Source organism: Semicossyphus pulcher, unplaced genomic scaffold (assembly GCF_022749685.1).
Source record: "Semicossyphus pulcher isolate SPU_LCO1_2020_fin unplaced genomic scaffold, fSemPul1.0.p SCAF_14, whole genome shotgun sequence".
Classification (NCBI taxonomy): Eukaryota; Metazoa; Chordata; class Actinopteri; order Labriformes; family Labridae; genus Semicossyphus; species Semicossyphus pulcher.
The window spans coordinates 29,538,180-29,826,537 of NW_027211648.1; the positions used below are offsets into that span (position 1 = coordinate 29,538,180).

Here is a 288,358-nt window from a genome sequence, read left to right on the forward strand (position 1 = left end):
TTACACCTAAAGATAAACCTGATTGATCCGGACACTGGGAGAAGCAGTGGTTGTTTCACAGTATCTAATGGTCTTATGATGACCTCCTGGCCGGGACAACTGTAGGCTGCAGAGCTCCGGGTTTAGATAAACATTGGACCCCGGGGACCATTACAGCTTTGAGGGGTGCTGACAGGCATGATTGGCTACATGTGGGTTATTTATTTAAAATTTCACATATTGTTAATTCAGCTCTCGCATGTTACAGCCAAGAAATGTTAACCATTTGAAAAGCAACATTCTTGAGCCAGACTTTGGCAGAGACCATCAAAACGGGGAAATTAGCTTACCCCAAACATCACTCTGTTTGGTTGCACATGTGAGGTCACACTTGCCAAATGATTATTTTCTCAACAGTTCCTTCTCTTAGCAACGTCCCAGGCTCTGCTGCCCCCGCTCCAAACACACAAACACACACACAGAGATGAAGAGAGAAAAGCTACTTATTCAGTCATCAATCATTGGTTCAGCAGAAAACAATCACAGGCAAGTACCGATGGTTAGACATGAAGAAAAGGCCACAGGAACATATGGACAAAGGGCTGGCTCTCTGCATGTTATCACACTCTGGTGAAGCCTGTGATATAAAGAACTTGATGATTGAGAAGAGTACAGTACGAGTGTCTCTATAAACACATATCTGCATATGAATGAAGAGCGTGTTGTTGAAGTGCTCTGGTTTCCGTTTGTTCCATGTCAGAGCAGGCTTTGGATGTCTGCAGGATTCAAGTCCATGTGGAGAAAAGAAGGTGGAACCCATTGGCCTAATACAATCCAAAAACCAGCTATCATCAGATAATAAATTAGCTAAATATTAATCATAACCATAAATCTGCATATGAATGGGATAACAATCTGGTCGTGGACGTCTCTTAACTCCAACTCACCTCACAAGCTGCTATTCAGACCGTAAACGATGGCAAGAGGATGGAAGAGATCTCTTCAGCTTTCCTATAAAATAAAGGCAAAAATGCCAAAAAAAATAAATGTTTAAAATATTTTTTTAAAAAGAGGATGGAGGAGGAATTCCAGATATACACTTGCTACATCAAAAGCCACGAAATATTTGCTGCCAATCACAGCGGCCCAGTCCTTGTCAGATGATACCCAATTTTTTTTGAGATTGCAATACAAGTACACGATGTATCCTCATAAATTAAGTGCATTTATTTTTACATTTTTTGTGTGTTTTGTGTCCAACACGGTGTCATCCCCGGTTGTCAAGAATCGACGCTTTGTCATATAGCCGCCCTTTGGTGTAGAGTCTGTTAAGCATCTGTTTCAATGTCTGTTTCTTCTCGTTATCATGAGGGGTCTGTTTGGTTACCTTTCGGCACAAAAACCACATCATGATGTGACTTAAAATAATGAAAATATAAGTGAACTTATTGGTTGAAAGTCCTGCATTGTTTGGCCACTCCAACCCCAACAGCCACCACCTGAAGCACACTTGTGTGGTCATTTTATCACGATGTGCTTGCTAGCTTGCTAACTGTTACGTAGCACGTATATTAGCTAAGTTGCTAAGTTGAGTCGTTGCATTGTACCATCAACTCTGGTGTCTCATTGGTCAAGGTTGCAAAGTAAGATTTGCAAAGAAAGAGTTTTGTGCAAATTAACAGCACCTCACGACAATCACAAGTTTATCACTGTTTTCTGACATTAGGGTGAATCTGATCTGATCTCTCTACATTAGTTTTCCATCTTAAAGAAGGTTGTAACTACGTATACAGTGTGCAGGATTTAGTTAGATGTAGTGGTGAGGTTGCAGATTGCAATCAACTCCCCTGTAAACAGAGACAAGAAGTGCTCAGAGACGCAATGATTCATGTTTTATGTGACTATAAAGTTAGAAAACTCTTTGCTGCTTTAATCTGACACATCAGTCCTTTTTGCACTTCTCCATCACATCGGAAACTTGACATTATGTGATATTTTTACTTCTCTCGCCAAAAGCTCCTCTTGGAATCGTCAGCTCTCAGCTAATGTTTGACAGTTTATAATTTCATCATCCATGTTGGACAGATGAAAGCAGAACGAGAGGTCATTGACGGTGCCTGCCTTTCATTAAGCATCCATTCCACGAGCAGAAGCTAATGTTTCTGCTCCGACCAAAACCTCCTAAATGACCAGCATCAGTCAAAGTGTCATTTTCCCTGTTAATGTCAGGTAATGACGGGAGCTGTGTACTGAGAAAAGCTCTCCCTGTCCACGCGGCTCAAACTGTGCTGAGTAATGGCATGTTAAGTGAGGAGAATCCAGCCTCGCCCCAGCGCATTTACTCTGAGCTCAACTGCAAATAAAATGCCTCACAATTAGGGGAGCTGATTGCAGTCGCAGACGCTGCCAAGCAGCAATTTCCATTGTTAATAACCAAAAGAAAACATTTATGTCTGATGCTGAAAATTGTTTTGCTTTTAGTAGCAGTGGCCCTCAGCCATTCCAGCTATTTTATTATAATTAGCTAGAAAAACATCGTCGTCTCGGAGCAGAGGTACCTAAAACTGCACTGACTTATTTCTTCAATTAGCAACATTTTATGACCCCTCAGAAAAATAAATAACTGTGTACATTCCCAACACAAACACCAGGTCGGACTATATGACCACATTACAGTAAACAGGTGTAATTCATCATTTTCCCATCACCACAGTTTAAGTCAAACTAAATGTTTTAGCGAGCAGAGCGAAGTGGGGGCTTTACACAAAACAGTCATACAGAGGTTTGGATTGAGCTAATGAAAAACAAACTTATTATATGAGTGTAATTCTTAGTTTATTCCTATGAGATGAACTTATTTACGGTGTCCAAATGAAGCATATGAAGCAGGAGGAGGAGGAGTCCTCAGTGATAACTTCAATGTGAGCCAGTTCGGATCCGTCAACTAGAGATGCTCGGAGCCACTGCTTCAGTCCTCAGTATGTGGGACGTCACTTGGACGAGTGTCTTAGTGGAGAGATGCAGGACTTTCACCATAGGACCAGGGATGATGTGACGTTTGGTGTTTCCTGAACTTAATCAGGTGGAGTTTTTGCCCAAACTTGACCAAACAGACCGTTTCACATTAAACGCATAAAACATCAGATCAGATTAGGGCACTGAAGGGTACCCTCTAAGGCCTGGATCCCACAGGATCCGTGTCTGGCGCGTTCCGTCCGCGCCGCGGTTCTGGAAGCGTGTCTGATCCGCAGCGCAGCGGAGCGCTGGCCCAAGCAGCTGCATTGTGATCGTGCGAGAATTGCTAAATCACGCGATAACATCAAAGTTAAACAGAGCAACACACAAACAACAGTTCAGTTTGCTCTTCCGAGGTTGATTATCTGCTCAACTGGAGATCATTCCATGATTTTTGTGCTTCTACCAGGGCTGAGGACACTACTTAATTGAAAGTGTTCTTTTCACAAGATGTGTTGTTGTTATGAAAACAGAAAAATTTGTACCTGTCTGTACATGGTGCTTTATTTTGAAATAAATAATGCTGTTTTCGTGTGTGACTTCCTGTTTGGAACGATCTGCTCTGTTCAGCTTGACGCGCGCTTGAAGCTTGAAGACCTGGCGTGTATCTTTAGCGGAGCAGAACGGAGAGACGCTTCTGGGACGCGCCGGAGACGGACCGGGGTGCGTGCTGTGGAATCACAAGCATTCACTTGAATGGGCGCGATCACCTCCAGAGGTCGCGGCGAACACGGAACACACCGGAGACGGATCCTGTGGAATTTGACGGTAACACAGGCCACGAAACCAACGTTGAACATTACATTGAAACTGCTGCTAAAGGGTTCCCTTAAACATTTGCTGAAGGTGACCCTGTAACAGCCGTTGAGGGTAAATGGAAAGAGCAGTGGGGCTCCTTAAAACAGACCATTAAGGATACCTTGAAATATTTGCCAAAGTTTTCCTTAAAAAAGGGGCTTAAAGGCACCTCGAAACAGACACTAAACTGGATCTACCTTGTGCCTCTTTTTGACCATTAAAATGTAACAATTGTATGTCTACCATGTGATCATTATACACCTTGTCCGTTTGTTTTCCGTCCTGTAACATCTGTTTTTGGATTCTTTCTTAAAGGCTGGAACATCACACGTGGGGCCCGATTTACTCGAGACACCCCTTCAGTGTAACTCTTGGTGCTGTCCTCCAGCTTATTGTTTTACCACTGAAGTCAGCTGAGGCATCATAAGGAGTGCACAATCCGTTGGTAGTGGTGGTTGGGGCAATGGATGGGTCAGCCTTCATGTGAAACAGTCACTGCTGACATCTTTAAGAAGTTAACGTATGTTTGCATTATCGCTAATTGGGCCACTTATTTTGAAAGTCAAACTGTTGCATATTAATAATTGCTAATCTGACCGCAGAGCCCTGAGCATGTGGAGCAAGTGCTCCTCTAGGCCTCATGGAGGCCCACTCTGCGTGTTATTTGACAGTTCTTACGGCCTGTAGGCTCTGAGAAGTTCGTATCTTGCTGTTCAGTCAGTTTAGATTCACAGAAGTTACAGAGGAACCCAGTGGTGCCCAAGGGTCAAACAAAATGCCATTTATCTTCTGATTATAACACACGGTTCTTGTTCTTCTCACTTAGGATGAGTCTGAATCCTGATTTATCACCACTTACAGAGGAGAGTGCGAGCGGACTAATCCCTGTCTTGTCTAGACTCGTTTTCAGAGATGTACCCCACTTTATAGAGACAGCTGTGTTTCCTCAGAGCAACAGCGAGGGAGAAGAACATCAGTACTAAAGCAGTATCTGCCTTCATGATAAAAATTAGACTGGAAGAGTCGAGTTGGAGCGCATCGTAAGAGACTTTTGGAGTGAGTTCCTTCTCCTCTGTTTCCCTGCTGCAGTCAGGGAGGCTGGCTTTTATCACGGCGACTCACAGAGAGCTTTTAAGCTAGCTGTAAGAATAATAAATACACCCAGATCACCAGCTGCAGCCTCCAGTACCAGGCAATATTGATTTCAAAACAAATAGTCAAACGTCAAAGGCATTATGGGTAATTGCTTCATCAGGTGGTGGCAGAGCAGCGGCCGATGGCCCGTCCAAGCCCGGCTGGAGGTTCTGTAACAGTAGAGCGGTCAGTGCCTCGCTGCCAGACTCCTCAGGAGCCTGAAGTCAGCGCGGTGGTACAACACAGAGAGTTCAGCTCACAATGCCAGCTGTCATGTCGAGCTCTTCAGGGTAACTCGTGTAACGTAATACAGTTTACTTTGAGATCTCACGCACTGCACAAACTATGCACTTCCACTGCAGAGCCTTACAAATGCAGGAAAAATCCAAACTGATCCTCAGAAGATGAAAGCAAAGTGTTTCCTTTTTTCCAGACACAGATTAGAAGGTTGGAATTACTTTAAAAAATTCTCAATCAAAACAAGATTTCATGTTGGAGCTGCAGAGTGTAGAAAGTGATGTTTTCACTGCGCTCCAAGTTCACCCATCAACTCACATCAGGCATTTTTAATAGTGATTTCTCTCCTTTCCCAGACTACATTTATTGCTCTTTATTGCGCAAATTTGAGCGTCCCATCAGTGACACCGGTGCTGCGAGGTTAAACTGCAACGTGCAGCTGGCAGACAAATTACACAGACCTAATCTGGCTGCTCTTTGACCTTTGAGCTCTTAGTAACAGGCTCAGGATGTCGGGGGCTGCTCTGAGGCCCCCCTCACCTGTACACAGGGAGGGGATATCCTCTCAGTCAACCATTAGCTCCAACAGCCATCAACACTTCAGCTACTTGACAAATTGTTTCAGATATGTGGAAATAATAGCCACCGGAGTAATGATAATTAAGACGGATGAGTTCTTAGCTAGAGTAAGCAAAGTTTGAACGTTGAGTACGGAGTCCCAGAGGTGACAAATATCAACAGGAATATGCTTTTACTTTAATGTGTCAAATGTTTGATTGATTATTGTGCATGTGAGGGTAATTAAAAGCAGCTTAAAACATTCAATATTTTCTTGAGCTTTGACTTTTACGACAAACTTTTTAAACCTTCTTTGGCTTTTTGTCCTCGTTTTTAAAAAAATGTCAACTGAACATCATCAGGATATTTTCTGTGTAACATCAGTGGCCAAACAAGAGCAACTAAAAGGAATGTGCCAATTACAGACAATGATCAATGTTGGAGTTTATACTAATTAGGTTACAAGAAGGGAAGTCTTTGCGATCAAACACAGTATGTCAGTTATGATGACAAACTTTGGTCACTCTTTACTCGACATGGAAAAATATTTACACAGTGCAGTTTTAGAGCTACAGGGGGAAGAATGCGGCTGTTGCTGGGGGAAAAAGGGAAAAGATTTAGCGCAACCTGAGGGGAGATGATACAGACAGTAGAAGTGAACTTGGGTAATCCTCAAAGACGGTCTGTAAACACGCCGTTGGTCCGTGCCAACCAAGAGGGAAGATCAGACGAATCTTTTCCATCTGCTATAAAGGAACAAACCCAGCAAATCAGTCAAAGCATTTCCTGCTGACTCATGTCTTAATGTTCAAATCAAGTCACCAACTTTTTAGATTTCCTTCAACAAGATGAAGGATTTTTCTCATCGGACATCTGGAGCTAAAGTTATCGGACAAATAAGTTCTGCCTATGTTCATCATGTTGGAGAAACGGCCCTTTAATGTAAAACTGCTCTGTTCAGAGTTTGAAGCGGATTTATTTACCAAGTGCACTGATGTTGGAGAAGAGGCGACCTCTGCAGATAATTAAGGATTGAGGGTTTCCTAACCCAAAGACAAGCTGAGCTAACATCATTAGCAGCAGCTTCTGTCTTTTTTCAGCTTGATTATATTCATCTGCACTTAAAGAGAGAATACATCCTTGTGGATGTGTAAGGCCCCGTGTTTACACAGCGCCTTTTTCTGAACTTTTTTCACCTGCTCCCAATGAGGACAGAGCGTATGCGGCCGCCTAGAGAAAAAGCGCTGCACTCAGCGTCTCTCTTCAGAGAGCTCCGCCTTTTTTGTGCGGCCGCTCCGAGCACTTTGAGTTAAAAATGTCAGATTCAGAACGGTGCTGGTGTCGTCACCGCTTTTTTTCAGGCAATCAGTCAGATGGGGCGCCACTTGTCACCCTGGTTACCACCAAACACAAAGGAGCCACTCGTTTTAGCCGTTTCTGTGTACGCGGAGCTGTACGATACGACAAACAAACAGGATCACAATAGAGACCGAAAAGCCCTTTTGTGGGAGCAGATCAGCCGGACACTGAATGTTGCTGGTTAGTGTTGTGCTTTTATCTCCCTACGCGTTGTACGCTTGTTGTTAGCTGTGTAGCAAGTTAAACTGATTGTTGTCATAGAAACAAAACCTGTGTGAAGCGTTTTTTTCTCTATCCGCACAAGTGCTGTATCCCAGCGCTTTTAGGACACGGGGCCTACAGGACAACTTGAATTCATGTTTAGAAACTATATTTAAAAGTAACAAACTCTGTTTTTTTTCAGGCTTCTACCGTCAGGTTACTCCTAAACTGGCTGCTTTTTTAAAATACATAGTGATATTTATCGATATAGACATTAATGTTGTGATCATGTCTTATGTACGGTGGCCGGCACACGTGCTGCAACAGCCCAAACGATTTCGATTAGAAGAAACAATCTGCAAATTCAGAAACGATGTAAATTCAAAAACACGAGCAAAAGTCCAAAACAAATGCAACGACGGAAACAGGCTGCAAATGAAAAGTGAATTTATTACTTCTCAGACTTTCTAATGTTAGACGCTGCTGGAGCGGAGTGTCTCTGTTGGTCATGTACCACTGACTGCTGTGCAAAAACACAACTTTAAAACATGAGCAAAGAAATCACAACTTTTCTTGAGACACGGCTCCTGATCGATCATCACTTTACTGTACTCGGAGCCCGATACCGGACAGAGTAATCATAAAGAACCACTAGCTGCACGGCTAACAGAAGCTACAATTAGCAGCAGTTACTTTAGCAACGCTATCAGTCAATCAGGAGCATCGTTTCAGTATTTGCAGCGCGTTTGATGTTAATGTTTTTGTTTCGGCTTTTTGGAGCAGGTTTTTTCATTTGCAGCACGTTCCCATCGTTGAATTTGTTTTGGACTTTTGCTTGTGTTTTTCTGAATTTGTAGCTTGTTTCTTTTAATCGAAATCGTTGGGCTGTTGCAGCCTGTTTGCCCTTGCCGGCCACCATTCTTATGCCATGTTGCCTGGCATCAAACTAAACTGTATCTAATTTGTGAACACTAGTTCAGTGCTGTTGGACAACAACTCTCCATCGTTCAAGTACAGTTTGTCATGTTCGTGTTTAAAAAGATTTTAAATGTGATGAAAATGGAAAATGCTACATTGGAGAGATGGAGGGAAATTGAAAACAGATAAAAGATTAAAGAACAAGAAAAGAGTGAAAGTAAGGCTAATACAAAAGAGCAAGAGTGAAATGTAAATGGATAACTGCGACACATGTATCTACTTATCCATATAATGCCCATTATTTACAACAAATTGCTTAACACTCATAAATCCCTACAAGACCCGAGTTTGAAAACATTTGATTGTTCCCCTGCTGGACTCTTGATGCTCGTCATACAGTATCATTTATTCTCTTTCTGTTTAAAGTCCTTCTGCCCCACCCTCCTCATCCCCTCCACAGTACACGAAACATTCCCTACACAACAGGAAAAAATGGTGATGAAGTAGTTGGGGGAACAGAAACCTCCCAGCCCCTCGCTCTGCTGCTTTTAATGTTGTGTTGTGTTTTCTGTTCTGTTTCAGGCACTGGGGACATTCCTGGCACTGAGCACTTTGGTCTCAATTGCAAGCAGCTGCCCACTCCCATTTCCAGAGAGCAGACTCCATCTCCCCCGGGATCTGCAGCATATTTATTTCTATGAAATCATTCCAGCGGGGTAGCTTTTAAAAGATGTAATTCCAACATTTTCTTTGTTGTCCAGGGGCACATGCATAAACATAACATCGAGTGGGAGGGGGAGTCAAAGTGCTGCTCCCAAAACTCTACTTTAAAGTGAATTTAGTTGTTTTTAATATTTAGATTACTCAACATGACGTATTAATAAGCGTCTGATACCTGTTACACTGATTGTCATCTAGTTTTTACTCACTATTTTCAAGAACTACAAAGAAAAACGAATGACATCACTGTTGAGGCCGAGCCAAGGCCTTGGTGCAGGACGCTTGTGTTTCTTTTACAGGGAAAGATTTTATACTGTGCTACCACTTTAAAAACAACCATCACATCCACAGCTGATATGCCAGTGAGTTATAAATAACGGTAAGACAGCCACGCTAGCAGCTCTGTGAGAGATCAAGGCACAGATGTGCTAAATGCTAACATTAGTATACGAACATGCTAAAATAACAATGCTAACATACTGATGTTACTAGCTGTGTCCCAATTCAGGGGACATATTTGAAGGCCGATTACATCACAGCGGTGAAGGCCGTCCCATTTTGAAAGTTTCTTCAGATGTGGCCGACAAATGCGTCCTCCTTTTCCCGGGCCACGAAGGATCGGGTGCATCCTTCACGGCTCAACGTATCCCGAGATTCATTACACGCCAATTTAAACAAGATGCCCGATTCTCAAGCGCCTGAGGAATACACTTTAAATGTAAAAGTTGTTGGTTTCAACTCAATGGAATAGCTAGAGATACAAATGTTAAAAAACGACAGGGGCCTTGAAACAAATGATTAATTTGTTATAATAGCTAGCTAGCCAGCTAGCTGCCTGTTGCTAGGCGATAGGAGTGGAGTTTGGTGACGCAAGGGAAGTGCTGGAACACCTGGTGACGCATCTCATTTCAGGTAAGCCTTAGAGGTCTACGCGGGCTACGAATGACACCTTCCTTCGAAGGATGCAGCCCCTGAATTGAGACACAGCTACGTCCACTTCCTGTATACAGTCCATGGTATCTACAAAAGAGGAAGATTGGAGGAAGCCGGTTCAGGTAAAACCTGCATCCTTTCTCATTGTTGGCAAACAAAGGCATTAAGCTTTTAGAACGTGAACAGCTGGTGACACAAACAGGAAATCCTTTGAAGACCAGACCGTCTCATTTCAGGTCGACTTTAGCGTCTACACAGGCTACGAATGACTCGTCCTCCGTAGGCCCTGAATTGAGACAAGGCTAATATTTAATCTCTTCGACATTGCAGATTAGCAAGTTTGTATGCTAGTATGCTATATCAGAGGTTAAGGGTCATTGGCTTTATATTTGGTCATAAACTGAAGTATTGGACAATTAAAACTTTGACCTGATGGAGGCCACGTTAGAGTTATGACATGTTATTGATCTGGGACGTTAAGACATTTGATGTTTAGTTAATTCTTTTGATATTAACATTAAAATCAAAACACTGAACTCATGAAACTTTACATTTAGAGCAGGGTAGGCCTTATTCTTTGTTATGTTCCGCCATGAGAAAGACAAGAGGGTTGGATAGTCGGACATAATCCATTGCCACTGCAAACATATTTAGCATTTAGCGTTTTAGCATACGATCCCTGTAACATACTTTCATGTGGAGGAATTGTACTTTATGTTTTGATGGGTGTGGCCTCTTGCACCACTGGGCTGACCCCGCTATGACTCCTGCCTCATGAAGTCAGCGCTAACTGATACCCGACGTTCCTCTCCCGCTTCACGCCTCTCTTGTCTTTGCCTGAACCCGCCACATTTTCATCGTCCTCTGAGTCATGATCCGATTAAGAGCTGCTGTAAACTCCAAACTGTATTCCCTGTTGTTAAACTGGCCTCCGTCCGACCTGGTCCAACCCGAGTCACTGGGAGGCTGCTCAGTGTGTTTACGTTGTCCGCTTCCAAAACAGATTTGTGATCTGAAGGGAAATTACTGGAAGTTTACGTGCTAATTTTCCTTTCGTCTAATCTTGGACATTAGAACAGGCCTTTGACTGGCTTCGATGACGTAGCATCCTTGAAATTCAGCCGTTAAAGGATCCTGCCCTGACTTTGACAAATACCCATTGGACCACCCAAATACAACCAACTGCTCTCGTGTGACTCAAGTACTTGATGACACCAGACTCTAATCATTGAAGAACACCTTGAGAGCTCAGAAAAGGTAGCAAGAGGACCTTTGGGTTGAAAAATATTAATACACATACATTAAAGTCTGGAGGTCTGTGTCGGAGCACCTCTACTCAACGAGACATGAAACATGAATATCTACAGATGTGGAAAATAACTCTACCGCCTTGATTCCTTCAGACTCCATATGTGAACAATGAATAGAATCATAATGCTGCATATTAAAAAAGAAATAATTACACAGTTGAGTGAAATATAAATGGGGTCACATTCCACAGCACAGTTGACGCTGATGAAAGAGAAAGAACTGATGCATGCAGAAGTTCTTTCGAAGGCAGAAAAAAATACCAAAATGTTCCAACAAATCAAGCTCGCAATCGCTCAGTGTCCTGTGATCTCACAGTGACACGGAGACGGGTTCAGAGGAGGAGGATGGATTCCTTTGAGTCACTGTGCACGGCTCCTTCATCTTCGCGATGGTCTGTTTGCTTTGTGCATTTGCCAGAATGTCTTTCTTAAGTAAGTTTTAAGCAAAGTTGGCATGGGAAAGGTCGGTTCTTTGAGTGCATTCATACACACAAAAGGTGACAGGAAGTAGAGATCGATACTCCCTTCCCCTCCCACTCCGTCCTCCCCTCCATACTACAGGAAGTGAAGAGTGCATGTCCTCTCTCTTTTAAACATCAGAAAGCAAAATAGTTGGTCTTTGCTTTTCCTGTTTGACTTTGAAAGACTAACACCTCCTGCCATTTCAGTTCCTAACCTTGTGTTTCCTCGTGTCCCTTAATTATCCACACCTGTGGCCTCTGCTCACCTGCTCCTGATTTTGTCATTAGTGTTCATATACTCCATTTTTCCCACCGCTCCCTTGGCAGATTGTCTTTTCATTCTTGTGGGTTTGGCTTTTATCTTTGCCTCTTGATGTTTGAATTTTTGCCTCTTACCTGACTGGATTTGTTTTCATTTGAGTTCAGTTTTGTGACGCCCCATTCCAGGTGTTCCTAACTGGCTTATTAAGTAGTGTTTCTTACACATTGAGAAGGTGTTTGAGGTGGTAGCAGGCTGATGTTTTCTTTCAATGAATAATGCTGAGAGCTTGTTGTGCACTGAAACTCCCATTTACAGGCTGCCATAAATAAATCAACATGTGACACAACACTGAACGAGCTAACAAGCCAGGTATGATGAGCACATGACACTGGCACCTGCTAATTAGTGCTAGCATACATACAAACAACATTTAGTCGAATAAACCTCACAGTAAGACAGATTAAATTTGCATGAAAAAATCTCAGACACCAACACCACAGCACAGCAGAGAGGTTAAGTTCAGCTCAAAGAGGCCACGCCCCCTACTATGCATCACTTTAATATAATGTAAACAGGTGAGCTGTATAAAGATTCTCCCCGTACAGTTGTCATGAAGAGCTATAGAGACCCAAACTGTTTTTTGTACCAGGCTGTAAACATGTTTATTTCTGCTGTAAAGTTTTAACATGGTTCTCTATGGGGACTGACTCACTGCTGGAGACAGCCTCAAGTGGACACCAGAGGAACTGCAGCTTTTGGCACTTATTATTGGGCTCATTTTGCAGCCACAGATTGTTGCAACTTGGTATAAATGCAGCGCAAATAAATCCCAGATTATCAAGTGAACTGCTGCATAATTTACATGCTAACATTGTTCATCTGATTATTGTCTCATCAACAGTGAGGAACATGCAGAAGCTAAACAGTTCTGCTTTGCTTCCAGCTGAGAAGGAAGGACGTTCCTCTCGTCTCTCTCAGCACTGTTGAGATTTACATGCAGGCATATGTCACCACAGGACGGCCTCCAGCTCCGTCTACATTCTGGGTAAAATGTGGAGGGAAGCAGTAGTGGGAAACAGGAGTTCTCATCCTCAATTGAGCATCAATCTTGTGTATAAATGGAGCAAGTGAAAGGGATACTTAGAGAGAGAGATCCCCCCTTTGGACCGTCCTCAACAATAACAAATAAAGCAGAGTGCTGCTGGCAGCGCCGAGGTGGAGGAGAAGGGAAAGTTGGGGATGTCTCGCTCGCTGCAGATGCTGCTGCTTCACTCTAACACAACCTGCACAGTTTGGGTCACAGCACGGTCAGTCACATTGGTCATTTATGACACTGTGTGTATCTGAGAAAGATTTATGGTCTCACTCGTGGTAGAAACAAGACGGTGCAGCTGCAGCAGCAGCAGTCTGACTGACTTCATACTGTGGGAAAGGCTGCCCTCAGCTGTTCAAATGCAACCGTCTGACTCACCATGAAGACAGAGATAAGAGAAGCCTCCCAGAGAACAGCAGCTGCTGATGCAGAACAGACAGATATGTCAGGTTGGATACACCTTTAAACACTTTCATCATGAGTTTGACTTATTGTAAAATGTTTGTTGTATTTCTCTCCAGAAGATAAGTCTGGTGGTAATCTTTATTTTACACACCCAAACCAACACAACTAACGAGTACCGAGCTTGTATATACAGCCTGATATTCACAGTATATATTTGCTCTGAGCTCTGTGGTTGCCCAGAAAAAAATAAGAAACCAACAATGAGGAAAAATGTGTGAAACTGTTGAGGAGAATGAGTTTGGCCCGCACTTCTTTTTTCAGGTTCTTCTTCCAAATACACAATCTGGTCACCAAAGAGCACCAGCTCAGCGTGCAACCGCTCCTGATAGCACTCTGTGTTCTAACATAATAACATACGTAATCTGGTTATGTGCCAAACTGAATGTTCTAGTTACCTGACCAGAAGATCATCCACCCTGCTTTCAGAGGACTGGACACCTGCAGAAACGGTACTGGACAGGGATGGGAGAGTAAGCTTGGGCCCAATGTTCAATGATGAGCGCCTCGAAGGATCTCTGCGATAACCTTACTGCATGGGCAGGGGCGGCTGTGGGAGAGTGGGTCGTCTCTAAATCCGCAAGTTGGGGGTTCGATCCCTGACTGCCACAGTCACATGTCAAAGTGTCCTTGGGCAAGACACTGAACCTCAAATTGCTCCCAAAGGCAGAGCCAGTGGTGTTTGAACAGACATGGATCCTGAGTGGAGACATGCACTTAGGCCTTTGCCATCAGTGTGTGAATGTGTGTGTGAATGGGTGAATGTGAAAGGTAGTGTTAAAGCGCTTTGAGTGGTTGGAAGACTAGAACAGTGCTATATAAGTACAGTCCATTTATCGTTTACCATGTAAGAGAATGCAAGAGATCAACCTGTCTCTGTTCCCTTCATGTTTGGGCATATGAATAACTTCTATCACCCATTTACAAACTAAATGTCATTATAAACAAAATGTCTGTCAGGCTATATTTTTAAATTATATTTACATACAGAATAAAGCCAACATTTGGGGCCCTCCGTTCCCACGCCTCAGGCTGCACCCCTAATGGTGGACAGGCAGCGCTCCCATTTCAAATGCCAGAGATTTAGAGGGGGAGCGGAGGGGGCCTTCCGTTCTGAAACTATTAGCTCACGCCCCAACATCATCTTGCGTCAGGTGAAGAGAGGTGCTGAAGGGACGATGAGGTACCCCAGAATATACAGAGTGGGGGAATAAGGGATCTCACACCCTGTGATTTGTCTTGTATTTTAGGGCAACTCCATCGAGTTAGCGTAGCCTCAAATATTATTACTGTTTTACCATTTGTGTAATGGGAGAATTTTTATTTTTAAACCTGTATTTATTTGTATTCTTTTTATTTATTTACTTATTTATTTATTAAATCTAATCTAATTTATTATTGTTTAATAAACACTGTATGTATGTCTCTGTGTAGATATAATGTATATGTAGGAATTACAATACATATGGGTTTTTCCTCCTTTTATATACATTCATAGTTTAATGTATTAATTTGTTTTTATTTTATTATTATTTGTAATTTCACAAAAACTCTGAGGGAGAGCTCTTTGATTCACACAGGAACAAAAACGAAACCTTTCGATCAGCTTACTGTCCGATCACGGATGACTCTCTCTCTCTCTCTCTCTCTCTCTCTCTCTCTCGTTATAATGCCCTTTTATTTATCCTGTAAAACAACGAGACGCGCTGCCACTGTGTTTGTCTTTTAGGTGTTGTGACTGTTACTTTTACCGTTTGTTTTATCTCGGATTTGAGTCCGACTTTCTAAACTTGCTAGGCGTAAAAGATGCAATTGGGTGCAACACAAACAGGGCTCAAGTCATGCTGGTGCGCACGGCGTGATTTAAAGTTCGTCGTAACTTTCAGCTCTAAGTCCGACGTAAGGTTACGACCAGGCATCCGCCCTGCTGGTGCACTCGGCTCCAGGAGTATGTTACAGCCTGTTTCACTGCTGCCAACTATCTCCAACACTGTCTGTACCATAGACACTTAAACCCCCAAAAAAGAGGGCCCAGGTTTGAAAGTATCCAAAGTCACTGAGAAGTTAAGCAACAGTGAAGTAGTAGATTTTATAGCCCTGAAGGAAATTTAACAGGAGACAGGATATCTGTTTGTTCTAATGCATTATAGCCAACCAACACCGATACTTCTACAATAACACTGTAACTCCTTTGACCAAAAGTATGTTCAATTTAATTGTTAATGCTGCGACTACTGATGCCAATAATTCAAAGATCGGAGCATATTCACCTTTTAACAGACAATCAGCAACATGTCTGCTCTCTGGGTTTTAGCTTTATGTGTGTGCGTATGTACAGTACGTGTGTGTGTGTGTGTGTGTGTGTGTGTGTGTGTGTGTGTGTGTGTGTCTGTGCAATGGACCACAGTCGTCTCAGAAGAAGTTGTTGGTTATTGAAAACTCTCCATGCGGCCCTCAGGAACAAACAGAGTGAAAACACAGCTGTGGACGTCCAGTCCCCCGACAGGCCGGACCTCTACCGTGGAGGCCAGAGCATCCGTCTGCCTGAGGGGTCCGAGCCCCACGCCGCATCCCCACCTCATGCCGTGTGCTTTATTTACTCTCTTGTCACATGTTCCCCGCTCGGTCGCAGCGGCTCTGGCAGAAGCAGTTAGCTTCCCCACGAGTCCCCTCTCTTGTTTCTGCAGATGTTACAGAGGTTTATTTGTATTTAGAGGGCCTTTGTTTTCTTCAGTTGCATCAGTAAGCTGTTCCTCCGCCGCCGGGGTCACATGCCTTTGTGTCAGACTGTTTCTTGCAGTTGGACAGCTGAATCCTCTGGGGCCGGAGCACTCATGCCGAGCCCTCAGAGGGGTCTGACTGCCTGGGACGCTCTGACTCAAGACCTGATGGTGAACTTGGAGCTATACACCTGGGGGAAGTTTTTTTTTAATGTTTTTACTTTGGGTTGAGACAAAACAGAGAAACATGTTTGTACAGAAGTGATTCTTAAGACAGTTTTTAATGATTGCTCATTTTTGGTTCATGGTTTTAGATCCTGCTTTGGAAACTGCCACCTTTTAGAGAACAATACTGCTTCTTTTTATTCCTTTTTTAGTAAACCTGTGTTTGCCACCTGCAGGTTTGTTGCTGGCTGGTCCTTACAAACCCCTATGGAGATGTCTCTGCAGATCCCTGCTGGGACCCTGTTAGGTCCTCAGCTGAAATCAGGTAACCACAGTGCCTCGTAGCGTCCCAAACAGCTTGTAAGGGGAAACCAGTTGCAAAGCTTTATCCATCCACAAGAAATCGCAGCAATTTTGACCCACTGACACAACGCATCTAAAATCTGCTGTGCTTATTACACTAAACTTACAAACACGAAACACACTTTGGTAAGTTGCTAACCATGTTCATATCAAAAGGTCACATCACTCTGCAGCCTCCGCGAGGTACAGCAGTCCCCCAGGAAGCAACGCTCTCGGAGATACCTCCAGTACCGGCCAGCTGATGGCCTTCGTCCACGCAGGTTTACAACTAGGACTGATCCAAATGCTTTCGAGGCTTCAATCGTTGCCATGGTAATCGACAGCGGAGGGTGAAGACTTACGTAAGATGAGAATTAGGAGATTGATGGTATATCCACGATGGGACGTGTCAGCTCAGAGGGAATGCCACAACCACAAGACTGGGACACTGCTACACTTCCATACACCGTAAGACGCTTCTCTCTCCTCCGGTGTGCGCCGCCATATTGCATCCTCCCGTCACAATGTTTGAGGATGCCGGCATCACCAATGCTGGGAGCCCATGGGTTGCAGAACTCATGGACAAAGCAGTAGTTAGGACCGATGGCCAATATGTTTTCCACAAATAAAACGACATAAGTCAACGTATTACATTTGCTAAAGTTACAAAAATGACAATTTACCACCGACAGTGTTTCCCAAAGTGTTTTAAGTTGTCGCTCATTCAATAACTCAGTACATTCTGCTATTTTTAAGAACCTCCGTGGATCTACTGACCAGGCAAAGTGGTTTTCCAAATAAATCCAGAAGTTTTTCTGAAGCTGACTCCACAGGCAAACTCGCCAAAGGGCTTGAGTGTCCTCTGGAATATATGGATTACACGGCTCAAACAGGAGGAAGTTCCGTTTAATAAAAGTACAATTTAATAAGTGGCATTTGTACTTCATCAAAGACAGAGTGGACAGTAAAACTTGACCTTCGAGGCGAAGGAAGTCATGTCTTAGCAGAACACACACACTCATGTCTCCTCCCCCTCTCCCCGTCCCTCTGTGGGGCATCGTGTCACTTTCTCCTCGGAGCGTAATGTCGTAGAACTTCTTAAGTTTTTCCACCTGCTCCTCTGCCTCTGGTGTGAGGCCCGCCGGAGCAAACTGACGGGAGTTAAAGCCTCCATGTTGATTCAGCTTCCTCTCATCCAAAGCACTCCCTAAGGAGCAGATCCTGTGTGTGGGGCAGGGGGGCGGGCGGGGGGTGGATGTGGCCTGGAGCGATCCAGATGACATGTTTGAGCTCATAAAGAACTGATTAAAGACATTTAAATGTGTTTCGTCAAAGTGGTGGTGAGCAGGTGAAACTTTGTCAATCAGAGTCAAAGAGAAAAGTTGCATCTTGTCAGCTGCTGTGTGAGGGCTACAAGGCAGACTGCAGAGGCCATTCCCACTTCGTTCCCAGAGGAGCTTTTCAGAGGGTTAAGAAAACATACACACACTTACTTTGATGTCCACTGTTCACTCACCTATGTATAGCAGCGAGGAAACGTGGGAAAATATTGACGTATCCAAAAAAAGACAGGGGCCGGGTGGAAGTCACATGACATGAAAAGCTTTGCAGTCAATGAAGAAGAAAGAGTGTTGCCGTGAATCACCTGACGCCTACACGAGACAAGACTCAAGTCTGACTCCCTTTAACATCCAAAGACATTTGAGTCACAGTATGAAACATTTTGGCTCGCAGGGCCTCTTTTTACTAGACTACAACTAGACTCCTGTTGAGACTATTTCCCGTCATGCTCTTCCACAAAGTCCCCTCCATGTTTGTTATCTACCTGGTTTGCTGCTTCCTGTTTGGTGCTGCAGAGAGCACTCTTATTGGTTAGTGACAATGTTCACCTCACTGAACTTCACTTATTTGCATGAGCCAAACTAAAAACTCACAGTGAGAAAAAGACTTCTATCACCACCTGACACCAAACAACCGAGATGCTGGGACAATGGGAATATGTCTGCGACAGGGTAAAGGGAGGAGGGCTCCTTTCTAACAGATGTCAACACGGACACCTGGAAGAGGACAGACTACATACACACACACAAGAGCAAGCCCAAACACACAGTCAGAAAGACAAAAAGAAACAGGCACACATACTGGAGAGGGAGAGACAGAGGAGAGGAGAGGCTGGACATTTGGAGGACGAGGACACAGATCCAGACATCTGGAATGAGGCTCCGACAGCCAGTGGAGAGAGAGAGAGACAGAGGTCCCAGGACAGCCGACAGTCCAGCACAGAGAAGTCTGAGAGGACAAGGAGCAGAAAACTATGGCAAAGGGGAGAGAGAGAGAGAGAGAGGCAGCTGTGGGACACAAACAGAAAGTGTACACTGTTGTCAGCAGACACAACGACCAGCAGGACGGATAAAGCTAACTGGGTAATCAAATATAAGCAGGTGACTGGAAGTTAAGGTGAAAGATGAGTTTAAGGTTGGGTTTAAAAGCCCCCACAGAGTCAGGAAGGTTAGTACATAAGATGGAGTTACTAGCTCTGTTTTCTGAGATAAGGTTAAAGGAGATCAAACAGGTATTGAGGGGCCTTAACATTTACAGTTTTGTAATCAATCATCAAAAGCACTTGAAGGTCTGAATTCACATGAACAGGCAACAAAACACAGGAGTACGGTGGCCAACAAGGACATGCCATGGAAACATGCCCAAATGATTTCCATGAGAAGAAACAGGCTGCAAATTCAGAAACAAGACAAAATCACCCGAAAAAACAGATGCAAAAGAATAACGCTGCAAATCCAGTCAACACAACGGAAGTGCTCCAGGCCTGTAGGGGGCGCTCTGTGTGACAGCTGAGAACAAGAGCTAAGTGTTGCTTCCCTGGCTACAGAACAAATGCAAAACAGTGAACATTAACACAGTGTTCTCGGTGCTCAGAGCCCAGACATTGGGCCAGTACCGCTACGGCTAACTTAGATCAGTAGCCAACAGAAGCTACACTTAGCTCTTGCTCTTAGCTGTCACACCGAGCAGCATTTCCGTTGACTTTCTATATTTGCAGCGCGTTTCATGTTAATGCGTTTGTTTTGGCCTTTTGCAGCCCGTTTCTGTCGTTGCATTTTTTAGGACTCTTGCATGTGTTTTTGATTTTGCATTGTTTCTGTATTTGCAGCCTGTTTCTTCTAATGGAAATATTTTGGGCAGTTGCAGCACGATTGCCCTTTTCTGCCACCGTATAGGAGGCTAAAACTGGTGTCATATACTTTAACTTCCTTCCCAGATTTTAGCTGCAGCATTCTGATCCAGTCGGGGTTAAACAGAGGCATGAATTTGGATCTCTGCATCATCCTAGGAGAGGAAAGACTTTATTGTAGCTATGTTGCATCCTGAAAAAGGGCTGTCTCAGAGATTTCCTCATTGTGCAGATCAAAGCAGAGGATACGATCAAATGTAACTGCAATATTTGTGGCTGGTTTTCAAGAGAAACTATGACTTAAAGTGGCCCTGAGAGCTACACGCACAGCAACAGGAAAACACATCGAACAAATCTCAAGAATATTTTCAATCATCGTTCCAACACGTGCAAAAAGGCACTGCAAGTAGAGAAAACATGATCACATACAGACTGCGGTGGTCGTGTGGTCACGAGCATCACGAGCCTTAAAGCCTTAACACTTAACTTGGGGTCTTTCTGAAGCTGCGTTTTTCCTCTGCAGGCAAATCCATGGAGCTGTCGTTGATGACATACTCGGTGAAATATGGTGTCATGTAAGTGACCTGTGCGTGCAGTGGTGTGAGGATACAATGACTAGCACCTCAGGTATTTTATTTTGAAAGACTTTATCAGGTGCTTTGTGGGACACTTCCCCCTGACAGTGTGAGGGATGATAATTAGATTTTTATGATTCATATATTGAGGGAAAGAAAACTTTAGTGAGTAATAAGGCAGGCGAGGGAGGCAGTCCTAATGTTGTAGATGTAATGTCAAAGTTTAGACGTTAAGACTTCAGGGACTTTAATCTAATCTCAGCCAATAATGAAGTAATCACGGGCCTTTGTTTGTCATAACACACGGTTGTGCAATGAAATGTAGGTCCCAGACGCTTCCTGCTGCAGCTGAACATTATGTACGAATCAGTAGAATAGAATAAGAAAAATAAATAAAATATATGTTTTATATTTATACAGTTATTATATAAACATATTGTAGATATATAAAACCTGGGAAATACTGTCTGACAGCAAGAATTCACTGTAAGTGTAGGCTCATAATATCACTGCTTCATCATCACAACAAGGAGATCCAACTACATTAACGTGTGTGTCTTTAGTTGAATGAGTGTGTTGCTCAGATGTAGTCTTTTGAGGTATGAAAGTTTAACTCTTATTCTTCCAAACAGACAGCGAGTAGCCTAAAAGCTTCAGTCCTTTGGTCAGTCCCTGTAAGATGATCTTTATCTTCATAATAAATCGTCAGGACTCACCTAACCCCTCGATCCCACAGGATCCGTGTCCGGCGCGTTCCGACTGTGCCACAGTTCTGGTCCGTCAGACGGCGCGAGCCCTCGCCCACAGGAAGCGTGTCTGATCCGCAGCGCAGCGGAGCGCTGGCCCAAGCAGCTGGATTCACAAGATCACGGGAGAACGACATTATCGCGCGAGAATTGCGAAATCACGCGATAACATCAGCGTTAAAAAGAGCAACACACAAACAGTTCAGTTTGCACCTCTGAGGTTGATTATCTGCTCATTTGGAGATCATTCCGTGTTCTTTGTGCTTCTAACATGGCTGAGGACACTACTTCATTAAAAGTTTACTTTTTTCAAGATTTCAGTGTGTTGTTGTTATGAAAACGGGAAAAACAAGAGTCTGTACTGGTCTGTACATGGTGTTTTATTTTGAAATGACCGGATGCTGTAAGCTGTTTTCGTGTCTGACTTCCTGTTTGGAACGATCTGCTCTGTTCAGCTTGATGTGTGTTTGAAGCGTCCTCCATCAAAAATAGACACACAGCGCGTATCTTTAGCGGAGCAGAGCGGAGAGACGCTTCTGTGACGTGCCAGAGACGGACCGCGGCACGAGCATTGACTTGAATGGGCGCACATGGAACGCGCTGGAGACGGATCCTGTGGAATTTGAGGGTAAGGGCTTTGCTGGTCTCTGGACAGCCCTCCTAAAGGCCCTTGTATGATCTCCCTAACGCGATCCATGGACCTTTTAATGATGATCTCATTCTTCAAGGGAGTTGATTGGTCAGTTGGCGGTGCTTTTATCTGAGTTGATCTGTTATCTTCTACATAACATGCTCTGGAGCAGCATTAACATTAAGTTATCTTGCTAACCCTAAATCCTGCATTGTTGCACAGGCCTCTGGTCTTTGTCTCTGATTTCCTGTTTCTAGGTGAGCCTGAATCCTAGTTTGTCCGACCAGACATGAGCTGGAAGTAGGCTGGGTGGTGGAGAAGCCTTCAGTCCAAACTGGGTTAGCTAAGCTCTTATCTGGAGCAGTCGCACCGCCTGCGTTGGCTCCTGCTCTGGCTGGCAGATCTTGTTGGCAGTTAACATCCAAATATGTGCTGCACTTAATCAGTGCTTTCACCTCCTTTTTGAAAGCAGATGAGTGCGACTATTTCGGTTCAGGTAATACACGTGTCAGCAATGAAGACCATAAAATAATGACAACAAATAAAACTGTAGCGAGGTTTGAAAGTAAAGGCCACTGCTTCTGCATGTGCTACAAGAACGACCTGGTAAAGGGAAGTGCAAGAGGTTCTTATTGGCTGTAACAAATAACACCCCTCAGGGGCTGCAGGCATAAATTATAACAGCACTATAATCTGTTGTCTCCTGAGGGGGTTTGAAGAATTTCACCCCTCCCTCGTATCAGTGATGGATTCATTGTTTGCTCAGCACACCCTGTTTTTTATTCCAGACGTTGCTCTTCTGATTACTGCTTGCACATCGTCCAAGATGCAGAACACAGGTTGGAAAGCCGAGTCAAGTTGATGAGTAACCTGTTTGTTATTTGGACAGTTATCAGCACACGCTACTTTCCCAGGAAGTGTTCGATGGAGATAAAGCTACTGTGAGGGTTTCAATTTGTGGCGCCCCCTGTGGACAGAGCCATATGTTTTATCTCTTTGCTCATTATCTCGTCCTGTAGCTGCGTGAGTATTGCTTTTCAGATATCTCATCCTGCTGTTAAACTCCCCTTCTGACAACAACCCAGCAGAGGTTACAGGCATTACAAATAACTCTACAGAAATACGGTTATGGCGGCCAACCGGTAACTATGAATTTTATCGGTTTAGACAAAAAGGATCCATATCTTCCTTATCCTTTTCAGAAGACCCCGGGGTAGATTCAGAGTTTGCTGGAGGGATTATATATCCCATCTAGCCTGGGAAGCCCTGAGGATCCCCCAGGAGGAGCTGGAAATTGATGCTGCCATCACGACCTGGCCCCGGATAAGCGGAAGAAAACAGATGGATAGACAAAAAGAACATTATATAATTGACTATAATAGTTCAATAAGGAAAGCCAACTGATAAAGGAGAGTTTTACATGCAAGTCTTCTCTTACACTGATTCATTTTGAGGATGCATTTGTCGAAAACAACTTAGAAGTTCATTCAAACAACGAAGGAACTCGTAAGGGCCCTCCTCTCCAAACAAACATGTAAGATTGTGTTCAGTAATAAGTGCTTATATTGCCGAGTGTTGAGTGAAGACTGAGCCGTTGGGTTCTCACGACAGAGAAGAGTCTTGAGCAATAACAAAGAGGCAGAGCAGCACAATGGCTGTTCGGGAGTTTGGGGTTTGATTTAGGCCTGTTTGGAGCGGAGCGGGACATCCTCTGTTATGAAGACATTCCCAGATGCTTCCAATTAAGAAGTTTAGGGAAGCAGCTGTGCTCTTTAACAGACTGATATCTGCCAAAAAAACACAATTAGTCATTATGCTTGAAGTCTTTTCTCTTGTAAAACCGAAACATATTGTCTGCGAACGCTTCCAATACATCATAAATCTCACCTGTGTGTGGTTTGTTCATGTCAACTTCGAGGGCAGCTTCTTCTTTGCCTCTTATCTCTGCCAGCCGAAACAGAACGGGCTCATTACTGCCCCATCTGGCAGATGGAGGGGTCGCTCACAATGAGCAAACAATTCTGGGGAAGCCACTTAAAGCTGCAATTAAAAGCAACAGCATGACGAACTCAAGAGCTTGCTGGAACAGCGCCACCCCCAAACATCAGGGAGCTATGTCCTACAACTGATTCGTCCTGGGTTGTCAAATACTTTGTCACGTCCCTTGGGTAGGTCGTGTCTGTTTGAAGTCCTACAGAACACAGGGTAGGGTCTTTTTTCTTCCAGTCTAACAGACTAACATCAAACGGTGTTGTTGGAGCCATAATATGGTTTTATTTTGACTTATTTTATCCTGCCATGAGACACTTTGTTATCTAGATTGTAGATCACATATTTCACTGTGATTTGCAAACCGAACACTGGGTGGAGCCTTGGTTTAAGTGCATCTAGCCAAGGCTTCAGGTAATTGCAGGCAGGTGTGTGAAGAAGCAAACCGTGTGACCGTTTGATCGCGTCAGAGTATTTAGTGTTTATGTTTGAATACTGGACAGATTATTGGACAATGTGATTTATGACAAACGTGTTATCCAAAAAGGAAAGAGGCATGCGGACATTCGATCTGTTACTTTGGTTAGACTGAGCATGCGTCCAAAACTTCTACCACAACTCGCACCTCAGAGTCAATTTAGACAGAAATTAGATTTGTTTAAATTAGGCCTTACAGGTTTGTTTGTTTTAGGCAAATAAAACTTCATGATAAAGGTGAGGGAACATAGACACCATCCCCGTTTCCTTAGCGAGGGTCAGGTGTTGTTTGGCCCATCCATTGCCCCTTTCCTTCACCCTAAGAAGACTCTTCGGTCTTTAAACTACATCATACCAAACATGTTTCTCTGAGCTTCTAATGTTGCGACAGAAGAGTTTACGAAACATTTGGTTTAAAGCGCGTTTGGTCTCATGCAGACGCTGAAGGGTACCGTCTTTATGAGACGCCAAGGGGACCTCAATGAAGCGTTGGAATTTGACGTCTTGGAACAGGCAGAACTTACCGAAACAGTCAGTTGAGCCTACTTTGCGCCAACCAAAGATTTTTCTAAACTCTCATTTCCCTTTATTCATATCACATAGAGCAAATTTAAAACAAATGTTTCAAAACAAAGTATAATTTGTGCATGCGACCTGAAAGCCTTTTAGACCACCTGGTTTGTGTCAAACATACTTAAAACTTCCGGCTTCATAAAAAAGTGTTCTGTTCTTACTTTAAGAAGACCATTGGCTTCAGGGATGAGAAGGAACTGGCTGGTTTCTCATGAACATCAGGTTAAAAAGGACTACCTCTGATGAAGACCTGGGCAGAACCACTTCCCCCCCGAGTTTCTACAGGAAGCAGTTCCCCAGTGTTCTGGATGAGACGAAGGTTCGACCACAACATGGAGGTAGGACGGAGCTGCATGTCTTGGTGAAATATAAGCCAACCCAGCAGGTCGTACCTCTCAGATATAAGCCACTCTCTCATCTCAGTGAGCCATCTGATGTTGACACAATGCTGCTGAGCTGCTTTGTTTGGACAGTCACCTACTGATCACATGGACACTGTGGGGGGAAACCAGTCACTGAGCTGCCTTCATGGACTTCCCTTCAGACCCTGAGCCCCCTCTCTGTCTCCTTCATCCGAATGGTTTCAATAACATGGTGTATAAAAAGAGGCCTTTAAACAATCTTGAATATCTAATAACATCCATGTCATGGCGCACCAGCAGCCACTCAGCTCACTGTTCGCTGCTCTCAGAGCTCACGCTGCAGAATGAAACTCAGCTGCATGTTTTCTCTGGATTCTTGGATGGCTCTGCTGCAGTGTTGCAAGCTGAACTCTTGAGATTAGATGATTGTGTTCCATTGAAGATGATGATGTCAGGATGTTTTATCGCATCCTCCCTGCTCCCCGCAGAGTGCCAATTTGGCATGCTCTTACAGCATGAGAACAGAGACAGAAAATCAGTCGGAAAAGTTTGCCTGTCAGCCCGTTTCCATGTGCTCTAACTCAGAAGATGTTTAACCAAATAAGAAACAGCCTGACGTGAACGTCCGACATCCATTTGGCAGAAAAAGGGCATTTTGGAACGAGAGACAGAGACAATCAAACCGGACTGAATGCAGGATCCTTTTCACTAAGAGGGGATTTTTCTGCCCCCAGTGTCGGACAACAAAGTCACAAACACCGTCTTGTTCTCATCATGCACTCTGCTGTTGTCACAGACAATACAGCAGTTCAACCTCGTCAGTTATCAAACTGTTTTTGCCTTTTATGCACAATCTGAAATTTCTTTCGCTCCAACCAGGAAGTAACGAGTGGCCTCACCTGTCAATCAGGCTCCTGTTTGTATCAATGTTTATGTTTTTGATTTGTATTTGATGTTGTATTGTTTGAACAGCTCCGTACTACAGACTACCGCATGCAGTATGCAGTATGTAGTATACAGTATACATGAAGTAATATATAGTATGGCTTTTCCAACACAGCCTTTGTGTTCCTGTGTCCCTGTGCTAGTTCGTTGTCGTCCTTCCTCCTGTAACTTTTGTCCCTCGTGTTGGTGTGGATTATCTTCGTTCCAACTTCTGTGTCTGTTCTTCCTTTTTTGTCGGACTTTAGTCGGACCTTTTCATGGACGATTGTTTTCCCGGACTGTTTCTGAGTAAACGTTTTGGATTTTGCCTTTTTGTCTTTCAGTTTGTATTTCACTTGTTTTGGATTTTGTCTTTAGTTTATTTAATAAATCACCCAGTCTGCACCCGGTTCCTCTCCCTTTTTGTTTGAAATGTGACACTCTATCTCTATATGGATGAAAGAACGCCACCTTCAGCTCAACCTATCCAAGACTGAGCTCCTTGTCATCCCAGCCAGTCCCTCCATGCAACCACAGATCGACATCCAGCTTGGACCAACTGAACTCAGACCCACTAAGTCTGCCCGGAAGCTGTGCGTCACAACTGAGGCTCTCGTGATATCACGTATTGATTCCTGCAGCTCCCTCCTGGCAGGCCTTCCTGCATGCACATTCAAACCTCTGCAGATGATCCAGAACGCGGCAGCTCGACTGGTCTTCAACCAACCCAAAACAGCACATGTCTCTCCGCTGTTCATATCCCTCCACTGGCTCCCAGTGATTAAGTTTCAGTCAACAGAATAAAAGCCTGGTGGGTTCACCGTGACCCAGTTCTCAAAGACAACCTACTCATCATCTTCCAGCATGTTACAAAAGTGGCCCGTTCATGGGAGAAGGAGAAAGCCTTACTTGTGATTGACTTTGTGAAACAGTCAGACTTTAGTTATGTACAGGCTTCCAAACGACTCAGACACAAAGATCTTTGTTTGGGTTGAAATCAGGACTTATGCCTGTTTAGTTAATAATGTGCATTTTAACCCACATGATGTAAATAACTTTACACAACATTTATGATGAAAATTATACAAGTCATCGTTGACTTTTGGTGTCACGGGGTGCTTGTTCTTTGCTCTCCTGCTTGTTCTTTGCTCTCCTGGGTGTCCTGTGTTGTTCTGACCCTTCTTTGACATTGAGCCTGTCCTACATGCAGTTGAAAGGTCCAGGCAGAGTTGGTTTGAGTTCAGATTCTTCTGTCTGACTTGTAGGCTGTAAGTCATCCTGAGGGAAATAAAGCTGCGTTCCGATGGAAGCAAAAAATGGCCTCAAAGATTTTAATCTCAAAGCTCAAAGAGTTTTTCAAAGAATTCAGTCACTAAATAATTAATGTTAATTCTTGGAAAGCACGTATGAACCTGGTTTTTCCACTTATTTATGATGAACTTGATGAACGATTCTTTTGTACACATTTAAAAAAGCATTCGAACTCTGGTGCACAGAATGACCAGACCATGCTCCTCCAGAAAAGACGGGACTCGGTTAGTTTCCAAACGAACCGCGGTCCGGTTCCATTCAGGTGAGAACATAATCAGAGTTAAAGTCAGACCTAATATAGGGAGCAAACAAAAACACAGTGCATTGTGGGTTGTTAACAGATGTTGACAGTTGCAGAGACAGCCACGCAGCCAGATGAGTGGAGGACAAACGTGGTCTCTTTTCTGCTGCGTCACCGTCTGACGTCACAAACGCTCCGCAGACCAGGTTAGTAAACAGTGAAGCTGTTACGGTGGTTAGGTCTTTATTGTGTCTATTACTCATTCAGTCTGTTTATCAAACTCGGCGCCGACAAATTTGGAACGATGTTCGAGCGCTGCTCGGACGGAGACGGGCGGAATCTGCAGCTGAGATGACGAGGAGTCGCAGAAGTTACAGACGGAGCAGAGCCCCGCGCGGAGGGGGCGGAGATTAGCGTGTCGACATGGATTTTGTGTTCCCATCAATGCCGATCGGAGCCGAGGCGATTATTCCCCGGGGCTACTGCAGAGTCATGTGACCCGGGTCTGAATGCTGATTGTAACCTTTCCACTAAGCAAAAAAGCCGGGTGTCAGCGGGTGTTAGCATGTGTGTACCAGTGGGAAAGCAGCTTTAGAAATATGGGCAAACAATTTCACGAATGCTTTTGGAAACGCACAAAAACACTGATACAAACTGTTCAGTGAAAAACTAAAGGAGAGTGGAACTGATCGATCTGTGGAACAATGTCGGTTAAAGTAAAGAAACTCTGACAACAACAACTTAAAGTCTGTGATTCTGTCTCTTCTTGTTCTCTCTCTATAGTCGCTTTCCGGCTGGTCAAGAAACCCGCTAACACCCGCTAACACCCGGCTTCTTTGCTCAGTGGGAAAGGTTACAATCTGCACTCAGACCTGTTATCGTGTTCGACGGATGTTACAGTCGTATCAGTGTTGCAGCATTTGTTCCCCTCTGCAGGATTACTGAAGGCCTCTTCAAAGATTGTTATCTCAGTAATGTATTGGCTTTGGTTAGTTCTCACACACACTGCTGTTCAGTTCCAGGTCATCCTGTTCACTTTGTCTGCACTCATCCTCCTTCACATCTACACAACATTTAAATAAACAGGAGCACCGCCAAGACCAACAACCTGACAGGACCGAGCAGACAAATTAAACAAACACACCTTTAAATGAGCAAAATGAGTCCGGTGGGGAAACATTAGACCGGTCATTTCTCATGCTGGGTTTTTTTCCAAAGGTAGCACAGTGTGGATTTGTAACCTCTGTGTGTGAAGTAATTGAAGTTTTCCCCATAGCTCACTGACTGTACTTTGTGGGGTCTCCACACTTCATATCACGCTGCCATTTTGTCACCCTCCACTTGCTGTTGAATCAGATATGTGAGTGCAAACGCCTGGCAGGGTGACATGGGAAAGAACGGTGAGGAAATGGTGCGTTCAAGCTCTATTGCGCTGAAGGAGACCTCCATCTTAGAATCAGATAGGACTTATCTGTCAGAAATAACTTAAGTGGCTCCTTTTAGAGGCATTTTTCTATATGAATGCTTGTTTGAGAAACAGACGCTGCAGGCCTCCTGAAGGCAGATCTATTAAATATCAGGTTTTAGACTAATTGAAAAAACGCTCTCAGCTCTGTTCACAGCGAGACTGAAACTCTAAAGGTCCAGAGAGGTTCTGATTTTATGGCTTTCATGGGACTCATTCCAAGACTCTCGAAAGCAGAAGCTTGACCAAAGAAACCAAAACACTTTTCCAGACGTTCAGGGACTCATTCATGTGTCTGGACTGTCAGAACGTGCATCCACAGACTACAAGCAGTCACAAGGAGTCAGCAGTTATCACAAACAACACCTCGACACAGACACACACACAGACACAAATAAAGTAATAATCTCGAAGATTTCTCTTTAAATAAATGTCTGTTAAGTCTGTTTCTCTCTCTGAATGAGGTAACACATGGTGACTGAGCCTATGGCCCACTGATGAAAGCCTTTGCATTTGCAGTATATAGTATTATTATGGGCTGGGTGTCTGTGGCGGCGCCCAGTTAGTGACGTGTTTTCCATCAGCCAGCAGTGGTTGGTCTGCCAGAGAGGGTAGGCGGAGCTAAGCGGCTGCTTTTCCGCTCTCTGCAAGTGTTGCGAGTAAACAGTAATCTACTATGGCTGAACAAACAAAGAAAAGATGGATGACTACAGATACAACTTCAACAAGAAGTGAAAATCCAAAGAAGAAGAAACAAACTCGACGCTCAGATGAAGCAAACAGTCTAAAAAAGGAAAGCGACCGTCAGCCAGGAAAATCAAGAGTTACAACCGGAGCCAACCGTGGACGTCTGGTTAAACTGGTGTCCTCCTGCAGTTACTGTTTGTTGCCAAATGTGGCACCGAAGAGAATACAATTGAAATATTTGAGATTTTATCTTTAATGTAAATTCCAAACATTTGCCTGCTCCACCTTTTAAAATCTGGAGATCAGGTCATTTTGATTGTCGTTCAGTCTTAATCCTTGTGAGCGACTTGCAGAACCATTGCTGCTGCTGCGATGACTTCAAACATGTTTGATATTTAGATTTTCAAAATCTAGATGATTACAGCAGTGCTTTTCGAGCTGAACTTATATCGCCTATAAGAGATAAGAAAGCAAGGAAACAGAGGTATCTGTTAGCAATAGCCTGTTAGCTTATGTTAGCTCAAGAGCTAGATTATTTGCCATTGCTTGGAAACATGGTCGGTAGCTCTGTCTCATTTTAGACTTCTCTCTGATTGGCTGTTAAGGTCCAGCTCTGCAAGTAAATCCTCCATATCAAACATGAGTAAAACAACAGCACTGCTCCATGAGTCTGCCAGCTGTTTGGAAGGTACGTGACTTTATTTGTACGACACTAGATAATCTGAGACGTACACTGGTAACAACCAATGACCGAGGCCACATTTGTCCTCAGATTGTCAGGAGGGATGAATCTGCTGAAAACTGGTGTCTGAGCCCAAACTTATATAAAGCTGTGAGAGGAATATGCATGAGGATTTTTAAAAGCTAAATGATCAGCATCACTGAGGGAACATCAGCACTGCTTGGTACTGAAGATGTTTAAGTTAATTTGTGACATTTCATTCATGCGAGGTGGGGCCTCCATGGATCGGACGTGTTTGTCCAGCACATCCCACAGACGCTCCATTGGATTGAGATCTGGTGATTTGGAGGCCGAGTCAACACCTTGAACTCGTTGTTCCTCAAACCATTCCTGAACCATGTCTGCAGTGTGGCAGGGAACATCATCCTGCTGAGAGAGGCCACTGCCATTAGGGAACACTATTTCAACTGTTCAATAAAAAGGTGTAAAACAGAACAAATAACAGACGCTCCATCGTCTTGATCAGTTAGATGGGAAATGTCTTGCTGCTCTCAACCTGCTCCATTGTTTTTGACAGTGATGGCTGGTTCACTGCAGAAGTGCGTGTTCTCCGTTGTCAAGTTTCCCTCTCTTGTCTGCTTCATCAAGTTACATCTGTCTTGTGTAATATGCACTGGTGGATACGCCAAGGAATCATCTTCTCAATTGTTATTCTCCCATACATTAAGGTTGGACTCTGTCCTGATGTTGGGAAGGCTGCACACAATGATGCAAAATGAAAATATAATTAAAGCTAAAGTAAAGGGGATGTTTTGAAATGTAGAAAGTACAAATATGTGTTCAAATGTAGGAAGTTAAAGTAAAAAGTTGCAGAAGAAGTAGGGATGCCTGAAAACTCTCCTCCAGTACAGTAACAACGTTTGTGCTTTGTTACATCACAACTTAGTCTTAGTCAGTCCCTCATCCCCTCATCGTGCACCACAGTAAACGATGGAGTTCCCGTCCTGTCCATTACCTGCCTGTTATGTCATCCTCATTAAAACAGTGTGATAGCGGATGAGAACAGGAGAGTTCACGTCTCTGTAAAGTGAACAGTCCTGCTCCCCTCGTACATCATCTTCCAAATTAAATTCAGCTGCAAAAACACGAGATGTTTACGTTGGAATGAAGGGCACCAGTGAAATTACAGGTGTAGCTAAATGTGACGCTGACGTACGCAGCGCTGCTATATGTGGAGCTGTTGTTTTAACAGTCCGCTCGTATAAAGCGCACTTTCTGCCAGATGAACTTGTCACATCAATAAAGCTGTATTGGTTTCCCACAGCTCGCTGTCGGCTTTGTTATTATGACACTATTGAATTGCTACTAATTCTTTTAAAGATGCACTTAAGTGAGGTTTTTATTGGCCCTCGGCTCTCAATGAGCATCATATATTTGCAGAGGTTGATAGGGTTGTTAATCAATAGCAATGACTCATTGATTTCTTGGCCAAGCGCTGAAACTCCCAACCCACCGTAATGTCAACAGACTCCCAATTTCCCCAAAACCTCCTGGTATGCTCAGCTCGTCGGCCGTGGAGGACGGAGCAATGAGTGAGGGAGCTGAGTTGCAACACCTTTGAATCCTTGTTCTCCCGCCAGCAGGGAGATTAATCCAGAGCTGCATGTTTCACCTCCGAGCTCCCAGGATGACTACAGTTTGATAAAAGTCTACTTATATTCAGAGCACATCTTTATATAATGAGCGTACATATTTTTAGTATATAAGTCTCCAATGAGAATCTGACCTTTCACCCCTGCACTGTTGCTGCTCCATGTTTTTGCATGTATTGCAGTGATGTTGAAAACGATCCATGAAACGAGCCTTCAGAGAGAAATAGATCACTAACCCTGAACTCTGCTTCCACTGTGTTCGACTCGCGATTTAATGAGATGCTTAGAAAATACTCTGGGATTCAATTTGAGAGGAACGTCTCTCCAAAGCTTCTGAAGCTACAAACAGCGCACTACTTAAACAAATATTTTAGCCCTCATTGGGGGATTTCTCAAAGGTCAGTCGTCTGGAGAAGCTGAGAGGATTCCTAGGACGGCTGCTGCTGATCAAATCCTCCTCATCTCTCATATTAGTTCAAGGTTCTGTTTGTGGTTGCTGCTTTAGAGAAGCCTGTTCTCATTCACTGTCTGCACCTACAAAAAGTTAGACAATATAAATTCTATTAAACCAACGTAATGGTGAGCCAATTTGGATCCAATCAACGGCAGGACAAGACACTCAGAGCTTCGGCCGTCTATCATGCGAGAAATCGGGGGGCGTGGTTGAAAGGCCGATAGAGTCCACTCAGGCTGAGGCGAAGGATGCTCAAACAAGGCAGGACTTTCACCCCGGAGAGTTTTAAGTCCCTGGTGAAACAGAAAAGGACACTGGTTGTTTGTTACCCACACCGTGAAGTGTTTTCCAGGTAGTTTTTAATCAAAACTGAACCCAACACTGCATATCACACTAAGAACATGAGAGAAAGCAAGAAAACAGCTTTAGGGAAGGAGAAACAGCTTAAAACAGACGCTGAAGGCAGCCAATAAAAATGAGACCTTAGCATCTGTTAGCATGAAAGAAAACAGACCTTAAAAAGACACCATAAGGTACCTTTTAGACTTTACCAGACCCCATCACGAGTTAAGAAGAAAGGCCTTAAAACACAATCTAAAGGGTTAAAGCTAAAAACAGATCTTAGAGAGGGAAGACACAAAAGGTGTACACAGACAATCGAGGGGAAATCCAAATGGCAACTGGACATGTCACCTCTCATCCGCAAAGCTACTTCAGTTCTAAACTGACGGGTGGACTAGAGCTATTTAAGCCTCAAAGGCTAGCTAGTTAGCTCTGTCAGTCCAGTTCAGTCGCCTTTGGAACAAGCTTCGAATTACCGTGACCCAGGTGACTGAGAGCCTTCACAGACAAGACACAGGTGAGTCTAATTGGGGCGAGGTTGACACGTGAGGCTCAGGGAGCAGGCATCTGAAAGACAGAGACGAGGGTGAGTATTTCAAAACAGGAAATAACCACATGAATGAAAAGAAAAGTGAACTTGATGGACAAACTGTAGGCTGTGGGTATATACGAGTGTGATTTCCTTTGACATTCACCCACAACTATCCGAGTCAGATGGAAACATTGTTATTTATTTTGTCATGGAGGAGGTGTGCAGGCGTGTCCTGTGTTCACTAATGCTGTTCTTGGGTTGAAAGCTTTACAAATGTAATCTGTTAGACATGTTTGGCTTGGTTCAAAAAGAACTAATCTTTCCAGTGAATTGAATGATCCGGTTAATTCCATGCATTGATTCGTTCCTGCAGTTCATTAAATTCTCTCTCGCTTGACAATAACATCCAACAGAATTGCGTCTGACTCTGCTCTGCTCGCGGCTTCCCAATCCCCTCCTTCTTCCTTTTACAAAACCAGACTGACGTTAGCACGCGCCGATAACCTTTTGGAGGAGGGCTGTATTTATTAGGTATCACTTGACTGAATGTGTCCCTCGCTCACTGGTCCACTGAATGAGAATGGTCCTCGTGAGCGACACGACCCGAATACGAACGACAGTGGGGCAGAAGTATTTCAGGCGTGCATACAAAACCAATTCACAGACGTTTAAACCTCCGACAGATGAACACAAACTAAACTATGTTTATTTATTAAGACATTATAACGTCAGCAGGTTTTGTAACGGACAAGTTGGGCCAAGTAGCTGTTATGTTGTGATGATTTTACGAGACGACCAGTGAATGCAACGGGAGACGTCAGCGTTCATACACGAGTGAGAGTGAGGAAGGAGCGACTGAGTTTCTTTGTCGTTACGGGTAAACCGGAAATGTCACTGAACGAGTCTCATGAGCGAATGTTGCAGCTGAACGAGATTCGACGATCCGAATGATGCAGTCTTAAATTGTATGACAGAGTGTCTTAAACAAATTGAATGTATTGACATGTAAAATAAATGTTCATTAAGAGGAGCTCTGTAGTGACACAGGCTTGCTGATTGGTTTAAAGTGACAGCCTGTATATTTGTCTTCAGCGTTGTATGAAGGTAAAAAAGGATACAGCCTGATGTTTTCTGTTTCTGCTGCTCCAGATGGAGAATGTCAGAACTTGACGGTAACACAGTGGACCGGTTATATGACGGAGCTGGAAATGGTGTGAGTGAGCTCCACAGAGAGAGTGTAGGAAATTATAATTCATTGCTTGTAAGCCGCTGGCTGTGCCAAAACAACCAAGCTGTGAGGGGCTATAAACAGAGCCGGGCAGAGCTGCACCGAGGGAGTCGACGCAGAGTTCAGGGGAGCCGGCCAGCATCCTTCACTGTTTCATCCAGCCACAGAGCTGTGAATCATGATGAAATCTCCTCGCTGAGTGACTGTGGACCTCCATGAACCACCGCAGAGTCTGCACTCTCCCTCTCTGCGTCCCTGTTTCTCTCCTTCGCTTGGCCTGTAAACCTGATTAGCATCAGAACCAACAGTGAGAGCGGGGGGTCAGAGTGTTAATGCGGAAAATGGCTACCACACTTTCCAGTGGGTCGCACTTCCCTCTCACTGAGCTAAACAAGAGGGGGTGGGGGGCAGGGTCCACTGGTGGGTAGGGGGGCTTTCAAGCGGACCGTGGCCCCGTGCAATGCATGAAAGTCGTTGGAGCATAATCCGTCATCCTCCACAGTGCAGGAACCTGCCCGCTGTTAAGTTGTTTACATATCCCTGAAATGACTCTGGAGTGGGTAATAAGTGCAAATCAATGAGCAGGGAGGGAGAGATCTGGGCCAACGCTGCAGCCCTGATGTAGCCCAGGCTGACAGTACATACCCGCATGATGGATTAGCGCAGCTGGCAAATTACGTCCCTCTAATTGTGCTTTGCAAAGTGCGTTACCATGTATCACTGCTGCTTTAATCTCAGCTAAACACAGGGCTGACGTCTGAGGGTGGACGCAGCAGCGGGCCCAAGTTCAACTCTTCAGTTTAAGTTTGGTGCAAAGTAAAACATGAGGACATACATGAGGATGACTTTGTGAGAACACGGGTCTTCTTTTTGTTGATTTAGCCATTTTAACAAGATAATGTAATATGTTTGCCAACATCCATCAGTTTACTCACTTCCTGCTTCAGCTTTGACTCCCTGGATGTACGAGCCCCACACCGCTGAGAGGCCACACTGTTCGGCAAGTTATCTTATGAAAAATAACTTAATTCACTAAAATTGAATTATGACCAATGAAGATAATAGAAGCTGCAAGTCGTTGGTCATTCTCCAGGCTTCCACAGCGCACTGTCAGGACCTGATGTCACTCCTGGGCCTGAGTCAAAGTTGATTATAAAACGTGGCATGCGATCAGAGTTTTTGGGCCTCACTGAAAACTATCCTTACACAAAGCCTAATATTTTAATCTACTGAACGTGAAAACAAATGTTCTTGTTACCCTCTGATGTCCTCCCAGCTGCTCTGCCTGATCCACGTCAGAGTTGTTGATGCATTTAGCTAGTTAGCTCAGTTAGCTTACCTAGTGCCCGGACTGGAAGCTTGGAGGGAAAGTTGCAGAATGAGCTCAAGACCAACCTCCAGAGAGCGGAGCAGGGGTGATGGGTACAGACTATGGAACACCCTACAGCAGGGGCTGAAGCTGTCATGCTTTGTTACCCTCCATGAACTTAATCTACTTTTACAAAAGCTGGAGATATGAGTGGTTTATTTCTGCACAAAGTATTTGAAAATCTGATTGCCATTGGTTACTGGCTGCATGATAGCGCAGTGGTTAGCGCTGTTGCCTCACAGCTTGAATCTTCCTGGTCTGAATCCCGGTTCAGATGTCATGGGCCTTTCTGTGTGGAGTCTGCATGTTCTTCTCCTGCATGCGTGGGTTTCCTCCGGGTACTCCGGCTTCCTCCCACAGTCCAAAGACATGCTTGTAAGGTTCATTGGTGACTCTAAATTGCCAGTAGGTGTGAATGTGAGCGTGAAAAGTTGTCGACCCCGATATAGATAATGGATGGACCGATGGGATGCCACTTGTTTCTTTAGAGCTTCTTGTTCTATGATGTATCTTCTGTATTGTCAGAGATTGGGCCTCATGCAAGAAGCAATATACAAACAAATTGTCTCTTATTTTTGATCTTATTTTGTTCGTACCCATTGATTTTTGGGATTCACAATGTTTTCTTATTTCTGCTCTTCTCTTAGGTAAGAGAAAATGTTATGATCGTTGGAGAGTGTGGTAGAAGTTTCCTTATTCAGGTCTTAGAGTAAAGAGATATAAGTTAAAGCATCTGCTGAGGCCCAAACAGACTCAGAGGTCAGGCATAGGGGGATAGTATTCAGAGGGACCCTATAACACTGTAGATCGTAAGTCCTACTGTGTGCTGATGAAGATATGCACCATCCGCGATCCTCAGAGTGCATTGTTTCTGTCATTTCTTCTTGGCCAAGCTATACAAACTCTTCAATTTCAGCCACCTGAGTCTCCTGAGTCTTTGTCAAGCATCACAGAGAGCACTCCTGCCAAGATAATTAAAAAGAACTCGGCCCAGTGCACGGAAATATAAGTGTAAAAACTGAGAAACGTAAAAAAAATGCATTATACAATCAACTGACTGATAGTTGATCTGTCGGGGACTTCAGAAACTGTCACACCCGGAGCATCACTGGCGAGTGGCGCTTCTGACTGCACACCTTAGGACCATGTTGGAAATAAGTGTTTTTCACTTTAACATGACGCCCCTTGGATTTTTATTTGAGTCTCTATAATCAATAATTAAAATAAAAATCAATAACCACCTCCTCCTGTCCTCCTCCAGTTGTTGTCACAGTTGATCGCGTCCCTTGGCTGACACGGCATCCACAGCATCAACAGATCTTGAACCTGTAACGCCACTACTCACGCTCTGGAAGATCAAATGTTTACTTTGTTTAAGTTGATTTAAAAGGACATCAATTTCGCTACTGCTCGACTTCTTCTTAATACCTTTTATTAGTGGCCTTTCTTCTTCTCCTTGTGCCTGATTTGCACACGGCGCAGCATGCACCTGCCCTGTTTAAGTGTCAGCTATGCTAATTACAAAAATCGACCATGTGCCTCCAATTTGAGATCAAGTGGGATTGTGGATGGTTAAGAACATTTGTTGCGTCCGGTGTTGTCTTCTCTTATTTTTTGTCTGAACAGAAAATTAAGAGTATTGTTAGAGTATTGTTCTGATGCTGCTGTCTGATCAGGTCTATCTTGAGAATGAGAGCCCCGTCTCCCCTTTTAGATGATGGCTCATGACCTGCAAGTTGCAAGTTGTACCCCGCCCCCACCCCCTTGTTTCCTGTCTGCTTTGTCGTGCAGGACAAAATGTGGCAACTTGCTCAGGCCTGTCCTCGGCCATCACCTCCATGGGTTCTGATTACCACGGTAATTGCAGCTTTGTGAAGTCATTGAAAATAAGTCTAATGAGGCAGCAAAGGAGTAAAAAGCAAATCATCCAGGTTGTAAACAAGTTAAAGGTTCAGCTAGTTTGTCTTCTTGATTTGAACTTATTCCCGAGTGAGCTCACTCCTCTACATCTCAGCAATTACTTTGCTAGTGTTTCATTATTCTAACTAATGGAGATGAAAAGTCTTAAATGTTTCACGTGTAAGAGAAGAATGAATCATTAATCCTGTGAAAGATAACTTGTTGGACGTTAACAAATGAGGGGGGTTGAAACGCAAACAGAGCAGAAAACAAGGCCGTCTCAGTTACATCATGATTGATATAAATTACCAAAGAAAACAGAAATGTCAGAAAGATAATCTGAGTCAACCCTCTGAGTCTCCCTTTATAGCATTCCACATAAAACCCATGGTCTCCAAAAACAGTCCGACTCATCTTTTTCTCTGTACTGCACATCATCCACGGCGCTCTCAGGTTTCAGGGCCTCCTCCTACTGGATGGTAATCACAGGCCGGGTCAGGCGAGGTCAGGCCCGTCAGTGCGGCTCCCCAGAGAACCTCTGAAGGCCAAAAATTCAAACTATTTCTGAATCCTACTGGGGGCCGAGACTGAGAGCAATTTCAGAATGACTGTAGCACAGGAAACTAATCAGCTAACTGCAGTTTGGGCTTTCTCAGAGTTTGGTTAAAGTGCTTCACATCAAGAGGTTTATGTGATATTAGAGAGCTGGATACGTCTCTGATGTCTGATGTGAGCAGGGCTGTTTGTGTCACCAAAGACGCCCATTAGCCTCTGGGTAGTTCCCCCCTTTTGCCACATGTCTTACAGGGGAATTCCTGTATTTTTTTAAATCTGGGCCCCATTTTGGGTCGAAATGAAGAATAGGAAAATGAAAATGCACCAATAGATTGATTCACCATGCAGAAACAAAATCTGCTTTGAAGGCTGTAAGCTAGTCCTGGGGGGCAAATGTGCCCGATCAAAGTGTGTCCCCTAAAAGTTCTTGTTGTTTCCACTGACAGGCTCAGATTTTTATTCTAAGTGTCTGACAACATTACAGAAAGGATCCCTACAGAGATAGACCTGTAGAGGAAGATGATTTTTATTAACCACAAACAGACGTTACATCGCTCTCTGCAAACACACCAGACTCCATTGACAAAAACAGCAATTTTACCTTGCAGAACACACGAGTTACTGCTCTACAACTGCCTCAGTTGTCTAGTTTATTTGCAGTATTTTGTGACATTGATGTTTGGAACCATCACAATTATTTTTGCAAGACACAAAATCGCAAACAGAACGATTGAGGCAGCGGTAGATCGCTGCTGACTTGGCTCCTGTCTTTTCGTTTATTTTGACTGTTTCATGTGACATTTGTCTTTTACTGTGTTGTGAATGTAGTAACTTTAAGGGCCCTATTGTACACCCGGCTCAAAGTGCAAGTGTCATTTTCACGCCTGGCAACCACAATGTGTGAACAGCAAGTGATCTTGCGCCCACGTTAGCGCCCATGGGCGTGTTGGTTTAAAAATGAGGCGTGGTCAGGCGGCACGTTGCTGTCTTGAGGAAGCAGAAACGACTGCACCATAGACCAACAAAAACCTGGGGCCGGTTTCACAGAGATAGACTTCAGATAGACGTCTAAATTCATCCGTTTCACTAAGCAGTTTAGTTCTTGATCTGAAGCAGGACTATGGTGCATTGAATTCTGGGTAAATTAACACTTTTTTCAAAACAAAAAAGATGGCTGACCAAGTACACGCATCTAACTGCTCAAATCCATTAAACCCAGCAGAAAATGTTTGTCTGTTGGAGGTCATAAGGGCATTTTACTTTCAGTGAAGAACCTGATATGGAATAAACAGTAAACAGTGTTAATCCAACCGTTGAAAGGACCATCAAAAATAATTTGGTGTTACTGGTCAGCAGGTTCACTGATTGTTACCATGGTAACATGGGTCATAGAGCGGAGTTAGACTGGGGTTCATTTTTTTTGGCTTCTTTAATTTTGGTCTAACTTGCATTAGACTAATCTTTGAGCAACATGAAGACGGGCCTAACACTACAGACCCGTCTAAAACATCTTGTGAAACCGGCCCCTGGTCTAAAGTTTAACGTGTGTGGCGCAATCTGCTATTTAAAGGGCCCATTATGGGCATACATCGGCGATTTGACAACACGCGAGTCTGTGCTTGTTACTCACAAGGGGACGCACAGCAGTGCTTTGACTCATGAGGAAATATCAGTGTACTTGCTGACACTGTGAAATGAAGTTGTTTATGGGACAGAGGACTGTGAACATGAAATTATCTACCACTGGGGGCAGCAAACCATCTTGAGTAGCTGCTCTGCCAGAAATACACCAGAACAAGAACGTCCTGTGTGTACGTTAACAGGGCAGCTAAAAGTCTCTGTCTTGTGCCTCCTCGTCTCCGTCTCCCAACCTGTGACCCAGAATTTCTCAGCTCTTAAATTGATTCTCGATGAGAGACGAGGCTTGAAGGAGAAGCTAAGAGCCTGGACGCACAAGTGTCCTTTGCATTAGTCTTTGTTGCACCCTTAATATATAAAAGACCTTTAATAATATTTACAGAATGATGGCTCATCTAACAGAGATAATAAAATACAGCAGTAGGCTATAATAACATAGACATGTCATACCTGTAACTTCTCTTATAAGTGAAGGCTCTAAAGCATCTTTTTTAAAGCCTGCTCCTCTCTCCTCGTGCCTCTTCCTTGCCTCCTTTCCTCACATCTCAGGTGGGGGGGGATTAAGATGTGAGGAGAGGAGGTGAGGAGAGGTATCGTGTGAGCTGAGAGGATTCATCAGCTCACATTGTTTTAATAATAACGAGGTGAAAAGACAATAAATGATGTCTTCCCACAAGGTAACACTTAGCTTACAATAACATAACAGTCATGAAGCTACATGACAAACGCATGACAACTTTTGCTTTCACGTCCAGTCATGCAAGATAAGGAAGGACACGACACATTCATAACTGGCTTGTTTATTCATCGGGGGCCTGCAAGTAGTTAAGTTCACTTTTGCCTCGATGTTTTTTTCCCGAATTCCCCCCTGGGGATCAAAAAAGGATTATCCTGTCTTATCTTAGCTTTGCCTCTTGCTCTTGGTCTTTATCATGCAGCCACGGAGGAGGGCTGGTTGAGGATAAATGCTCATTGTGCAACTTTTTTATTACTTAATGTCTGAGACAGCTGTGGAAGCTTGCTGCATCCTCCAGGGCTTTAAAAAGACGCCAGCACCAAAGTGCTAAAAACGGCAGTTCCTCTGATGTCCACTTGAGGCTGTCTCCAGCAGTGAGTCAGTCCCCATAGAGCCCCATGTTAAACTTTACAGCAGAAATAAACATGTTTACAGCCTGGTACAAAAACCAGTTTGGGTCTCTATAGCTCGTTTCTCTCTTCATGACAACTGTACGGGGAGAATCTTTATACAACTCACCTGTTTACATTATATTAAGGCTTAAAGTGATGCATCATTAGGGGCGAGTGACAGGTGGGAGCTGATAGCTGTCTGAGGTGTCACCTCAGCTAATTCAGTCACTGAATTTGACCTCTCTGCCATGTTGGTTTTTATGGAGCCTTTTGGAGATTTTTTTCATAATGGGACAAATAGTCTTGCTGCGCAGCTTTGTGTACTAACAGACTGTCCAAGAAGTCTGTGCGCCAGCTATTTCAGTGAAAATGAAGTATTATGTCATTTATGTATTAGCATTAATTAGCAGGTATGACTTGTTTTGTGCTGTTCACCTGCTGCTCGCTCTTCCACCAGAGTTGTTGGCGAGCAAGAAGGGAGCTCACTACTTTCCATCTATTTGCTTCTTTAGTTCAATACATTTTAAAAAGTCCACCACGAACACCAGAATCTAATTCAGTGAGAAACACATATTATCTTCACTGCAACACTGTCTTATTGTCTTATTGTTTTATTGTATATTTTGTCTTTTCATAGAGTACCCCGTAGACCGGAGTTAAATCCTTGTGTGTAAACATGTTTGACTAATAAAGCTGATTCTGATCAGATTCTGAGCTCGTTCACAAGCTAATAACTTAGTGACCGGTAGAGGCTGTAAAGCTGTAATCACTTGGCATTTGCTGACCACTTGCTATTCTTCAGCTCCACCTTCTTGTCCAAACATGGTCACTTCTGCTCGCTCCAGCAAAGAGACTGTAGTGCAACTGCAACATTGTGGGATAACTTCCGTCCGACCGTAGACTAAATCAATAATAATTTCCCTCTTACTTATGTAATTTTATTAATCTGAAAAATGCTGAAAGTTACATCTTCGCTCTGTGACTCACTCGCAAGGCTTCATTTTGCTATCTGTCCCCAAAGTGCGTCTCGAAGTGGGGAAAAGGTGTGTCAGGTACGCTGCTCCTGCTGCTTGGAATCTGCTGCAGTAGGATGTTGGTCCGAGGGAGCTGATGTCTTTAAATCTTTTAGACTGAAGGCATTGGAGGAAGATGCATCAGGTTGTAGATGCTTTGATTAATAGCTTTCGCGATGTGACCCAGAATATGTAGACTTGTTTTTGTAATTGTTATGTGTTGCGTGCAAAAAGGCTCAGGGAATGGGAAGACGTATGGACAGTGACGTTTATCTCGTTGCTCGGCAACGATCGTTTTTGTACATGGCTCACGCTGGTTCAAAAAAAGTGGCAGCTAAAAGTTAGAGATGGGCTTCAGGTGTTTTCACAGTTTGAGCACGTCCATTACCACAAGTGAGTGCTAATGTGTGTATTTATTGTAAAGACGTGTAAGTTTACCAGCTGTGAAGCCATTAACAAGATCGTTTGTACTAAGTAGTCTTTTTATCCGTCTGTATTTTAGAAGCATTTCTGTTATAGATTATCGTCTCTAACACCTGCTTAGCACTGTATATTTCTTGTAAGTGTATAAAGTGGTCAGTCTACATTGTTAGCTTTATGTTAATTGTAAAGATAGCATAACGTGTATGTAGCTAACGTAGCTAACGTGGATGTCTTTTGTTTCCTCTTTATTTTAGAACCACACTCCCACCTAATAAAGGTTATTATTATGATAATATTATAAACAAGAACAGTGCCTGTGCATCTGTGTACCTATAATTTAGTTCACAATAAACGCTCAAAGGATATCGTGTCCTGACTAGACACTCCGTGTTGCTGACTAGAGTTCGTAACCACAAGAGCTTCCTTACAGGTTGTATGTCTGAAACTTTGTTAAAATGTGCTGCTGCTGTCTGGACACTAAAAAGAGACTTTTAATCTCAATGAGTTTTTTCCTGGTTAAATACATTTTAAATAAATAAAAAAAACTTGAGGCTTCAAATGATTTACACGGTCTAACATCGGTATGTTCTGTTCTAGTTATCTCAAGAATGCGGCACAAACATCTTCTTGGATTGAAGGAGGAACAGATTAGAATTTGGTGGACAGAGGTCAAAGGTCATTGTCTGTAATAAATTAATTAAAGCTCTAACTATGACAGAATATTCACCCAAAGGTCTACATGGACTGATTAGATTTTGCATCCCAAATCCATCTTCTGTGTAGCATCCAAATTCCCTGGAAAAGCACTTTCTGGCCATGATTCCCGTCCTCTTCCTGTGAACACGCTACCTCAGAAACACCTGGATGGAGTTATTATTATTGGACAGTCTCGCCCCTCATTACCTGTTCATTCTGCTTTGGTGAGAAGAGTCTACTAACAATCACATGCTCTGCATTCTCTGGTATTATATCCCTCCTGTAAATGTGTGTGGTGTCATTGTGGTGTTTAACGTAGGTCTATTTATGCCTATTTTCCAATATAGAAATAAATCCACCATCCGAGCCAACGTACACACTCATTCTGTGGGAAACACTGATGGATGTTACATGACTGCGTGGTGGACCACCAGCCCTCTTAAGGTATTAAAACAGACGATAAAGTATGTGCATTAAACATACATTAAATCTGACTTATTTATTCTTGTATTAATATGAAACCTCTTGGCTGTGAGGCCAGTGAACACTGTAGCTGTGGTTTGAGGTGAGCGCTGCCCCTTATTTAATCATCATGCAGCACGGAGCGGGGTCCTGAGGTTGTCACACGGAGGGCCTGACGGGTCACACGGCTCGGGGCAGCGTGCAGACGGACATGTGTCCTGGGAGCGCTCGGCTCTAAGTGTTGAGACAGACCGATCCCTGTTTCTTCACCTCAGCACCGAGCGCCTCCATTTATCACAGCCCAGCTTTGGCCCGGGCGAGTGACACGGTGGGGCTGCGTTTGTCATCCAGGCCATTTATTATGTCAGTTAAAGCTGTTTTTTATTAGCTGGATGACAGATAGTTCTTTAATTGTTTTGTTATTTTTTTCCCCTCATGTGAGAGACGCGGGCTGGAACGTGGGAATGCGCGGACTCTGCTGCTGCTGTGTTTGGATAGAAAAAGTCTCACAGAACATGTGTGATAGGATTTCTAATGTGCTGATATACGGAGCTGATAGCAGTGAAGTGCTCATGGTCTGAGTTAAACATGGAACGTGATGAATAAAAAACCTGATCAGTGTGTAGAGTTGAGTCTCTCAGGACGGTGGCGTAGAGGTCGAGGTGCTGAACGCTCTCACACAATCAGAAGGGTTTAAAAACAAGACCTGAGTTTATCACCGAGATATTTACATTCAGGCTCACCTTGTGACCTTATTATGGATTAATGTCCACTGAGACCTGACACCAATAGGTCCATCTTTCTCTGAGTTATGATCAGGTTACCAGGGGAGTGGGGCTGAAATGATGCAACAATCAATCAGAACAGAAAATTAATTTTATCATCAACAGCTTCCTAAAACAAATAACATTAAAGATTTGTTGCTTTTTTTGTTGTTGTTTGTTTCTTATTGCGAGCCTTATATCAAACAACATTTAAATCAGCGTCCCTGTCACAGACAATCCTCCACTGTCAGAATTATATCAACATTGTTTATATGTTTTTAGTCATGGTTAATGCAAAAAGTGAATTTCAATTATGTAAAATTTGTCAGCGACCAAAAGCAGCTCTCGCTGCAGAATATCAAAGGGTTGCTGGAGAGGAAAAAACATCTTAAAGGAGCAGTTCGTCAGTCAAAGCTGGTGTTCTCTGTAATCGATAGAAGCGAACAGAATATTTTGCGTTACCAAAAATTAACCCCCCTTTGTGAATCGTTACACATGTGTTATATCATCAGGACGGCGTGTAGCCTGCTGTACGTCTACCTTTGAATGTATCGACCCATAATCTGTAACTCTGCAGCCTGACAACAGGAATTACAGACACAGTATAACCTTTACAGCTCTTTATTATGCTAACAGTCTGACAGCGAACTGGGCAGAGGCATACAATATTAGTCACAGCTGTTTCCATGACAACAATACAACACAGGCTCTTAGTCCCACCAGTGTTGTGGAGCTGTGTTTAGCTGCAGATGCTTCTTCACATTTGAAGTCAAGCTCTTCACAGTCATCGCTTACATCTCACCGTCATGTTGTTCTCGTCCCTTTCACCCAAACATTCAGAATAATGTGAATATTTCCACAAAGTAAATGCTGTCCTCTCTGACAGCTCGCTAGCTGAATTAGCTAGCTAGCTACGCATGCGCACTGACACAGCTGTGTTTACCTTCTGCTGGTCCGCAGCTACCTGCCAAGAAGGAGGAGAGAAAGAGAAACACAGCTTCGGGGAGTTTCTGTTTTTGTGGGGACAAAAGGAAAAGAGAAATACGGTGATTTATTTTCTGCTGCAGAACTAACACGTTACGTTACTCGCAGCTTGAGTAATATCGCATGTTATGGAGGCTGTCACTGCTGGTTATTCCTTATATCTTCTAACTCAACAATAATTTCAAGCATCCTCCTCCATCCTACAGGCTCTGACTCTTCACTTTCATGGTGGAGCTTCTGGAGCCGACAGCCGCCCTGTTTGAAGCTCTTACTGTCACTTAGTATGAATAGTGTACCTGTTTTTAATAATTTGAGGAATCATGTGTATCGGCTGCATTATCATATAATTATTGCCATACTGCTGCCATGCGAGTCGGTGATTAAAGCCTGGCGAGCTGCCTGAGGCTCACAAACCGTGTAATGTGCAACACTGCTCGAGGATCCCTGCCAGGAGGTTTGTTTTTACCTGCCCTGTAATTTTGGTGACCCTGTGACCTTTAGATTGTGTAAAATCAAACATATTTGCAAATGCGAGGCTGTGCATTTCCAGAATAAGATCTCTGTTCTCATGTTCATCAGTTTGGATGCTGTTGCACAAACAGTAAGACCTTGTGTCTACTGTACTGATTACTTACCTTACTTTAATCGATGGACAAAACTTTAATACCCAGGTTGCAATAGAATTCAATTGTTCCGGATTGTTCGGAGTACCCGGAGGGAACCCACGCATGCACGGGGAGAACATGCAGACTCCACACAGAAAGACCCACTACGTCTAAACCGGGGTTCGAACCAGGAACCTTCTAGCTGTGAGGCAACAGCGCTAAATGACACCTCGTTGGAAACATCCCTCACTTATGTAACATTTTTGTTGTAATTCACCACCTACTTTGATGGAGCAGTCGACTGCTCGCGTCATGTGAGCATAAAAAAAGCATCATCTCATCTGCCTGTTAGGCCGCAGTAGTGTAAGCACTAATGTTCCAGTAGGGTCGATGCTGATATCTCATTTTAAAGTCTTTTTCAGCTGATACTGATGCCCAGCTGATGTTATCATTATTATTTTTTAATATTTATGTTAATTTCATGTTTTTCACCATGGGGCTTCGCCCGCAATCACTTACTTACCTACACACATTTATATAATAATACCATGATGTTTAAGATAGTATAAGGTGCTGTATACTATCTTAGAATGGAGTGAGTCTAACATGAAACCAATTACATACACAAAACATGAGACACAAAATACGAGACACTTACAATCATATCACATTCATCTTACACGTAACACACACACACACACACACACACACACACACACACACACACACACTTTCTATGTCCTGTGATCCCCCCCCCCGGAGCTCCCCCTTCCCTTCCCAGCCATGCCACAAGTTATCTTTTATAGGGCCTCATAAATGTACTTCCATACCTCATTGAATTGCTTTGTTTTGTTGTTATCCTCAGATAATGACTTTTCTGTGGTCAAATAATATTTCATCACTTCTTTCCAAATGTGTAAAGTAAGAGCTTCTGTATTTGTCCAGTGTTTTAGAATGAGCGTCTTATAAACACGGGAGGAGAACATAATCTGCCTTCCTGTAGGATATCTATATCGATATCTATATTTTTGTTTTGCAAATATTAGATATCCATTGTTGAATTTAATTCCACACTTTGCTCACTTTTATACAAAGCCAGAAGGAATGCATAAGGGAGTCATGAGAGACACAGGTCACACACTGATCAGGGGAATCTAGGAGTCCAGCTGATGTTATTGTGCATCCACGTTGCACAACATGCATGCACATCAGATATAACCGAGGGACACGGTCTAACTGAAGGAAAACTTGATACTGTTGATAATTTTATTCTTTATCCTGCTTCCAGTTTTGGCCTAAACAAGGCTTACTACAACTATACCTGACATTGAATGGACAATGATATTCTTATTTGAGTGTGTGTTAGTTGAGATTCTGTATTTTTAGTTGCACTGCTCCTTTAAGAAAATGATTGGCACTCCTTTTATGATGTTTCCTTTGCCTTTCATTGCGTGGCCATAAATGTGTTCATATCCTTGTCTTAGTTTGTGTAAGGGTATAACAGCTTTTATTTTTCTCTGTAGGCAGCAGCTACTGGTGTGAGGGGAAGCTGCAGAGTGGAGGAGCTTCGGTCTGCAGAGCTGAAGCAGAGCAGCGATCTGGACCCGGGGATATTTGTCCGTTACAAGCTCGGCTTTAAACTCCGATGTTTTCCAGATGTTACAGATGTTATTACCACATTATTGCTGCTGGTAGAGCCCCAACTGTGAAGCCAACCAGAACAGGTCCGGCCTCAGCAGCAGTGGTCGCAGCGGAGGAGTTTGACTCTGTGTTGTTTCTTTTGGTAACAGGCCACTGGGGCCTCTGAAGGCTTTAACTGATTTATTCAGGAAACCTGAGACTCCTGCACACAGATGATGAGGGCTTTCAGTAGCATGTTGTACAGACTCTGATATGTGGTGTATTTATTTCTGCAGAGCAACATTAATGTCCACATAATAATGGCACCTTCAAAGTTTAATATACACAGTACATTACTTATTCAAATCTGAATCATCAATGTTCCGGAACTTAACCACGCCTAAACATACTCCAACTGCAAGTCCTAAATGTTAAAACTATTCAATGTTTCTAAGCAAGCTTTATTTTGAAGGTCTAGCTGGACATGCATATTTACTATTGCTGACCCGACCACCTTATTTTGAAAGTCTTATCGGATGTTGCATGTTATTTTATCAGGAACTTTACAAGCCAGGTGCAGGACTGATTCTAGATGGGTACCTGGAACGTCATGTTTTGAAGTGCAGGGCAGCTGCCGTGTTTTACAAGTTGTAACTGAGAATGTGTCGTTGTGTACGTGCTGTAAACAGATTTTAAACCTTCTTAAAGCCTCACTGACAAGAAAAACATTTTCAGAGGAGGACTGACAATAATAAGAATAAATTAGGCTACTGATTAACAATATCATGCAAAATGCAGAAATCTAATTATAAAGAACCTTTAAGTGCCTCTCACACTCCCACATACCAATAATAATAATAATAATAATAAATTTTATTTAGAAGCACCTTTCAGGACACTCAAGGTCGCTGTACAAACAAGAGTAAAGTACAAGAGTGAAAACACAAGCAAGAGTAAAAACACCAACAAGAGTAAAAACAAACCAGATAAAATACATTAAGAGTGGGTGAGGGACAGTGCTTAGAGGTAGGGAGAGTAGGTGAGGCGGAACAGATGAGTTTTGAGTTTAGTTTTAAAGATCGGGAGGGTGGTACAATTTCGGAGGTCAGGTGGGAGAGAATTCCAGAGCTGGGGAGCAGAGCGGCTGAAAGCTCTGCCCCCCATGGTGCTGAGGCGGGCAGGGGGTACGGTGAGGTGGATGGAGGAGGAAGACCGGATGGAGTGGCAATGTGCAGGAGGTCGGAGAGGTAAGGAGGTACGAGGTTGTGAATAGATTTGAATGTATACAGAAGGATTTTGTCGTTGATTCGTTGGTTACTGTATTCCTTTTACACAGGTTGGGCTCTAAATTACTATAATAACATTGAGGTTGAGGTTCCCCCTTAACCATATTTCATCACAGTATTTTTGTGAGACTTTTCTTGTTACTGGAGCTTCCAGCCACACGTCATGGTCTTTCTCAGCCCATTTTTGAGATGGTTTTGTTGACATCACGTGAGCTCGGTTCGGAGTTTCAGCCAAATTTCTGTCCACAGCTGACTGTGAACACCGGACTTAAACCGCTTACAACATGTACTGGATAGAGGTCAAAGGTCATTGACCAGGAGTCAGCGAACAACCAGGGAAAGATCTAGAGGGATACTAACATCTTGCACTTATGGAACACTATTTTTTCGGGGACTTGAATTAAAGCACTGAACATATTCATGAGGAGGATTATGTCAATGAGGTTGAAGATCAACCTGTAAACTGTTTATCACTTTATATTTGTATTGCTGATAGGAAGTTTAAATTAATTAGTTAAAGTCTGTCGTCTACTATATTTATTGCACAACTTTGTATAAATTACTTATTAATTGATGGTGTTTTAAATACAAGTTAGTAAATAAAATAGTTATTTTATGGGTGCTTAATTTACAAATAATTTCCTGCAAGATATAAAAGAGTAAAAATATAATAAAACAGCTCACTGACACATTTGCCCTCTATAATAATATATACATACAGCGTGGTTAGTATCACCCACCAAAGTATAGTTGAATGGTTGAAAAGCCACTTTTACGAGTTTACGCAAAGGCAACTGTTACCCGCTCAGAATTGTGGGTAATGAAGTATTTCTGTGTTGTTGTGCTGTCATGAAGCTAGCTAGTGTTCGATGACTGAAACTTTGAACCGAAGCTCAGTCAATGTCTAATTATCACTCAGAATGATGAATGGAAAGACGGTGATAGTGACCGGAGCTAACAGCGGGATAGGAAGAGCGACAGCAGTGGGCATCCTGAAGCTCCAGGGCCGGGTGATAATGGCCTGCCGGGACCTGGGCAGAGCTGAGGAGGCAGCCCGGGAGATCCGACAGGAGACCGGGGCAGACAGCTCGCTGCTTGTCGTCAAACAGCTGGACCTCGCCTCGCTCACATCTGTACACTCTTTCTGTCAAGACATAATCAAGGTCAATACATGGATATTTGTTACAAAGCAAAGTTAGCATTCCAAACACCGCACATACTAACTTATGCGCATCTGCGTAAGACGAACGTCCCACCGTATTTCATTTAGAATTTGTGTATTTTTTATAAATGTGACCATATCTCAAATTATATGTACCTCACAAATGTCACCGTCATATTTTCTGCCTGTGAAAATAACAGTATTTTATTCGGCATTCATAATATTCAACCAAAATCACGAATTTATGTAAAAAATAAACTCAATCAGCCTGTCAATCCACTATTTTTAAACAGGAAACCGTGAGATGAAACGCTAATACCAAGCATTTTTATATTTAAATTAAATAGGAGCTGTTTGGTGGATTTTGTTTTATATTAATGCAGAATTGAAGACAAGGCAATACTGATTTAGAAGAGAACATTTGATGAACGTACCATATTGTTATAAGAATGTCTTTCCTGAAACAATCAAAAAACGGCAGATCTTTTGATGGAGTTCTCATAGTGTAAGAGTAGCCTAACGGTATTTTTCATTGAAGACAGCTGGTACATGCATAAATACCAGTAATTTAGCTAGAGCAATATTTCTGTGTTGTGGACCATATGCAAATTATTTAAGAAATAATACAACAATCTCATTTTTAGTAATCAGGTCAAAACACCGTAACAGTTAAAGTAATCGTACAAGGTCTGATTGTGTTCGTGCTTCATGATCTGTCCTCTGTGTTGCTGAACAGGAGGAGCCTCAGTTAGATGTCCTGATCAACAACGCTGGTGTCTACCAGTGTCCTTACACCAAAACAGAGGACGGCTTTGAGATACAGTTTGGGGTGAACCACCTGGGCCACTTCCTGCTCACACACCTGCTGCTGGACCTCCTGAAACAATCCGCTCCCAGTCGGATCGTGGTGGTCTCTTCCAAGCTCTACAAGCACAGCCACATTAACTTTGAGGACCTGAACAGCGAGCAGAGCTACGACAAAGCCTTCGCCTACAGCCGCAGCAAACTGGCCAATCTGTTGTTCACCTGCGAGTTAGCCCGCAGACTGGAAGGCAGCGGAGTCACGGTGAACGCTCTGACTCCGGGCATAGTGAGGACTAATCTGGGGAGGCATGTTCAGGTCCCGCTCTTAGCTAAACCCCTGTTTAACCTGCTCTCCTGGGGCCTGTTTAAGAGTCCTGAGGAAGGGGCTCAGACTTCGGTGTACTTGGCCTGCAGCCCTGATGTAGACGGTGTGCAGGGCGAGTGCTTTGCAGATTGTAAACCTCAGGGTCTGCTGGAGAAGGCCACAGACCAGGAAGTGGCCAGCAAACTGTGGGACATCAGTGAAGTCATGGTGGGGATAACCACATGAGACCTCCATTTATATTCCAGCTCCCAAAACGGGTGAAATGAAGTGACTGAAGTCCAAAAGAAATGCAAAAAAGATCAGTGCCTTGCTCTGAAAAACATTGAGTGTTAATATTATTTGCACTGGTGTCAGAAAATGTTCTGTTCATGATCTTGTAGATAGATCAATTCAGCCAATCAGTTTTCTGACATCCTGAGGTTGCATCAGAAATGGTCGATCCAAACTCTTTTTACAGTTGTTTGCACGTCTTACAGCCAAAGCATGATTTTGTTTTTACTTTGTACAAATCTGCATTGTGATGTTGTTGTATATTCGGCAGCATTTTGACCCATTAATTACAATTAAATCACAGTAAAATCTGTTTTTTGGGTCATAGCGCTGTAGTAATCCACATTTCAGCCACCATGTGAGTTGCTAGATACAGTGAAACGGCCACTCAGCAGAAACAGATGGACCGACATGGCTAACAGCTCAGCAAACTGGGCACAGGTCAGCCTCAAGGAGCTGGAAGCAGCAGGAGAGTTCATCCAGACACAGTTCGTGGAGAAAGGGAACTTAAGAGAGCTGTGTGCTCCTTCGTTTGAAGTTATAAACTCAGACATTACGACGTTTACTTTTCCAATGTACCTGAATAAAGAATATTTATCGCTTGTTTTTTTAACAGGAATAAACACACATTAATGACTCTAAATTAAAGACATTGGGTCTGAACACAGCTTAAGATTGCAGCTTGAGTTTAACAGTTGGTTTCCTGAGGTCCGGAGGCGAATCTTTATATTTTCAACTTGTAAAAATGACTGACAGAGTGCACTAATTACTCTATAAGAGATGTGTCTAATTTATGAAATATATAGCCCGTAATCATATCAGTATTTTTTTATTAGTTTGCATCAAAGAATCAAGATGTATGTTTAATTTTAAAAGCCTTAAAAACATTAAAAATCAGCTTTTTCCTGCATGTTCTGGGATCTTGTATGAGCACAGTACTTCCTGAACCTGTTTGATTTTTTTGGTCCGACAAATTTGAGTGTCTGCTTTAATTTTTACACAAATCACATAAAAATACAGAAAATTAAAATGCTATTGAGGAATTTCATTTTCAAGTTTGCATCATTGTGTTCCCTACAGGCTTCCATACCACTGCCCATTTGGTTGATGAGAAATGATCATCATCTAAAAGCCCTGAGGTAATAATTGTAACAACATTAGTACATCTCGGTGTTCATGAGCGCTCAGAGGTGGGTCTGTTATCTTATTGTACGTGAAGCCTTCATGATTAGGTGTTCATAATAGAATAATGCTCAGAGACGTGCTTCATTTACGAAGCGGCTCCAGGAGGAGGATAGAAATCACATTTCTACAGGGGTTAGTTAGGCTTCAGTCAGCCATGCTGGTTACTCCAAGCGCGTTCATTAGCTGGGAATGTTTTCTCTCCAGGTCACCTGCAGATAAAGCACTTCTCCTTACATGAAGAGGCAGTGAGACCCCCAGGATACATAATGATTTTCCCACCGGTATTCTTCATTAGGACATTTTCTGGATCATTTATGGAGCGCTGGAAAACACAGGCAGCTGCTTTATCAAATCCATCTCACACAAAATGTTCCTGAGGCTTTTTAATGGCAGCTCGATTGTATTTGTTCTACAAATAACTCCAATTAGTGCAATTACAGAGTTTAATGTCCTTAATCGGCGCTGGAATATTGATAGGTACTGCATGTATGCTAATACAGATGTGAGGGCCTCACTCAGGCTGCTCATGCCTCAAGGTCCGGCACATAATGATTCAATTAAAAGTGCATTAAATCTGTCTTTTCCTCAGCTTCTGTTGGACTCACTGTGCGCAGGTCTCCAGCGGAATCAACTTAAAGATTGAATTAAGCACAAGATGTTGAATACCTTTACTCCTGTAATACTGGATGTAACCTGTCGTGACCTGCACACACATCTCTCTCTATGAAGTGAGCATAATATTGGTTAAAAAAAATCTCTTATAAGTCCTGTCAGTGGATTTTTGTGGTAATATAAAGTGCCTTTTTTAAGTTGAATCTCAAAGCATTCACTGTTGTTATAATAACCAGCATGAGACCGAACACATGAGGCTGCTTTACAATCTCCCCCCCAGTGACATGAGCAGGCCTGGTCTTACATGATGTTAGACATGGTGGTGCAACAACAGTGTCACAATCAGAGAGGGCGATGAAAATGTGCAAAGAATGTTCGAAAAGATTGTAGTTTTAGTTATCGAGATGTCGGGGTAAATAGTTCATGCTGTAACCCCGAGAATAGCCCCCAATAAGAGCACAACTCTACAGGAATGACGATGATTTCATGTGAGGAGCTGAAGTCGGAAAACCAACAAATTCTCTGAGTCCAACTCGTGTTTTGGTGGCGTTTTAGAGCGAGAACAGTTGTGATTGGTCCACTTTGTAGCTTTGCTCGGAAACTAAGGCCGACCATAGACTGACTACAGACGGATGACACATCTCCACCACCTCTCATTGTACTTTTTTGAAGCCAAAATACCCCCCAAGGCCGGCACTGCCATCTTGCGCTAGTGACGTTATTTGTATCAAGAGTGTGTGCAGTAGAAATCGGCTGCTGGAGCCGCAGTATCGACGTCCCGCCCCTTCCTCTCCCCAAACCACACCTTTACCTTGTGTCCTTGGCGTGTTGGAGCCCTCAGGTGTCCTTGGCGTGTTGGAGCCCTCAGGTGGGCTCAGTCTGCAGCAGAACTGCTTCTTGTGTCGGTCTGAAGCAGATATTCACGCTGATGGAAAGTTCAATAACTGTAGTGTTAGTGTTAGTTACGTCTCCTCTCGCCGTTCCTCCTCTACTCTGCTACTCGGGAACAGAACGCTGCAGGGGCCCCATTTGTCAACAGAGCTGTCAATCATGAGGCCACACCCCCTTTTTAAAGCATCAAATAACTAATTAAAAGTAAACTCGTCTTGAAAATGAAAAATGAACACTATAGTTTGACTCATGTCCCATCTGTTAACATGGAGGAGGCAGGCTTTATGAGCTATACTGCAGCCAGTCAGCAGGGGGCGATAGAGAGGGTTTGGCTTCACTTGTCATGTCGGCCATCTTTTTATACAGGATATGAGGAGTGTCAGTACTCTGTCCGTCCCGGCTGCCTGATCCGTTCTGCACATGCGCATACTTATTCCTGCCCGATTTGTACCACATGTGTGAACGTTTGATGGCAGCATGTCTGTTTTTTTATAACTTTATAAACAACACAATATTAGACAAACACACTACACTGCAATACAAATAACAGTACGTGGCTGTTATTAGCCAACATGAAAGCACAGAAAGGTTGCACAACTGCTTGTTTAATCAACATTGATTGTTCAAAGATGTTTTACTAAAATCATGTGGTGATCAATACAGACAGAAAGAAAGACTCAAGGTCACTGAGAGGATTGTTTTATGTGTTTGTCACACACTGCTGTTCAGGCTACCTCCTGCCTTTACCTGTGTAGCTAATCTGGTAAAACTAGCTAATTTGACAGCCATCACAATCACACAACTCTCTAATCTAATGTTACATGCCAATTTGACTGCCAGCCCACCAACACAAGCAACACATGCGTGGTACAGATTGGGCAGTGTCATAAAACAGGTTAAATTCTGCTCATGCGCTGACTTTAACTGCTCGACTCGAGAGAGTTGTGTTGGTTCGGGCAGCCAGGACGGATGGGGTATTGACAAAGAGAACCCTGTGCTTGGCGCCAGCTTGTAGCTAGCTGCTAGCTTTGCTTCCCCACAAAGCTTAAACTTTTTGTGTGTATATTTTTTTATATTACACTAATATCATTAAAAGTAACTATTGTTCAACACTGAAGTTATTGGGGAATTAATGACCTGAAAAATTTAGCTCTTTATTTGATCTTTATTTTTTACCAACTCCACCATGACCTTCATTTTAGTAGAATTTGGAAAAATCTCAACTAAGGGGCATAAAACACCTGCCAAGTAGTTTTTTAGTGTTGTCATACATGTAAAATAATAATAATAAATAATACATAAATCTCACAATGGCATTGGAGGCTTTGGAGTGTAAAAGTGCAGCATCGAGTCCAGTGGGGAAGTTTGCCAAAGACCTCATTAGCTCGATTATTTAGTCTCGCTAAGGGTTCAATAGTTTTATTTTTGGGGAGAGACCAAATTGGGAGACTATGGAAGCCCAAAAGGGACATGCATCCATACATGTTATTCACTCCGTTTTCCCGTGATAACGAGTTCTGGGGATACGAGTTATGTTGATGTTACAGTGGTGTTAGCTTTGTTATGTCGAAGAGATTAACAAGATGAATAAGTCAAGATCTTATCACAGGAAAATGGAGTAAATAAAATGTATGGATGTTTGTCCATTAAGGGCTTCTGTAGGAGACAGTAGGACATCTGTGAAGAAAGATTTCTTGTCGATTTGTGACTGAGGCAGAATGATGAGATGTGGTGTTATGTTATAAACATTTTCTGGTGTCTGCGTTAGATTGTTACATGATGCTAAATTATGAATTGGGTTCACGTCTCAGTTAGCTCCTCTTGTAAACACTTGGCAGCTTGCAATGATAAAAAATGGCTAACTGTTAGCATAGCAGCATTAGCAATAAGCAGTGTTGTGTTGTTACCATGATGGAAATGTGTGCTGCTGTTGTCTTGTTGCCATCTCAGCCTCTAACACAGAGCAGGAACACGCAGCAGAGCGAGATCATGCCTTTGGTATTCCATCTCTCAGAGGTCGACCCTGTCAGCTGGTGCAGCACCTGAGGGACCGGACCCACCTGACTGATTGGACGGAGACCCTTAGATGTTACCTGTTGTTAATATCACGGTGAGTTGTGTCGACATGCGTGCCCCCCTCCCCCTCCCCCGCTCTCCTCGCTCTTAAAGTAAGTTGTCTGCAGAACATTACTGACTCTGCAGTTGTCACAGTTTGCTCAGACCCCCATACATCACAGAGGCTGTGTGAAAAATCTGTTCTTTTTCTACTTATGAACGCTCAACAACTCTGTGGACTGTCTTCATGTTCACACACACACAGTTTGTTTTTATCCCTTAAAACCTCGAACAGGACGACAGCAGGAGCAACACATCATTCTTTCTGCAGCAAATAGACTGACGACGCAGTTTTGGAAGAAATTAAACTTTATTATAACAGCTTCCATATTATCAGTTCACAACACAGCAAATCATGTTTGACCGAAGATTAATGTGTCCTCACTCAGTGAGAACAGTTTGAACATTGCAAGACTGTGATGTTGTTGCTCCCTCTACTGTTATAAGAGGGGATGTCCTTGGCAGCAGTCGGTAATGAAGTGAAGCAGAGACCTTTGTCATTTCTTTTTATAAAACGATGGATTAAAACACTCAGAACAAGAAACAAAGCAGGAACTGCATCCTGGTATTCACCTTCCTTTAGGATTGCTGTGGTACGGAGCCTGGGAGGGGACACGGAGGGAGAAACAAATCTTATGCTCAAAAAAAATATTTTTAATTTTTTTTTGCGAGATCTCGCAAAAGTTGTTGAATAGGTCAGTGTACTACTTTCGTTGTCACAGTTTAACTGGCGTTGAATTAACTGGTGACGGTCACAGATGTGTGTGACTTATGAGTCCATTGTACACAAACGAGGAAATAAACGACTCGATTCTACTTCGCTGTTTTGTCATTTAATCGGCGTCTTTTGAGACATTGTAAGACCAACAGCTCTGCTGGCAGTTTTTCACATACATGTGAGACAGTGTTCTTTAACAAGATGTGCTGAAAAATAATTTTTGATGAGAACTTTTTTGTCTTTTTGAAGATGTTGTGGGTAATATGTTGTGTGTGTGTGTGTTTGTCTCCAGCTCCCTCCTGATTGCTGCTCATGCGACACACCTGTGGAAACCTGCTCTCCATCTACTCATCAGCTCCATCTACCCTGGTTCTCCAGCCACTCGTCACCAGATCGTTGTTTCAGCCACTGTGGTAGAAAACGAGCCTTTCTCTGATTTTTGATGAAAGAAGATTTTCGCTGTGTATCGCTCGACTCATCCTGTTCTCTTTTTGCCATAGGATCATTACTCCCTGTCTGTCTTCCTGTACTCCTCACCTTGGCCACTCCACCAGGCACGCTCACAACCTGGCCTCGCCGCCTCTGCCAGATCACCTTTCCCTCTGCAAACTTTTGGACAACCTCCCTCATCTCCATCTCCCTTTTCCTGCAATAAAACTTCATTACCAGCCGAATACCTCAAGTTCGTGTTCTGCTTCTGGGTCCTTTTATCACCGGTCGTAACAGCACTGACATCATGTAGCCATCATCAAAGGGGTTTTTGGGCCTCCAAGACCAAACGGCCCCGCGTTGGGAGTGGTTGTTATCATCTTGTGATGGCCCAAGGTTACAGCTAACAGAAAATAATCCTGAGAAACATCCTGAGGGCTGCTGTCATGGAGCAGGTTTAGAGCACGCCTTAAACAGCTCTCTCTCTACTCTGAATATCAGGTCGCCCTCTGGAGGTGGGGAACCTCTTACACGTATGCATGCAACAGCAGTAATTTGCATGTGCGAACAATTTGAATGAAAACTTGATTAATGTTTCATTTCCAGGTGGATCTCCTGGTCTTAAAGAAGGGGAGTGAGCCCCTCTTTCTTCTGTTTGTTAACAGGTTACACACTCACACATTTTGTCAAACTTTTGATGAAGCAAACGATTAAAACCCGAACTCAGTGGAGCAATAATGGACCCTGTGAAGAAGAATGTATAAGGACACCTGCAGATACACTTACAGTGTCACAGAAGTATTTATTCATAAAAATCTGTGCTTGAATATGAAATGTTTAACCAAAATCTGAATGATGAAATCAAACCATATATTAAATTCTGACGTACAAAAATAAAAGTTACATGTTTCAGATTTCTTTACAATAACATACAGAGGCATCACAGTTCTGCTAAAGCTCTGTGAATTCAAACACCGACCAAATGCTTTGGATAGACACAGAAGTTAAACATGACCTTGCTACATCTGTGTTGGTGGATGTGATCTAAGTAAAACACTGATTTCCTGAATGATGAAGGTTTTCTATGATGATGTCTAAAATACAGTGAGCAGTGCAAAGAGCCCATAGAGCAGGGCACAGGGGTAAGCCACCAGCAGCTGCTGGCCCTCCATAGCCAGGGTGGAGCTGAAGATCTTTGAGGCGGAGAAACTACACCAACAAATCCCTAACAAGGCCAGGACTGTCCCCAGGACACCTCTGTGAAGACAACAGAGAGATTTCAACATGGAACTGAACTCTGCAATAATCCTAATCCTGGCTTTATAATTAAATTTGTCCAAACTCAGGCACAACTTAATCATGCTAATTTGCTTATTGATGAGACACTGGCTCCGGTGAAAAACACTGATGAAGGCGTCAGAGTAGAAAAGTAGGAAGAACTATTTCAGACAGCTGGTTTGAAGACTGTTGTTTTAAAGACTCAAGTTTGACATTTTTCCTGTTATATCTTGTTTTTGTTTTTGCCTTGGATAGCAAGAAGCGTCCGTAATTCACTCTAACTGAGATATTAATTGTGATTCTAATGTTGGCTACTTAAAACAAGCTTTTAACCACATTTTCAAACCAAAAATATGATCAGCTAACTCCTCTGTGTGTCTTTTAGTGCAACCAACGCAAAACAAAAAGTTTTGTGGGTTGCTGTGATAGCAACTTGTCAATCACAGGTAGCCAAGCCCTAAAGCATCTCCGGCTTTATTGTCTTTATTGTCTTTATTGTCTTTTTACCCAAAATGGGACCAAGTTTTATAAAATTAACTTTTAAATAAAACTTTATTTAAAAAGGCTTGAAACTAGAGATCGAGACCATAAAGTCATTAGGAAAATATTTACCGAAATAATGAATCAACTGAGAAGTAGCCTAATTTTTCATATGCTACCATAAAATAAGAGTGGACTTGCCCCCTACTGGCCATTATCAGATGCAGGTTTAAGGCACTTCTGCACTGACTTCTCTTTACGTGCCGTATACAGTATGACTTATTGACAGTGTACTCACAGCTGGCGCACTTCTACAGTATTAGTTAGCTTTGAACTCTCCTGCTTAAATCATCATTACACAAGTTTACCAACCAAATTGGAAAATGTCTGTTACTTAATTAAAAGTGTAAGGTATACTCCAGGTAGAAGTCTGCTATGACCCCCACAGTGCATTTCTGAACTTTGAGGGGGATAAAGCTAAAGCTAACAGTGTTGAGAAAACATCTTTCTTTTGAGTTCTGTATAAATTTTCATTTAAATTAGACTAAGCTGCTGCTGCACTAACAAAGTGTTTTACAATATGATTTGTATGGACCTTAATATAAGAACTCAAGTTAACTTTCAGAATCATAAACTTTGAAAGAGCAATAGAAAGAATACAGACAACCACTTGCACTTACTGTAAAGAGTAGAAGACAGCGAATGCAGAGAGGGCCACCATGGGCAGGAGGCAGTAGCCCAGGACGCTGGCCACACAGCCGTAAGACACGGCCAGGGAGCTCATCAGACTCAGCAGGATGTACATCCCAGTGCAGCCTGTAGCACTGGTCCCATACACATACCCAAAGTGAGCTTTACCTGCCTGAATATACGAGAACAAAGACATGCATTTGTTGAATGTCACTACTGTACATATTATACAGAAGTGAATGCTAATGACCAACCATCATTAAGCTGACTCCCAGTGCGATGCAGAAGAGGATGGGGCCTGTCAGATCCGTCTCATTCATGATGCTGCCATCTGCAGGCTTAAAAGGGTTCAGCACTGTCAGTGTCTTCTGCCAGATGTGATCAAAGTTGATGCCAAGCTCTAGAAAGAAAGGAGGAAACAAACAAAACAAATATTTGTAAATCCAATCTTTGTATTAGTTTGCATGCAATATAAAAAAGTTCCTTTTGTTCACCCAGAAACTCTCTGATCGTACATGTGCTTAGTCCAAGTGCTGTGAGTCCTTTTTATTTGGAGGATGATCTCCAAATAACCCATCAGATCCACTGATAACAGTATATCCTGTGGGAGTGATGGACTACATTTTGGGGCTTTGGTTCTTGTCCGCTGCATTGTTTACCACCGACAGGCAACTTGTGAAGCGAGAATGGAGTTGAGTTCTCAGAGCAGCTGAACTTGCGTGCAGATGTCTGTTTGTAGAGATTAATAAGTTGTCGTCTGATGACGCTGATGGGAGCCGGGATGTCATTACGTTGGGTTACATTCTGCCTGCTTTTGCTCTCCATACAGACTGTTTTTACTACATCTAACCAAAGCCGGCTGATAATTGGTCAATACGACTCAAACGTACGACAAACGGAAACCAGGTCACTGCCGGTACTAAAATCTTGCCCTACAAATGCATTTTTATGCAGAATTTGTAATAAAGATTATTTGTAGGGTGAATACAGGAAGTTGATTTCAGTGATTAATTAATATCCAAGCTACTTCCTGGTGTCAACACATTCGACCACTATATGAACAGACTAGTGATGGGAATTATGGCTCTTTGAAGGGAACCTCTTCCATAAATTTGAACCTATTGAGCTGTTCCAATGTATTTTGCAGTATGCAACGCCAGGTGCCACTTTCCCGTTTTCGAAAGCGTAAGTAAACAACAGCCCGCTAATAGCAAAAAGCTGATTCTTTAGCTATAGGGCCCCCAATTGGTTCATACCAATAGCGACTCAAAGAATTGGATCGTTCACTAACATCACAAATAGTTTGGTCCTCTGCTACACATCACAAATATAACATTTCAAGCATCTAACCGTAAGGACAAAATGCAGTTACTTTTTTACCCTCAAGTAGGGGAGGTTCCTCTTCGAGAGAATCCATTCCTGTGTCTCCAACAGTCCCAGGAGGCATCTCAGGCTGGTAGAACTGTCCTGTGTACTCCTGCTGCATGGAAGGATCCAGAACATCTGGCATGAAAGTCTGTGCTCCGCTGAAGACAACACAGATGCAAGGCAAGGGTATTCATACAGACACTCAAGAAGACAAGAAGTACTGTTATAATACTACATTTCCCATAAAGCAAAGTCTTTTTGTTACTGTGTATGTAAGGAGATGGTCATACTTGAGAGGCACCCTAGAGGGCATTCCTCACTAGTCTGAGCACTTACTCATCGTAATAAGCAGGGCTCGCGGAGTCGTAGTCAGCGTAGTAGGCCACAGTTTGACCCTGGTCGTCTATGTAATATCTCGTCTGGTAGAAGTCCTGCTCGAACTGCTGGATGTCCCCCATGCTGACCAGAAGAACAAAGTAAAGACAATATAACCCACCATGCAGCTGCTCAACAGAAACAGAAAGCACGATGTTAGTGTTGAAACAAAAAGAGGCCTTGGCGACCACCTTCAAGTTAATCTGCTTACAGTCGGTCCCGAAATGTAACATAATTTGAGCTTGTGCTAATTCTTCTGCCCCACTTTGCTCTCACTTCTACAATGTTATCAACCAGTACACTACAGGGTTAATTAACTAACAGAGGGCCGAGTTGGTTTTGATCTAAATAACATTGTTAAGAAGATTAGCTGCATGCTTCTTGTCAAATTTTGCTTATTCTTTAAATATTAGTAGGCCTAACATTTCCCCAAACTGTCACATTTTTGTCATGAAAGAAAAGACCTCCCCCTGTTATACATAAGGGAAAAATCCCTTACCTACAGTACAATATGTGTGCATTCAAGGTAAACATAAACACCAAGTAGGGGTTCAATTATACTCGGTCCTTACTACAAGTAATGGACACCTGCAAACCATCAGATCATCATGATGTCCCAAACCGTTTTTACTTTCTGAATCTTGTTATCATAAGAGCTCTAGCGTTCATTGATCATTCCAAAAAGGAATGAATGAAACTGTTGGACCTGTTTCAGAGCAGACATGTGGAGTCACAGCCAGAAAAGCACAGCTGGAACTAATAACAAAAATGATGGTAAAAAGTGATGTTCCAAATGACCACGTCTGTTATGAAAAAGGTCTCAAAGTTTCAATCCTCTGTCCCCCAGTGAAGTAACCACTAACTATCATTAAAGTCAAAATATCTTGTTGTTGTTTCTGGTTCAGATGTTAACAACCTCTTCTGTTCTCCTCAGTGAACTCACCTGTTTGCGCGTACAGCACACAGCAGACAGTGTAGAAGGCTTTCTCCCTCTTCACAGAGTCGGTGTTGCTGTCAGGGCAGAGAACATGTGAAGCCCAGTCTGTCAGGAAGTTCTATTAATAACTGGCTATATTTAGAGCCGCTCTAAGGGATATGACAACTGCTCAGAGCCTCTTTATTTTAGTTGTACAGACTGAAACTACAAGTAGATGCTTGATGTGAAACTCAATACATTTTGACATGAGGCCCAAATGACAAACTTTTCTTACAGAATTAGTTGAGTTCTATAAATATGAGGCAAAATGGTGATGGTAAATAATGGGTGGATTGTATGTCATTTATTCCCATCTTGCATTTTTTTTCTCACATTTACTTTGTATTAAGGTTGTAAACGTTAGTTGCTTTCCACAACCTAGGCTAGTTACAAAAGTTATTATATTAGCATTTAGGCTGATAGTCAGGTTAAGCAATATTTAAGTGGTTAATAGTTTGTACTGGACTGATGCATTAAAGTGCGGGATACAATCTACATTACAAACAAAATTTAAAACGCCAAAAACGGCTATCATCGCATTGTTTAACCACCCTGAACATTAAAGCACAACACATATTCTTTGTAAGTTGTTGTTGTTGTTGTTGTTGTTTACACATTAGACTTAAAGCATAATAAACATCAAAGTCGGAAGAACAACTTTCAACTTGGGAAGGGAGACCATCCGAGGAGCACGTGAATGCAGCAATACATCCATTCTCATGACCTCACGGCCCCGCCCCAAAGGTTTTAATGCTGCATTCAGAGAACATAGGGAACAACAGCTACTAACAAAAATAATAACACAATTCTTAAGACCAGCTAAAGAGAACAATTTTGATAGTCCTATTAATAGGGTGTTTATACTGTATATAAACATATATAGTCTATCAACTCATTTCTATATAGCTGTTCAATGCCGCGGCAGGAATGCAGTGCAGTAAAACGCCGTACTGACTATCCTGAACGCCTCTTCAAGAGCCGGAAACAAAACAAGAGTGTCATGTGATTTCTGCTTGTGCCTCTTACTAGTATGTAGCTGTTAGATGTTAAGTCAATTAAAAAGGACCCAAAGAAGGTATGCGAACATTTTTACTGTTTTTATTAGTAACTTTATCATGTATAATTAATTTATCATGAGTTTAACTTCAGCAGTAGGTCACGTCAGTTGATTTTTTTTAGCGGAAGTAACAGTTAGCTAAATATCGCAAGTTAGCTAGCTCATTAGCTATCATGTTAGCCTGCTGTTATTCACTTCGAGGAACCAACAGTTATTTAAACGAACAGTCTAAGTTGCTGAGGACCTTTTACGGATTCATTTGTCTCTCCACAGTTGCTGACCGGCCTGGATAACACTATAAAACGGTGGCCACCATGGCTGATGTGAGTATGGCCCGTCTGTCACCCTCCTTACACTGAGCTCATTCAATTATTTCTCCTTTTCTAACACGAAGATGGAAATAACAATTAGTATGATGTTAAAAGAGTTTTATATAACGCAATGCGATGTGCACAACATTTCGGCTACATACGGCTCTAGTGAAAACTGACACATGTACGTTCATTTGAAATTCTTATAACCTAATGTAATCTTATTTACACCGTATGTAGCCACTGGCACCTGGCCTTTGCCCACTTAAGATGGTCGCTTGTGTCTTTGTCAGTGAGACTCATGCAGAAACTTTATTTATTTTTGTCTAACTTTATTTTCCATGTATCTGCATGTTTTTCTTAACAGGATTTGAAGAGATACCTGTACAAACAGCTGCAGAGGTGTGTATGATTGATTGCATAATGTAATTAAATCTGTTTTCTATGTCACAGTTGCCAGTGAACCATACAGGTTGTATTGGGTTGAGTCCATTATAAATCACTTGTCTTTTCTCCTTTAGTGTTGAAGGTCTTCATGCTATTGTAGTGACAGACAGAGATGGTGTCCCAGTTATTAAAGGTAAGAAACATCTTCTGAAGCCATTGGTCTTCCATATTTTGATTGCAATATGATTCTTGATTAATGGTGGTGATCAGTCGTGCAATTAAGAGTAGCAACAACTCACTGGGTGTAGATTTGTTTTTATTATTAACGTAGCTTCTGCCTCCTTGCAGTTGCCAACGACAACGCCCCGGTCCACGCTCTGAGACCCGGCTTCCTGTCCACTTTCGCCCTGGCCACAGATCAGGGCAGCAAGCTGGGCCTCTCCAAGAACAAGAGCATCATCTGCTACTACAACACCTATCAGGTCTGACACCAGCTGCACACTAATGAGCCCATGTAGCTTAGCCTCCTAAGTGCACATGTAAATGTATAAATGTTTTACACAAACTTTAAACTAAGATACCAAAAAGCTTCTCAGAAATAGTTCAGTTGTCCTGCGAACATGTAAAAGCTGTTTCATCAGTACCAACGTGTCTGTTTTCTTGTGCTGAACAGATCGTGCAGTTCAATCGGTTACCTTTGGTCATCAGCTTCATTGCCAGCAGCAACGCTAACACAGGTAAAATATCTTTCAGTGATCATTGTTTACCTCAGCCCACAGTAACGGCTGTGGTTTCTGAACTTCTCTCACACAGACAGACACACACCTTCAGTCTTTCTCCCTGGATTCTCTCAACATGAGCTAAAGGCTGTGACAACATTGCCTTTTTTTATAAGCTCACTAAAAATCTATATTTTTATACAACCTTTTTTATGCTACTTAACTGTGTGGTTAAAAGGTGAAACAAATATTTTGCATAATACCACTTTTCCAGTACTTTCTCTTGTATGTTATTTATGTAATAATATGTTCTCATCTCACATGTTATTGTCATGTTTGATGCCTGTGCATATTAGCATTTGTTTGCATTTAATTTTAAAGGTAAATGTACTGTATATACATCTGACACAGATAACACTGTGTACAAAAGGCCTGTTATGTTATTAAGTTGTATCTGCCTGCTAGTGTCAGTTTGTGAGATTTCTTGGGGGCAGAGTTTTGCAGGTGATGTCATCTGAAGAAAGTTCAGGTGTTTTGTTTTGCTCTTGTTTTCTGTGCGTCTGTTTGACCGGTAAAGTAACAGCAGTCCTCTGTGTGTCCTCAGGCCTCATCATGAGTCTGGAGAAGGAGCTGGCTCCTCTAATAGAGGAGCTGAGGCAGGTGGTGGAGGTGACATAAACTCCACTGCAGAAACATCCAGATCACACCCTGCTCACTGAATCTCTCTGTCTCTTATGGTGCATTCAAGTCCTGTGGGAAAACATGTCTGCAAGATGTTACAGCCCAAAGAAATGAATATCTCCTGAGCTGTATTCTGTCCATCATGATCCAACTTTCCTGAACACTTTTTGTTCTGTTGATTTCTGTAGAGTTTAGGTTCTCCTCATCAGCATTTTCTCAGCTAAGAAAGAGTTTATCTGTCGAATCAAATGTCGGGAAGTCTGAATAAATGTTTAATTTTTAGCACCTAAAGCTGTTTATCTCTTTTTTTCACTGTTAAACTTTCAATGTAAGAATACACATTGTTCAGTTTGTAGTCTGAAGGTAAAGGTCAATTTCTCTTTAGAGTTTATCCATCCATCCATCATCTATACCGCTTATGAAGTACAGGGTCGTGGGGGGGGCTGGAGCCGATCCCAGCTGTCATTGGCGGGGTTACACCTGGACAGGTCACCAGTCAATCACACATAGAGACAGACAAACTTTCACGCTCTCATTCACACCTACGGGCAATTTAGAGTCACCAATGAACCTGACGAGCATGTCTTTGGACTGTGGGAGGAAGCCGGAGTACCCGGAGGGAACCCACGCATGCACGAGGAGAACATGCAGACTCCACACAGAAAGGCCCACTATGTCTGAACCGGGATTCGGACCTTCTTCGTCATTTTCCATGGAATGAACTCCAGTAATTTTTAGATATTAATTCTTCTCTGCAAGTTGAAACTAACAGTTTAATGCACCAGGGACCCTATTATAAAAGTTTTAAAAAATGTGTTACCACAGAAACAACGAGCTGCAGGAATCCTTTCGTCCCTTATCTCAGGCGAGTAAGGGGAAAAAAGTTAAAGTAAAAATGGAGCTAAAAAAGTGACAGCCTTTTAACTTCAGGGCAGGTGTGCAACATCTGTAGAGAAATCCAAAGATGTTCTTTTTGGAAATTTACTAAGGAGATAAAAGAAAGAGAGCGCGCTCAGAAGCAGCTTTGTGTGAAAGTAATAAAAGAGCAGCCACGCAGGTTAAACCAGTCAGCTACAACTTCCCTTTGGAAAGTGGAAGTGAGGACAGCTTTGCATCTCCTGCACTAAGAGTTTATTTTAGGTTATGTTCCTATTCCATTCTTAAATTATATATCATTGTTTTATTAAGTCTTCTTTTACCTGTCATTTGCTTAATTATCGTGGTATCCGAACAGTAAAGATAGGATCTGTAAGTTAGAAAGCTTCTGTAATCTGAGTCGAGGATTTGATGCCAAGTGCAAATTCTTCCTTTTGTCTGGTGTAATAAGGAAACATAAAAAGGTATTTAAACATACCAGCACAGTGCTCTCTCTTCCTGCTTCATTGTCTTATTGTTGAGTTAAAATAAATAGAGAAAGGTGTCACACTCGATTTTTCGGCTGTGCATCGTAACCAATACGCTGTCAGGGTGACTGAAAACAACGATGGTCTCCTCACTAAATATTTCTTTCTTGTGTACATGTATGCTCTTCATAACTATATTTCACTTATAGAAATCGACATATTACAGTCTCAAAACACAAACTGTAACTTAACGACTTAACGACTTTGTCCAAACTCCACAAAGCTCTTTCAAAATGAAACGTAACACTCAAAACCATGTTCTCTCTTCCTTCCACCAAAACAACACACACAGCTACACTGATGTGATCAATTCAAAACACTTCCATCAGACGTGTTCATAGTTTGGCTTCATGAGGCCACGTTACATATTCAACAAGTGTGTGGACATCAGTTTCCTTTTTCTCGTTTTGGTGAAGTGTTGGGTTTTTTGTTGGGCATCACAATGCAACACAAATGTTACTGTAAGTTGTACGTAGTGTGTAGCAAAACGTTCATCTATGTAAGTACAATGAAACACTACAACAAAAGTAAGGTAACGAGAGATATTTATTTGTTACTGCAATACAAAGTGTTCAGCTGAACTGACAGAATGAAACAGATCACTCTGCATCCCGCCTCTGATCCTGGCCAGGCCAGAGGACCTCATCCACATCGGGGGTGATGTTCTCCCTGGCCAAGCAGCGGCCTCTTTTATACATGACTGAAGTGTTCTTCCAACTGAGTTTGCACACGTGCAACATGAGTGAGACTAACTGGTTATCAGGGTGTTGCACTTTGAAGGGGAGTGTTTCTAGGTGAACAAAGTGAGATTTGCAAAGCTGTGATTTAGAATGATATTAGAGTGAGAACGATGGAATTGTGCTTAAAGTTCAGCTGTTTGGAGTCATGTTGTTGATACATGAGCTTTCAGAATTCGGTGCACAGTTCCAGTTTTTGTGTGTATAAAATGGGGAAAAAGTGTAAACCTCTGAAACAACAACATGCAGGTTAGTAAGTGTGACTGAAATCCTTCTGCAGGAAATACGCAGACAGAAAATAGTCCCTCGACATATTAACTATTTTTCAACAAACATGAGACTCTTAAGAAACTAAGCCTCTCTGTACTAAATAAATATGTCAATAAAACAGGGAGGAGACACATCCACGCTGTCAGCCTCCAGTCAGCACACTCAGAGAAAAGCGTCCCAGTGTGGTTCCTGCTCCAGTTCACTCTTCAGTTCTGAACGCTGCTGCTCATCCAGGTGATGTGACGTCTTCTATAAAGTTGGGGCTTCTTTCCCTCTCCACGTTTCCACGCACGGCTGTCATCGACCTTTCCTGATCTGTGACTGGAGACAAAGAAAGGTTCGCTGAGAATATAATCAGAATGAAACCAGCGTATGATTTAGATTTTAGCCGAGTCACCATAAAAATGCTGCCTTTCCGTAACCTTTAAGTTACAGGGTATTTTAAACTTTGGCCCTACATGAAGACATTTTGTGGTCTAACTGACTAATAGTTACAAAGGTTTGGGAGTTGGTCAAGTAGATTGCCTCATCCTGCAGGGAGGCCAATGGCTGAAACGCCTTTTTGGTAAATCGAAGTGCGTCCACTAAAAGTTCTCAGATTGTTATTCTACAATGTGTGACTACATGACAGAAAGGATCCCTACAGAGATAGACCTTTTTGTTACAGAGGAAGATGATTGTTTTAACCACAGACAGACGTTACATCGCTCTCTGCAAACACACCAGACTCCATTGAGAAAAAAAGCCATTTTGTGTTGCAGAGCACGGGAGTTTCCCCAAACGCTTCGTTTGTGTAACTGCGTGACTTTGGTGTTTGAAAATGTGAGTTTGGCTCTAACACTGAGTTTCTGTCACACACAATAACACAACAATGGTGTGTTTCAGTAATAAGAAGGTTAATGACATATCACGTATCATTTTCTGTGTTGCTTAAAGGAAAATCCTCCCTCAGACACAGACATGATTTACTGTGACTGATTTCTGAATCATCAAGTGTTGTAAGTCTCAACTTCCCCTCAACCTGCCGTCTCTTCTTCTACTGAGCCTCAACTGGAGATTTCCTCTGTTTCCCACAATGCTTTTCACCGTTCCTTCTAAAAGCCAGGACCGTGCTGTATGTCCAGATCCCTCCAGCAAATTATCAATAGTTCTTCAAGTGTTTTCCCCGCCCTGCACTTCACAATATAATGGATTGAAAACAGGCAGTCCTCCAGAAGTTTGTGTTACTGGATAAGAAGTCAAACTTCCTGTCAGCACTGTGTTGAGCAAAAGAACTCACCAGTTTCCACCTCAGGATCTTGATCCACTCGTCTGCTTCCACGCCAGTCTTTGCACAGAGATAAAACGTTCTCTCAGGAAACACCAGGCTGTGGACACAGAGAGATTACGGAGAGTCAGAGAACGGAAGGAAGACTTGTTCATATTTTATTATCTAGTTGTTGTTGTTGTTGTTGTTTTTCATCATGCGTATGTCATGTGTATTCTTAATGTATTCTTAATTAATTCTCATGTGCTTTAATGTTTTTCGTAACTGAGTCTTCCTGTCTGTGTTTTCAGAATGTTTTTTCGTCTTACATGGCTGAGAAACAAATTTCCCCTCGGGGACAAAAAAGTTGAAGTTGAAGTTGAAAGTTGTGTTAACACAACCTGTGAGAACCAATAAGAGGACACTCTTCCTTGTTATTTGCTGACTTGTTACTCCACAGTGTGTCTGGTGGTGGATCCATAACCTTTGTTGAAAAACGGATCTTATAATAAATTAATCTCTTGTTTTAAGCATCATTTTAAAATCCTTTATAGAGTTTAATTTCAAAGTGAGAGTGAGTTAAGTGAACTCAGGTAAAAAGTAGCTCAGGTAAAAAGTACTCAAAGTAAAAGTTACTTAGTTACTTTCCCGCCTCGCTGATTTTTATAATAAACACATCACATGAAGTGAAAGAGGAGGGAGAGAATGATTGCACAGTTGGAACAATGTAAAGGTTTACGTAGTTAACTGAAAGCTTCCTGTGTAATCTGACGCCCTCAGCTCCCAGTTAGAATCAAACCTCAAACCTGTGTGGCCTTGTGTTTACATGTTTAGGTGTAAAACGACGGGAGATGGACCTCTCGTTGTGGAAGCTCTCCTTCTTCGCTTCGGGCTCAGTGAAAATCAACCGGCACTGCTGTTTTGTCGCGATGCACGACACTTTGATCTGATTGGCCTGTTTTTGATGCGATGCATTTGATTGGTGTCTGGTCCAAGTCAGTTTCTTTCTAGCTCCTAATATCTGTCGATAAATAATTTACGGATGGATGTAGAAATGTAGCGAATCACTTTACTTCATTTCAAACACACTTAACTTAAAGTCAAATGACTGACTTTGAAAAATACACAAAAAAGCGCCTCAACTACAGAAACGTGAGTCCTAGTAATTCGTTACTTCCACCTCTGGATACAGTTTGAAGATTAGGCTGAACACTGGAAACAGTTTAGCGTGTCATCATTCTTCCTGTTTATACCAACCATAGAAAGATGACGTTCTGTTCACACAGCACTTCTAAGCTTCACTTCCCTATAACGTGCAAATAATTACAGATCTGTCCAGGAAACTTCATAGACATTATTTTGAAATTAGAAAACCTAAATAAAGAGTTACCCTGCATCGCAACTAATATTGATGTCTTTAGTAGACCATATAAAAGCAGGGGGCGAAGCCTCTTGGGCCCAATCCCAATCTCACAGACTTTGAGGCGCGTTCCCGGTAAGTGTGTGAGTGCTTCGTGCTGTCCCACCGTCTGTGAGCGCTCTGACTGTTCAACATCAAATGACGGACTTTCTGTGAGACTTACCCAGAGTTCATAGCGAACTTGGTGACGTATACAAACGTGATTGTCCAGCCCCTCACTAAATGTAAACAAATATTCATACAGTGAAGTAGTATTCAATAAAGTTTGAACAAAAATAATAATAAATGTAAACAATGCGAGCGTGGACGTGACGGGAACCACAAATACGTTTATCTGCAAGTGACAAAAATTAACTATTCACAAATGATGAACATGAATGCCTTTCTGACTTTTGATTAGTCTGTTAAATAAAGCTGATCTTATCTTTAAATACGTAAACACTGTAAGACACACACATGCTGCAGGTCGGCTTTCTTTCTTATTAGATTTAATGGCCCATCTGGTTTCCAAGCAACGTGTGACGCCGTGATAGTGCCTAAAACCTGTATTCTTCCTAATGTCCAGCAGGGGGCGACTCTCCTGGTTGCAGGAATTATATAGAAATCGGCTAGAAAATGGTCCTTCTCTCTTGATTTATTCCCTCAGTAAGCATTTTCTAAATGACTTTATGGTCTCAATCTCTAGTCTCAAGTCTTCAACACAGCAAGACGTTCACTTAGTCAATGATGCTCCTATTTAGAGTCACAGAGACCATAAAGCAGGGGAGGGTTTAGGGCGGGGCTACCTGTGATTGACAAGCTGCTGCCACTGCAACCTGTCAATCAGGATAGAGGCGTAGCGATACGTATCCACCCTCTTACTTTAAGCTAAAATAAAAACCAAGAAGAGGACCACCAAAATGCCAAACTGGAAGGTTCAAACCAGCAGTCACAAAACTGACATCAGTTGAATTTCAGGCCCTAAATATTCACCCTAACAGAAAAGAGAGACATAAAATCTGGGTGCTAACATGTAGAAAGTTTAAATTTTGTGGGGTTTTCTCGCCTGACACTCACTTCAGGAGAAGTGAACACAGCTGATACTGCAGACTCATTCCTGCTGGATGAAATAAGAAGTGAAGGAAGAGATTAAAAATCAGAATCAGCACTTCCTGTTTGACCTGTGCGGTGTTTTTGTAGCACTGTGTAAAAAGGGTTCAGTGGTTGTAAACTCTGTGAAGCCACTCCCGCCTGTCAGCTCGCTATAACTTCTCCTTCCCTCCTGTTTCTTTCTGATGTTTCACGGCTCTGACTTCCTCTTTTTCAAATATCACAGATGTCAGATTTTGCTACTCTGGGGAAGTACAGACGTGCCCAACACCCACCGCGAGGCTGTGTTGTGAAAGATCAGAAATATTTTTACTTTTTCATTTAACATGTCAGATAAGAGCAAAATAAATTCCTATCACGTCTTTCGTAAATCCAAGCTGACATACTGATACAATATCTTATTTCGTTTGAGGACAAGAAAAGCAAATATTTGCATTCATATGCTGCCTTTTATGGTGCTAAAGGTCACCTTACAGTAAACCTGTGGACGAGGGGACGGCTGTCTTCAGAGCCACGATGTTTGTTGAGTTATGGGCGGCACATCAACAGAAGGCAGTACAATAATTTAATGAGATCAGTGCGTAGTTTTGTTTTATGTTCTTGGCAAACTTAAGAATAAAAGTTGTGTAATTGCTGCGACTGCGTTGCCTCTACAACAGCCTAAAGCAAAAAGAAACAAGCTGATGTTCCTTCACTTTAAATAAAGAGTAGGGCTCGTATTAAAGGATGAGACAGAAACGTGGAGTTGGGTTTATAGTGAGAATCTCGGTGCTGATGTCTGAGTGTTCATCACTCACCAGAAGCAGTTGACTTTGTCCTGAGAGTAGTCAAACTGGACAGCAGAGCAGGCTCTCAGGTCCAGGGTTTTAATGGGCTCCTCACTCTGCAACACAGACAATCCACAGCTTACAAACCAAACCAACATCATAGAACTAATGTAGGCAAATTGTTCTGTCGCCTGGTGTTTCCTGTGCCTGGGCCGAGAAGTTGCACTTGAACACACCACAACGTCTGCAGCCAACAGCTAACTAGCAGGTAGGTTTTGTGCATTTGTCAGAGAAAATAACTCTCCATACCCGGGGCTGGCGGTGGCATGCATACAAACTTTACACTCCTGCTCACCCCTCAGACAGTTTTGTTATTAAAAATTAAAATGTCACGAGGTTTATCAGTCATGGTGTTTAGCTCGTGAAAGAAAGAGTTCGCTCACTTTTGCGCCTTTGACAGCCAATCAAAAAGCTGCAGACAAGGGCCCACTATACTGCCAAAAGTGCAGGGCATTTAATACAATTGCACAAAGCCTCTAACTCGAATCAAAAATACTAAAGTGAAGTTGTAGGAGCGCGCATGCAGCTCAGAGACTCACCATTTTGTCTTTGAAGTATTTGAGTTCATGTCTGTTGACTGTGAACCACCTCTGCTTCCAGTTCTGCACAAAGATTTAAAAGTGGATTTATTTTTATTTGACCTCAGTCTGAAACACATGTTTTCAAATCAGATAACATTGAGAACTACAAAAACAGAAGTACAGCTGAAAACATTGTTCCTCAGACATGGTGAGCTGTGACTGCCTCCTACCTTCACTATTGCTCCCTGTTTCACCAGATATCCTTCCTTTGTGCCCAGCTGAAAAAACAGGAAGACGGTTTATTATAATACATTTATTGAAGTATTAACTTTCAAAAATAATTCTAATTTATTATAACTTGGGTCTCTGCCAAAATTATCTCCCGGAAACCAAAATGGGACGGCCATATTGCCAAACTTGAGGCTTGAAAACTGTAGTCCACAAACCAAAGGGTGTCGTCATAGAAACACTCCTTCTCTACAGGCTAAGGGTTTAGCTGACAACCAAATACTTCAGTGAGTAGAATGTTCATCTTACAACTTAAAAATCAAAGCAAAAAAACTGTATTTTGCTCAGCAAAGTTTGCTGGAAGTTGTTGTACCGACGGTGCGTTGGGCACCAGGTCGTTCTCCGTGCGTCCCGTCTGTATCGCTGTGTGAACTCGCACAGACTCGTAGATGGACGGCTCCTCCACACGCCACGGGTACGGACACTTCAGCACGATCAGGGTTCCTGGTTCAGAGAGGGGATTTTATAAAACTGAACAACAAAATACAACACAACACACATATGAGTAGAGAACTCAAAACAAAACTGGTGCGTGTCGTAATATTAAAAAATATGTCATGCGTGCACGATGCAGCACTGAAAAGCAAACAAATGAGTGTGTTGTAGATTATAAACTCTCTTTTTATACCTCCGGCTGACAGCTGGCCTCGACACCACTTGACTGTTTCTGTTTAACCCAGAACTCTCAGTTACTTAATGACTTCCTGTTTTGTTTGACAGATGCAGTAAATGGCAATGGCAAATCTGACATCAAAATTAAAGTCATAAAATCTGCAGTGGATGTGAGAAGAATCCTGCTGTGAAGCCATTTATTAAGAACAAGTGCCAATCAGTCAGTGTCACGAGAGTGTCCCAACATGCTTAAAGACAGCCTCCACTGTCGTTGTATCTTAAAAATCTGCAGGATTTAGTCCCGCCCTGTTGCACTCAACCCATTTCTGAATAGCAGTTTGCATTTCGAGCAAACAGATCCAGTTTAGATTGTCAGCCAAACCTGTTGCAGTCTACTGCGAGACACTGGAGCACCCCAGGGCTGTATGCTCGGTCCCCTCAAGTTTGCTGGTGATACCACTGTAATTGGCCAGATTATAAAATGCGATGAGGATTCACACAGGGAGGATACCAACAATCTTGCAGAGTGGTGCAAAGACAACAACCTGCTGCTAGACGCCAACAAAGCTAACGAGCCCGTCATTGATTTTAGGAAAAAGCAACTGTCGGGGGAGCTGAGGTGGAGTAGGCGGATTGTTTTAAGTCCCTGGGATCAGCTATGTTGATGCTTATCCTATTATATTTTGATAACTACTGCCTTTTTCTCCTCGAGCATTACCAGGATTTGTAGCCGGAAGTCTGCTACAGCAAATGGTTTCTATTATAACTTAAATAAACAGTCATCTTTGCCATGAAAGCACTGGCCCAGAAAGAGAGCCAACAGAGCTATAGGTTGTTTGACTGTGTGAATTTCTCCGTACCTGTGTCACTGCCGAGCAGAGGCTGGTTTGCGAAGTGGTTGACGAAGTCTTGAAGGTTCCGAAATTCATTAAACCCGAATATGTAGCTGCTGTCTCTGCGTGTCACGTGAAAATGTTTGACTGAGTTCTTCGCCCTGTGTGAAAAATTAAACAACATTTTAAAGTCATTTACAACTTTTATCTACACAGTGCACTGAATGACATAATGGAGACACATATTTACAGGCTATAAATATATATATGTATAAATATAGATATGTATATATATAACAGGCTGACTAACCTGACAGACAGGGCGAAGCAGCTCGGTCCCTCATTGCTGTTTCTCAGGAGATAACTTCCATCAGTCCCGTTGGACAGGAGGAGGGCCTCTGCAGCGTGACGGGACAGGTCATAGTGGTACCACCTGAAACAAAATCAATAAGTCAAACCTGTAACTCAACACTACGGTCAACAGAGGTTTAATTCTTGTGGGGGATAAAAAGTAATGGTGACCTTCTTTGGCGAAAACATGGTCACTACACCCGCATGATCAAACACATTCTCCTCTCCTGCTACCTATTGGGTGTCGGGTTTTGTGCTTTGCTTGTTGTGTGATTTGCTGGTCCTGAGTGAGTTGCTGGTTTTGTGATTTGCTGGTTTTGTGATCTGCTTGTTCTCTGCTTTACTTTGTTTTTATTGGCTGTCAAAGCACTTTGTAAACTCTTGTTTTTAAAGGTGCTGTATAAATAAAGTTATTATTATCAGATAACGGGATCTCTTCAAATATCACGATTTAATAGCTCTTACTATTTACAGAGTATAATATGTATTTACTGACCAGCCTAAGCAGGAAGGTGTCAGAAATGTGGAACAAACCTCAGACTGTAAGACAGATGCAAAGGAAACTAGTAACAGGATGTGAAAGTCCATAATTTGCATTTAGATTTGCTGAGAATGTGTAAAAAGTACATTGAAGCGCACGGCTCAGGAAAAAGGACAGTTTCTAAAGGAAAAGGAAATTAAAAGTACTTTTATATATTTTTATTTGGATAGTTGTTAAAGTCAAAGTTTACACTGAAAACTGTCACCTCTGTGTTTAACTGTGTCCACTACAAAGATCTCATAGTGACATACGACACCGTCACTACTGATAGAAGTCAATGATGCAGAGAAACCAAACCTGTCTGGAATTCTATTAGCAGCATTATCTAGATGGTTCTCAACTGGTGGGTCGGGACCCAAAGCTGTTTTCAGTGGGTCGCTGATGTGTGCGTGTAGTTTATTCGGCACTCACAGGATCAAGTTAAACTGACTTTAATGTGGGTCACAAAAAGTAAAGTCAGTTTTACTTGATCCTGTGAGTGCCGGAGCTTTTTGTTTTTTCTGGATTTCATTTTCTGCCGTGCACCCGAAACTTATTTTTGGAGTTGTGCGCGCTGCCACTGCTGTATCCATGCGTGTAGTTTATTCACACTCCATGTATTCACTAATTTGATCATTTCCTACAGTTAGATTCCTAAAACTGCTACCTGTTGGTCATTTTGCTCGACTATCATACAGTTGTGTTTTGTGATGTTGACATACTGTGATGTTTTGTTTCATCTCACGTCCAAACTGTAACATACTTTGTTAGATGAGTAGTTAAAGTGGTTGAAAAGTTTCAGAAATGTAATTATTTCTCAATAAGGAAGTGGTGGTGGGTCCTGAGGTTAGACCAGTTGAGAACAACTGACCCAGAAAATATGTATGTTAAATATGCATGAAGATATCAGATATAAAGATACGTATAAAACACCATCTTTCTATAAAAATAAATATACAAGAAAAAGAGTAGCTTACGGTCTAGACCTGCTCTGAGATAACTTCAGTTATAATTTGTCTCTATATAAATAAAAAAAATAATTGATTGATTGTTTAATTTCTGGACTTTTAAATCAATATTACAGTTTTTCTACAGCTAAGTGTAGTCTTTGGAAGCGTAAGATGATTTGTGCCACAATTCATTCAACGATATCTTTATATACATGAGGGGCAGAACATCAGGCACACCTCAAAACATGTAACATAAAATTAGAATCAGACTGAGGTCACTAAATAAGATTTGGATCTTGTCCTTTTCTCACAGTAACCATCAGAACCCTCATGACATTCATTTAAACTAATTTAATTTTAATTAATTCTGCCTGTATATAGGTCAGTGACAAACGATTTCCTTGTTATTTAGGCTACTCTTTTTATATGCAAACCGTGAAACTAATTTGATATTCTATTCACGTAATTTCTCTGTCACAATCATATCTCCAAATAGGTCACGACCCATTTACAACAGAGACATGCTAAGAATTTATGACACTGTAATGCCAAGGAATTAATTATTACTATTGGTGAATTAAATAATGCCGATTTTTTTCCCTGACAGTCTACAGTTTTGTTCATACTGTGACATTGGTTCTTTAAAATGTTCGTGAATAAGTAAGAATACTTTTAATTGCATGATTTTGGCACGAAGTCTGGTACAGGTATTTGGGCTCGTGACTCGCTTGCCTCTGGCAGAGCAGCGAATTGTTTTCAACAACAGGTGAAACGGCAAGTAAATCCTTAAATGATAATATTAATTACAGTCCCGATAATCAATTCAGTGTTACCCCAGAGTCTCCAGCTCGTCGCTCATGTCCTCTGTGGACGTGTCGCTGTAGAAACTCATCCCTGCGTCCCTCCCGTGAGTCAGTGCCTGCAGGTTTGAGCTCAGACCGACCAAGTGCAGCTGCGACACAGAAGTGAAAGCTGTTACTTTGAGTCAGACACGCCTTAGAGGAAGTAAGTTCAACTGTGTTATTGTGATTACGATGTAATCTGGGTGTTTTGCTTTTCCATCCATGCGTGGACAGGTCTGAATTTCCACAACACTAAACACCTGGTTAGAAAGAAACCCCCGAGGACTGCACATGGCTGTTATTTTTACCTTTCTGTATAATGAACCAAGAGGTTAACTGTAAATAGATTCATTTATAGAAGTACGTTGCCCATAGCGCCTGAGTGATGAAACTGAAATTGGTTGACAGATCTGAAAAAAGCCTTCATAACTTAGTTTGCACAGTACAGAAGAGGTCATGTGTGAAAAACACATTTGGGTTCTGACTTCAAAAAGTTGAATAAATTAAAAATTCATTATTACAACTCCAGTTTGTTTGAATTTTTTTAGACAAAATCTGAGATTCAACTTGAATAAAAATAAAAAAGAGCTCTAATTAAAACAAGGTTCAATATAAAAACCAAGAACGTTTTAATTATGAGTTTAAAGAACTCATATGGTTTTTAAAATTATTAGTAGATAGAACAATATAAATAGGAAAAAGAAAGTTATATAGAACAGCAGTGGAACAATAAAACATAGATAAGGTATCTGAATAAGCTATAACAGAAAGGGAATAGGAGGATAAGTTAGATAAATAATTAACATGACTTATGTAATCAGTAATTTGAGCACACATTACAAGGACAATACAAGATGTGAACACGTTTATTGCTTTGTCTTCAAAAGTACAAAGAAACAGAAGTATGTATCTTACATCCATTAAAAAAAAACCTGATATAAAAATCCTCATCACTGTGTGCAGTTTAGTTTTAAGGCTTCCCGTTATTGGCTGGCTCATGATGTAGTTTAGTCGTGTTTGTCATGTACAGACCATAGACTGTATAAAAAGATGGACAACATGACAGCTCCCTAAAAGTGGAGCCAAACCCTCTCTATCGCCCCCTGCTGACTGGCTGCAGTATAGCTCATAAAGCCCGCCTCCTCCATGTTAACAGATGGGACATGAGTCAAACTATAAAATCAAAATACATTTTTCTCCAACATGGTTTCTGTCATTATAGTTAGTTCTTATCATGCTGATTTATGTCCAAGTGACAAGTTTACTTTTAATTAGTTATTTGATGCTGTAAAAAGGGGGTGTGGCCTCATGATTGACAGCTCTGTGGACAAATGGGGCTCCTGCAGAGTTCTGTTCCCGAGTAGCAGAGTAGAGGAGGAACGGCGAGAGGAGACGTCACTAACACTAACACTACAGTCATTGAACTTTCCATAAGCGTGAATATCTGCTTCAGACCGACACAAGAAGCTGTTCTGTTGTTAAATCAGCCGACGCGCTCTTTTCAATAAGTTAAATGTGTGTTTTGGTGAGCGGAAGGGGCCTGACGACATTGCTCCACCTGCCGGTCTATACTGCACACTCTCTGGCTCCGAATGACGTCACCAGAACAAGATGGCAGCGCCCACCGCGACAGTATTTTGGCTTTGTCCGTCTTTTTATACAGTCTATGGTTCAGACGTAAACTGCAGCTGTGGTTGAAAGTTGATAACAGTAAATAAATAAAACTAAACAAGATTGAGTCAGTATGACTCAGTGATTCATCTTCCATTCACCCCCAGCCGACCTCGTCTGAGAGAACAGCCGAGCAGGTAAACAAAATCAGGCCGCTCGTAGTGACATCTCGACACAGTGCCCTGGCTTCACAGGACTGTAAACACTTTGAACCCATCAGACACATCCAGTGTTTGTTCATCATCACACAGTGTCAGTTACACATTAAAAACATGTCAGAGTTAATCGCTCCAAAGCAGGACTGGGTTAGAAACAGGAGCTAATGAGACCCAGCAGACGTGCAGGTGCAGCTATGGCTCTCTCCAAATAATCAGGTTGTTGCTTCCTGGTCCCGTCAAAACACAGGTTGAAGACTTTGTTTGTGTTGGAGGAACAGCAACCTCTTCCTGTTGTGTGCCAGAAATCTTTTGGCTACAGCCACACTGCAAGCTCTTTTCCAGCTTAGCAACAATTTTAACAAAGTGGATAAGAACCAGAGACGGTTAGAAGGGACGTGGCCTGCCCCTTTATAAGAGAGAGATAACATTCACTCATATCAGGAGGTGAACTTCGCCCTTCTTCAAGACCTCTCTCTGGGTCAGGAACACATGCTTTTGTGACCTAGCAACACAGATATCACTTTTCTCTACTGGGGCCGATGTTGCTTTCAGTCCGGATAAACAACATTTTAAAGTAATTAAAATGTGAAATAATGGATTTAAGGCAAAAACTGGAGGATAACAAGTGTTTCTTTGCTAAAACATGCTACTTTTGTTATTATAATTAACCGCTCCTGGAGGAGAAAAAGAGCAAAAGCTGTGTGCTTAATATTTGCTTTTCTTCAAGGAAATTTGACAAAGAAAACATCGTGTTAGCAGCAGCTCCACACATGGTAACTGTACCCTCGAAAAAACGAGAGGATTAGCTTCTCCTCAGCCTTTGTTAACAACTTGATATCAGAAGTCCCGCCCATTCTTGATTTTCATCGGTCAGTGAGGGAGAAGCGACATTGACGAGCGTGAACTATTTTCAACTGAGCACACAGAGACGAAGTACAGCTGCACAGCGTTGTAGCGCTGAGGGCGCTGAGCTGAGTGGTTTTGTGTAGAGGTTAAAAAAAACGGCGTTTGAGGACACGGGGCTTCCTGTTGCTCTCTTTCTCCTCCTCCTGTAAATAGTTGTGATCATGTCATCTAGAAAGATATCATTGACTGTTTTGAGTATTTCTGCCCCCTTGTGGTCAAATATCCCTTTCCTCGGCACGATCAGTTTATTTATGACTGTTAGAACTCTGACACTCTTACTCATCTGAAAATAAACCAGTAAGAGTGATAGGAGCACAAGAGCCAGGAATATGAGGCCTGCTACTTCGCGGTCCGAGTGTCATTAAAAACCTCATCGTCATATATGAGAAATTAAATACAATACAATCACTTTCAGCTGCAGTGTGAATGGAGCTCTGATGGTGCGCATCAATCCTGCAGATTTCATGCCACATCCAGCCTGGCTGGCTCACAATCACCAGCAGAGGCCTGTCTGATTCATTTATGCTCAAAGATGAGCAAGCTGATGATTTTGTGATGTTATAAAACACCTGTAAAAATAGTTTTGTCTCTTCATTTTGGAAATGGTGGTCATGTTTCACAGCTTCTGTTCCCATGAATGCTTGAAGAGGTATTTCAGCCGTCTGATTCTCTCAGTAAGCTCATCATGTCCACGTTCCAGTTAAGGTGTTTCAGTCTCAGAGTTCTTTGGCTGTTGACAAAGTGAGCGGTGCTTCAGCAGAGAATACAAATATCTGTGGAGTCAACAGTCTTTCTCTCGCTGTCAGGGTCGTACATGATGTGACCTGGAGGGATGCAGCTCTCAGCTCGTGTGTGTGTGTGTGTGTTGATGGAGGTCAGGACACCACTGATGCTGAGCTGGGCTCCAGGCCGGGGTTATCCGCAAACACCGGCACACTGGTGACCGGGGAGCGGTTCAGGTTCCAGCGCTGCATCCTCCTGCGGTACTTCTCTGAATCCTCTTCGTCCGTTTGAGCTGATTTCAGAGCAGCAGAGGAGTGGAAGGAGTTGTGCAGAGCTCGAAACAACAGCCTGCAGAGGACAAATAACAGTGTAAGTATCAGTACCTGCAGACCACAGAGGTTTACGTCTTGTTCCTAATGGCTTAAATTTTCTGATGATGTTTCTTTCTTCCACAGGAACCATATTTGGTGCTCTTGTACGTTACATATTTTGGTAGTGTTGAAGGAGCTCAGTCTAACATGAGCCACTGAGATGGTTGATCCAGGAGTGACCTGGCCGACGCACTAGGTTTGCTGTTATCAGTAAACGAGTCTGTGTTTGGTTGTTACAGAAACAGACAGCCAGACCGGACTGCAGTAAAACTGTTCATTTATTAAATCCCGTAGTGCATCCAGACAGAAAATCAAACAAACTCCAAAGTGACTTTGCGATATAGAGGTCAAAAACCATTCGCCCTTCTGGGATCACACACCTGACCTTGTCTTTCCTGTAGCTAAGGAGTCCTGTGAAACGTATCTAAAAGCTGCTGGTGAAACCACGGTAACCACTGATAGCGGCGAAAAAAGCTTTGCATGTCTACACCAGCAGCTGCTTGGCCCACACGCTCCAGCTGGCAATCAATGATGGTTTCAAGGCTGTCCCTAACCCAGAGCGCATCGTGGCAGCGCCTAGTCGCCTTGTGGCACATTTTCACCACAGCGACCTCTGATGGCACGCTCTCCACCTGAAGCAGGGTCAGATGGCCCTCCCACAGCACAGCTTCATCCAGCGTAGTTAAACCCGCTGGAACTCCGTTAATGAAATGTTTGTACGCCTTGTTGAACAGAGATGGGCAATCGGCCGTCCTCTCTGACCGCTCTTTCTCCAGCCGCAGTAACGCGCGCACACTGGAGCTCCAGGATGAATACTGGAGGGATATGGAGGAAATCACCCCCGTGCTTAAGTCCTGCAGGTGGCAACAACTGCCATATGTGGCGAGCAGACAGTCTCCCTTTCCATTGCTGATTAGGCCACACCACCAGGTGAGCAATGGAAAGGGAGACCGTCTGCTCGCCACATATGGCAGTTGTTGCCACCTGATTGATTCCATTGTGCAACTTTTTGTGACGTGGGGTTCTCAGGTTAGTTACCAACAGCTGTGGAGTGTAACAACAGACAGCAGCCAAGATCCGTGTGTTGGATAAAAAGATACAAGATATTGTGTGAGGGTTGGACACAGTTATTGAACCCTCTGACTTTAATAAAACTAAATTAAACATGAAGTGCGTATTTTATCAAATGCCCACCGAGACAGCAGGATACTGGCTCTGACTGGGTGAGGACAACTCGTGTGTTTGACTGAGCTTGATTGTGTTTATATGTACACAGCATGCATGTCTGTGTATCTGCATGTGGGTGTGTGTACCTGGGTAACAGAGCCGTCACTGTAGTGAGAGCACACACGACGTAGAAAAGAGGCTGGGACATCTGGAGTGTTTCTACCCCCAGAGGGTTGGTGGGGGGGCTGCAGGTCACACAGATCACACTGAAGAACAGCACGAAGCCGAAGTAGAAAACAGCACTGAACGCCAGCACCAGCATGTGGATCCACGTCTGCAAGACAGCACAGAGGGATTAGACAACGTCTGCAGAACAAGGGAGCGAGAACAAAGCGTAGCGGTGTGTCTGACCAGAGTGTGGCTCTCGATGACTTGGTGCAGCAGGATGATGAGGAGCGCTGAGGCGTTGATCGGAGAACCAAAGGACAGAACCCCGACGTCTGATCCTGCCAAGGCCTGAGAGAAAGATGTGGACAGGAAGCTTAATTATAACACATGAAGTAAAACTATTGATAGAACAGAAATGATCTGAGGCAGTGCACTCACAAAATAAGGCACGAAGAAGCAGACAAGGCTTTGGTAAAACGCATCCACGACTGTGAGCCAGAACACGGAGGGGACATACACCTGCAGGGAGACAGGATTCATCTGTTAGTCCTTCTAAACAATGTTTGTAAGGGACGCTGAAGTGCTGTAGGAAATGTTTGACACCATAAATACATGAACAGAAGCAGAAGAGGCTCTGACTGCATGTTTTGAAAGGGCAGATTTGTGTGTGTGTGTGTGTGTGTGTGTGTGTGTGTGTGTGTGTGTGTGCAGTCACCTTAGAGGACCGCGTGTCCTGGTAGAGCTCGGGCAGCTCCATCAGAGTGTCCGCAGGCGTGTCTTTGTCCAGGACGCCGTAGATGAGAGGAGGAACGGAGGTGAAGAGCAGGTTGAAGAGGATGAGCACCCACGAGTTGGACATGACGCTCCCAGAGAAACCACAGAAGAACTGGTACCAGAACAGCAGGTTCACATACATCTGCGCACACACACACACACACACTTTTAATTGTTTCACTCAGACAGCAGCTAAATCAGGTTTCCTGATCCCTACAATTTAAAACAGATGTAAATTAAACGTTTCTGATACTCTGTTTGCAAAAAGAGAGTATCAGAAGCAATATATCGTTTAAGCTGCACAATTAAAGCTGTGCTGTGTGATTTTCAAGTCCTGATTTAAGAGTGTAAACTTCACTGATTAATGATCACGGGACTGATACAGTAAATATTATAGCTGGAATGAAAGTGAACCTTTCTATGCACCCTGACATGCAGCTACCTGACTCTGCAAAGTTACTCAGAGGTCCGATTCCTCAACAGGAACATCACAATCTGCTCCGCTGGTGAACTCTTTAATAACACTATTTTTAACCCCAAGCTTTGTTTTCTGCGTTATATTTGAGAAAGGATTTTATTTAAATGTATACGTTGAAACTAATTATGACCACAGACAGGTGAAGTAAATAACATTGATAATCTCGTTACAGTGGCTCCTGTCAGGTGGTGGGATATGTTAAGCAGCAGGGGAACATTTAGTCCTCAAAAGTTGACGCGTTGGAAGCAGGAAGAATGGCCAAGTGTAAGGATGTGAGTGACTTTGACCCATTCGTCCAGCCATCACAGTTTGTCCCTTGTCAGATCATCTCCAAACCTGCAGCTCTTGTGGGGTGTTCCCGTCTGCAGCGGTACCAAAAGTGGTCAAGGAAGGAAAACCAGTCAACCAGCGACCCATTGATGAGTGTGGGGAGTGAAGGCTGGCCCGTGTGACTGATCCAACAGAAGAGCTGCTGTAGCTCAAACTCCTGAAAGAGTTAATGCTGGTTCTGATAGAAAGGTGTCAGAACACACAGAGCATCTCAGTTTGTTGTGCTGTGTAGCTGCAGACCGGTCAGGGTGCCCATGCTGACCCCTGTTCACCGCTGAAAGCGCCTACAATGGGCATGTGAGCATCAGAACTGGACCACGGAGCGATGGAAGAAGGCGGTCTGGTCTGATGAATCACGTTTTCTTTTACATCATGTTAATGGCCGGGTGCGTGTCTTACCTGGGGAAGACATGGCACCAGGATGCATTATGGGAAGAAGGCGAGCCGGTGGAGGCAGTGTGATGCTTTGGGCAATGTCCTGCTGGGAAACCTTGGGTCCTGCTGTTCATGTGGACGTTACTCTGACACGTACCACCTACCTGAACATTGCTGCAGACCAAGTCCACCCCTTCATGGAAACAGTATTCCCTAATGGCAGTGGCCTCTCTCAGCAGGATGATGCGCCCTGCCACACTGCAGACATGGTTCAGGAATGGTTTGAGGAACAACGAGTTCAAGGTGTTGACTCGGCCTCCAGATTCCCCAGATCTCAATCCAATGGAGCGTCTGTGGGATGTGCTGGACAAACAAGTCCGATCCATGGAGGCCCCACCTCGCAGCTTACAGGACTTAAAGGATCTGCTGCTCACGTCTTGGTGCCAGATACCTCAGCACACCTTCACAGGTCTGGTGGAGTCCATGCCTCGACGGGTCAGGGCTGTTTGGTGGCTAAACTTTATGTTTGACACTAAGAGAGACAGAGTAGAGCTGGTAAAGGATTCTCACCACATTCTTGTAGAAGAAGTAGAGGATCATGTTTGCCAGTCGAGAGTAACACCAGCGGCCGTGGACCAGCAGCAGCTTACTGAGGTGTTTGAACCTGGAGATGGCGAAGTCGCTGGACATCACAGCCTGATGGGCGATACACAGAGACGAACAGCGTTGATCGATAAAAACATTAGAAAATCAAAAAAATACACAAACAAAACAACAGTTTACAGAAACAGAATATAGTTCAGTGCTTTATTTGGAGCCTACGAAGGAACCAAAGATCCCCTCCTGTTGTATTCTATGTAGTACCGCTGTAAGGATGAATCATTACCTGCATGCCCTCCTGACCAGATATCCCGATGCCCACATCAGCAACCTGGATCATGCTCACATCGTTTGCTCCATCACCTTCATGAACAAAACAAAACCACATTTACACCACAAGTAACGCAGCACAGAAAAATATACAAACTAAATAAAGGTTTGTTTTCTTTCCATCAAAAAAAGTCTTGAGTCCTCACCCACAGCCAGAGTCATGACGCCCAGCTGGTCCCGGATAAACTGCACCACCTGGCTCTTCTGCAGCGGCGTGGACCTGCAGCAGATCACCGCCTTGCATCTGCAGCTCAGCTCCAGGAAGCCGCTCTTCAGCTCCTCCGTCAGGGCCAGGTCCAGCGTGCGGCCGTCTATGACCAGGATGAAACCGGTCCCGCTGTCCGAGGAGGATCCCCCATGATTCCCTGCTGCTGTCACTCCAGTCAGAGCGTCCTCACCGCGCTGCACTTCATGCCTGAGCTCCCCAAGAAGAGCTGCACACACTTCCTGATGGAGAAAAACAGAAGTACTGTCATGTCGAGACAACATTTTTCATCCACCACGGTTACTTTTTGAGAAAGGATTCTAAACACTGAGTTTAAAAACATCTCAACTATTCTACGTCCAACAACAGAGCTACAACTCGTCCGCCCCTGACCTTGCTTTCACAGCTGGCAGTCAGCAGCTGGTCGTTGGGTCGGAGGAGTTTGCAGGCGTAGGCGATGTTGATGGCCGTCTCCTTCTTGTCCCCAGTGAGGACCCAGACTTTGATCCCAGCCCTCTGCAGAGCTTCGATCGTCTCTGGAACCTCCTCCTGCAGTCTGTCCAGAATCCCTGTGGTACCTGAACACACACACTGGCACCTTAACTTCCTCGCTCTGACACAGCAGCATGTGTGATCTGCAGTGAGCGCCTCTCATACCCAGCAGTGTGAGGTTTGTCTCCAGCCTCTGAGCCGAGTCCAGCAGCAGCTCCTCTCGGTTCTCGATGCTGCTCTCTGCCAGCAGCTGCCTCTTCAGCCACACCTCGTACTCCTCCTCCTCCAGGACCTGCACACGCACCAAACACAAGATTTAAGTGCCTGCAGCTCTTGGGTTAAATTAGTATAATAAGACAGTCTAACAAGTCTTTAGGGTAGAGGTTATGTAGTTTTTGTTTCTACCACAGACTTGTTGTCTTTTCTCTTTCTAATGTGAAACAAATGTTGAAAATCTTTTATTTAAACAGGAGAAGGAAGAAAAAGAAAATGTTTCTGTAGCGTTACCTTCTTAGCGATGCAGAGGGTGCGGAGGCCGTCTCGGGCGTAGCTGTCTAAATGTTTCTGGGTTTGTTCTCTGATGTGATCGTAGATCTCCTGAGCCTGCTCTGCACCTGAACATCACACGGATACAGACATGCATGCTGTTATCATTATCATCATTATATGTTGATAGGAGTAAGAAGACTTTCTTCAGTAGTCCTTTTGTTGTTTACCTTTAGGCGTCTCCGTCAGGTCCATGATGACCGAGTCGGCCCCCTTGGTGTAAACCACCACCTGTCCTGAGAGCGGGTGGCGGATCACCACGGACATCCTCTTCCTGTTGGAGTCAAACGGCAGGATGTGGAGCAGCTGGACCGCCAAAGAGCCGATACCCGGCAGATCCACCAGCAGACTCTCTGCAGAGCGGCCCCTCAGGGTGCAGCGGTACGCCTGGGCCGCGTGGACCAGAGCCGCCTCGTCCGGACTCTCCGCCTCGTACAGCAGCTCATCATCAGAGTCCACGTCTCTGATCAGGTCCTCCGCGTCCACCCTCGCACCATCAGCGCTTGTTTCATCATCCTCTTTGATATCATCCTCCCTCACCCCCACCTCTCCATCATCTTCTTCCAGCTGAGAGGATAAGTCCAGTTTGGGCCTCAGGTTGGAGGTTTCCAGGTGGTTTTCAGGGTCTTGTTGTGACCGGTCTGTGGTGCCGTCAGGAGGTGTGGGGACAGTGAAAGAGCCATTCTTCCCGCGGGAAAACAGCCTGCTGGTGAAGCTGTATGGGCTGCCTCTGATCTGGGGAGGGGACAGCGTGGAGAAAGGAGAGAAGCTGAAGCGCTGGAACATCAGCTTGATTTCCTCCAGAGACTTGAGAGGCGTTCGTGCTTCAGGCACCTGCAGGGAAGAGAGAAGGAAAACTGTGACATTTAAATTTGATTTGTGGAGTCTCTTTTTCTCCATGATGGCTGACAGACACATCACACATCTCTCCAAAACCAATAAGTCACGTCAACCCAGTGCAAACAAATGAACAAGCTGAACGGACAAATGTAACGTGGAAGGTTTTCGATGTGACACGCCTGACAGACGTCGTGTACCCACCACATGTCGAGGCTGGCTGGGCGAGGACACCACCACGCTGTTGCACATGGCCAGAGCGAGGAAGAAGTCAGTGATGTAGGTCAGCTCCAGGCTGGACGGAGTCCCAGAGCAGCCGTCAGTCAGAGTCAGCACCGGAGAGCTGAGCCAGCTCAGCTTCCTCACCAGCTCAGGGTCTGGTGCCACCTCCTTCGCCTGATCAGACACACACAGGAGGAGGAGGAGCTTAAAGTTTGTGGCTGAAGCTTGTAAAAACTTTAACCATCATAGTCTCCCTGCAGAAAACTAATCTTCTAATTTCTTTAAGCAAATAATAAAAAGTGTGAAAAATGAAAGCAATACAGGGAAATAAATGATAAACAATAAGAAATGACTGTGTGACTTATGACGTGGTAACATAACAAACGTGAAATCCCTTTCCGTATTTTCAACAAAAAAAGCCTTTTAACCTGCAGGACAAACTCAGCTAATAATATGTGCGTGTGTGTGAGCGCCTCTGACCACGCGGCTGCAGAAGGCGCTGGGTCTGTGCTGGATGTGATCGGTCAGTTCTTCGTCCTCCTCAGGCTCGTTAGTGAGCGTGTGCAGAGACACGGAGCTGCGGTTGCAGCTGAGGGAGCGACAGCTCAGAGATTTCCTGCTGCAGCCCGACTTCAGAGTCACAGAGCGGCCGGCCGCCTCGTTCTTCTCCGCCTCGTACACCTCCAGCCTCCGAGCTGACACACAGACACAGGATGTACATTAATTACAGATTTCTTTTTCCAAGTTTGACTCCTCTCAGAAATTCCTTATCAATGTGTCTGATGACGGAAATGTTGACGAGCATTTCCTCACATTTTTGACATTTTATAGACTGAACTATGTACTGATACTGAAAGCAAAAGTTAGCTGCAGCCAGAGTTTGTTTAAAAACAACCAGATGTTCATGGATCTCGGCTCTAGTGGGGAACTTTCTCATCATAGTAAAAATATGCTCCAACAAAGGTAAATGAATCCCTGCAGTAGTGTTACTGTCAGTGTGTACCGTTCTCCTCGTGAGGATACTCCACCCCGTAGATGCTGCAGCGGCGGAACACCATCTTGTTCTCCGTCAGAGTTCCCGTCTTATCGGAGAACAGGTACTGGATCTGGCCCAGGTCCTCCGTGATGTTGAGGGCCCGGCACTGGATCCTGCAGTCCAGCTGCTCGTTGTACAGAGCCAGGTCGTTGTGGATGAAGTAGATCTGACCCAGTTTGACGATCTCAATGGACACGTATAGAGAGATGGGGATCAGCACCTGTTGGACAGACACGGGTTACACCTTCTGCATGGACGTCACAGATATCTACATGTAACGGGTACCAGAAATGTAAATTTTGATGAAGATACTTAGCAGAGGATGGTTTACCTGCAGCACAATGATCATGGTCCAGAAGACGTAGAATCCAGCCAGAGCAGGAGACGTCTCCCTGTCAGTCTGAAAGATCGGGTCTTTGAGGTTCTTCAGCCAGAGGCCGTGACCTGCAGAAAGCAAAGACACAGGAAGAGCTCATCACTCCGACAAACCGACACAGGAACAGCTCATCACTCCGACAAACCGACACAGGAACAGCTCATCACTCCGACAAACCGAACGATAAAGCTGGAAAAAGTCCTTCAGCCTAAAGAGCAACACTGCCTCTCTGTTGTTTTTACTGGATAACACTGCTGCTGTTCATCGCTGTGTGTTTGTGCCAGCGTTAGAACTCACCTACAGCACCAGTGAGACACATGACGATGAGCAGCAGCACACACCACAGGACGTCTGTGTTCAGACGCTTCTCCAGCTGGCTGCGCTTGTACCGCGGCCCGCTGTTGTTCATCATCGCTTTAGTCTCATGACCTGAGTCACACGGTGGGAGAAAAACACATCACAGACATGCTGGGTTATAATACAGACCACTGTTCTGCAGGAGGAACTCGAGCAGAACCGAAAACATCTTGGTCTGCCTGCTTTGTTTTCACACCACACACACTGGAAACAAGACAAACCTTTTTGTGATCTGTTTGTTTAATCTGCACCAGATTGACAGCTTTCACAGCAGCCTCAATAAGCGACATTAAAGTTATGGATCTGATACGTTTCACTTAAACTTTCTGCTGAGTTTCTGAATGTATATCATTTATTCCACACATGGGTTTTGGTCAAACAGTGTGGGGGACAATTCGCACAGATAATCAGTCAGTCTTTCACTTTGTCTGACGGCACACGAAGAGGAAAACTGCAGAATATGTTACTCTACACCTCAAAACAAGAGATCAGACTGCAGTGAAAAGGCCAGTTTAACTGTGGGTGTTGTTCTCTCACCAGCATAGACCACGATGCCCACCACTGTCTCCGTGTTGCGGATGGTGCAGCTCCTCAGCAGGAGGTTGCTGTTATGGAGGCCGACACGAGCCCCGCCCGGGTGCTCCCTGTGGAACAACACGCACATTAATATCAGCTGCACAAAACAACTGTTTTAAGTACATTTAGAGGACAGTATTAGAGGGGTACTATGTTCATTTCAAGCTTTGTATTTCACTCTGTGATACCTGCGGAGTAGCTTAGCATCATTTACAGTTTAAAAACGCCTCATGTTTCTCACTCTGGTGCTCTGTGCCGGCCCTCATAGAACCTCTGCCTGGAACGACTCCGTCAGCTCTGTCCCTTTAAGAGACCCCGCCCCTACAAGCCCACTTCCTTCTGATTGGCCAGCTCTCCGAAGCCTGCCGAGGCTGCACTTGGTGAGCGTGTAGAACTAACTGTGTGAAACCTGGCGTTCACAGCAGCCTGCAGACTGAGCTGAGAATTTCTCTAACATACTTTCACCTACAGATTTGAAACTTCGCCCACGTTTAGTCTGAACATCCAACACTGTAACATTATATATATACATGTTAAAATGTGAAACAGTATAATACCCCCTCTTTAAAGTGTGTTTGAGGCTCTACTGCAGTACTTAGTGGAAGCCAAGAGCAGGTGAGACTACACATCATGTTTTTTGTCCCAAAACTTTGTGATCATGTCTTCATTGGCTCAATATTTAAACCGATTCATTTTGAAAGACCTAAATATGAGATGAAAACAAACTCACATGTAACCTCTGAACCTGCTGAGGTCATCGTTGGGGTTCTCACACTCGATACGACTGTGGAAGCTCTCAAGGGTCAACTCTGCTCCCTGAAAGACCCACAAGCAAAAGCACACAACAGATTTACACTCACGTGTGGACTGGAGTGAACAGATAGATTTTGATTATCGGCCACCAACTATAACAAGGACAGATCTTTGACCTTTTGATCCACCTCGTGCATTACCTGAAACGGGAGGTCTGAAACCACCTGCCTCTGCTTCAGGTTGGTCTCTCCGTCCAGGTTGGAGGTCTCGATGTAACAAACCCCACGAGGGTCGGAGGAGTACAGCAGCAGCATGTCAGCCGGGATGATTTCATTAGAGGACAGACGGACGAAGTCTCCGACCTGCACGTCCTTCCAGCACCGCTGAATGTACGCTCTCTGCTTACTGTGGGACAAAGTGAGAAGACGGAGAAGAGACGGAAGGATTAAAAACATCTCAGGAAAAAGAGCAAAGACCGAAGGATGTTGGTATGTACGGGTTAATGGATCAAATAAACAGAATGTCAGAGAAAAAAGGAGCATTTTGTTACGTCATTTGGAGAGAAAAGTTGTTTTAAGAAGCTGTCAAAGAGAGGTGGTGTTACACCTGGACTGATGGCCAGACAGTTGACAACCTTTCACGCTCACATTCACACCTACAAGCATTTTCAGAGTCACCAATGAACCTAACGAGCATGTCTTTGGACTGTGGGAGGAAGCCGGAGTACCCGGAGGCAACCCAAGCATGCACAGGGAGAACATGCAGACTCCACACAGAAAGGCCCACTACGTCTGAACCGGGATTTGAACCAGGAACCTTCTAGCTGTGAGGAGACAGCACTTACAACAACTATAACGCAAGGAAAAACCTGAAAAATGGCACCAGATTTAGGATACAGTACTTTGTTTTTCCTCCACCATGAATTCATGTCATTAACTCTCGACTCTTTAGCACCAAATCAGATATAATGACGGTAAACGGACTGTACCAATATAACACTTTTCTAGTCTTCTGACCACTCACAGTGCTTTTACACTACATGTCACATTCACCCATTCATACACACGTATTCACACACTGAAACCAAAGGCCTAAGTGCCAATCTCTAATCAGGGTGTAACCATTCCCACACAGTCAAACCCTTCAGGAGCAGTCTGGGGTTCAGTGTCTTGCCCAAGGACACTTCGACATGTGACTGCAGCAGTCGGGGATCGAACCCTCAACCTTGAGAGACGACCGACTCTACCACTGAGCCACAGCCGCCCAAAGAGTCACCAGATATGCTGCAGATGTATCTGGTGACTCTTTGGACAGAACCAACCAGTGGTTCTCCTGGGTTGGGAACCAATGGACTTAACTAATCAACTGTTTATTAATTAGCTATAATTAGCGTCACCTCAGCTGCAACAGTGACATGCTTGTTATGCATTGATGCATTAACACGTTCCTTATCTCTGCATAGAAACCAACACATTGTCACATACTGTACATCATGTCTGATGTTAACATGTTAACATGTTCAAGAGCCACATAAACAATGTTAAAGTAGTGTCATCTACCCTGTCTTAAGCTAGCTTTAGATAACAAGACAAGGTCAAAACCTAGCATGTGTCTGACCGCATCAGGTCAATGTGCACGTTTGTGGGTAGTGTGTTACAAGGACTGTCTTCATGAGGCCGATGACAACGTATTTGAAAGCGGGTGCACGCTGCGGACGTAGGTGAGGACAGCAGACAAGCAGCGGAGGAGCAGCCCCGCCTACTCCCCGAACAAAGTACCCAGAGCCGTATAGACAGAGAGTCGCGTCAGTGGAGGTCCAGTATGCTCCATGATCCGCCAGTGCGACGTCGCAACTCTCTCTCTCTACGGCTCTGAAAGTACTCTCACTCACTCAGTCACTCAGTTACTCAGTCAGTCATTCACAATGTGTAAGGCTGACCCCGGCGGTGCCAAAAAAAAGGACAAATATTAAAGTCTTAATTATCCGAGTTAAGACTTCTAACAAGAACAATTTGTAACCTCAAAATACATTTTCAAAGATGGAAATGGAGCAGGGAGAATAAAAAACAGCACAATAGTCTGACACAGATGTTCTGTTAGAAGCTTCAAGAACAAAGATAATTGTGCCCAGCGACACACACACTGAAGTACAGTCAGATCAAACAACAAGAACTAAACATGGTTATTATGCAGTCACACTTTAACTGTTGCTGGTGTTTAGTGGAAATCTGTGAACTGATCTCATTATGGCTAAAATAATTATTAGAATTCAGGTGTCAGTTCAGTGAAAAATATCCTGGACAGCTTTATGAGCAGAATGAAGTGACTGCATATAATGGGCCTTCCTGTTTAATGATCCTTAACCTGATTACACGACTACGTGCTCTAACACGCTCCACATGGGGAATACGTAAGAGGAACATGGCAGCAGTTTGTACAGTAAACACAACCCAACAAGCACAGCCTGCAGATGTGTCGACTGCAAGCAGCAGCTCAGTGAGATTCACCGATGAGCACAAAGGACAGCGAGCTTTAGTCCATGAAACACAATGAACTAAACCTCGTGTACAGCTCCATCTTGTATGGTTAGTGTGCTACATTGTGGCTGAACGCTTACAGGAATAGTCAATGGTAACATCTAGAATTTGAATTTCAGGATATAAAATGGACATCTACAATCCTCTGAAGTAATATTTGTTCTTAATGTTTCCAGTAATATAACATCACTTGACCTGGTTAAGCTTTGTTTAAGTGAAGAAATGTCATAAATGCAGCTGTAGGAACAATGTTTCCTGCTCATATTTAACGGTGTGACTTCATCAGCAGCTCCGACAGACTTTCACATTTCAAGGTTTAAGATGAAGCAGAAAAAGGCTGCAGGGGGCGAACACGTCTGAGTGACTGTGAATGATGAATACTTTATTACAGCATTTAATTAATACCGGTTCAGTAGGTTTTTGGTCAGGAAACAGTTAAAACTTCCCTGTGTGATGGTGAAATCTCTCGGTGGTGTTTGCCTACATACTGTCATCATCTGTATAGAAAAACAGCCCTTTGATTGACAGGTCTTATTTACTCATGATTAATGTGTGAATACAATCAGTGGTTAATCATTACACTCACAGTCCAACACCCTCACATGCCATTGACTGAAACCCACATGTGAAATGTAACCGCTCACAATGTCCAGAGAAAATATAAAACAGCACTGTGAGCAATACTATTAATAAAGTTTAGGTATGGAAGCTTTAATGGGACAGTTGGGGTTTTTTGAAGTGGGGTTGTATGAGGCACTTATCAATAGTAAGTGTATTAATAGACGTACAGGAGATAACAGTCAGCACGGCCGAGAAGCCGGTCAGAGTTCCTACACAGAAGCTAAACGAAGCACGCTGCAGACGAGATCAGGGGCACCGCGTACTTCAGCCTCTTTAAAGAGTCCGACATGTAAGCGAACATGTCAGTTTAAGTGCTGTATTTCAGTTCTTTGTCTTCACATTGACGTCAGACAGCCCTTTCCCTCGGCTCTGTGTCTCACTCTGCACAACGGCCCTGTATACTTCCACATGCAGCGCACGGTATCAGATCAGCTGTAGAAGAGGCAACAAATAAAAGAAAATACGACATGGAAACAGCAAAGTGCCGTTCAAGATGGAAAATTAAAAAAAAGAACCACATTTAACCCACCTGCTGTAGACATGACAGCGCAGCCTGTTGATCAAACGATCCGACTTAAACCTGCGGTAGTCTTCCCAGATATCCTTGATGGCCGTGACTGACAGCACCAGTATGATGGGGATCAGAGCGATCTCCGGCTGGAAGGCCTCCACCACAGGAACAAAGTTGAGAGCAGCGAGGAAGATGAAGTAGACATTGGCATAGCGGTGGAGCTGCTCAAACAGATTCTTGGGCAGGAAGGAGAGGAGGGAATACTTTGACGTCCGGATTTTGTTGTTTTTACACAACTTCAGGAGATGTCTGAGCTCCTCATCCTCTGTGGAGGAAGGTACCACGGTCCTCCTCTTCTGCCGACGTTCCTTGGTAGAATGAAGACGGGACAGACGTTGCAGCGTATACATGAGTCCCCTCCACTGCTCAGGTCTCCGCTTGGAAGCTTTACCTACCTGCAACAATTACCAGATTTACATCCACGCTCCTGCTGTCACAGACCGACAGATGTGACATCATGTCTAGTGTCCCTCTTGAGTAAAGGGATGGACAGAGAGTGAACAGGACGTAGATATTCAACAGCCTTGGTGACATATTCATTTCCCCTCCTCTATAGCGGACACACGCTGCAAACAAACTCAAGGTCCAGGTTTTACAGCTGCCTCCAAAGACTGATTATACGATCGGCTGTAGGAGAAAGGAGGGAAAGGGAGGAGCAGCAGGGATCGTCCTGTCATTGATTTCCTGACGATCCTTCAAGAGCAGACTTTAAGCTTTGAGCGAGTGGGCAGGGTGATGATGCTGTTCACGTTTAAGAGTCTCTTTAGTCTTTGCTGCATACCTCAGTCGCCTGTATATTGTTTTCCAGTCTTGCGTCCTTCTACATGAAACGGTCACCTTTGCTCCTCCTGCAGGCTCTACCGCTCCACCTCACGCAGGCAAAGAGTACATTTCCAGCTGTGAGAGTGTTGCATTCAACACGGACAGTCTCCCGCTGTGTGACGGGGCAAGTCCAGAAAGTCTGATGCTGATTTATGTCCAAGTGTTCATTTTCTGACAAGTTGACTTTTAATTAGTTATTTGATGCTGTAAAAAGGGGGCGTGTTCTCATGATTGACAGCTCTGTGGACAAATGGGGCTCCTGCAGCGTTCTGTTCCCGAGTAGCAGAGTAGAGGAGGAACGGCGAGAGGAGACGTAACTAACACTAACACTACAGTCATTGAACTTTCCATCAGCGTGAATATCTGCTTCAGACCGACACAAGAAGCGGCTCTGCTGGTGAATATGATGATGTGAGGGATATTTGCCTTTTTTTTTTTTTGTAAGTTAAGTGTTTGTTTTAATAAGAGGAAGTGGCTACAGCGGCTCCACCCGCCGAGCTCTACTGCACTGTCTCTTTCTCTCAGGGCGGGTTCACACCAGCCTTGGTTAGTCTGACTGAACCGAACCCTGGAGCGTTTGTCCCCTCGGTGTGTGTCGTTTAGGTTGGTGTGAACGCTGGAATGAAACCCTGGTGAGGACCAAACAACCGGACCACGGTCTGCTAGAAAAGACGGGTCTCAGTCTGTTTCCTAATGAACCACGGTCCAGTTTGATTCAAGTGTGAACATAAACAGACTTAAAGTAGGACCTAATACAGGAAGCAAACCAAAACACAGTGCATTGTGGGCTGTTAACGGGTGCTGACACTTGCAGAGACAGACACGCAGCCAGGCAGCAGGATGAGTAGGGGACAGACGAGGGGGAGCGACAAGGAAATAGAAATATGAGCTGACCAAACAATTTGACAAATGCTTGTGGAAACGCACAAAAACAAGGATGTGTTCAAACTGTTGAGGGGGAAACTAAAGGAGAGTGGAGCTGATCAAACTGTGGAACAATGTTGCTTAAAAGTCAAAAGACAAAAAGCTAAAAGCTGCCGTGTGAACAGAAAACCAAACTCGAGGCAAAATGCAACATTGAAACAACGTCACCAGCGAAAGATGGCTGCGCCGGCCTCGGAGGTGTTTTGGCATCACTTTTGTACAATGAGAGCAGATTGAGATGCGTCATCCGTATTTATATACAGTCATTGGTTCAAAACCTCAAAGTGAGACGGTGAGTGAGTCGGTGAACTCTTGAGGTTAACAAGCTGTGAGAGACGTTTGTAACACTTTCGGACGACACTGAAACCACGTCGTTTAATGAGGAGCAGAAAATGCTTTAAAGATCTACTGAAGATATGGTTCCTTAAAAAAACAGACTGACCTGAATGTGCAATTTATAATTATCAACACTTGTATGGGTTGTTTAAGAAGGCAGTAATAAAAAGTCCTTTACTGCTCATTAGTTTGGAGAACTTGTTGAAAATCATCCAGTATTTTAACATCAGGCTGGTGTTGCAGCAAAGTGTTACCAAACAATCCATGCAATATTTTATTATCTCTTAAGAATTAAAAGCTCAGAAATGACTGTGTGCCTTATTATAATTACAGCAACTTCATTTGCTTGTGTTCCAGTTGAAAGTAGATATTTTTTAGATTCATGTTTTCTAATCGGTGAAGCTTGCCAATTGCACAGACAAAATTACTTGCACAAACCAGTACTTCCAGTATCGACGAGCTTCTAATTCACTAACTACAGTTTCAAAGAAGCTTCTCCAACACAGCCAGGAGCTGAAGTCTCTTCTGTTCCTTTGGTGTATTTGTTTCCACCACATCGGACAAAATGCAAATCAGACCACTAACTGATTTAAATGTTTGCTTTGAGATGCATGTTAAGACAACAAGTCATGGTGTTGCAAAGTACTGATGTGCGACTGTGAAGCGTGAAGAGGAAATGTGTTCAGATCAGGAGAGAGCTTAAAAACACCCTAAAGCATCAGCATCGCTAATAAGCTTCAGTTGCTTTGTTGGGTTGTATTTGTCCGGGCGTTTTTAGATATCTACGGTTTCTAAGCTTCTACTCCCATTCAAAGGAGGGACTAGCGTCAGCATAGAGCTCTACATTGTTGGTGTTGCATGCTGGGAAAGGCAAGGAGAGAATAAGCAGAGCGCTGAGAGCTTAGGTACAAAGCACCCTGTCAATCATAGACTCCACACCTGAAAGCTATACTGCACCATCACTCACTGCTACGGCTGCAACTGCTGCCATCGTTCCCTGCAGCTAAGTCAGTTAGCTAGCCATGCTAACAATCGAAGCTTACGTTCAAGCAGATAAACAAGCTGGTTTTAGAAAGGCTCAATCATGAGAATTAATCCTTCGCCAACCCCGCTCTCCAAACAGCCATTGTCTCATTATATACTTAGCAACTGTGACTACACAGGGCGGGTCAGTCAAGGGTTATATTTCCTCACACAGTGAAGCTGTGTTTGTACTGGGTCCTATCCATAATCCTTCAAATCCAGAAGCACAAGAAACAAAGTTAATCAGTGTGTTATCTGTTCTGGCCTAAGCTGCAATCGTTAGCATGTCTGGCTAACTAGCTCACTAGTTTCAGTAAACCATATTGCTTCCAAAGCCAACGAGCGAATCATAAACAAGAGTTAACTACATCTATGTGTGGTGTTACGATGTTATTTCTTTAAAGCCTGTGCAAGCCTAAAGCAAGTGTACATCTGCCTGTAATAAATGACCGACCTATGACCTAAAGCCTGACAGACATAACCATAACCAGATGTGGTGGGACTTATTGAAGGTTCCATCGTTAGCTGTTATTGGTTGACTCACCCACAGAAAACTCGCACGACATTGTTGTTGACCTTCTTGTCAAACAGGTAGCGTCTGTAGTCTTCCAGGGCGTCTTTGATGGCGATGACGGTGAGAACCACTAGCAGAGGAATCATGGTGATTTCCTTCTGAAAGGCTTCAACGACCGGCACCCAGTTCAGTAACGCCAGGAACAGGAAGTACAGGTTGGCAGCCCTGCGGAAAAGAGAGCAGAGCTTTAAATCAGTGGGTAAAAACTACAAGAGCACAACAGAAGCTGTGGAAGTGCCAGACGAACACTCATCTTCTGGCTGTCTCATGGTTTTATTCGTCCACCACTCTGGTTGGTTTGAAAACAGCTGTTCAATAGATGGCCATTAAAGGTTTGACCCCCTGAAAAGTAAAGACTAATAAGCTGAACAAACACTTTCTACCCAGTGACAGTCGACACCAGACTCAGTTCCTGTAATGAACTTGGAAGACTGCTCGAGGTTGTATGCATACCAGTCAAGTTGTAGTTCACAGCCATCAGTGTTTCCCAAAGAATAACTTGCTGGCTATTTGTACATTAAACATATTTAAAGTAACAGATTATTCTAAGAACAAACCAACAACAGGCTTACAATAAACAGAAGAAGCAGAGCATGTGATTATCAGTAGACTCGTCCCGAGGGGTGATTGTCTACTTATTTACCCCTGATTGCATCATTCTCAGACGGAAAAGCAAACAAACAAACAAACCTAAGCCAAGCCTGCAAAGATATGGGACAGATGTTACATCACACTGACCTTGACCTTTGACAGCCAAAATCAGCCCAAGAGGACGTTTGTGCTTTGAAGATATTCCTAACATACGTAGAGAAAACATCGTGCCTCCAACACGGCTGTTAACGGCATGGAGACAGGAACAAGTATTAAAGGTCAGTTCATCAAAACTACAAAAATCCAGAGTAGTTCTAGTTAGAATAAATGTTAGCTCTAAATTAATAACAGAGCTAGCTAGCACCGAATCTCTTTGTCAGACCAGACTCTGCAGACCAAAGGCAGGCTGAGCGTTCAGCTAGGGACAGGAAGCAGGGTCGCGAAGCCACGCTGGATTGATACATACAAACAGGTCTAACCTGCTGTACATTGTACTACATGTACCATGCTCGGTAGGTGAACCATCACAATGGAAACAAAGAGGACGTCTGGAGAAACACACTATAAGACGTAGGACAATGCATGTTTGGAAAATAGAGGATTTCATGAATAATGGACGCCTGTTGCCTTCCACAGTGATGCACAAAGATCAGCAACCAATCGCAAATTAAACAAGCAAAACAATATCTTATCTATTCATTAGTGTCTGACCTGTGGAACTGCTGGAAGAGGTTCATGGGGATGAAAGTCAACAAGCTGTACTTCGTGGTGCGGATGGCGTTGCCCTTGTAGTTCTTGGAGACGGCTTCGTACTCCTGCTGGTGCGGCCCGTGGCGTGCAAACACCGTTCTCCGCTTCCCGCTGACTCTCTGTGGCGAGCCGTGGGTTTCCAGGAAGTGTTTGTTGGGCAGGCCATCAGGAGCAGAGTACCAGCCTTGCCCCGAGTCCCCCGCCAGGAGCTGCCGGCAGCGATGCTGCACCCAGTGGAGCCGCTCCATCTTCGCAGCTTGATCGCCTCCACCTCCTCCTCTGTGGCCTCCTGCTCCTTCTGCGCTCCACAGCTGACTTTCACAGTGTCTTCATCCTGCAGAGAGAAAACCACACAATAACGTGACTCTGGTTTGTTCTTACGTGAACTGCAAGCTAACACAATCAGTCTGGTGTTGATATGGTGTTTATCTTTGTTAATTTAATGTCTGTTAGTGCAAATACGTAAATATGAAAGGTTAAAATATAAATAGCACAGTTCTTGAGGAATATTTTAATCTGCGGATGAGCTGTCCCGTTTATTGTAAGGAAGATATAATCACTGCTGGTTTTGGTCTGGATGTGGGATTTATAACATAATGAAACTATAACACACATGGACACGCTCTCTCCTGTGAGTAAACATGATCAAACAGGGGACGCAGCCCTACAGGCTAATCATTAACTTGCCGAGCCCCATCATTTCCTGTATTAGAGCCATGATACAATAAAACAAGCTGAACATTAACACACAAATTAACTGAACACATGTTCACTGACAGATTTATCGCCAAGATACTTTTCCTCACGTCCCTGAAACACGATGCTGAGACAAATAACAAATAACACAGGCACTGAAAAAAGTGTTTCCATCTGTGTCTGTGAACAAGAGGAAGAATCGGACGTGAGAAGAAAAAGAGGAGGGAAGTGAAAAAAGAACTCCTGCTGTGAGACGGAGATTTGGGCAGTGCGGATAAAAAGATCGTCGAGGATTTAGAGGCGTGTTCATCAGAATAACAAGAGATCAGTGCAAAGACGAGCCTAACTCTGCAGTCACAGAGGGGACGAGGGCAAAGGTCACTGAACGACTTATGTAGAAACTAAATAATGTTTTCATTTTGTTTAAGGAATATAGGCATCACGTTTTATAAAATAAGTATATTTAAGTATTTATTTATGTGTTTTTAAAGAACTTGGCAGAGGATAAATAAACTGGGTACTACGGAGAAAACAGGGATAAAATATTAGTACAGGTATATCCCGCTGTGATGAGATTTCCCAGCGATTTTGACTCACCGTGTCACTACTTCATGGTGGCACTTATGACATGAATGAGGGTAACATGAACAGAAATTAAAATGGCCGAAGAAGAAGTTAATCAGATATCGTGGGGCACGTATTGCGTATCGTATCGTGAGTTACCCTGTGCTTCCCACCCCTGACAGGTACATGGGGATGGTGTGCAGGCAGGCAGGTGGGCAGGAAGGCAGGCAGGCAGGCGGGCAGGAAGGTGTAGACGTAACCGATCTTTCTTTCACAAAATGTTTATTATTCTTGCCTGAACAATGGTATTTTTTGATCCTGCGTTAGATCCACTGCTGAGGTGCCTCAGTGGCCGCTTTGATAGTCGGTTTGATTTTGTGTTTTATTAGTTTATTTAAGAACAAACCGTGTCGTGTTCTCCGTATTATTCTGTCTGCATAGGCTGCTGTGTTTACTTTACAACAACAAAAAATACATTGTTGTAACTGTGATCTTAATCCACATCCTTAATTTAACACTCAGCACGAACATTATCTGCTTGGTAATTAAAGAAATTGTAACTCACAACAAATGCATGAAAAAAACTGCTTCCAAAATGATCAATTTATGGGGTCAAAGTCAATCCTACTGAGCTGCCATCAGTGTTCCTTCTTAACAAGCTAAACTCACAAAGGAACAGAAACAATACGAAGCATCTACAGGCGAGTGTCCTCCACAGCAGGCCTCCTCGCTCCCGTAGACCTTGTTACACAGAGAATCTGCATCAGCTGCGTAAGGGAGCTCCTGTGGCTTTACATTTCTACACCGAACCAAACAACAGCGTCACAATGCCGCCCCAGTGTGTGTGCTTTAACACAGGGTGCCGGTGTTGCGGGAGCAAACAAGAAATGACATGTCAACAACAGTTCACAGCGTCACACACATAACGGCGCAACAGCCTTCCCTCCAACAGGCTGCGTGAAAGAGGCTTGTGTGTAACCAGGAGTTGTTGGAGGAAGCTTTCTGACACACTTCTACACACGCTGACCTCGCTCTGCTCAGGCCTTCAGGCACAACAACAACAACAGGACATGTGACTGACACACAGTCTCTTCAGCAGCTGACCTGACAGAGAGACACCTGACCTGACTGTAAATCATCCTAATGAGCAGTCTAACATTACAGAGGCAAGACGCCAACACTGCATGTCGGTTCACGTGTTTTTATACTGTTTAGTCAATTCTAAGGAACAACCAAGTGTAACTGCTGCACTCTGAGGATTTTTTCAGGCAGTTTGCAGCACAAACACAACAGACACTTGGCGGTGCACTACAAAATGTAAGTTGCAAGAGAGTTCAAACTCACAAAGCACTGTTTTAGAGATGCATTTGGGTCCCCAGGAACAAGCTGCAGACAAGAAAACACATCATCACCTTGAGCTCCCACACAGGTCTCTCCCAGCATGTTTTAGATTGCTGGGTTTTGTTATGTTTGTTGTTGAGCTGGAGATCTCCGGTAGTCCAGTGATTCGTCTTTTTGTTTTATGTTCCTGTTTGTAGTTGGTTTAGAAGGAAGGTTCTGGGAACAGCGGCCCATCGCGCGGCTAGCCCAGCATCTGCCCATGTTTTGTTCATTGTGGCCGGGGTCTCCAGCTCCTTATGTTTTCTCTTCGTTTATTCGTGATACATTGAAAATTTTGGGGTTTAATAAAGTTAGTCAAGTTAATAAAGTTTATCAACTGTGTGGCGACCTTATCAAATATGTTGCGGCCCCCACTGTGAGCCTTTGGTTTGTGTATGTCTTTAGTTAGGGAGGCCGTTAACAGGCTGGGGCGATGACAGAAATCATAAGCTAACCCTAGCTACTACAGCTAACATGTTAGCAAAACATTCCTTGTTTACAGACCTGTATAACAAGATACCAGGTCCTAGTTGCTTCACCATGTTCGCCTGCCAGTCTCTAACGTGTCTGCCCATTCGTGCCATCAGTGTAGAGGACATTCGGTTTATCAGAACTTTCTCATCTAAAAACAGCTTCCTGGAAACGTAGTTTACGTGTGGTGGCCGATGAAACAAAAATCTCTACAGCCGCAGCTAATCAGAGGGTTTCTGAGGTTGACTGCAGAGTTTGGTATCGTACCCTTTGGGCTTATTGCCACGTGTGACATCCTTCACATCACACATACTCATCTGCAATTGAGTCAAGATAGAAGAGGATGCCTAATATCCTGCACACCTACAGTCCTTCCACAGGTATTATCACTGATCAGATCTGCTCTTAGGACAGCGTGAGGGCACGTACCAGATGTGTGAGATTGACATCTCTTACTCTCCTGTGGGTTTTGTTTTACCTGCTGGGCCGGATTTCTTTGGATATCCTCCATGCTGATCTGTTCCAACTCGTTTGGTGCCAATTGTGAAAGTGTTTGTCTAACTTAACAGCACTATAACATGTGATTTAAAGAAAAGGAAAGTAAAGTAAAGGGTCAAGCGCTTTAGAGGGGAACTACTAAATGCGTGCACAGAGTCACAAGCAGATGGGATGGCATTGGAAGAATCCATTCACATTCATTACATCACTTTGGCTCCTTCTCTGCCATGATGTGCAGATAGTTTGGGAATCTGGATCTTTAAAAGTGAAAACATGGCAGAAAGCTGCTGATGAAAATTAAAACTACAAAATGTTTTCCAACGTCTTCCTTGGTTTTCTCCCTCTCTGCCCAAAGCCAGAAGCCCCTCCCCCCCGATCAGAAAGCCTCCTCACAGAGCTCTGCGACATGCCTGACCTGCTTACCATCGTTCTCAGCACATGAGTCAGATAATGACTTAAACTGATAGGAAATAACAACCGCAGCTACTGCACATGTACTGATACCAAGGGCAACTGGACTTCATGACGGCCTCTTGTACAGTGTTTAACAAGCCCTCACAGAGGGATGTAAATCTCTGCTTATCTCCAGATACCACAAGCACTCCTTTCCATACGGTTCAGGGCTAAGGAGCTATGTCCGCACCTTCCTTTCTCCATCAGCCGGTGTCACATGTTCTGTACAGTATGACACCTTAAGGGGGAATTCTGGTCATTTTGAACCTGTTCCCTATTTTGGGTTCTAAATGATTTATAGCTGTGGTTTTGCTCCTGTAGATAGTTTCATCCAGAAGCAGCAGTCACACTGTAATGCCTGCGCTGTGTTCTTTCAGGGCTATTGCTCTCCAACCAAAGTGTGTCCACTGTACGTGCGTGTTATTCTGTAGTGCTGGAGCCATATAAAAAGATGGCCGACATGACAGCTCCCTCAAAAGTGAAGCCAAAATGCTGCCTGGCTGCAGTATAGCTCATAAGCCCCGCCTCCTCCATGTTAACAGATGGGACATGAGTCAAACTATAAAATCAAAATACACGTCAAAGACATTTTTCTCAAACATGGTTTCTGTCATTATAGTTAGTTCTTATCATGCTGATTTATGTCCACGTGTTCATTTTTCTGACAAGTTTTTTAATCAGTTATTTGATGCTATAAAAAGGGGGCATGACCTCATGATTGACAGCTCTGTTGACAAATCCGGCTCCTGCAGCCGATCAGTTCCGGATTAGCAGAGCGGAGGACGATCAGGGAGAGGAGACGTAACTAAAACGATCACTACAGTCATTAAAGTTTCCATACCTGTGAACAACACAGAGAAGCTGTTCTGCTGTTAAACACGGCGGCGTGCCGGATCCTTGCTGTTTTCGGTAAGTTTGTGTTTGGGTTAGCGGAAGTGGCTACGGCAGCTCCAGCCGTCGATCTCTACTGCGCGGACTATGGCTCTAAATGACGCCACAATCGCAAGTTGGCAGCGCTTATCGTGGGGGCTATTTTGGTACCAATTTCGTATAATGAGAGCAGATGGAGACGCATCGTCCATCTATAAATACAGTCATTGGTTGGATCCAAGCTAACCTTTAAAAACACCAAATTTACACAACAATACAAACAAAGCAGTTGAGGAAGTGCTCGACCAGAAAGAATGTCACGTCTGTTTGTGGTTAAAAGAATCCTCTTCCTCTGTAACAAACAGGTCTCTCTCTGCTGGGATCCTTTCTGTCATGTTGTCACACAATCTGAGCTGTCAGTGGAAACAACAAGAACTTTTCGCAGACGCACTTCGATCAGACACAATAGCTGTTACAGCATGTCTCGCCGCTGTCTGAAGGAATCTACTGCAGAAACTTTATGTACCTGTTTCTAATTTAGACTCTAAAGTTTGTGAAAAAAAGGCTCAGGCTTTTAAATAGTGGAGTTACCCTTAATGCCTTGGATCGCATGCCAGGCTATTATTTCAAATACTAAAACCATGAACAGAATGGCCCAAGTTTGGCCCAAGTGTTCACCAAACGTGATGAATAGCTTGGGGAAGTGAACTTTGAAAAATCCCCAGCCTGTACTCTGCGTGGCCTCCTTCTTACAGTAAATACAACATTTCCTGTTCGATTAAAACGTGGTTTTGGAGAAGTGTAAGTAGAGCTCACTTCAACAAAGCAGAACAAGGGAAGTGTTAACGACAGTGAGATAAAGCAGCACTTCCAGTTGGCAGCTCTGAATGAATCACTGTTTCCACAGTTATCTCTGTTATCTCATAAGTTTAATGTTTCATCCTGTTCTAAAGAGCTCACTGTTGTCCAGCCTGAAGAGGAACTGGATCATTCTGAGTGAATGAAGCTGCAGTCAGTTACTGTACTACATCTTGTAACTGGAGACATCTGCATCCCCCGCAGGACCCCCGCAGGTCCCCAGACTCCAATTTGAGAGCAGCTGACTTAATGATGTCACTTCACTGCATGATCTGGGCTTAATCTGTCTGCTCACACGGCTGCACTGGATTCCACATTTTACTGAATTACTAGGTTGCCGGTGATTCTGCTGCTCTTTTGAGGCCTAAACTGAAATTGTGATCGGTTAAGGTGGTCGACTGTCAGAGAGGGTCTTCAGATTACTACAGCTGCTCTTTGGTGGTTACAGCTTATCATTGAGGCTCAGACAGCAGCCCGACTGGCCCCATCCTCTCTGACAGCGGTCTAACTAACCCCGGTATCGTGACATGTTTTGTAGTTGGGTTGTTGACAAAAGCCCTCGAAAAAACGTTTATTTAAATAAATGTTTAAAGAAACGATACTTTCATGTCGTGTGGAGTCTTTGATTTGAGTAAATTGGTGTGAAGTGGTCACAACCGTTTTCAGTTCTTTATCCTTTCATCATTTTTACTGAACTCTGCTGATGATTTGTCCTACGATGTGACATTAAATTAATCAAGAAAAAAAAAAAAAAATTAGGGATGCACATTATCGGCACGTTATCGGTATCGGCCGATATCGGCTTAAAAATGAAGATATCTGCCGATATAATTAACCGATAAAATAATGGGCTGCTGCATACTTGATTAGATGACCGACCTCGGCACAATGTCCCCGGCGCGAAGAAGACCTGCGCGGCGCAGCGTGATGACGTCACGTGTGTCTACCTGCAGCATGACAGAGTTAGAAGCCAAAATGTCCGCGGTGTGGAAGTTTTTCAAAGTGTCCGGAATAGATACAAAACTGCTGTTTGCAATGACGGCTCAGCTTCGGTGATGCGAGGAGGAGCCAAGGCAAAGTCTGTCAACACTACAAACTTGATTAACCATCCTGATTGATTAAGACCCGTCACCCTGACCATTGTAACAAATGTGATAAGAGTATCACCATCATACTGTACGCTAATTCCAATACAGAAGAGAGTTGACGATCTCTGCAGTTAGGTGTGCGGGAAAAAAATATCGATATCGGTAATCGGCTCAATGAGTTGTAAAATATCGGCATATCGGATATCGGAAAAAAATCCAATATCGTGCATCCCTAAAAAAACAGCATATAAGAGAATTACCTTTGTTAGACATTCAGTTTCACATAGTGTGTTTTTTTTTTATCTGAAATTATAAACAACACATTTTTCAGAGTGAATTAGTGGAGATGTCAGACTTCTTTAATAAATGCTCGTCAAACTGCTTTCATCCTTTCAAAACTGTTACTTATTATACCTCATTAAGATGAGTGATTATTATAGTTCCTACTAATGCAATACTCGACAGTTATTTAAGATATTTAAGATACAAACTATTTTTTCCATACTTCAGAGTGTGTCACACCACAGGACAGACATTACAGCTATTACTACTCAAATATTTTGATATCAAACCGTTTAAAAAGTTTATTATTCTCAAAAACAAAGTCAACCATTTGGAAAAAAAGACATTTTGTCAAAAAATGAAGAGAAGCCTTCACAGGTCCAAACATTTGTAAAAAGAAATGCTGAAAAAAATGTTTTATTCATGTAAATATTTCATTTAAAAAAGGAAAATTATTTTGGACATTTTCTGTCACACTAAATGATGTTTCAGCCTTTTGTGTCAGCTAAGGAGCTGGCTGTTCTTAGCTAACCTGTCATTAGCAGTTAGCAAGTCAGATTAGCATAACTTTATAAAATTATGTTTTTTGAAAAAAAGTATTTTAATAAAAATAGAGTTAAGGGCTGTCACAGCAAAGGACAACAACACTAAACACCTTTATAGTGGTTCAGAGAAAGTGAAATATCTGAACAGTACTCGTCATCGGCTTCACAGGAGACTTTAAGAACTTTAACAGGGTCCTTCAAAGTTTCCATTGCTTTTATTTTTCATTAATAACAGGTGTAGATTATTGAACCACGACAGTCTCTGTCACACCCTAGGACATTTTTGACATTTGGCCTAAAAATGTAAAATAATCTGACAGCACAGAAATCTTTTAAAAAAGCGGGTTCATGTGAAGAACTGAAATGTGTATTTACAGCATTTTAATGGAAGAAATTACTAATTATATTCATTTTCATATTGTGCAGCAGTGAAAATCACGTCAACAACCCAGTTTCAGTTTCTCTCTGTCTCTAACGTTCGGCTGTGTGCTGCCGGGCAGGTGGCATACAGTGGGGCATTCAGAGTGTTCTTGCTGCTAAATGTGCACACTTAGTGAATCTTGGATGATGACTGACACCCTGAAGGAGTTACTGAAACTAAATTTGCTTCCTGTAAGATAACAGTCTCTGCTCTTCTCGTCAGGCTTCCACCAGATGTTACGAACTGGTTCCAGAGATTTGCTCTCATTCAAACACTCGACGTCATTGAAATAATAGGGCCCTGATTAACACTACGAGTTCCAGTTCATCCCAAAGTTACTGGATGTCGTTGACGTGAGGCCTTTTTGCAGGAGTCGTTCTTTCACAGCAAACTGGGAAAGCATGTCTTCATGGAGCGGCTCTGAACACGAGGGATTGTCATGTTTGAACAGGAAAGAGACAAACACAAACTGCTGACACAAAGTTAGAAGTCGAGTTACCTGATAACAATTGAGCTATTGACTTGTGAATTCTAAATGTCAACATCCAGCTCATAATAACGTCTGAGAAACTCTGATTTCTTTACACACAGATCTTACTTTGCACGTTATGTCTAAGTACTTTAAAAAGCAAGCAAATATGGACATACTATCACAGCAGCCAACGTTTGCCGTTCAGCGTGATTACAACGAGATTTAAAAGTGTTTTTACAATCACACAACAAACTCTGCACTACAACAACCGTAACAAGTAAACCTGTAAGTCTAAACCATCCACCCCACACGACATGAGCGCGCTCCCAAATATGAGCATCGGCCCGAGACGGCTCTATCCAAACATTCATCTCTTTAGTTAAAATGGTGTCAAAGTATGAGCAAAAACAACCCGATCTATGATCTAATTATAAGCTGGTCTTATAAAGTAGCTGGCACAATAATGTCCTCTTTAAGTACCAACTGAAGCTAAATGAAGCTATATATCAGGATAATAAATATACAAGCATCTGCTGCGTTATTAGATCCTATTGATGACATTAATGAAGAAATCCTGCAATAAACCTGACAATCATAAAAGCTATAATCAAACTGCTGAACATTGTACCATCCTATTTATAGCAGTAAACGTAGATTCATTAGAAGCACCTCTCAGTATTAAACAATTAGGTTATGTTAAACAGAAGCACAACAAGCTCCAAGAACAGCACAAAGCAGAATCTACAGAAAGCACATCAGACGCAGTGATGAAGTAGTGAACAACATGTACCTAATAGTTCTTTCACTACGTTTGGCAGTCGCTTGCTGGTATTTCTATTCACAAGATAAATGATTGTTTTGCCGTTTTCTCTGCTGAAACTAAACCCTCTGTTTGTCCATAAAAGGAAAGGACTGATTTGTCACTTATATTTAACCATTGCTTCTCTCCTGTAACTGAACCCCTGTGACCAGCCTCGACCAGCCTCGACCAGCCTCGCCCTGCCTCGCCCTTTCTCTTTCATCCAGACCGCTGTGAAGAAAGACGTGCCCATGCAGGCAACGCTTTAGTTATAAGTATTTGATTGTTCCTAATTATGATAAATGTTCAGAGTTGTTGTTCCATGTTATCTTAGAAATTACACAGCCATTGTAGTAATTCTGCTTGATAAAATACCCCCTACATGAGTCAGACTTAGGCACAAACCAGAGATGGCATTCCTTACACTGCCCAGTGAATAGTGTTTGTTTTGTGGTTAATGTTAAACCAAGTTGGCACCTTTTGCATTAAACAGACGACTTCTTGTGTAACATTTGATAGCATCTTGTTTCACATGTTCATTGTTAATTTAATCTTTTTTACCCAAAGTAGTATAAAACTTCAAAGCAGCTTTAGACCATCCTCCTGATCCTTTCAGCATGTTTAACCTACACGGATAACTTATATAATTGATGTCTCCTGGAAAAATAAAACTATTTTCTTTTCTAAGAGAGAGACTGTTCTGCCTATTGTGAAACAAAAATAAGCCTATGTAAAAAACGTTGCCTGCTGCGTCTCTTTCCTGCTTCAAGTAAGTGCCCCTAACCCGAGTGTTACTTCCAATTAGAACCCACAACAAACATTAACGCCATAAATAGTTCCATGTATTAAAAGTGCACACAGATAGGAAAGCGCTTTGGCCTTTTGTGCCGAAGGTGCCAACAAATTTGTATTATTAAAAATGACTAATTAAACCAGAAACAGAAAACGCTGTGAGGTCATTGGACACAAATGACTTGACAAAAGTCGTGACGTGTTTGAATGATTGAATAATGAGATATGAAAAAGTAAACCTCTGGGTTTGCAGTTATTCTGTAAGATTAGGGTTAGGCTAACCAAAGCTAGATTTCTCCCTCGGGTAGATTTGCTTAATTTCTTCCAGTGTAAAATAATAGCTAGTTTAGCCGCCCAAACACCTGCAGAATCTTCATGTCGGTGTGATTTATTGCTGGACTGATGTATCAGTCTTCATTATTTACATTGTTTACCTTGAATTAGATATTAAAAGTCATAATATATCGCCCTGCTTACAGGATCGCAATATACTGTATGATATTTTATGTAATAATATACTCACCAGATACTTGCCAATACACAGCTCAACACAACGTAACTTAAACTCTAGTATAAAACTCGAGTATAAAACTGTACAGTGGGATACAGGTGTCTCTGAACATTATTATCTCACAAACCTAATCAGCATCAAACCACATATTCCCAGGTAAAGCAGGTGTATGTTTTCTAGTTATGGTGTGAGGTATCTAATAATCCTGCTTTACGTTTATCCACACGTCTTACCAGCTCTAACTGGATGCAACGACTTCCAATAACGTTAATTGCAGGCTATAAAAACAGGACTCACATTATAGATAGAGAGTGCACTTTAGCCTCGTAACCACGCCTGCATTCCTAACTTATCTTACACTTTCTAACAAAAGGTATCTATGAAGACTTTAACCCACTTATTGCTGTAAATACTCGAGGAAAGGCAAATGTATAGTCGAGCTTACCTGCAGCCAGGTAATTAGCTTTTTTTAGCACACTGCATTTGTATCGTAAACTCTGTTCGATAGCCGATTTAACTGTCCTACAGCAGCTTATCGTGTCTAACGTCAGGCCCACTGTACATTGTTCTTCACTTCTGCATATCGCTCACCTTAACTATAATGAATGAACAAACCTCCCTCCTGCATTAATGTACAGCTCAGATAGGAACAGACATGACTTACCTGCTGTTTCTGTCCGTACGCTGCCTGTTGTATCGACAGTCACATCACCGTTTGTCAGAGGAAACAACCTCACAAACAACCAGCCCACATCACAAAGCAGGATGTGAAATACTAGCCGCTACAGCTCTGCGGCTACGACTGTTTCGCTGTCAACTGGAACGGAGCTCTACAGAACTCCCTAGACAAATTGTTTGATTTTACACTTGAATAAGTGTCAGCAATAATGCATGCGTAATTAAAAATTGCGGATTCACAGTATGAATGATAGGACCTTTATATTACATTCGGCATTAACATTTTCACCGTATACATTTTGTAAAATCCCATTTTACATCTTATAAATTACGATTTAAAAATGGTTGACTCCGAGATGCCTTTTAGCTAACGTTGAAGGTCAGACAAAATTAGTAGATCTTTAAATGGAGTTCGGGTTTTCTCCGTTCGATTATCTATAATAAAAGATTTAACAGTCTTCTATGGGAAAACACAGATAAATATACCGAACAATAAGTATAGCACATTAACACCATCTACTAACATAAGCTGGCCATTGTAAGAAGTCCTTTTATATGATGAGGTTACTTTTTCCAAATCATGTGAACGCAGCTTAGTCTACCACGTGACTGACGTCAGCTGATCATCAGGCGGAAGCAAATGAAAACATGGTGGACTCACTGAGCAGGTTACCTGCCGCAGATTGTCTTAAAGTAAGTACAGAGCATTGTATGGATAAATAATGCGAGTAATTCAGTTTTTTAAATTAGTAATGAACAGGTGGTGTCAGCTCGTCAGACATGAAGATAATTATTTCAATATTTTAAAGTTCTTACTGCGAGTTCCTGTAGGGCGTTACAGTCCATCATTCAGCAGTTACAACAGATGAGAAATCACCATCATTTGGGATCTTATTCTAGTCGGTAGTAAAAATGATGGGTGTTATATTTGCAGTTAAATAGTTGCTCCCAACTATTGTAGCTATGCTGCTGAGGGTGCAAATGTTTTATAGTCGCCTACACCAAAATTCCATGGTTCTTTAAGATGTATTCCAAAATCCTTTAAATATTTAAAATCTAGATTGTTTGAATCAGATCCTTAAAAGGATATTTAATCTAATTTACTGATTCTGACTTATTAATATATCAAAATAAAGCAATTCATTAAAAATGCTATTGAAATGAATCAAATTATGAAAACAAAATCGGAAATCAAACAAGCTAAGTATTTAATTTATTTCCCCTGGAAGAGCATTGGTGTCGGGCTTAAAAAAGTGACCAAAAATATTTACATTGTTTTCCCCTAAATTCGTCAGTAAAGTGAAACTTTCAGTATCAAAGCCATTCAAGAAGAAGCGCATCAAAGGAATATTTATTTGAAGATTTATTATTGCTTTTGAGTGTTTTGTGTTGTTTTGCAAATGCTTTAGAATTATTGTATTTATAACACATTCACATATCCACATGTCTTTGTCTATTATATTGTATCTCACATGTCTGTTGTCTTGCACACATTCTATTCTTGACCAAGAGTGGCTTTTGTTATTTAAGATATATCTGCAGTCTGACAGCTAAACATCAGGTCATATTTATTTATTTAATGCTTGAATACTTACAGTATTGTGTGGTGTGTAGCTGTGTCACAGGGTGGTGGATGGACTCTGCGGTCGGGAGCCTCCACGCAGGGCAGATTACAGCTCCACGTGGAGTCTGGAGGACTGGCTGGACCTCCTCAACTCCCTGACGGCCTTCTATCGCCTGGCGGTGGGGAGCAACAGCTCGGATGAAGAGGTGAGGCGGCTACAACACGACTGCTTTAACTCAGCTTGTAGTCGTCATTTGGAGAACTGATAAAAAGGGAGAGAGAGAGAGATTTGCATGATGCATCCAGACTTTTACTAAAACATCTGCATACAGCAAACAGTCAAAGGACGTAGCCGAGTTGTTTTTACTTCCTGCAGTAGTTAGATAGTCGTTATAAGATAGATCAGATGTATGGATGGTGGCTGTGCTTTTCTCAGCTCTCCTCCTGCTGGCTCTGTGCAGGTGCTGGCCGGGCTGTCAGGTGTGAGCAGCAGCAGCCATGCAGAAGCGGTGCTGACTGTGCTGAAAGCCCGGCGAGAGGAGATTCGCCGCGCTCTGCTGGACAGAACCAACTCCATCTCCTCTGCTACCCTGCAGGACTTTGACTGGCAGCTGAAGGTGACTTCAAGCTTTATTCTGTTTACTCCTAATGTTTCTGTCATAACTGGATTAGCATTAAGTTCAAAGGTCATGGTCTCAGTGTGAAATAGTGTCTCCTCCGGCTGCTCCTGAAGTGCTGCTCTGTCTACATTAAGTTCCTGTGTTACCTGCTCCTCTCTCTGCAGTTAGCTCTGTCCAGTGATAAGATCTCGTCTCTGCACGCCCCTCTGCTCAGCCTCAGTCTGGACGTGAGGGAGAACACCGGCCTGCGCTCCGTCACCATGGAGATGAACAGAGACGAGCTAAACACACTCATCAGCTCACTAGAGGCTGCTAATAAGGTAGGTCTGTGTGTAGGTGTGTGCAGGTGTGTGTGTTGTGAATGTAAACACAGACATCCTTTAGATAACAAGTTATGTTACATTTCTTACATTTCAAACCTGTTTAAGATAAGATAACCTTTATTGATCACACTCTGGGGATCGCTCACTTCTTACAGCAGCTCAAGAGAGTAGAAAGAATAACTTAGATAAAATAATACATGAATGTTCATCTTTCAGTTGTACTGATTAACTGTGTTTGGAGAGTAAATCCTGTATAATGTTTCACACACACACACACACACACCCACACACACACACACACACACACACACACACACGGTGTGAAACATTATACTAACATGAAAAGTGAAATAATGCACAGTTGGATAGCACAGGAATAAAAGTAATTCCAGGTGTAAATTAAAGGATATATGACTATATAAGTATAGACATAAATAAATATATTTACTATTGATTAAGCAATAGGTGACAAGCATTAGCATTGAATTGTATTATTAGATTATTGTTATATTTAGAAATCAGGTCGTAGATATTCCTAAGACTGTAATAGAGGAAACTGATATTCCCGCAGTCATGCAGAACAAACACTAGGTGGTGCTGTTGTTACAGTTTAAAGTCAGTTTCCTCCCTTATGATGGAAATGAGTGATGCTCCTGTTAGTTTCAAATCTACGTCATGACTGTCAGGATGCGTTTCAATCAATTAATTTTCTCTGTTTTCCTGCCTCGGAAAAAAAAACATTAACATCTTGTGTAAAAAAAAAACAAACACCAAATCAGACCGCACAGTGTGCCGAGTGTTACACAGCTCCGGAAAAAATGAAGAGTCGACTCCAAATGTTCCTTGAATCAGCATCTCTCTCTTCATGTCACGGCCACACAAACCAGATGTGAACCACTGAAAACCTCCTGAATGTGATCAAGAGGAAGACGGACGGTCACAAGCCATCGAACGTCAGCCTAACGTCACCCAGCAGCACTGGGACAGAGTGGTGGAGAGCATGCAGAGATAAAAACAATAATAATAATAATAAACCTTTACTTATAAAGCACCTTTCTGTGTGCTTTACAACGACAACCACATAAAAACAGATAGATCAGCATACTAAAACATTATAGCAGTAATAAGGTAAATCACAAATGTCAGACGGGGAGATATACTCAAGGATCAACGGTGTACGGTTATCTAAGCCAAGTTTTTACGAGTTTTTTGAAACAGTCAACGGATTCAGCGGATTTAGTTGAAGGCGGGAGTGAGTTCCAGAGATGCATGAACGCTGTGATTAAAAACCAGGTTATTCCACCAAACATTGATCTGTGAACTCCTCCTGAGTTAAAACATTCTGTTGTTTAAACATGAGCATGAGCTTGTCTTCTTTAAGCTCTGAAAAACATCTTTTGGTTTTCTTAACCAGTCGTCATTTTCTGCAAATAAAAGCTGAATGAAAATATTTTATCTGGAAGTCGGAGAAATGTTGTTTACAACAAAACAAAAGTTCGTTTTACTCAAACACAATACCTGTTATGTTTTTTCCAGAGCTGTATGTTGTTTTTTACTTTTGTTCTAAAACAAGCAGATACAACTGTCCTGTGTGAAATGAGTAGATCTTTAAAGAGACTTAAAACAAGGGGCGCTGGTTGAGCTCAGTTGGTAGAGCAGGCGCCCCACGTACAGAGGCTACAGTCCTCCACGCACCGCTCGCAGGTTTGACTCCCAGCCTGTCGATCATTCGGTGCATGTCATCCCCTTCTCTCTGCTGCCCACATGTCCTGCCTCTCTTCAGCCGTCCTATAAATAACGACAAAAGCCAAAAAAATCGTTAAAAAAAAAGAATGAAACCTCAAACTGTGTATTTGTGAGCTATTTCAATAATAATAATAATAATACATTTTATTTATAGGCGCCTTTCAAAACACTCAAGGTCACCTCCGAGGCAGAGTTGAAAACTAAAAACAATAAATCAACATCATGAACAAGACAAATTTACAGTGTATAAAATGGTTACGTACAGAGGGTCAGTGTGAGGGATCAAACTGAATATATATAATATAATAATAAAAAGCTGCGTTTTGAGCTGGGGTTTGAAAGCTGAGAGAGAGTCGATGTTAGGGACGTCTGGTGGGAGGGAGTTCCAGAGGTGGGGGGCAGAGGAGGCTCTAGACCCTGTGGTGGTCAGGCGGGCGAGTGGTGCAGTGAGGTGAGTGGAAGGAGAAGACCTGAGAGGGCGGGTGGCTGTGTCGATGTGCAGGAGCTCAGAGAGAGACAGAGGAGCGAGGTTATGGACGGCCTTTTAAACTTCTCAGAAAGAAGGGTACGAAGGTGTAAACAAACATGTTTCAGTCTTTAATGTGATTTATTTACAATAATAAACTATAGAAGAACTTTGTCATTTCCCTTTAAAACTGTAACAGTTATTTATTGTTTTGCCACATCAGACATTAGATAGATGATATAATGATTTGATGATACTGCATAAAGTATCCACACATATTTTATGATTCTTGTTTTGCACACATCCAGCAGATGAAGAGCATCACGTGCATCTGGATTCTTCTTTGTTACTTTAATTTGTGTCGTCAAAAATAAATTGTGGCGTTAAAAAATATGAAACTCTTAAAGAAACTTTGTTATTGAACGACATCTGAAAAAAATTAATTCATTGAAAACTATTTTATTCAATTACATTTATTTTTGCATCCAGGTGAACATGTGCAGGTGACCCTAGATTTAAATCTCCCCTTTGTTAAGTGAGAAAGATGAAAAGATATTCTAACGTATTGTATTTAAAATGCTGACCCAGGTATTTAGTCCTCATACAGGCTTTTTATCCTGAACTTTAATCATCTGCGAGTAATAAAACTTTTATTTCAATGTGAGTTGCACATACCTTCAAATTATCAGTAAGAAGAGACGCTAATGATTTACATGTGTTTACGTCCTCCAGGTGGTGCTGCAGCTGAAATGATGCCTCTGCCTGTAGGAAGTGGAGCTCGCTGCGTCGTCAGACACAGTATAATAGATTTTTTTGCCTTTGTTTCATGTGCTGAAGATAAAATGAATGTTTTTCACACACACTGAGGAGCAGATGACTTCTGTCCTTTGTTATTCATGTGTTCATTTGAACAGTTTAACACTCTCACTTTTTGTAATGAACTCTGGTCTCATGAATATGTTGAAATAAATGTTTCTTTTACACTCTGTGGCATTTACTTCAACAAGTATCCAGCATTTTTCAGAGATAGAATAAACACATTTGCTTTTCAGTGTTTGTGTGGCTTGATTACATATAATCTAAATGTACTACAGGCATATGAACAGGTGGAAAGTTTCGCCAGGCGCTGTGAATCACGCCACTCAAATATAGAGTCATTTAATCTCAATTAATATGACACTGTGTCGTTAAAGCCGGTCCGTGTTGAGTCCTGACGGGCCTGCGTGCATTAAAAATGGTTGATCCAAACTTTAAAACAAATATTTAAAAAGTTGTTTGTTTGTCTCGTCTCTCACCGGAGACAGACGGTCAGAGACGAGACAGCTGAAACTTTATCCAGACACAGCTCCTGGAGGAGGAGGAGGAGGAGGAGGAGGAGGAGGAGGAGGAGGAGGAGGACGAGGCGGAGGACCTAACCGAGCTGTCTGCCCTTCCACATGATGTCCTGAACTCAGACAAAACGCTGCTTGGTTTTCTGCTGGAACTGGACGAATATTGGCAGGTTGTGTGTAAACAAAGGGAATAAACACAGATAATAATAAAATTGTGCACAGCTAATTTTTACCCGACATCAGATTACGAGACATTTGGTCAGTAAAGTTTGCGTTTTGCACGGGGTTAAAGAATGAGGACGGAACATCGGGGTTTCAAAACATGAATCGTTACCAAGAACCATAAATTACAGAACAGAGTCACATTTTCACATTTCTGTGCACAACTGGGAATTCTTCTTCCAAAGTAAAGGTTAGTAACTAACTAGAGATATTAGGACTCCTCCTTTCAGGATTGTTTTCTGTAATGTTGTCAGACACTCAGAATAACGATCTGAGCCTGTCGGTGGCAAAAACAAGAACTTTTAGTGGACGCACTTTGATCAGGTGAACTCTCTATGGAGTCAAAAAGTTTCAAAAAGATTTTGAGGTTGCAAAATAATGATCTGCAGAACACGCACGCTAGAATCAGTTGCGCCCTGATTGGATGTTCAGTGGACAGCATGGAGGCGAGCTGATTGGCTGGTTAGCTGAGGCGTAAAGAAACGGTCAACATCTGTGCTTGAAACTTCAGGTTCAAACATGCACATAGGAAATGTGTGTTTGTGTCTGTCTCAGGACACAAACAGAAACAGTTTCAACAAAAACTTTTTACACGTTTGCAAATCATTTCTGTGAACACAAAATATTTTTATATATATATTAACAAATTCACAAACTTGAATGGGATTGAGGACATTTTTTGTTACGCATTCACAAATTTAGAGACTTCAATGCAAAAAAACTTTTTTCACACAAAACTTGAAATACAACTGCAGGCTGGGAAATTATTTTGAACATTATTTTGCGAGCTGAAAATCTTTTTGACCTTAAAGCTGCTGTGAGGAACTTTCAGTTTGTGTTGATTCTGGCGCCCCCTGTGGACAAAGCCGCACCTCTTATCTCTTTGCTGATTTTATCCTGTACGTGCTTAAGTGGTGGTTTTTAACAAACAATCTCATCCTGCTTTCTTTAACAGTCATATGTATCACTCACTTTAAATTCATACCCTGGAAAATATAAACAAGGGCAGGGTGCAGTTAATCACTTCTTCTGTCCAACCATATCGAAATAATCGATCTTGTCGCTGATGGTCTGGTTTGCTTTTGTAGCTCATATAGAGTCATCAGAATTAATTTCAGTCTGTTGCATAACCAGTGAAAAACTCTTCACAGGAGCTTTAATGTTGTAATCTCAAAGATCTCAGTTTCGTTCTCTTTGGCGGCACCTGTGGCGATAAGTGGTAATTGCGGTAGCACGCTTCCCAGACAGTGCTGCATGTGTGACGTCCACGGTCGGCTCCGGTTGTAACTCTTGATTTTCCTGGCTGACGGTCGCTTTCCTTTTCAGACTGTTTTCTTCATCTGAGCGTCGAGTTTGTTTCTTCTTCTTTGGATTTTCACTTCTTGTTGAAGTTGTATCTGTAGTCATCCATCTTTTCTTTGTGTGTTCAGCCATAGTAGATTACTGTTTACTCGCAACACTTGCAGAGAGCGGAAAAGCAGCCGCTTAGCTCCGCCTACCCTCTCTGGCAGACCAACCACTGCTGGCTGATGGAAAACGCATCACTAACTGGGCACCGCTTGGGATTTTTTCCCCCAAATGTCTCCACAGCCACCCAGTCCATAATAATACCATAAACTGCAAATGTAAAGGCTTTCATCAGTGGGCCACTGGCTCAGTCACCATTGTGTTACCTCATTCAGAGATAGATAGAGACTTAACAGACATTTATTTACAAGAAAATCTTCCAGATTTAATTTGACTCCATAACTGTCCCCAAAGGATGTTGCAGCCATTACAGCCTGTTTTGCAGCTAAAGCAATCTACAAGAGCAATTCCAAAACTTGTTGCATCTTAGATGTAAAACATAGCAGATTCCCTCAAGCTAAAAACTGATTCTGGACCAAAGATCTGTGCACAGTGGGAGAGGCGGGGTGAGGAGTTTATCAGAACTTAATATGAGGCTTCTGAGTCAGTCAAATCAGGTATGTATCAAACAAAATTACAGTCATATTGGTCGGAAACTCTAGGCTACTGCATCTTGAAAAATCAATGCAAATAGACATTAGCTAAGAAAGCTTCTGCAACAATTTGACGCACGTAAACAAGGGCTGGTAGTGACTCAGTCTGTGGGGACTTCACTTGAGAACCAGAGGGCAGCCTGTTAAAGTCAGCGCGAGCCAGGACGGAGCAGTTAAGCAAATCCTGTAGCAATGTACACATGGGGGAGTCTGTGCTGTTGTGTATCTATCCTTTAACAGAGGTTTTACCACTATCAGCAGCAAAGGCAGCCATAGAAATAGATTATTAAAACTATTAAAGTCAGAGAGGTCAAAGCGTGCTCTGGGTGAGTCCAGGTGACGTCTGTGTCCGGGCTGCAGCCTTCCAGTCGATTAGACAGCCGGCTGTATGATTAATAATGAGAACAAGCACAAGTGCCGACAGACACAGTCAAGCTAAATGTGCTAATGGCATCAGTCTTCACTCCAGAGCTTCACATTAATCATGAGAATGAGCACTGCTGCTGTCAGCTGCATACATGCTAACTGGACTAATGGCATCTCTTCCAGCCAGCACGGATTCACTGCAGACCTTCAGCCTCTATAAAGACAGAGACCCTTCACGTCTGCAGAGTACGGCTGGATATAAAACAGGATGAGTCAGAGCTGGCCTGAATCAAAGCCGTTATTGTTGAACTTGAGGAGGACTTTTTTCTGAGAGAGATGAGCTTACAGTACACGTTAACAAGCATTAGCACATTGTAAAAGGAAATTCACCATATCCAGAGAGCGGACGTGTTCCTCTGACGACACGTTCAGGGAAGGAAGGCCAAATGTTATTCTGTTCTGCTGTGTTTCAGGTTCTCAGATCATATAAATGTGCAGAATCTGATGAATCCTTGTCAACTCACAGCTTCTCAACTGATCAGAATCTGAATAGACAATGCACCGTGAAAACCTGGAGGGACATCGGGCCATATTTCAAGTTAATACATCATACATGATAACTCATTAGCGATCATTAGACAACTACAATGGCTAAAAAGGGCAAACACGCTGTAACGGCACAGACAGTAGAAACAGGCTGCAAATTCAGACATGATGCAAAAGCAACAGAAATGTGCAGCAAATGAAAAAAAAAAGCAGCTGCCAAACGCAGAAAAACTCAGAAACCCAGAAAACAGTCGTAAAATGCTGCAAGTCCACCGATCACAACCACAGACTGTATAAAAAGATGGCTGACATGACAGCTCCCCAACAGTGAAGCCAAACCCTCTCTATCGACCCCTGCTGACTGGCTGCAGTATAGCTCCTAAAGCCCGCCTCCTCCATGTTAACAGATGGGACATGAGTCAAAGTATTAAATCAAAATACACGTCAAATACATTTTTCTCAAACATGGTTTCTGTCATTATAGTTAGTTCTTATCATGCTGATTTACGTCCAAGTGTTCGTTTTTCTGACAAGTTTACTTTAATTAGTTATTTGATGCTATAAAAAGGATGATTGACAGCCGATCAATTCGAGAGTAGAGGACGAACGGCGAGAGGAGACGTAACTAAAACAATCACTACAGTCATTGAAGTTTCTGTACCTGTGGACGTTAACCTCAGACCAACACAAGAAGCTGTTCTGCTGTTTTTTTAAATAACAAATGTAAGTGTGTGGTTTGGTTGACCAAAGTGGCTCCACCAGCCGATCTCTACTATACAACTCTGGCTCCAAATGATGTCACCATCACAAGATGGCAGCACCCGTCACAGGGGGATTTTGGCCTCAGTTTGAGAGCAGGCAGAGATGTGTCGTCCATCTACACATACAGTCATTGAACACAACCAGGCACCAGGCCTGTAGGGGGCTCTAACCAGAACAGCTTTATTAGTGACAGGAAAAAGGAGACTGACAGAGCTGAGTGTTTCCGCGGGCCGGGCCTCACTGACTAATGCGGAAAACAAAACTCTTTAACTTGAACAAAAAAAACCACACAACTTTGGTAACGTATTTTTGGTGAAACCAGATCATACTTTATGGAGAGCAACTGCTGACACTAAGTGCAACTTCTGTTAGCTGGTTTGCGCAGTTAGCCGCGCAGTTAGTAGTGCTTATCGCGGACTCTGCCCGGGGGGGTGGTAGCACTGAGCATCGGGAGAATGTTGCTGTTTACGCCTCTTAAAAGCGCAGGAGCTTCAGACAGTCAGGAGGTCCAAGGTGTCAGGCCCCAGACTGGGGGGGTGTTTGACGACTTAAGGGACCTAAGGGATTTACACAGTTCCAACGGGGAATCAGGACAATTGGGATGGAGTGAGGAGATGTTGTGTAACGGTCAGTGCCCAGCTCTGGAGGCGTGAGTGAGGGCGTAGGTGTGGTCAGTCCGCTGGTCTCAGGGTCTGTGTTTGACCCGGCCCATTCTATACCTTCCAGCCCAGCTACCATCCTCGCTGTGTTTATCAATCTCTAATAAACAACAACAAAAAAGCAACAAACTTTTACATCGTATGCATTTCTGATAAGGCAGAAAAAAACAACACTTGGTGTAGTTGGTAGAGATGTCAGCAATTTTATTTAAACTCTAAATTCTTTGAAGTCTCTATAAGTTGACACAAAGAATTTATATTTTGTGTTGTCTCCTTTTCACACGCATCCATATGCTCCCACTCTCACACACAGACCCACACACACATATCCACTGAACCAGTCCTGCACAGTGTCTTATGTTGGCCTGTAAGCAAGCAGAAAGACACACACATGCAAACACACCCACACCCCATTCCACTTGAGAGCACATATAGAGCATGAGAGAAAAATTGTACAGTAATTTTACACAATAAGAGTCCAGCACACGTCCTCCCCCTCTACAGCCTGTGGGCAAACTGGTTGTTCAGAGCTTCCATTAGCTCACCCGTCCACAGAAATCATGTGTCCATCCACTCCGGGTCCTTTGTTGTGAAGAGCGCCGAGTTGTTTTGTTGTTTTGTCCTTCCACAAACAGCTTCACTGACAGCATGGAGACCTTGCAGGAGATTTTTTTCAGCATTGAATTCAAAAGATTGTCATCATAATGCTGGAATGTCTTACTACAATCTACGCTTAGATAATGGTACTGTACTGTAGAGCCTCAGAAAAGATCTTAAAGAGTCCACGTCTGTCTCTGGTTCTCCTTGTTGTCCTTAATCTAAAAAAAGTACAAGATGATTTGTTTTCAATTCTACTCGCTAGATAGAAGTTAAGTTTAACCCTGTGAAAATATTGAGATTCTTGGTAAAGGCACAATATTCAGCCATGAGGAGAGAGGACACTGCTACTATTGTGTGTCCTGTAGAAGCCTATCGTGTTTTCCTGTTTTTTAAGCCCTGATAAGACAAGCAGTCCGTGTTTGTCCTCGATATCAAGTTAGTGTACTGCGACAGTTTTCAATTGGGGAACCTTTGAGGAAAGTTTTTCGACTAAGTTCTGTAATATTACTTCAACCAGTTAGATTTTGTATCTCGTTGTTTCTTCTTTCTTTGTAGCGTTGGCAATACTTTTGTTTAAAGACAAGTTTAAAAGGAAAGGTTTCAAATGTCTTTTTGCAGGCTGTTCTCAGTCAATGTTCCGACTTTAACAGCCAAAAGTAATGCACAGTATTTCAATATGACAAAACTGATCTTGAGCCAATTCTGATCCATTCGCAGCAATATTACACAATCAGAGCAGCGGCTCCAGTCATCCAGAGGTGAAGAAATAGAGAGGGAAGTATAGTCTGGTTGGGGTGGCTGTGCTTAGGAACTGGACTGGTAAAACAACACGATCCTTTAACCCGGGAATCTGGTGTAAGAGTCTCTTCTAATTAACCATGTGTCCGAAAGAAAGAGAACTGACTGAGACAAAGGGCACCTTCAACGCTAAGCTAAGCTAAGCTAAGCTAAGCTGCGAGCTTCTGTGGTGGATGGACAATTAATGTGTTCATCTTTCCAGAAATCAATTCCTATGCAAACGTTGCCAAGATGTTTTTGTTGCCTGACGGTTCCTCCTCAGTCTCTAATCTTAACCAGAAACTCCCATGTGCAAATACTGTGTAAATTTGGACATTAATTATTAAATGTTATCGTCCAGTATTGATGTCTTATCGAGCCAGAGGGTTGGATCATAAACAGCGATGCACTGTGATTTGTAAGGAGATGGGTTGTTCAGTTTGATGAATCTGTTTACACTTAAAGACTGTACATAAGAAGTGAAGTCTTGGTTTGAAAAGTTAAACATGCATTCTCTGTCATGGCCAGCAGGGGGCGACTCCACTGGTTGCAAAAAGCTATCCGGTTGTATGTATGATGTAAGAGTTTGTGGTCTTAATAACTGGATTCAAGTCTTCTTTAATACAGCATGATGTTCACTTTGTAAATGGTGGTCCTTTTAGAGTAAAACAGATGCTAAAGCCAGGTATGCTCAGGGGCGTGGCTACCTGTGATTGTTATGGTTAGTAATGAGTGTTCACCCTGTTTTCAAAATATGGTCACTTTGGGTCCCAAAAAACCAAGATGGCGGAGGCCAAAATGTCAAAACTTGCAGCTATAAATGATGACGTCATGGTTGCTACGTCCACTTCTTTCACACAGTCTGTGGTTGAACCACATCACCAGAGGGAAAAGTCAGCTTGTGGCTTTAATACCACAGCGTCATGAGCAGAACACGGTTACAGCGGTTGGGGTTGAGGTGGTAATGGTTTGGCAGGTATTAACGAAGGGCTTACACTGGGTCCTCTTGTAGATATACACTTGGGTACCAGCACCAATGCACACAAAGACCTGAACATACTAGATCCATCATGATGGATACTTTCAACAACAATAATAATCCCTGTCAAATCAAAGAATGTCCAGCAGTTTGAGGAACACTCAGATGGATTGACCCAAACAAGTCAGGTTGTCGGGTGTTACACAACGTTAATCAAGTGTTCGTTATTGCTACTCGTCCAAAACTTTGTGTGTGTTTAGCATTGTGACACTGAGGCCTGCACATCTAAAAACTGATGCTATAGGGGTACGTATGTCGTATTTGGAGTGTAGGACCGTCGACCTAGGTGCCTTACTGAAGAGTTGGGAGGGAGAATGTGTTGGGTATGATAAAGATTCGGACAGGACTTTCATTGAGGTAAGGGTCAGACAACCAAGATACTTGTTAAATGTTATGGAAAGGTCATGGTTGATGAAATATAGGAGCATTATCTGCAGGTGTACAGAGCACATGAATATTACACTTGCTACATGGCCCATCCACTTCCACGTCATTATTAACTGTAAATGACACACTACTCCTGCTTTGGCACTCAACATAAGTCATGAGGTAAGGAATTCTCCGGACAGTGGGCTGGCTACATCATAGACATTGTGCGATAAAATTGTTGTTAAATAATCTTTCCATCTCCACAGCTCGCTTCAAGAAAGAAATCTGAAGGTATCTCTAACCATGACGACCTACGCCTCAATAAGAAGCTGTCTAAGAAGTCAATCAATGGGAAAATAATTAGAGTAACACTAACATATCAAATATCAAATCATTATCCAATTCTACCAGTAATGTGCAGTAAGTTCAGGTACCTAATAAAATAGAGTTTCAGACCGGCGAGTTTTATCAGGGCTTGAAATTGTGAATATGATTTTAGACGTGTGGTGACATCATTGGTCATTCTTTACCTGATTTCTTTTTACATTGTACATTATCACATACGTGAGAATATCATAGGTATAAATTTGACTACATTTTGTTTTTGAGAAATAAGTGTGGAGTTCCAATTCACATCGGCCCTGTACTAACTTTAAATGCAATGATTGTTCGAAAGCATACAGTATAATGATTATAATACAGAGTGGCCCAGAGAGCCATGCAAAGCGTCTTTTTTTACAGAAACAAAAGGAGACTGAGTTTGGTTAACAGTGCAAAAGGAGTTCAGCACAATAATATATACCCAAGCTTAAACCAAAGAAAGACTACTTCAATACAATGGAATTCAACCATTCGGCGTATGTTCACTGGCTGAACGAGCTTAAATCACTAGATCTTGTAAAACTGCTTTAGTTTCCTACTTGTTTTGTAATGGCTCTCCTTTTCTCTTGGTTTTTTTTTTTTTTTTTTAACTATAAGCAAATAAAAGTTTGTGTTTCATTCACATGCAAAAAGTGAGAAAACAGAAGGCAAGAAAAAGAGAGAGAACAAACAAAGATCATTGCCTGTAATGTTGGAGTCACAAAAGTCTTTTTGGCAAGTTTGGACATAGCTGTGAACCTTTACTGTGTCTTAAATTCCATATTATATTTTATCTATATCTATTTTGTGTGGATGAGTACAGCAAAAGTGATTTTTTAATAAATTATACCTCTGTATGTATTATATATATTATATATTCAATTGTATTTACATTGAAAAGACATCCAGCTCTACTCATTCCAAAACCGGATTTATACAAATGGACTGAATGCTCCTCTAAATTCATCCCTGTACAAGATGTAGGTAGCTTTTCAAACCCATCAAGAGCAGTGGTGCTGCCACACAGGCTTGCTACTGCCACTCTAGTGGACATAGTAAAGCCAGTAGACTAGGTTGAAGAAAGTGAATGCGATCGGAAAGACGACACGGGACCACTTGTCTATGGCGTTGACATCCGTGAGGTCGGGGATCTTGACTTTGAGCTGCGAGGCCCTCCTGCGCAGGCGGCCCTTCTTGTGGCCCATTGGTCGGTCGATGGCCGGTCGTCCGTACAGGTCTCGACTGGTCATGGGCTTGCGATACTGTATGCTGGCGCTGTCGTAGGAGAACATGGTAGCCCGAGGGTCGTTGAGAGCGCCCATCATATCTGCTCCACTCATCTCACTGGTGAGGTTGGTCAGTAGGATGTTGCCATGAGCATCAACCTGAGGGAGGAGGTGAGCAGATATTATTAAATTTATTTCCCAACCAAAGCCCAAATACACAGCAACGTCAAAGGCTGGGTCCTAAACAACAGGCAACGTTGTATTTGGGTAAAATGTCAAAACATAATTTCGTCGACCCCACAAACCATTCAGGTTGAACACCTACATGTTTCTTTTAAGAAACTTTTCAATAGGTAGTTTTGCAGGAAGCATAAAGTCTTAGAGGAGTAAGAAATCCCACAACACCTTACAACAATCACTAAGAGGTGGAAATAGAACAAAACTCTATCATGACTGGAACGTAGTGCCTCGGATCGTCTAACAACATGTGATAAACTGTCCTCCTCCACCTGCAATGCAACAGTTTTTTCCAAACTGAGCACATTCTAATTTATTTACCTCGCAACGGGCTTGGTGACGGGTTTGTTACAGCAGGCGGTTTGGGATTTTCAAATGCAGAAAAGCTTTTTCGCTAAACCGTTAAATGTGACCGTTCACAACTGGAATAAACACGTTTGCCTTCGGACCACTAAGCAATGTCTCACATGAAACATGGTGAGTAAGACTCTAGTTTTTGGATTTCTGGTATGCAAGAACTTGCTTGAAATAGATATTTGAAGGACACACACACCGCAAAGGCAGGGCTTTATTGATTATTTATCCATTCATTTATTTTATTGTTTTTATTGTTCCAAGAACAGAACCATGTGGGACTCCGTGTGTCTTCATAGAACAAACAGAAAACACAAATAGTGAGGAAGGCCACAGAAGTCGTTGCCAGTTTTGTCTTTGAGATCGTCAGTATGAGTTCTATAATCACCAACAGTCGAATCAGTTGAAATAATACAAAAGAGCTCAATGCAGAGGGCCTCGGAGGTCTGTAATCTGTTAATGCCAGGATTTATTATGCGCCTTTCAAAACACTGCAGATTATAAAAGGAAAAATCACAACATCAAATCTGCTTTCATCGAAATAAGTCTTAAAATGCAGCAGTGACACCGCCACCTTTAAGGATGGGAAACAATACTACAATTAAAGTTTGGAGGGTGTGACCTGTGGTAGCTTCACAATGTCGTTGGTTCTTTTGTGAACTATGATGTGTTTCAAAGTTGGGTGTGCAGCAACGTTATGTGGAAGTCATGGCATGGGCGATATCCTCGGGAAGCAGAACATTTTGGTGTTCTTAATGCTCATGCCTTTTACTGCAAAATTATATTTTGAGTTTGAGGCCAAGACGTTAGCTCTCCCTGAGGCCCCTTGCTTTCTGAATTACTGTCAGTCCTTACCCCGCTGTGTGGTAATGAGAGGTTATGTAGGTCATCTGACAGAGATCCAGCTTCCTGCAGCAGTGGTGCAAATCTGCTCTCAAGTTGTACTCTTTGTTGTTGGGCGTATTTGTTGCTAACTTTACTTTTCACAGCTTTCCACTGCTGTGTCCTACTAAGCCTAGGGGTTGATTAGGCGCTGTGCCCGGATTGTAGTTCAGGCCAGCCAGTAGCGTTGCAAATCACAGGCCTCTGGGCTCTGGATATCACTCCTCTCATCTCCCAGGGAAATGATTTATTCTTAGGCTTTGCACCAAGAGAGGCAGAGAGAGGTCTACTACTTGCACATGTAAAGGCTCCCCTTCAGTTTCTTAGCACTCTTGTTCTGGTCATGTTTTAGTTTTATTCCACTCAGTTCATTCACCTCTGCATTCATTTCTAGTCAGTGTGTGTAAGTTTCAAGCACAGGGCTTATAGTGCTCTCCATAACCTTTAGCAAAAACAACAAGGATATCAACAAAAGAAAAGTGTGAAAAGTAAAGAGAGACAGCCAACACATCTGCACTGTGAGGTGAGCAGAGATACGAAACATTGCCAACAAAGTTTGTCGGTGGAAACGCACTCAATGCAGCTGAAAAAACTTGTCAGATTATCTAAGATGCACCAAAACAAACTAAGCTCCTTTATTCACACCACTGCAAATATGTTTATGGTGCTGAATATCAACCAAGAATCTGCCGGATTAAAAGGTACTGCAAAGGTGACACCCAAAGAATTGGTAAGTTACCCAAATGGGCCCCAAAGCAAGAACCACTGGTGTAACCAGCTAGGTCCTTACATTAAGTGTGAGTGGTTTAAGAGTGATAAAGGTTCCACAAATAGAGCCGAACAAGGCCTTTAGCCCAGATTATGCCAGTCGCCTGAAACTCAGCTTGTCAAGTGTCCAGTGACTGATGTATGAACCTCGGCACATCACCTGTTTTATGGCTAATCCAAGTCAGCTGGTCAAGTCTGAAACAACCAGAAATCACATTCGTCGCATTAGTGTCAACTGGCAGGTTTTGGATGTTGCAGACCAGAGTATGATGGTAGCTGCCATTTTTAACTCATCTCGAGCCAAATCTTTGGTCTGAACTGACCTTTGAACAGTTCGAAGTAACGCAACGATCACACGACAGCGCCTGACAGGGCTGTTTGGTTTGTGTGTTTGTCTATGATGTTAAAACCAACAAGGAATAAAAACTGCACCAAGGCTCTTCCCACCTGCACTTTGTTGCTCTCCAGTCTGCTCTTGTTCTCGTTGTTGGACTTGGCAGCCTTCTCTGCCACCTTCTTCTGCAGGTGCGGACCTCGACCAAAAAAAATATAGTTAACGAAGGCGTACTCCAGCAAGGCCAGAAAGACGAAGACGAAGCAGCCCATGAGGAAGATGTCAATGGCCTTGACGTAGGGGATCTTGGGTAGAGTCTCTCTCAGGTGGGTATTGATGGTGGTCATGGTCAGCACCGTGGTTATACCTGCAGACCACATGAGGAAGGATGGTTAGGATATTGTTTGTAGCGTGTTTGCTCGAGTGATATCGAGGCTGGTGGGTTGGTCTGTCCACCAGACTGAAATATCTTGACACGTTTGACAGGTCAAGTTTCCAGGTGAGTTCTTATTGACTTTGGTGATCACCTAACTTTTCAGTTAAAAGCCTCTGTTGATCAGCACTTTTTACACTTATATGGTGACAGTTACCTTCAAAACATGCTTGTTTTGCTCAGGGGAACTTGATGGGACAATGGTACAACACTTGTGAGATATTTCAGTCAGGACCAGAGCAGTGGACCAACCCTCCGACCACATAGAGCCACACCTCAAGCATGAGTAAAATAATCTGTGAAGAACTGAAAGGTCGCTGACCTAAGGCGACTCTGGCAGCCGAGGCATCGTAATTGATCCAGAAGGAGACCCAGGACAGGATGGTAATCAGGGTGGAGGGCATGTAGGTTTGCAGAATGAAGTAGCCTATGTTCCTTTTCAGCTTGAAGCTCAGGGACAGGCGAGGATAAGAACCTGTGGAGGACAAAGTGCAGGAGGACTGAAGTGGAGTAGGAATGGCAAGAAGCAGGGTTATTGTACAGAAGTTAAACACAGGAAGTCGTCTTTAAGAAGCACATTAGTACTGTGCTACTGGTTCACATGTCCTGGATTGTGTCTGTAAAGATGTGAACAGAAAGGTCAGACCGATCTGACTCAGCGACCTCACCACCTTGGGAAAAAAAGGACACCCAGCCCCGTGTTGGATCAGAACTAGCAATTGAAAACACCAAAGTCTCAAAACAACACATGAGTCTGACTGTTGGAGGTAACCGCTGTTTTAACACTAAAAATAACATTATGAGCCTGTCAGTGGCTAAAACAAGCACTTTAAGTTGACGTAACTTGATTGGGCACATTAGGCGGATTATGTTGCAGGATATTTTACAGTTCACAACAGCTAAGCACTTGGAATTAATAAATAAATAAGCAGTAATCTGCAGGTCAGAAGGATTGAACGGCACGAGTCTGTTACCTGTCGCAAACACAGCTTTCTTGGAGAGAGTTTGGTAGTCTATGATGGAGAACTGGGGCAGTTCTATGTTCTCCACCCCGGTGACCGAGCCCCCGTTACTTCCTCCCTGCCAGTAGAACTCGATGTCGTCGGTGGTGTATCCGTCTGAGAGAGACAGAGGAACATAACAAGGTAAACCTCAACCGAACAGAAGGACAAGCACATTTGGCTCCAGGCGAACGCACTGTATCTGAACAGAACGCCTTCATGAGTTCACTGCTTTGGGCACTTTCACATCTGCCATGTTTAGTTTGATGTTCTCACTTGGTACAGTTCACCTGGAAAAGTGAGAGATGATGTAATCGCACAAACTCTCACAGTCAAACTTTCACAGTCCGTCTTGAAATGAAGTCATCGGCTGTTTTACTAAATACAGAATGCAATAATAAACATATGGTGGTGACAGAGGGAATAAACAAGCAGGTGAAATGAATGTATCAGAGCAAATATGGAGTAATTAAGAGGTCTGGTGCCTGTCATTATAAAGTAAAGACTAAAAGACATGTTAAGCCTTATAAAAGCCAGATGGAATTAATGACTGAATGAAGAATTAAAAACACACAGTCCCCAAACTCTGTATGTTATGTTCCCTTTTCCTTTGAGATCTGCCTGTATCAGGAAATCTGAAAAGTGGAGTGCACTGCACAAAAAAAGTGTTTCAAAAGTATTTATATGTCAGCAACCTGGAGGAAGAGCGAGCAATCTTAGGGCCTGTGTCCACTTACAGTGTTTTTTTTACGCTGGCAGTGCACACAACCTTAATTTTCAGCTTCTCACCGGCGCAGTTGTTTATGAAAGTTGTCTGCTGGTACTTCCGCTTCTCTCGGTAGTGACGGTTAAGTCTGTTTTAAATCACTGTGTGCTCAATATTTGCTTTTATTCAATGACATTTTACAAAGAAAGCATAAAAACAATGTAAATGAATCGTGTCCTGGCTTTAGCAGCAGCTCTGCACCTCAGAAAGGGAGGATTGCTTCTCCTCCGCCATTGTTGTTGACAAAGTTGATATCGGAAGTCCCGCCCCTTCTTGATTTTCATTGGTCAGCAAGGGAGAAGTGACACTGACGATCGCAGCAGTGTTCCAAAAGTTGAACTTTTTTCTACTGAGAGCGCAGCGACAAAGAACAACTGACACAGAGGGAGTTTTTGTGCTGAGGACGCTGAGCACTGAAAACGCTGAAGTACGCAGTACCTCTGAGGTTATTCTGTAGAATTTGTCATTGTTTTGGAATGTTGCAAAAATAATAAACATACATTTGCATAAAGGGAGCATATTTGTCCATTCCCATGTTGATAAGAGGATTAATAAAAAAAATATCTCTTTAATGTACATTGACAACAGGTAAAAACTGTGCGATTAATTTGCGATTAATCGCGAGTTAATTGTGGACAACCGTGCGATTAATCATGATTAAGTATGTTAAATGATTGACAGCTCTACTTTGCAGCTTGTCCTGGAGCATTTAACTGTAAGGGCCTTGTTTTTACAGATTTTTGGGTCTAGGGGTCAAAGGCTAGAAAAAGTTATGGAACTGCTCCAGAATTTTACACCACTCAATTTTAGTTTGTTGTTTTTGGTCACTGCCAACTCCAAAGGGAAACATCCAGCTCTGCAGCTGCTTAGCTCTCAGTGCAGGCTGTGCACAGAGGGTCTTCACTCGCCCTTTGTACACTGCAATTTTGGAACAGGATCTTAATGTCGGTCCACCATCACGCTGCCTTTGCCATTTTACATTGAACCAAGCGACGCAAGCGTAAAGCCCACTGTGGGGGGTGTTTTTACATTGCATTCCGGCATTATGGACTCAAAAGGGATGTGACATGTAAACAAACAGTGCGTGCTTCACATACACACGAGGCTCCACCGTTTTTTGCCTTTTTGCCTCCGTTACGCCTCTGTTACTACCTGCGATGGCAGCTCAGAGGTGGAATGACCTCGCCCGACCATGCTGCCTCCGTGCAGTCCTGCCCAAGACCCTAAGAGTAACAATGTGAGCCTGTCAGTGGCAAAAACAAGACATTTTAGTAAACGTACTTTGATGGCGAACACTTCCCTCAAGGCTTTTGCAACTGTTATAGCTGTTCAGCTGCTGTCGGCTGAAGCAATCTACTGGAGCAATTCCAAAACTGTCGAACCTAGAACATTTAAAATTCTCGGAAAGTTCAAAAATACTGTTTTGAGTTTTTATTTTGCCATTTTAAGAATGACTGTTAAACCTAACAGACTGAATCTCCTGTGTTTGTGAGTTAACCACCATCTATGTATAAGTTCATTACAGTCCTGGATCCAAAAATAATTCTTACAGCGACATACTGGTCCAGAACTACACCATGAACATCCTCCACTCTACAGAGGAAATGTCACAGCTCTGTCCTCCAGAAGAGGAACTGAAGAGACAATAAATCAATGTTACATCACCAGTGTGAGACTGCAGAAAGTAGGCCTCTCATATTCTGTTCAGCTGCTGCTTCCAGTTTCCCACAGGCTGAACTGGAACAATAATAAAGCCTTCCTTTTACTTTTTCTGGCAGGTCTCTGGGCTATGTCTAAAGCCTGGACCTGAGCGGAACAGGCCCTCTGCCCTCTCAGTAATTAGACCAATTTAATTAGGCCAGCTCGTCTCTGTCTTCACATTCTGCATCTTATCTGAACGCAGCTGCAGGATTTCAGGGATTTAGCTCCTGCTCATTACTGCCCGGCCTTCATTATGGTTCTGCCCTCTGTTTTTTCTTATCCAATTAATATATTTGACATTACAGATGATTTTAAAATATGACAGTGTACTAATAAGTGGAGAGTCAAAATCATTAGACCAAGGCACAGTTTAACCGCGAACATTCATCATTATCATTGATGTATTGTCCATTCATCTCTGATGTGTTGTGTGCAGTTTGGCTGCTGCAGCTTTTTACCCTTTAATATCCAACTGCAACATATTATATTAATTATTTAACTTTAATGCAGTATTTGTTTCACTAAACTTTATCTCCACCATTTCAACTGCTCTGTATTTGGATGTTTAATGGAAGTTCATTCAGTGGAAAGATCTCATATGAGGCATATTCTGAAGATCATTAGCACATGAAAATGATCTGCCTGGAAAAGAGCTTTGTGAATCCAACGTAAAAGTTTTATTACCTAAAATAATATCTAAACTTCATCCATTTATAATCAAATACAAATATTATCTATTAGCTCTAACCTGGAGGAGATGTTTTAGGGAATGTTCTGGTGCGAAATCACACCATCAACAGAAATCTAAATGCTAGGATCAATGTGTTTAAACATGTAATCATGAAGATCGTTCACTTCATTCTCTTTGGCGGCACCTATGGCGATAAACGGTCATTGCGGGAGCACACTTCCCAGATATCCACACAGTGCTGCATGTGTGACGTTCACGGTTGGCTCCGGTTGTAACTCTTGATTTTCCTGGCTGACGGTCGCTTTCCTTTTCAGACTGTTTGCTTCATCTGAGCGTTGAGTTTGTTTCTTCTTCTTTGGATTTTCACTTCTTGTTGAAGTTGTATCTGTAGTCATCCATCTTTTCTTTGTGTGTTCAGCCATAGTAGATTACTGTTTACTCGCAACACTTGCAGAGAGCGGAAAAGCAGCCGCTTAGCTCCGCCTACCCTCTCTGGGAGACCAACCACTGCTGGCTGATGGAAAACGTGTCACTAACTGGGCGTCGCCACAGACACCCAGTCCATAATAATACTATGTACTGCAAATGCAAAGGCTTCAGTGGGCCATAGGCTCAGTCACCATTGTGTTACCTCATTCAGAGATAGATAGAGACTTGACAGACATTTATTTACATGAAAATCTTCCAGATTATTACTTTAAAACAATCCAGAGAAACACATCTTTCTTGAATAGTCCGCGTTGTTTCCAGATTACAACTCAAAGCTTGCAAACATACCAAAGATGAAAAAAAAAACGGGACCATATGACGTCTGAGAGCACTTATTAAAGGATTGTTCACTGATTTTGGACCCTATCTCTGTACAAGTTTGGGCTATTGTACGAACAACGCCTGCAGGTGTAGCTGACGTTCCCTGTGACTGTGGGCCGCAGCTTGTTCCTACACCACGTGTACCGTCATTTGATGGGATTGATTGAATTTCTGGGCACCGCCTTCACTTGTGTTGCAGACAAACTATGAAACTTAGGCTGAGGATACATTGGTCTCAGTAATTCAGCAGTTCATTTGAGCAAGGATATATGGTACAATGCATCATTTATCATCAAACCTGAAATTCACATAAAACTTGGTGAAACTTCTGAGTAAATGCAAAGATCCAGAGATCAGATGTCTTCATGTAGGTCACGTTTCCAGATACACACTGCAGGTTTAAATGGGCTCCACTGAGTGTTTAGAGAGGGCTGGTGCCGTCCAATAAAAGCCTTAAAAAGTTTCTATAGTTTCACTAAATAATGTGTCTGTCATGATTTAGTCAGGCCTTGCTGACTGCCGCACACTCACCTTAAACGGAGCCCTGAGCGTTTCTATGCATATATATTATATGTGGGACTTTAACTATGCATGTGGGTGGTATCCATTATTTAACTCAACCACTCAGGCCAGGTCTGATTGAACAAGAACAGCCAGTTTGCATTAAAGTGCCGTCTGACCTCAGTGACCAAAGACTTCTGCAGGAAGTGGGTTCTGACCTGCGACACTGTGTGGGGGGGAAGATTGAAAAAAGAGCATTAAAAGTTATTAAAAGTTGTGTGTACCAGTGTTTGACTGACAGCAGCTTTGGAGGTTTGAGCTGCCAAAGGTCATTATGAGCATCGACATCAGGGCTGGCATGGAAATAATATTAAAGTTACTGAAACAGTTAGATCGCAGGTTCAAGGGGCAAAAAATGAGCGTCCATTTCATGGTAGGGCCGCGAATAAGGACTATTTGATGGATGACTAGTCATCGATTATTGAAACGATTAATCGGATAATGAATTGCATGATGACTTCATGTCTCTTAAATGCAGTTGTAGGTTCTTTGAAGCATGTGCGAACTAACAATAAAGACAATATGAGTTCTTCATTCAAAAATATCTTTCAATGAACTTTGCTGCTGATTTGGCTCCGACTGATACAAAAGAGAAATAAAAAATCCAGTGTTCACTTTTTGTGCTGATATAGAAAATAAATCAGGAACACACGTCCATCGGGCCTTCTCTTCAAATGCTCGCACATCACCGACGGGCTCCCGTCACAAACAAGGTCGGCTTCACAGATCCTGCAGGCGATCCGTCTCTCTGCAGCGTTGAGGCTGAAATGCTCCAGGACGCGATGGTGTTGCATCGGCCGCCGCCATTTTATGTTTTGTTTACCTGTCGCTTCCTCGGTCGCTGTTTTGCTGCGCAACTCTCAGCAGAGATAGTACACTCCCCCACATTAAAGTCAGTTCTACTTGATCCTGTGAGTGCCGGAGCTTTCTGTTTTTTCTCACTCCTCAACAACTCAGCGGGGTAAACAGAACGATAGAACAACTACAAAAACAAGTTAGGACTTTGGATTTGAAAGTGCATCTCTTAACTTCTTTTCAACACTGTCCGATATTATCCCGCTGTGTTCTTCTTCTTCTTCACTTATCCTGCTGCCAACTTCTTCTTCGGCCATTTAATTAAAATTCACGTTACCCTCATTAATGTCCTGCGAGGAGTCATGAAGTGATGCAGTGAGTCAAAATCGCAGGGCTGTGTTTAGAGCGCCGTTTATTTGTACATTAAAATATCGATATTTGACGCCAGCCTATCGATAATCATCAAGACCATAGATTGCCGTTTTGATATTTTGTTCCACCCCTAGCGCACGGCATGAAGAACATGCGAGATGACGGAACAAACTGATTATCCACAATTAAATTCTTTCATGGTGGCTGAGCTCACAGTTGGTGAGATGGTGAGAAGATCAGAGTAGAACTTCTTACACCTGTTTGGCGCCTTTGAAACACCAAACTCTCCTGCATCAGCTCGTCTGCTTTGTTGTTTTGTCTGTCAATGAAACTCAAGTGAAAACCAAAGAACCAGAGAGAGCTCATGTAAGTCTCAGACCAGCACAGGGTTTTTTTCAGAGGAAATACAAAAGCTAAAATACAACTGTCAAAAATGTAATCTCACAATCTGTCGCAAATTATTTATTTATAGCAGCAAGTGCCGTGAAAATAGGTTGAAATGGGTTCTTGTATATTTCAGGAGTTCCTTGTTAAAACAGGTGTAATGTAACTTAAAAATCCTCCCAAAATACTACAAGACAAGATTCTGTTTCTGCATCCTTTATCTACCTGTCCATCTTTATTGCTGATGATGAGGTGAAGTTACAGACCCGGTTTATAATCCTCATAATCATATTTTTTTGGGTGAACAGTTTGAGACACCATGGAAGAAAAACAGCCAGACCAGATTCAGAGTGCAGCGCGGCCTGCTGTCAGTCACCAGACTGAGATCTTCCTCATGTAGCCTGATGATGCATGACGACGTCAACAAATCTGTCCCACCACTGAGTTACCTGTGAGTCCATATGACTGGATTTTTACCACGTCAGTCAGACAGAACACTACATGGACCAGAACTGAAAGGACACAGAGTGTTTTCTTTCTCCTCAGTGTCTACCATCCAAACCGAACTGCAGGTGTAAAAGAAACCTGCTTGCTATGAGAAACTCGTTGCCACTTACAGCTCTCAATCTCCAGGGTGCAGTTCTGCTCATCCAGCGGGTATCTGCGCAGGTCCATCATGCAGGCAGCCGTTGTGGTGATCCTAAAAGACAGAAGTTCAAAAGTTTAATGTCATATACATCTAACACCTTCTCAACACCTGCACATGTGGTTAATGTTTGGTTCGGTAAAGGAACAGAAGACTGCATGGTAAAAGGGGGATAACATCATTGGGCTGCCTTAAAAAATAAGTTATTTGGACTCTTCAGATGAACTCAAACCCGGGTCTCCTTGGTGAAGTCACTAGCAGCAGTTTTCCTGAGCGTCTAATGCAGACACTGAAGCGGACCTTGTGTGCATATAAGAAAAGAAAAACTGTGAAAAAGTGTCTGACATATTATCCTGAGTTCAATCCCAACTCGTTGAAAACAACAGCTGGTTCAGTGGCCCGACGCTTTTAAGTGCGACGCAATTAGGACCCCTCTGGTGTCCTGTCTTGATGCTGTCCTGTCGACTATTTTGATGTGCAAGTCAGCTCAGTAGCAGAGCATGGCAGAAGTACACAGGGACTGGTTTTTTGGGACGATGGCTGGCAGTTCAGCTCAGCGAATCAGAGCACAAGAAGAGGAACAGATGTGAGGGTTTCATCATGGAAAAATAAAAAGTTTATTTCAAGCAAAACATTGGTCTGTAAGCGTCCTGTTGGGTGTTGTGTTCAGCAAGTACACTTCCCTTTTGTAAACCCAGGGCTTATGCACACTTTGGTTGATTGGGTGAACCTCACACTCTCCAACCAAAAGAGGTAAAACGCACCTCCAACCCTGCTGCACACGCTTACGTAAGATTGGTAACTATTGAAAGCCAAAACCTTGATCAACTTTGACCTGCTGCTGTGTCTTTTCTCTGCCTCCAGTTCATTCATGCCATCCTAATGTGCGACACTCCACTTCCCCATCACCACCCAGTCTTCATCATCAGCCTCAGATGACATTATCAGCCAACACCTCCACCACCAGTGTCCGGACTCCATGGGGGGATAGATCTGTCTGCTGCTGCTCAGGGCCGACACCCTTTGATCTCCCCGTAGAGTCCAAAGACTTCTGACCATGATTCATCATCACATCATCATCACTTCATTTACTGCTCTCTCCTGATTGAAGTATTATTACAGACTGGGTGTCTGCGGCGACTTTCACGGAAAAAATCACAAGCGGCGCCCAGTTAGTGACGCGTTTTCCATCAGCCAGCAGTGGTTGGTCTGCCAGAGAGGGTAGGCGGAGCTAAGCGGCTGCTTTTCCGCTCTCTTCAAGTGTTGTGAGTAAACAGTAATCTACTATGGCTGAACAAACAAAGAAAAGATGGATGACTACAGATACAACTTCAACAAGAAGTGAAAATCCAAAGAAGAAGAAACAAACTCGACGCTCAGATGAAGCAAACAGTCTGAAAAGGAAAGCGACCGTCAGCCAGGAAAATCAAGAGTTACAACCGGAGCCAACCGTGGACGTCACACATGCAGCACTGTCTGGATATCTGGCAAGTGTGCTCCCGTAATTACCTTTTATCGCCATAGGTGGCGCCAAAGATAACGAAAATGAGCTCTTCATCTAATCAAGTAGTTTTTGTGCCTAACCAACTGCCACAATGTCACATCAACAACATGTTAATTATTGTTTCCAAATCATGATACAGAAAATGTTTCCTTGCAAGCTTTATTTTGAAAGTTTTACCAGATGTTGCACTTTTTTTATTGCCAGCTTAACTGATTTATGTTAAGAGTCTAACAAGTTGTTGCATCTTTATTATTGCTAACTTGACTACAGACACCTGCGTGTGCAAAGCGTTAGCTAAAGGGACCTGGTATGTCAGATACTGGAGAGTTGGGAGAGAGAATGCGTTTAATCTATCCGTCTCTAACGCACTGTGCCCTTACATAACTGAACTCCACAACTGCAAATCATCATTTAAATGCACAAGTGGAAATTCAGTTCACACCGTAACACATTCAGCATTCATGTTTCAAAAGAGCAGAGCATTTCATTTCCTGATGCCTGGGAAAAAAAGTTGACTTTCTAAAAGAATGAACAATACGTTCTACCCTTCACACAGCAGCCTTCCTACCTACTCAGCCTTCAATCACACAAATCCTTTTACATCTCGACTGGAACTGAACTATCTGTTTCTTTCCCATAATTGCCTCTGCACTGCTGGAGTCATGACTGCAGCTCCCCTCCCTTTGAAAGGCCTCGTGTTTAATCTTAATTACAACTATGAGTAATTAAGAATTAACACTAAAATCCAGGCAAACGGGTGAAACCAGTGCCTCCCCCCCTTTGAAGTCTTACATCTGAAGGAGGAAACAATTTGGTTTGACAGTTTAGGAGGAAAATTATTGATTGAGTCATTTTGGTTTTTAATTTCTGAGCTCTGTGTCGAGGAGACACACTGACAGCTCTTGGCTGGAGTGAGAGAATCTGCAGTCGTTGTGAGTCCTGGAACAGAACAGGTTACAGTCTCACACAGCAGCGTCTGGGTTTGCTTTAGTGAAACGGTCTGTCGTGAAAAACATTTGTTTAAAACAGCAAACACAATTAAACCTGGTGCCAGCTAACCACTAAAACTATTCAGGCATATAACATTTAATAGGCTGTAATTGGAACATATACTACAGAGGTTATGGACAAGCAGTTTTCTTGTTGGCATGCAGTTTACAACCCAACTGTAAATTTGGCAGAACAATTACAACAGGAAACAACGAGCCCTGCACGACTCATATACTTTGCACGCTAAGAAACGGTGAACAGACGTCCTTAAGTTTGTTCTGGTTTCACCTGGTCGTTCAGAGTCCTGACAAAGGTACACGAAACCGTAACAATTTGCAACATTCATCACCTCATTGTCTGTGTTTTACCACAATAAGAAGAATAATGATTATATTAAACTTGTGTGTCCTGTTCTTCTTATCAAGGCTGTTGCTAGCCCCTCTGTCTGACAGAACAGGATGCTAACAGTTAGCTGCCATGCCAAAGAGAGATGTACTGATGTGGCCCAAATGTAGTATACAGTATGCAAACAAAAGCAAAATTTGCAGTATGCCAAAAATACCCGGATGTCGTACTGATGTGGAGAAAATCTCCAGTATGCATCTGACCAGTCTACCTCGCCTACTGTATCCCAAAATGCAAAGCGCTGGAACAGCGGCAGTTGAAATGACGGGGCGCTATAGCTAAAGAAGCAACGGTTATTGTTTACTTCCGTCTGGCGTAGCATACTGCAAAATTAATTTGAAAAGTTGATTCTGTATTGGTGCCATCTGTAGTTTTGGTGGTGCGTCAGATAAGTGTTAGCTTAGCAGGTTTGCTAAGGGGAAACACATCGATGAGTAAAAACAGACTTCAACGCAACCTCAGTGTGGCTGGATCCAGCTCAGTGGTAGATTGGGTCGTCTCTCAATCCGAAGGTTGGTGGTTCGATCCCTGACTGCTACAGTCACATGTTGAAGTGTCCTTGGGGAAGACACTGAACCCCAAATTGCTCCCAAAGGCACAGCCATCAGTTATTAACGCATAGATCCTGATTGGAGATTGGCAGTTAGGCCTTTGCCATCAGTGTGTGAATATGAGTGTGAATGTGACACGTAGCGTAAAAGACCTTTGAGTGGTCAGAGAATTATATATACTATATATATATATATATATATATTATATATACTCCATGGTGTTTACATATGCAATCAGTAGTTTTGATAAGTGCTAAAATATAAAATATATAATACATGTCCTGTGCATTAACGTGTTATTCACTTACTGGTCCCATTTTGGTGATTTGATGACTGTTGGAGTTTCTATTTAATATTTCTCCAGATGACATCATGACTTTATTCAGTCGGTGGTCCTTGAATGTAAAATGTAATGTTTGGATGATGGTTAATCATGTTTTTGTCCTTGTGCTGAATGTTGCAGTGGTTTAGTCTACGTTGTAAAACACGTGCACGTAAGCAAACCTTTCCTGGTTATAGAAAAAGGAAGTGCAAGTGTGAATGTGGAAACCAAGAAAAATCCACTGCTGCTCCTCCTTGAATATCTCTCTTCACTCTGTGAGAGTGTCCAGCTTCTCTGACATCTCCCTATTTTCAGCTATTACAGTGTCAGGAGGTAAAAAGCCCCTCAGGACATGAATATTCATTATTTTCTTACCTAGTTGAATATTCTGGGGGCAGTCGATCCATGTCTTAGACACGCTGAACGCATTAGGGAGCACTAGATGAATTATAAAGTAGGTGCAGAGAGTGTGGACGGACAGTAAAAATAGAGAGTGTGACCTGTCAGGAAGGACTGCAGCATGCTGCAATGTAATGGCTATCATTAGGCCTTCAATGGAGCATCGGTGTTTATATATTTGAAGCATCCAAAAATGGAGTCAGTCTCAAAGTCACAAGCACGCACATACCTAAAAAAAGACCAAACAGGTACACACACACACACACACACACACACTGCTCTCTACTTCCCAGTTTGTCTTTTACTGTATTTAGGATAAATGTGGTGACCACCCCAGCTGACAGTGGAGCTTAACCTTTTAATATTTGTGGTATATTAATCTAATAATGCACGACGAATTTGCTGCAATGTTTTCAGAGATTTTAGGGCCAGCATCTCTGTCAAGAACGGAGGTCATCTCTTGAGCCAAACTTCACAGGACTTGATGATGATGTGTCCTGTCAGAGTCTGTTTGAGGCACAGACTGCATATGATTTATTCATGACTACAGCAAGACTGAAAATTACATTTTAACTTGAGTTTAAGCTCGGGTCACTTATGAATGTACAATAGAAGTCAGTACATGTAGACCCTTACAATGGTCCACATCTGAACTGGGACATGTAGAATAAAAGACGAGTCCATGTGGACCGCGATGTGTTGGTTGCAGTTGGAGGTCTCAGTCAGTGTAAAGACATTTCCAACTTTCAAGAGGATTTCAAACATTTCAGTTGCAATTTCGGTCTTTCTGTTCAGACATGGATCTTTTTATATGATAGACACAAAAATCCTCTCGCACGTCTGATCATGTGGTGTAAAAGTCTGCTTCTGATGGCAGTCAGGACCAACGTGTGGGCCAAATAAACACAGGACTTTCACCCAGGATGCTGGAGTGTGAGGTGTGACACCAAGAGTCAATCTGAACTTTTTACTTTTGGTCAAGTACTCACAACCTTTTTTGCCAACCTAAGCAGCTTTGATGCCTTTACATTGTCAAATTGCAAATGCAATATTAAAAAAAGGACTTAAAAAGACTTAATTTTCTTCCCAAGTAACCTTTGCATTGTTTGCATCATTTTAACACATAACGTCCCACCAGTGTAAAATGTGGTGTTGAGAAGAAGTCATGTCACTGATTCTGGCGAGATCGGGTTGATTAGTACAATCATTAAAAACAGCAGACATACTGGAGGCGAGGCCACGTCTGTGTCACGATGCTCACTTTGGTCACTAGGTTCTTCTTGTTGTTGTTTTGGCAAAGGGGCATTTTATTGTATGTAAAGGTTAAGCATAGTGACCACATCATTATATTTTTTAGATACTGTATTGACAGACATGTGCAAGATGCAAGATGGCGCCGCAGAGCAGCCTCGGTACTGTGCTCTCTTAATGTACATATAGATTTAAATATATTCTAATACTTTGTAATATATATTTGTATTCATTGGCCTGTATATAGCAGTTTTATATTTTAGTGTCTGTGTTACCTCGTCTAACCTGTCCTTGTTATAAGTGAAATATGTCAGTTTGCGTCAGAGTCCTGCACTGGGACGGGTAACTCGCAAAAAAGTTATGTAATGGGTAAAAAATATATTTATATGAATTCACGGGTACGAGCACGGGTAAAAATTAACCAGATTTGGGCGGGCAGCGTGTGAGAACAAGCAGCCTAAGCAGCTGTTTCTACGTTTACCAATTGTGCAAGTACAAATAAAGCACTTGTTTAAATGAATCACAGGTCGGGCTGTGGGTCTTATATCAACGGGTCGGGTCGGGTCGGGTCCAGATTTGAATTGGAGATAAATGCGGGTATCAGGTCGGTTCCGTTAATAAACTTTGCGGGTACGGGCAGGTGAGGGTTTGCAAAATTGGACCTATGCAGGACTCTGATCTGCGTGTCTGTGCTTTGACAGTTAAGAAAAAACAGAGTGAAATTCCTTGTATGTGCGCACATACTCGACCAGTAAAACTGATTCTGATTCTGATGTGCGATGAACACCATAGAGGACACATTTATTAAGTCTTATTGCCATTACATACGACCAGGATGTGGCTCAACATTCTGGACCCTACTAATGGGCCCCTTCCCACATCCATGGCTATTCATTCTACTGTCTTTGTGAGCCCTCCTCATATAAAGGCCCTATATACTGAGCTACGACAGGCAGCTTTATAAACAGTGCATCAGCACAGGCCCAGCGGCACAGACTAAACTTAGCTGCTCTGTCATCTTTTATCTTTTTTCGCTATTGAGGACAGCCGTCCTCCAGCAGCCACAAAAAACAGGAAAACAGGTCTGATGTTTCTGGGCTGTGCCATATAAATAAACAGACCATGTGTGTGCTACATGTCTTTTTGCCAAACCAAGGTATTGAGCCAGTCACATCCAAAATGTGTATGTGCCTGTCAGTGGTGAGGTCATTTTGGCAAACCTAAATATAGCTTTGTGTCAACAGGGAGCACACTGGATGAATAATTGTGGGAGCCTTCAGGGGATAATGATTCTGCAGCGTGCTTCTGAGAAAAAAATCTTTCCAGCTCCTTCAGAAAACGAGAAAAGAAGCTAAAAGCTGAACAATGATTTCAGGGCAGAGATAGACAAGGAGAGAAAATAGTGCTGCTGATTTCACACTATTAACAAATCAGTCAATAATCAATATATTGAGTGATATTTTAACTACAGACATACTGTATAGCCACCAGGACTGACAGCAGATAACACGTATTTGATAAAGAAATCAGACAGAATCTGTTAGCTGTAAAGGTTTTTCCTGATCAAAAGGGAACTTTCCCATTAGACAATTACATTAAAGTCGAGCTGAAACAGCATTTCGAGAGTATCTAGCTTCCGTATCGTGACGTATTTCCGAGTGAAACAGGACGTGCAGGCGGGACATATCATTAGAGGGATTTGATTTGATCGTTGAGAAGTGGGCGTAGACGGACGTTCTCCACAGCGCAGTAGCTAGCTAACTGACCGAGCGTTCTTGGTGCTCTGCGGCTAAATGTTGCAGATTGATTGGTTGAAATTGTTTGGTGCTAACTTACGTAAGCACGCGTGAAATTTAGTTTTACCGGAAGAAAAAATTATCGGATTTTGATATAAGAATACGAAGAAATGGATTTTCTGAATTTGTTTGGCCTATATTGTCAAATAGATGCACAATATTACCGGGGATGTGATCTAAAAGGATTAAAATGACATTTTTCATTTCACCACGACTTTAACAGTCAAACACAAGAGGAACACAGGAAGTGTTTGTCTATCTGATAAAATAAACGGCCACAAATGAATCCATGTCTGCGAAACACTCACAAGCTAAAACGATACCTGCTAATTAATGCTAACATATAAAAACTGTGTGTCACGACAGTCTTAGTCCAGTAAAGCGCACAGACAGATTATTTGTCTGATGTTTACATGAACAAAATCCAAAAGGCTCCAACAGCACAAACACAGCCCAGAGGTTACGTTCAGTGACTGAATTAACTGAGGTGACACGTAGCAGACAGCTAGCAGCTCTCACCTGTCACTTATAGCGTCCATGCCCCTAATTATGCATAATTTAAATAATTAATATAATGTAAACATGTGATTAATATAAAACATCATCCCATGTGTAGTTGTCATGAAGAGGGAAATGAACTATAGAGACCAGAACAGTTTTTTGTACCAGGCTGTAAACATGTTTATTTCTGCTGTAATCTTGAGAACCTTAACATGGGGCTGTAAGGAGACTGACTCACTGTAGAGCCAGCCTCAAGTGGACACTGGAGGAACTGCAGTTTTTGGCACTACCACATTGAGTTAATTTCTTAGCCCCAGAGGTTTCCGGCTGTGTTGACCACAATCATTTGCTAAACATAAAAGTGTCTCATGTAAACAGTTTTTGTAGCAACCGTTTGGATGATTATGGGCACCGACAAACTCCCTTTAACAAGGACTGACATCATAATTCAATAGTAAAGAGAGAAATCTGCTACGTCATGAGTTCTTGGATGCCAATGGATATTGTACCATCAAGCTGACAATATGACCATAAAAAGGGTTGACAGTTTGCTGCCCACTTTTTGCATTTTCATCAATCTAATGTTTTCTCTCAATCTGGAAACAGCCTCCTGAGTGGAATGAAAATTCAAGGGCAGTATAACAAAGGGGAGAAAGAATAAGAGAAGGGGGAATCAAATAAGCAAGATGGAAAAAGGAAAACCTGAATGAGACAAAGGAGAGGGAGTGGGGTGTGTTGTGTGAGACCTGTGTGTGTGCATCAAGCTTTCTTATCCGGTCACAGAAAGGGGTGTGCAGTGACTGTGGCACTGGCCATTCGCTGATCCCTCCACTTCTAACCCAACTTCTTCCCCTGACCAACTGAACAGCTGAAACTTTACATTTTCCTGAGATATGGTGGACTGAAAAAGTAGCATCTGGGCAGAAAAAGAACACCTGGAGAATACAAAAAAGCATACAAAAAAAATATTTTGACTGGCGAGGGGCCTTTCTGTGTGGAGTTTGCATGTTCTCCCAGTGTTGCGTGGGTTCTCTCTCTCTCTCCGGCTTTCTCCCGCAGTCCAAAAGACATGCTTGTGAGGTTAATTGGTGAATATAACTTGCCTGTAGGGGTGTTTGGAGAAGGAGTGGTTGTCTGTCTGTATGTCAGCCCTGTGATTGACTGGCGACCTGTGCAGGGTCTACCCCACCTCTCAATGTCAGCTCCTGCACCCAAGCGACCCTCAAAGGACAAGCGGTATAGATAATGGGTGGATAGATATTTACTTTCCAAATAACAGATATGGAAGTTTAGAACTCCGGTATATTACCATAGAAGCCTTTCATTATTATTAAAAGAGTTCCCCAAGTAACTCTAGTCCGGTTCAAATAGAGCTTTTGTAGCACTCTCCAGAATTGAGAGTGACTAAATGAATTTGCTGCCGTGTTACCCTTGTCAAGGGAAGTTGAATTCTGTTATCCAGTATAGATACTGAGAGTATTTTGAATGGGCCAAATTAACTTATTTTTTGTTATCAATTAATGTGTTTATCATGCATATCTTATGGTGCCCCGTGTGAGGCCTAATGTAGGGCTTATTCATTATAGTCTCACATTTTGGTGAGGGCGTCCGTGCTGCATGTGTTTACCTTGGAGGAGAAAGGGAATGGTGAGGACAGCCTGCAGGGCCTGTGTTCACTCAGCCATGAAGGCAGGGCCAGCCAGTGTTGTTTTTGGACAAATCTAGCCGCTGCTCTCTGTCCTTTTCAACATGCTCTCTCCTGTTTTGGGCATAAATAGAAAGCACTCCGGGTCTGTCCTTGGATACTGCTCTCCGTCACTCTCTCTGTCTGTCTCTCTTAGTTTGTGTGAGTGTGTGTGTGTGTGTGTGTGTGTGTGTGTGTGTGTGCGTGTGTTTGTGTGTGTGTGTGTGTCTGCCACCTGGGCTGAGTTCATTGGGTGAGAACCAGCTGTCAACTGGAACTTCCTGCAGGTTGATTCAACTGATCTGTCCAGACGGGCAGCTCTTTCTAAGGTTAAACTGTCTCTCTTACCCACATACAGTATACTACCATGCACAGGGTCAGGTCAACCAGGGATAGATCTACAATAAATAGCTGCGGTTGCACTGCTGGAAGACTTGAGAGTCTTGGATTGCTGGGGGAGCACCTGTCTGCTGTTTTGGAATTCACTTCACAATGGAGGAATAGAGGCCTTTCACGCCTCCAGTGTTTAAGTCCGTCTGTGTGAATGGAGAGTTTCATTGCAGAATGTGTTGAAAGGCAAAGACATTGAGAAATGGCACAGGTTAACCCTGATACCCTGTAAATAGGAAAACAGATAAAATAAGACAACCAGCCGTAAATTCTTGTTGAAATTACTCAACTTTAGTACCGAATAGTCACGGAAGCTCTTTAAAAGCGCTATTAAACGTTCTGCTGTTTATAATTTTTTTTCTTTTTTCTTTGATGTGAAGAACGTGTTTGAGTTGTTAAATGAAGCTACATATACTGATCACTGACAGCAACCAACACAACTACATCTGCATTATTAACTTTGTGCTTCTCTGGCTGCAGATGGAAAGGAAAGACGACCATGTGCACTGAAAGATACAATATACACACTTAACAATGATTCGAACAGTAAATCATTTAGTATCTGTGGCAGCTGCTGTGTACTACATGATTTACAGTCACCACAGTGTCTTCCTCTAAATGAAGTGTTGCCATGATAACCATGTTGGTTCTTTTCCTGTTCTGGTCAACTGTCAGAGGCCTGCTGCTCAACCACCTGCCACACCATCACCAAATCCTGTGCGCCATGATGGTCCAGTCCAAACCGAGCCAAAACTGTTAACACACACTGTGCATGTGCACCAAACATGCAAACACACAAAAGAAAAGGACGATCAGATGAGAACTTTAGCAAAGTTAATGGACAGCATAAGACTTTGTGGTTGTCAAAGTTATGAGTGAAAGAGAAATGGGTTGTTGTGAATACTTCAAAGATGGGAAATGGGTTTCTGTTCAATTGTAGACGATCCTTCAGCATTACAGGGTCAGAAATGTGTTAAGAAAGTGAAACTATCCACAGATCTGGACTCTTATCATGAATCATGGGGAAAACTGGATATCTGGGTTGAAGGCACAAATAAATCACAAAAGAGAAATCCGGCCAAAAAATAAAGAATCTATTTTTGTTTCTAAAAAAGATTATGAATGTAAAAAAGTTAAGTTTGCTTTGTCTTCAAGCAAAAGATTACTCATATAAAAAGTGATCTTTTACCAGTAAATATTAAAAAGAAAAGCTATGAAAATGATATGAAAATGGCCGGATTTGTAATTGCTGGATAGGTGCAACATGTTTGTTTTTTTTACTTTCTCGACTCGTTTTGATTATTATTGTTATATTTTTGTTTTTTACAGAATACAATTCTACATTTTGAGAAGCAAACGACTCATTCGACAGACCACCTTAAAGTGGATCCTTTTTATTTTACATTTCATAAAGCTAACTGAATAAAAAAAATGTGAATAATAAAAAATGTGGTGGCATTCCTTATTTCCATTATAATGTAAACAATTCTTACAGTAGATCAGAATATAAAAAGGTAAACATTTAAAACAATCTTGTTCTCGTGAACCTTTAAGAAATGTCTGGTTTCAGGAAGACAACAAAGACACACTTTTGTAATCTGATTTTAGTCATTGACATATCACAGTTAAATGTTCATTTCTCATCAGGTTTAGTTCATTTTTAAAGGTATGTGAGCTGTCTACATCTCACTCAGTTACAACACCCACCCTGAGTTTATCAGGGGGAAAACATGAGTAGAACATGGAAAGTCCAATAACATCACACACCACCACTTGTCTGACACTATAAACACTGAAACACTGACAGCCAGTTTGTGTTACAGGGATTTTAAATGTCCGAACTTGATGCTGATCCAGGCTTTGATATATTCCACAGCACCTTATTAAATGTGCAGCTTTGCCTCAAAGCTAAAAAAAACTCTCATCTGAAAACTGTCAAGTCATCATTCCTCTCTCCCGCTGAAACACAGAACGCCTTTGAACTCAGAGGTCTGAATTATTGACAGTGACTGGCCCACAGTTTCCTCAGTTAACTCCACGCAGCTCACTTCATCGTAGCTCTGCTCTGCTGCAGAGGGCACGGCCGCGCGTGTGTGTACACTGCACCAGAGAGGCTTCATAAATGATTTACCAGCTGGTTCTCCCTCGAAGCTCCAGAGGAGACACAGACAGAGCAACACCTACCCTCTGATGGAAGCCTTTGAGGAATGCTCTCCATGCTAATCAGATGCTACTTATGGCGCTCTGCAGTGGTTTTGTATGCAAACATGGAAAAAAGTATTTTTCTATTTTGGATTCGTTGATGTTGAGGAAAATAGATGTAGAAAGAAAACATAGACATGCATGCCGTGTGGGAGCACAGCCACTCTTCGGAAAAGCCAATAAGCTTCACAATATGAAGCAACCATTCATGTAATTATTAATCCAGAGATCTTATGGCTTGAAATTGGGACTTTTATCTTATTATCTGTTAATCACACAACACCTTGTCCCTACTTTACTGAGTGATGTGCTGACAGGAGCTGTAATGACGGCCAATTTCTCATCACAATCTGCTTGCCAAGTACATTTACACATACAAGGAATTTGACACCGTATTGTCATTGCTTTTAATGTTGTGCACAGAAATAGATCACACAACACAGCTGAGCAAGTAAAGTTAAAGACCTGACTGTTATGTTCTAGGGTGTGCGTAAGAAAAAGAATCGCACCAATGACATGCGAGTCGTGTTTCTAGAAGTGGTAAAAGAATTCCCTAGATATCACATCCAATGAATGTGATGCATGCACATATGTTTAGACGTACTGATATAACAGATGTATGGAGAACACGTTATGCCTCTGGCCATGGTGTACAGCAACATATGGACATGTTCAGCATCAGTGAGCCCATATGGCATATTGCAAAAAGGAATGTATACGTTAAAAAATGAGGTTACAACAAACAGACAAACAGAGCAGAGCAAAAGCTTTGAAAACAACATTACTGAAAGATAAGGAAGCAGTGGAGCAGTGGACACCATTTTGAACCACTAACTGGCTTGTTCACAACAGAAACCTTGATACTCTGCTGTATCCAATTTTCACATTAATTTGAAATAAAATCTTTATTGCTGTCCATTGACAACTTCTTACTTCTGTCACCTATCAAATAGTGCATAAAAAGAGGTGTTGTCTGTTCTACTGTTCCCTTTAATGATGTATTTCCACAAGATCCCCGATTGTAAATAAAATACAAGAATGAATCTTAAACTTAGGCCAAACAAAGTTCAGGTTTTGTGAAGTTACGTGTTACAAGTTCGTGCAGTCGAAAAGATTGGAAACAGCTCTCACCTGAGACCATAGAGCACGGTTCCGTCCGGGTGCAGTCTGATCATTCGGTTCTTCACTGTCACTCCATGGACGAAGGACTTCTTGTCATTGATGAAGTAGGTGTCGGGGACCCACAGCTGGTCTGCCACCCGGTTGTCCAGGGTAAGGTTCAGAGGGATGCCTGTGTAGGAGAGGCGCTTATCTCTCCAGGACTGCTGGAAGTACATGGTGATGGTGTAGTCCTGCAGGAGTGACACAGAATGAGACGACGTTAAGCACATCAACATGACTCATGGATATCCCTGTACATGGGTAATTTCCTGTGTGCTGTGTTCTTTTCTTCTTCTAGAACTGTGAAGACAGATTTTAGTTTAAGATCTTCTGATTGTGACATCAAACCCTGAAAATATTGGAGACGTTGTATGTCAGTAATGGAGTAACCTTTTAGCTTTAAATGGTAACTACTCAACTTAAATCTCAATAATTTTGGCCTTTTGTTAACCTGCAGAATGATATTCCGAGTGGATTAACATGAATTAGGGAGTTCCCCAAGGCTCAATCCTTGGGCCCATTACATTTTTATTTACAAGCTTTTGTAAGACCAAATACAGTAAAAAATAATAATAATAATGATAATAATGGCACACACATCACCTAAATGTACCTTATTCTACTGCCAAGTGAATAAAGTCCTGTACATGCTCCCTGTAAGTGCGCTGAACATATCAATCGATGGATGCGTCTAAACATCTGTCAGCTCAGCGCAGAGAAAATTGAAAAAAAACGTCTTTAATGCAAAATAAGAAAGACTGAGAGTCAGTACTCATCACAAGTCTGTGTCTTTGACAACCACTGACAAAAAATCAAATACAGACACGCACATCCCCTACTGCGGCTGGATCCAAAACAATCACGTATGTCAAAAAAATATATAAAGATCAGCTCGAAACGTCACTTTGTGTTGAAGAAAACCCTTTACTGGAGCTTCCTGGTGTGCAGGGCTTTATATATTTTTTTGACAACCACAGACTCATAGTTCACCTTAATAAGTGGGACTAATCAATAACGAAGTTGGTATTTTGTTATTTTATGATCACAACAAGAATTTGATGAATTGTGTGAAGCCAAGACTTAGGGTGTATTCAGGCATCATCAGTACCATTCCTTCTCCAGTAACTTTGTCTGGATTAAGTTTGTTCCCACTTCCAGCTACATGAGGCTGACTAGTGCCCAGTTTGATGTCCTTTAAGCTACTTCAGGCTTGGCTTGGTTTGGCGCCTGGATCTCTCGCATGGACACCTCTCCATCTGTGTACAGTGCACCGTATCGAGCAAGTTACAAGTTGACTAAAATCTGGGCGACTACAGCAGCAGGATAAACACCAAATAAACAGATTTTACTGTGCTTTCGTTGCCTTTCACACGTCAACAGTGCGCTGAAATAACTAAATGAAGATGCAGATTTGTAAAATTCACGCTTTGTCAAATCAAAGGGGAAATTTAAAAATGCGTTTTTTAAAGGAGTCAGGAGAATATCAAAGCTGTATATTATATATTATATGCTCGAATCATTTGTGTCAATGTGCACAAATCAGTTTCTTTGCATTGACTTTGAATGTAATCGCGCCTTGAGAGATTGGCTTGCTCTTGATCTAAACATACTTTTATAAAAACTAGTGCAGCAGTTTACTCCTGTAAAATTCATTATTCATCACAGTTAGTAAATGTCAGCTTGCTCTTAGTCAGTTATTTTTCTGTCATGTGGTCCCCTGGCTTTTACCACCTACCACAGAACTGAGGCTGCTCTCATTAGGTTCACATGGGCTGATTCATTCTCATGTTTTAAAAGAAGACTTGAACAATGTCAGACATTGTCAGAGATGATAGCACTGAACTCCTGATCCTTCATTGTTTTTCACATGAGGGGAAATTAGTGCAGTGGGAGAAGTTTTATACTTCAGCAGGTCCAGCAGGAACGGGCCTTGTTTCTTGTGAAGGACTCATGCGTGGGTATGCATTATGATTCCCATGAGGGAAAGGTCCACTCCAACAGAATCAATTAAAAATACTCTTTGGGGAGGCATTTACAGAATGCAATAACATCGAATTGTTGTTGATGAAGTGATAACTGCCACACAGATTGAAACATTGGGCTTTGATAGAATGCAGATGTAAAGAACTGTATACTTTAATTGGTCTCTCCGGCAGTAACAGCCAATAAAGACACTGCAGCAACAGAATCTGCCGCTCACCCGGCTGGATGTGTCGACTCAGTGTAGGAGTGTTATGAATATTTTGTCCACAGTGAATAATTTGGACTGCTGCAGAAACACCTGAGACAGAAAATGTGCAGATAAATCCCTTCAAGAAAGCATCTGGACTCACAGAGTCCCTTTGATCAGCAGATTCCCAATATGCAAGGACTCGGATCACAGCACAAATAAATACAAGTTTATACTTTATTCTCATACTTTGGAAACTGTCACTTGCCAGTTATTTTGCAGCTTAAAGTCGAGCTGAAACGGCATTTGGAGAGTATCTAGCTTCCGTATCGTGACGTATTTCCGAGTGAAACAGGACGTGCAGGCGGGACATATCATTAGAGGGATTTGATTTGATCGTTGAGAAGTGGGCGTAGACAGACGTTCTCCACAGCGCAGTAGCTAGCTAACTGACCGAGCGTTCTTGGTGCTCTGCAGCTAAATGTTGCAGATTGATTGGTTGAAATTGTTTGGCGCTAAAGTGTGAAATTTAGTTTTACCGGGAAAAAAATGATCTGATTTTCTGTATTTTTTTGGCCTATATTGTCAAATAGATGCACACTATTACCGGGGATGTGATCTAAAAGGATTAAAATGACATTTGTCATTTCACCTCGACTTTAAGCGGGGTACACACTAAAAGATAATCAAGTCGATTTTGAGCCTGATTCCCCCGTCAGACAAAAGTAAACAAACATGATATCTCCAGATGTTCCTGTGCTGTGAGGGATGTTATGAGTGATTTTACTTCCCCCAGTCTGCTCGGGAGAATGTCGTGGCTGCACTGATTTCATATCGCAATTATATTGCATGTTCAATATTTATCTGATATCCTGTTATGTGGGCAGGACCTCGAGGACAGCCGAGCACGCTCTCTCTGGATTGTCACGTGGAACCAAACGATAGCCAGTTCGGAAGCAGGCTGACGGAAGACGCAATTCCTCCTGCCCGTCGTCCGCCATGTTTGGTGTCTTGTTTGACCGCGAGAGTCAGGGCTTTGTTTATCAGAAAGCCCTGACAGCTCACATAGAGGCAACGACAACCAGCTAATCACAGCACAGTAGTACCAGCCATTCACAGAGCAGAAAGCAGTGGTAACGTATGGTTTGGAAAGATCAACGCTGACGTGAAACTGCACACTTCTTAGTTTGCGTATGTACCTAATCGGGAAAGAAGGATCAACTGCACATGTGCTTTGTTTTGTATCGGCCACTCAGGTCCTTTAACAGCATGTCGCCAGGTTTGGAAGAGAGACAACTCGGCTGTGTGTGTGTTGGTGTTGCTGTGTGACAGCAGGAACCTTGTGTGTGTCAGTGCACAGTTGAGGTGTGCTCCATGATTCACAGCCTGGCCTGTCATGGGGCAGAGAGCCACAGCTTTCTCTGCAGTGTCAGAAATAACTTGTTCCAGCCGCAGCACAGACTGCTGAGGTGGATTATGTTGTGTAACGTCACTTCTTATTAAGCAGCAGGAACAGTCAGCGGCCTGCTCGCTCCAATTCTCTCCACGACTCCTTAGAGAGCCGGGGCTGCCTCCTTCACCTGTCCTTCAGTGGCTCCTGTCACCACATCAGCTCCTGCTGCAGGCCTCTGGTCAGCACATCCACCCACTCTCAGACTCCTCTGTGACCACTCCTTCTACTACACGTCTTCATCCAATCGCAAGTTATGACAGCTCATTTAATATGTCAGAAGTATCTGTTTTCTGACCAGTGTTACCACGACGATACAGCCTCCTGTGTTCTTCCCCTCTCTGAGTTATCTGACAGCTGTCTCCTGCACCACATGATACATCACAGCACACCCAATAATTATCTACAGTGATGTGTAAAATGTCAATAGTGCACAGTCAAACAACTCGGGGAACATGGCTTTTCAAAATAAAAGCATTGATTTGAGTCACTATTAGCTAGAAATTGTGGTTCAAAATAAGATGCACGTTTGTTTGTGACGTCAGACATTTTATGTCCATTCATGCTACGGCCTCAACAAATTTTATAATATGTGTATTTTTCCTATATTTTTTATTAAACTGCAAAAGGAACTTATTTTCACTTAAGAAATACAGAACAAGTTTTCTTTGTAAGAGAGTTGGCTCGTTGCAGCTCGAGTTAGAGGCCACCCCCTGATACGGGACCCCTTGCTGGCTAGTCGTGACTTAACCTTGCCTCCAGAGCTGTGTGAGTGTGATGGTAGTGAGCTATATTTACCACCACTTTCACAGGTTTTAATTAGTTAAACAATTAATTCCATCTGGTATCTCCAGATCAAAATGAAGAAGAAATGTCATCACTCTAAAAAAACAGCAGACGGCCCCGGCCCCACTCTGAGTCAGGAGGTGGATGGACTCAGCAGGAAGCTTCCTCGTGCACCGAGGGAAATGTGATGCGATCGCTGTCAATAAAATGGTCTTTCTTCCATAAATGTATCGAGGTGAAAACGGTGAAATCAGCTGTAAAAAAGTACACAAAATACACACTTCCATTTATTCATGTGATGAGCGTGACTTGGAGGTGTGGAGATTATCGGTGCTGATTTTATACTTTATTATTACTGCAGAATTTAACTGTGTCATAGTCTGCTTTTTACTGAGCCCTTCGTTAGCATCCGAGTCAATCTTTATGTTTGCACCTGCTCACAATGTTCCACATCATGTCCCTAGAACAGTGACACCCTCCTGGCCATTTGCATACTGCACATTTGTGGGTGATGTGTTAAAAGTCTGTGAACATGCAGGAAGAAAAAGCAGGTTCAGTGTAAAAGAAAAAGGCTGATTATGAGCTAACAGGAAGCAGGACGGCGCACTGCCTCAAAATCTGTCACTGCAAAAAAACATGAAAGAAAAAAAGCATAAAAAATCATGTAAAACAAAAAAAGTGCTTCATTCATTTATGGAATTTAGATTAGCTCCTAAAAGCCCTGCAGGCGCTCACATGAAACACTCCTCGCCATGCTTCAGTTGACTGCAGGTAACCTTTGCAGAGAGCTGCCAGCAGAGTGCTGCACACTGCTCCTCTATCGAGCTAATCTGAGGTGCAGAGCTGCTGTTAAGATTCCACTCACAGCTCTCTGGCTTTCAGCATTCGTTGCAGTTTGTAAAGATGCTTATTGTGCATTTCCCAACAAGCCAGGGGGAAACAAACTTTCTGAAAAAAAGGAAACCATGTTCTTGAGGCACATCTGAAAGCTTTCCCTCAGTGGTCAAAGAACAACACGGAGACAGAGAAAAGGCTGGTTTAAGCTCAAAGACAAACACTGGTTTACTTTACTAACCCGAGTCCTCAGCTGACGGATCCCTTCACCTTAGCCTTTAGCTAGCTTTGACTTTTCTGATAGTGATTTGAAACTTTGCTGATCTGCTGTGCTTCTTTAAAAATGCTCTGTGTCACTTGATTTTATGCATTTTATAAATTCAATCTTAATTCTCATTTTGTTTTTACGAAATGGGCTGACATGTTACATCTTATGCATATTTCTTTTTTTTTTTTTTACTACTTGCTTTCACTTTCTATTCTGGCTGCACGGTGGTGCAGTGGTTAACGCTGTCAGCTCACAGCTAGAGAGTTTGAATCCCGGTTCGGACGTAGTGGGTCTTTCTGTGTGGAGTTTGCATGTTCTCCTCCGGCATCAGCGGTAGTAACAGAGGCGAAACAGCGTCTGTGTAAAAAGCCGAACAGTGCCGTGTGTGTGTATTTGAAGCATGCGCTGTGTTTACACCTTGTGCATGTTTTGCGTCCGCGCCACCAGAACGCTGTAAGAACACACACTGGGGCGGCTTAACGCCGGCGTTGCTTGGTCCAATGTAAAATAACAAAGGCTGCATGACGGCGGAGCGTCATTACTGCGCTGAGGCGGAACCGCAGTGTAAAAAGGGCTTATGTGACAGCCCTGTGATTGACAGGTGACCTGCCCAGGTGTAACCCCTCTCGCCCAATGACAGCTGGGATATTTTATTATTGTACTCTTTTTTTGCTTTAATTTTCTTTCCGGCTGTTTTAATTTGCATTTATTTCCCTTGTTGTAAAGCACGTTGAGCTGCATTTCTCTTATAAAAGGTGCTATTATTATATTATATATTTTGTTATTAAAAGCCGTCCATCATGGACCGACTCTGGATCACCTGAAACCACATACCTCTACATTAACAATAGCAAGAAACCAGCCTTTCACTTTCCCCTATGTAAATAATGTAACAGGTCAGTTTGTCTGGTTTTGATTGGAAGAAAAACATGAAAACAAACTGCCGTAAATGCTGCTAAAAATATGAAATGACCTCCAGAGGATGATTCCTAAAACCACCACAGGACAGCGTCTCTCTTACTCATGGGACGATGACCATAAAATGCATCACTTTGTTTGATTTCAATCACTCAAGGAACAAAATGTAACATTTACCTGCAAAGTGTGTAACCAGACAGTGACTGCATGTTTATTCTGAAGGTAAATGAAAGATTTTTGGTGGTAAAACACTTAATAACAGAGGTCAAAGTTTGCGCCCTCTCCTCTGTGGATGTTCTAAGAATCCAGTAAACTGGTTCCACGTTCGGACCCCATCTCGTCACATGAAACCTGCTCAGCAGCTGCACATGCTAAAAATGTTTTCCAGCCTGAATTTTGTTTGTTTCACTTCATTTAACAATTTCTGAGATTTGAATTGCTAAACAAATCAGAGAGGAAGGCGATGATTCATTGGTCTGAAAATAGCACGTTTAAGTCGTTCTCTGGCTGACTTCCTGCTCGACGCCCCGAGACATTAATGGCATTAACAAAATGTAGTGATACAGTGTTGAGACTTGCTTATATAATCTACTGACAGATATTCTGATGATGCAGGAAGCCTTTTCAGAGTGTGTGTGACTTTGTGTATATTAAAGTTTACTTATGAGCTATGTGAATTTCCAGTTCCCACCTTTCTTCAATCCTGCGTTTATAGAATCGATCAGTTATGTCAAATGACAAAGTTTAGTTTCAGTGCAGGAAGCAGTTTGTCCTTTATGCAGCAAGGACTTCTGTGCAATGTTAAAGAGGACATTTCATTCAGGCATGTTGAGTAACAGAAGCAAAGCTGCACAAAGGGAGTCCTGGACACGTCACAGTGACAACACAGTGGGATATTTTCTCCTTCTTCCTCTCTCCCGTTTGCTCCACGCCATCAAATTAACATGATGCAGGGTTTTCTAACAGCACATTATTGTAAACAAACATCGTGATTCATTCTATAGGCAAATGAAATCTCCCCTTAGTCTTGGATCATTCACCTGTTTGTCAAAATGACTGTCAGAGATCAAATATCTGTTTACAGGAGCGGAAGACAAATAAGACACAAGCGTTTCCCTCGGTGGAGCTCTGCAGTAAATCACTGAGTAATAAAACACGTCATTAAGCCATTTAGCCAGCCACAGCACTGTTAGTGACCAGTAATAAACCAGAGATGACCTCTCACAAAGCTGGGATCCAGAGTAAGGACAACCTGTGTGTGTGTGTGTGTGTGTGTGTGTGCGTGTGTGTGCGCGTGTGTGTGTGTTTGTTGTGTGTGGGTGGGGGTAACAGTCCCATTGGGGATGAAGACTTTCTAAGAGGCTATTATTAGAAGCAGCTGATCCCCACAGCACCCATCGGTGTGGCACGTCTGTGTTTCCGAGGCAGAGCAACCTTAACGTGAGCTGAATACGTTAAACAGATGAGCTGTGCTAAAGCACGGTGGCAGGGAGAGGCAGAGCTGCAACGCTGCTGCTGCTGCTGCACCACACTGCACCGCGCTCACAGCCGACAGAACATCGGCAGATCCCTCACTTTGCTTCCTTTTCCTTCCTGTTTAAACTCGTAGAAAAGACGATCTCTCTGCAGCTATACCTCTTCTCTTGTTTGTCCTCTCTGTGTCTTAAAATCTGCTGTACGTACCATTCTCCGTCAGGATTTTACTGCAGCAAACAAACAAGCAGCACAGCAGAAACCCGGTAAAAAAGCCAAGCTGGCCCCACTGCAGTGTGCTGCTGCCTGACCTAATTCTTCCATCTCTGGGTGCAGCTTGAAAAACATCATAAAGAAAGAGGTCGAGAGGTAACAGTGCAGTCCTCCTGCAGCTGTCTTCAACTTCTCATGTGAGAAAAACTCATTCAGCAGAGCTCGGCCATTATAAGGGACACTCTGACACCTTACAGATACAGTGAAATGTCTGTTTATGATGAGAAAGATGTGAGGAACGTCTGCAGCTGCTCCCAGCTCTAAGGAACTTTTCAGCCTCGGAAACCTTGTTTTTTTGATTATGGATTTTTGATTTTTTCATGTTTTGTGCATGTAAACCTCGTCTCCTGCTTCAAGCAACCTTAATAAATCCTGCTCTCTTTAACCAGGTTTCTGATCATGTGTTTGCTGTGAGCAAACGTAGATTGTTATGTTGAGTCACATTTGTTTAACAAAATAAAAGAGTGGTAGATGCTCAGTTAAGTCTGACAAACTGGGTCATACTGGACTGCTGAGGAACATCAGTCGTTACAGAACAACAGTTTGCTGTGACGCACGTCAGGCCTCAGTTTCTTTGGGACTAAAAAACATCTTAATCCCTGGTTTTAAATGGACTGTGTTTCTACGGACCGGAGCCTGCACATAAGGAAGACGTTTTTTCTGCTGTTGTGTAATGATATTGAACAAAGTGTCTGAGTCAGCAGGAAACCTCATATATAATCTATATTACGATACCACAGGGATGTACACAACTCTACTGCTAATAATAATAATAATAACCACAGACGCTGACACTCTGTTGTCTTCGCTGTTGCCAAGCCAACCATCTTGCTCCCATCCCTCCCTCTGTTTCCATGCCAACTGCAGGATGCACTCACATACAGGTAGAAAGAGACGATTCAGTAAAAGTCAAGGTTCTCGCAGGAGTGAAGACAAGGACACGAGAGATGATTCACTCGTCCAAGAAACAAGAGCACAAGGAAAGTTTGAATGCTTTGTTAAAGCGACTGAAGGATTTCAGGGTTGGCTCTGTTCTGCACCATTTGGTGGGGAGTTAATTTTACCATTAATACAGATCCTAAAGTCGAGCTGAAGATTAGTTTAATTGCGGCAGCTGACTACATTTCAAGGCTGGAATGATCACGTCCTTTTACACTCCATAACCAAAGGAATGACCGCTCTATAAGCAACTCCCTACAGCAACATTGCTCCAGTTATTATAAGGCCAGAAAACCCGAAGGTTCACAGGCCAAAAGAAAACCTTGGAAATAAATTGGGCAAAGGCCATTAAGAGCTTAAAAAGGACCTTAAATCAGCAAACATATCAGGATCTGGGGTTCAGCTCAGTCGGCAGGCGCTCCATGAACGGAGGCGAAGTCCATGATGAACAGGTCGCAAGTTCAACTCCAGCTCCCGGCCTTCTGGTGCATGTCAGCCACACTCTTTCTTCCACATACTTCCTGTCGCTCGTCACTGTTCTATCAAATTAAGGCAAAAAGCCAAACCAAAAAAATAATCTGCTCTCTTTCTGCTCCTGGTTTGTAGTAGTTGTAGTGTAGTTGAGCTCTCTGTACGGCCTTAACAGTCAATTTTGCAGGTAAGAGAAACTGACAGAAAGAAACTGTCACACTCTGGCTGATCTCCATTTAGAGATTCTACATAAAAATGGACAATCTGTAAGCGCGACTGGATTATAGTACGGGTTTAGGAAGTGTTCTGGTTTCCGTTTGTAGTGGGTAAAGTATTGACTAATCACGTATCAGCAGGCTGCGGCGTATGCAGGACAAACAGTCTGTGTGGAGAGCAGAAGCAGGTGGAACGTAATCCACCGTAATGACATCCCGGTTCCCCTGACAACGATTTATCTTCTTATTAATCTCTATAAACAAACATCTGCAAACAAATCTGCTTGACGCTGTGTCATGAAAGCCGTTCAGCGTTTAGATTTCCCGACTTCCTCGAATGCCTCAGAAATGATGGCTCCGCCCTCTGTCTCATGTTAAAGTAGTTTTCTTCTCCTCTTGAGGACAGACCTGACAAAGCTTCATGTTGTTCCTAATCTGCATCATGATGTTGTTCTTTCAGCAAACTGAAGAGCCGTTAATTAAAGTCGATCACAAGAGAATCTGTTTCTGTTTGGGCTTCATCCCGCTGCAGTAAGCCAGAGTGCAGCCTCTGTGTAACTTCCTGTTTACAGTGAAACTGAGACTCAGCACAGACAGATGAACGGGCGCTCCTCCGGGGGATGGGACGAACCAAGAGATGACAACGTTTATTTAGCAGACACATCTGGAGGGAGAATTTACCTTTACTTTGATCTGAACACACGGTCGCTTCTCGAGCTGCTGACTGGACTGTAAACAATGCAGCGCCCGGAGAAGGACGTCTTGGCTGGAGTCCTTATTGCTGAACTGGAAATACCCGACATGTTCACTGCCCCCAGAGGATATATCATCGTCAGATGATCGCCGATGGGTTCCCAGAGTGCTCTCTGGCCATGTTCTTACCGACAGTTTCTCATGTGAGATTTAAACCAGGATATGAATCAAAGTTAACTTTAAGGTTTTGCACTTTTTGACGGTGGTTTAAGTTTTATAATGTGTTTGTTTGTCTCTCTGAACCTTCAATAACCAAACTGCAGTTTCGTCCAGCTGAAGAAAAAACATCTGCCATCTATAACATTTTCAGTTTGTTTATTTCATCTGGCGTTTTATCTTATTTGAATTTATATATTCTGTCACCTTGTACCATGTTTCTCTAATAAGCTGTTATTGAATTGAATGTCTCTGTAAGGTTAAACTGCCCACACTAATGTGGAGACTTGGAGCTGTGTGACCCTGTTGACCTCAGGTCTGAATGAGCTGTATGAAAGCAGGTCACATCCTGACATGTGGATATCTTCAGTGCTGCGATGAAGCGCCGTCTGCAGAGCCTCACATATATTTTAATCCTGAGGTGGTGCTGGACACGTCACTCAGCCAGCTGATCGATAACAGCTGCTGGGAGGACACAGAGCAATAACACACGGCTCTCTCTAAATACACAGCACAGTCAGGAGGGAGGCTTTTCTTCTATCTGTTCTTGTTCTGACAAATATCATCAGTTAAACTCTAAAAAATAATTAACTAGATAATCTCAAGCTTAAGATGTTTTATGTTGCTTAACCTCCTCGGTTTTCACCCAAGTAACAACAACTGGGCCGGAAAAAGCACCAAAAGCTGCAGTTCCTCTGGTGTCCACTTGAGGCTGTCTCCAGAGTGAGTCAGTGCCCATAGAGCCCCATGTAAAACTTAGCAGCAGAAATAAACATGTTTACAGCCTGGTACAAAAACTGTTTTGGTTTTTATACGTCCTTTCCCGATATATTATAACTGTACTGTAAATTATATGAAGGTTCAAAGTTATGCATATAATTTGGTGCGTGGCTTCTTTGAGCGACAGGTGGTAGGTCTGCTAGGTGTCACCTCAGCTAATTCAGTCCCTGAACGTAACCTCTCGGCCGTGTTTGTGTCAATAGGAGATTTTTTTCATGACAATATCAGATAAATAATATGTATTGTACTAACAGACCATCCATGAAATCTGTGCTCCTGTTTTTCATAGATTTAAATTATTAATATTTAAACATGTTAGCCCTAATTAGCATGCATCTCTGTCTTTGCTCACCATACCTGGCTTGTTAGCCAGTCAGTGTTTGTCAGACAAAGATATATTTGTGGAGGGCATGGGAGTCAGGATTTTTGATGACTTTTCCACACAGAGATGACGGGCAGGTGGGCGGGCGATCAGCTCTGTCCAACAAGCTCTCTTAGCTTCTTTAGTCTTGTAAATAAAAAACTCTGGTCAGCAGCAACCAAAACAAAACTCTTATTCTGTAGGAAACATGATCGGTTTATTTAAATTGTCGAGTAATGATTAAAAAAATGCCAGTGGCTTCAATGGCTTTAAATCTGCTGTCGACCAACCAATGGGAGACGTCCCTTATTACTACAGTCTATGTGCATACTGCAGGATTGAATATGAGTCGTATTGATCTATTCAGCCAGAACATTAGAGAGCCCTAATATCAGGTCTGTAGATGTAAACCCAAAGCATTGACAGGTGAGTAACTAGCTCATATTTAGATTGATTAAATGACCAATAATAAGCAAAGCTATAAGATCTACTGTATTGACGACCATGTAATGTTATTATCTGGCTGTCAGCATAATGCAGACATAGCTGCTGATGGGGCTGAAGGCAATGTGCACATTTTCATTAACAGCTGATTGGCTGCTTATTACTTGTGCTGAAGCTATTGATTGACTTTGGCAGCAGTGAGCATTCACAGCCTCTGGGACGGTGTCTTCTATCAGAAAATGTGTCATTAAAAACACAGCAGTCAGAGGACTGGTGAGGAGAGGGCTCGAGTCAAAACACTGAGTCAGACGGATTCATCGTGGTTCACCTGATATCATCAAAACACCAACCCAACTGTTCTCGGGAGCTTCAAACACGCTTTGAAGCAGCCCTGGACCAAAAAGAAAAGCTTTATTCTTGTTTGAAAGTTTGTCATTTCCTAAACAACAAACAAAGATGTAGATGACTCATGTTGCACTGCAGGGAGTAATGACTAATAACTCGTAACTAATTTTGTCTAGAAACGCTTGCCAGCTTCCTACAGGCGCCTCGGACCAACAAGCTAGCTAAAGAGTTAGCATACCAGGCAAGCCAACTCTTTCTGTCTTCCTGCCCCTTCAGTGTTGTTTGATTTTCTTTCCCCAACATAATGAAACTTTCATAACTTCCTGTCCTGTGCATCTATTCGGAAAAGCAGAAGAAAATCATTTTTGTTGACCTTCTCCTTGGTATGCCAAGCCTTTGCGATTCGGGTCTTCACAGCGATTTAGATTAAACACACTTAAGCACTATAGGTTACTTTAAATGCCGATCAATATGCGCAATAATTCATTTTTTAAGGTAAAATACATAAATAGCAATCTGCTGGATTTTATGGAAACCTTTAACACAATGCACAGTACAGCAGAACACAGGGCTCTAATATTCCCACTCGGGAAGTGTCTGAGAAATCCCACCATAAAGGGGAGGGAAGGAACAGTAACAAATTCACCCTAGTACACCAACGATGTGTTCGTCTGGTGAACTGGGTTACTGAAGTTCTTAGCCAGGTCGGGTCACAACCTCTCCTCTTATTCAGGCCTATCCTCCGGGAGTCTCTGCTCCTTTTCCATCATCGCTACGAGTTTTCAAATACATTTTTTGTCTCATTAAAAATGTTTTTATTGTTTCCTCAATCCAAACATTGGTAATTGTGACGTTCATTATTGAAATAATAAATGGCCACAAATATTTTGGATATACAGGATTACAGAAATTCTGCGCCAAACATTCAGGGGGGGCTGCACGGTGGTTAGTGCTTCTGCACAGCTAGAAGGTCACCGGTTCAAACCCTGGTTTGAGGTTGGCCTTTCTGTGTGGAGTTTGCATGTTCTCCCCGTGCACGCGTGGGTTCCCTCCGGGGTCTTCGGCTCCCTCCCACAGACATGCTTGTTAGGTTAATTGGTGACTCTAAATTGCCCGTAGGTGTGGGTGTGTGTGCGAAAGGTCTGTCTCTGTGTGTCAGCCCTGTGATCGACTGGCGACCAGTCCAGGTGTAACCCCGCCTCTCGCCCAATGACAGCTGGGATAGGCTCCATCCCCCCCCCAGCAACCCTGAACAGGATAAGTGGTATTGATAATGGATGGATTTTTCAGGCCCCAACCAAAAGCATCCAATATAAAAGGGATCATGGTACTACCCCCAGAGTTGAGTCATGGTTGAAGAAGAACCTTACTTGGTTCTAGCTAGCATCTTTATTTCTAAGAGTAGAGAACACTATTCTAAGCAAACATTCTGTAATGATCCACAGTGCAATCGGTCCATCTGAGGACACAACCTCTTGTATTTGCAAGGAATTCTGGGATAGCAAACGGATGAGCTCCAATCGGCAGTGTTTGACATTCACAAGACAAATAACAACGTATCTCCAGACATGAATACATGCTGTGCTCCTTTCTGCAGAGAGCGCCGTGCATCATCCAGGCAGAAACGTTGCCACAGCCGATCAGTCTGCACGCTGAGAGAAAGAGCCGGACCTCAGCGAGCGAGCAGCACAACCTCATGTCGCATCACTGTCGCTTTACCTCACCAGCTGCTCCCGTTTCTGACAGCACAGCATGTCTGATGACTAAGGCCAGTACGGGCCTGACAATGATCTGCAATCTCCCTCTAATCTGTTCACTAACTGCCAAGTTCAGTAGTATGCTTCGCAGGCACACAGGCGCTGTCTGCCGGCCTCAAGTCAATGTCAGGGACAAGGTCGCTTCAGTCGGCCCAATGTGACATGACAAACGTCCTCAGGGAAATCTGTAGGAGTCTGCCTCCTCCATCTGACTGTACATCCATACATACACAAGTAGACGGCCATTACTCACAGGAATAAGTCAGGTTGGTCCGTCCGTCGATCCAGCATTTTGGTCCAAAACAACAAGGGCACACTACTGAACAGACCTCTATGAAATCTGATGTGGATGTTTCTGTGTTCCAGAAAAATAATCCTGATCTGATGAAGAGCTTTGATCTAACTCCTTTCCTTTAAATAACAAGCCCATTCTCTGTCCCAAGTCATCAAATACTGACGCTTTCTCACGCTCCTCAGCTTCTCAGATGCACCCTTGTAACGTTTGACTCCTATGTGAATCTGTTAACAGCAGATGGGCGATGACTTTGTCAAACAAGCCACAACTTTCACCAGGACACCAGGGTTTGAGTCCCGTGTGAAAGGGTGCGTCTGTATGAGATGCAAAAGCGTTGTTATCTGAAAACCTGGGGAGAGAACATGTTGCAAAAACACATGAATTTAATCGCTTCATGGTCTCCAGAGGACGACTTGTTCTGTGCTGTGACTCTCTGCACTTTCTTTTCAGAAAGCCATGCCTGAGAGTGCCACAATTTTTTACTTGTTCTCAAGATTTATCAGAGTGGACTGAAACATATTGAGGTCACTCCTGCTCCCAGAGGAGGAACCTTTCTGTTTTAAACACCTCCAAGGTCTTTTCCTCTGATTGCATCCTCAGGCCAACTTTTCATGTCATAATCTAACAGGCAGATTGGCATGAAACTGTTTAAGCACATGCATACATGACTTAGTCAGTGTTGACAAAGGCAAGGCGGAGGCTGGCCCCTAACACTTCTCTGCCTTTAGATTGGATGCTGCAAAAATAAGGAAATGCATTAAAGATTCAAACCAAGCTTTTCCATGAACTACAAATATTGAGCGCTCTTTCTGCAGGATGTTACCACCCATGTCCTGTTATCAGCCATCTTACCTTAACCAACCCAGCCACACAGGCTCTGACATGCTGTCAATCATACCGATATTGACTTTTGTTTACTGTTTACAGAATCTTTCTGTAAAACTCTAAACTCAACGCAACATCCAGAAACACATTTCCAGTCCGCAGCCTTGTGTGGATGTATTAGTCATAAAACAGACACAGCCACATGCCTCGCTTCCTGCCAGTGTTCTCGGTGGCCAGCTGTAGCAGCCACATGCACTTTTGGCAGCTGTTCTCATATTTTGAATTTTGGCTGCGATAACTTTGGTTCTCTCCTCTCAGCAGAGAGCCTCGGGGACATCACTGAAGCTCATTCAGCTAGTTCCAGATAGCTGAAATGAATTTCATGAAGCCGATGCCAGGGCCGGCAGAAGAGTGCTGGTGTGTGTCTCTTCAAAGAACTATCACAAGAAAAAACAGCTGCCCTCTTTTTCCTGTTTCTACTGATTAATAAAACACGTAAATGTAAGTATTTGTGCCACTGAATGCTGTGTTTGTGTGACCAACGAAGCCAGATCAGTCTGAAAAATTAATGCCATAAATTTTTACCAAAAACGTTGAACCAATGGGGGCATAAATCACAAGATTTACAGGCTCACAACTGAGCAGAGAAACAGGCCACATTAAAACATCTAAATAGAAATGTTCCACTTTGAAGTTTCTGCATTTTAAAACTTGTTTTCCAACTTTTGATGCAAACTCTGGTCTCCTGCGTGAAAGTCGAACTACATGCCCGTCCACCACCTCAACAACTCTATGCTGACTTTATGCACTGACACTGAATATTGGTGCTAAACCTGACAGCCTGTTGGCTCAGAGTACCATCATATAATATCATCATGATGTATAAAATCAAAGACAGAATGGATTTAGAGTGAAAAGAAAAGTTTTTGATTATATGTAGCACAATATATTTTATGTTTTATTTGTCTTAATCCATTACTTGACACATTTACACCAGTAAGGCCCCGTTGACAGCGTTGTTTTGAAGTGCTGGCTCTGCTGTGAGGGGCTGGCGACTGAAACGTCAGATAATCTACTTGTATGATAAGATAACAATCTTAAGTAGATATAAAAGACATCTTTTGATGATTGGTCTCCTTACTTTAAAAATGACAGACTTTTACAGACATACCTTTTTCATTTTTCTTCTCAGTTTTCACCTATAATTCATGTGTGTTTAAGTGTGTACATTTCAAAGACTGTGAAAGGTATTAATCAAAGCTTGGCTGTATTCTCATTAGGAACTGTGTTTAAACATCCAGGCCAAATATAGTGTCACTCTGATGTTTATTACCAGAGATACATGTGTTGAGGCAGATGGTGTCCCTTTTTCGAGATGCCCTCATTTTCACTATTTTCAGTTTTTGGTAAGATCCAAAAAAACAACCAAAAAAAACTCATTTAGCAGCAAAACATTTTAATACAACCTTCAATTTCAAAAAGTAGACATGTTAAAGTTATGAAAAACATGGTTATGCTTTCTACTACGTCAGGTGGGGGTATCTGAGAAACGAAGGCCGAAATGGTGCAGAGGTGAATCATCATAATACCGAGGGATACTGGGATTGGGTGGACTGATCACAAGGTCAGAAAGAAAGAAAATAAGTGTCTTTGCTGATCGAGAATCTATTTTCCACTGAGGTGTGTTTTAATTGGGAAGTTGGACCATTGGGATTGAGCTATGGATGATGTAGATCGACATCAGCAGTCTGTCTGATACGGGTACAGTCACAGCTGCCAAATGGGATAAGCCACTAGTTAAAATGGTTTCTGGTCTCCAGAGAAAACCAGCTTTGAAAGCTGTATTTTTTTTTAGACTACTTCAATGATTTAGCATTTCACTCCCACAGTTGCCTCTCTCTCTCTCTCCTTTTGCCACTGTGCTCTAGAAACAACCAACCATGGCACCAGCAGGGGGGACACTTATTTGCATTTCAGTTCAACACCCGGGAGTTATTATGTGCTCAAACAACTAACAGGCGGCACCATCAGTGCAATGGTGCACGGTGAAGCACAGTCAACTTTACTGCAAACTTTTCACTGAGGAATGAAGGTACAATACAGCAGACACGTGACGCAAACCTTGGGAAGGTGCAGTTGGAAGCAGAGAAACATGTTATCTCCATTAAAGCCAAAATGAAATGAAACCAAAACCAATCATCAATTAGATTTAAAGAAACTCAATAAATCACGACACTAATGGCCAATGGACAAGGCAGTTTGAGGCCTTCCTCCCTGTGTGGTGACTTTTTCCTCATTTGTTAAGATATTGATGTTTATTGATTATCTGTCGCCATCACAGAATAGCTGGGATGGTCACGTTAACCCTGGGCACATCAATAGTCAATCACTGGGCTGACCATAGACTGTTAATAAAGAAGGCAAACGTGTCTCCACCAGGAAGTGAAAGTGAAGCTATCATCCCCCCGGACCGGGCGCTGCCATCTTGCTCTTCTGTATCCAGAGTGTGTGCAGTAGAGATCGGCCACTGGAGCCGCAGTATCGACCCAAACACACCTTTACCTTGTGTCCTTGGCGTGTTGGAGCCCTCAGGTGTCCTTGGCATGTTGGAGCCCTCAGGTGTCCTTGACGTGTTGGAGCCCTCAGGTGGGCTCAGTCTGCAGCAGAACAGCTTCTTGTGTCGGTCTGAAGCAGATATTCACGCTGATGGAAAGTTCAATGACTGTAGTGTTAGTGTTAGTTATGTCTCCTCTCGCCGTTCCTCCTCTACTCTGCTACTCAGGAACAGAACGCTGCAGGAGCCCCATTTGTCCACAGACCTGTCAATCATGAGGCCACACCCCCTTTTTATAGCATCAAATAACTAATTAAAAGTAAACTTGTCAGAAAAATGAACTCTTGGACGTAAATCAGCATGATAAGAACTAACTATAATGACAGAAACCATGTTTGAGAAAAATCTATTTGACGTGTATTTTGATTTTATAGTTTGACTCATGTCCCATCTGTTAACATGGAGGAGGCGGGCTTTATGAGTTATACTGCAGCCAGTCAGCAGGGGGCGATAGAGAGGGTTTGGCTTCACTTTTGGGGAGCCGTCATGTCGTCCATCTTTTTATACAGTCTACTGTATGGGGCCAACACATACAAACTTTTAGAGTGTTGAAGGTATCCAACAAGAACAACATGCAAACACCTGAAAGGCCTCAGACGGCCAGCAGGTTTCAACCCAGTAATCTCTTGCTGTGAGGCCACCACCTGTAGTGTTCTTAATAAAACAAGTGGGATTTCAGTGGGATTGAAGAAAATCAGATGCATGAATTGGAGTTTTCAGATGGTATTATAAATGTTAAAATACGGTGTAACTAGCACATCTTACTCATCATACAGCATCTCACTGAAATGGGTTAAAGTCAAGTTACTCTGGTTGAAAAATATATGGTGAAACGAAAAGCTCGACCTTTGAGCCTCGTAACTGAAAACAAAGAGCTGTAAGTCAACCGATGGTCAGAAACACAACATGCCCTGTGAGTATGAAGGGTCCTCTGAGTGACAGGAGCACGACAGAGTCAGTTTGACTTTGTATGATAAAGGTGCAATGAGATGCACTGATGGTGATGGAGACACATTTTCTCCCATCAGAGGTGAGATCAATGAAGTGCCCCCCACCACAGAGCAGTGTGATGAGAGATATTTGAGGGATTGCAGCGCGTCCTTGCAGATGAGAGGTGACTGAGAAATGGTGGCTGCGAGCTGCAAAAGATGTGTCAGACAAAGCAGAAAGTGAGAGGATCAGCAGATAATGAGGGAGGAGAGGCGAGAAGAAGACGTCAGCTGCTCTCTGCATTGCACCTCACATACAAACTCCTCTAATGCTTTTACAGATGCATGCCTTTGTGTTTGCATAAAACCTCCCAGAATAATCCTGCGTTATTAATACTTGGCTCTCATTTTTGTAGTTTTTGTTTGTAGTTAATTTGCTAAGATGAGCGAACAAGGTGACGTCAGTCAACCAAGTCTAACAACCGTTTGTGTAACGGTCATACAATATTGAAGGTAGAAGTAATTCCCTTTTTTATGTCAGTCCGCTCTCGGGATGGGTATCAAGAACTGGTATTTTTTGTACCGGTATGTGATTGGTCAGTACCGAAAGAAGAACTGATAAGCTCATGGACAATTGGTATTTAACATTAACAATATGTTTCATTTAATGTCGTTTTCATTCAGTCATTTCATCCTAACGTAGCTGGCATCCGTCCCCTAGTGATGACGAAGCCACAGGCATCCGGCAGTGATGTTGCATTGTTGTGGTCTCATGCTGGAGAAAGTCTCGTAGGTCTGTCTGGTGACGGAGCAAACGTTCGATAGTTTGGGCTCACTCTACCAAATTTAATTCTGGTGCATCTTCATCATCATCATCTTAAGCTGCGTCTAAAGGGGGTAACACCAGCAACCTCACAAACACATACAAGTTCATCTTTCTATAAATCTGAAGCAGTGCAGTGTGTTTGACTGCTTTAGCAAAGAGGCTAACGCTAACGCCGTTGCTAGTGTTACTTTGCAGCCACCGAGTCCAGGTGGCTCTGATGGTAGTGCTGCAGATGGGACTAGCCAAACTAAAAATGTAGTTAAAACACATGGCTCTTATCAATAAGCCTGTAGTTATTCAGTCACTGTTGTTCGCTAGCTTCAGTTATTAGCACTTCTAAGTTATGTTCCAGTTGAATCCACAGACAGCGTCTGTCAAGCAGCAGCTCCAGCTTCATCTGCAGTGGGTAACCTAAGCAAAAGTCAGAAGTTAAACCCGTCCTCCATCGCTGAACGAGGGAAACTCACACAGGAACAAACCGCAGAATGTCACAGAGCTGTCGCCATGGTTACTGTAAAAGATTAACTTCACTACAGTGGAGTCCAGTTGGTTTAGGTAGCCTACGCTAGTAACTGATAGCTCCCCTAAGTGTGAATTTTGAGTTGCCATGACATGCTTATGATTGTTACTGTTTCTGCATTTACTCTTTATGTTACCAGTTACAACCCCCCCCCCAGAAACACATTATCACACACACTAATAAAGACATGTCTTTATTTTTGCACCAAATAATGGAGAGAGTATCGATAAGAGTATCGCTAAGTGTCGGTATAATATCCTAACATTACCCATCTCTAGCTCCAAAACAATATGAATGTATTTCAATTAGAAGTTATTTTGTGCTCGCAACAAGAAATCCTTTTGTGAAGTCAGTACTGAAGTGTGTGTGTGTGTGTGTGTGTGTTTGTGTGTGTGCAGCTATTTATCCTCATATCTGCATTCTTATTAAGTATCTTTTATTATCTTTCAGTACTCAGTAAATAGTTTACTGAATATTGCAATATATAAAGAACTTGTTTGTTTGCTCTGTGTGCATGAAAAGCTACAGTCTCTGCTCTACAAGTCACAAACTCTGCTGCAACTTTCAGGTCGAGACTGAAATAATTAATAGGCAATCCATTTTCCTTTTGATTAATGAAAGGTGCTGCACTGAGGTGGATTTAATTTGAATCAAAGCGTGTCGTTTAACCAGAAGTGAGGGGAATCAGCTATTAGAATAAAAAGCGTTGATGCCACATGTGCGGCCACAGTGGAGAGGAAGACAATGCCTCGCTAGTGGCCTGCAAGCTTGTAATGCTAGCTCGGCTAAAGCTAAGGCCTCAACCAGAGCAGATAAGTCAGACCACTGCACACACAACAGGAGCGAAACGCTGCTTCTGTTTCCAACTCCAATGTTTGTTTTCCTTCTACCTGCTCCTTGAGTCAAGGCTGACGAGAGCAGAAGAACCAAAACAATACAGCTGCGGGCCTCACAACCAAAACACTGAGCTGAAAGAGACTTCTGTGGAGTTGATGGGGAACTGATGGAGTTACTGATAATCCCCTGCAGGTTTCGTACTGTGAATGCACCCTTTAGAATAATACATAGTCAATTGATCCAGACTTGTGTGATTGAGAAGTTAGAATATTTACGATGGTTAAAAATGTCCATCAGCTTTCATTTCACTCCACATTTCCCCTTTGATCATCTGAAATGGATCAGCGGCCCAGCAGGGGGTCTGGCCCTTATTTTGGGAACCACTGCTTTTTCATCAAGGATCATGAAGAGGCAGAAAATGCACTCATTGATGTTTCACTGACACCGTCACTCATACGTTTATATTTGTCACTTTTAATGTGCAGAAGATTTTCCACCAACAGTAGACGTATGGGATCTCTCTGAAATACTGACACTTTAAATGAAATTCCCCTTCATACACTTTACTGAGCCCACTTTTAAAACTGTTCCCTTTGAAATCAATACCCATCTTACTGTACGTCATGAGACCGTTCAGGCTTCTGTTTCAGCTTGGCTCCTGCTCAAATGGCTTCTTGTGCCAGGAGTTTCCATTAATGAAAAAAAGCGTCCGCACACTCAAATCCACGCAAACATCTTATTTAGTTTGCAAGTTTTCAGTCAGAGACCTCGTTCACGGCATGAAGGAAGAGTTTCCATAAAACACAGAAATAATCTGAGATCAACATGCAAAATGAGGCAGAGCACCAGGGTTCAATCACTGACCATCATGTCATCAATCAATCAAATCAATCAAATTTTATTTGTATAGCGCCAAATCATAACCAGGGTTATCTCGAGACACTTTACAGAAAGAGCAGGTCTAGACCGACTCTTTGTTAAGTTATTTAAAGAGAGGCCCAACATGAATCCACCATGAGTAGCACTTAGCAATATTCGGCACATTGGCAAGGAAAAACTTCCTTTTAACAGGCAGAAACCTCGAGCAGAACCAGACTCATGTTGAACAGCCATCTGCCTCGACTGGATGGGCCGAGAATGGGATAGAAGGAGATGCAGGATAGAGACAGGCAGGTCCTGAACCAATGATTGTTTAAAAGAAGAAGCCTCTTGGTTTAAAAGTGAAGCCGACGCAGAAGCTCCTTAAACATGCATTATTTCTAATAGCCACTAGGGGGCGAGCCAACTGGTTGCCAAAAGAATGTCTGCCAGAGGTGAGCCTCTTTCTCTCCTGATTTATTACCTCAGTAAACATTTTCCTAATAGGTTTATGGTCTCAATCTGTAGTTTTAAATCTTCTTCAACACAGCATGATGTTCATTTAGTGAATTATGCTCCCCTTTAAAGTCAAATAGAAGATACGCAGGGTTTGCTTTCGGGCGAGGCTACCTGTGATTAACTAAAACGATGACCTGCCAATCAGGATAGAGGCCTAACAATGCATTTAAACCTCTCATTTGAACATGCTCAAAAAAAAGAAAGGAAAAGAAAAGAAAAACAAGATGGCGGCGACCAAATTATCAAACCACAGGCCTAAAAACAACAAACCAATAGATTATAAACAGTCTATGACCTGAGCAAGTGACTTTAAACACGTGTAACTTCCATCCATCCCTCCATCAGTAAATCTGCTACACATTGCAGTCCCAGTGATGTCACCTTAAACTGCATGCATTGACACCGGCTGTGTTGGAGTTTCACCGTACTTCCTGACAGTGGAATCGGGTCGGGGCTCTTTTCCCATCAGAACTTTTCACAGCTCAGATTTCAAACTACTAAACAATTCATAACCTGAGCTCACAATGACAGCACGTCATTAACTCCCCAAACACTGCCTTCATTTACTTTACAAATTCACACTGTCGTGTAAAGATGACTTATGTTGGTGCTTTACATGTAAATGATGGGGCATGCCTCGTCCTGATAACTTCCATTATTCACTCAAACCATTTGCAGATCAAAGAGACAAGTGTAAAGTGTTGAAACCCGGTGCTGGAAACCCGTATGACAATCAAACTTTCAGGGCTGAATAAGTGGCAAATATGACTTGAGCTGAAAACAGCATGAATCTGTGATTACGCTCCGGGTGGAGCTGTTAATATTTAAAGAAACAGTACATTGTGACTGCAGTGCTCGGGGCCACTTTGCTCTCGCTTTGAGGCCTGGAACTATAAGGGCACTGCTAAGAGCGGGTACTAGTTTGAGATCATTTTAGCTGAAGCTTAACATGTACTGTGCATTTACTCTGTGTGTATATCGGCCCTTTCTGCCACATGTACTGTAAATAAATGTTGAGCTTCAAATTATGCAAAGAGAAGATGAAGAAGGGACTGGTAGTCAAGTAGGAAAACTGTAACTGTGCATACAAAGTCAATGCAAAGACTGTGAGGCGAATTAAGAGAATGTGTGTGATCATTTTGAGATTCAGATGTGTTCGATCCAAACTCCATTCAAAAAAGGACCATTTTAACAGTAGTTTGCTTGTTGACGTGTGAAGCGACCTGACAGAGCATGAATTAAAATGTTCTGCAAATCTGCATCATGATGTCGTTATTTCAGCACCCTTTAGAGCCATATATTTCAATACATCACAGCAAAATCTGTCTATTTTGGGTTCATAGCGCTGTAGTCATGTGACATGCAAGATACAGTGAAACAGCCACTCAGCAGAGACGGATGAACAGCCACAGCTGAAATTAAACACAGGTCTTTGTTTTCAGCAATTCTGGACTGAGCTGAGCCTCACCTAGCTCGTCACATGGGCACTGGTCAACTTAAAGATTTGAAGTTCAATTTAAGGTAATCCAGACACAGCTCCTGGAGAAGGATGTGGATATTCACCTTTCATGTATGACTAATGCAAATAAACACAAATATCCCAGCATCATTCTCACACAGGGGAAATAAGGCACAACATTTGCTGTTCTTTCGGTCTGAACACATCAGCTTTAAAGATTTTTGTATATGATTAGCTTCGACTTGATTCATCCAGTTAAAAATATCTGGACCTCAGATTTAGCAGCTTCTGAGCGGCGCCCAAATATAGTTCCAGGATCTCTACTTCAAAGCGGGACGAAAGCATTCTCTCAAGCGAGGCAATAAGAGACTTTAAAGGTACATCACAAGGCAGGCATTGGGCTGTATGTGAAGCTGCAGTACAGAAACACCAACGTGAAAGTCAGACAAGAACGTGTTAATAAATGTAAAGCATGAATCTCTCCCTCGGACACACACACGTTCTCTGACCTCACACAGCTCGGCCTGCTAACTCTGATGTGTTTATAACCTGGGTACCCCTGCAGCTGCATTGATACCTGTATTAAGTGGTCAAATCATATTCTGCAGACACTCTGCTCCACTGGGCCTCCTTCCTCCCGTTGACTCACTGACAGCCGTTATGTAATTACTGCATTGAGGCCAAAAAACGGACAAAACGCGCTCACAGACGTGTTATTTCTCCTGTCTTCTCCTCCTTCTCTCACCGCTGCTGCTGAAGCTGCTCTGACACCTTCACGCGCTCCACGCATGCTGGGCCCGCAGTCGCGTGCGTGGAATCACTAAACACCCTCTCTCTCTCTCTCTCTCTCTCTCTCTCTCTTGCCTCATTCTCTATGTCTCTCTGTCTCTGTCTTGTTAATACTCAGCTCCGCCGGTTGTGACACCACAGGGGAAGTACTTGATGCATACGGATTGGCTTTGACACATTGCGGATCTCTCCATGGTGCTGAAAAGGGGAGCGGAGGGGGGAGGAGGAGGAAGAGGAGGGGGGATCTTTTTAGCTTCCTTCAGGAGCGGCGCTGCAGCAAGTAAACCGGCGAACCGGACTGACACCGATTTTAAGCCCCTCCGTTTGCAGGAGGAAGCGCCGAAAAGGCAAAAACTCGCAATCTGCATCGCACTCAGAGAAAACGTGTCGGTGAACTCACCATGTTGACTTCAGACACCATGTCGATACTGGCGATGTCTATGCTCATGCCAACATCCACCGGGGCGCCTATGGAAAATATGACAGCAGCGTGTTAGTGAGCATAAGAGCGTCACATGTTGGTTACATGAACACAGCTGGCACGCGGGGCTCTTACCTCCAAAATCAGGCCTCAGACGGATGTCATAGCCTTTCAGCAGCTTGTCCACGGTGGCTTTCACATATGACATGTTGCTGGGCTCGTTGGCACTGAGGAGGAGACACATTCATGTTCAGAGAAGAGGAAACCGCATATATAGATCCTGTCGGAAATAAGACATGACACATGTTATTCTCACCTTTGCGCCCCGCAGACCACAGTCGCCAGCAGGGACAAGCAGCAGACCCCCCAGCAGCCGCGGTCCAGAGTCCTCCACATCACTAACTCCTGATCCTGCCCGCGACTTTGACACAAGATCTCAGGGATGCAACTTAGGCTGCAAAATTATTCCAAGAGCAACGCATGCGCGTCGTTTTACCAACATCCAAGCGTCAGCGGCGAGGTGAGACAAAATGTAAATGTGGAAATGCAGCCGCGATGAGAAAAGAAAAAACAGCCTTTAGGTGTGGAGGCTTCACCTGGAGAGTGAAGGTTGGCGCATATAGCGTCACCCAGCACTTCACATGTGAATACACAGACCCCCCACCCACCCCCCTCTCCGGCAGATGTATTCCAGCAGTCACAACAGAGTCCGGAGCAGATCTGCGTCAAGCCCGTCCTCCCGCTCAAAGTGAAGACGGTAAATTATGAGCGCAGATCGCAGCTCCCCGGTCACCTTTACCAAGCCAGAGGAGAGAGGGACTCAGAGAGAGAGAGAGAGACGGAGAGGGCGAGAGAGAGGGAGCGAGGGAGAGAGAGCGTCATGCAACACAAGCACGTCTGAGAAGCTGCGCATTTTTCGGGGCAGCGCATCCCATTCTGCTCGCGTCACGGGCTGCACCAACTTAATTAATTGTTTAAAATCCCAGAAAAATGCATTAAAAACTGCAACGCACGAATAAGCGATGAGAGAGGAGATAAGATACGCTGTGTGGGAGCCGAAATGGATTCTGCTTCCACTGCAGGACGTGAAGGGAATGGAGAAGAAGTATTCTGCATTTAACCCGTCGTACAGGCAGAGGAGTTACAGCATTAGATGTCACTCAGATTGATGTCATTTTCACACCTAAGACTCCATGTAGGAAATATAATGATTTCACAAACCCTCCAACTGAGCCGAACACATTTAGAGACACATGGAAACCCCTGGAGGACAGGTCAGGAGCCCCTGCACACAGAAGGCGTCCCTGTACCCTGAAAAGACTCACCTGTGAAGACACCTCCCTGTGCCAGCAGAGCTTCCTGAAGCATCCTCGAACTCTTGACAAACTGCCTCTCTTTGGAGCTTTCGACACATGAGTAAAAAATTCAACCAGTCACACGAGAGCAGGTGGTGGGATGGTGAATAATGGTCTTACACTGACTCCTGGTTGATGACCTCTGACCTCATAGGAACACAGAAGGTGTATGGTTAACACAATGTTAAAGGTGAAGCAGTGAAATCTGTTTAGGTGGGACATTTTTTAAGTCGCTAAAATACATTTAGCTTTAAAACCCGTCACAGGTTTACGTAGCTTAGCTTCCGTGTCTCACCAACTTCTCTGAACAAGTACCTCATACTACGTCTCTTAAACAAATCCATCTAGCTCTCTAATTGGTCAGAATTAGAGCATCTATCTCTTGTTAAACGTGTAAAAATGAAATGCAATTGAATTTTATTCTCATTTGAGAAATGTAGACATAGTTTTCAATAGGTGGCTATCACAGGCTAACAACCCTCAGTCTGGTTGTTAGGCTCTCCCAGCTTGCTTGTTGTGACTTATGTTAGCATAGCATCATAATATTCGTTAAGGAGAGTTATGTAACCTTATGGCAGTAAGCTTAAAGCATTTACCACCACTATCACTGGTTACAGCGAGTAAAACACTGAATTTTACTTAAACCCAGTTTAACCAGACGTCCACGGTCGGCTCCGGTTGTAACTCTTGATTTTCCTGGCTGACGGTCGCTTTCCTTTTCAGACTGTTTGCTTCATCTGAGCGTCGAGTTTGTTTCTTCTTCTTTGGATTTTCACTTCTTGTTGAAGTTGTATCTGTAGTCATCCATCTTTTCTTTGTTTGTTCAGCCACAGTAGATTACTGTTTACTCCCAACACTTGCAGAGAGCGGAAAAGCAGCCGCTTAGCTCCGCCTACCCTCTCTGGCAGACCAACCACTGCTGGCTGATGGAAAACGCGTCACTAACTGGGCGCCGCCACAGACACCCAGCCCATAATAATACTATATACTGCAAATGCAAAGGCTTTCATCAGTGGGCCATCGGCTCAATCACCATTGTGTTAACTCATTCGGTGATAGCTAGAGACTTAACAGACATTTTACATGAAAACCTTCAAGATTATTACTTTAATATGTCCAGGTCAGGGGCTGCACGGTGGTGCAGTGGTTAGCGCTGTCACCTCACAGCTAGAAGGTTCCTAGTTCAAATCCCAGTTTGGACTTCTGTGTGGAGTCTGCCTGTTCTCCCATGCATGCATGCGTTCCCTGCGGGTACTCCGGTTTCCTCCCACAGTCCAAAGACATGCTCGTTAGGTTCATTGGTGACTCTGAATTGCCCGTAGGTGTGACTTAACTGCAGGAGGTTCCAGGCCTTCATTTGAAGCAGGCTGTTATTAGAGACAGGCCTTTACTTCTATGTCCATCTATTTATTCATCATATATTTGTTCATACTTTATTACGAGGCCTTGTTTTAATTGGCCTTTAAAACTTTCTGCATTACGCTGCATCCCTTTCAAATAAAAATCCTTCTAGCATTTCTGTAGACAGAATCCCTTCATTTCTTTATTTTATTACGTTTAGTTTTATAGTATAGTATAGTAGTTTTATTTAAGTTAAGTTATTGTTTTTGGCCTTCTATGCATTTATTGATAGAGAGGACAGTGGATAGTGTTGGGGGGGGGGGAGGGGGAATGGAGGATGACACACAGCAGAGTGTGGGAGTCGAACCCGGCCGCCACATTGAGGACCATGGCCTCTGTGCATGGGCCCCCACTTTAACCACTGAGCTGAACCAGTGCCATCCCCTTCATTTCTTAGAAAGGATTTAATTTTGTAACATTTGCTGGAAAAATGTTTGAGATGCAGAGTTCACTTACAGCACTTCAATTGTAGCTACTGCCACCATGTGGCACTGGTATGCAACTACAAAATACAGTTAACACATTAACACACTGACACCTGCAGTGTCTGAAATTGGATTATAAGACTTAACATGGCATAAAAATGGCGTCAATATATTGTGAATTTAATAAAGTTTAATTAGGGACATGTAACTTGTAACATTTGAGAGCTTCCTGTTTGATTGTTTGTCTGCCTGAAATGTAGATTTAACTGAATGACTTGTCTCTCTCTCTAAGACGCAGTCAGTTGGGCATTTCATTGTAGTAAGGAAACAAAATAAAGGCCATAAAAAACTAAGAAATTAGCGACATGTAAGGAATTTCACTAGATCTAATGAAGGTTACTTGTAAGACATTCACACTGAAAGAGAAGTTATTTAAGTCACTGGGGATTCCCGCGTCTTTCCACAAATGTTAATCAGAGTCAAAGCAGTGAGACAGAAGATCATCACAGCAGGAGAGAGTCAGGACTGTTTTTTTAAATAGTGTTTGAAAGTAAAAATTCTTTGATTAAGCATTTTCTCCCTTTCAGGGGAAATGCTGATTTTATTATTCCAAGAGAGTCTGGCACGGGACAGGCACATCAGTGAAGGCCTTTTAAAGAGAAGAAGAAAGACTGAAGACTTTAATTGGCAGTAAACATATCAGCTTCTATAATAAAATCTTATTAATGGTTAGAGTACAAAAAAAACCTCACTTGAACCTTTTTGTTTTCCCTGTAGCGTGATTGGATGCACTGCAAAATATGACAGGAAGTTAAGTGTTGTGGGATTCAGAGATTGGAAGTCAGTTTTGGAGACAGGGAAAGCTTCAGCCAAACTCAAAGCAAGGCAGAAACATATGGACACCTCGTGGTGGATGCATTTGATGACTTCTCCGATCGATAAGCAGCTGTCAGCGCAGAAAGCCAATCAGATGAAAGTGAGGAGAAAAGAAAAGGAGAACAGACAGTGCTGTCCTCAGGTGAGCTGACATAACCTCCACACTCGCCTGCTTGAGACAAACCTTATGAAGCCACTTTGAGTCGGATACTTCAAAGAAACAAAGGTTCGGAGAAATCACTGATTTGGTTGGAAGATATGAAGAGGCTCTTTGTATGCACCTTGAATCTGCAAAGATAAACCTGAAAGGTGCTCACAGTTTTCTCCCTGCAAAGTGTCAGAATGCACGCTTTAGACATGCAGTCAGAGGTTAAAGTCGTAGATGAAGTAAAGGAGGTAACATTCTTCCTTGCTAGTCTTGCTGGACTTTCCAAAGCTCTGCAAAAATGAAGAAATATGGTCTTTATGGCACCAACATCAGGGGGAAAGGATGTGATGGCTGTGCTGATATGTCGGGATGAAAGAGTGGTGTGCCGGCGATCATGAAAGAGTGAGAAAGCACACTTTGTGCTATCTTTGAATAGAAATCCTTTATTTTAGATTAAATAATTTATTTATACCCAATGGACTCCAGAACATTCAGCACTATACACAATGCACATGGGACATGCATGCCCACATAACAAACCCACAAACTCTACTTTGCCCACAGTCAGCGAACTTGAACTGCACACAGTCCGTATACGTTCATGTACGTTCGGTGCAGTCAGCTAGCCAGCTATTGTCCGCTGCAGTGACACCTGCAGCAGAATCCTTCAACACGCTGGACAATCCATGACGCCCGGTAAGTGGGCAAAATACAGAAAGAAATACACAGAGGACTGGGAAAGTGAAAACGGAATCAAACAGTGGATAGGACGTGTGGCTGGGGACGATACGAAAGCTTTTCGTCGGTACTGTAAAACCGATCGCAGGGGAGGACAGGAGTTGTCCATGATGGATGCCAGTTTTGAATGCACCCTCCTTTCACCCACCTCTATGACCATCTGAGTTTAATCAATCTGTGTATTTTATAATGCATTTGAATAATAGCAATGCTGTTGGACTTTTAAAAGCAGCGTGTATGGTTTGGCAGGGACATTTTTTGAGTTCTAGTATTGGGCTGGTTTTCTCACACAGACCTGGCAACCCTGGTCTAGACTGACATATATGCTGCACGTCTTGGAGTGCTCCACCAAAAGACATGGTAAAATCATTCATGTACAAAAGGAGCTGATTAAAAATGAGCACAAGAGACTCAAGATACTGAAGGCCTCTGAAGATGAATGGACAAATGAGGAGCCCCTCTGATGGAAGGATTCTGTGAGGGAGACGTTGGTTCAGGTTCAGATCAGTGATGCATTTGACCGGGACACATCAGGAGCCGTGATGGCACAGAGAAAAGCCACTGATTTGGAATGCTGTCTCCATTTGGTGGCATTCTTAAAGTGATGGGTATTATGTCGAAATCCGACCCTGTCGTTGAGTCCGAGTATTGGTTATGAATTTCAGTGAGCTAGTTAACATTTGTTAGGGCTAGGATATCGAATGTTATCTGTAACCATCCCAGCATAGCTGCCTAGCATTTGATAAATATAGTTTCCCAAACTAGATGACACTGGAGTCTGAGAATCACACCAAGCTGAGGAACCCAAAAGGCGCTGAATATGACCGGCTGCAAGCTGTCCCGGCACCAGAAACTCGTCGCCTGCATACATTAGCACAGACATGGGAAACTGAAGGGAAATTAACAAGCATGCAGAGCACTTGTACTCTGATTAGTGCCAGAAGAAGGAGGCTGACTTCTCAGGATATGAACAAATTGCTGTATTTAAATGTGATATTCTTTCAGCCCTGGACTTCACCGCTGTAACCAAACTTTGTTTTTGCGTAAAGTCAGGAGGGAGATGTTTTAAAGTTAGGAATGCGTTGTTTATGCCAGACGCTTGCACCTCTTGTGATCTGACTCACAGATGTATACAGGCTTCCTTTTATCGGTGTATGATAATGGTTTCTGGATATTGGTTCTCCCTTTTATTGTTGCTTTTAGACAATATATGACTTGAACAAGGGCTTGCTTTCATTTGATAGTGTGTGAGAGGTGGATTTTGATGACAGTGAGACGGTCTGTTAAAGTGACCTTTTAGTGAATATCTGTATTGTATCTAATATTAACTATATGTAGGATCTAGGTCATTATGGGCCTGTATTTGGTGCTGCAACAGTCACACAATTTAGTTGCAGTCATGATTGATTTTTGATGCAGTATTTTATTGTACGCAAATAAGGAAGGCAGACCTCCCTAATATTGTGTAGGTCCCCTTTTGCCACCAAAACAGCCCTGACCCGTGGAAGCATGGACTCCACCAGACCTCTGAAGGTGTGCTGAGGTATCTGGCACCAAGACGTGCGCAGCAGATCCTTTAACCCTCCTATTATCCTCAAATAAACTAACACATTTTACCCTTGGGGTCAATCTGACCCCAGAGATTTTTGCCTCCAGAAAATGATTTACATAAAATTGTTGACCAAGTCTTTGTGTCAGGCACTTTGTTTATTTGTTGAATACATAAATAATCCCTTGATAATGAAACCTATCGGTGAGTTGACCTGTTCTCTAGCGCCACCATCAGGCCACACGTTTAAATTAGAATGAATGTATCTTGAAAAGTTTTCATACAAATCTTCTCAAATTTACTGACAACATTAATGAACACAAGAGTATGAACCCTATTGGTTTTAGTGATGATATGACCTTTCCTGTAGCGCCACCATCAGGTCAAACTTTCAGTTTTAGAGTAAATGTATCTTGAAAATCTTTCATCCAAATCTTTTCTAATTTGGGATGCGCATTCATGACTCTCACAGAATGAACCATATTGATTGATGTTGGTGACCCCCACTTTCCTCTCGTAAACATATTTATTTAATTATTTTTATCTCCTTTTTTGGTAACATATTTGTGGTTAGTCACTATAAAGTCTCACTCACCCCTCCTCTTTTGTTATCCGGGCTTAGGATTGGCAAATGTGTCATCCCAAGTACAATATTTTCAATGGATGGTGTTATGAAGAGCTCTAATGATGACTTGATGTCTTCAACATGGCTGATTGCATATCTGGTGGGGCCTCGAAGCATTTTGATAATATTAGTAGCGCTAAGTCTACCCTGCTGTTGAAGTGGGGAAAGGGACCATAGTATCTTTCCATGTTTGGAAGGGCTCGTGTCTGCTGGTGGTTGAGAGACAACAGGAGGGTCAACACTCTCATTCTCATCAGATGAGAAGGCCTCAGAATCAGGGTCCTCCTCAACACAATCCTCTGTCTCAGAATGTCAGAATGAAATGTCCTTGCGGGAATACCCCGCCCTCCACACACACACCTTCATGCCCATGGTGCGGGAAAGTTCTCATGAGAATATTGTCTCCCCCTCCCCCATGTCACGTTAGCACCAAAAATGGAAAATTATGGTCCCTCTACTCACTGCAACAACAAGGTAGAAATGCTGCTAAGAGTGTGTCCCACCAGACACACAGTCAGCCATGTTGAAGACATAAAGTCATTATTCGAGCTCTTCATATAACCATCGATTGAAAATATTGTAGTTGAGATGATAATTTTAGAGGGGATAATTTTAGAGGGGTATGTGTAGTTGGAAAGACTTGGATGTGATCAACTCACAAGCCTACATTGGCTTCCTCATTTTGGCAGGAGGTGACAAGTCAAGTTGTTTCCCACATGCCCACACCACGAGAAGTATCAAAGTTCTGGTGGGAATAGTTGTTTTCCCCACCCCCCTGTTATGTATCAACTCAAAAGTATCAACTCTGCACCTGCAGGTGTGGGGATGTCAGGTCACACACACAGACAGACAAGTTTTACACAGCTAAAACAGCTTGGGGTCAAATTGACCCCAGAGAAACACCAATGTGTGCAATATGTGTTTAGCACATTGAAAAAATATCATCATGATCATTTTATGCATAATCAGTTGTCCCTATCAAATTAGGAAAAGTCATGAAATATGAAGCAAAAAAAAAAGTTAACTATTATTTTTTGAATGATAAACATTGAATGGGGTCAAACTGACACCAAGGATAACAGGAGGGTTAAGTCCTGTAAGTTGTGAGGTGGGGCCTCCATGGATCGGACTTGTTTGTCCAGCACATCCCACAGACGCTCCATTGGATTGAGATCTGAGGAATTTGGAGGCCGAGTCAACACCTTGAACTTGTTGTTCCTCAAACCATTCCTGAACCATGTCTGCAGTGAGACAGGGCGCATCATCCTGCTGAGAGAGGCCACTGCCATTAGGGAATACTGTCTCCATGAAGGGGTGCACTTGGTCTGCAACAATGTTCAGGTAGGTGGTACGTGTCAAAGTAACATCCACATGAACGGCAGGACCCAAGGTTTCCCAGCAGAACATCGCCCAAAGCATCACACTGCCTCTGCCGGCTCGCCTTCTTCCCATAATGCATCCTGGTGCCATGTCCAAGAGATGCACACGCAACCGGCAATCCACATGATGTAAAAGAAAACGTGACTCATCAGACCAGGCCGCCTTCTTCCATCGCTCCGTGGTCCAGCTATGATGCTCACATGCCCATTGTAGGTGCTTTCAGCGGTAGACAGGGGTCAGCATGGGCACCCTGACCGGTCTGCAGCTATGCAGCCTAATACACAACAAACTGTGATGCTCTGTGTGTTCTGACACCTTTCTGTCAGAACCAGCATGAACTTTTTCAGTAATCAGGGATACAGCAGCTCTTCTGTTGGATTGCACCACACAGGCCAGCCTTCACTCCCCAAGTGCATCATTGAGCCTTGACCGCCCATGACACTGTTGCCGGTTCACTGGTTTTCCTTCCTTGGACCACTTTTGGTCGGTACTGACCGCTGCAGACCGGGAAGAGCTGCAGGTTTGGAGATGCTCTGACCCAGTCGTCTAGACATCACAGTTTGGTCCTTGTCAAACTCACTCACATCCTTACACTTGCCCATTGTTCCTGCTTCCAACACGTCAACTTCAAGGACTAAATGTTCACCTGCTGCCGAACATATCCCACCCACTGACAGGGGCCATTGCAACAAGATAATCAATGTTATTCACTCGATCTGTCAGTAGTCATAATGTAATGGCTGATTGGTGTATGCGCAGGCTCGATTGGTCAAAAGGGGATTCACGAATGCAGCCTTATGAACCGTTTCAGTGTCCTCATATTACAGTGTAGAATCTGACAGAGCCGAGATAGTAAAGCTCCTCGCTGAGCGTCCTGCAGGCAGCTGTGTCTAACAAAGAAAATTGGATAAAAAAAGAAGTTGCGTCTTTTTCCGTGACTTCTAAACAAATACTCGTGCTTTCCAGCTCAGATCATGACTTGATTAGCTGTTGGGTTATTTGCATATGACTGATATTAACGCAGCGTTTTGAATAAACATCTCATCAGCTCTGCACACAGGGGGGTTTGTAGGGGGGGCATTAACGCTTCGTGCAGTTTGATAGGTGATTATAATTTATACATATTTAATGTGTCTTTTCTTCATTTATTTTCCTCTGTGCTCGTGTTCTTGTGTTGGTGACTGTAACTGACTGTAACACGTTTAATCCAGCATCATGCTTGTCGTACATAAGTCATTGTTCTTATTAAAGCCCGGGATGTTTCTAACACCTGCCCGATGGTTTAAACTCGGTTGATTCTTAGCTCTCTTACAGTTTTTCTTGCAGGTTTCTGAGCTGTGTTTGGACGGAGCCTCCTTGAGTTTGGCTGCTGCAGCAAAATCAGGTGGACTTCAGTTTATTATCGACTTTGATGACTAAATCATCAAAAGAGGAGCGCAGAGCTGGTAGTGATAAATTATTTGTGTTCCTGCTTTCATTCTGATTAGAGCTCAACCTATCATAGATTCTTAAGCCCCAGACTTTGATTTGAGAGAACTGTTTTCAACATTTGGATGTTCAGAAGTTCAGCACAAGAACACACGTTGTTACTAATCATCACTGTTTCTGTTACTAATTGTAATGTACAGTACGTACGCCCCATGACAAGAACCTTTTGGAGTGAAGAAACGGGTTTGGGTATTTAAAAATCCCCCTATCAGGTATTCTTAGGTCGTATTGCCTTTGTTAGATAACAGACGGTAAAAAGCTAGCAGGATACATGAAGGAAAGAAAAGACTGATAATATTTAAAAAAACATCCTGGTCCCAAAAACATGGTGCCATGTATGAGGCAAGAATTCCAACCCTTGTGGTAAGGACCCCGAGGGGCTACAAGCTCAACCTGATTGGCTCTGAGATGATTAACAAGGTCTTGAAGACTTCCTTGATGCTAGCAGCAAGTATCATGTCTACCATCGACACCATCATTATTTTGTGCAGTAGCATGCTAACATGTGCTTAGTAAATCAAACACAAAGTATGGATGAGACTGATGGATTGGATCACCAAGTTGGTTATTAAAAGGTCAAATCAAACCTGAAGTGTTGACCATGGCGCCCATGATGTGTTAAAATAATCACACTACCTAACTTTCAGTCAGGAACACTCTCGTCATAGATTTAACCATTTAATGCCAAATGGAAATACAGTTAGGCGCTGATGGCTCCACTCTTTAAGTTGCTTTAAGTTAGCCGAGCAGCATGCTACAACTTTGACCTCCGTGACCTCCATGACCTCCGTGTCCTGCATGAACTAACGCAAAGCTTCATGAAAGAAAAGTGGGTGTGGCAGCAGAAGAAAGCCTTCACAACACGTGATTCAAATGGTCACAGTTAGGTAAGGTTTACAAAAATGCTTGTGGTTAAAAAGAAGAATTCATGCAGGTAAAGTTGTGTATGCAATATGTATCTACGTGGATGTGAGAAGCTTTATGTAACGAAACAACAAAATGAAGGTCAACTTTGACTGTGTCACACGCGACTAGAACAAATGTTTCCTGAGTGAAAGTCACATGTTTGTATGACCCATAAACTGCACAGACTTCCAGCAGACTGAATACTTCTTTACGATTTACTACTCGTGACCATGTGTTTGTCCAGGAGGAAAAAGGATCCTTATAAACTTTTCATTGACATTTTCCTGTTGAGCGAACAATTTATTTTAACACATCTTAGTACCATCACCAAATAACGCAGTGTAACAAAGCCTCTGATTAATCTTGTGAAACAGCAGCAGTTTGTGTCAGGTTAGGCACAAAAGACTTGGTAAAAGTATTAAAAAAAGATTCAAACACATTCATGGCCACAAGAGTACGTTAAGTTCTGTATGTTACGTAGGTTACATGCCATAAGTGATTAAAAACTACTTGGTGACGTTAAGGCTCAAAATCTACTTAAATATAGTGTGTTTTACTTGACATAATAATAACTACTCGCTTCGGCCGAGGTTGGTGAACACTTAACCCCAGATCGTGCCTGAACACATCGCCATCAGAGTGAGACTGTGCGTGTAAGGTCAGATCAACACTTTGCAAAGCAGCCTCTGCCATCAGTGTGTGAATGTGACATGTTGTGTAAAGAGCTTTGAGTGGTCTGAAGACCAAAGAGCTATATACAGTAAGTGCACTCCATTTACCATTTACGTAACTTAACATGACATAAGTAGCTTCACAGTTCTGAGTTATGACCATGTTGACTTTCAGTGTCAGACTCGACTCTAACTCTCGTCCCGTGTTTGTCTGACGTATCCATCGGCCCTGACAGCCAGCATAAGCACACTTAATGTGCCTACCAGTATAAAAGATCCTCATTGAATTTTCATTGGCTTTGTCCTGCAGTGCAACCAATTGATTTAACACATTTTGACACTGACGGAAACCTGAATGTCTGACCCAAATCACATGGCATCCATCTTCTCAGACGTCACACTAAAAACTGTTCATATGAGCACAGCATGAAGCTCTGAGAGATGGACCAACTCAGGAATCCCAACAGACTGATTTTATATTGGTGAAAGTCGAGCTGTGTAAACACGCCTGTCAGCACCGATCACAGACACAGCAGATGAAACTCACATGTAATTAACCAGGTTTGACAGCTCGGCTCTCTTAAACCCCAAACTGAAGTAATGTGTCATTTTCTGTTTTTCACTTTTGTCATATTGCTTGAGATTTTACAGACGGTCTCCAGGACCCTGAACACAACCTCTGGGGTAAATCTAACATAAGTTTAATGTAACATCTCTCAGAACACCCTGGGCCTGTTCCACGCTGTTTGACTGCAGTCTGTGCTCTGCTGCCATCTAGTGGTACAACGACTTACTCACAATCTGTGGTATAGATCTGCTCTTTATGTAAAGTGTCACGAGATATCTTGAGGTCATTTGACTCTACATCAAAATAATTGAATGATTATTTGTTGAGATAAATATTTCAGTACTTACGAATGTGTTCATCACTGACTTTATTATTTAAAGTCAGATAAACTTGAGATTTCTGTTTTCTGTCTCTGCCTGCATTTACATCACACCCTGAACATGACACAGAGGATGTATTAATGTTACTGTACAGTGTGTACAAACACACACACACACACACACACACACACACACATATGCACTGCCAGCTGGGATTACTGTACGCCGCTGAGGCTGTTCCATCGCCTACAGGCAACTAGACTTGTCGCATGAAAACACTTGCATACACACACACACACACACACACACACACACACACCCACACACACTTACACTTCCTACACAGAGAACATGACTCCTCCCTCAGAGCGTCACATGGTTTGAGTCATTTTCACCCTGTCAGCAGCTACAGCCTCTAATTTATTGATACACATTTTGGCTGCACAGAACTGACAAAACAGGAGGTTATGCAACTATACAACCCTTACGCATCCACACTGCCATATGTTGCAGTTTATTGTGCACATTTGTTGATATTTTATTATTCAGATTTCAGACATGCTAACTTGGGAAGGGAGGTCATGGAGTGGGGCAGGAATACCTGCTAGGTCACCAAGCTCTACTCCACCTGTAAGAGTTTGCTCACCTGACAGACTTTCACTCAGTTTTTCACAAAGCCGCTCTCTTAGCTCACTTTTCTTGGCATTTAGTGGCACATGTACATCAAAGAAATTTGCAATTAATACAAGGTGAGTTTTCCTACATCTGTCTAGTTTTTCTCTGGTAGGATCAGTGGTGAAGTCTTCCAGCTTACACTCCATTTGCCACCCCCCACCAAAGAAAAAACTGCCAACCAGACAAGTAGAGATACGCCGGTCTCAACACGACGGCGATGGACAAAAGAAAGAACGGATGAGCCCCCAATTCATGTCACGTCCCCAGTCTCGGGGAAACCTAGACACAACATGATGAGCAACCCCCACTCTTCCCACTCCCAAGTAACACCAGCAGCACAGCTGCAGCTGTTTTTATTAGCTTCAGAGTGAGCAGTGCCCAACACAGCAAACAGAAATCAGCTCAATCAGCCTTAATCTTACCTCACAGAAGAACAAAAGGGAAAACAAAAGTTGCTTACCTGAACTCCTAAACTGAGAAACATGAGAAAAGGGAACAAACAAAAAGCTTCTCACTCCGACATTAAAGTGCTCTATTTCACAGTGACCTATTTACAAAAGTTCACAAGCTTCAGCAAATCGTCTTAATCAATCAAAACCAGTACAGGCCTTCTCACGTTAACACACACAGTTTGTCTGTCAAACAACTAATGCTGGCAGTAGAGAGTGGAAGGAGAAGAGGGCCGAGCAGGCTGCAGTCGATTTAAAAGCTGTGATTCCACCGGCTGTCACTGGAGTCAGCACCTGCCTCAGCATCCCACCTAGACACGCCCACAGACACATTGTCACATATACACACCCACACACTGCATGAGGAGGAAACACAAGGCCTTTCTCATTTCTCTATTTTGTGCCTCCTCGTCTCCTCGCTCCTCGGTCCTCCTGCCTGTGACCCGGAAATCGATCTCAGCACGCCATCTTGAAGGAGGTCTCAATTCATAAAATGCATCTCGAGGAGAGAGGATCGAGGATCGAGGAGGCTTGCAGGAGGAGCTATGAGCGAGGATACACCGGTGTATCCTTATCGGAAGTCTTTTCAGCACCCGTGACGTAAAAAGAGGCGTGAAACACAGCTGGAGTATACAAACCACGGCGGGAGCCTTTTGCTGCATATCTCTGCTCCTGGGACACCTGTTCCGTCTGAGCAGGTATTCTCCGCGGCGTGTCTCACATTTAACAGAGTGCACACCAGACTAACCCACAGCATGTCCACATGTCGCTCTTTCTTCATCAAAACCAGCAGACAAACTGTCTCCTACATTAGAAGGACAGGTGTAGGCCTGGACTTTTTATTTTAAGCTTCCACAGCCTGATGTTCATATATTGACTGTTCTTGAGCAAAAAAAAACATAACATTTTCGCGCGAGGAACAGCAGGTAACTCATTCATTATTTCAATCTGCAGACATGCCATCAGGTCCGGACAGGACCTCATGTTGCATGTTTCATGCATAAAACGGACACTGGACAGTTTATATCTGTGGGCACGATTGTTGGTGCCACATAGTTATGCTTGAGGATTATAATAAATGTACCTCTTATTTGAGTGTGTATGTGTTATATTAAAAAATGTATGACATCCGTACATTCACGTGACATTATGCCACGTTGTAAAGTGAATTAAAGGTAACTTGTCATAAACACTGTTCACTGACAGAGATCATAAAAACAGCAGGCTGTAACAGACGATGCAGCTGTGCCACATATCATATTTAATTGACGTCGCTTTTAAATGACGGCTCTGAAGCAGGGTCGTCTCAGGTTGTTAAATGTCTGTTGCCTCGACTCCTCTCTCCTCGTGTCTCTTCCTCGCCTCCTCCGCTCGCATCTCCAGTGGGAGGGACTAAGACGCGAGGAGAGGAGTCGAGGATGTACAAACTGAGAAATGAGAAGAGCCTACAGAGTTGCACATGACAAGGTCAAGGAAACAACATTTAACAAAAAAAAGGGTCATAACATTTTTCTGTACAATATTATTTTGAAAAACTGCAGCAAAATGTTTATGCATATAAATGTAATTTTAATGAGCTCTAAGTCTAGTTTAGTCATCATTCATTTGCTCATAAAACTGTAACATAAGCAAAATTCCCCCTGTGATCAATTACCTGAACATTCAGAGTATAAGACACGTTTTCTACATGTTTTTCCTCCAGTGTGGGCTGCGTCCTGTTTACTGGTGCGAACAATACCAGTAAAAGCAGAGGAAGGTATGTTATTGTGTTACGGTATTTTCCCCAGACGATGGCGCTAGAGTCTAGCTAAAGCTTCATCACGGACCTGCGCCATCATGTTCACCAGTGCAGCCGCCATCCTGATGACAATCAACGGTCGCGTTGGCTCAACTAGTGCACCAGGAGCTAGCAGGATTGCAAACATGACAGAAGGTCGGCTGTAAACTGTGTGTTTTGAATGAGTTTCAAATCTAAATAAACTCAAAGTGTTGAAATCAGTGGTACGCACGTTCCTAATGTTAAGAGACGTAGAAAACATTTTCCCACAAACAGACTGCGAGTTTTATTCCAGTGAAGTATTTTTGATTCTGATTATTGCTCATCAGCCTGATAATTGTGCACATGTATTCAGTGTCTTTAGCAAAAACCATACATTTAAACCCTTCTCAAAAATATTGGGTTTCCGCTGAAGGTCAGAAGAAAATCCTAAATCACAGATCCAGACGAGGTAGATTATCTGTCCTCATGTTTGTGATAGTTACACCAGAGCCATGAGACCCTTTACAGCCTTGTTTTTCTTTTAAACGATTGTTTGTGCCTTAAATGGCGGCAATGAAAAGAGACAGCTGAAGAATGATTGAAGTTGCAGCAGAGAAACATGGAGGGGGCGACATGCATCAAAGGCCTGGCCTCTGTTTTCCATTGATCAAAAGACTCTGTGATGGAAATTCTTGAGCTTGATGAACCAGAAGATGAAGAAGACTCAGGAGACTCAGATGTCTTTAGTTGAAGAGTTTATATTCTTGATCAAGGAGAAGTGACAATACAATACACTCAGAGCATCAGTGTAATGCCAAGTCAATTCTAACAGACCCGTCCTTGAGCTCAGTATTTAACCTACTCGAACGCTATGGTGTCTACGTACTATCTTCCCTAAAAGGACATTTGCTGAAACCGTGTCTAATCTCAGAAGTACTGAATGTGCGATCTTACCTATGGACAAATAAGACGTGTAACCTCAGTCGGCAGAAAGCAAGAATGAGAGCAGGGAGGGGAACTTAACAAGCGAGACGTGGGCCTGGTGCCATCCTGTCCACAATAACAGATAACTCGAAGGCCATGTAGCAAGTGGTGCATATCTTCTGTAGCATACAGTGGGATTTACGACTGATGCTGCCAGGGGTCGTCTTGAACCTGTTGCACAGTAACACATCTGGTCTGACCTCGGAGTTCTCTGGGCCTCAGTGGATGCTCGCTCACACATCTCTTCTTACTCTAACATCTGAATCAGGAAAATTCTACCACAGACTCAGACTCCTTTTAGTGGATGAGAGCAAAACAGTTACATTTGGTGAGGCAGCACTGCATTCAAACCAGTGACTGTATATAAAGATGGCCGACGTGTCTCCTCCTCCTCTCATTGTACAAAAGTGAAGCCTAAACCCCCCCAGAGCGGGCGCTGCCATCTTGCTCATCTGTATCCAGAGTGTGTGCAGTAGAGATCGGCTGCTGGAGCCGCAGTATCAACGTCCCGCCCCTTCCTCTAACCGGAAACATACCTTTACCTTGTGTCCTTGCTGTGTTGGAGCCCTCAAGTGTCCTTGGCGTGTTGGAGCCCTCAGGTGTCCTTGGCGTGTTGGAGCCCTCAAGTGTCCTTGGCGTGTTGGAGCCCTCAGGTGTCCTTGGCGTGTTGGAGCCCTCAGGTGGGCTCAGTCTGCAGCAGAACAGCTTCTTGTGTCGGTCTGAAGCAGATATTCACGCTGATGGAAAGTTCAATGACTGTAGTGTTAGTGTTAGTGACGTCTCCTCTCGCCGTTCCTCCTCTACTCTGCTACTCGGGAACAGAACGCTGCAGGAGCCCCATTTGTCCACAGAGCTGTCAGTCATGAGGTCACACCCCCTTTTTACAGCATCAAATAACTAATTAAAAGTAAACTTGTCAGAAAAATTAACACTTGGATATAAATCAGCAGGATAAGAACTAACTATAATGACAGAAACCATGTTTGAGAAAAATGTATTTGACTTGTATTTAGATTTTATAGTTTGACTCATGTCCCATCTGTTAACATGGAGGAGGTGGGCTTTATGAGCTATACTGCAGCCAGGCAGCAGGGGGCGATAGAGAGGGTTTGGCCTCACTTTAAGGGAATAAAAGGGACTTAAAGGTCGTTTCTTGAATTTGCAGACAGCAGTTTGACAAAGAGGTCAGCCATGTGTCAATAATATAAATTACATGTGTCTGAAAGCTGAAGAAGAAATGTCAGTCTGTGTTTCATGAAACTGAAGCAGCTAAATGGAATTCAGCCATCATTTATTTACAGCTGTGATTTTCGACCTTATTTATCGATAAGTCAGTTTGTGTGACGCTCAAAGACAGACCTGACAGAGACATACAGACTGAAAGCTAAAAAACATCTTGTGAAAGATCTCCCTCTTCTCAGTGTGTTGCCCGTCTCCATGGCAACTCTTATGACATCAGGCAAAACATGAACCTCTTTATAACCAGGAGAGTGTGTGCAAGTGTGTGTGTTTATGCATCTGTGTGTGCGTGACCAGGAATAAATGTGTACAATTATTGGAGAGAGAGGACACAGCTGGGAGTCTCATCGGAAAACTCAGAGGCTCAAAGTGTGTTTTTGATGTTTGTAAGAAGTTTATCATGAAAGTAACTCATTTTGTGTCACTGATATTAAGATAAAAATAATTAGTAAAAATGACAGACTAGCAGCTTTGATTAGTGAAAGAAATCTCTTCTTCTGTGGTTAATAATCTGGTCTGACAATGACAGTGAACCAGCCTCCTGACAGAGTGACTGAAAGTCACCATGATTATAATAATGTTCATTTTTCACTCTTTTACTCACATATGTGACATTTTCAGGCAGCTAACCTACATGTGTGTCAGAAGGCTTTTTTACACTGTGGTTCCTCCTCAGCGCTGTAACGAATCCTCATGCCACCTTCATCATTCGACACTGGACCACGCAACGCCGGCGTAAAGCCGCCCCAGTGTGTGTTTTTATTTTACCACAGACTGTATAAATAATGGACGTAGTCTAAGTGACATCACCAATTGGTTTCTGAAGAAGCGTGTTGAACCCCAAATTGAGCCGGTGCTGGGGGTCGCCATATTGGAAATGACAGAGCCAGCTAATCCAGTGGCTGGCAAGGAGGTGGAATCAGCCATCTACGGCTAAGAAGCTAAGCTATATGCTCTTCAGCATAGCTAGCGGTTATTAGCCATACACTGTATAAATAATGAATGAGCTAATTTCCCCGGAGGAGACTCTGTGTGTGACGGTGACTGACTGCAGGTGTTCAGTTATCAGAGAAAAGAATGAGCGGTGAGAGAGCGGTGAGCCGACACGTAACGTAAAATAACGGGTCTCTTCATCACTACGGTCCACTGTAATCTCTCCGGGGAAAAGCCAACAACTCCTGACTCCTATTTACTGGCCAAGGATTAAATAAAAGTTTGATAAACACTGAAAAGGCTAACAAGCAGCTAAAGTGAGAATATGTTTCAAAAGCCGTGGCTGAATATTTACCTGATTTTGACGATAAAGACGAGGTATTTGAATTCGATGGATGTCCCTATTTATTTGAGCCGGAGTATAAAGACCAAGAGAGAGAGAGAGAGAGAGTGAGAGAGAGAGAGAGAGAGGCAACAGGCAGAGGAGGATTAAACAAATACACTAACCTGCACTTTCTGTACACCAGCAATCTGTACCAAATCCTCTCTCCAACTCTAACTCGCGTTTCCTCTCAACATCCGCGAGATTTCAGAGTGAGACTTTTCCTTGAGCGAGATTTCTGTTTCTGGTTACACAAAAAGGATCGTACTCTTTAAAGACAGGGCGATCTTTGTGGGGATCATTTCCGTAATGTTGTCGGACATCTGGAGTCAAAATCTGAGCCTGTCAGCGGCAAAAACTACAACTTTTAGTGGATCAAACAACACCTTTAAATACTTCCTGGTTAAACCATTTGGTGTCAGTAAGGTAAAAAAAACAAAAAAAAGTTACACAAGCTATTAAATATGAAATCAATCTCTCCATGTAGGCATTACATGTACAAGAACTCTATAATAAATGTATCGACCTGGAGTTAGCCTGAGTGCAGCTTGTTTAAAACAATAATACAAAAAGAGAAACCATTGCATCCTCCCCCATCCTTACGTCCAACTTGGTACAGTCCAGATTGCAACGTGTGGTGGAGCAAGGGGCGTTCATGTGCGCGTGTTCATAAGAGCACCATCCTCAACCAGGAATTGACCTCTGTGAAAACAATAATTAGACATCAAAGAGACTTGAATGATAAAACACTGAATCAATCACATCATCAAACTAAAGTGGATCAAACAGAGGAAGCAGATATGAGTCTAAATCCTAAATAAGGGACATTTTCTCCTGACTAGTGAGGGAGTGAGTGATGCTCGCTAACACTGCTGTTTGGTGTTTCCTTTAATCAATTGATAAAAGCTATCTACCTCAACGTTACAATCTTAACCTCAGGCTAACATCATACGAAAGAAGTTCAGTCACATAGATGAATGACTTCCTGTTTAACCAGCATTGTTGTAATGTTTCCATGCACTCGATACATGTTTTTAAAATAAAACACTTTTATGAGCTTATAAAACATCCATCTGAACATTTTAACTGGACAACTTTTCCTTTTTTACTCCGTTTTTTTTTTTTTACCATTTTAGTTTGATTCAGTTAAATAGTTCATTCAGTTGCATTTGTCATCAGGCATAATGTGAGAAATCTCTAAATAAGAAATAATATGGGGGAGCCCGGGGCATCTTGTCACACTTTTCACACTCTCGTAAGACTCGTCGTCAGAATTGCAGTTCTGGCACACACACGTTGCCTTGCCAGGAGTGCCCTCCTCATGAGCCCACTGTTTGCCATGTCTTACAGCAGCGGTTCCCAAACTTTTTATGCAACGCACCCCTTTCCAGAGGTGGCAAAGGTACACACACTCTATACTTAAGTAGAAGTACAGATACTTATTCTGTACTTCTTTACCCAAGTCAAAGTAAGAAAGTACCGACTCTGAATGTACTTCAGTACAAAAGTCAAAAGTTTTCCTCTGAAGGACATTTTACAGACCACTTCTGTGCAAAGCTAAACCTCACAATAATAATAATAATGATGATAATAATTCAAAGACGATTAAACTTAAACATTCTAGCTTATATAAAATATAAATATAAACTGCCAATGATGATTACTGGGCAAAAAGTCCTCGGCACACTAGTTTTCTTTGTTCATTATCTCTGGACACTTTCTGGTTTTGCTGCAAGCCAAATTTCAGACAGAATAATAAAGACTGAACCGAACTGAGGTCCCAAAAGAGCACCTGGACCATTTTTAACAGCTTTGAAATCAGTGTTGATGTTGGGACGGCAGCGTGCAGAGACCACAATCAATACATTTTTACTTTACAATGTGAAACATGGTACATCAGTCCTCGCCTCTGTTAAGTGTGCTTTGCTTTTCCCAGACAGGATATGACATCAGACCAAGTAGATGCACAAAACTAGCATTCGACTTTTAAGCAGCGCCCTCTGGTGGTGAAAATATGAACAATGTGACACCTTGCCCCGGTCCTAAACAAAACAAATCATATACAAAAAATATATATAAATAGGCAACAGAAACAAACACATATTCTTTATATTATAAACAAAATTAATTATTAATTACATTTATGTTTTAGTGACTTATAAGTTCAGCTCATCTTAACACCAGTCTTTTAGCATTTAATTATCATATTATTCATAGTGATAATTAATCATGCAGCCCTTTTAAACACATGTTAAGCCATCACCAGCCTGTAAAGTGCTCCAATTAAACCCCTTGTAACTACTGCAACATTCATATTTTTCTTGTCATTATTTCAACACATCTGTAATCAAAGAAAGTCAGAATACTTGATGCAATTAACAAACATTAAGACCTGTAATCATCACCCCGGGCCTCTGCCCGACAAACATCATCAAAGTTGCAAATTGATTTTTGTATTTGAATTAAATGAGTGAAGAAAAACACATTTACATGATCAACATGAACCAATACATGCTCAGTGAATTAATCAATACCTGAGCACAGCATCATTAATGGTTTTGTCCTCAGACAAACATTAGTTTGACATATTTGACCAGCAGATGGCGCCCTCAGTTTGCTCATGTTTCCACATCTGTAGAAAATCTGGAGAGCTGTGTTTGAAAACATTTTATTCCTTGAAGGAGTCTGCAGGCCGTTTGACTCCTTCAGAAACATGTCAGAGAGAGTGGACGAGTTTTACACATGGGATCTAAATCACAGCGTAACGAGGGACTCATTCCCCACTGTGAGGAAATATTGATTGTTTGGTAAATCGATGGTCTGATCCTAATGAGCAGCTTTCCACACATGAGGACAGACACATGAGGCTGCAGGAGCGTCTCAGTCTGGTGAAAGGTCTTTATTCAAACGTATCAAATCATATAAAGTCAGAGGAAGAGTTTTACTTTGCATTCTTCAGAAAACACAGACTCACAGTATTTTAAAATGTAAAATAATGCTTTTCATCAGTCTCTAATTAACTCACCTCATTACCAATACATGTGGACTCATGCTGCCTCATGGGAATGTTTCATTCATTCATCTATTTGACATTTATTTATACTCAAGAGACCTTTAAGGGGCGACCCTCATTCACACTGAGTAATAACAAAACAAATAGATATACTAACAGAGGAAAGATAAGACTATATTACTTATTAAAAAACAAATTGTAGAATAAAAGAGTAAAATGTAAACGATATAAAGACAGAGGTTTGTTCTAAATGTATGGACGATTACAGGGGACGACATTTAAACTTTAAAATTAAAATTTTATTCCACAATAGCATCGTAATTGTCAAGTGTTTGCTCTTTGACTAAAAGTAAATTAAAATGTTCATTTTAATTCTGATGTTCTGGCATGGGAGGGAAAATTAAGCATATAAAGATGAAAATGTAAAATCTGTTTATCCCGCTGTGCACTGTTTGTCAAATCTGAATGAACATGTTTTTCGTCCACTGTGCTGTCATGAGTTCTATTGTTTGTTCTGTATTTAATGTATTCTGTGTTCTTGTCTTGTTACGTAATTCCTTTGTGTCTCATTGTTAGATGATCTCCTGGAGTTCTGCTGTCACAGTCCTGAGTTTGGTTTTTACTGTTTCCTGTTTTATTTTGTAGTTCCTACCTCATGTATGTCTGGTCTTGCTTTACTTCCTGCCTTTGTGCGTTTTCCCGCCTCTTGGATTTTGTGCCCCGCCCTTATTGTTTTCGCCTGCTCCCTTGATTGTCTCACCTGTGCCCGATCAGTCTCACCTGCCTAGTGTATTTAGTCGTGCAGCCTTTGTGATACCTTCTTGAAGTTTCCTGTGTTTCCCTCCGTGAGATTTGGTTAAGATTTATTTTACGGACTCGTCTCCTGTCTCTTGTTGTTGGACTTCTACTTGGACCTTTTCCTTTGGATTATTTCCTTCTATCTGGATCCCTCACAGTAAGCTTTAGTTATCTGCCTTTTGCTTTTTTGTGTCTAAATAAATCACCTTAGTCTCAGTCTGGGGCCTCAACCTTTTGTTTAATTCCAAACCCGTCTTTGCTCCGTATTAGTTCTGTTAAAAATGATCAAGTCTATCCTTTCCAACCACTTACATAAAGATGTTAGCGAGTAGAAGCGATGGATAGGAACTGCAGGTTAGCTTATGCTGTTTGTTCGATCCAAATTTCTACACCACAAGAGCAAAGTAGTTGAAATAGACTGGGGTCACTGTTTCACTTATCACATTTTAATACCAAAAGTACAGCCAGCACAAGTCAAGTTTCAAGTCTGTGAAAGTGAAATGTCTTCATTCAGTTTTCATTTTCAAATTGTGCGATAAATGTTTTTGTTTTTATTAGAACTTTAGGTGACATTGTGATGTAATTCTCATTTGTACATTGTCGATTGTTCAGCTGGTGTGACTGTGAAAACTAAATGTGAAACATTTCATGTTGTGGTAAAAAAATAAAAATCTGAAAATGAAAATGCAAATGTATTACATTTGTCCAGTTTGGGGGGCCTCAGAAATCATCTCTGCCTTCCCCAGATGATGTGGTTCTGTTGGCTCCATGAAGCTCGGACCTCCAACAGGCACTGGGGCGGTTTAGGACCGAGTGTGAAGCGGTTGGAATGAGAGTCAGCTCCACGTCTCTAACAGTTTACGAAATAGTCTCTGCTCTATATTTTGGTCAATTCTGGTCCAAAAATGTCCAAAACAAACCATTCAGGTTATTTCAAATAAGACATATTTGATGGACACACCTTTAAAAAGAAATGGTCTCATTAGTCCCTTCATAAGGACGTCTCCTTTGCCCTCAGCCTCACCTCAACATGACACACGAGTCTGTCCTCTCATTACCATCAATCACACAGGAGCCCAACCGTTAAACCCTCATTAGTCCTCCATTTCAAATCCATTATAACCAGTGCACTTGTTTTACTGGTCCCAGTGCAGCCATCTGCCAATAGATATGGAGCAAGCGATGAGCTGGAGGCTCGTTCAGGATCACAAGTCGAGATAATGAAGGGATGAATGCTCAGATGAGGACTGATGAAGCACAACCTTTATGTACCATCAGAGCTTCATCAGCTCATGGAGGTTTGATGATTTTAGTACAGATGCTAAATGTTGTATATATCTGTCAATATTTATTTTTGCCTTGAATACAGAGACACAAAAATACAACAATAAAAGAAGATAAACAAAAATAAAGATGGATATATGAGGGAGGCAGACATGACTACAGCTAAGCTACAGGCCAAAGCTAGCAGCACAAACTATTAACCCCTCAGGTACGACATTGCTTTTAGGTAAATGTGAATCTCTGTTTACAGATTCTACAGGAAGTGTTCTGGTTTCCATTTGTAGTACGCCTGTAGTCCGAGTAGTTTTGGCCAATCACATTTCAGCAGGCTGCGGCGTGTGCAGGGAAAACAGTCCGTGAGGAGCAAAAGCAGGCGGAACGTAATCCACCATAATCTACCATCAGCGTCATCTAACAACAATTTAGCTTCTTATTAATCTCTATAAACAAACATCTGCAGGAGGTTCAGCAACAATCTGTTCATTCAACTGGAGACAAATCTGCTTTACGCTGCGCCACGAAAGCTGATCAACATTCAGATTTCCCAACTTCCTTGAATGCATCATAAGTGATGGCTCTGCCCTCCATTAAACAAACTTGTCATGTTAAAGTAGTCTTCTTCTCCTCTTGAGGACAGACCTGACAAAGCTTTATGTTGACTTGTTACTGATCTGCATCATGATGTTGTTCTTTCAGCTAACTTAGATATATATATATATATAAGACAAGGTTCAAAAACACAGAAAGGTCATTTAATTTAACTTGTTTTTTTCATCATCAGCAGAACACACTGTTTTTATATTCCTTTATGTCCTCAGTATAAAGTCGCTCCAGTTGTACACAGCCTGACGTCTGCTCTGTTCATTCTCCAGAGTATAAAATGATACTATTTCTGTAAAGAGGTGCTGATGTTGAATAAAAATGTCTTCAGTGGAAAACAGTCAGGGATCTGAAAACAGCTCGTTTCAGCTCACATGGGAGAATCCACTATCCGTGTGTGATCCGATGGTTGGAGTGAAGCGTGAGGGAATTCATTTCTGCTGCACAAATACATCACAAAGATTCTGTTCACGCCACGAAGACGTCTGCAGCCTCAAAGGAACCTGACAGAAGGATTTATGAATATCTGATGTTACATTTCCATAAAGAAGCTGTTGTTCAGACTGCACCTCGAGGCTGAGTCAAACTTTTATTTTGCTGATTTACATAAACTGCTCCTGTAGGTAAGCAAAAATGTAGCATTTCAGAAAACTTAGTGCTGATGGTGTTTGATGATCGAAGACTTTGTGGAAAATAGTGAACAATGGAGATACAGTTATTTTGGCCCTGGAGGTCTAAACATACATAACATCATTTCAGATGAAGGAAAAAGGAGGACAACACGTGGTTAGGATGAACTCAACGTTTGCAAAACACCACATCATTTTATATTTAACATGAGGTGGCTTTATCAACAAATTATCAACAGAGATTAGTTATATAGAAAGTGTGCCGTTATTGCTATTTGCTTTGTTTGCACATATATTTGATGTTGTTATTTTTCATGTTTGAAATAAAAATCCAAAAGTAAAATAAAAAAAGAATAATTTCACAAAATGTCACGATGCTCTTTTTTTAATGTTCTATGTGAAATCTTGTGAAAATGTTTTACCTGAAAAGATGTTGTCTTTATAAAATGTTCTTGAGTTTGTGTGAAATGAGTTTCATGAAATGTTTTTGTTTTTTGCAAAATGTCATACTTAATTAAGTATAAGTTAATTAATGTCTTCATTTGTTTCTGATATAACATGTTGAAATATTCTGTTGTGTATATTTTTGTGTTTTGTTGTGTTTTGATCTGAGGTCACCAAAAGTGGTCCAAGGAAGAAAAAACGGCGACAGGGTCATGGGCGGTCGAGGCTCTTTGATGCTCGTGTGAAGTGAAGGCTGGCCCGTGTGGTCCGATCCAACAGAAGAGCTACTGTAGCTCAAACTGCTGAAAGAGTTGATGCTGGTTCTGACAGAAAGGTGTCAGAACACACAGAGCATCACAGTTTGTTGTGTATGATGCTGTGTAGCTGCAGACCGGTCAGGGTGCCCATGCTGACCCCTGTCCACCGCTGAAAGCACCTACAATGGGCACGTGAGCATCAGAACTGGACCACGGAGCGATGGAAGAAGACGGCCTGGTCTGATGAATCACGTTTTCTTTTACATCATGTGAATGGCCGGGTGCGTGTGCGTCTCTTACCTGGGGAAGACATGGCACCAGGATGCACTATGGGAAGAAGGCGAGCCGGCGGAGGCAGTGTGACGCTTTGGGCAATATTCTGCTGGGAAACCTTGGGTCCTGCCGTTCATGTGGATGTTACTTTGACACGTACCACCTACCTGAACATTGCTGCAGACCAAGTGCACCCCTTCATGGAAACAGTATTCCCTAATGGCAGTGGCCTCTCTCAGCAGGATGATGCGCCCTGTCTCACTGCAGACATGGTTCAGGAATGGTTTGAGGAACGACGAGTTCAAGGTATTGACTTGGCCTCCAAATTCCCCAGATCTCAATCCAATGGAGCGTCTGTGGGATGTGCTGGACAAACAAGTCCGATCCATGGAGGCCCCACCTCACAACTTACAGGACTTAAAGAATCTGCTGCTCACGTCTTGGTGCCAGATACCTCAGCACACCTTCAGAGGTCTGGTGGTTACCTACACAATATTAGGCAGGTGGTCATAATGATAAGGCTGATGGGTGTACACTTACTTTATTTAGTATAAATAACTATGTGTCTTTTCCATTCCCCCCATAATATACTGTAACCTGTTAATATTAGTACCTACAGTTATATGTAACTGGGACCCAGCTGTAGTCTCACCTGGGATACGCCCCCTCTGTGGAGCTCAGACATGAAGCAGGCAGAGAAACAAAGCTTTGTTTGAACTACAGAGTGTGCAAGCAGGAGATGGCAGTAAAAGAAAACAGAAGCCATGTCCTGTTCTTAAAGACTCACTGCAGAGACGGAGCAGCTGTTCAGATATGAAGGCAGGTTATGAAGTCGAGAAACACCACGTGTGAGAATCGGATCATGTAATGAACGGTACAGCAGGCCCCTCTCATGCCTCGTGCTCTGTACCTGTCATGAATGCTGCACATTCAGAGAGAGCTGTCACGACCACATACCTTCATTTACCATGAATCCCCTCCCCCCACCACAACACACACACACACAGTCACACACATATATGTATGCCAGCTGTGTTGGCTGTCAGCATGCCTCAGTGTCACAATCAGATGTCTACAGAGGATGCATCCAGCAATATGCTGTAAATACTCCACGACGTAAATGTCAACAAATGCCAGCTGAAGAACATGCAGCGATAACCTGTCAAAAGAAAACAGACCAGATCCAGATCCTGCCATGAAACATTTAGCACGACCAGCTTTACATTGCCAATGTGTGAAGGGATGGTAGAGGAACTGAAAAACTGAGACCTTCCCCAACTTCCTCCGTTGCCAATAACAGCCTGGTGGCTGATTCCTGTAAAGCACTCGGGACGGTTTACCCACGATAAAGAACAGGATGTAATGTACATGTGTGCACACGAGTACCTCGCCTCGCTGCCTAGAGCTCATTCTCCGCCCCTACAGTCAACAGTGTGCAACATGAGACAATGCAAGCTGACAAATGGAGATTGTTAATGCCAACAAACGACCAGCACCCACGACAACACCAACACAAAGTACACACAAGAATAAAAAACAAAGTGTAGCCTGTCTGGCCAAACAGATATGTGGCCGACATCAGGGGGAAAACTAGAGTCAATATCGGCATGTGAATCATGGAGACCTTCAATTGCTTTTGGGATCAAAACAGACCCACAACTGGCTTTTTGCTGTTGGATGGTAAGCTGACATCGCTGCAAATCATGTGAAACATATATCATTGCGATATCGTGGTTATGGCTGGCTAATGTATGCTAATGCTCGAGATGAATACCGTTTGGTTACGAAGCACAATGCCAGATTCATGCAGTGTATTAACGTTAGAGCTAGTTGGCTAACCTTAGCATGCTCGCTAACGTTATGACAACCAAAATACTATCCGAGTGTGGATGTCAGTGATGTCTAGCTTGACAAATAACTTCGCCAGCTAACATGATGCTAACTGAGGTATTCTGACAAACAGTGTTGATATTGGACAACATGATGCTGGTCGATGAACACGACTCGTCAGTGATAACTAAACAGAGCCGGTGAGTTCAGAGACTGAGCACGCTCAGTTTCGTGTGTCTTTGGCAAAAACCCCGGATGCTCGTCCATGCATGCGAGCATCCGTGCGAGCGCGTACAAGAAGGTTGACTGCAGTTCACTCAACAGTTGACCGTGTCGCTAGGACTGAGGATTTTTTTTAAAGTGACACAGTGCACCTTTAAGATTTCAGACTGGTTGATTTGCTGATTGGTGTTTTTAAAATAACAGTTTAAACAGTTTTTAATCGTAGAAGTTCCAGATTTCAGTTTGAAATGAAACAAACCCCCTTTGAGCCGGTACTTTGTCACCGATATATCACCGATAATAGTAACCGGTTTTTATTCACCAGATACTTCAGCATATCAAAACAACCCATGAACTGAAATGATTCATTGCATCACATCATTTTAATTAAACAACCAAAATACAATATTGATATTGTGTTGGTCCAATAATTTAAATGTTGAGATCATTTCTGTTTACTGACGTGCACGTTTAATTTATCTGTAATTTAAAACACTCTCTACCATAGACATGTAGCCTACTAGGACAACGCAAAGTTGGAAGGCCTGTCGGGTTAAACAGGAAAAAAAGGAAAGGAAAGGAAAAAGTAGCCATTTAGTGTAAATTAAATTAAATCGTCGGTTGGTTTTCGTTCTTTTCATACAAATTTCTGTGTCACCAGCCACCACTGGTGGTGATGCTGCTGCTCTGCTAATGGGCTACTCAGATTAGCTTCCTGCATAGAAATGGTCTCTAGAGGAGCTCTTTGTTAGAATTGAACATCTTTGCTAACCTATGATGAGAAGGTTGTAACAGATGACAGAGGAGCCAGAACTGTCATAAACAGAAAAGGTCATCGGTTGATTCACTGAGAAGAAAATGGACAAAAACCTTTGGATCATGCAAATGCAAATGTCCCTGAACAATTACACACTTCCCTATGGTGAGGCCGGAGAATCACTACTCCAGCTATGAAAGGTTGGGTTAACAAAGTGTTTAAATTGAAACTGAAAACTGCTTTTTCCAACTTCTACCAACAGAGAACCCCCAACAAACTGTTGTCAACAAACAGAAACCCTCACCCATAACGTTCTTTACCATAATCCTCAGCTAGCTGCACCTTTATGGTTGTTATACAATGGTTCCAGTTGGTATCAGCGTCTCGGGTCAAAGGAATCCAAATGGTCTAAGCAGAACGTCGTCTGTGTTTCTGTTTCTCTTCTTGAACTACGAGAAGACAAATGTAGTACCATGTGTTATATTAGTTAAAAACCAGGGTTCCTGTCCTGTTGCACTTCATGGTATGACAAAGGTAACTTGGCATTACCACATATGGCTTCAACATGGAAGGGTTCCTGGGGTTGAGTATGTCTAATTCTTAAGCATACTGCCCTCAGAGTCTTGACTGAAAGAGCAGTTTGCTTGGATCCACATTTTACGAGCTGCTGAGCCGCTCTCCATAACGGCATGACCACCACATGCTTTTGGAAGGTCAGCAGGCTACGTTACCTAAACAGTGTAATCTGAGCTGACTACTGAAGGTGAATCCGTGGACGTCTTTACCAGTCATGTGACGTCTTGTGCCACTAACCTAGAATTCTTATACTTCAAGCATCAGGCTGATCCCGAGATGGAGCTCTCAGGATGGCCTCAGGTGGAATTGTTCATACTGGACTGAACCTGTCATGATGCATCTAGCTGCTGGTGCACACGATATGTAGAGCACCATGGCTGGTGTTGGTGGCATCTATAAACAAATAGCTGTGAGCTTGATACAGATTTACTCGGATCTGAATGAAAAAAAATGTATGAAATACTTGAGTGTTGTGTTCATGTGGTCACTTAAACTGAGACATAAAGTCCTATATTATCAACACGTTTTCACTTCCTACATGTTGAACACAGCAGCTTTGTCAGTGGCCCTCCTCTTCACAATACCATGGTCTAAGCTCTGATCTAAGGTCTGCGGTCAAGACAGCATTAATAAACAAGTCAATGTCGTGGCAGACTTTCAAAATAAAGCAATTTAAAACATTTTACATTTTAAGAGATTTAAATGTGGAACAATAAGTTATACATGCTAAATGATGTGTTTGTTGGTGTGTTATTTGGTAAGGCTTAGGCTCCAGAACTGCTTGGTTAGGTTTATGACAATCATCATGTTATGGTATTTAATTAGCACTTTTGTATATACATAACATACAAGTAATGTAGGTACACTACATAACCACAGATGTTAACTGAAAAATACATTAGAATTGACTTTGTTTCACAAGGGAATTTAACTCTAATCTCCCAGATGAAAGTTCCATGTTTGTTTGGCCCATCAATTACAGACCACCTAAAGCGCTTTTTCACTACATGATAGTAAAGGCTAACTACATTCATACATCTAAAGCCATGTCTTTGGGAGCAATTTAGGGTTCAGTGTCTTGCCCAAGGACACTTGGACATGTAGACTGTAGATCGAACCACCAACCTCCCAAATGGGAGACGACCGACACTGCCACTGAGCCACAGCCGCCCCAATGACCCTGACAGCATCCCCAAGCAGACTTTAATGCTCTTTGTACCTGACAGGATTTCAGAACCACATCAGAATTATATTCAGAGGGGTACCTGGATTGATTTCTAAGCATAGAGCCACATAAAGTCACGTTGAAAAAAGAAAGACACTCAGCTAATCCTAAAAATAAACATATACAATAAGAAGGTGCAGTGGTCAAAGAAGTCAAAATCTTAAAATGTGAAGTGACCAATAACTGTCGTTGTTAGACAAATGTTACCAACTGTAATGTGGTAGAGTATTAGTTTAAAGTATAACACATTGTAAATACTTAAATGTACGAACAAAAAACTAAACAAATGCTTGAAGCTGGCTGAGGGCCCTGGATCATCCGAGGCTCCAAAAGCCATCGCTTTACATTGTATCTGTTGTTTTTATGCCATTTGATTAAATGTATATTTTTGGATTTACACCACTAAAGAACACTGTTTACCAGGCACCACATGCTGCATATTGGTTTCAGCGTGTTCTTTTGCACACACTGTACCTGAGGCATTTTCCACTAAGCATCTTAACAGGTTAATTCCACTCTGTTTCAAAGGGGATCTTTGTAAGTATGACAAAGTATCCCCAATCATGTATTTCAAAGTAACGGATGGGGAGATGGCAGACGATATATTTCTTCTGCTGTATCCTGTCATAATCTTTATCAGGAATCCATCATTCTGCTGCCATCGTGTTGTCTGTCTCAAGATGTAGTGTGCCTTCTGTGTTCATGCTCAGGTCACTGTGACTGTGCCAATGACTAACCATTCCCCCTTGATGCCTGGATCCACTCCATGACCCTTTGAGAACAGCTCTGCCCCAACAAAGCCATGAAATGTGCTGTCCAGAGTGCGAACAGTCATCAGTACTGGCAGGAGAATGCATGTGCTGCTACAAGAGACCACTTCTTCCAACTAACGGGCAGTCCTCCTGATCAAGATGTGTTCTGCCAAGTCTTTACAGCATGTAGGCTTCAGTGTTGACAGCATGAATCCTCGGCATCGAAGTGTGACTACTCGAGTGACCTTTAACTCTTGGTACACATAAAAGATACAAGGAAGATATCACATACTGTTGCTGTTTTTTGGCCCATTCTTTTGTTCAAGCCCTGTCTTACAGGGCAAATAACTTGTAAAGTAACGGTCCAAGTTCTTTAGATTGGTTTGAGATTGTTTTGACCCCGTTACACCACACCACAAGCTTTCCTTTTCTGCCAACATTGCAGCAACAACTCGCTCCTGCAGATTTATTGTTCAGAACAAAGAGGATATGTAGATCAAAGCATTCATCCAGCTTTCAATTCCTTGCAAAGGGATACAAATACGAGCAGTGTGATAAGACACTGAGTATCTATTCTGTGCTGAGAGCTGTACATTTGGCACTAAATGGGTAAAACGATGTGCTTATGACCGTTATTTTTCCCCCAGAAGTCCAATCCAAGAGGACAGCCGGGACAAACACCAAGAAGACAACAAAAGCAATGCACAGAATAGAGACCGAAGAGTCTGTCCTCTTTCCTTACGTGCTTCAGCCTTCCCTTCATCAAGAGAAAGAGCCAGAGCAAGTACCGTACCATGTGCCGACATTTACGTTCACAGATATTTGGTATATTCCAACCAGTCGCATGCAAAGTCCTCTCAAGTGTTCCTAAATGGACATTTCCAGAAGAGCAGCTGGTATTTTTAAAGAACAAAATTGTAATGGCCAAATGGCTTTCCTCAAAAAGGATGCAGTGCATTGTTTCAGCTCTTATCATCTGTTTGCATGGACCACTTCAGCTCGCTACTGTTACGTGCACGTGCCTGCATGTACCATCTGACCTCCGCAGCTCTTCAAGAAAGCAACAGCCTGGCTGGGCTTCAACCTACTTTGCGCAGGCTGCTGGCCTGTCTGATCCAATCCAATTGAAGAGACATGCACTTGCAAACCGTGCTGCTTGTGGCTCAGGAAACTTCTACATCCAAGAATAGTCAAACTATACTCCCAGGGCCTCTTCACTTTTAGGAGGCTTAAGCTAACACTCACTGTGATCTCAACCGAATACGCTCCTGAACTCTGAACACAAGCTTCCCATTAAGTTCGGGACAGCAACAAATCTACATCTTCCATTGGAGAATGGAAACTCATCTGTTCAGACTAGCTTAGCCTATAATAGAAACTCTTCATCTTTTATCACAACATAACAATTAAAGCATCTCAGTATATTTGAGGACCTGGATCAGTGGAGAAAAATGGTTGGTCAGACCATCCAACACTTAAGTCCGACAAGACTGCCTTATATTTTCAGGTGAGTTTATTGTTGGTCCCAGAAGAAAGGTTTACATATGTTTGGTAAGTTCCATGTATCTACGAAGCTACATTTTCTATTTCTACACCAAGAACTATCAAAATGTTTTCAGCAGACTTCACTGAAATACACTGAGCACATTTAAACTCCTGGAAGCTGTTCCTGCTCGAGACATTCGTGTTGCTTCCACCCATGCATATGAAAGTGTTTAAATCTGATCTGAAAAGACACTCTAAGACAAAGCCGCATCCCACTGCCTCCCTGTCTCTCTCTAAGAACGCTGCTTTCTTGCTTGTCGATGTAATCTCAACATGAATTGTACAAACAGGGATAAACAGTCTCTCCTCGCAGACATACATGGTGTTGCACTCGGCTGAAGAGAGAAGCTGTAACCCTGCCTACTCTCACCTTCCCGGCCGCTGTTTGATTTCAACAACCTCCTATTTCTTAGCTCAGCTCTGAACAAATTTTCCACTTTTGTCCCAGCTCCTCAGAAGAATAGAGACATTGTTTATTCCCTCTAACCCTTTTATATTGAACATTACATCTGCGGCCCTCTGGTGGGACTTCAGGCTTTCAGTCCTGTTTATTTGGTGGCTCCTGTGACTCTTTGTAAATGAAGCAAAGCTTTTGGGCCTGCATTGTAATAGAATGTCAAAGATGCAAGACTATTCCCCTGAAAATATCTGGTTGCTAAATACCTCAGTGCTTGACCTTTTTCAGGTACATTGTTTGATAGCAGTGTATTGTTCTGACATATGTTAGCATTAGCATCTTAACTGACACCAGACCCCTGCCAGCAGCAGATAGCTGCTTACCTAAAGCACTTTATATTCCTGTGTGTTTTTGAACATTAAGTACTGTTCCTTTCTTGTTTCTGAAGGTTGCTGCCGTCAGGGACTATTACTTGAGACATTTACGACCTTTCAGGTTTTGATGCTTCCACAGTTCAAATCCTGCTGTTTATTTCTGTCTCAAAGTGTGGTCACACAATTCACGATTCATCGTGCACTGGCTCTTTGCTCCACTTGTGACAGTTGTCCTTTGGCTCTCGTCTTAAAAAACAGTGCTAGTTTGGAAAAACAAACAGCACCAGGGTCCTCTGTCAGTTCAACACCACCACATTATTATGTGGCCAGTCAATACAGTAGCCTTAAGTTCAATACGAGTTGAATTTTATTGGTTGAAAAGCAGCCATATTTGGTCGAGTTGGTAGATACCCATTGTTAGATCTTTAACCTGGTTGACTGGCCAATATGGTAGCGACTTGTCAATCACAGGCAGGCACGCCTTAAACCATACCTTGATTGACATTTTGACTCTAATGGGCCCCTAATTGACTAAATGAACATCACGCTGTCCTGAAGAAGACTTGAAACTAGAGACTGAGACCATAAAGTCGTTAGGGATACGTTTAACCAGGTAACAGACTTAAATAGACTTTCTCCCAGTCTTCTATACAATCTGCCTCCTTTTTTGCTACCAAGGGAGTCGCCCCCTGCTGGCCATTAGAAAGAAAGTCAGGACTTCTGCATTGGCCCCCAATATTACGTGTTAGAGCTGGAGGCTGCAGTTTCAGGACCGCAATTCTGGGACCGCATTTTCAGGACCCTTGTGTTTCGTGACTTTAAAACAGCAACTAAGGCAGTGACCACTTTCTGTCAAACAACTTTAGAGGTTTAGATTTAATACTCACACTCTAATCGTCATTCATGCTATCAATAAAATGCGGTCCTTGGCTAGCCAATGCACTGGGTGCTGTAGCGAACAACGAGCATAGGCTGATAGAAATGCGGTCCTGAATCTGCAGCCTCAGGGATCGGCTTCAAAGGCAACATTCACTTATATACAGTGTATGTATGATTTGCCATTTTTTGTGCCAAAATATATAAAAGTTCGACTCGTTTTTTTTAATGAACATAAACTTCAGTTAGTTACCCCAAGTGGTTACATCAGTCAGGCAAATCCTGGCACAAGTGTGCATCACATTTTGTGAAGTGTTTTCTGTCTGGCCCCAGAACACATGAAATTATTGCATTTATATTAAGCAGTAACAATACAGGAAACCAGCAACAAAAAAGGAAGTAGCATTTTGTTGGAATGAGGGTTAGTAGAAAAGTAACTGTATTCTTCATTGTTCCTCATTAGTTTCCAAAGCCCAGGCTCTGGCTCTGTTTGGTTGTTTCCCGTTTTGTCATGCTTTTTATTTTCATCATATTTTTCATTCAAATAAATGAAAAGAATTAACACTGCGCGCGCTTTTTATGCAGCTTGCATGACTGATATTCACCGTGCGCAACTGTACACTCGAAAAGAAAAGACCACCTCATTAAGAAACGTGCGCCTGTCTACAGGCGGACCATTCCTCAGTGTTTCTCCATCAGCGCGCTGTGCTACAGTAGGGCGCTGCTCTCTGTACAGTTTGCTCTCAGGTTAGTGTGTCTGGGTAAACTGTGGGGATTCCCCGGCGGACGAGCTGACAGAATGGACGGACAGTAACCTCAATCATCTTTCTGGGTTACTCTCATTTTCCGCGAAAGGCTCGTTCATCCTCACTGTGTTCATTCACTGCACAGTCTCTTTTGGCAACCCCGGGGACACCTGTCGCGTTTCAGGTAGGCAACATTCATCGTTCGACAAATTAATTGGACGCAAAACAAAAGCTCTTTGTTCGGACACTGTTTGGATACGGAGTCTTGGATTGACTACACAGAACAGAATCCCAGTGTGAGGGAACTAAAGCCCTGTTCTGTCTGTCTTTATATAGACAGCTGCGTCTCTGTGGGGTCCGTTAAATTGCAACCGCTGTAAAGTGCTTTGTGCCGATGTACCGTATAATTACGCGCACTGAAAGCGTTTCCCGTCTTGTTCTCAGGCTTCAGCGATGAGAGGACGATGGAGCTCACAGTCCATGCCTGTGTTGGTTTCTTTGATCGTTCTGTGGCAGACACGGTAAGTTTAATGCCAGTTATATTTATTTTTTTTATTGATAAACGCAGAAAATAAAACCGCTCGGATGGTAGACGGACTGTGCGCACGGGCAGCGTACACGGCGCTGTGGCTCTTCACATAAAGGCTGTTTAAGGGACTGATTATTAAGAAGCAGTGGGTGTTTAAGAACAGTACACCGAGATTAACAAAGCATGTTTATGTATTTAAAAAAAAAAAAAAAAATCTCCTTTTCTGTTGCTCTTTGCGCGCTGTTCACCCCCACGTAAACGCCACGCCAGACCTAATTGATAAATCTGACGATTAAAGGAAGATGTACATATCAAAAGCACATCGCAGGTAGGAAAATATTACAAGCAGCCTCAAAATAGTTGTAGTGACGCTCTGTCAAATTCGGCTTTATTGATAATAGACCAAGTATCAGTTTGTCTCGATAAATCTGAACTTAAGGAATTGGCAAATTCGCAGAGAAAGAAAGTGGGAGGAACAAGCAACCAAAAGTTAAAATCTGAATCCATATTAATCCTAGCATCGAAGGCTTGCAGAGATTAAACAGAGCTTTATTGTCTAAATAAAGAAAAAAAAATCTATCATCAAAAAGAAAACATGCATTATGTGCTGGAATAAATTGATGAGGTGATTATTTCAAAAAAGAGGAAAGAGTCCTTTTGAGACTGGATGGATTAAAGGAGGAGGAGCAGGGCATTTGCCACATTACCTCCCTGATGATGACCTGCCTCGGTGCATCACAATACTTTTTTACATTACATTAGATTAGACAATGAATTTCTGTATAAATATTAGTTTGCTGCTAGTATTCTCCTAAATCTGCAAGCAAAAGACATCATTCTGTATGCATTATACTGTTAGAATTGATATTCAAATGCATAAGAACATCGAGGTTTTCCACACTCATAATGGCCCATAAGAAAAGGTAGGAAACCTTGTGATAGGATACAGTATCATTATTATTTATTGTTTGGAGGGAAATTTGTCTACGCCTCGAGTGCTGCATACATTAAGCTCAAGTACTGCAGGAACATTCAGCCTTTTAGTCGACGTATATGTTACTGCAGATGTTGTATCAGATGCCTCCTGACAGTATGTGATACAACATTATATTAACTGGGGACTTATGCAGCCTGGGGTGGTGCAGTGTTAGAGAACATAGACTGTATAGAAGAAGCAGGCGTAGCCTCTTGGTTTCACAAGTGAAGCCAATACAGAGCCAAGTGCTTTAAACCTGCTTTCTATCAATGGCCAACAGGGGGCGACTCCACTGCTCTGATGGATGTCTATGAAAAAATGGTCCTACTTCTCCCCTGATTTATTCCCTCAGTCAACATGTTCTAATGAGTTTATGGTCTCAATCTCTAGCTTTAAGTTTTCTTCAACACCGCATGATGTTCATTTAGTCAGTGATGCTCCCATTGAGAGTCAGATGGAAGATAGAGTACAGTTTACAGGTTACAGGTACAGGTGATTTTGCGTATCCACTGTCTCTTCCAAATATGGTCCCATCTGATTTCTAAATAGCAAATACGGCTTCCTAATGGTCGTCCAAAAAGCATTGGGTGAAGCCACTGTAGCCGCTTCTTATATGCAGTATGGGGCTGACCATGTTGTTACACCGGGTGGTGTTGCAATAGATTCTTGGAGTTCAGTGAGTAGAGAGCTTTATATGTCCTCTGACAGCCACGGCAGATGTTAAAGAAGATTGATTTTACGTCCTGTCACATTGCGACCGTCTAACAGTAAAGGAAACAGACGCCGAGTCAAAATGAAAATATGACAAAGCGAGCGAGGAGACATTTCAGAACTGTCCAGCTCAGCACATCTCTACTAATGAGAAACCACTGTTAGTAGAACAGTTTACACTTTATTTAAGTTATGTAACAGACGTGAATTAAACTCTACGTTAGGAAAATAATCAAACCAATCAAAGCCTGAAGGAACAAAGATTTTATAAACCAGATCAAAAGCAGGATGACATCCCATAATACTGCAGCTGTCTTTGGACAGGTTTGTAGTCGTGTTGGAATTACGGCTCTTTGAAGGGAGCAGGATCTCATGGCTCCGTTCCTTTCGGACGGCTCGTTGATTTGGCAATAATTTATGATACAGCTCGACAGAGGTCAAGAAAAAAACAACAAACCTGGCGGAGGGTTATAATGTTGCTCACTGTCGGCACTATGTTGTGGTGACATGATCCCGCTGCATGTGACCTAGTGTAGCGGAGTTGCAGTTGAAAAAAGCTGCCTGTGGTATTTCGGCATAAAGGGGAGCGCACCTGAAAATGCATTTCACATGACAGTGCACGTACGCTGTGCATGAGCAGGCTGTTGTCAACATGCACACACAGATCAAATCCACACAGCTGGGGAAGTTCTCGGAGTATAGCTCCCCTCCTGCACACAACAGTGTTATAAATGAAAGAATTTAACAGGACATCAGCGGCTTGATTACAGGGCTAGCAGTGCCGCTTATTAGTTATTCATAATGAGTAAACTGCCGCTAGTCAAGGTTTCCAAATGTCTCCATTATAGGGGCTCTAAATGTCGGAGTAGTTTGGACGCTCGGGGTAAACGTAGCAAACCTTTTGCATTTAAAACAAATTCTTAGTGTGGACAAAGCCTCTTACACCTCTTACACCTTTAATCATAACATAAACTGTAAGATAGTAAACCAATGAAGGACATGACATGAGAGTGTTTTGCAGTAAAAACAGAAATGATTTGTTGCTGGAGGGTTTTGCGGCTGTGATGTGCGACGTGTGCCGCAGGGTTGGAATTTAAAGTTTTGCATGCAAATTAAACATGTGTGTCATCATTCTACATGCAAACATGAAGTGCACAACATGTCTTCACAGGTTGAGTGTACAATAATCTGGGATAAACAGATTTAATATTGTAGGTGGAGATTACCAACATGTAGCACCACCCACAGTTCTTAGCAGCACTTACTAAAGTCTATTTTTGTAGCTGATGTGTGGTCTTCTTCTTCTTCTTCTTCTTCTTCTTCTTCTCTCTATAATGATCACACATTTATCTTTTATTTAGGTCACAAGCAGAATCCAATACAACACGCAACACCAAAGACATCGCAACCTTCACAAAGATCCTGGACAGTCTGCTGGACGGATACGACAACAGACTGAGACCAGGCCTAGGAGGTAAGACTTCAACATCCGGGTGTGTGTGCACAGTGAAGGAGTTCTGCTGTACTGTTGGGAGAGACGTCACAAGAGACGTGTTCAAACAAGGATGGTAAAAGGAAAAAGCAGCAGAGATATCTTTGCTTTTAGTCCTAATTTGAATAAAACTCCTAAAACAGTGGATCCTACGTTTCCCATAATGCAATTTAGTCTTTAAACTCACATCTTTCAAACTCCACACTTGCAGTTTGAAAGTGACGCTCTCTGATGTAAATATAAAGTCTCTAAACGATACCATGACCCTGATGACATCACCACGGTTTCTGTGACCGTAATCCAGAAGGATCAGACGACCTCTCTGATACCACCAGTGACTCTGATATCACTATTAATTAACCTGCTTTGTATTCTCAGTCTATTTATTAATACATCTTTAAAAAAAAATTTTTTGTTTGACTTAATAAATGTTTGTTTCAGTGTTACTGAGGGATTCATTAAAAGCCATAATGCTGAACATAAAGGGTGCTTTCACATCTCATGAATCAAAGACTAAATTGTTACAAAGTTGCATTTTGCCTCCACTTTGGTTTGTGTTCACACGGCAGCTTTTACCAGTGGACCAAAGTTTTAATGCGCGAGGAAACTGCTCTCTGATTGGTCAGAATTTCCGAATGAAAATACTCTGTGAAGTAAACAAAGACTTAAATGTTTTGTTGTTTTGTTTGTCAGAGTTTTTCTTACGTTTAACCGACATTGTTCGATCAGTTCCAGTCTCATTAAGCATAAGTGAAATTGTTTGTTCAGTCCATATTTCCATCAGAGCCCGCACCTCGTCGCTCCCCCACGTCTGTCCTCTACTCATCTTGCTGCCTGGCTGTGTGTCTGTCTCTGTAAAGCCCAGCTCAGATCAATGATTCGCAACGCAACAAAACAGTTTTAGAATGTTGCAGAGAAAATTGCAGCGGTGTGAGCCGGTTAGTTGCAGAGCGTCTCAAGCCGTTGCGTGGAGTTGCAGAAGATTTGACTCGTCAAATCTCCAAATGCAGTTTAAGAACGTAATGATGTCGCTATTTCACGTCAGCTAATCAGGAAACAGCATAAATTGGCGTAGGCACCCTGTCTCTGGCGCTGCAGCAGCCAAAGACGGTTCCAGATCCAAACTCTCTGTCTTCAACGTTTATTAATCAGTGTTACAGCTAACATTGTGAGCACATCACTGTCACTGTCATCCACTTCTTTTTGTAACAATAACAGAAATCCAGCTAGATAATTCATGTAACCTGGGCCTAATACTAACATTATATAGTATTAACGCAGAAGTAGTGGTGTATGTCAGTGCATCGTTGCTATGGAGACGGTAAGCTGTATCTGTGTGCGTTGCTTTGATGTGAACGGGTCACTTTTAGAACGTTTACGATCAGATGATTAGAGGGATTCTTTTGGCGGTTGCGAATCATTGATCTGTACTGGCCTTAAGTGTCAGCACCCGTTAACAACCCACAATGCAACATGTTTTGGTTTACTTCCTGTATTTGATCCTACTATAAGTCTGCTTATGCTTTCACCTGAACCGAACCGGGCCGTGGTTCATTTGGAAACGTGCCGAGTCCCGTCTTTTCTGGCGGACCATGGTCCGGTGGTTTGGTCCACATCAGAGTTCGAATGCACGTTCTGACCCGTCCAAACAAACCGAACTTTCCAAGTAAAGTCTGAAAGTCGGGACCGAAGCTGTCAGGTGTGAAAGCACCCTAAGAATCGTGTGTTCAGGTCATGAAAAAAAATGCAGTTAGCAACACATGATAGCTTTCCTGCTGAGTAATATTTGAGCTTAGGCTTCGGACCTTATGAACAGAGTATGTGTCAAACAGGTAATGCATGCAGTCTGTGTGTGGATCAGATGTGCTGTGGAGTAACGTTCTTACTGCATCACATGTATGATAGCAACAGTGTGGGTCACAGGCAAAACGAGATCTTTAGTACCTTTGTTTTTGGAAAGCGCTGATGACTCGTCATCTCTTTTCTTAATTTACTTTTATCAGTTTTCTGTCATTCAGATAGCGCTGTTTTCATCTCTCATGTCAGCTGTCAAAGGACGGAGGTGACAGGAAACAATAAATGCTGCAGTCAGATAAACTCTCAAAAACAAACTGCCAATAGGCTCCAGTCATTACATTTATACCTCATTACCTTCATACCTATACGTGTCTCTGTGTGTAAATGGGATGAGCAAACCCCACGTCAAAATCAAAATAAAAGACGGCCTATTTCTTAGGTTTGTATGGCACATATGTACTTCTGCTCTCACTGCCAAATATGTTACCTGTTCAATGAAAGATATTTTATTAACTCAGTACAAAATGAATATTTTTCTAAGGATTATATTTGACTCCCATCAGCAGAACACTGTAAAAGCTCTAAACTGTGTAGGTTAGATTTTTCAGGAGCTTTCAGCTGCCTCTCACAGCCCTCCTCAAAGATGGAGTTTACTGAGGTTGGAACCTCCATCACACCCTGTCGATTAGTGGTCTTTCTATCTTTCCTCTGACTCCTGGTCGATGACCTTTGACCTCTTGATTGGCTGCTGTGATTGGTATTCGGTCGGATGTTGATTGTTTCCGGTGTTCACTCCTTTCCTTGGAGTGTTCTCTCATCAGATCATCTGACGGTTCAGCCACGTTAGTCCCACTAAATGCTTCTGGTGAACATCGATGAGTCGATGTTATTGCCTTGTTTTTGGTACAAGATTCTCCATGTACCTGTCGTCCCACTGCCCCCCCTTTTGACTTACAGCCCCTCCCTCACTGAAAGACGTTGTGCTCTCTGTAGGAAGGTCTCTACCTCTGATCTTCATGTTGAAGGTGGTGGTTAGAGTTCAAATGGTGATGATGGTCTGTCTGTGGGTTTCCTGTGGGTCAGCAGGGGTGTAAAAACACCAGTGAACCGTCGTCTTTCTGTCACTGAACACTCTGAAATAAGGACCAAGGAATTTGTGTTGAACATTACGTTTGTCAAAGACTGTAGTGCTGAGCTGTGCAAAGACCCAGAATATAAAGTGAAATCCTTTTTTTTCTTAATCTAGATAATGAATAACATTTTCTAATCTGCATGGCCAAGTGAAAACAGACGTCCGTATCGTTGGTTAAATGAAGTGAGACTTCCATCTTTTGCATCGACAACTTGTATGTTTGTTGATGACACCATTACATAATATGTGGTTTAAATCGTGGTGCAAATGCACTAGAGGTAAAATCAACAACATCACATTAAGCAAAAATATCACCGTGGGCACCTGCTGATCGTTTCTGTTGTTGTATTGCAGAGTTGTATGGGTTAAGACTGGTCGGTTTACTGTGGCTGACAGATCGTAGTGACTGAGATGCTGAGTTAGGATAGGCTCGTCTCCTTATGTTGGACTTAGCTAAACACCTGGCTCTGGTCTCTTAGCAACAAGAAAGAAACAAAAAAAAACGGTTTGCTGCACATCAGAGGTCACCAGAGAGATTTTAATGGTATGCAGGCGCAGAGCAGCGTTATTGTTCCCACTGCAGAACAGCAGGGTTCATTTTACATGTGACTGGAGGTCCCCTCAGAGTCTCTCTGTTACCAATGATTGTCAGACAACTCGTATGATTCACTTTATTGCTTTAAACTGCATCATTTAACATATTTAAAGCTCCACTGAGGAGTTTTTCACTGGTTATGAAACAGACTGAAATTAATTATGATGCCTCTATATGAGTACAAAAGCAAACCAGACCATCAGCGACAAGATTTATTATTTCTGTATAGTTTTTTTAATGTTTGAAACTGCTGGCGGGGTGGGTGGGGGTAGGTGCCAGATGAAGCGATTAACTGCACGCTGCCATTTTCCAGGGTATGAATTTAAAGTGAGTGATACATGTGACTGTTAAAGGAAGCAAGATGAGATTTTTTTTGTTAAAAACCACCACTGGCTTTGTCCACAGGGGGCGCCAGAATCAACACAAACTGAAAGTTCCTCACAGCAGCTTTAATGGCATTTTCACTGGTAAAAACAACGTGGCTTTTACAAATATGCCGTATAAGAGTGATATAAGTCTGTCGTTAAGATCAAACTATCAGCCACCACAGTTTAGTCTCCGTCCATCAAACATGCCGGGCTTCGGCTCTTTGTGTTGTATTAACTCTCAGATGTTACTTTGGACAAAAGCGGCTGGTAAATGAAATGATAACATTTACAAATGTTAAAACATACACATACACTTGATTAAAATTTGAATTTCAAATGTCAAATCTATTATAATGGATGGTAATATATTTTAGATTCTTAATTTTTGTAGTTACACTTTATTAATAAGGCAGGAATTTGGCAGTGAGATACTTATAAAGATACAGGGATTATGACTCAGTATATTGCAATACTTTGGGATACTGTAAGCAGCTCGAGCTATTTCCTTTTAAATCTAATTTTAAATTAACTGATAACTGATATGTGAAGAATGCTGTTTTCTTCAGTCAGAACAGCGGCATCTTCATTTGGATTCATCAGGGTCCCTGAAACAACCATCATCATGGCATTTTTAAGTTGAGTTAAAGTAATAATCTTCAAGATTTTCATGTAAATAAATGTCTGTCACTATCTACCGCCGAATGAGGTAACACAATGATGACTGAGCCTATGGCCCACTGATGAAAGCCTTTGCATTTGCAGTATATAGTATTATTATGGACTGGGTGTCTGTGGCGACTTTCAGATAAAAAATCTCAAGCGGCGCCCAGTTAGTGACGCGTTTTCCATCAGCCAGCAGTGGTTGGTCTGCCAGAGAGGGTAGGCGGAGCTAAGCGGCTGCTTTTCTGGTCCCTGCAAGTGTTGTGAGTAAACAGTAATCTACTATGGCTGAACAAACAAAGAAAAGATGGATGACTACAGATACAACTTCAACAAGAAGTGAAAATCCAAAGAAGAAGAAACAAACTCGACGCTCAGATGAAGCAAACAGTCTGAAAAGGAAAGCGACCGTCAGCCAGGAAGATCAAGAGTTACAACCGGAGCCAACCGTGGACGTAGCACATGCAGCACTGTCTGGATATCTGGGGAGTGTGCTCCTGTAATAACTGTTTAGATCTTCGAGATTATCACTTTAACACTTGCTTGTATCAGTAAAAATAAAAATTTTGCATGTAAACTATTTATTAAAAATCTATACAGTGTCCTCGAGAATCAGTTTGAAAAATACTCCAGGGAATCAGGTTGTTCTTATATTTATGGCCTGTATAATACTTTTCTAACCTAAAGTCAGTCGGATTTTTGAAACTGTATTGCTTCATTTTCTGTATTTCTGTGCTGACAGTTCTAATTACTTATTAGTCAACATATATACTGATAACCCTGCATATGTGAAAACAGAACACTGGCCAATAATATCAGTTTAAGCTGTGTTCTGGACGACCTCTGGTTTTCCACTGCTGTCCAATCGTAGGGCTTCACTCTTCATTCCTCTCCAGCTGTCAAACGATCAAATGACCTGACAACTTTTTGAGGCAGAAACCTTTAAGTGAACTTTTGGTCTTGTGTTCAATCCACAGCTCTGATGATCATGTAGCTGAAAAAGTTATCAGTGCAGATCTGCTCTCTCTGTTTGTAATGAAGGGTAAGTAATGTGGGTGCCACCTTCAGCCCCCCAGGCAGTGAAAGACTGACAGATTACTGCAGCGTTCGTGCAAACGCACACATCACTCAAAGCTGAATTTATGTTTGGTCGCTCAACGTTCTCTCCGTACAGGATGAAATGTGGCAGCTCGCTCTGCATTTATATTTCCACAACACTAAGTAGAAAGTCAGACATGATGTTTGCTTCATGGAGCAACATTGCATTGAACTGGTGACCATCATAGTTTGTTCTTCGTCCATGGAGGGTCCTATTTAGACAGCGGAAGGCGCACAGTCTGAAACGCACGGCGCTAAGTGATTTAGGGCGTGTCTGACGCACTTTTGCTAGTTAGACAGTGCACTGCCTGGGCGCAAACCGAGGCGCGAGGTGCAAAGAGGTTGGTTTGAGACCCTGGATTATTCATAGCCGTGTTTTTGGCATAACATGAATCAAACCACTACGGTGCCACAGGGAGTTATGTTTGAGGATGGTAATTAATTTACGTCCGAGAGACTTTCAGAAACAGACTCCATGAGGGTGGCACGAGGGCCCGACGTCCTCTAATGGGACCTGTGCTCACAGCCCAGCGCCGTGCAGCTCCATTAGCCTTCGCCAGAGAACACCAGAATTGGCAGGTCCGCCATTGGCGCCCCGTTCCCTTCACAGATGAGAGCAGGTTCACACTGAGCACATGTGACAGACGTGAAAGAGTCTGGAGATGCCGTGGTGAACGTTATGCTGCCTGTAACATCATCCAGCATGACCGGTTTGGCGGTGGGTTAGTGATGGTCTGATCCAGGTCTGGGAGGAGATCCCCGAGGAGACCATCCCCCGACTCATCAGGAGCATGCCCAGACGTTGTCGGGAGTGCATACGGGCATGTGGGGGCCATACACACTACTGAGTCACATCATAAGTTGCCATGACGACATTCACGCAAGTTGGATCAGCCTGTGATTTCAATTTTTTATTTGGGTGTGATTTTGAATCCAACCTCAATGGGCTGATGATCCATTTCTTCTACGCTTGTTTACATTCAAATTCAAATGTGAACACGAGGCACCACCAACTATATTCACTATTTTAAAACAGATAACATTCTTTGAACAGCTGTTGATGAGTGAAAAAGCACAAATTGCACCTTGAATATATTTGTTTTTATGAATTAAACTCTTTATTTCAGTCTTGAATTATTGTTTTTATGATTATAAGATGTGACAAGTAAATAAATCCACACAAAGTCGAGAACAATAATGATTGTTTTACCTTTTTATTTGGCATGTGAGTTTATGTGAATCATACTTCATCGCTCTTTAACACTGACAATATTTACTGTAAGGGGTTGAGCGGCAAGGTACTTGGAGGGATCTACATTTCTGCCAGGTGGCTCCACCCAGAGACTTTAGACTGTAGACCAGGTTTTTGTTGGTCTAAGGTGCAGTCGCTTTCTGCCTCCTCTAGATAGCAACATGCCACCCGTTTGCCTGACCACACCTCATTTCAAAACCAGCACACTCACGGGCGCTAACGGTGACTCAAGATAACTTGCTATTTACACAACGTGGGCGCTGGGCGTGAAAATGACGACTACGCCGGGTGGAAGATAGCAATGACACTCGTGCTGCGCGCTTCGGAGCTTTGCGCCGGGTTGACGATAGGGCCCTGAGCACGCCTGGCTTTAGTTCTCAGTGTGGTTTTTGATAAATTGCACATTGTTTTTTCCCATGAAGGCAACATTATTGTAAGATAGCATAGCCAGAGAGTTTTTGATTAAGTAGGAGACTCAAAATGCTGAGTTGAAGGTCCCATCAGTGGACTTTTATTTACAAGTGCAACCAGGAAACATGCAAGAAAAAAAACTTTAAACATAATAAACTGATAAATAAAAACTCATAACAGCATAAATCCTGGTTTCTGTTCCTAACCTTCTTCCCTGCCTCCCCCCAGAGAACTGAATATATAGAGGCATGCATCTCCAGTTACATATAAGTACATATTACTTTGCCAATGTCATGCTGTATCTGAAATGGCCTTCACATGAAGAGCTCCTCTGTATCATGTTGAATTTACATCATGAGGGGGGAAAAATCAGGGGCAGGAAAATCTGATCTGTAAGCAGGCATAATGTGCCGATTTTATCGCTCAGCAGAACCAGTGTGTTATAAACCAAAGGTGTGGAGTTTCAAAGACATTCACCAGTCTTTGAAGGTGTGTTGAAAGATTAAATCAGGTGCATTTTGAGTAATGTAGGATCCAGTGTTCTCGTAACTTTGGCCTCTGCCCAAAACATGTGATCCATTGCTTCTGTCTCCCAACCTTCTGTTTGTAACACACTGAACAGGAGACGTAGAGAGATTTCGCTTACAGCTCCATGTTCAGTCAATTTTCCGTACTCATTCGTCTCCTCGATGACTCATAAAGGTTGTGTTTGTTATGTGCCGTGTTTTTATCCACTGAGTTTCATTCTTTGTCTTCACAGACCGAGTGACCGAGGTGAAGACCGACATCTATGTGACCAGCTTTGGTCCGGTGTCTGACACAGATATGGTAACGACACACACACACACACACACACGCGCATGCGTGCACACACACATTGGAGGTGAAAGTGCCGTCAGGTCCCTGAAAGCCTCCACTGCACACTTCAAGCTGTCAAAATAAATGTGCAGCTTCAAACACGTATCATTTAGTTTTGAAAAGGCTTTAAGGGTTTTCGCTTCAGGTGTGAACGAGAAACAGCCTGACAGCCTGTAAAGTGTTTGAGGCTCTGAGACACTGACTGATGAAAATATGAAGAACTTTAAGAGAGTGAAAGTATCAGGAGGATCATGCGCGTTTAGAAAGATAAAACATTCCTACCAATGACGATCAAATGTTGACATACTTAAATTTTAATGAAAGGAGTGTTTCATGGTACTGATCTGGAAGATTGTCTCTATAATTTAAGGGGATTTAGTGGTATCTCAATCAGATACATGTTATAAGATAAATGTCAGTGTCGTCTGCAAACAGTCGGCGTCAGGATAACCACTGCTTCGCTCTAAATACATGTTTTATTGAAAAAGATTGTATGATGTAGATTCTCGGGTTCAGATAGCATGAATGAAAGTTAAAATGTATTGGGGCAACCTTTTTTGTGTTTATTAAAGCCACATAATTGCATAACAGGGAAACTAATATATGACGAGACCAGAGACAAACACAGATTCTGTAACTAAGAAGGTAAACAGTAATGTAACAGGTGGTGCCTCAGTTAGTCACATGGAGATTGTATTACTTACTGCATGGATGTGAGTAGATGTATGTGTCAGGATATAAGGACTAAAAGAATCAAAGTTTGGAGTTTTTATGTTAATGTAAGAATGACTTGGAAGAGCTTGAGACGAGTGGACTCAAAGGGAATAGACTTTCATTAAAACTAAACCTCAAACACAGTTGAAGTATGGATGAGTAGCTGAGGCTGCTTTCACACCTAAAGTCCGTTTGTTTGGTCCGAATCAAAGTTGTTACAATGTTGTCGAGTTTGTTCACACGGCAGCTTTAACCGGCCAACCAGATATTGAGATGCGCGAGGAAACTGCTCTCTGATTGGTCAGAATTTCCACGTGGGTGCGTGCGTCTGCGTCTGAACAGGGATTCGAACCAGGAACCCTCTGGCTGTGAGGCGACATTTTACAGTTATTACAAAATAGTCCTTTAAAGTCCTGAGAAGGTTTCTTTCACACTCTGCTTCAGCTTCAGACATCAGTGATTTAATGCATGTCCGACTCAGTGGGAGGTAACGTGCTCACATTTTCAGTCCGTCGCTGAATTCTGTTCTGAGCCCCGGGGAACAGACATGTTAAATATAAACAATGTTTTTAACCTTTGAACTTCACATTATTCACATATTCACATTCAACAATCACATTATTGATTTATTTATTGCACAAAATTACACGCATGAGTATATAGGGTTTTGATGTAACAGCATGTTAACACAAGATGTTCCTACAGGTTCTGAACAATTAAAGCAGAACTAAAGCAGAAAACAGGTTCTTATCTCTGCGGCTAAATCTCTAAGTGGTAACACTTTTAACCAAATCCGGTCCTAAGCCGGCATGGTGCTTTGGTAAGTCTCAGGGTTTCCTCGCTGGGCTCAGATGTAATTACTCACATCCAGCAGATAAAATCTCGCAGACAGAGACCTGTCAGCTCTGCTTGTCCTGTTGCTATTGGAAACGCAGCCTCTCAAACCAGGAGAGTGATGACGAGGCAGGGGTCAGACTGTGTTATTAAAAATGAGATCCCATCAGCCAGCGCCACGCAGCTCGGATATGCAGCAGCTCCACGCGTTACATATTAAACATATTCATGATCATACAGAGGCTGTCCATTGCAAACGTCATTAGAATGCATCATTGATGGGATGTTTCGCATTGTAGTCCTGCATTAATGGAATGATGTTACGATCAGAGCAACACCGTCAGCTCGTCCTTCCCAGTTTGAGCAGAGCTCCATCGTGGCGATCCCACAACAAAAGCAGGACTTTAACCATTAAATGTCTGAGTGTTAATGAGGGGAGTTCCTCCTCTCTTCAGTGATCAGATCATTTGGCTCCACACAGCAAACACGAGCCGGCTTCAGGCTCTAAGACGGCTCTCTAGTACCTAAGTACCTAAGCCTTTCTAGAATACCATACATACATGTGTTTTCATTGATTACGTTCTTATTTGTTGCAATAAATAAACATGCAACATCTTAAACTCACGTGTAAATGCACGGCCATATTGATCATTAAAAATAGGGATATGTAAAGAATAAGTATCCTAGCTTCTAACAAAAATAACACCTCTAAGCCATATTGGTAAATAATTACACATCAGGGCCAGGTGGTGCAGTGGTTAGTGCTGTCGCCTCGCAGCTAGAAGATTCTTTGTTTGAATCCCAGTTTAGACAGTAGCCCTTTTTACACTGCAGTTCCACCTCAGCGCCTAACGAAGGTCTGCTGTCATGCAGCCTTTGCCATTTTACATTTACATTAGACCAAGCAACGCCACAGTGTGTGTTTTTAAAGCGTTTCGGCGTTGCGGAAGCAAAATGTGTGTGAGGTGTGAACAAACAAATACACACGCACAGCGCTGTTCCGTTCCGCCAGCTCCGCTGTTTACACAGACGCAGTTTCGCCTCTGTTAGTACCTCCGATGCCGGCTCAGAGGCGGGACGACTACGTGCCACCGTTCCACCTTTGTGCGTTTTACAAAGAAGAAGTAACGTGACAGAGGCGTAATAATCCTGCCTTCAACTGGCAGTTTATAAGGGACTATAGAGTCTGCATGTTCTCCCTGTGCATGCTTGGGTTCCCTCCGGGGTCTCCGGCTTCCTCCCACAGTCCAAAGACATGCTCGTTAGGTTCACTGGTGACTCTAAATTGCCCGTAGGTGTGAGTGTGAGTGTGAAAGGTTGTCTGTCTCTGTGTGTCAGCCCTGTTATTGACTGCCGATCAGTCCAGGTGTAACCTCACCTCTCGCCCAATGACAGCTGGGATAGGCTCCAGCCCCCCCGACCCTGAACAGGCGGTACAGATAATGGATGGCTGTATCATTTAATTATGAAAAATTTGCTCCCATAAAGGGTAAAGATGATTTGTCACAACTCCACTTAGGCGTCTCATACAGATGCACAAGGCAGCATCGTTTACCCTTAGCGTCTGCTTTTTTGTGTCTATGTGGTTGTATTAAGACAGGAGGGATTTTTCTAATTTTTTTTTCTACATATATTTTAACCAGAGTGCAAGTTGGGGGTTAGAGCACATTTTTTTAAAGTGTTTAAACGGTGACAGTTTTAAATCGACCTCCAGCGTGTTGACTGGGAAATCCCTCACAGACCTCTCACGCTCATACGCAGGAAATATGTCACACGCAGGCACACAAACACTCTGCTCTCTGCCTTAAAAGCTTTCCTCAGTTTTTCCATCACAATCTGAGCCAACACCCACCCCCCTCCTCACCCCTCTTTCCTCTCCTCAAATATTTAAGTGGCACAGAAGCAAGGGGCAGAGGGGTGGAAGTGGTCGTGATCGAGACAGCACCTTCAAAGACGGAAAAAAGAGAGCGACGCTCTCATGTTTAATTCATGCCATGTCTCCATCAAACTTGCAGCAGATAATTTCACTCCACCACACTGTCTTTCTTTTTCTCTGCCTTTGATAGCTCGGCTCTGATACACGCACGCACACACACACACACATACACACACACACCAATCTCCCACTCAGGAACACACACACACACACAGTCTAACACACACACACCTTTTCCTTTCCCTGATAGATTGAAGGCCCCCTGCTGCTCCCTCTGCCTCCATGTTTGTGATGGTTTCTCATTGCTGGATTATTATGTCCTGTATGTCAAAGCAAAAACATACAGTGCGAAGCTTCAAAAGCCCGATACACCTGCTTATTTTGTGTTCTTGTTGAATTCTCCATTTTAAATAGCAGATGAGGATTTTCTAAAGCCCTCAATTTTCTGTCAGCGACAGCAAACATGGCAGTGATTTACAGCTCAATGAATCTCTTCTCTTGTGATGTTCTGTGGTGGGAAAAACAACAGAAACCAAAAGGAAGAAATTTGTAATTCATGTGTTATTGTTTCATGGTGGTTCCCTCTGGTTTTACGTGACTTCAGTGAAATACAACGAGGTATCTGGCACCCGCATTCTGATACAGCCAATTAAGTCTTGCACGAGGCAGTGACATCAGACTGCAGCCTGCTCACATCACACGAGTGACAGACTCGGAATAACAACCCGTATTAGCTTTCTCTATAAAGTCTTTCCTGCAAAAAACACAACCTGTTCTGCACCTAAGATTTCAAATGAATGACCACACAAACATTTACCAGGAACCAATCTCGGATCCCATCGGCTACAGTCTGACGACGATATAGCCTCTGGGGACACTGATGAACATGACGGGATAAACGACTTCCAGTCAAGACTTCCTTTTCCGCGTGCTGCATTGTTACAGAAAAACAACTTTCTTGTGATGACTTTAATTAATGTGTCTTACCTTTGTCGAAGTTTCAACGTCACGATGCAGATTTGTAAAAAGCCAAAATGAAGCTTCTGTCCTCAAGAGGAGAAGAAAACTATTTTTAAAATCTTCGTTTGTTGAACAGAGATCGGATCGATCTGATGCATTCAAGGAAGTCGGGAAATCTGAACGCTCAAATGTGTTCATGACACCGCGTCAAGAAATGTAAGTCAAGTTGAATTTTAGATGTTTGTTTATAGAGATTAATAAGAAGCTGAATGGAACCAGTTGAGGTGGTTCGGGCATCTGATCAGTATGCCTCCTGAGCGCCTCCCTTTGGAGGTTTTCCGAGCACGTCCAACAGGGAGGAAATCCCGGGATAGACCCAGTGCTTGCTAGAGGGATTATATATCCCATCAGCCTGGGAACGCTTTGGAATTTCCCAGGAGGCGCTGGAAAACATAGCTGGGAAGAGGACCGTCTGGGCTTGCTTAGCCTGCTGCCACCGCGTCCCGACCTGGATAAGAAGAGGAAAATGGATGGATGTTTGGAAGTGCTAACCATTTTTGGGAAACCCATCAACGGTCGTCAGACTGCATTATAGCCCCTCGGGGCCTTTCAGGGCTTCCAGTGGATATTCGGATAAGCAATAAAGGATATCGGGCCCATTACTTCCTTTTCCATGCCCTGTTCAGCCGTCAACCTTCAAAACAACCTGTGATATGAGAATGAAGTCGAGTGGAGATCAAACAGATTGTTAGGACAGGTTTCAGAATTACATTATGTCCAACATGTTTTGTCCCTTTTACTCTCCAAACCAACCGAATGTGATTGTGCTCTGCTACTTGGACCACAAACACAAACCAGAAAGCTTCCAAGGCCGAACATTTGATCCCGAGCCGACAGATTCTGCTTGCTGCAGAGAGAAGAAATGTTTCACCTGACTGTTCAGACTTTACATTTATTTGAATCAATAGTATAATCGTATTTCTTTATAATTTCTTGCATCATTAAAGTGAAAGATTTCTGACAGGATGGTTGACTCTTGAGGCACAGATTTGCTGACTGCTGAATTCTCCTACACTCCTTGCAGTCTCATGTGTAAATGTGGTTTTTTGGTACACTGGAGTAACGAGAGAGGCAGAGGGAGAGAAAGATGTTTCCACTCGGCTGGATGGACTGACAGACTCAGTGATGTTGATGTAAACCGTGTCTGACTCTTTGCCTCAGGGAGCAGACGGATCTGAGACTGACAGACAGGTCTGAACCCGGCCAGGTGCCGAGCTCGGCCAAACAGCGTTCTCCCGATAAACTGCACGTGACGCTGAAGCCAACAGGACAACAGGACATGCCTGATTGGGAACACAGTGTTACACACACACCTCCTGTTTCACAGCCTCTCAGCAGAATAATCAGACATCTGTGATAGAGATGCCATTTGCAGTAAAGGAGCACTTTCTTCGATGCTTTCTAAGAAACTAAAAACAGCTGTCACACCATCCTCGTCAAAGCAACCAAACTCCATTGACAAAAACACTCATTTTACCTGGCAGAATAAAAGAGTAGCTGATCTACCTCTGCCTTCCTCGGTTAGTGTGTTTGTCTCACACAATTATTGTGTTTGAGCTGAACAAACCATTGAAAACACAAAGACATAAACAAACCTATCGAGGAAGCACTGCTGTGTTCTGCACAGAAAAATAACTGTTATTTTCAATGAAGTCTGGCTGTTTTCAGGGTTTGTGTGTGCCATTTAGGTGTCAGGGCATTTCACCTGCCGACAATAAACAAAACAGAACATCATTTAACACGACCATAAAATGATCAGCAACAAGATCCAACCTGAGTGTTGGGGAGCAAAGTTTTCCTTAACTTCACTTCTCTTCTCTTCTCCTCTCAGGAGTACACTGTAGATGTTTTCTTCCGTCAGAGTTGGAAGGATGAGCGACTGAAGTTCCACGGGCCGATGAACATTTTGCCTCTCAACAACCTGATGGCCAGTAAGATCTGGACGCCTGACACCTTCTTCCACAACGGCAAGAAATCCGTGGCCCACAACATGACCATGCCCAACAAGCTGCTGAGGATCATGGAGGATGGGACCTTGCTCTACACCATGAGGTAGCTGGTTAACCATTTGTGATACTACAGTATGTACAATAATTATTCCTATTTGGAATATTATATTCCTGAGCGTCTTCGATAGTTTTCCTTCTTTTTTGGTGGTAATTGTGGCTTATCTAAGGCAACCATTACCTCTGGAGTTCCTCAGGGTACCGTATTCAGGACATTATATATTCCAATTACAACTGAAAGTTCACAGCTTCACTTCCCCTTTAAAGCATATATCGTACTCCACACCTTCACTGTGTTTGCTGACATTAAATCAGTGATGTTACCTTAACATTGGTCTAAAGGTGCTGCATCCATAGCATAGAATGACAGTCCAGCCCCCAGTGGAGTTCCCTTTCCTCTATGTACACTGAATCACTAAATTTAGTAAATATATACTAACTGCTTATATCAGTACCAGCACAGCCCCATTTTATTAAAGTTCATGTTTTGAACCTTTGACATTTTGACATCACTTACATTTATCCCTTAAGACAGAGGGCGACATTTGACATTTTCGCAAACAATTTTCACACATTTAAATAAAGAACAGCAATTTCCTTTGTGTGACTTGGCAGCTGTCACTCCAGAATATACACCATAAAGTCATGACAGGAAATCAGTCCACAGACAGCTGCTTGAAACAAGTATAAGTATGTATATATTAATAAGATAAAGATATGTAAGACTTGGCCAAGGCCCAGGGATGCTTTGATCTGTAAGATGCTAATTTAGCCAAAGTAAAATCACCCATGGATTTGTGGACAGCCATTTCTGAGCCTTGAGTTCGGCCTTTTGGCAGTTGTCATCTTGTTTTTTTTGCCAGAAATGAGCAGAGTTTTCTAATTGTCAATAACAAGGTAGCCACATAGCAAAGGGTATTCTTAAACACCATGCCATATTGAAAAAGACTAAACTACAGATTAAGATCATAAACTCATGATGAAAATGTTTACTGAGGTAATAAATCAAGAGAGAAAAGCCTCTATACAACCAGACTTCTTTCATCATTGGAGTCATTGGAGTCATTGGAGTCACCCCCTTCTGGCCATTAGAAAAAGATGCAGGTTTAATGCTAACATGCCGTTGATTAGATACAGTATCAGTAGTTTGCAGGTGGTCATAAACCAAAGTGTTGGACAAACCTGATGACAACGCCACAGGAAAACCAGAAGAGCAAAAATGTTGGCTGCAGACGGTTTCAGCTAGTTCAGCTCTGAAGGACTCGGGCAAGGACATGTGTTTCATTTCACAAAGTCGATAGTGTCGTGTCCAGTTAATAAATAGTAACGATACAGCCAATAAAACAGAGATAATAGAGTTTGTTCCGGCCTGTACATCACATTTACTTCCTGAGTGGATGACGACTTACCGAGTAGCAGAGGGGCTTCGATAACAACACAATAACTAAAATGTATAGTTGTGTCTTGGATTATAAAATCGATTTGAAAAGCAGCAGAGGTGCCCTTTACAAAGACTGCAAATACAATACACCTCTATACCCACGTTTCTCCAGACCTCTCAGCTGCATCACACCGCTCCCAGCTGGAAAACCTGTGTGCTCATGAAACATGATGGCAAAGTCTATTTCTCGAAACAATCTCTTTTATTTTAGAACATTTTCATTAAGTTGAAATAACGATCGGATGATAAATGAACCTTATCATCGTGTTTGTGACATGATTAAGCTGCGATGAAGCAGGACCTCGAAGCTTCTATGCAGAAGAGAAAATCCAGTTCTTTCTAAGGTTGTGATTGAACAACTGTGTTTGTGTTTGCGTGTGTGTGTGTGTGTGTGTCTGTGTGTTTATTACAGACTCACAGTTCAAGCTGAGTGCCCCATGCACCTGGAGGACTTCCCCATGGACTCTCACTCGTGTCCTCTCAAGTTTGGCAGCTGTAAGTGTGAACACATTCACAGCTACAGTCTACATGCATGGTCTCCACTTACCTCGGCTGTGGACAGAATGCATCCTGATCTGTGTGTGGGAGTAAATGTATCCCTCTCTTTATGTCAGGGGATGCAGGGGAGGAGCGCATGTGATCTCTGTAATGTGAGTCTAAAATGTTTATTAAATATTGTTTGTTGATCAGTGTCTCCTTGCTCTCTCTGTCCATCAGATGCCTACACAAAGACAGAGGTTACTTACATCTGGACTCGTAACGCCTCCCAGTCAGTGGATGTGGCAGCTGACGGATCCAGACTCAACCAGTATGACTTAGTGGGCCAGACTGTGGGGAAGGAGACCATCAAATCCAGCACAGGTGAGCACCATGATGCTATTTCAAACCAGAGAAACGGTGAGTGTCTTTGACCGCTCCTCAAACAAGATGGTGTCTGTCACTTCTGAGCTGAGCTTCAGGATTGGTGGTCATGAGTTAAAGAATTTTGTAGTTCAGTGAGACAGCTGGTAAAAGTTTGAAGTGTTTATTGCAGCAGCAGAACACAGCTTGTGTGTGGCGTCTCGACTCCGACTTCATCACTCCTAGTAGATTTATTTTACATGCAGACATTTGATGAGTGATGAGATAATATCTTAAACCCCCCGAGCCGGAGCCTGCAGGTGGATGCTGGGGCTGAAAGTGTGAGCAGCAGTGGCAATGACAGAGCAGAGGGAGAGAGCGGAAATCCTGCAGCTGAAATAGACGCTACATTGGGAGGAAGTGTTTGTCAGGTGATCGTTGAGAATGACGCATGTCAGGTGTGAAATCAGTGCAGCTCGAGTCGCCTGCCTGAACAAGCTTGCAGGCTGCATTTAATGGGCTATAACAGAGATGGTCCTAAAAACAGTTCAGAATAAGTTCAGGAACTTTTCTTTTAGTCATTTTCTTTTAGGATGTGTTTGTTACATTAAACCAATTTTCGTCATACGTCTTTCAAGCTTTATGCCTGGAGAAAGTAAAGGATGGAGAGTTTACAGCATCAGAGGGAAGAGCAGGGCCAGAACACAGCCACGTGACTTATTTACACAAACCAAACTGAATCAGACTTTTTCACAAAGAAAACAACGCACAGAGTGATCAAAGAAACGTCTGACAGGGAACACAGCCCAGGCTCTGCATAATGAAACACTGTGTGCCGGCTGTTTATTTGTTCAACCAGGAACAGTTTCAGTAATCAATAAATCATGAGATTATTCTCCTGTTCTCTGGATATCTTCTTTCATGAAGTATGCATCATAACTAAAAATAATCCAACCTGTCATTTATGTTCCACTTAATCTGAAACTCCTCGTCCTCTGTATGTGACCGCGCTCGCTCTCTGCTCCCTCCTCATCCTCAGGTGAATACACGGTCATGACGGCTCACTTCCATCTGAAGAGGAAGATCGGGTACTTTGTCATCCAGACGTATCTGCCCTGCATCATGACCGTCATCCTCTCACAGGTCTCCTTCTGGCTCAACCGAGAGTCCGTCCCAGCCAGGACTGTGTTTGGTGAGTATTTAAGTTCAACGTTTTAAACTTTATGAACACTTTCAACAGAGGAAAAAAGATTTACACTACAAATGACTCTTCTGCAACCATTGACGGACAAAGTACTGATAGGGAAATAGCACTTGATTCTTACCAGGGGTTATCTTGGCTTTACATGTAACTCATAGTTCATTTAGGATATCAAATGTTCGACATCCTATTAGAGCCATTGTAAAAAAAAAAGTTCTGAGATTAAAGTGCTCATGCTCAAAGTCATGACTTTATAAACTCATAAATTTGCCTTTTTTTCTGTCGAATTTATGAGTTTAAAAAGTCATGACTTTGAGCATGAATCCTCTCTGGACACCCACCCAAGCGCGTAATGCACTTAATACAGCAGTCAGCCACAAACTTTGTGGTTGTTTCTTGTCTAAGCCTCCATACAAGAAACAAAATGACTGAAACCACTGACTTAAAGTAGTTTTGTATGTTTTATCTCTAATGCAGGTTTGTTTCCTTCTTGTACCCGTCATGAGGTCGTAGGGTAACTGTCATGTGTGATGTAACCCCTGGGGCAAACGGGGAGCATAGAAACGTGTGTTTCTGCAGCAGAGGGTCGCTCAGACTTTCTCCTCTATGAAGTCTGCTTCTTGTGTGCAGAGGAAACAGGCTAAATCTGCTCCGAGCTCCGTGCCATGCACGCCTGTGTGAGCAGCAGAGCCAACAGGGCAGAGAAGAGAGACAGGTGAATCAGAGGGAGGGGGCCGTGAACCCCAGCCTACTTTTTGGGGGGTCAGGGCTCAAAAAGCTTCAACATGATTTTACTAGTTTTTGTTTCTCACAAATGTATGACTTTATAATCTCATAAATTTGCTAATTATTCTGTCACACATTTGAAAAAACTAATCTGGGAATATCACTCTTCTCCTCCAGCTCCATTTTTTTCTTTCTTTCTAAATGAAGTCACATCATTAAACTTGCTCAGTGGTGCACATCTGACTAGGTCTGTGTTGTAAGAACTCAATCAGCAGGGAAAGCATGAAAGGTGTGGGTGTGTTGTTTAGGTGCAGATGAGACAATGAAATACAATCCAGGAAGTCCAGAGTAACGTAAAGGGTTATTAGAAGCCAAAGCAATGCACATATCTTAGTTTGAACTGGTGTTCTGAGGGTAAAACCGTCCATTGTTTTAAAAAGAGCATATAAATTGATGTAAGGAACACAGTGACGTGTTTTGTTGTTTAGTTTGGAGTGAATGTTTTAAATGCTCGATGACACCGACACGTTGTTCGATGTCAGTATATTTTCTCTCTTTCTTTTAAATTGTCTGTCAAGTCTTCACGATGGAGTCAGATCTGGTTATGATTAAGATGATAAGAGCATGGCTCCTCTATCAGCTACAGCCCATAATAATATCTAAGAGGTTAACACTGATTTAGATTCGATCCAAATGAAGAGAAGTACAACAAAGAAATGCACAAAGCTGATTCTTCAGGAGGGAACATGGAGTGGAAGAGGGCTGCATCCATGGTTTAGTATGTTTGTGTGTGTGTGTGTGTGTGTGTGTGTGTGTACATATGAGGAATGCAACATCAAAAGGAAAACACATTATCCTCTTACCGTGGGTATTGATGTGTTCACTGTGTGATAGAAAGCTATTAAATACAACCTCCAGCACAAATATGTACGTGTGTGTGTGTGTGTGTGTGTGTGTGTGTGTGTGTGTGTGTGTGTGTGTGTGTGTGTGTGTCTGCTTCCACCAGCTGACACGTGTCGTATCCCCACCTTAATCCTGCACTGCACTGCGTCCTGACATTCTTTTGTGTCTCTCTTCAAACACACACAGTGATTGTCGTCTGGTGAGGAGCGCGTCCATAAGAGGGGCCGCTCGAGGTGCTGCCCCACGACTCTAAGCTCTCAGATGTGATCTGCCCTGGTGGAGGCAGATCCTCAGTTCTAACCAATTGTTTGCTCTGTTTGGCTGCTATTTTGTGGCATTTAAATGTAGAATATTTTATGTAAAAGATTCTTAATGTAGATTCGCCTTCCTGCACACAATACAGTGATATTTGAGTCTTTGTAGTGTGGCTGTAATTTTTAATCTGCATCATTTTCTGTGTAGCCGAATGTATGTAGCTGACTTCTGGAGGTACAATTTCTTTTTAAGGACTTAAAGTAATAATCTGGAAGATTTTCATGTTAAGTCTCTATCTATCGCTGAATGAGGTTACACAATGATGATTGAGCCTACAGCCCACTGATGAAAGCCTTTGCATTTGCAATATATAGTATTATTATGGACTGGGTGTCTGTGGCGACACACGGGGAAAAATCACAAGCGGCGCACAGTTAAGCCTCAATCCCACAGGATCTGTGTCCGGCGCGTTCCGTCTGTGCCGCAGTTCTGGTCCGTCAGACGGTGCAAGCCCTCGCCCACAGGAAGTCTGATCCGCAGCGCAGCGGAGCGCTGGCCCAAGCAGCTGGATTCGTGAGATCACAAGATCGCGGGAGAACTCATATTACGCGAGAATTGCGAAATCACGTGATAACATCAAAGTTAAACAGAGCAACACACAAACAATGATTATCTGCTCATTTGGAGACCATTCTGTGTTCTTTGTGCTTCTACCATGGCTGAGGACACTACTTGATTAAAAGTGTTCGTTTTCAAGATTTCAGTGTGTTGTTGTTATGAACATGGAAAAATACAGGAGTCTGCACCGGTCTGTACATGATGTTTTATTTTGAATCGACGGGATGCTGTATGCTGCTTTCGTGTGGGACTTAATGTTTGAAATCATCCGCTCTGTTCAGCTTGACGCGTGCTTGAAGCGGCGTCTGTCAAAAAAAAACTTGGAGACGGACCGTGGCGCGTGCTGTGGAATCACGAGCATTGACTTGAATGGGCAATCGACTCCAGAGGTTGCGGCGCACATGGAACGCGCCAGAGACGGATCCTGTGGAATTTGAGGGTTAGTGATGCGTTTCCCATCAGCCAGCAGTGGTTGGTCTGCCAGAGAGGGTAGGTGGAGCTAAGCGGCTGCTTCTCCGCTCTCTGCAAGTGTTGCGAGTAAACAGTAATCTACTATGGCTGAACAAACAAAGAAAAGATGGATGACTACAGATACAACTTCAACAAGAAGTGAAAATCCAAAGAAGAAGAAACAAACTCGACGCTCAGATGAAGCAAACAGTCTGAAAAGGAAAGCGACCGTCAGCCAGGAAAATCAAGAGTTACAACCGGAGCCAACCGTGGACGTCACACATGCAGCACTGTCTGGATATCTGGGAAGTGTGCTCCTGCAATTACCGTTTATCACCACAGGTGCTGCCAAAAAGAACGAAGCTTAGATCTTCGAGATTACCACTTTAATAATTAAGTATGGATGCCGTGTATGTCATTTTGTACAGTGCCACTCTGTTGTGTTAGTCATTGAAGTTAGTTGTTGGTGGACCTTGAACACCACCAAGCCAGCTGTGCCTCTGGAGCTAACCAATCCAATGGGAAGATCGCTTGGAAGAGGCCTTTGAAGGAGTGCTCTCCAAGTATGTGGGACTGTCAGCAAGCCTGATGGAGAGCGAGATGTTTCCCAGTGGAGGTTGGACGCCGGGGATTTGCAGCCCACTCTCTGGCCAGAGCCTCCACCAGCTTGGGCATCGAGGGAGAGAGGAAGAGAAGAGCCATCAGCAGTACAACCGATGTGGCAGAGAAGGCCTCAAGATGGCTGTTGGTCAAAAGAGGAGTAGCTAGTCATCTGGACTCAAGCTGGGGTCTGATCAGCCCTGGGTAGGTCACCTGGAGGAGGGTGTATGATGATGAAAGACCCGAAACACACATTTAGAGAAAAATCTGAAAGAGGGCAAAATTTGTGACAAAAAAACTTGCTGTGGCATTAAGATTTACAGATTTAGAATCAGAATTTGAAATTAAATGAACAGTTATCGACTGTTTGGTTTCTCTGTACCCTCTCTTCCCAGGTGTAACTACTGTCCTCACAATGACCACCCTGAGTATCAGCGCCCGCAACTCCCTTCCCAAGGTGGCCTATGCGACAGCCATGGACTGGTTCATCGCCGTCTGCTACGCCTTCGTCTTCTCTGCACTCATTGAGTTTGCCACCGTCAACTACTTCACCAAGCGAGGCTGGGCCTGGGATGGAAAGAGTGTCGTCAACGACAAGGTAGAGCTGGGTACATTTATTGCACTGCTATCGGAGGGGTATTTGGTATCCGCCAACACTCAGGTCTAGGTATCAGAAGCGGTATCAGGAAGGAAACATTGGTATCAGAACATCTGGATACAGGCATACAGCTATACAGCGTCAACATTATAGGAATGGTTGCCTTGTGACAGCTGCGTATGAGCAGTCTGGATGGTTGTGTGGTGTACAAATTGAACTGAGGCTGTAACAATGAAACAAAAAGCACCACTTTGCATAGTAATTGATAATTACTCAGTTTCATTTCAGGGAAAAATGAGACAGATGGACGAGAATCTACAATTGCAGTTTTCTATCAAAGCTGTTATGCACATGCAGAAGGGTCCTCTGTCAGCCGTGCAAATACACGTCCTACAAACTGACCTGTCATTTAATAAGTACCACGACAGTCATGCTATATCTGGAGGCCCGAGGTGTTGTTCATTAGCGATATCACTAGCCCTAAGCAGGGTTTGAAATTAAGCACCTGCCACCCACCAAATGCAGGTGTTCTGTGCAGTGTCGTGTGAATTTGCTTAATTTACCAGCCATGGTTGCAGGTAGCATATGCAAGTGAGTACCGGTAATGCATTTGCAGCGTTGGGCAGTAACAACGCTACCAAAAGCGGCGTCCTTCAGCAGACGCCTTCGACATCTCTGCTGCTGGGGACAGTTTGCGAGTTTACTTAAGGGAGGAACACTCGATCAGATGATGAAAGGCTTAACACAACCAACCCACACTAAGTTAGCCATCATCAGTGCAGCCTGCAAGCACCAGTTAGCAACTTGGCAACTGCTAACTGCAACACATAGAGGAGAAGAGGTGCACAAACACACTCAGGCAGCAGTAGAAAAAACGTTTGGATTAGGCGAGCGTGGGGCAAGTTGAGTTCATTCCCAACCCTGGCCCGAAGTACAATTCAGTCCTTGGAGCTTCCATAAAAGACAAGCTTTCAGAGTAAGGTCATAAGTAGGGTTGGGAATCGCAGGGTAACAACACGTGATATGTGGCCCACGATAACGACAATATCACAGCAATTCTGCGATAATTGATATATTGCAAGACAATAATATAACTATACATCACGATATCTGATAAACTTCTTCGGCCAATTAATTTCCATTTACGTTGCCCCCATTCATGTCATGAGTGCCACCGCGAGGAGTCATGAAGTGGTGACGCGGTGAGTCACCATATATCGAAATATTGATGCCGCACAAGTCAGGACGACAGTATAATGCCGAATCAATATTTAGTCCCACCCCAAAACAATGAATAAAAAACAGCAGCGTATCATTGTTTTTTGCAGAAGTACTGTTTACCATATAAATTAACTTTTTATTCATAGAATTACTTTTACTGATTGCAGTGCTGACTATCGTGGTTGCAGTGAATCAGAGGAACCGAACTCTGACTTGAAAAGTTGTCTGACCCTGAGTCCTTCTCCCTGCAGAAAAAGGAAGCGGCCATCATGAAGAAGAACAATGCGTACGCTGTAGCCGTGGCTAACTACGCTCCCAACATCACTAAAGACTCCACACTGCCGACCATCTCCAAATGCGCCCTGAACGATTCCAACAAGAACTCGTCTGAGACGAAGCCCGAGCAGAACAAGAAAACCTTCAACAGCGTCAGTAAGATCGACCGCATATCCCGCATCATGTTCCCGGTGCTGTTCGGGAGCTTCAACCTGGTCTACTGGGCCACCTACCTGAACAGAGAACCAGTCATCAAAGACATGGATCCTGCCAAGTGAACTGTACAGACTCACGGCAAACACACAGCCCGTTCAGGACTTGTACATCTGTGGGTTTCATTTCCGTTAATCAGAGGCTGTTTACATGTATGGACAATCCCTTCTCTCTTTCCTTACTGAGTACATGGAACTAAACATCATGACCAGCTATTAAGTTAGAATTAGGTTCAGAGCTAACCGGGCATCTTTCATCCCACTTGCTTTCTCGATGTTAGAATCATGACAGAATTTAATAGGTTCTATCAGCCATGTGTTAACCCTGCAGGCGAATGCTTTGATCAAATAACGTCCACTAAAAGTTCTTGTTGCTTCCACTGACAGGCCCAGATTGTTATTCTAAGTGTCTGACAACATCACAGAACGTATCCCTACAGAAATGAACCTTTTTGTTAAAGACGAAGATGCTTTTTTTTAACCAGAAACAGCTGCTGCACCCCTCTCTTCAGTGCTACCAGATTCCATTGACAAAAACAGTGATTTTACAGTGCAGAACGTGGGAGTTGCTGGTCTACCTCTGTCTCAACCATTTGTTTTGTTTGTGTTTTTGGGGACTTTGATGTTTTAAATGTTTAGTTTGGATTCAACCTAAAATTAGACAAAGACACAAAATACCAACCGATTGAGGCAGCAGTAGACCAGCAACTCTGGTGTTCTGTGAGGTAAAATGTCTGTTTGTGTCAATGGAGTGTGGTGTCTTTATAGAGAGCAATGTAACGGATGTTTTTGGTAAAAAAAAGGTCTATCTCTGTAGGGATCCTTTCTGTAATGTTGTCACACACTTAGAATAACAATCTGAGCCTGTCAGTGGATAAAACGCACAGGGTCCATGCAGGTGTTATTTTTACAGACACATTTGTTCCCAAGGACGACGTTGCAGCCATTACAGCCCTTTTTGCTGCTGCGGCTTCAACAATCTCTAAGAGCAATTTGAGAAAAATCAAAGCTTCTTCTCATTTATTCTCCAAAATGTGTACAAATATTTACGGCCCAGGTTTAAAACTATCAGAATCCCATTTTAATTAGCATATTAACAATGGATCCAATGATCATGTGTAAATGTTTCATAGTGATGAAGAAGAGATTTATCACCGACTCTGACGGTTATATTTATTTACTCTGAGCTCTTTGAGGACTTCCTGTCCGTGTTGACTTCAAAGTAAAAGAACTAAATGGCTCTTGGTTAAAATGAAGAAAGGATGTATTGTTTTACATGTTTTGTTATCAATGGTAGCAACAAAAGCATCTTAGCATGTAGCAAAAAGACACTCTGCTGTGGTAGGTTTGTTTCAGTGCGAAAAACCAACAACCAATGCTGTCCTGTGTATTCTCTGGTGGGAACATGAACACCTGGCTGGAGGTTCATTAAAAAAAGAATAATTTCCATCGAGAGGATCGTTTGATAATCAGATATAATCGTGATTACCCAAGGATCCTTTTTCTCATGAATTTCTGCCTAGTTTTAAATAACAGTGAGACGTAACAGTGATGTTTTATGATTATGGTTATTGGCTGATTTTGATTTCACCATGCCATACACGTTTTCTGCTCTCTTTAACAGCTTTGTCATTAATGAACTCTGATATTGATGAGTCAGTGGGGAGCTGAGAGGCAGCGATTCAGCACTTAGTTGAACATACAGCACAGCTGGGTGTCATTATCTGGAAACTGAACATCAACTAAACTACCCCACTGTTATCTGATTTCTCCTCAGTCTGTCTGTCGATTCACACAGGACTGTTAGCTTTGGTTTGTTTCTGTTGGGCTGCAGGTCGTCTGTTAACATCTCCACACATCAGAATATTTGCTGGCAGGTTACTGCAAACTACAGCTCCACCTCCGTCGCTCCCTGAGCTACATGTAGCTTCTGTACAGATTTGTAGAGTTTTTCCACGATGCTTCCTCACATGGACGGTGTCTCACTGTGGAAGATGATTCTGACTGGATACAAATGTGTAAGATACATGTCTGTTTGTGGAACATATATGAATCGTAGCAGAATTTCAATCAGGAAGACAGTCTTTTCGCTTACCCATCCATTCTTTTTCTCCACCTCCATTTCCCATCTATGGGCGCTCATTCTTGTAGAAAAACCAATCCGATTTTTATTATCCACGAGCCGATCAACATGTTACTGTCAAACTTTTAAACTGGTAATAAAATAAAATTTGTTTCACGTCTTGGTTGGCGCCGACCTGCGACATGATTAGTAGAACGTTGTAATCTTCCAAAGGGTTTTTGTGCTCCCTTTTTATCACCACTTTCCCAAGTTTGGGAATTAAAGAAACGTACTTTCTCTGTTTCTTTCATCCCCTTCGATTCCTTATATTTTTCTCTCTCTCCAGACGACATCCACCTTTTTGTCCCTTCATCATCACCACCACCAATGTCTCTAGATATTCCTGAACAAACTCTTGGCATCATTCCCCCTCTAAAGGGATAATTCAGGTATTTGTAGAGGGGTTGTATGAGGCTTATAACAGTCGGCACGGTCCCTGTTAGGAGAAGCCGGGCGGAGTTCTGATATGGAAGCTGAGCTAAGCTAAGCACCGCTGCAGACGGAGTCAGGAGCACCACGTACTTTGGAAGAGTCCTACAAATAAACAAACATTTCAGTTTAAGTGTACGCTTTTGTTTGTATACGTTCACCTCTTCACTTTGACGTCAGACTCCTCTGGGACTATGTTTTTATCTATACATCGGCTCTGTATACCTACACATGCAACTCAGTTTTTTATGTCCTATGTAGCGTTTTGGGTCAGAAAGTGTCACGACTTGTGCGGACTGAATTCACACTTGACTTGAAGATATCACAGTTGGTGCTTGCTTGTGTTATTTTGTGTTCAAACAAAGAGCGGCGTGGTCACCGCTGAGATTACACTGTGATATTAGCCTCAGACAGCTGTGGCTAGCTGCTGTGAATGTAAACACCAACACTCCAAGTGCAACACTAAGCTCCACGTCTGCACCAGTTGTTTTTCTAAAAAGGATTTTGAAAAGCCGAATAATCCAGCTAGACTCTTGCTAAAGAGTAAACAATGAACGAAACAACTCACCAAACAAGCACAGACGTTTTACCCTGTCCCTCCTTCAGCCATCTAACTCTGCAAAGTACTTCTTCTGTGTTCTCCTTTGTTGTTTCGTTGTTTTCATCATATCGTATTTCCTTTTATTTCTTGTCTGTTCCACAAACAGGACAGCTGATCTGATACTGTGCGCTGCATGCGTAGGAATTCAGAGCCGTTGTACGGATAGAATTATAGTACCAGAGGACAGGACTGTCTGACTTAAAGGTGAAGCGGGTAGAATATTGTTTACATGTCGGACTCTTTTAAGTGGATAAAGAACGTGGTACTCCTGAGCCCGTCTGCAGCGATGCTTAGCTTAGCTTCAGTGTAGGAACTCTGGCCGGCTACTCCGGACAGGGGCCGTGACTGTTATCTACTGTATGTACACTTACTATTGATAAGGACCTCACACAACCCATTAAACAACCTGAACTATACTAGTAAAGTACTAGATAATGACGTCTCGTTGGGGTCTAATCACCACAGTTCTAAACTTTATTGTGCACCATGTCAAAAAAATGAACACTTTAAAATGAGTCTCTCCTGATTGAAATGTATATTTCTATGTCTTCAGGTGTTTTGTTAAAGTGTCTTTGTGTTATTTAAATGTTTTTATGCTAATCTTTTTATATGCAATGCAGCAGGAAAAAAGGACCTATTGTAAGTGTTACATTCCCATCAGAGGGCACTGTGTCAACACGACTGCATTTATTGAACTTCGTGGAGTCTTTGTGTGTGAAAGTTTCTGAAACTGTTTATTTCTGCCAAAAATACTTGTTCTGTACATTTCTTATAAAGACACATGTATATAAACCCTGTGCTTTGTTAACCCACTTTTCCACTTTGATATCTTTTAGATGAGGATTGTTCTAGACAATATTTTCTCCTTCTCGCACTCTTGACCGTGTTCGTATTTATTTTAACGTTGGACTGGAGAAGCTCTTTGTGATCCATATGAACACTAATACAAGTTTGTGATATTCACTGACAAAGATCTCTCAGCGTCTTCCTGAGTGTTTAAAGCTGCTGTGAGGAACTTTCGGTTTGTGTTGATTCTGGCGCCCCCTGTGGACGAAGCCGTACCTCTTATCTCTTTGCTGATTCTGTCCTGTTCATGTTGAAGTGGTGATTTAAAAAAAAAAAATCTCATCCTGTTTTGTTTAACAGTCATATGTATCACTCACTTTAAATTTTGCCCTGGATAATGTAAACAAAGACGGCATGCAGTTAATTGCTTCATCTGACCCCCCCCCCCCCCCCGCCAGCAGTTTCAGGCATTAAAAATAACTATATAGAAATAATCGATCTTGTAGCTGATGATCTGGTTTGCTTTTGTAGGTCAATCAGAATAAATTTCAGTCTGTTTTATGACCGGTGAAAAACTCCTCACAGGAGCTTTAAAGCTGGGCAATTTTAACATTAGACTAACATCAGGGTTCGCGTTTGTGAAACAAATCAACCCCAAAACTCTTTTTTTCAGTAAATAAGAGTTAAAAATGCTGAAAAGACAAATAAGGAACAAGAGAGGAATGAAAACCACCCAATTACAACCAAGAGTTATAAATGTGTAAAGTAGGTCATTGGCCAGATGTCACAAAATGGAATAAAGAAGAACACTCACAAGCGACACCCGGGTCTTTAGCTCTCATGATGAAGTCACATGATCAGAATTGTGGTCAAAAACTAAAAGTGGGCCTTGTGGTGAGCTTGTTTTGTCATACAACAATAATTAACCCATTATCCACATCCTCTGTGATATTAAGTGCTCAAGTACCAAGTACATGCCAGATTTAAAAAGATCTTTCTGTTAAAATTCTCTTTAAATTCAATCGAATGTGATCGAAGCGGCGTTGAAAAATGCAGCCAGTGCAGAAGTCTATCTTTGGGAAACACCAAGTTAAGCTAGCTTATTTACAAGCTAATGACTCAGCCTCAGACACAGACTGTTTGCTAGCCCCTCACTTCTCTCCAGCACCACCTCTCATCCAAATATGGTCACTTCTGGCTCCAGAAAAACCAACATGGCGGCGCCAAATGACGAGGCTTCATTTACTCAGTCGAGAAACCAATGGGTGACGTCAAGGGGGCTAGGCCCATGCAGTCTATGGTTTTTGGGTACAAAACATATACGAGCAGTGTGGTTTTCAATGACACCAACCAGGTCTCACTGCAGTTCTTGAAACAGTCACAAAATCAGTATACAGAGTCTGTCCACTGGGAAGGCCATCGGGCATGGCTTAAATAAACGCCGGACTTGCACCCAGGAGACCAGACTTTGAGCCCCATACAAACCAAATGTCAAGGTTGAATTATTTTAATACACAAGTTATATCACTCACTCACCTTCTTCCTTGATTATTTAAATCAAAACCAAAATCTTTTTTTGAAACCTAACTCCAAAGTTTTGGTGCCTAAACCTTTGGAAGCACACTCTTTCCATGTGTTGGGAGAAGGTCTGGAGCGTTTATCCAGGACAGCAGTGAGAGTGTTATTTTAACTGGATAAGCTGCTCTTGCTGACATTGCTGCAGAGCGGACTCTCCATGCAAGACGTTGAAACTGTTATCACATCTGTTACGGTCTGAGCTTCAAAATAAACTACAAAAGCTTGTGGCTCTAAAGCAGCAGAGGGTGAAGGTGCTGACAGCCTTTGTCTAAAATCAGACACAAAACAAGAGCAAACTGCACACCACGGCAGGGTGAACATTTTTCTGGGCCTTTTTGTGCTGGATAATCATTAGAGCAGTGTCCTTAGTGAATCGACCTTCATACTAGGCAGATAGCAGTGGGAAGTGATGCTCAATTCATGCTACATATCAGCAACCTCGATCCATTTCTTGTGAGTTGGAACTGGAAGTATAATATATTCTCCAAGGTGGTGCTACATTTGAAAGATACAGATAATATCTGCGAGATAACACAAGATTTGACCCTGGAAAATCCCTCATCTGGATTCCTACCAGTGAAACATTTATCAAAATTGTAGCCAAAGCCCATACACTGGAGCCGATCTTCGCTCTATGCCGACTATTATTCATGTTTTGGAGTAAATCTCCAGAACGACCCTCTCACCTACATTCCTACAGTATCAGCCATGGCCGGGCAGTTCAGAGGATGAGTTCGGCAGTGCTGCAGGCATACGCGGATTTCGGAGGAGACACTATAAAAAGCAGTCCATCTCCGTGGTTTGGTACGTTAGCTTTCACACCTGATGCGTACCGTACCCGAGTACACATGAACTGTACTCGAGTAAGACAAGTGGAACCGGACACGGATCAACGAACCGGGCTCAAGTACGGTACACAGTGTTCACACTAATCAAACGAACTGGACTTTGGGGTCAAGTGTACTCGGATCCGGGCCCGGGTCCCTAATGTGAAAGCCCCCTAAGTCATGTTAGCATTAGCTTTCCTTTCATGTAAATATCTGTATATGCTATATTCACATTTCTCTCACAACATGCCGTTGCCTGAACATTGGGGGAAGCCATCTGTGATCTTCTTGATATGGGAGTCTGTTATTCTGTGGGATATATTACAGAAATGATATGCTGATAAAATATCATTTGAAGCATCACAACTCTCATTCTTCAATGATCAGTGGTTCTCAAACTCTGTCTCCCATAAGCAGACAAACGTCACGCCCCCTCCCGAGCAGTAAAACTGGGTTACATTTTTATCAATCTTTTGAAAGAAGTTGATTTGAATGTAATTGAAATAAAAGATTTGGGTTAGTAGATACCCTTTTTTCCATTTGTTATGTCACCAAAATCATTATACTCATTCAACTTCCCTTGATCCTCCCCGCGCCCCCAAAAGCCGCCTCACACCCCGACCCCCACTTTGGGAATCACTGCCTCGTATGCAAATGTACAAATGAAAGACCCCTTTTGATTTTCTTTATCTTGTTCCTTTAAACTCTGCTGAAACTATAGCGGGCGTCAGAGCGAAAACGTGTTCTCTCAGAAAGATAAAGACACCATATAATTAAGTGAAAGACAGCGGGGGGCGGCGGCGATGTGACTTCAGTGCTTTTTACTGTAAATAGATGTTCACCATCTGGTCCCCCTGGTGAGTCAGTGAGCTGATGCAAATAACCCCAGTGAGCTGTAATAACTACTGAAATATTTACCCACTTCATCTCCAGATCTTTAATGTGTAACCTGCAGGTCGAGCTGGGGGAGTTCCCTGAAAATGAAAAGGATACTCAAGGCAGGAGCGCCCATGAAAGAAGACTGGAGGCGTGTATGACATAATCATGACATAACATAAAAGCTGTAGGGACCCCGGACAAAGAGAAAACATTGAATTATTTGCACTTCCTAGAAATTAACCCTGCAAGTGGATGTGGTTCTGTTGGCTTCATTAAGCTGCGACTTCTGGCAGTCACTGGGGCCGTTTTTAAGCTTAGAGGGAAGCAGTCAGGGTAAGAGTCAGCAACTCCAAGTCCGAAACCATCAACAGATTACAATGTTACAATTTCATTAAGCAGACACTTTTGTTCAAAGCGACATACATACATCTGAGATTTAATACAACACAAGCAACGATCAAGACAGGAGGGAACGAAGTCAGTAACCCTCAAATTCCGCGACCTCCAGAGCCAATTGCGGCCATTCAAGTCAATGATCCTGATTCCACAGCACGCGCCGCGGTCTGTCTCTGGCGTGATTTCGCAATTCTCCAGTTCTCCCGCAATCTTATGATCTTGCGAGTCAAGCTGCTTGGGCCAGCACTCCGCTGCACTGCGGATCAGACTTCCTGTGGGCGAGGGCTCGCGCCATCTGAGGGACCAGAACTGCGGCGCAGACGGAATGTGCCGGACACGGATCCTGTGGGATCGAGGCGTAAGTGCCAACCAACAGCTTCAATTGTGATCAGACACTGGTGCTGACAGGCAGTGCACAGAGGCAATGCACAGGGTGTATAGAAGCATCATCATCAACAATAGCATCAATATCATTAAGTGTGGAGGCGTTGAGAGAGAAAGAGCTGGGTATTTAGCTTCTTCTTAAAGGTGAAAGGGACTCGGCTGACCAAATGGAGTTTGGTTACTCATTCCACCACCAGCGGACTACAGAGAAGAGCGACTAAGGGCCCTGTTGTGATGGGAGTACCAGGCGCCTTTCATTGGCAGAGCGTAGTGGGCGGGAGGGAGTGTAGATCTGGATGAGGGCGTTCGGGTAGGCAGGAGCTGTTTTTGTTGCTGTTTTGTAAGCGAGCGACAGGGTTTGAATTTGATGTGAGCGGCGACTGGGAGCCAGTGGAGGGATATGAACAGTGGAGTGACCTGCTGTTTTGGGTTGATTGAAGACCAGTCGCGCTGCTGCGTTCTGGATCATCTGCAAATGTTTGAATGTGCATGCAGGAAGGCCTGCCAGGAGGAAGTTGCAGTTATCTTATGGGTCTTGTTCTCAAGTGAGTGTAAGATGATTCGACAAAAGCTTTTGGTTTGCCTGTTGATTCATGTTCCAACCCTCACCTATAGTCGTGAGCTCTGGGTATGGATCGAAAGAGTGAGGTCTTGGATACGAGCAGTCGAAATGAGTTTCCTCTAAAGGGTGGCTGGGCTCCGCCTTAGAGAGAGGGTAATGAGCTCAGACATCCGGAGGGAACTCCTTTACATCGAACGTTGAGGTGGTTTGTGCATCTGATTAAGATGCTCCTGGGCACCTCTCTTTAGAGGTTTAATGGGCACTTCCAACTGAGGTCTCTGGAGGGATTATGTATCTGCTCCGGCCTGGGAACACTGGAACGTGTTGCTGGGGAGAGAGACAATTTGCTAACTTGCTTGGCCTGCTGTGACCCGGCTTTGGATAACGAGACAAAACAGTTGGATGGACGTGTTCTGAAAGCCAACGTACTGGCCTGATACCATCAGAAGAGCAGTTTATCAATAGTGTGAGGATTCATCTTCTTTCTACCTTACAGTCGATGCAAATGGCATGCTGGCTTGTGGTTGTTAGGGAACATCGTGAACTGAACTGACCAGCATCACTGCCTTTACACTTTGCTGCACTGCGCAGCTTTAAACGGGTTTAAGGTGACTCCATACAAAGGTGTCCAGAGATCTTTCACACACACACACACACACACACACAGATACAGAAATCAGCAGGTCCGTGAGGCATCCAAAGCCGAACAGTGCTTAGATCCACAACATTGCAGAGAGGACTTGTGCTGAATGGTGAGTGTTGCTGAAGAGGCTTTAATCAGGTGGAGCAGAGCATCCTCAGCACATCAGCACATTTACCCTCCTGCTTGTCCAGCTGCCTTTGATCTGCACCAGCATCACCTTATCCCCTGTGCTGGCTCGCCTTTCAATGGGTGTCATCTGCCCATTCACACTGAGGCTCAAAGCCTGCGAGCTTTAAACACATCAGCTATGGAGAGGAAACTGACCCAAAATATATGTGATGTTGTTATTTCATAGTTTTATTCTAAACTTTTACCTGAAACTTAAAAGAGGTAGTGAAACACATTCCCTATAAATAAATAAATGAATAAAGGGATATTTGGAAGAAAACCTTGTGTGGTGTTCATATCTTTGTCTGTGAGTCTGGTGGACATTATTAGGTTTTTAAAAAAATTTGGTTAATAATTTACATTCGCCACTTCTTATTTAGATCATATATATACAGCCCCCCCGAGTCTAAAGCCTCGCCCTAACATGGGAGGTACTGTTGCTTTAAGGAAAGTTATGGAACAACCTGGAAACACGCTTGCTAATGTGGCTCTGGTGGAGGTGGGTGGGCCAATTACCTGCTCATAACAATGATTACAGAAACAACCGGGGGTGATGGAGGGTAGTTGTGTACGGCCTTATTCAACATTAGCTTCTCTCTTTTCCTTCTAAGCAAACACTGGCACATAGCTTTTATCTGTTGTGTTCCTCCCCCTATTCTGGGTGTGAGAAAATACTAAGGGATGATTTCCCAAAGAAGTGATTGCAGCCGATGATAGCCCCTGTGAATTGCGTATCACTTGCCACCACTAACTGCCCCCTCTTAAGGTCTGATTTACAAAGAATATAGGATGCTCATGATACGCTGACGGGGTTCAACTGTATCCACATATTGATGAACTGTGAGGGGGCAGCTCTGTTTTTAGTTTATTGTGAACAGTGTCGAGGATTACGTGTTACAAAGTAATCCTTTCGAGTACTCGGATTACTTACGTTAGTTCTGCAAGTCAAGTAATCTGTTATTTAGTTACTTCTTCATAAACAGTAATCTCTTACTGGAAAAGAAATCACAGTATTTCTCTTTTCCTTTTGTCTCCACAAAACCAAAAAATCCCTGAAGCTCTGTTTCTGTTTCTCTCCTCCTTCTTGGCAGGAAGCTGCGCACCAGCAGAAGGTAAACACAGCTGTGTCAGTGCGCATGTGTAGCTAGCTAACGCAGCTAGCAAGATGTCAGAGAGGACAGCGTTTACTTTGTGCAAATATTCACATTATTCTGAATGTTTGGGCGAAAGGGACGAGAACAACATGACGGTGAAATGTAAGCTGTGTCTGGAGGAGAAGTGCTCGTCAGCTGTGAAGAGCTCGACTTCAAATGTGAAGAAGCATCTGCAGCTAAACACAGCTCCACAACACTGGTGGGACTAAGAGCCCGTGTTGTATTGTTGTCATGGAAACAGCTGTGCCTAATACTGCATGCCTCTGCCCAGTTCACTGTCAGACTGTTAGCATCATAAAGAGCTGTAAAGGTTATACTGCGTCTGTCAGTCCTGTTATCAGGCTGCAGAGTTACAGATTATGGGCCGTAAACGAGGCGATGCAATGACAGTAGAGTCGATACATTCAAAAGGTAGACGTACAGCAGGCTACACGCCGACCTGAGAATATAACACATGTGGAACGAGTCGCAGAGGGGGGTTAATTTTTGACAGCGCAAAAGTAATCTAACGTGTTACTTTTCTCAGGAGGTAACGCAGTAACGTGACGAGTTACTTTTGAAAGTAACGTTACCCAACACTGATTGTGAAGCCCAGATGTGATACGCATCATCTCCGTCCTGTGAAACCGCTCCAGACCTTCGCCACACATATAGAAAAAAAGGTGCCTGTATGTGCCCTTAGACAGCCTTTTGCTGACTTAACCCCTGCGAATAATAAGACCTTTTATATACAGGCAGCTTTTAGAGACACTTCACACAAACATGGTGTTGTAATGATCACTCCTTATAAACACTGGCTGCACTTCCAACTCTCTGCAGACGGTAATCATTTCACTCTAACTGCACGTGGCTGTTTGTTGGTGATTTGGAGGCTTATTTGCATAGAAAGGGGAATTTCCCCTGAATGTGTGCACAATGGCTTTTTTATGTACATTCAAACAGCAGCGGGGAACAGAGACGCTATGTTCTTTGTTTTACAATGTTTGTGATTTCTTTCTTTTGATGGTGTTTTTTAAGTCGTTGCCACCGATCCTTTTGTGAACTCGCTGCTGAATGATTAGAATATAAAATAACACAAGGGTTATCAGGTTCTTGAAAACACTTGTGTAGTAAAAGAGTGTAAGGACTGCAGAGAAATACACAAGCAGACTCTCAGAGCTTTAAATGAGCAGTGCTGAAACCTCGAGTGTGTGTTTGTAGTTTCACACACTACATGGAGTCAGGAATACATGTTGGTGCCCTCGGGACCAAAACACACTTATGTGATGTAAATGTGTGTGTGTTGCCGGGGGAGGGTTAGTATGACTCGGACCATTTAATAACATGTACACACCTGTACAGACACACACACACACACACACTCAGACAGAGTCCATCGAGGGAGCCTTGATCTCAAAGGGCAAGTAGCTTTCTAAGGGCCTGACCACAGCCGAGGGCTCCATGTGTCCACACTCATCTCGATACTCACCCTGACTCCACCAACTCCTCCACCCATCACATCCACCTCCATCCCTTTGCAGCCAGCATGTCAGGGGATCTTACACCTGGCGCACAAATGAGCCATAACACTATGACCACCTGTCTAATATTGCTTAGGTCTTCGTTTTGCCGCCTAAATAGCACTGACCCGTCGAGGCATGGACTCCACCAGACCTCTGAAGGTGTGCTGAGGTATCTGGCACCAAGACGTGAGCAGCAGATCCTTTAAGTCCTGTAAGCTGCGAGGTGGGGCCTCCATGGATCGGACTTGTTTGTCCAGCACATCCCACAGACGCTCCATTGGATTGAGATCTGGGGAATCTGGAGGCCGAGTCAACACCTTGAACTTGTTGTGTTTCTCAAACTATTCCTGAACCATGTCAGCAGGGTGGCAGGGCGCATCATCCTGCTGAGAGAGGCCACTGCCATTAGGGAGTTATGATGCTCACGGGCCCGTTGTAGGTGCTTTTGGCAGTGGACAGGGGTCAGCATGGGCTCCCTGACTGGTTCGAGGCTACACAGCCCCATACACAACAAACTGTGATGCGGATCAGACCACGCGGTATCTGCCTGCTCTCTGATTCTCATGTCACATTGTTGTTAGCCTAGCTTAGCTCAAAGAGAGGAAGAAAAGGGAAACATAATCCAGGGACTCTTCTAGCACCTCTTTTGCACCTCTAGGGCCCATCGGTCAAGTTAGCAGTCATTGACACGTAGCCCCAAAAAGGATTTCACAATAAAACTCAAGTTAGCATTAATAAATAGGTATGGTCGGTTTGACTTTCAAAATAAAGTTTGCTGCAAAACATTGGAGTTTAGGTTTTTTAAATTCTGGACATGAATCAGCTAACGCATGGATAAGGGTGTGAAACAGATAAATGCACCAAAGAGACTTGGAAAGGTTTAGGTAGACCGACAGCTCGGTGAGGTGAAGAAGAAGGATTGTGGTTTCATATTTGCGTTGGTTACAAAATAATTACTTCAAAAAAGTCAACACTGACCTTTTTGTCATGAGTTATTTTAGTTTAGTTATGATTTTATTTTGTATTTTGGGTTCAGATTATATTATTTCCTGTTCCATCTCCTACCTATGTGTTTCCCGCTCGTTTGATTATGTGCCCTGCCCTGATTGTTTCCACCTGCCCCTTGATTGTCTCACCTGTGTCTCATTAGCCTCACCTCCTAAGTGTATTTCGTCTCTGTGCTCCCCTGTCTCTTTGCCAGTTCGTTGTTTGTCAAAGGTCTATTGTCATCTTGTATCTCTGTTACCTGAACCTGTTACCTGGACTTTCTTGTGCCTCCCTTTGTTTCACATTTCCGTTGGATTTTTGGTTACACCTTTTTGTTGGACGATTGAGTCCCCTTTGGGTTACTTGGACTGTTACAGTAAGTCTTCGTTTGTTGCCTTTTAGTGTTTTTGTTTATTAAACGTATTTCTCATCTGCACCTGGGCCCTGCTTTACCTTTTCGTTTCAACCGGACACACTTTTCGTGTCACGAGGAAATGAAATCCTGGCTCCCTGACTTTGGGAACCTTAATCTTCATATGTTGAAGCTTTGAGCCTCTTACCAAGCTGCTGACTTTCATGACTTTGTTTTCATTTTCTCTTCATTGAACTCTTTCTTTAAGATTGACCTCCAACTTTTATTTAAGACTGAGGAGTCCTTGTATTTAAATTTGTACATTAATTTACATAAACTGAGAGGCCGAGGCTCCAGGAATCAGAACCGTCTGATTGCAGCAGAGTCTAATTAGAATAAAAAATGTCAGATTTAAATGAGTATTTCTGATCCCATCACTTGATTACATTCTCATTAACTATCCTGCTTTTGTTTTTGTAATGAACAAAGTCATTAGCATTAATATCTTGCTCTGATCACACTCTGTACCTCTGACACAATCAGCCTCTCTGTGTAAAGGAAAATGCCACCATCAGCCCTCTGATGAGCCGCACGCCCGGCAGCACTGCACCTCTCACATCTCAAATATAATCTCAGCTCCAGCGCCGGCCCGCAGGAAGCAAGGCTGTTCACAGTGCTTTTATCATGTGTGGATAATCTACCTCTCCACTTCCTGTCTCACCTCTGGGCCGTCTGCTGCCTCAGTCAGCAAGAAGGGACTCAGCTGCTCATGTAAGCAAATACAGACACAACACAATCTCACAGTGTGATCGAAAGGGAACAAAAGGGAAATATGATTTTAAAGGACCAAACAAACAAATGCAAACCACCAAAACTGCACGTCCACATATACGTTTGACAAAATAATACAAGTCAGGAGCAGAGCAAGCGCAACACTGCGACATAAATAAGATTAACGAAGGCAGCATGGTGGGTTGACGACTTTGCAGAAATGACATTATGTGTTTAGGTGTTAAAATCAATGCCTGTATATAAATAATACCCTTATTAATACCCCTAAGGCGGGCGCTACCATCTTGCCCTGGTGACGTGATTTGGAGCCACAGACTGTGCAGAAGAGATGTCCTACACCTTCCACTAACCCAGATTCTGCATGTCGCCATATTTAACAGTAGAACAGCTTCTTCTCCAATTTTTCTGAGGAAAATGCTAAGGAGCACTACTGGACCCAACCGTCAAATTAATGAAACAACTCATCAACAACCTCAGAAGTTTCCCCTGTCTCTCTTTCTCATCTGTAGAAGTACTTCCTTGTGTTCTCTGGTTCATCCTCTAGTCTCCACCGTGACGAAGCAAGAGACCAGGGGTCCGTTTCACAAAGAAGGTTCAACAAACTCTGAGTCTAACCCTGAACTCTGAGTTGATCTACTCTGAGATAGGAAACTCTGAGTTTTCGGTTCCAGAACAGCTGATCAGAGTTAGTTCAGTCAACTCTGAGTAGGTTCACCCGGAGTTAAGTGCGTGCACGCTGACTGTAAAAAGACACAAAAAGAGGTCCTCCTATGTCACACCTGTGGAGCTCGAAATCCTCATGCGGACGTTCAGCGAGTACGAGCATGTTTTTAGAAAAATAAAGTAACACGGCTGCAGCTGCAAAAGAGAGAGAAGCGGCGTGGGAAGAAACTGCTGCTCGAGTAAATTTGCAAGTTTGAACTGGTGTATTTATTTAATACTTAATCACGACCGGAAGCTAAAATGTATATTAATTTAGGAGCAATCCAGCGGGAGAAAAACGTACATGGAAGCACTTCAATCATATTTTAAATATTAAACAGATTCAATATCATTCAGTGGCTGTTTTAATGTGCATTAGCTTTATCCCTAACATGATGCTGACTTCACATACATTATAATTCATGTTGATTAAACTGAATGTGTAACTTCCGGCGTCTTATTTGAGCGCTCTCGGCAGTGGTGGTGGAAAATCTAAAAATGATGACTTTGACACAGATTTGTCTTTTGATTTTTTTATCATAAATATAAAAGACTTTTGCAAAGCGGTCAGAGCAGCACAGAGACGCAACGTTTCTTCCTTTAATTCGGTAACCGCTCAAACACACGCGTGAGACGGGCTGAATGAATGAGGAAGTCAAATGAGGGTTTTATATTCTAGAGGGAGGAGACGGAGTGAAACTCTGAGTTTCCTGAAGAAAACCTGCTCGCGACCAGGTTAGGATCACAGACTCAGTTACCATAGTAACCAACTCAGAGTTAAAGTTACCTCTCTTTCTGAAACAGACCCCAGCTCGATCATTCAGTGTTGGTTTTGCGACACTGAACAAACTGTTGGACATTATGGACAATGCCAGCCACCCTCTGCACACCGTCATCAGCAACCAGAGGAGCCTGTTCAGTGAGAGACTGCTCCTTCCAAAGTGCAGGACTAACCGACTGAAGAACTCCTTTGTCCCTCATGCCATCAGGCTGTACAACTCCTCACTTAGGGGGAGGAGGTAACAGGGACAGACTCTCTCACAAGCGGTAGCCACTAATTCACCTCACAAAGTTAATAGTAGTTATCCTCTTTTATTCAATAGTAATATTTATTTATTTCTCAAAGGGTCATATGCGCAATAAAAATCTGTCAATGTGCAATAATCTCTCAACCACAGTGCAATAACCTAATTTAGTTTAATCGAACTAAATACCAGGTCAATTACCCACTGTTTACTTGTATATTTTCTAAGAGTGTATATTTTATATATTTTGTTATCTAATTTTGTACTTTTTATATATATATCTATAGATATATATATATATTTTGATCTTTATTTATTTATTTATTTTTTTTACCCTCTGTGTGCTGATTCTTTCCTATTGTATTGTACTGTATAAGCTGCTGGAGACTGAATTTCCCAGAGGGAGTCATCCCAAAGGGATCAATAAAGTTGAGTCTAAGTCTAAGTCTAAGTCTATCCTCTTCAGAAAAAATGATCGGTGCAGATGTGGAGCTGTCTCAGTGTTGCATATCCAGTGTTGGTGTTTACATTCACTATCCAACGCCATTATTACTGAACAGAACTCGGTGTAATCTAAAAGGCAACCAGGACACTCTCTGTTCGAACAGTCAGGGAAAAAACACAAGCAAGCACCAACTGTGATATCTTCAGAAGAGTGGAGTTTGAGTTCAGTCTGTGCGAGCCGCTGCACTTTCTAACACAAACAGCTGACATGCGGCATAAAACACTTCACAGCATGCGCAGGAAAACGATGTCCTCTAGTCCCCACCGTAAACGGCACTTAATCGTTTCCATAATCTGTTCTACCTTTATTTGTTATCTCTTCTACAAACTCCGACAAGTAGGTATACAGGGCCGTGTGGGCAGAGTGACACACAGTGCCGAGGTAAGGGGCTCTGACATCAATGTAAAGTGGTGACAAAAAACTAACAGAGCGTACACTTAAACTGACATGTTTGTTTACATGTAGGACTCTTTTAAGAGGCTAAAGTATGCGGTGCTCCTGATCCCGTCTGCAGCCGTGCTTCGCTTAGCTTCAGTGAAGGAACTCTGACCGGCTTCTCTTAACAGGTGCTGACTTTTATCTACTGTACGTAGGACACTTACTATTGATAAGAACTTTATACAACCTCACTTCACAAAATCAAACTATCCCTTTAAAGTTATAATCTCGAAGTTCTCAGTTTCGTTCTAATATGGTGATAAAAGGCAATTGCGGGCACATACGTCCCAGATAACCAGACATCTGCAGCTGTTTGCTTCATCTGAGCGTCCAATTTGTTTCTTTTTCTCTGGATTTTCAGTTCTTGTTGAAGTTGTATCTGTAGTCATCCATCTTTTCTTTGTTTGTTCAGCCATAGTAGATTACTGTTTACATGCAAGAGAGAAAGCGGAAAAGCAGCCACTTAGCTCCGCCTACCCTCTCTGGCAGACCAACCACTGCTGGCTGATGGAAAACAGCAGCATCTATTTGTATTTTATCCTTTTATAGTGTTATTAGTGAAAATCACTGATCCAGTAAATATCAATATATTTGTGAGGTGTTTTAAAGACTTCTTGAGCCACAAACAGGAAGTGAGAAAGTACTGAAACACTGACGTACACTTTGTTATGTTTTAATGAAAAATGTAGAATAACAGACACAATTGTAAGAACCTCAGTGTATCTGAGGGGATGGTAATACTCTGACTACATATTCTGTACCAACATTATATTGAACTGTAAAACAATAGGATGTTTACTGAATGGGGTTTGGTGTGTGTGGTCTATCAGCAGGAGTGCTGATGCTGCAGAGGGAAGATTTGATGAAAAGATAAAAGCGAGAGAGATTTCGTGTAATTGGTTTCTCTCGTATCGTCCTCTTCATGCTATTTAGGTACGGACAATTAGTTGATACAGTTGCTAAGCAACAGCAATAATGTTTTTCCCCACAGGAAGTGCAGGTCTCAATAGTTAATTTGATTATTTTTAATATGTTTCATGGATGTGATATTAAACTTTAAACCAAGTAAGTTTCTGTGTCTCTAACTATCACAGTCTGCTGTGCGGCTTCCTCGTCCATCAGCTTCATCCGTTTGTCCTCTCTGGATGCGTTCGACATCCTTTTGAGTGAATTAAAGCAGACTGGGCATGAAATCAATCAGAACATTATTCTACTTGATGATGAAGCTAACCTCAAAGTGACCCTGGTAGTTATTAAGCCAAACTCCAGGCTTTAAAAAGATCCCTTCAGAAAACCGGTCTGTTGTCATAAACGCACAACCACATCAGTCAGACTGCAGGATCACACCGGACGTGCTGATTCTTCTCACAGTCGCAATTTGAAGTCTTTCTTTGAAACCTTCCTGCTGAAGATGCAGCCCTGCAGTACGAGGTGCTTCTCTTTGCCTCCTCTTTCATGTGAGGATGAACGCTGATGAGAGCTCTGTCACGGAGACGTTTTGATCTTTTCTGATAGAAATTCATCTCATCAACTCGTCCGCTCTGCTGACAGTGAAACCAAGAGACAAAGTAACATGAAAAGAAGCTTTGATGCACATTAAGAGTGGAAACACTCTGTCTGCATGGCACAGAGCTGTGGCTCACTGAGACAAGAGGACGTTAAGTTACAAACGTGAGTGTGTGATTCCAAAGACAATGCTAATGGTTCCTCCTGAGTGTTACTATCCATACTCATGACGGCAGGAATGAGATCAATGTAATGTAGACGCTAAGTGGAGCTAAAAGCGTCATGGGTAATGTGAGAATCATGGGAGGAGAATGTTTAATGATGTGACAGTAAACATCTGAAGAGGAGTGGATGCAGCAGAATAAAGAAACAGGGCTGTAATTCTGATTTGTAAACATTTAAAATTTAATGTTAATGCTGTGAACATTTAGCACGAGAGAGCTAAAAGCTCACTTTAGATTAGAACCATAATTTCCCTTTAACTTTAGGATTTAAATATTTAAAATTCTATTAACTTTTGTCATTTAGCTCGGTCCATTAATGCATTCATTATTTCATTCATGTAAAGGGTAAGCTTTGACGGAGTATCATTTAAAAAGTGTTTGGTTTCACCTCAGCTGAGGTTCCATACGTGCTGAGTCGATAATAAAAGGGTCAGAGGGAATCTTCACCTGCAGGACACCATGAATGTGGTTCAGGTGAGCGGCCTGCAGCAGGGGGCAGCACAGTGGGGCAGCGGTTAGCGCTGTTGCCTCACAGCTAGAAGGTTCCCGGTTCAGACATAGTGGGCCTTTCTGTGTAGAGTCTGCATGTTCTCCCCGTGCATGCGTGGGTTCCCTCCAGGTGCTCCTGCTTCCTCCCACAGTCCAAACACATGCACATTAGGTTCATTGGTGACTCTAAAATTGCCCGTAGGATGGAATCAGTCCAGGTGTAACCCCGCCTCTCCCCCAATGACAGCTGTGATTGGCTCCAGCCCCTCTCCGACCCTGAACAGAATAAGTGGTATAGCAATATGCAAGTAAAGGGTAAGTCTTACGCAGACGCAGAGAAAAGCCAGTTAGTAAGAAAAGGTTTTTTACTTAAACGTTCGTAGGTCTTTCAAAGCGAGGTGGTCAGCGAGGGCAGAAAAATCCACAATCACCAAAATCCAAAAACCCAAGCAGAGTTTAAAACCAGGCGAACAACACGAGGAAAGCAAGGCTGCAGGGCAGGAACACAGTTACTGTCTAAACTGTAAAACCAGAGTAATACAGAGACGGTGAACATCGTGCCGAAGGACGGAAATGTCTGACATCAAAGTGAAGCTTGAAAATAATCCAAAACATCGCGTTCACTTAAAATGAAATATTTTTTATTTGTAGGACTTTTTAAAGTGGGTAAAGTGGCTACATGTGTCTTATGACCGCGTGTAGAGTGGTACAGAGTGCAGCTTCCAACAGGCAACTGCTGTTTGTAGTACACTCACTAGCCCTCTCACACATGCTCTGCACTCCTGAAAATGTCCTGAATGTTTGAACACAAACAACCAAATTCCCCCTCCGACTTTATGCAGACTTTTTCCTGCAGCCTCTTCGTAAAATGTCCACAAGAAGTCGGGTTGAGCTGATGTGGGAGGCAGCGCGTAATAGTCAGGAACATTCACCGCGAGTGAGTGGGCGGGGCAATATTGATGTTTTTATCATTTATCATCATGTGAAACCAGAAGAGTGACACATAACAGGATGATTAAAAACATACGAGGTTGAAGAAGAAGGATCATTCACAAGACGACAACAAAGATGTGTGCAGACTGGAGAGATAAAGAGATTCACGAGCTTCTGGCTGCCGCTGTGAGGGCAACTCTAGAACATTTTAGGGGCAGACTGTCTTGTCTTGAAATTTTCTAGAAATTGTCAGGAGTGCAGGTGTGAAAAGAGCTACTGAACAGTGTTAATTTCGTTAAGGAAAATAATGACGATAAATGTTGGTCAGCGATCTTTTTTCCATGACGAAGACGAGACGTCGACGAGCTAAATATAAATAAGAAACTCTGACGACACGTATGTTTAGTTTTCGTTAACGAGACGAGGCGGGACTGAAAGGTTAGAGGTCGGCTGTGGGACATTCAAAATGCATATTTTCCCCGACTGTGCGTTTAATCTGTCTGTCAAAATACAAGCAATGCATTCATGCAACTGGGTAACAGGTATCATGAAGGTGGTTGTGAACTTTCCCTGTGTCACTCAGGGTTTTAAGCTTTGAGCTCTGAGCACGCTCACCAAAAAAGGGGCGCTTTAATGCGTCATTTGACGCTTCTTCAGCACAGAAAGGAGCGATCATCGGCCGTCTGCTTCAGTCAGACTGTAAATGAGAAGCGATGATGAAAAGTAATCTTTAGATGCTTTTTCTACATCGTTCTTTTACCGTTTGGATTCTGCTGAAATTCAAAGTCTTAATTTTACCTGAAGCGAACAGGTAAAAACGAGAAGAGGGAGAAAACGTTTGAATGACTAAGTAATGACTAAAAGTAATGACTAAAATGTGATGACTTTTTATTGACTAAAACTGGACTCAAATATTTTGGGTTTTCATCGACTAAAAGTAGACTGAAACTATAAAGGGTCGCCTGACCAAATACAACCACACCTCAAAAAATCTGAACGATCCCTTTAAGTTTCACGCCTCTCTCATTATTTTTCTTGCTACCTGCTCAGCTAACAGATGTATGATGGTCGTAAAGTTGGTCTAACAGGTTAAACTCTGCAGTGTTCCACAAGAAAAAACAACAATTGGAGAAAAGTGTTCAGTGGCAGTGTTCAGTGTGATCTCAGGAAGTAGTGTTTCCTTTAGCACATTACAAAATTACGGTGTGTATGGACGTGTTCTTGCCTCGGGGTCACCTTGGGCTCACAGCCAGTGGTTTCCCCCTGTGAGGAGCCTTCACTGGTTCCCAGCGCTCTGCGTGCTGTGGCAGCTCCTGCACCGGATTACACCGCAGCTGCACGTGAAGCTTCATCTGCATGCACAGACCCGGTGTTTCCTCTGATGCTTAAAGTGAGTGATAGTAAATAAAGATATAAATCTACAAGCATAAGTCAGTCTTTGTGGATGAAAGCAGGTTTTTCTCGGCCAGGTGAGAGAGTGTGACAGCCTGTTAGCGCCACTGCAGATGGACTAGAGCAGAGTCAGCTCCCCGGCAGCAGCAGCCTTCCTCTCTCTGCCTCATCCTCCCCCTCCTCACACACTCTCACACACACACACACACACACTCACACAGCATGGACGCAGCTCTCACATCCCTCCGTCGCTACGTTTAACCCTGAGCGGCTGCATTAAGACGCGACCTGACGACGGAAGCTCTCCTCGTTGCCTCCGCTCCGCTCCCCGTTTAGCTCGTTTGATTCCCGGCTGTGCAGCGGAGGATGAAGCGGCTCTTTGTCAGAGCTGTGCGGGACGAAGCCATGAACCCCTGGCTGCTCTTCGCTCTGCTCGGACTCTGGTAGGTGTGTGTGGATGTCTCCATGATGATGAGAGGTGGAGGTTTGTGGGGGTGAACGGCTGCAGATGTTGTGTCTTTGCATCGCTGCGTTGTTGCTGCATGTTGTGTTCACCTGTAATCCCATCACAGAGGGTCATTGTGTGAGAGGAAAGGCCTGAGAGGAACACATTTGATCTTCTGTCTGTGGAAATGTTCCTAAAATGAATCAACCTTGAGCCACATGTGTGCGTTTTTCCAAACTGTGCGGTGTTTCGTTCGCCCTCAGGCCTGATCTGTCTTCGTACTACAGCTGTTTATTGTCAGCTGGTTATTGACAGAGGAATGATGGACGATTCTGGTCCTCTGAAGATCTTCACTTACCTCAGCCAGAGGAAACCTCTATGTGTCAGGCGGTCACAGAGGTGTAAACAGTGTCCTGTGAGGGACAGGCCTTCCAGTTATTACAGGTGAAAAATGTGACAGTGTCTCAGCAGGTAGAAGCTGCTGATGCTTTTCTTTATTCAACAGTTCAGTCTGAATATGACATTATTTGAAGTCGACTTATGCACCAAAGAAAGTCACACCTGAGGCCTGGAGGAATGGAGTCTGATAACGTGAGAACTGTCTCTTATTAGAATATCATGTTTAGCAATTTTGGAACTACAAAATGAATGTTAGAATTAAAGTTTTCCGTAATATTAAATCTCACAAATGATTTGTATTTTGCTAAATAGTTATTGTAGTCAGCGCAGAGCCAACCAGAGCTCCTACTGTTGTGGTCTAAATCATAAAAAGGCAGAATTATCTTGATTTTTAGCCTCAAGGGGTCAAAGTCCTGTTTACTACACTTCCCAAAATGCACCTTAATGTGCAATTTCTAATTTTTAAACCCTATTTCGGCATATTTTGGGGTCTCAGAAAATTCTTTCAGCTGGCAGCCGTTAAACAGGCTGTAATGACTGCAGCTTCTTAAGTCGCTTTCCCACTGCTCAAAAAACCCGCTAACACCTGCTGACACTCTGCTTTTTGTTTAATGGTAAAGGCTACAATCGGCATTCAGACCCGGGTCTACTGCACAGTCATTTGACCTGGGTGGGCACGCTAATCTCCGCCCCCTTTCCGGCGCGGTGCTATGCTCCGTCTGTAACTTCTGCGACTCCTCGTCATCTCAGCTACAAATTCAACCCGTCTCCGTCCGAGCAGCGCTCGAACATCGTTCCAAATTTGTCGGCGCCGAGTTTAATAAACAGACTGAATGAGTAATAGATACAATAAAGACCTAACCACCGTAATATCTTCACGGTTTACTAACCGGTGCGTTTGTGACGTCAGACGGTGACGCAGCAGAAATGAGACCAACAGGAGTATACTTCACTGGGGATGGGAAAAGAGACAATCGGCATTTATTAGCGGGTCTTCTCGGGTCTGAAAAACCTGCGTCAACGCGCTAATTTTGGTGTGAAAGAGGTGTAAGTGTCTAACAACATTACAAGAAGGATGCCTACAGAGATAGACATTTATGTTAAAGAGGAGATAGATTTTTTTAACCAGAAACACACGTTACATCGCTCTCTTCAAAGACACCAGACTCCATTGAAAAAAGAAGTCATTTAAGCTCAGAACATGGGAGTTGCTGGTTTGGCATCTGCTGAAGAACATAAATGTTTCTCTGTTCTCACCTTAAATCTGACTTTCACACCAACATCTACAAGCATGATTCATGACATCAAACTACTTTGTAAGACATTCAGGGTCTAACATGCACCGTACATGGAGGAGAAACTCATCTGTAGTGTAGGAGACCGTTTGTTTGGTAGTTTAACATTGGAAATCTGCAGAACCTGAAGGATATGTAACTGAACTTAGTCGGGTTCTGGAGGTGATTTAATCATGAGTTACTGTTTGCAAATATCAAATTATTTTACATTGTAAGTCCATCTAAAGGAACATAACAGGCTGTGCATGCAGTCTTTGCAGGACGCACAGGTCTGAACGGTGTCTGCACTTTAATGTGAGTCCACCTGTAGCATTTAAAAGCAGCACACAGACATTTAGAGTTTATACATCTTCGTCTTAACTATCATTCATTTTTCATACCAGGCTTCACTGATGGCTGCCCACAGGAGGCGTTATTGATAAAAGCATTAATAAACAATTCTCTCTGTGTAAACTTCATTAAAGTCGGTTATAAATAATAAATGTGTCAATACCACTCATTAAGGATTCATGGAAGTACTAATTTACTAATGTCTCATAAGTGAATTTGTTTCACTTTAATTATTGTAGCTAATTTCTGTGAAATTAAATATTAATTTTAATATTTTTGTTTGTTTTGCTATAAAAATCAATAGTACAAAGGTTTTTTTAAACTTGTAGTTACAAACAAGGCGAGCTGAACACAAACTTTTTAGGGATGAGATTACAGGCAAGTTTCCTGCAGACAGAATATTTGCACAATTATCAAGAAACATAATTAAAACACGTCTGATGTGATTTCTAACATGCAGTAAACAGTTAGTGTCTTTAGTTTTAACGTTTAACCCTGCGATCAGCTCGGCAGCTCGGTCTCTGTAGGTTTCAGCGAGTGGAGCCGACGTCAGTGGAGAAAAGTGTCTGCAGAAGAACTTGCTGAGACAGACTGAACTGTTGCAGAATCAGTGACTCGTCTCGAGATGCCTTCAGGGCTCCAGCAGGGAGACTCTGTAAAACTCTGCCTCGCCAGCTTTCCATGAGAGTCTTTCAACTTCGGCTGAACTCAAGCAGAAACTTCCACGGCTCAGTGCCGAAGGCAGCGTCCCCGGTGTGTTACAGTAAACTGAAGATTGACCCCACATGAAAAGTCTGACTGTAATAAACTGTGTGATGAAACTTCCAACATTTAACAAGAAATACAGTCATTTTTTTAGGCTTTACATCAGTGTGATGGAGGGAGTCGCAGTAGTTGCTGCTTTCTTCTACCTCCACCTCTCTTACCTGTCTGCACTCATGTTGTTGACATTTGTTTTCTTTGACTCCAGAGTAAATCAGGACCTCCTTCTTATCCCAGATCGTCTTTCAGACGCTATTTCACACGCCTCCGATACAACAGTCAGATGTAAACGTTTATGAGACATCCAGGGAAACTGCTCTGCTCTGTAAGCATTTGTTGTTTCTGTTGTTGGTCAGGTTCAATCATACATTATCTACATGGTTAAAGTAAGAAAGAACACATAAGCTGCGTCTCAATTCAGGGGCTGCATCCTTCAAAGGAGGCGGTCTACAAAGGCTGAGTCATTCGTAGCCCGTGTCGACCGCGAAGACCGAACTGAAATGAGACGGTCTGGTCTATGGAGGCTTTCCTGTTGGCATCACCAGCTGTTTCCGCTCTTTCCCTTGCTTCACAAAGTGAGGCGCCTGTCGCCTAGCAACAGGTAGCTAGCTGAATAACTAGCCAACATAGCTAAAGTCACGCAACTTAACTTATTATTTATTTCAAGGGCCCTTTCGTTGTTTGTAACATTTGTCTCTCTAGCTATTCGAGTTGAAACCAAAAACGCTTACATTTAAAGTGTATTCCTCGGCCGTTTAAGAGTCCGCCATCTTGTTTGGATTTGCGTGCAATGAATCTCGTGATACATCAGGCCGTGAAGGATGTACCCGATGGACCCTTAGTGGCCCGGGAAAAGGAGGACGCATCTGAAGGAGACTTTTAAATGGGACAGCCTTCGACCTGCTGCTGTGACGCAATCAACCTTCAAATACGTCCTTCGAGGGATGCAGTCGTTGGATTGGGACACGGCTGTTGTCATCATTGTCTCAACAAGTGGTGACAGGATCGTTGACAGGACTGCAGATTACAGAATTTGAAAACAAGGACATTTCAAACAGCCCGACATTAAGTCTGTCCGAAATCTGTTTTTAAAATACATCATGTGTTATCAATAACTTTATCGACACACATCGGGTGTTAAACCGTACACAAGAGGAGGTTATTGCTGCTGTGCTCTAATGCCACAATGCTAAGCTAACACAATGGAGCTGCAAACTGCTGCCGGCTCTTCCTCAGCGCTCTCACCTTCATTATTTATCCATCTGAAAAACTGTCAAATGTGTTTCGGCTAAGGAAGTATCTGTGTTACTGACTGTTCGCCTAGCTAGCTAAGGTTGCTAGGTAATGTTAGCCTGTGATAGGTAGCTCAAGTGTTGAGAGTCGTACACACTGTGTTTTATGTGGGATAATGTAGTGGTTGTTGTTTGTCCTGTGGGGGCCATGGAGTCCATGTTAATGTTCTTTTTGACCTTAATGCACCAACATGTTGGTTTATGTTTGAACATAACAGCGGTGCTCAGCAGAAATGAGCTGGGGTCATCAAAGTCTTTAGGAACACTTCTCCAGGGTCCAATAATATCCGTGCCAGATGTCGAGGTGATATATCAGCAGTTGCCCAGATATGTTGCCTGCACAGGTGTTTGAATGGACATAGAGATGGATAAACAAACCAAAACAAACAGGAAGGGAAAATAACTTGCACAGAAAGATGCTGTTTTATATCCACCAATATGTTGAGTAGATTTAGACCAGCATGGTTCTGTGAGATCTTTTAGTTTCTGTTTCAGGTGACAGCAGAGAGCAGCAAGGTCGAATTCTGCTTCCACATTTAAGGTCATGTCCTTTGTATTAGACGCCCGGGCTGAACGCCAAGTCCTCGGGTCTCTTTACAGTATCAGGTCCGTTTTCATTAGCAGGGGAAAGGCACTGAAACACCTTGGCACAGACTGACTGAGTTCAGCCATGTGTAACTGACCGCCTGTGATACACACAGCATGGCGGGGCAGCAGGAAACACACGTAACACTGCTACAGCTGGGGTTTATTCCAAGAATACCTTGATTGCATTTGATTCACAAGGCACCCTGCGTCTTTTAAATCCACCGCGTCTTTGTGTCTGTGTGTGTCTTAGACTTCTATCTCAATACATGTTTTAATAACTTCAAGGTGTACAAGCAGAAGGTGATTGAAAATAGGTTTTATTCAAATGTATTCCAGTGATCACAGAGCAAACAGCGTTCACAGTTTGCAGACACAGCTGATTTTGTGTTACACTGTTTGCTGAGATAAGCACAAAACAAATGCATGCTTTATAAGCAAAATCTGCCGGCTGTCCTTGGAGAGTCCTCCAGCTTAACGTGTGAAGCAGTCCCAGTCCCCTGTGTGTGTAACGACCCGGCTGCACTGTGTGTAAGTAAGAATACATGTGATGCACTTTTGATATTGCTGAAACATCAAATTACATTTAATCAATAACCACCAGAAACAATTAAAGCAATGTAAGTTGCATTCACAACACACAAACGAGGAACACAGTTTAACAGACCGTAAACCTCCAGAGAGCAGACCTGATAACGCCTCAGAGCAGCTCAGCACAGCACAACACAACAAACTGAGCCGGCCGGAGACTGATATACATCTTTTCTTCTTCATGTGTTTCAGCTGAAGAAAATCCAATCTGTACTGTTGATGCATTTTTCCTAACAGGCACCTTTAGGCACAAGACTACTTAAGTTGAGGAAATACATCATGGTGTGGCTAAAATAATAGCTAAGGGCTGAATTCACTAAGAATCAATTGCGGCCGCTAATAGCACCATAAATTACGTATCATTTGCCCCCGCTATCTGCTCCGTCTCAAGGTCCGCTCCACAAAGCAAACTGCACTAATGAGCAAACACAGCCTTAAAGTTTTGCCGATCTGTGCAGTTTGCTCTTGTTGAGTGTCTGATTGTGGAGAGGAGCTATCTGCACCATCAGGCATTAACTGAGCTCCACACTGACGGAGCTCAGCTCCATCCACAGATCGATGACGAGCAGGGAGAGGAGGGGGCAGCTCTTTTAGTTGTGAAGTCCAGATGGGTTTTTTACTAGTTTTATTCTTTGTTTCAATTTTTTAAATGAGCGCGTGGACAAAGTGTGCCCGTGTGCCGGGGTTGCGCCCCAGACCGTTTGATCCACAAATTATAATGATAATGAAAATATATTGTTAACAGACAATTATATTTTGGTCACACAAAAGGTGGAATTGTCGTCACGATCAGTGGAAACTCGGAGCGTGACAGCCCTTACCTCCAGCTCTCCCCGAATGTCTGCATAATGATTCATTTAGTGCGAACAGCACCGGAGCACAGAGACTGTTTGCTCTGCGGTGCACTTTGAGGTGCATTTGGCCCTCTGCGTGTGCTTGGTGAATTAGGCCGAGTCTTTCTCTCTCATTTGCACAGGTTTAAGGGGCGCAAAAGCCGTGTAATCCTTTGGTGAATTCCCCCTTAAATGTTGACTTGTGGTGCCACGTGGGACAGGAAGCCTGGGTGTCTCCAGGGTGAAAGTCCCGCCTCATTTCACACATCCATTGTCCCCAACTGACACTGCAAACATACTTTAACATGTCTGTCCTCCACGTCACTCAGAGCAGAGCAGTTTCCCTGGATGTCTCATATCGCCACAGATGAGTTTACCTTGGAGTTATCTGAAAGCCCCAGTGTGTCTCATGCAGAGGCTTATGGGTAACCTGTGCATTACATTACGTATTTTCTGACTTGAAGATGTCGTACTTTCATTTGCTGTTCTTCTCAACATACAGTTTTTTTACCTGTGCAGTATGTGTACAGATACATACATGTAGGGAACAAGATGTAAGTCAGCGATTATGGAGCTAACAATGTAAGACATAATTTAAGCTGTAGGTACTTTTCTTTATCAGACTCGCACCTCTTCTGTGCCTCAGAGGATACGGCTGGTGATCCACTAATCTGAAGATCAGTGGTTCGATCCACAGCTGCTGCGGTCCACATTTCAAAGTGTCCTTGGGCGAGATATTGAGCCCCAATTCGCTCCACAAGCAAATGTGTAGGAGCTTTAGAATACAGTGGGTCATGGTGCTGGCACCTTGCATTGCAGCCTCTTCCATCAGTGTATGAATGTGTGCATGAGAATGAGTCGTAGCATTTATAAATACGAAATGAGAATAAGGAACTACATGTCTTTTTCTCTGAAACCAACAGAGGTACCGCTGCCCTGTGTACAGTATTTGTGATTTATGCCTACTTACATACAGATCTTATTCTTCCAGGAACGTCAGAAGCAGGTTTATGTGCATTGACACTTTGTCACACACTGCTTTCCATTTGTGTTATGGAGCACAGTGAGAGGAGAAGCTTCTCCGTGATGAGGCAGTTGTTGGGGATGATCCATCTTATATCCTGTCACAGCGTAACTGTCGCCAACAGTGAAGGACACAAACACTGCACTCAGTTTTTTACACCCTAAATGAACCAAAGCCATAACTGAGAAATTGCCTTGGTGCTAGCTAAAGCTTAAAGCTGACTCATAACTGCATCAATCCTGTGCATATATATTTTCCAGCATTCACAGACACCCACTAAATTAAATGCAAATACTGTAAGTCTTTATGTCTTACCATGTGTCTGTATTTATACTCCACAGCGCAGCCATCAGCCCGAGTAAACAGGAAGAGGAGGACTATGAGGACGTGCCCATAAATAAGACCTGGGTGTTATCACCGAAGGTCTATGAGAGCGATGTGACTTTGATCCTGAACAAACTGCTGGAGGGCTACGACAACAAACTGCGGCCCGACATCGGAGGCAAGTCAAGTTCATCCTGAGGACACGTGCTTTGTTGTTGCTCTGGTTGGTTCACAGAGGTAACAGGGAGTTCACAAGAAGTTTGTTTATGGTCGTGTGCAGTTTGGGTTGCTCAATTTTCAACCTCAGTCCCATCATGCTATTATGGGGAGCTAATGCCATTATGGTAGGAAAATATGCTATTTCTCTCTGTGTCTTTGGAGGGCGCTATCCGCTTCTCCAATGGGCCCAGGAAGCTCGCTGAACTACACTTCCTCAATCTAGGAGACCCGTCTCTGATGTCATGTCTCGTTCAAATTGTCAGTTTGAAATGTCGACTGCAGACCTGAAGATTTTTAACATGATCTGCCGTATATTCTCTGTAGTCTATTATAGTATTTCAGATTCTGTCCCGCTCTGAGCCGTTGCCTGCAGTGAAACAGTAGTATTTCACTCCAGCGTCTTTCGCTGGGCCGTTCCTTTCAGAGGGAGGGGCGCAATGCACCCTGGGTGTTGTAGGAATGTAGAATCACGAGCTGTTTGTTTTTCCAGGGGCGAACTGCTCCTTTAAGCAACATTATTTGCATTGCAGTGTGCAGTGTAGGCATTCCTACATTTTCGCCCAATTTGTCTGTGAAAAGGTCAAGTTTCCTATGCACCGCGATCCTTATTTTTATGCTACCCCCCTGAAAAATGGTGTTTATCTGCAGCTGATTCCTACAATCACTGCACAACAACATGTTGAAGTTGCTGAGAACGGTGAGTTTTGCATCTTTCAAAGAGGACGGCCCCAGAGATTAGACACAACTTAGTGACAAAACTTTGACAGCACCAACCTCACACAAGACTGACCCCTCGTGAAATGAGCAAACATCAACACAACTTGAATTGCCAAAAAAGAAAATAGCATAGCAACAGATTGAAGTTTCTGATTATTCTGGACGGAGACATTCAATCAACTGTCTTGACCTTAAGTCGGACTGAAGAAGGAACTAAACTGTGGAAAGGATTCTGTTCTCTGTCAAGGCTTTAGGTTGATGAGACTGACAGAATCTCTTTGGACATGAGCTAACAAAAATGCACAAACATGTTGATGCCGTCTTTGTCAACACAGTATGTCTTCTGTTTCAGTGAGGCCGACAGTGATTGAAACAGCCGTGTACGTCAACAGCATCGGACCAGTTGATCCCATCAACATGGTGAGACTGAAACTTCTGGTTTCCCTTTGCTTTTTCTCTGCTGATATTTTGGATATTGGATGGACAACTCCACATTATTAATGTTAGATTACTAATGTTGTTAGATTTTATTCTCTGGAGACCATGAAAAAATAGTGTCTATTCACCCAATAGTTTCCAGGCAATGGTACATGAACACAAAACAAATCTGCACTCAAGGTAAACACACGTCTTACCAGATGTTTCTGGAGAAAGGCAGAAAAGGAAGAGAAAATAAATTCTCAATTGGTTAATTTTGTGCCAAATATTATGGCAATCCGAAAATTGTCGTGGAGACATTTAACTCTGAAAAGCCTGCTGATGGCGATGGAGTAAAGGTCAGGAGGTCACCAAAGACAACTGGGAATATTTGTCAAATGTCCGGGCCAATTCTTAAAGGCAAGATTAGGGCTGAGTATGTTTGTATGATACCAGTACCTGTACCAGTATCCACTAAGGCTGTGGTTCTCAACTGGTGGGTCGGGACCCAAAAGTGGGTCATGGAGCGGTTTCCAGTGGGTCGTGGAAGAGCTTGATAATAAAAAAGTTTAGGCAAGAAGTGTAAGCTGCGCTTTTATTTTGAAGGACGTGTGTTTCCTCTGTTGTGCGTGCAGTAGTAGTGCAGTTTGGTCACTCAATGTATTCACTGATTCCCAGCTGCAGTTACATTCTTGAAACTTGATCAGCCCTCGTTGCATTTGTGTTCCAGTTTTAAGCATACTTCTGCAGAGGGAATATTTTCCTCTCATGCACTGCCACCAACTTGCTTGACTATTAAACTGTTGTCTTTTGTGATGTTGACATACTGTGATGTTTTGTTCCATCTCAGGTCCAAACTGCACCATTTTTTCAAGTCAGTGGTTGAAAAATGTTGGAAATGTGGGTCACGATTTGTCATTAAGGAGGTGGTGGTTTGTCCTCAGGACAGACCAGTTGACAACCACTGCTCTAAGGGACACTGACGTCTTTTTTCCCCAACTTTTTCTACTGAACATCATCCAAATAGAAGCATTCAGCTGCGTAAAATGCCGCTATAACTCATACTCATGCAAATGATTTGAACACAAATACAATTTAACTGCCAACTCGATCAATCAGGAATCACCAGAGAGGAGCAAGTAGCTTTTAAAGTTCGTGGTACCGGGTAATATTGGTCTTAATTTAAAGGAACTCACGTCAAATCACTGCCAACCCATCGATTGCTTATTATTTTATGGTGAAGCTTTTCTTTTTTATTTGCATTTTCCCCCCCTACTCTGTTGCAGGAATACACCATCGACATCTTCTTTGCCCAGACGTGGTACGACAGCCGGCTGAAGTTCAACAGCACGACGAAGCTGCTCATGCTCAACAGTAACATGGTAGGCAAAATCTGGATCCCCGACACGTTCTTCAGGAATTCCCGCAAATCGGACGCCCACTGGATCACCACTCCCAACCGCCTCCTGAGGCTGTGGAGCAATGGGAGAGTCATGTACACTCTGAGGTAGGAAAGCTTAACCTTTGCCATGTTGAACTCTTCAGAAACCTTTGTTGTTTGTGCAGCTTAAGTGTGTGCATTTGTATTTTTTCATGTAGTTCTCTTGTAGATGACCCCAATTTGTCAAAGTGGTGATCTAGTGTGTCAAAGGTTGTTTTTTTTTCCTGTGTAATTACAGAGAGAACATGAAGTGCTTTTACTGTGTTCATTCACACTTGGGAGGAAGAAACAAGCCTGAGTCTTTGCTTTTCTCTGTCACAATTCTGTTTCTGTCAGGTTGACTATTAATGCGGAGTGTTACCTTAAGCTGCATAACTTTCCAATGGATGAGCACTCGTGTCCACTGGAGTTTTCAAGCTGTAGGTGGTCGAACGTTTTCCCCGCTCATTTATTAACCCGCCATCTCGACTTCAACTTCAGTAGCTTCATGAGAGGGGCTTCTGTATGGGCTAGTGTAGTGGCTAAGCCCTTGTACCTTCTCCTTGCCAAACGGCCCATCTGCTTGAGGCTGCCCTCTGTTAGCCTGTACCAATCTATCATCTGCTCCACCAGCGGAGAGAGGAGGTCACCCAGTCCCATTCCTCTGACAGTCTTAATGAATTATGCACCCGCTCCCAGTCTGATTCATGCTGTCTGTGTCATCATTCATTCGTCTCTGGCATTGTGCTTGAGCCTCTCATGATCTTAATCTTCCACATGCTGGTGAAAAATGCAAAGACCATTTCATGGAGTAGAGGACAAATCTCAGGACCAGCGCAGTCACAGTGAATATCATCAAATGAGCACCAACAAAAACTGCCAAACAGCTAACCAGACCTGAAAAGCAACAGCATGGCAAGTTGTTTATATGCCAGCAATAATCTAAGCTTTGCTTACCCTCTTGCAAGTTTGCTCTCTCTGTAGCAGCAAGGGGAGCTCAGTAACATTGTTATACCAATGCAGAAGTGTTCATAAAGGAGGATGTGTTTATAAGACATATGACTTCATCAACATGATCAGTGTTTATGAAACATACACTAAGCTTGGGCAGTTACATTAACAGACACCAAAGTATCTTTGGCGACCCAATTTCTTTCTGTTTAATCCATCCAAGAGAAGTGGACCGCCCGCGATTGCTTTATACGTGGACCAGCTCCCTTCACTCTGCCCTCTGCAGAGATATGCCCCTTTACTACTGAAATTAGTGCGTTGACAGGTTTTCAGACCCGGGAGGACCCGCTTATAGATGCCGATTGTGTATTTTCCCGTTGCCAGTGGAGTATACTCCTGTCCGTCTCTTTTCTTCTCAGTAACCGTCTGACGTCACAAACGCGCCCAAAACAGGCTTAGTAAAGGCAGACGGAGACGGGTGAGATTTGTAGCCGAGATGACGAGGAGTTACCGACGGAGCATAGCATCGGGCCGGAGAGGGGGCGGAGATTAGCGTGTCAACCGGGATTTTGTGTTCTCATCAGTGCCGATCGGAGCCGAGGCGATAATTACCCGAGTCAAATGACTCTGCAGTAGACCCGGGTATCAGTTAATCAAAGATTAATTATCAGCCGGGAGTTAGCATGTTTTTTGACCAGTGGAAAAGTGGCTATAGATAGAGACGTTCCTCTTGTAATCGCGAGGATTGTGGTCAGCATCTGCTGTTTGATGAAGGCATACTAATGCTTTGTTTATCAAACTTGTGAATGAAGCTGGTTGGTGCTGATGTCATTCTTGGTTGGCTTTATCATTTTGATAAGCTACTTCATTAACAACCCTTTTCCCATTGGGTTATACTCTGCCTTGAAAATGTAAGCTTGAAGCCCAGAGCTTAGACTGAGTAGTAAGTGTGCAGGTAACAGCATTTTCCTATTGTGACTTAATCATTGAAGTGCACTAACAGGAAACTTACAGGTCATTTTGGAAGACGGTTCATGTGTGAGAACTCGTAGGCCAAAACATTTTTGTTTCAATTTGAGTTTGGAATATTTTCTTTGACCTCGGTTTAAAATACTCCACATTGATCAGCAGATAAAATACTGCACCTTCATCAAACAAACTTTAAATGTAATAATGCCAGAGGGAACTTCTTTCCTCACTACACCTTCGGATAGATCATTTACCTCCACACTTTGTTCCTGGGACTAAGAACACTCACACCACCACAGGGATACCTCTCCAGCTCTCTTTACAGACGGACATTTACCCAGTAAAGCAATAGAGTTCACCCACACACCTTGTACAGGCAACAACAAACATACGGAGGAAACTCAAGCATCACAATATATTGGAACAGAAACAAAACCAACAGGTCAACAAAGTGTCCTCTCAGGTAAAATAACCAGCCCACAAAAGTGTTCTCAAAAATTCAACTAGACAGAGCTTTGGCCTGTGAAGGCTCATGATGACCTGCATTGGAAGGTGTTGCTCATTTGAGAATATTTGATGAGACTAGGTTGGTCCCATCCATCTTGAATGCTCCCCCCTGCCTTGCCGTGGTGCGATGTTCCCTCATGGTGGTCATACTGAATGACAGATATGAGCTGCATGTTGGATATTTAATGCAGCAGTAAGGTAAATGTATTCTCCATTCTCCATTGTGTAGATGGTTATCCCAAGAATGAGATCATGTATAGGTGGCAGAGACGGGCTGTGGAGGTGGCAGACCAGCGGTACTGGAGGCTCTACCAGTTTGCCTTCGTCGGGTTGAGGAACACCACTGATGTGGCACACACCCAGTCAGGTGAGAGGTTATGGCCACGTGTGCTTATATGTTGCCAGTCCCCAATCTAACACGAAGCACGGATATTACAAGAACTTACCTAGTGAAGTGTGCGGTTATACATCATCATCTTTATCCAGTTCAACCATGTGCAGCATTGGCGTGACCATGGTGTAAACCAGTCCAATGTTACGCATTCAGCTTTAATCTCTACATCTGCACTGTTGAACTTTCAGGAGAATATGTAATCATGACGATCTTCTTTGACCTGAGCCGGAGAATGGGCTACTTCACCATCCAGACCTACATCCCCTGCAGTATGATCGTGGTCTTGTCCTGGGTCTCCTTCTGGATCAATAAGGATGCCGTGCCAGCCCGCACATCTCTAGGTTTGATATCTTCTTGCTGAATAAACAATTAAAGTGAGTCAGAGTTCAGAGACTCTGAAAATTTGCCTTGTTCTCTAAAAATTTTACAAAGTTCAATCCAAAAGGGAAGCAGAAAAATATCAACCTGGTATCCAACTTTCAGAATCCCTCATTGCAAAGGAATTCACTGATTGTACTTTAGCAAAAAAAGTATTTCATAATCCACTGCTGATTTGGTCTCCGTGACGATCCATTCAGGTATCACTACAGTGCTCACCATGACAACTCTAAGCACCATCTCCAGGAAGTCCCTGCCCAAGGTTTCCTACGTCACTGCCATGGACCTTTTTGTTTCCGTCTGCTTTATCTTCACCTTCGCTGCCCTCATGGAGTATGGCACTCTGCACTACTTCACCAGCAACCGACAGACCAAAAAATCCAAAGCCAACAACAACGCACAGGTAGCTAAGAGCTTTCTTCTGTTCATTGCGGTTTGAACCCACTGAATGTAGTGTTTACTAACTGATGTGTTTCCCACAAAGCAGAAATCATCCAGCATGGTTAACATCCGACCTGGCACATCCCTGCTGCAGATGAACAACATTGTGCCCTATCACGAGGAGGCTGACTATGCCTACGAGTGTTTGGATGGAAAAGATTGTGCCAGCTTCTTCTGCTGTTTTGACGACTGCCGCTCAGGTGCCTGGCGTGAAAACAGGATGCATGTGCGGGTTTCCAAGATTGATTCGTACTCACGAATATTTTTCCCCACTGCTTTTGGCCTTTTCAACCTGGTTTATTGGATAGGTTATCTTTATCTATAAAGCCACCATCTCAATACAGTATCACTGGAGTTTGACATCTGCAAATATTTCACAGAGGTCACGCTGCTCTTGTAGCAGAGGTAATAGTCACTGAGCAAAGTATGGCATAAAGAAACTAAATTATGAACAGCAGTGCCTTGTTTTCTCCCAACACTCGGGTTGAGGTCGTCAGTCTGTCTGTCCCTCAATCTGTCCTACACCTCGTTCGTTGTACCAACAAGATAATTCATGATTCCGGAGACCCTCTCATCCTTAATCTAACAGCAAACTAAATATTCCTCAAAACATGATAAGGCCTCCTAAAATTCCAGAGCTAAAATTTACTAAAATTTGTTGTGGATATTTGTGGTTGCCAGTGGATTCCATTTTTTATGACCCTGAAAAGTCCCATTTGTACACTACAAATATATCAAGATTGAATAATAACTTGTTTAGCAATTTAATGAGCAATTCGTACTCTATAAATGAGCAAAAACCTTTTGTATTTTGGACTTCTACATCAATTCTTCCAAAGGGATCACCCCTTTGATTTTAAATGACTATTGGCCTTTGACCTAACGCCACCCTCAGGACAAATGTTTTTCACTCCACCTCTGTTAAGGCTCTTCCTTCCAAGACTTTTATAAATGATACGACTGGAAGGGATTTAAAGAATCTTTCAGCTTCTTGGGGCTGCTCACAGGGTTTTCGGGGCAGCCAGTTTTCTCTAAACCTTTGAACGAGCTTCTTGAGTATTTTTGTGCCCAGCAAGAGATTTGGACATACCATGACTGCCCCTACAAAACACAAAAACTACAAAGAAGTGCCCTCTTGGATGCTCCCATGGTCCATATAAAAATAAAGGTGTCCTCTAAAGTAGTCCAATGTGCAACATATGTTATAAAGTGCCCTCATGGGTTCCCTGCCAATGGTGAAAACCTTTGGGGAGAAAGCTTCATCCAAGGCTCTTTAGGGAGTCCTGCCGTTGGAGAAAAAGTCACGCAAAGCCCTGTGGGATGCCCTACCATTGGAGTATGCGTAATGCGGGCCCTTTGGGGCGCCTCTTCAATGGAGGAAAATGGGATGCAGTGCCCTTAGAATGGACAAACTGCCACGCAGGACACTGTAGCGATCCTTTCCAGGGGAGAACGGTGATGCGGGACACTTCCAGTGGTGAAGACGTGATGTAGTGCTCTTTGAGCTGCTCCATGCTAGAAAATTAGATGAGCTTTACGTTTCTATTAACAGTATTATAGTGAGCAGTACCTGCATGTTATAGGAGGTTAAGTAGTAAACTTTAGATCTACCCAGCATTTGGAAGTGTTTTACCATTCATGCATGATGGCTTTCTAAGCAATGGTGACCCACCGCACGCAGCTGGTGCCCCTTCCACTCTGACAGAGTCCACCTCTGCTCCAGCTCTTTCTGCGTGATGCTAAGCACAGCTGACAGCTAAGGCGTTCACATCTGGCCTGGGAACATGCAGGAGTACACCCACAGGGAGACATCTAACAGGCATCCTAACCAGATGCCTGAATATGTCGACTCGGTCCTCTCAATATGAAGGGGCAGATGTTCCACTCCAAGTAACTTCCAGATGTTTGAGGTCCCCCGTCATGCCCAGACATCCTGAAAGGGAAAGGTATCCACTTATCCACAATCTTATTTTTCTGGGCAGTACCATGAAGTAATGGCCAGTAATAGTGAATTGAGAGTTAATAAACAAGACCCTAAGATACGTGAGGATATGCTCTTTGAAATGTTGTGATTTCAACGTTAAAATAGCATCCTAAATGTTTCTTTCATTAAAAGTTGGGGCCTTGACATCAGGATTAATGACTGCAGGTACAAACTCAGTGTTGGTAAGTGGCATGTTCCTGTCACAACAGAAGTGCTTCATAATATTGGACAACTCTTCTCTCAATGTGCCTGTTTGTTTCTCCTTTGGCTTAGTTCATCTCAACCAGTGAAATGTTGGGTTCTGTTTGCCAGATCCTTTTTGGACCACACTCAGTGTTGGCCAAATGTTGATTCGCTCATGTCCCATGCTAACTACTTAATTAGCAAAGGGCAAAAATGAATTGCAAATGTAGGAATTTAATGTTGAACGGATTCTGATTCATTGAGCAGATTTGGAATTGTTAGCATGCTTTACCCGCAGGAGCTCTGACCTATGAAATGTTAGCACAAGTCAAACTCCAGTGGAAACAGAGGAGATATTGCCATCAAACCTAAAAAAAAAAAAAGGCCAAAAGTGTGTTTACTCTTTGCCACCGTGCTATTGATTTTGTTGAGAAGCAGGAAAGAGGTCATGCATTTCACTGTGTAGCTGAAAATATGGAATGAGTGTGTGTTTTTCTCTCATTAAGGAATGTTCCTGATTTTCTTACAGAGGCCAATAGCTCTTGTGAAGTTAAAAAAGTCAGTTTTGCAAGAATTCCCAGCCAGTATTGGTCACTCTAATAAAACCAGTGAGCATATCTTTGTATATTTGAACTCCATCGCTCATTGGGTTCTATTTTTATAGGCAACAACTCACAGCATTACGGTCAGTGAGGTCAAACTGGGCCGACCTCTGCTCAGAAGCTCCTGCATGGAATGATTTGTAACCTCTGTCTAACAGTGAATTCTTGAGATGGTTGTTTTTCCAGCAGCCGTTTTTTATAGTTGATGTACAATACAATACAAAAGGTAACAGAATTATCACTGATGCACTGTTCAGGCAAATGCTCTTACACAGTCTCTAAAACACCCACTATGGTTTACTTACAGAACAAGTCTTTTACTACACAGCTCATAACTTTCCTTTCATACAGTTTGATCGCATGAAAAAGTCGATATGGACCGATGTTGTTTCAACCTTGCAAACAACCTGAAACACAGGGAATGCCTTGTTAGAATGACGCCACACAACATTTGCAGTATCGTGCTTCCAACAGAATTTACAACAGTAACCTTAAAGTAGATTATCATTCTGCATTTTTACTTTTTAGCGCCCCATCAAGAAACAGAAACACAGAAATACAGTCAAGTATTTATTCAGAGATGGCAGAGGTTCATAGCTGTCATAGATTTTGACATTATGTAGTTAATCTTTGAATTAGGGGTTGAATTCATCAGGTGGAAAAATGATGCTGATTCTCAAACCATTGGAGCTGAGCATGACATTTTAAGGGCAAAGGGGGGGCCGGCCCATGCCAAACAAAATCCTAATTTGGACGATGGACGTCAGACCCTCCAGGAAGTTGCGATTCAGTGAATTCAGTCAATCCCTGCAACCTTCTTGAGACCCTGCAATTTTGGCCAATCTCTGCAACTTTGACCAATGAACCTATTAACGTGTACATCACCAAATATTGATCTTCATGGTCTGCAATGTTGTATAAACACCGTTTAATGTGTCTCCAGAACGCTGCATGCTACAGACAGACGGCCGATCCGTTCTAAAGAGGCTCCCGTGTGATCGTCTCTAAACAGTGAATCCATTATAACAAATCAACACTCGATCTTCTTGTGATTATTTATCCATGTTGAAAACTGTTAGCTGTTCACTTAGCCACTTCCTGGTGTGTTTCCACCAACCAGAGGCTCTGTTACAAATGTGAGTCAGTGTTGATCTCAAAGAGTGCTTGCACAGTGAGATAGTATCACCGTCTCTTATCAGTGATTTTATACAAGCGTTTAAGTACAACGACTTTAACGTGATAAATAATGTGTAGATTCTTCGTTGGGCGTATTGATAGCACTGAAATGGGCCCGTGCAGTGTGAAATGACTATTTCATGGTAATTTCCTTTAGTTTCATTAAATTTTCTCACATTTATTTGGCATCTTGACTCGGAAATTGACTGGAAGTGAGGCCCCCACGTTGGAGTGTTTGGAGCTCACACTGGGTGTGTCGTGTTACACACAAAAAAAAGCCTAAAAAACGTTCCAACTTGCATTGAAACATTTCCAAAACTCTGCCGTGATATCCACAACAATCAAATCAAATGCAGCAAAACCCTGGAGGGACTGGACAGTTGAACTTCACAACTAAAACTCTTCGCTCTTTAATGTACAAACCAGAAGACGTCAAACTGTCGCTATGAACCGATGCCATTATTCAAGAGTAGATCTGCCATTACTTTCAGTTACAGAGCATGTCCTGTATTTATTAAAGCATTCAACCCCTAAAACATCTGAACCCCTTTACTCTTTTAAGATCTTATAGCTAACGAGCAGTATACTGTGCATCCACGTAGACTACTAAATGCTTAGAAAGGGAGAAAGAAATCACAGGTGACGACTACTTCAGGTATTTTTCTCATACTCTGAAATGTAGGGGAGGATGTGTGACACGTGAAAGGAAAAGTGCTACACCAACATTGCCGATTAAATAAGTGCAGACAAGCTGTTCTTGAACTTTTCACATACACCAAAGAAAGTGTCAGACACATATTCAGTAGCATGTCCTGTAAATGTCATGTTGCACATTAGTTCTGATTGCACCAAACGCCAGATGTGTGAAGACACTTAACCCTTAAGGCAGTAATTGAAGGTAGAAAAGGCCATGTTTAAGGTCACATAACTATTAATTAAGACACATTTCAGTAAAAATAATAAAGTCACATGTTTCTCTACCCGAGTAGTTTCCAAGCGTGCAAATATGTTACAATGAATGTACTGAAAGCCACGATAATCTATGCAAACATGAACATTGTTGCAGTTGTTCTCTTATGATAACTCCTCTTTCACTTTGTTTGGTCTGAACAAGTATGGACAAGTTATTAAGTACATTCAAATGTAATATTTTCATTGATCCATGGTCGTAAAGGAATAGTAGAGAATCAGTCAGACAATTTACAAACTGGCCCAATTTAAATCACGCCAACATGTCTGAGAAACCTTTTTCAGAACCAAACAGACTTTTCTACTCTGTTAGTTTACCTCCCGATTAAAGTAAGGCCGGTTTTTAAAACATGACCAACGACATCGTTTTGTAATCTGTGGTATTGCAGCCCCGTGCAGCCTCGGTGCAACAACATGAGTAAATACCACAAATACAAAAGTAGAAGTAACACCTCTTCGTGATGAATTCAGCATAAAAGTAGATTTCCGTTGCACCACTTTCACCAGAACTGAACACTCAGCTGCTCCGAGTTTCTCTTCTTGTAAAACTGTCTTCACTCACAGAATAACAACAGCATTTTGTCAGTGACACTTAGCAGCAAGTAATGTCAAGGGCAAAGTTCCTACAACACCAACGGGCGCAACTGACTTCTGAGTTGACACAGTATTTCTGCTTAATCACAAACATAAATTAAATCAAACATGGTGTCAAAAATACAGGACACTAAATTAAATGCAAATAATGTGTTATGAATTCTAATACTGCATGTCAGAATAAAAGTTCTGCACTTCTGTTCTATTAAAAATAGCTAGGAGAACCTCTACCCTTTTAACACAGCAGCTGGGTCAGTGGCCAAGAACACAGCGCTGACGAGTCACCTCCAGCAGGGTTTCTGGACACCATCGTGTTTTACTGTGACGCTGAAGTCGGGTCAGGTATAAAGATCATGAAAGAACTATTGTACAAAGATCATAATGTGTAAAATGTTTCTCAGCAAGCTTTATTTTGAAAGTCTAACTGGACGATGGAAATGAATTATGTCGACTCAAGTGTGTCAGTTTGGAAGTCAAACCGCACGTTTCCTTTTCATGATCGTTAGCTGGACTGCGAAGCGTACGACCACTGACAAACTGCCACGTGTTGCTAGAAGGGAGTGATTGTAGTTTTTTAAACTGATGAAATTTGTGTTGTTGAAATTTACATTTGGAACATAATATTGAATTTATATGACCCAATATATTTCAGGAAATTCAACTGGCCTTTGATGTACAATGTTGTGCGCCTATATTTGTCTGTACCAGCCAAAATGACCACTTTCTTCAATTCAGAGTTTAAAGGTCCGTAATTTCCACACATTACAAGTCTCTTGGAAAACTTCCCCGGTCACTGTAGAGAATAAATGATCACTTATCTGTTTCAGCACACCAGAGTCAGGTTAAGGGCCTGTGTCCACTTGCACCACTTTTTGCACTGGCAGAACCCACAACCTCAGTTTCAGAGCGTTTCTCAGTGGTTGCTAGGTTACGAAAGTTGTCTGGCGACAGCGCCGCTTCCCTTGGTACTGATTGTTAAGTCTGTTTTAAATCGCTCTCTATGCTTAATATTTACTTTTATTCAAGGAGATAACAAAGAAAACAATGAAAGGAATCGTGTCCTGGCGTAAGCAGCAGCTCTACAACTGGACGCCACTGTTGTGGACAAAGTTGATCAAAAGTCCCGCCCATTCTTGATTTTGTTTGGTTGGTGAGGGAGAAGTGACATGGAGCTTTTCAAAAGTTGAACTATTTTCAACTAAAACCAGCAACCAAAAAACAGCTGATGCCGAGGGCGTTTTTGCGCTGAAAACGCTGAACTGGTTTTGAATTGAAAAAAGGCGCCAGAGGACACAGGCCCTAAGCTTTGAGTTTTTACCCCACATGCCCCCACATGCCCCCACCTCAGCAGCAGTGAAACCCGTCAGTTGGTTAATTTTCCTTTTACCGCTTAGTAGTTGCAAAGACTAATTCAGTTAAAGGAACATGACAGATATTCTTATTATGTAGCGTTTATAGCACGCTACTGTACCAAAAGGAAGTTCTGTAGATACATGGGTTGCGAGTGTTGATTATGACCATGACAGTGCTTTTAAATATAGCAGGATGCATTTTAATACAGTGTTGGTCCAATGTAAGGTACTTTATTTAAAACCTGTTTGTATTTGGGCAAAAATCCAAATGGCAAACTGAATTAGCTTAACATTTACAATAATACACAAACTATTTACAGCATTATAAACGGAAGAGTCTTTGTTTTTCAGAGCTTTTTGGCCAAATATCAAAGCTATATTGTATATTTTAAGAATTTGCACGTTTTGACAAAGCTGTGTTTTAGGGCTAGCACTGATGGCTTCTTCCTACACACGGTAGGACAGTCGTTATACTCTACACTATATAGGGCCCTCAGTTACCCCAGCTTCAACACTCCTCTGTCTTGGCTTCAAAGATGATTGTTTTCATGATCTGTGTTAAACAGTGTGTAAGTTTGTACGGCTTTGTGAGGTGTAACTCCGAGTTATTCATTTTCGTGTTGTCACAAGTTGCTCTGTTTTCGTTGCATTGCCCCACATGTATGTAGCTCCTTACATCAAAATCAAATGCTGTATTTTTCAGCCAGACAACCTCAAAAAACGTCTCTTTAATGATCTTGTGAAACGGAGAGCAAGATTGTTTGCTGTACTAGTTATACTGATTGGCATAACGCTGTGTATTGCATTCAATTTAAGCCATATAAACACATCTATCATCTGCGTACAATGTCATTCTCTGTAAGTGTTGCTCATATTGTATCGTGACTACTAATTCAATACACTGTGAGAAAATAAAGCAGTGCCTGGAAAAAGTCCACATGGTGTTATTAGACTTTATGTTGCAGCGGGAAACCTTTAGACACGATAAGGCTGTGATACTGCGTGAAAGGATAACGGAGTGGATTAACACAGTCACAGTTTTCTGCTTTTTTATTAATGTATTAAAGTCTGGCCACACGAAAAGATTTTTATAATCTGAACTGATGTTGAAAATGTGAGAGAGCCCACACATGACGACAAATGATGACGGATTGAACAGCTTTGTTCCTGTAGTGTGTGGAGAGCAACAATACAACCCAAACAGCAGAAACACCAGAGTCCGACTCTCACAGCTGGAAATCTCACTAAATCTCTGGCGGTCAAACGAGACTTCAGAGTAAACAAACATGGCGGACGACGGGCGGGAAGAATTGGTGATGACACAGTTTATGAACAAAAAAGAACAAACTGTGGATGAAGTGGTGGAGACGGCATGAACACGGGCTGTACATGTGACTTTACCGTCACGTTTGCTTTTGTCGTCATGGCTGCGGTTGTTGTGCCTCCTGATTGGCTATCGTTGGGTTCCACATGACGATCCACAGAAAGGGTTCTCGGCTGCCTCGGGTTCCCCCCACACAACAGGATATCAGATCGTAAATATTGAACATGTTTGATATTTAATCATGTTTTTATATTGTCCTTAAATATATTCTACTTTATGTATTCGATCTGGTTTAACTCTGACACTTTTAAATTGACGTTGTCAGACACTTCATGGTGTCGTTTTAAAAGTGCTGCTGTACACAGTATATATGAAGTTATTATTACTCATACTTAGAGAGGGAGCAGGGAGTCTGATTTGCTGAGTGGATATTTCAGTGTTATGCATCACACCATGAACACGTCCTGTCAGCAGATGTTAACACCTAGAGTTGTGTAATGTTTCGGATCTCTGGGACTGGGAACAAAAGTGACCTGTGGCATCTTTTTTAATTTATTTGGAAACGAGTGACGAGCTAATAAAGACCGCTGATCATTACAAATTACAATCAGCACAGAGTCCAGTTTTTAATGCTGAAACTAACACAGTGTTTAATAGTCTTTGATGCTTTATGATCTCTCCTACCCTCACTTATGGAAACAGTCTGATCCAAACAAGCGATGTACAGTTTATGAAATTGTTCTAATCAATAACAAGGAGACTCTCAACAAGTAGTTCTGTTCTCGTATGGATCTTAGGCTCAGCATAAGTGGGGGCCTTGTGTCTTTGAGAAATGTACCTTCCACACCTGGTTCATTAAAGATGTGCTTCATTCAGATTTTCTGATACAGTTCTGGAAGACGAAAAAAAAGCAATACATCCCAGTGAAACTATAAAGCGCCTTCCAAATCTCAGAAAGCACAACAGATGGTTGGTCGAGCTGAGAGTGATGACAGAGTAGTGAATGTAACAGGTTTGCAGATCCACAGAAACATGTTGGATTATAATCCAGAGAAACGATGGAATTAAATATAACAAAGAAACTGACAGTTCTTTTGTTATTGCTGCAGGTTCGTGCTGTGATGTTATTTTCAGCCTGTTTCTGAACCAATGAGAGGACTGTGAGACTCTGATGTGTTTGTGAGTTGCATTTTTAATTTGGTACTTTTGGCTCCTTTTGTGCACAAACTGCAAATCAGTTTCTCCTTTGGGAAAACAAAACAACATGAAAACATGGTGAGTTTCTGCCGTCTGTATAACCACCATAAACACAAGTAAGATGTAAGATTAGAGGTTCGTGGTTCCACAGAAAAAAGCACTTCAATGCTCCCTAAGAGGCTCGACCCCCATATTCAAAGACGGGTATTAACAGAAACGATGACTAACAGCCGGGTGATATGGTGTGACTGAGAGTGTAACGGGTATGATCTTGCATTGTGTCCTTTTAAAAGTATCACAGACGAGGTTTCCCAGTTCGGTTGTTTATTCAGTGCAATCACTGGAATGTTCTCGAACATGCATTTAGCATGGAACTCTTACTCGTAAGTTAAACTGGGTTATAGCCAATAATATAAATCACAATATATGTACCTGGTGATGGACAGATAAGGCAATCACTTGAATCTTCTCGAACATGCATTCAGGATGAAGCTAGAGATATAGACACACTCATGTTAACACACATACACGCAGCTTGGCAAATGCCAGCAACACAGCGTGTGCTGATGTTCGAAGAACAAATGTAGTGAATATGCAAGTCTACAAGTGTGCATACGTCTTTGTCCATGTCTAAACTACTCCAGGTACACTTTATGCATTGATATGATGACAGATTTGTGAACAAAAATAAAGAATCTTGAAATTATCTGCACAATACCACGGACATGACCTACCTCTTACATCGGTGAGTTAAACTGGGAAGAACACAGGGTGCGTCCGTCCCCAGTGGACAACCACACAAATGTATTTAAAGGGACGCAAAATATGTATGTATAAATACATAAACATAATTCACATATTTAGATCTGGTGGTATGGCAAGTGGAAGCATAATTAACCATGTTACAAGAGTATCTGCTGCCCGAGGGTAAGAGAGCCTTAATAGGTGAAGCAGTTTTTCTAGCCATCATGGTCTAACTCCTTTCATGAGAATGGAACATGAGCCAGTGTTAACGTATAAAACGACACAAGAGTTTCACTCAGTCAGAACTGGATTTGCATATTTGCATGAAAATTCTCCAAAAGGCTCCAACAGCACAAACACAACTGAGAGTTAGGGGATGTGACGCCTAGCAGACAGCTAGCAGCTCCCACCTGTCACTCAAAGAGGCCACGCCCCTAATAATGCATAACGTTTGTCCTAAATATGGGATGTGAGCTATAAAGACCATATCTGTTTTTGTACCAGGCTGTTAACATGTTTAATTCTTCTGTAAAGTTGGACATTTTAACATGGGGCTCTGTGGGGCTTGGCTTGTTTTAGGGGCCAGCCTCAAGTGGACACTTGAGGAACTGCAGTTTTTGGCACTTTAGCATAGGCTTGGTTTTTCAGCCCCGGAGGTCTAGGAAGAGGAAATGTAGCTAGTAAAGGTCGGAGTACAGGGCATGAATGCTACTGGTTAGTGACTCGATTCAGGTTACTGTTTGATGCTCTTGTCTAGAGGCATGGATGTGTTCAATTGCCAGTTTTGTTCAGCCTACACACAGAACAAACAATGGGCGTGGACGAGGGAAACTGAACACTAATACAGGCACAGAGAACAGGCAGGCAGGTGGGCAGGTAGGTGCACAAAGAAGACAGATACTACGTGATAAAAACAAAGAATCATTGTATTAAACTTGCATACCTCAGAGCTCTCAGCCAACACCACCAGAGAGGGAATATCTTTTGGACTTTGTTCTTCGCTCCAGTGGAGCTCCAGAGGCTTGTTGAATTCATTCCAAGACACATAAACGCGTCGGGATCCCCCACGAGGAGCAGGAGAACGTAGCTGGGGAGAGGGATGTCTGGGTCACCATGCTTAGCCTGCTGCCACCGCGACCTGACCCCGGGGAAGCGGAAGAAAAGGGATGGATGGACACATTGAAGGTTTTGTGGCAGCATGTGGTGACCTAAAAACCTCACTAACACAATTCATGCAGATATGTCCTTTAATTTTTACTCAACATACGATAAACTGCTGAGGTGAAATGTAAAGTGTTTGATTAAAGATGCTTCATAAAAAGGTCGCCTGCACGTCTCTGCTGCAAACAATAAAACCTGATGACATTCTCAACGTATCCCTGCCAGCCAGTTAATATTCTCAGCTCTGTACAAACATTGTTTTGCTAAACAGCTGAGAATTTCATAACTGAACCTCTTTTAATTGAAATATAATGATGAAACTTTCAAGGGAAATGAAACAGCATGCAGGTAATCTCAGCTGCTGGGTACAGCGTTACACAAAGCTGTTTGGAAGCTGTGACTTATCCAAAGACTCTGAGGTTTCTTTTGTTGTGCAGGTCCCACGTGCTCCGAGTCGTGCCTCTTTCTCCTCTCACTGAACGTACTAATTACCCAGAACACTGAGCCGGAGAGGAAGTGCTGCCTGAACGAGGGGATGAAAATAAAGCCAACTGTCGGCTCCTGGTGGGACGTGATTACGGGGTGTGAAGACGTGTGAAGTTGAAGAGCTCCCACCTCCTGCTTAATGAGAGTGCCGTGTGAAACCTCTGGATCAGATACATGAACAGAAACACTGAGCAGGTCCCTGTGTACACAGAACGTGATGCAACTTACAGAAGATATAATGTCACACTTTTTATGCAGTTAATGGATGTTTGAACTGATCGATTGATTGTATTGCACTATAATTTTGCATTAATATTAATTAAACATAATCCATCCATCCATCCATCCATCATCTACACCGCTTATCCTGCTCAGGGTCACGCGGGGGGCAGGAGTCTATCCCAGCTGTCCTTTGGCGAGAGGCAGGGTTACACCAGGGGTCACCTGTCAATCACAGAGCTGACACTTAGAGACAGACAACCTTTCACGCTCACACCTACGTGCATTTTAGAGTCACCAATGACTCTGGGAGGACTGTGGGAGGAAGCCGGAGTACACGGAGGAAACCCACACATGCACGGAGAGAACATGCAGACTCCACACGGAAAGGCCCGCTACGTCTGAACCGGGGTCCGAACCAGGATCCCTCTAGCTGTGAGGTGACAGGGCTAAACACTGCACCATCGTGCAGCCCCACACTGCTTACATAAAACACATTTTTAAAATACTTTTACCTTCACTGTGTAAAAGAAAGGATGAAAACAGAGACTCTCGTGTGTCTGTGTGAGGCGCCCTGACAAAGCAGAGGTGAATGACGGTAAGGTTGAGAAATGATGGTCGGTCGATCCTGGAAACGTGTGTATGTTTGTGACCTGAGGTAAAGCTATGTTTAACCTCACCTATCCTCTGGAGAAGAGCCACACCTGGTCGTAGGATTTGAGGTGGTCAAGAGATTCATGATCTCTCTGATGAAGGTCATAAAAGGAGAGTAGAAGGGTTAAAAGGTTATCTTCCGTCATGTCCCGTCAGTTATGTTAAGTTTTCACCTTTTTACTTCAGTCTTGTCTTTCATGTTTGTAATGTCAGCTTTTATTTTGTAGTCACGTCTCTCCTCTCGTTTCAGGTAACTTCCCTTCCTGCCCTGGTGTTTTCCCTCCGTTGTGATTGTGATCCCCGCCCCTCATTGTTTCCACCTGTTTCCCTTTACCTCATGTATGAAAGTCTGCGTCTCCCCCGGTTTTGTGCCATATCGTCATCTCATTCATTCGTGTGCCGTCCAAGTCAACAGAACCTTTGTTCCAAGTTTGTTTTTGTCATGTTGGATTTAGATTCTTCCAGCGTGGCTGTGATTTTGCTTTGAAACTTTGTCCTTTTGTTACTCGTCAACAAAGTCGTGCATTGGGTCTTCTTTGCCAGTCTTGGTCATCTTCTCGATGTTGATCAACAAACGTGTTCGATGAGCAAAGAGTTCTGCACACTTTGTCTCCTTCAGCTGAATGAACCAGCCCCATTGAAGCTCGACTTGTGGTCCCTGTGCGTGTCCAGCTTCACATCTCTCGGTCAAGAAATCTTTCCTATCAATGACGATACATATTATGACCTGGTGTGCATTGATGCTATGCCAGGCACCATATCCAGATCAAGTCATCAGCCTATAAGGAGAGCCTTTCCTTTATTATTATTTTAGTTTATTTTGGAAGATGTGAGACACAATAGTGACATTTAACCAAGGTCGCGAAAACAGAAAAAAACACACAAAATAATAAAGAAACAAATAACATATCTGTCACACCTTTCTTCTTATTATGGTGCCTTTTTTTCCACGTAAGTTTGTGATAAAAAAAAAAGTGTATGTAATATAGTTTCATCACAACAGCCCGTCTCTGAGGGAAACCCTGAAATGTTCTGAACATTTTGAATCTGCAGCATCAGAAGAATCCTGTCAGATTTTAACCCTGATCTAACGTGAGCATTCCTCCTCTGCGTTCCTCGGCCCTCGTCTACCTTCATCTGTTCCTTCGTGATGTCTGAAGGCTGCATCACACCGGTGGAGGAGACGGGGTGAGCTCTGTGACC

General features: G+C 42.8%; 9 protein-coding genes across 10 annotated transcripts; 5 read left to right on the forward strand and 4 right to left on the reverse strand.

Annotated features, from left to right (window-relative positions):
• The first annotated feature begins 50,084 nt into the window (after positions 1 to 50,084).
• Positions 50,085 to 52,774, forward strand: LOC138590976 (retinol dehydrogenase 14-like). Its single transcript, XM_069661432.1, has 2 exons — positions 50,085 to 50,333; positions 51,069 to 52,774. The coding sequence occupies exons 1-2, from the start codon at positions 50,091 to 50,093 to the stop codon at positions 51,684 to 51,686; spliced, it is 861 nt and encodes a 286-aa protein (XP_069517533.1). The 5' UTR covers positions 50,085 to 50,090; the 3' UTR covers positions 51,687 to 52,774.
• Positions 52,775 to 58,551: 5,777 nt separating this feature from the next.
• LOC138591659 (protein YIPF7-like) lies at positions 58,552 to 62,902 on the reverse strand. The gene is made up of 6 exons (XM_069662312.1): positions 62,816 to 62,902; positions 61,834 to 61,956; positions 61,510 to 61,655; positions 60,384 to 60,529; positions 60,120 to 60,301; positions 58,552 to 58,938 (listed from the first exon to the last, which is right to left on the reverse strand). Exons 2-6 carry the CDS (start codon positions 61,953 to 61,955, stop codon positions 58,776 to 58,778), a joined length of 759 nt encoding a protein of 252 aa, XP_069518413.1. The 5' UTR covers position 61,956; positions 62,816 to 62,902; the 3' UTR covers positions 58,552 to 58,775.
• A 931-nt stretch (positions 62,903 to 63,833) lies between these two features.
• On the forward strand, positions 63,834 to 66,294 carry lamtor3 (late endosomal/lysosomal adaptor, MAPK and MTOR activator 3). Its single transcript, XM_069662086.1, has 7 exons — positions 63,834 to 63,923; positions 64,179 to 64,228; positions 64,584 to 64,618; positions 64,738 to 64,796; positions 64,952 to 65,085; positions 65,277 to 65,340; positions 65,927 to 66,294. Exons 2-7 carry the CDS (start codon positions 64,220 to 64,222, stop codon positions 65,998 to 66,000), a joined length of 375 nt encoding a protein of 124 aa, XP_069518187.1. The 5' UTR covers positions 63,834 to 63,923; positions 64,179 to 64,219; the 3' UTR covers positions 66,001 to 66,294.
• A 1,657-nt stretch (positions 66,295 to 67,951) lies between these two features.
• On the reverse strand, positions 67,952 to 78,003 carry dapp1 (dual adaptor of phosphotyrosine and 3-phosphoinositides). Its single transcript, XM_069662057.1, has 9 exons — positions 77,904 to 78,003; positions 75,560 to 75,682; positions 75,277 to 75,410; positions 74,118 to 74,248; positions 73,747 to 73,794; positions 73,535 to 73,597; positions 72,966 to 73,051; positions 69,693 to 69,780; positions 67,952 to 68,734 (listed from the first exon to the last, which is right to left on the reverse strand). The coding sequence occupies exons 1-9, from the start codon at positions 77,960 to 77,962 to the stop codon at positions 68,711 to 68,713; spliced, it is 756 nt and encodes a 251-aa protein (XP_069518158.1). The 5' UTR covers positions 77,963 to 78,003; the 3' UTR covers positions 67,952 to 68,710.
• Positions 78,004 to 78,762: 759 nt separating this feature from the next.
• Positions 78,763 to 111,560, reverse strand: atp10d (ATPase phospholipid transporting 10D). Its single transcript, XM_069661152.1, has 23 exons — positions 111,477 to 111,560; positions 100,074 to 100,446; positions 98,742 to 98,936; positions 91,564 to 91,768; positions 91,341 to 91,426; positions 90,572 to 90,678; positions 89,975 to 90,106; positions 89,633 to 89,745; positions 89,269 to 89,521; positions 88,746 to 88,960; positions 88,248 to 88,439; positions 87,377 to 88,040; positions 87,168 to 87,274; positions 86,826 to 86,952; positions 86,562 to 86,746; positions 86,110 to 86,410; positions 85,920 to 85,996; positions 85,604 to 85,729; positions 83,792 to 83,992; positions 83,515 to 83,595; positions 83,320 to 83,424; positions 83,055 to 83,242; positions 78,763 to 81,718 (listed from the first exon to the last, which is right to left on the reverse strand). The coding sequence occupies exons 2-23, from the start codon at positions 100,358 to 100,360 to the stop codon at positions 81,523 to 81,525; spliced, it is 4,143 nt and encodes a 1,380-aa protein (XP_069517253.1). The 5' UTR covers positions 100,361 to 100,446; positions 111,477 to 111,560; the 3' UTR covers positions 78,763 to 81,522.
• Positions 111,561 to 112,130: 570 nt separating this feature from the next.
• On the forward strand, positions 112,131 to 117,238 carry commd8 (COMM domain containing 8). Its single transcript, XM_069662292.1, has 5 exons — positions 112,131 to 112,183; positions 113,105 to 113,260; positions 113,516 to 113,671; positions 113,839 to 113,994; positions 116,942 to 117,238. The coding sequence occupies exons 1-5, from the start codon at positions 112,139 to 112,141 to the stop codon at positions 116,960 to 116,962; spliced, it is 534 nt and encodes a 177-aa protein (XP_069518393.1). The 5' UTR covers positions 112,131 to 112,138; the 3' UTR covers positions 116,963 to 117,238.
• Positions 117,239 to 122,282: 5,044 nt separating this feature from the next.
• Positions 122,283 to 176,435, reverse strand: gabrb1 (gamma-aminobutyric acid type A receptor subunit beta1). The gene is made up of 9 exons (XM_069661329.1): positions 175,959 to 176,435; positions 175,778 to 175,869; positions 175,622 to 175,689; positions 150,328 to 150,548; positions 137,173 to 137,255; positions 130,449 to 130,592; positions 129,797 to 129,949; positions 129,155 to 129,408; positions 122,283 to 126,625 (listed from the first exon to the last, which is right to left on the reverse strand). The coding sequence occupies exons 1-9, from the start codon at positions 176,036 to 176,038 to the stop codon at positions 126,284 to 126,286; spliced, it is 1,437 nt and encodes a 478-aa protein (XP_069517430.1). The 5' UTR covers positions 176,039 to 176,435; the 3' UTR covers positions 122,283 to 126,283.
• Positions 176,436 to 211,564: 35,129 nt separating this feature from the next.
• Positions 211,565 to 238,907, forward strand: gabra2a (gamma-aminobutyric acid type A receptor subunit alpha2a). Its single transcript, XM_069661318.1, has 9 exons — positions 211,565 to 211,632; positions 214,689 to 214,801; positions 222,893 to 222,960; positions 229,326 to 229,546; positions 231,354 to 231,436; positions 231,659 to 231,802; positions 232,821 to 232,973; positions 236,930 to 237,132; positions 238,605 to 238,907. The coding sequence occupies exons 1-9, from the start codon at positions 211,565 to 211,567 to the stop codon at positions 238,905 to 238,907; spliced, it is 1,356 nt and encodes a 451-aa protein (XP_069517419.1).
• Positions 238,908 to 260,583: 21,676 nt separating this feature from the next.
• Positions 260,584 to 274,835, forward strand: gabrg1 (gamma-aminobutyric acid type A receptor subunit gamma1). 2 transcript variants are annotated; one of them, XM_069661288.1, is made up of 9 exons: positions 260,584 to 260,660; positions 268,115 to 268,275; positions 269,386 to 269,453; positions 270,737 to 270,957; positions 271,228 to 271,310; positions 273,527 to 273,664; positions 273,880 to 274,032; positions 274,270 to 274,472; positions 274,554 to 274,835. In XM_069661288.1, the coding sequence occupies exons 1-9, from the start codon at positions 260,584 to 260,586 to the stop codon at positions 274,833 to 274,835; spliced, it is 1,386 nt and encodes a 461-aa protein (XP_069517389.1). The 2 variants fall into 2 exon arrangements, with proteins under 2 accessions (XP_069517389.1, XP_069517390.1); XM_069661289.1 differs by lacking the exons at positions 260,584 to 260,660; positions 268,115 to 268,275; positions 269,386 to 269,453 and having other exon boundaries at positions 270,830 to 270,957; positions 274,270 to 274,466.
• The last annotated feature ends 13,523 nt before the right edge of the window (positions 274,836 to 288,358 follow it).

Bases quoted from the DNA above. Each gene is read 5' to 3' on its own strand.
- atp10d (XM_069661152.1), bottom strand. From the start codon at position 100,360: ATGGAGCGGCTCCACTGGGTGCAGCATCGCTGCCGGCAGCTCCTGGCG. The intron at 88,041-88,247 runs GTGGGTACACGA...TCTTCCCTGCAG, and splicing joins CCAGCCAGCCTCGACATGTG to GTGCCTGAAGCACGAACGCC. The intron at 83,993-85,603 runs GTGAGAATCCTT...GTGTGTGCGCAG, and splicing joins ACTTCTTCTACAAGAATGTG to ATGTATGTGAACCTGCTGTT.
- LOC138591659 (XM_069662312.1), bottom strand. From the start codon at position 61,955: ATGGGGGACATCCAGCAGTTCGAGCAGGACTTCTACCAGACGAGATAT. The intron at 61,656-61,833 runs GTAAGTGCTCAG...TGTTGTCTTCAG, and splicing joins AGCCCTGCTTATTACGATGA to CGGAGCACAGACTTTCATGC. The intron at 58,939-60,119 runs GTAAGTGCAAGT...TTGTCTTCACAG, and splicing joins GCTGTCTTCTACTCTTTACA to AGGTGTCCTGGGGACAGTCC.
- gabra2a (XM_069661318.1), top strand. From the start codon at position 211,565: ATGAGAGGACGATGGAGCTCACAGTCCATGCCTGTGTTGGTTTCTTTG. The intron at 214,802-222,892 runs GTAAGACTTCAA...TTGTCTTCACAG, and splicing joins ACTGAGACCAGGCCTAGGAG to ACCGAGTGACCGAGGTGAAG. The intron at 231,803-232,820 runs GTGAGCACCATG...CCTCATCCTCAG, and splicing joins GACCATCAAATCCAGCACAG to GTGAATACACGGTCATGACG.
- gabrg1 (XM_069661288.1), top strand. From the start codon at position 260,584: ATGAAGCGGCTCTTTGTCAGAGCTGTGCGGGACGAAGCCATGAACCCC. The intron at 273,665-273,879 runs GTGAGAGGTTAT...TTGAACTTTCAG, and splicing joins TGTGGCACACACCCAGTCAG to GAGAATATGTAATCATGACG. The intron at 274,033-274,269 runs GTTTGATATCTT...CGATCCATTCAG, and splicing joins GCCAGCCCGCACATCTCTAG to GTATCACTACAGTGCTCACC.
- LOC138590976 (XM_069661432.1), top strand. From the start codon at position 50,091: ATGATGAATGGAAAGACGGTGATAGTGACCGGAGCTAACAGCGGGATA. The intron at 50,334-51,068 runs GTCAATACATGG...GTTGCTGAACAG, and splicing joins TCTGTCAAGACATAATCAAG to GAGGAGCCTCAGTTAGATGT.
- dapp1 (XM_069662057.1), bottom strand. From the start codon at position 77,962: ATGAGTTTCTACAGCGACACGTCCACAGAGGACATGAGCGACGAGCTG. The intron at 73,052-73,534 runs GTGAGTCTCTGA...TCTGTGTTGCAG, and splicing joins AATACTTCAAAGACAAAATG to AGTGAGGAGCCCATTAAAAC. The intron at 69,781-72,965 runs GTGAGTGATGAA...CTGTGTCCACAG, and splicing joins GACAAAGTCAACTGCTTCTG to CCTGGTGTTTCCTGAGAGAA.
- commd8 (XM_069662292.1), top strand. From the start codon at position 112,139: ATGGTGGACTCACTGAGCAGGTTACCTGCCGCAGATTGTCTTAAA. The intron at 113,672-113,838 runs GTGACTTCAAGC...CTCTCTCTGCAG, and splicing joins ACTTTGACTGGCAGCTGAAG to TTAGCTCTGTCCAGTGATAA. The intron at 113,995-116,941 runs GTAGGTCTGTGT...TACGTCCTCCAG, and splicing joins CACTAGAGGCTGCTAATAAG to GTGGTGCTGCAGCTGAAATG.
- lamtor3 (XM_069662086.1), top strand. The intron at 64,619-64,737 runs GTGTGTATGATT...TTTCTCCTTTAG, and splicing joins CTGTACAAACAGCTGCAGAG to TGTTGAAGGTCTTCATGCTA. The intron at 65,086-65,276 runs GTCTGACACCAG...TGTGCTGAACAG, and splicing joins GCTACTACAACACCTATCAG to ATCGTGCAGTTCAATCGGTT.
- gabrb1 (XM_069661329.1), bottom strand. From the start codon at position 176,038: ATGTGGAGGACTCTGGACCGCGGCTGCTGGGGGGTCTGCTGCTTGTCC. The intron at 130,593-137,172 runs GTAAGTGGCAAC...TGTCTCTCTCAG, and splicing joins CACCCTGGAGATTGAGAGCT to ACGGATACACCACCGACGAC. The intron at 126,626-129,154 runs GTGGGAAGAGCC...CTCCTCCCTCAG, and splicing joins TGGAGAGCAACAAAGTGCAG to GTTGATGCTCATGGCAACAT.